General features: G+C 27.0%; 9 protein-coding genes, 2 long non-coding RNA genes and 1 pseudogene across 24 annotated transcripts; 4 read left to right on the forward strand and 8 right to left on the reverse strand.

Moving 5' to 3' along the window:
* Window positions 1-4092: 4092 nt before the first annotated feature.
* Window positions 4093-8431, reverse strand: LOC107168006 (bolA-like protein 3). Its single transcript, XM_015517257.2, has 4 exons — window positions 8039-8431; window positions 7826-7946; window positions 4754-4842; window positions 4093-4276 (listed from the first exon to the last, which is right to left on the reverse strand). Exons 1-4 carry the CDS (start codon window positions 8084-8086, stop codon window positions 4202-4204), a joined length of 333 nt encoding a protein of 110 aa, XP_015372743.1. The 5' UTR covers window positions 8087-8431; the 3' UTR covers window positions 4093-4201.
* A 142-nt stretch (window positions 8432-8573) lies between these two features.
* cyst (rho guanine nucleotide exchange factor 18 cysts) lies at window positions 8574-30958 on the forward strand. 4 transcript variants are annotated; one of them, XM_089225399.1, is made up of 29 exons: window positions 8574-8731; window positions 10823-11049; window positions 11120-11199; window positions 11287-11461; window positions 11519-11663; window positions 11722-11899; window positions 12000-12160; window positions 13124-13282; window positions 13398-13576; window positions 13637-13710; window positions 13803-13891; window positions 17192-17251; window positions 20288-20338; window positions 21516-21562; window positions 22271-22362; window positions 22420-22530; window positions 22595-22912; window positions 22981-23139; window positions 23204-23358; window positions 24455-24611; window positions 24676-24961; window positions 25050-25234; window positions 25777-25939; window positions 26008-26117; window positions 26185-26378; window positions 27465-27711; window positions 27910-28215; window positions 28304-28591; window positions 29364-30958. In XM_089225399.1, exons 2-29 carry the CDS (start codon window positions 10848-10850, stop codon window positions 29547-29549), a joined length of 4557 nt encoding a protein of 1518 aa, XP_089081525.1. In that variant the 5' UTR covers window positions 8574-8731; window positions 10823-10847; the 3' UTR covers window positions 29550-30958. The 4 variants fall into 4 exon arrangements, with proteins under 4 accessions (XP_089081525.1, XP_089081526.1, XP_015372744.2 ...); XM_089225400.1 differs by having other exon boundaries at window positions 11561-11663; XM_015517258.2 differs by lacking the exon at window positions 17192-17251.
* Window positions 30959-33655: 2697 nt separating this feature from the next.
* On the reverse strand, window positions 33656-47362 carry LOC107168005 (acetyl-coenzyme A transporter 1-like). 2 transcript variants are annotated; one of them, XM_015517254.2, is made up of 11 exons: window positions 46937-47362; window positions 42505-42566; window positions 42034-42410; window positions 41193-41319; window positions 40926-41082; window positions 40421-40575; window positions 38977-39164; window positions 38621-38808; window positions 38273-38396; window positions 37989-38207; window positions 33656-34270 (listed from the first exon to the last, which is right to left on the reverse strand). In XM_015517254.2, the coding sequence occupies exons 3-11, from the start codon at window positions 42337-42339 to the stop codon at window positions 34076-34078; spliced, it is 1659 nt and encodes a 552-aa protein (XP_015372740.1). In that variant the 5' UTR covers window positions 42340-42410; window positions 42505-42566; window positions 46937-47362; the 3' UTR covers window positions 33656-34075. The 2 variants fall into 2 exon arrangements, with proteins under 2 accessions (XP_015372740.1, XP_015372741.1); XM_015517255.2 differs by lacking the exon at window positions 42505-42566.
* Window positions 47363-50811: 3449 nt separating this feature from the next.
* LOC107168011 (uncharacterized) lies at window positions 50812-177163 on the reverse strand. 2 transcript variants are annotated; one of them, XM_015517265.2, is made up of 9 exons: window positions 176657-177163; window positions 167465-167527; window positions 155940-156257; window positions 147724-148084; window positions 144309-144508; window positions 136050-136306; window positions 115859-116012; window positions 81638-81777; window positions 50812-57912 (listed from the first exon to the last, which is right to left on the reverse strand). In XM_015517265.2, exons 3-9 carry the CDS (start codon window positions 156228-156230, stop codon window positions 57528-57530), a joined length of 1788 nt encoding a protein of 595 aa, XP_015372751.1. In that variant the 5' UTR covers window positions 156231-156257; window positions 167465-167527; window positions 176657-177163; the 3' UTR covers window positions 50812-57527. The 2 variants fall into 2 exon arrangements, with proteins under 2 accessions (XP_015372751.1, XP_089081828.1); XM_089225702.1 differs by lacking the exons at window positions 155940-156257; window positions 167465-167527; window positions 176657-177163 and adding an exon at window positions 152557-152688.
* On the forward strand, window positions 108198-113619 carry LOC149055996 (uncharacterized; annotated as a pseudogene).
* A 1041-nt stretch (window positions 177164-178204) lies between the features above and the next one.
* LOC149055997 (uncharacterized) lies at window positions 178205-178617 on the reverse strand. Its single transcript, XR_016191351.1, has 2 exons — window positions 178377-178617; window positions 178205-178285 (listed from the first exon to the last, which is right to left on the reverse strand). It is a non-coding gene; the product is annotated as an uncharacterized LOC149055997 (long non-coding RNA).
* Window positions 178618-187417: 8800 nt separating this feature from the next.
* Window positions 187418-188472, reverse strand: LOC149055998 (uncharacterized). The gene is made up of 2 exons (XM_089226981.1): window positions 187588-188472; window positions 187418-187522 (listed from the first exon to the last, which is right to left on the reverse strand). The coding sequence occupies exons 1-2, from the start codon at window positions 188470-188472 to the stop codon at window positions 187418-187420; spliced, it is 990 nt and encodes a 329-aa protein (XP_089083107.1).
* Window positions 188473-248726: 60254 nt separating this feature from the next.
* Tom7 (Translocase of outer membrane 7) lies at window positions 248727-250110 on the reverse strand. The gene is made up of 3 exons (XM_015521944.2): window positions 249799-250110; window positions 249005-249053; window positions 248727-248886 (listed from the first exon to the last, which is right to left on the reverse strand). The coding sequence occupies exons 1-3, from the start codon at window positions 249899-249901 to the stop codon at window positions 248871-248873; spliced, it is 168 nt and encodes a 55-aa protein (XP_015377430.1). The 5' UTR covers window positions 249902-250110; the 3' UTR covers window positions 248727-248870.
* Window positions 250111-250282: 172 nt separating this feature from the next.
* Window positions 250283-255082, forward strand: sip1 (septin interacting protein 1). Its single transcript, XM_015521936.2, has 12 exons — window positions 250283-250627; window positions 251071-251290; window positions 251358-251511; window positions 251585-251678; window positions 251742-251934; window positions 252109-252298; window positions 252370-252585; window positions 252655-252905; window positions 253278-253474; window positions 253561-253782; window positions 253850-254142; window positions 254763-255082. Exons 1-12 carry the CDS (start codon window positions 250519-250521, stop codon window positions 255012-255014), a joined length of 2391 nt encoding a protein of 796 aa, XP_015377422.2. The 5' UTR covers window positions 250283-250518; the 3' UTR covers window positions 255015-255082.
* A 2563-nt stretch (window positions 255083-257645) lies between these two features.
* On the forward strand, window positions 257646-261589 carry Clc (clathrin light chain). Of its 8 annotated transcripts, XM_089225806.1 has the most exons (9): window positions 257655-257894; window positions 258150-258308; window positions 258440-258502; window positions 259308-259352; window positions 260466-260495; window positions 260594-260692; window positions 260762-260873; window positions 260973-260984; window positions 261108-261589. In XM_089225806.1, the coding sequence occupies exons 1-9, from the start codon at window positions 257864-257866 to the stop codon at window positions 261295-261297; spliced, it is 741 nt and encodes a 246-aa protein (XP_089081932.1). In that variant the 5' UTR covers window positions 257655-257863; the 3' UTR covers window positions 261298-261589. The 8 variants fall into 8 exon arrangements, with proteins under 8 accessions (XP_089081934.1, XP_015377427.1, XP_089081932.1 ...); XM_089225808.1 differs by lacking the exon at window positions 258440-258502 and having other exon boundaries at window positions 257646-257894; XM_015521937.2 differs by lacking the exon at window positions 260466-260495 and having other exon boundaries at window positions 257666-257894.
* A 633-nt stretch (window positions 261590-262222) lies between these two features.
* Window positions 262223-269039, reverse strand: mus301 (mutagen-sensitive 301). Of its 2 annotated transcripts, XM_015521945.2 has the most exons (14): window positions 268649-269037; window positions 268379-268557; window positions 268028-268319; window positions 267756-267958; window positions 267548-267696; window positions 267344-267471; window positions 267158-267270; window positions 266770-266910; window positions 266097-266552; window positions 265823-265918; window positions 265498-265671; window positions 262928-263056; window positions 262719-262853; window positions 262223-262645 (listed from the first exon to the last, which is right to left on the reverse strand). In XM_015521945.2, exons 1-14 carry the CDS (start codon window positions 268821-268823, stop codon window positions 262538-262540), a joined length of 2478 nt encoding a protein of 825 aa, XP_015377431.1. In that variant the 5' UTR covers window positions 268824-269037; the 3' UTR covers window positions 262223-262537. The 2 variants fall into 2 exon arrangements, with proteins under 2 accessions (XP_015377431.1, XP_089081930.1); XM_089225804.1 differs by lacking the exons at window positions 262223-262645; window positions 262719-262853 and having other exon boundaries at window positions 263037-263176; window positions 268649-269039.
* A 6830-nt stretch (window positions 269040-275869) lies between these two features.
* On the reverse strand, window positions 275870-276783 carry LOC149055999 (uncharacterized). The gene is made up of 2 exons (XR_016191640.1): window positions 276670-276783; window positions 275870-276594 (listed from the first exon to the last, which is right to left on the reverse strand). It is a non-coding gene; the product is annotated as an uncharacterized LOC149055999 (long non-coding RNA).
* Between the last annotated feature and the right edge of the window lie 11575 nt (window positions 276784-288358).

Consider the following 288358-nt stretch of genomic DNA (forward strand, 5'->3'; position numbering starts at 1 on the left):
TTGTTTGTTATAAGAGGGTTATGTGAGCGAACATCTGTATACCTATATATTTTAAGTTGAATAACAATTTTAATAATTATAAAAGAAAACAGAAAGCAAAAGACTGCAGTCAACTTTGATTTATATACTAATTACTACCTACATATTGTTTACATTAATATAAGTGAATTAAATTTTATCAGTGGACTCATTATTAATTATATTTTATGCTTTTATGTTGTTTGAAATACTGGCATTACGCTAGTTTGGCTTTAAAGCTTTTTTTGAATGTTGGTAATATTAATCAGATTAATAATAAATAAAAAAAAAAAATACAATAAAACCTAATACCCTTCCTCAGTAATATTTAAATATTTTCTTTCATTGCTATGTTTACAATGTCGAATACCTTGATAGTTAGTAGCAAAAGATCATTGCAATGTTACGACCAGTGATGATAGTCACCTATCGTCACCTGTGCTTCAACTCATCATAGTCGGCATAGTCTATATAGGTACCTAACCTAACCTTCTTATGACTTTACTTAACCATCTGTTTGTCACGCGGGGAAGGCAGTGCCGTAGCCAGGGTTAGGATTTGATGAGGGTAAAAGTAATACAAAGTATACAGTACTATACACCCAATATCCCTCCGAAAATGATGACTACGTCAGTAGTCAGTAACTACGTATAGTTTAATATGTATCAAAATTAATGATCATAGAAAAATTAATAGTAGGTATTTGGGTAACGCGTGACAAATGGATGGTTTAGTAGAACACTTCGAATAAAAAGAATTTAGTTGGTTTTCGATATAAGTGTTTCCTTATCAATCTGATCTATTGATTGTTAACCTCTTAGAACTTTATTTTTTTTCAGAAAAAATTGTAACTATGTGGCATAAGTCAAAAATAATTTATAATTAAAATTTAGAACTTACTTCATAATATATATTATTTTACTATGAAAATATAAAATTTTAAATTTAAACTCTTCAATTTTAGTCTCATTGCCGGATGATAAATTTAGAGTATGGAGAGCAGTCAATAAATCCATTAGCGCTGATCAATCAGCTAGCACCAGAAATTAAATATGTACATACAATTATACGTAATCATCCTTCAATCATAGGGATGAAAGCTACAATACATAAAAACCATTTTGTTGCACGAGGTATTTTTTATATTTTAACATACTTCTATTAACAACTAACATTTTTATTAAAAATGTTTTTCATTACTTTAAATATTTCATATAATGTAAACTCAGATAAAATGTGTATAAAATAATCAGTTATTATTGGTATTAATTTATATTTAACAGCGCCAACAAAAAGAGAGGTAAAGGTAAAAATCAGCATTATGGCCATAAATTATTTTTATGGATATGATTATTAACGATATTCATTACATTTCTACCTTTTTCATTAATAAATACATAAAATTATTTAATTTATTTAATTTCAGCTATGACCATTTTCTTGGGGTACAAGAAGGATGTACATCGCTAAAATTATTTAAGAGAATTCGTTGAAGAACACAAACAATATTAAATTAACCAATTGTATAATTTCTTTTTACACAAATTATCCGTCATACCTACACAGTGACTTAGGCACTTTTAATGTCTAAGTAATCACTCAATACCTTTATTATTTTCATATTATAGTCTAATATATATCATATATATTATTAGACTTTAATATGAAAAAATAAAGGTATTGAGTAATGAGTGATTCATCAAGTTCTGATATCATTACTATATGATGTGTATTGTGAAGGTAATCTGTGTAAAAAGAAATGATCAAATTGGTTAATTAAATGTTTATATACTTAAATACTTATTGTTACTGTTTGAAATAATATCAATAAAATATAATATGTATATTACATTATTGCATAAAAAATATATATATGACTGATTTTAGAAGTAGATATTGTAGTGTCGGTACTTGGTAGACGGTAGTATCCAGTAATTTTAATAATATATTAGATTCATTGTACAGTAAAAAATATTATAATTGTATTAAAGTTTTAAATTCTACAAGTATTATATATTATTACATATTATTAATTTATAAATAATTTAATATTATCGCCCAACGGATGTTGAGGTACCTAAATAAAATGACAGTCAGCGCTGTACAATGGTACATTCTATATTTCTACGAAAGCGATTTGATCAAAAATTCAGAAAAAACAAAATAGATTTATTTAACTAAGTTCGACTATTATTATAAAATTGAAAGAAAATTCTATCATGTATAATATCTTAAATGACATTTGTTTTGTTAATTATTATTCTTGAAAAGTTGTACAATGAACTGTATAGTAGGTACCTTATAGTTTTAATTAAGCAATGTATAATATTGTATTCTTATAATTTGTATTATTACATAATTATTATGTTATAATACACTTATTTTTTAGCATTAGCATCAGTAACTATGGCAATTAGCATATTGTTAGACACACGTGAACATATGGGGCATGGATTCGTCGCTAAAAACCCAGGTAGTCACACATCCGGGAGTTAGCGACACCAGACGATGCTTGACACATTTTAAATATTACAGACAACCACCGCGCCACACCAAGCCCCAAAATGCAACTTTTTTGTACCAACTTATTTTATTTTAAATAAATATATTATTTTCGGTATTTGTACATCAATATTTACTGTTGTATGCATGTACCACTGTACCAGACTAGAGGTAAATTACATTTTTTTTCCAAGGCATCAACCGCATGGTTACTTAGTCTGTTTCACTGTTTGGTTTGAAACATATGTAAATGCGACAAGAATTTATCACTAAGAACCCAGGTGATCGCCCATCCGGGAGCTAGCGACGTCTGTCGATGCATAATCTCAGAACAAGTGACTGTGGCCAACCATCGTGCCATAATAAGCACCAAAATTACTTTTTTAAATTATATGGAAACTATATAATTTATTATATTAGATAAAAAGATAATAATTACAATACGTATATGTCACTTAAAATATAAAAACCTATAATTACGTAACAACTTTTTATAATTTAAAAAAAAAAAAAATTGTTTAAAATCATTTAATTTCATTATTATATCGTCCATCTATTTTAATAAGTTAATTTATTAGCTTAGTCAAAAAAAGTATAATACTTCTTCACGGCCAACTATAGAAATATTATAATTGTCAATATTTGACAAAATTTAAATGTCTGAAATTGAGAATGTACCATATTAAAAAAATTACCCATCACTAGATCGCATTTCTTTACAATATTAAAGATTATATTATTAAATTAATAAAATGAAATATAGACAATTTAAAATTTAAAAATACCTATATATTAACATTGTTTTTATTTTGATATTATGCTTAATAATTATTGACAAAAATTGTAGGTATATCATTATTTTAAATTTAATAAAGTCGAAAAGTGAAAGGTACGGGTTTGGTCGAAAACGGACTCGCCCCTAATAATGAGCCAAAAGCGAGTGTTATGATAAATTTGATAAATCGGTTGGCCAACTGGCTGCATACGAGTTTTCACATTCGAATAATAGTTCTGTTCGGATACGCTAATATTATGGTTTGAATAATAGAGAGTTTGTATAACGGAGGTTCGGGTAATCGAGGTTCTACTGTATTATGAAAATAGTAAAAATACCTACCTAGTAAGTATCTACAAATACTATATAGGGCATTTTCATTTAAAAACTGATGAATTATTTCTTATCAATGCCCCCCCCCCCTCCCTACAGATTGTTAAAGTAGTTGCCTATTTTACTCTCTTGAAATGTTTATGAAAACAAATTAATTTGTAATACCTAAAATATTCCTAAAATATGTTAAAACTTATAAAATGTAGTACAATTGAAATGTATACATTTCAAATTACGGTTAAGGACGTTAAGGTTTTATGTTATTTTTAAAATTTTAAGTGAATCTTAATCAAATAATATAGGACCTTGTCTCAAAAAAGAAAATTTATTGTTAACCAATTTTTGTCAGTAATTTGCTTCTACCACCAACAACACTCTATTAACTGTGATCAAGTAATTCTTGAGGCACCAATTACATCATTCAAAAAGTTATGATGATTATAAAATAATGATTATCAAACAGCTAATGTCTCCACATATGAAGTATATTTCTATAGTGAAAAATATGTATACAACATAAAAGTCATATTCTATTTTACAATAACTATTTTATTTCTTAACACATAATTAATACTATTTGTTATTTTCAACTGGTATTTCTGTATGTATTCGTATCCCATGCATTGACTTAATTTCATCTTTTAAAACCTGAAACAAACAGTATAAAAATTAATTGTTATAATTAACTTTAAGTAAACCAAATGTAAATTGTTGAATCAAATTTAAAATGTCTGAAATGAATAAGAAATATACCTAGGTTAAGAACCATAATATTTCAAACACTAAATTTGGCGAGTAACTTGTGAGTTCTAATAATTTTCTTTTGAAATAAAAAACAAGATTTTTTAGTAAAAAAAATGGAGTTTTCCATAACAAAAAAAAGTTTAAGGTCATTAATAACCAAATTATTGATACTAAAATTAATTAAAATACTTTGAAAAGTATAAAGAGGACAGGGATTTGGGTTTAACCATCCGAATACTTTAAAAAAAAAAATGTTTTCAACAAGGCTATTTAAGATTAATTTGAAATTTAATTTACTTATTATACACGCCTTTTAGAATTTTTTTTTGTATACATGATTAGTTTATAATTAATATCAATGATTGTTACGTAAATACCTACTTCGTTAATAAGTTGGTGTTGTTTTACCATACTCATTCCCTTGAATTCTGTTGTGGAAATAAATACTTCAAAAATTGCACCACAACCACCTAAAAATAATTTAAATTAGTTTATATAAATTAAATTTAAAATGTAAAAGATTTATAGAATATAATAATTTGATTTCTTTTAATTATATAGGTAATTATTAAGTGACAAATATTTTATGGTAAAATAGGTGTTTTCAATTTTATTTATTGGATATAATTAAATTACTAATAATTTGATCTAGATAAAAAAAAAAAAAAGGCGGGTAAGTCGTGTATGTCGCTCTGCTGTACAGTAGGTTACAAGTGGGTTACTGTAATGGATGGAATTAAATTTGAATCCAATGATATTATATCATTGTATACGAAAAACGATTCTGAGCGAAGACGGTTTATCTGTCTAGGATATATTATAGATTATTAAAAATGTTCAAATCTTAGTTTTAAAAAGAAAAATTTTTATGAATTTCTAGTTTGAAATAATTTGCGAATTTTCGTGATTTTTATATGTTGTCAAAATTCAAACTTTGAATGCTTGTAAAAAAAAAATTGTGACTACGCATTTCTTTTATTTTTCAATTTTTATTGTAAAAATATATTATGAGCCTTGTATTCAATTTTCAAATCTTAGATATAAAAAGAAAATTTTTTATGAATTTCTAGCTTAAAATAATTTCTGTATTTTCGTGATTTTTACATAATATGTTGTCAAAACTCAAATTTTGAATGCTTAAAAAAAAATTGTGACTATGTATTCCTTTTATTTTGCAACTGCTATTGTAAAAATATGTTAGGAGCCTTGTATTAAATTTTCAAATCTTAGAATTAAAAAGGAAAACTTTTATGAATTTCTATCTAAGATAATTTGAATATTGCCGTAATTTTTACGTATTTAGTCAAAATTTGAACTTTAAATGCTTATAAAAAAAAATTGTGACTATATATTTCTTTTATTTTTCAATTGCTATTGTAAAAATTTATAATGAGCCTTGTATTAAATTTTCAAATCTTAGATATAAAAAGAAAATTTTTTATGAATTTCTAGCTTAAAATAATTTCTGTATTTTCGTGATTTTTACATAATATGTTGTAAAAATTCAAACTTTGAATGCTTATAAAAAAAAATTGTGACTATGTATTTCTTTTATTTTTCAACTTCTGTTGTAAAAATATGTTAGGAGCCTTGTATTAAATTTTCAAATCTTAGAATTAAAAAGGAAAACTTTTATGAATTTCTATCTAAGATAATTTGAACATTGCCGTAATTTTTACGCATTTAGTCAAAATTTGAACTTTAAATGCTTATAAAAAAAAATTGTGCCTACGAATTTTTAATATTTTTTAACTTCTATTGTTACAATGTGTAAGAAGCCTTGTATTAAATTTTCAAGCTTTTCTACCGAACAAATAAATTTTTATCGATATTTATAGAAAAAAAAACTAATAAAGTTGAAAAATTAAAATGTCAGTAAACAGCTCAAAACAAATCTAAATATTTTGAAAATATAATCAAATATATAACACGCCTATATAAACATTCAGTCAAAATTTCAAGTATCTGTGGTAGTTTGTTTTAGAGTTACACCAAAATAAGGAAATCGCTAAAAGTGAAAATCCAATGTTGTAAAAATTTAAATTTCAAATGCTCATAAAAATTTAATTCGAATTTCAGGTGGAATTTTTATTTGTGATAAAGATTGAAAAACTTGTAAGGAATCTTGTATTAAATTTTTAAATCTTAGATTTAAAAAGAAAATTTTTTATGAATTTCTAGCTTAAAATAATTTGTGAATTTTCGTGATTTTTACATATTTTGTCAAAATTCAAACTTTGAATGCTTATAAAAAAAAATTGTGACTATGAATTTATTTTATTTTTCAACTGCTATTGTAACAATATGTTAAGAGCCTTGTATTAAATTTTCAAGCTTTTCTGCCTAACAAATACATTTTTATCGATATTAATTTAAAAAAAACTAATAATGATCGAAAATTTGAAATGCCTATGAATAGTTTAACTTAAGTCGAAATTTTTTGAAAATTGCATGGTGGATAGAATATACTTATATAAACATTAGGTGAAAATTTCATGTATCTATGGTCATTTGTTTTAAAGTTACATCAAAAACCAAAATCGATTTTGTCGAAAAATGAGTGTGCGTGAAATTTCCCGTTTTTCCCTTAATTTTTAGTATGTTTTTCTCAATTATTTAGAAAAGTATTAAGAATTGTTTACTTTTGACCCCCCAAAGTACCAACTAGATTCACTTTCTGATCGAACGAGGTACTGAAGTCAAAAATCGAAGCATTTTTACTGCCCCAAAACGTGATGACAGACACAAAAAAAAAAAAAAAAAAAACACACATCCTGGTAAAATCAATACATTCATCGCTCCGCTCAGAATCTAAAACATTAATATTAGGCAATAAGCATTTTTTGAAGAAAATAAAAAATTAGTACAAATTATTGAAAAATGATAATTTGTATTAATCTTCTTTGAATTTCTCATACCAATGTTGATGCTAAAATTATGTATCACATAATATTAACTTAAGTCATTAAAAAAATATATAATTAATAATAACAAAAGCCAGTGGCGTAGCCAGAATTTTTCTTCTGGTGGTGTAAATAGTATGATTACAGAGAGTTGGTTTAACTATGGTATCTCATAAGTCATAAGCTTAGCATACTGAAAAACTGAATATTGATGTTAAGATTTTCTTTACAGTTCCTGTATGGCTATAAAAATTTGTATTTGCAGTTAGTTTTAGATATTAGAAATTACTATATATACTATATATATATATAAATACTGACTATAAAAAGAGAACAATAATAACACTTTGCAGTACTGAACAATCAGTAAAATTATTAATAATATAGTGGGTAAAAATTAAATTGTGATTCTATACAAATGTTGACTGTGGAAAAAAATCCAATTCAAGCTAAAAAATCTTATATTAATTTTTGATTTTAAAGAATAAATCACAAAAAAATAGTGATGCAAAATTCATGTTTCAGATTTAACATAATGTTATATAATTACCAGAAATATCTTTGATTTTAATTTCTTTGGCTTGTGGAAATTTTTTTTGTAATGACGAATACAAAATATTTTCGCCGCCTTTTAGAGTTGAAACATTATCTGCATATTTTCTTAAAGCATTCTATACAATTAAAAATATAAATATAGTTTAGAAATTGTTAATGATTTGTTCGTCAGTGGTAATAATAAATTAGTTATGTATATTTCACTTACTAAATTTGTACTAAATAATTTTGCACTGCGTCTTGTAATTTGAAACATTTTAACAAGATTTTTTAAAATAACTATGTAGAGAATGCAATGAATCCAGAAACAATTATTTGTTTAAAATTCATTTACTTATTTATATAAATAGATAGTATAATGATTAATAAATTACTAATGTAATGCTAAAATGTAAAAAATGAAATATTTAATAATATTTGAATAGGTAATTTAACTCATAGACAAGAATACAACGCACGGACCACGGCCTCAGACTAAGATAGTAAAATAAGTAAACTAAAGTAACTAAGGTAAGTACTTACTACTTGTCTACTTAGTAAATACGAAACATTCTATGTTTTGAATTTTCTAATTTCTACGACAGAATTGATCTCAGAATAGAGTTATCATCTGTGATTTAAATGATACTAGTATTTAACTGTCATTGGGTGAACGTTATCATAGTTATCAAATTTAAAACGTTGCTGACGTCTGTTTGTTAAATAATTCTATTTTTTTTTTTTTTAATATCAATTTCGTTCCAATGTTCATTGTTATGAACATAAAGTATCAAAATGGCAGTCTGTCATCACGATCATTGAGTCTGACTAGTCTGAGTATATAAAACGTAGTTGTTAGTGTTTTTGTTTTTATCTGCGATCCGCGAAACACGAATTATGATACATATTTGCTGAATAACAGGTAAAATTTGTATGACTGCACCATGTTTATTCAGTTACTTCATTATTTAGTCCATAACTGGTGAGTCAATGCCCTAGACCTTCCGGGTTTGACTAGCACACCTATTATGTAAATGTAGGTCTTGAACTAAATTCCGATTTTTGTTCTATCGTCTAAGGAATTAATTAATATAAACAAATACTGTGGATTACGCTAGTAGGCTGTACAAATCTTCCTCAATTAATATTTATGATTAGGATCTTATTTTTTGCTTGTTAAAGTTATATTAGTCTGAAATTGCTAGGTGTCGTAAAAAAAAGTTCTAATTACCAAATAAAACATAGAGCATTGGATATGATTTTTCTTTAACATATTAATGTCTTTAAATCTGATTCAAATGCATTACCTAAATTTTATTTTATTGATCTATATTTTTAGTATTTACCTTTAATACTAATACATTTATTATACTGGGATGAGTAATCCGAATCCCATGATTATTGTATTACTTAATAGTTTGCATTCATCATGTTTCATTTATTAGTATTAATTAATTTTTAAGAACACTAGTTTGTTATGATTTTACTTTCTCATAAGTTATCAAATATCCTAAGATCTTAAGGAAGTAAATAGAAAGCATGAAACAATTTTAAAACTTGATTTTCTTATCATTTTCTTTTCATTTTATCTAGTGGAATCCATTTAATAGATGATTTAGTTCTAATTAAAACCAAGTTATCATTGTTATGTTTAATATGCATAATTTTAAATTATATAATGTTGAATAATCTTCAAACAAAAATTTGTTGTTTTTTCCTTTAAATTAAATTATGGATGATAAGAAGTATTGTAAGTTGCAATTTTTTGCTGAATTAATATAGTCATCAATAGGTAGTAATGTATACTTTATTGAGAAAATTTCTTGACACACAATAATTTAAAAAACAATTTTTGTGTATAAATATATTTTTTGTATTTAATCTTATTTTGTACTTAATTTTCATTAATATACCTATTAGTTAAGTAAATTTTTGATATCTAAACAAGTAATTAATTCAATTTTCTTTTACTTTTCTCATATATTTATGAGTACTAAATATCAATGAGAAAAGTTGCTCACCATACATCTACCGTGGTTGTAACAGATTTATATGTACCTATAAATATGACTAAAGAAGTATATTTAATTTAAACTCTTGTTACCGTTCAATCAATATTAATAACAATTTATCCTTTAAACTATAGGCTAAAGCTTCAATTTTAACCTATACTATCAAACTAAAATACATTATTGGCTATGAAATATATCTTCTGATGATATTGTAATTGTATGTTTACTTTATTTTCTTCAAAAACTACTAACTATGTATTTATTTTAGTTTATCTGTAAGTGATATACCTAGGCATGTATTGATAAATTATGTTAGTTTATTTAAAACAATTTAACACTTATGAAACATTGTTGTGAAATTACCTATGATAAAATATGGAGATAAAACAAAAACTTATGTTAGTTTGATAATTGATGAATTTGTATTTTTTTTTTAAATTTTTTTGTCATTATGTTGTTATATTGTTCAAAATTCTGTTATTAAGTTTATTTATTCATTGCGTAAAAATTGATTTAGAAAATAACATTTAATTAAGAGCATAGGTTTTACATTGTATAAAATTCTAAAATTTTATATTTAACTGATAATATGTTACAAAATATAATAACAGAAAATTATATATAGGTAATAATATTATTATAAATATTATAGTAAATAGGAAAAGAATATACCTATATTAAAAATTAATATTAATTGTGAAGTGTTTTTAAATAACAAAAATTTTTAATACTGACTTAAATCTTAACTATAAATATAATGAAAGATAATACCTAGTAAGAATTTTCACAGCTAGTCTACAATATTTTTTTTCATGTATATTTCATTTTATTTGGTAAATATCTAATTATGTACGTAATAATTCAGATATACTAAGATAGTTATATCTAAATTAGTTTTCAAATTACCAAGTTGATTTATGAATTAGATTTAAAAATTGCTTCCATTTTACACTTAAACTAATAATTAAAGTGCTAACAATAATTTGTTAATTTGATTATAGAATAAAGTTATTATAAAGACATGAAATGGAACATTTTGAAACAGACGAGCTGGACGATAGTGAAGAAGACACAGTAACAGATTATTCTCAGATGAATACAGCAGCAAATGATGTAAATAGTATTGATTCAACTGATTTTGTGTTGAGAACAATGCCAAGCACTACTCTAGTTCCTACAATCAGCGTTACACCTCATTTAGCATCTGGAAAAAATTATCCAGTCCTTGGTTATTATCTTTAAATTCACCATCATTCAAAATTAAATGTTTTTTCATTTAAATTTATCAATTTTTACAGAGGAAAATATTCAACAACTACATGAAATACATGAGGTTATACAACAAATGCGTGATTCTGCCACGTTAGGATTGACACATGTAATTTAAATTAATACATTTTATTTTTTAGGTTCAAATGTTATTATAGTAAAATAATAAAAAGTAATAATTTTTTTAATTATATAGATGATACATTTTTGTGGAATGAATAATACATTAAGTTCGTCATGTCCTTCATTAAGTAAACCTCATTGCCAGTCTGAATTAGATACTTCCAGCCTAAACTCTTCTCCTACACATACAGATTTATCTTCAACATTTGACTCGATTAGAAAACACAAAACTGGATTTGTTAGACGTAGTATGTTTTATAATACTATTTTATTAAAGTCCTTTAATTAAAATTTTTTTTTTTAAGAAAAATGTTTTAACTGGTTTAATATGGCAAAAAATTGTGCAGATTCCAAAGAAAATGAAATTATTCGGAGAAGAAGTTGGGCAGCATTAGATGACTTAACTAAAAATCACATGCATAGCTTAAAAATTGTAAAACGACATAAGAGGTATTAATGAAGTAACAATCATATTATTTTTTCACTGCTTTAAATGTATCTCTTTTAGTGCAAGCTTAAGCAGTATGGAATCTGAGACAGAAGACCCATTTACAGATAGCACAGCAAATTTATTAAATACTGACAGTACATCATTTCGTCACCAGAAGTCAAATAAAAATGTTAGTCCAATTAGTCGCAGGTTTAGTGGAACTTCTACACACTCGCTTAATGAAACTGATTATCAGGTATGAAATAAAAATGTGTAGCGTCCTCTTAATGTTTTTATCATTATTATTATTATTTGTTAGTTTTTGTTAACTTTTTGTATAATTACATGTATAACAGAATGGTTTTAACAAAATAACAGCCAAACGAGCTGTTGAAACTTGTTTATTACAAGCCAGACTTCCTTTACAAAAATCTGTTTCCACACCTTCAATTATGGGTACACGTGACATTTTAAATAAAGAAAATGTTTCAAATAATGACGTCAATAGTATTCCAATGTAAGTTTATTTTAATCATTTGTATATATTTATTTAGTTCACAAATTTATTTTTTATTTTATAGTTTAAGCACCTATATGTCAGTATTAGATGTTTTTTTTTATTAAATTAGACATTGTATCGTAATATATATTTTTAATTATTAAATTATATTTATGCTTATGTAAATACAATACAATTCGCTTAAAAACCTTTATAATTCAATTTTAAATAGAATTGTGTTAGTTCTCTACTCAAAATATGCTTGATGCTCTTTAAATTAAGTACAATAAAATACCAGTTACAAAAAGGTTGGTACTCAAATTTTTGGTGATATTAGAATCTCAAATGTTAGAGTAAATGGACTTTAAAACTTAACTTGACTCAAAAAAATTAATGCTGAAATCAACTGTTTTCAAAAAGAAATAATACTTAACTATAATTTCTTTTATATGATGGTGTTAAAACGGTTTGAAATTCTTAAACTACATAGTGTGAGTGTTTTAACTTTTAAAACAGTTCGGTTTACATTTTATAAACTGTTTTAATGCCAACATATAAACATAGTATATTTTTCAGTCATTTTTTTAATTTTACATATATATTATTTGATGAAACAAAAAATATAATTGTAAAGACTTAAAATTTATAAACAAGTGATACTTGACTAAATATTTTACCTAAGTATCTATTTTAATACCTATCTTATTAATCTTCTCTAGTCAAAATTAATAATTTTATCTATGTATTAACTACTTTATATTTTAGCTTATACAGCTACTACTAAAAACAAATCTAACATCTTTATTTGATATGCGTATGAATAGTGAAACCATTTAAAAGCAAATGGTGCTTTAAGCGTTGATATTCTAATGATTTAAATTATTATAATATTATAATAATTGTGAATTACTTAATCACAGATTGCACGTATATCGCTTTATTTCAATTGTATAGTTATTACTATTTTTATTTTTATTAAAGTAAATACAAAAATCCTACCCACCATAGAAGTCGTCCTAGTGGTACAGAAGACAGTGAGACTGAAGAAGAAACATTGGATGTAGATAGTACAATGAAACGTTGTTATATTACCCCTTCATCTAATAACACAAATATACCCTTCTACAATTTGTTTTCTGAGTGAGTTAAAAAAAAAAATTATTTGCACTGCACACTTTTCATTTATTTTAGTTAATAATATAACAATTTATTTATTATTATGTTAAATTGCTTTTTTTCATAAAACTTGTTGTAGTATGTCAGATGATCAAAATGCTAAAAGAAGAAAAAGAGGAAGTTTGTTTTTTAGAAAGAAAAAAGATAAATCAAAGAAAATAATTCATTCCTGGATGTCTCCTCCATACAGTAACTTTGAACAGTCATGTGATTGGTGTGCAAAACCTCTAGAAAATAAACCAGCTTTATCTTGTGAAAGTATGAAATTGTTATAATTATTTTAAACTAAGTTAATTTTAATTTTAAATTAATTTCTAGGTTGTTTGATCACAGTTCACCAAAACTCATGTAAAGATCAAGTTTCTGAATGTGTTAAACAAAAATATGGAAAGGTTGGTATTTTCTTAAGAATTATATTTATTTTGATGTACACTAACATAATTTAAGTGAATATTTTTACTTCATATTTTAATAATTTTAATAGAGTAATTTGAGATTTTCATCATCCTCATTTCAACAAAGGTTTTATGGGAAACGCCAAAATAATACTAATCAGTCTTCATCGCCCAACAGGTAAATGCATTATGAATTAATTAAATTTTAAAAATCATATCTATGTCAATATTAAAATATTATTTCTTGCCAAAAATAATATATAATATTAATATTAAAATAAAAAAATGTATAGGATAGGTAATTATAGAATATAATTAAGCATGTAATATTATGTTTAATTTAATCTGTGGTGGGTGTGATCAATTTTACTGAATTAGTAAATAAAATATGTATCCCTGTTGGGAAAACTTCAAAATTATATAATATAATGCATAATGCCAAAATTGAATAATTGTGATGAGTGAATACATTTAAGTTTGAGATAATAAGTATAACTAGGAATATGCTATACTTTTTGTTTTAAATTTAATTTTTTTATTGTTTTACTAGATAATTAAATAATATATTTATTGTGTTATTAAGGTATACTCTTTTATAACAAAATATTTATTCGAAAAGAAAAATCTATGTTGATTAAGCAACAATAACTAAATAGTATATAATAACATACAATTATCATTTGAATATAATCACTATTAGTTAGCTAAATATTATCATAACTTGAAACAGAATTTCTGACATGCCCTATTTATAACATAGATAATATTAAGAGGATGTGATACTGGCATGTGTTGTCTCCGTCTTACAAATGTGTAACATAGCAAGTTTTACACTCAATAAACAAGTGTAGTCCTGTTAGTTTAAAATTTAGAGTGAATAGACCTATCATAAAAATTAAATGGTAACATTATTATTGAGGGCTTCTCATAGGCTGTTTTTAAGTGAGTTATGAGTATTTTAAGATATACTAACAGTTTACAATTTTAAAATACTCATAACTCGCTTTAAAATTTAAATATAATGAAAAGCCTATGAGAAGCCCTCAATAATAATGTTACTTTTATTTTTTATAAGAGGCCAATTCACTCTAAATTGTAAACTCACGAAGCTAAACGTATTTTGCTGAGTGTAAAATTTTGATATGATACGCACTTGTTAGACGGTAAGACGGAGACAACACATGCAGGTATAACATCCTCTTAAATATGTATGTATATTCCACATGTCTGTTTATCTATTCATGTCATAACAATATTCAGAAATTGACGACATGTCTAGACATACTTACATTTTAGATACTGAGTGTAGTGTATGAATGTGTTGATTTTATATTGATGTGTTTTTTTTTTGTCCTTCATTAACATTTGGGATAGTTAAAATGCTCCAATGCTTGAAATCAGCATCTTTTCTGATATAAAAGTAAATCTAGGTAATAATTTTAAACATTAAAATCGAAAATTACTGTTAATTTTTAATAAATTGAAAAACAAAAATTATTATTACCAAAAACCAATATCTAAAAAAATGGATTCTATTTTTTTGGTGTGTCTCAAACCAATATTTTGAGGAGCTATATCTCGCAAGCCTATCAACAAAAAATAAAAATGTTAACTCTTAAATTCATGAAAAAAATGGTTTTATTAATTCATGATATTTTTATTATCTGTTACCATTTGAAAATCAAAAGTTGATAGTGGTTTCACCAAAAAATATAGAGGTTAAACAAATGTTAATATTATAAAATTTTAGAAAGACATAATCCTAGAAGTTTAAAAAAAAAAATCAAAAAAAGTTAATACTTTTTGAGATAATTAGTATACCCACTTAAATGGATCACTCTGTATATTAAAAATATAATGACATTTTCAAATGCAATTTTTTGAAAAAAATGAATTTAACCTATTGTAGTGCTAATGCCTAATAATGGAATTAATTATTACTGTTATCACATTAATATCATATAATGTATCTACTTAGTAGTAGGCTCAGTACCGTTTTTTGTCTACAACGATTTTATATAATTGAATTAAAATTTAACACATCTATTGCAATGACTCTCTAGATACCTAGTATAAAGCAAAATATATCCATTGATTCAATTTTTTTCAAGATAAACTCCTAATATCTATGCAGATAAATACAAAAACATTATCATAAAATGTGTTTTATAGAATTGATAAGTAATCTACAAATTAATAAACTATACTTTATATTATAAGTAGGTATTTAATAAAAATTGTTTATTATGATATTTTAATTGTGGTAATGCCTAAATTATCTCATATTCAATATTGAATTTAGTACTATTTATTTTTTGGAAGATTAATACATTAAATATTAAGCAACTTCTTATTAATTAGTATAGTTTTATACAATTGATTATTCTCATATCAGTTAAAAAGAAAATACCATATAAATTTGACAAAGTATTGCAATATTTCAACTATCTAACTAGAGCAGTTTACTTTTTAGTTTTTGTATTATAATATAACTTATTTGAAGTATGGCTTAGTTAATTAGAAAAGTGTTTTTTCTTTTTTTCAATTAAATATAACTATAATATTTATTTTTTTGGTCCAGTGGTGGATCCGTAGTGTATTGAAAGCGGTACTTAATTAAAGTATTTAAAGTGTCATATTTGAAAGTAATATAATTAATGAATGAATGACTATTTTTAGAGTTTAGTTTAAAATAAAAATCTGTAGTATAGCTTTTTACTACATGTACAAACACTGAAAGAATTAAGGGGATTGAATATTGAAACATAGTTACTATATTATATCTGACTCTGTTTTGGCCACCACTACAGATTAACTCTGGAGTATTTTGAGTTGCTATTAAATATTTTTTATAATAATATGTTAATCTATCTGGTAATTATATATATTAAATAGAATTTTTTCATAAATATTAAAATGTTTTAATATAATCTATACTACATAATAAATAAATAGAACTAGCCTCACCCTATTTAAAAATTGTAGGCAAATAAAACCTAATCAAATGTTTAAATGTATCAGCATTTATAATTACATATTAAAAGTGCAACAATTATTACCTAAATTTGGATTTTAGACGACCTTCAACTAGATGCTAAACATCATAGAAAATGTATCTTAACAAAATAAACATACATTTTTGCGTTTTAGAGATATTCAATTTATTTATGTTTGATGTAAAATTATAAATTATAATCTTATATTTGCATGGCTTTAAATTTATATAACATCAAATATTAACATTTGAAAAACACATTTTTACTATTTTCATTCATTGTATTTTAATTCATGTTTGAATTTGATATTTATAATTATAGTAGAGGGCAGAGGCTAAATAATTTATATTGGTTTTTATTAAATTTGAATTATAGAGTATGTAAATTTGTATATATTGTAGATATGATAATTTTAATAATTGAAAAAATTTTCCTCAATTGTTTTTGTGTGCATAAATTTTTTTTCACCTATCCGTTCTCAGGAAATTTATGGTGCAGTTTTACTCTCCTTGGAAAGTGGTAGCAACCAAATTAGGTGTGAAGTAAGTTTCCCCCGCAACACAATATACTGATCTACTGTAATTGCAACCCCTTTTTTATGTGCATTTTGAATAATTCTTTTGGCTCTATGTTATTGTGAATTAAATTGTTTTGTTTGATTTTTACTTAAAATAAATATTAATCTTAATAACTTTTTTTATTTTATCTCATAAACAAATCCAAATAGTAAATAATTAAACAGATTTTGTATAAAATATACAAATTACATTTTGAACCATTTAGTATTTTGTTGTCATCTAGATGTGGACTAAGGTAGATTTAGGTTGAAATTTAAGTTGATTATATATTTCCTACTATTAATATTTTATGGTGTTGTATACCTTAATATTATATACAATGTTTTTCTTCTTTTGCTAGACGAAGGATCATTTTTCTTACTTTCTTGTTAACTTTTTACTAAGTTGTATGTACAGTTATGTAAGCAGACTTACAATTTAATTTTTAGATATTAATCTGAGAAATTTCTAAAAAGCTGGAAAAAAATTTTTAGAATTACTTTGTTGTAATTACTCTAAAACACATTTTGTGGATATGCATAACAGGTTGTGTATTTTAAAGTATAAATGATGTGTATTTTGGTATCTTATAGTTAAGAGAATGTAACACTAGCATTTGTTTCCATCTTACTTGGGATACCAAATTTGTGCCCAGCATATCATTTGTAGTTTTTTTAATTAAAAAATTAGGATGAATTGACCTCTTATGAAACTTGACGTTAAGGACACTACCTGTGTTAGTATATGTTTTTTACAATAGTTCAATTTTTTAGCAAGTTTTACGTATATAATATACCATTAATAAAAAATGCTTAACTTGCTTAAAAATTGAATCACCATACAAAAACCCACACACAAACACCTAGTCATAAGGTTTTTTAAGAGTTTGGTTCACTTTCACGTTTAAGCTAACAAAGCTACATGTGATCTGATGGAGATGGTGAAACAAATGCCATTTTGTTACATCCCTCTCAAGTCTAAATGTTTTGAAGTCCATCCAAGAATATATATATATTTTTTTTTAATTAATCATTTTATTTTTCTTAAACCTATTGATTTTATGCTATTGTTTATGTAATTTGTTTTATGAATCTAATATTAATTTCTTATATTACTTTTCGTTTATAATAAGCACATAATATTTATTTAATCATGAAAATAGACAAAAGTTAACTATCAATATTGATGAACTGTACAGACAAATGATAAATAAATACAAATTTGCTTTAAACTAATAAAGTTAATCGGAAATTTTTGTAGTAATTAATAAACATAATTAATTATAAAATATTTCAATTCATCGCCTTACTATGGTTATTATATTGTATTTCTACTATTTCTAAAGAAGTAATGATAACAAAAAACTGTTATGCATGTTATTTTATCTACTGCTTTGTGTAGATCATATACTTGGAATTTGTGCTACTACCTTAAAATAAATAATTATAAAACTAAAAAAGATTCTGAGCAATGTAAATGTAAGTTAAAACGGCATTAAATAATTTTATCAATTACTATTACAATTAACCGCCATTTTATCTAAATATAATCATAAAAATTATTTTTAATTGATAGATTTATGTGATATTAAATTTATTTTTATATAATTACGATGATAATTTATTAATTTTACTTCATCATAAATTTATCAGAAAATTCTATCTATTTACAGAAATGGGATATTGGTTCCACTCGTTTTGAGGTTAGATGGTAGTGTATTATTAAATATATTTGTTAAAATGATACATAGTGAAAATATTCTGTTTACAATTGTTTTCAATTACTTTTAAAATGTAAGCATAAAACGTAAAAGTAAATTTTCATTTATTTTTTTTAAATTAATTTTGCCCCCCCCCCTTCCCTATAAAAATTTCTGAGGAAGCCCATTTTGTATCTTTAGTGTTTAAATTATTAGTTATAAGTAAAATATAACCCTCGATCAGTGACCGCTATACAATAAGTAGGTAGTTGGTACCAAATAAATATTTTTTCGTTTTTATTTATTTAAAATAGCATATTTACAATCTATACAGACAAGGTATAATGAGTATGATTGGTATGGAATAACAGTAAAAATAATAAAATGTTCTTTGCTTTGCTCAGAATCTATTTTTATAATATATTTTTTAATTTTTAATTTATTTTTAGAACTTCTCAAATAACTTAAATTTGTTCTTTCGATTTCATAAAGTTATTTAAGTTAATGCAGATCATAATATATTAAATGATTATTATTATTGCTTTTTCTACATTTAACATAGAATAGAGAATGCCACTTAAGAATTTCTTGAGGACACCACATCTGCATATTATGTTGTCTTCATCTTACAAGTGCATAACAGAAAATTTTACGCTGAGCAGCTCACATTTAGCTCCTTTAGTTTAAAGTTTAGAGTGAATTGGGCTCTTCTAAAAATTAAAGATAACATTATTATCTAGGTTTTCACATAGGCATTTTATTATATTTTAATTTTAAAGCAAGTTATGAGTATTTTTAAAATTGTAAATTGTTTGAATATCTTAAAATACCCATAACTCGCTTTAAAATTAAAATATAATAAAAAGCCTCTGTGAAAACCTAGATAATAACATTACCTTTAATTTTTATAAGAGGTAAATTCACTCTCAACTCTAAACTAATTGAGCTAAATGTAAATTGCTGAGCGTAAAATTTGCTGTTACTCACTTATAAGACGGAAACAAGACATAGATTTATGGCGTCCTCTTAACTAAAATCCATTACCCTTTTAAATTTGTATAATGTATAGAATATTAATTATTAGAAATAACAGCCATTATATTTAGTTTGTTTATGCGCTAAATTTTATATGATTATGCCTTTAACATATGGTAAATAATTATATATTCATATATAGTAAAATGTATTTTAGTAGTATTAATCGTAACCTTTATATCCTGTGTGTATGTTACTCATCCATTTTCATATGGAATTTTAAATTTTTTATATTAAGTACAATTTGCTATATATTTTTAACTAATAAAAATTATATTTAATTTTAGCCATTCGGAAGATAAAGATGATGGTCATAGTCATTCGCAAGATGGTGTAGTGTAAGTAAAAAAATAATAATTTATCTCATAGATGTTCAGTATACTCTTAATTTTTGAATATAAAATAGTTTATAGGTGTCTAAAGTGTTATGTTGAAAGTAATTTTCCAAGAAAGTGTTTAATCATTAATGTTAGGGACACTATACTTTATCGAGCAAGAGAACACTAAACGACCCAACAAAAATGTTTCTACTGTGTATCCCCAGTCCCCACACAACATTCTGCCTTGGCAGAAGCAGTCTCAATGGCAGGGAGTCTCTTGGGGGGATGCGTAGAGTTAGTGTGTTCTCTTACTGAACTGAGTATAGGTAAATTTATTATTTATTACATTCTACATCTTAAACAATTTCATTATATTTAAAAAAATATATATGAAATAAAAGTTACTTAATATTCAATGATAATTAATTATGAAACATATGTGTACTTAATTACATGTATATATTTATATATATATATATCTATAATATATTTACATATAAATTATATTGCATAGATTTAATATAGTTAAATTGTTTTAACCTATTGTTGGTATTAATGTTAGTGCTTCGCTACTATTAAATTTATATTAAGAATCATTTCTATGTATAATATTAAACAATAGATATAAGATTTTAAATTACATAATATGCCTTTTATTAAAATTATATGATACCAACAAAATTTAAAAAAAATAGTTTAACATTTATCTGTGAATACAATAGCTGATCACAGGCCACTGACCTTATTATGTTTGCACATCTTCATAATAATGGTCTAACTATATTATAATTTGTAATAATCAGTCATCATTTTCATTTATTTTAACAGGATTTGCTGAATTGTATCATAAAAGTTTAAAAAAGAGTACTGTGATTTATTTAATTTTATAAAATCATTTTATGTATTTTTTTTTTTTATCATTAAAACTTTGTTTTTAATTTCTTAAATAGATATTTTGAATGATATTGACTTCAAGTAATCTAATTTTGATAGGATATAACTAAAGAAACACTTTTAGCTTTGTTGCATTACTTTAAAGTTTTTTTTAAATATTATACAGAGACATAAAGGAAGGTTAACATTAACAAAATGTTATGTTGCTTATCATTATTCCTCTATGTTATATATTAAAAATTTTTGTTAAAATATGAATTTCTCATTTATCTATATTTTTATATAAGTTTTTTTTTTTTAGATACTCGGATGAAGTTTCCTTGGTTCAATTTGAATTTTTAAATGAAAGTAAGCACCTAACTATTAATGATATACAATTACCTAATAATAGTATTTATACTCTGTGATAATTACCATACAAATTAAAAATATCTATAATAATAGTAATAAACCCAATATCCCAAACCTGCATTTTAAAATAGCTTGAAATTAAAATATCCAATTATACATACCAAAAATCAATTTTAGTATTGACTAAAAAAAATAATACTTTTTCTTCCGAGAAGTTACTAATATTTTGAAAAAAATTCTGATGATGATGGTAAATTGAGACTGTAATCTATATCTCATCGATTAATCATTCATATTATAAATTATTTATTGACACCGAATATGTTAGATCAAATATTGATTGACGGGAGAAATAAAAATTGGATCTATATGCACCACCATTTGTATAGTAATTTATTTTATGCAAAATGGAAATGAAAAAGTTAACCTAAGTTTATATGAAATTTGGTTTACTAACACTCAACATTTAATTCCAAATTTGATAGTTAGCACCTGAAGTGTGTTAAGAGTATTAAGTGACTCACATATTAAGTGATAAATTGTGTGCATCCCTATCTTTAAAAATGTGGCAATTAATTGCCTAGTGTCTGAGCCATTTTAATAACAGTTTTAAATATTCTAACTAAAGTTAAGAACTCAAAATCCAAATCAATTATTCTGGTTCCAACCCCTACTTAATATTTTGTATTTGTTTTTGTTGAAAAGATCATATAACAGCTCATGATTTAGAAACTGATCCAGCATTGGGATTACACGAAGAACAACCTGATTCATGGACACCTACTGTTACCAAAGAAGTAATTAAAAATTTTGTAAATTTTTTTAATAACATTAATTATGATTTTGTCTTATAGACTGTGAAAAGTTTGAAAGATAATAATAATGAAATAAAACGCCAAGAACATATTTATGAATTTATATTAACAGAAAAACATCATTGCCTTACTTTAAAAGTCATGCAGAAAGTAATTTCAAACAGATTATTCTATTATAGTATGTTTTAATATTAAATAAATCAATTTGTTATAGATATTTGTTGATGGTTTACAAAAGCATTTCCAACTCGGCGATAAAGTTTATCGTATGTTCCCTAGATTAGCTGAGCTTACAGAAATTCACATTCGATTTTTAGAAAAGTTAAAAGAAAAACAACGTTTAGCAGCTATCTATAATAATGGTATTGTAGATTCCATCGCAGATTTACTATTAGATCAATTTTCAAATATAAATGCTCAACGTTTAAAGAGCTCTTATGGAGAATTCTGCTCACGACATAGGGATGCATTGGATGTTTATAAAGTTTTAGAAAAAGATCCAGCTTTTTTTAATTTTATGAAACACTGTCAGGTTAGTGAATTCAAAAATTGCATGATTTTAATAACTCCTGGTCTACAAATTGATTATATTTGCTTTAGGCCAATCCCTTGTTGAAAAAAAAAGGTATTCCTGAGTGTGTATTGTTTGTCACTCAAAGATTAACTAAGTATCCATTACTCATTGAACCTCTTATAAAAACTTCAAAAAAAAACAAAGTTGAAAGTGAAAAACTTTCTAGAGCATTAGCTATGGTTAAAGTAAGTTGAATGCTTAATTACATGTTGGTTAAATTAATTGATTTTATAAATGGTATTTATCTAGGAGATCTTGGTGGAAGTAGACTCTCAAGTAGCTGAAAAAGAAAAAGAAGATAGAAAACTTGAAATATATAATCGGATGGAAGCTAAGTCTTACACTAATTTTAGAGGACGTAAATTTAAAAAATCTGATTTATTGTCTGAGAATAGAAGACTGAGGTGAGTTTTGTTTTAAAAATATTTTTTATTGTTTTATGATAAAATTAAGGAATATATCATATAGATATCCCTAATTTCATTAAATAATTAAACTATTTAAACTACATTGTTTTCATAAGATTTTAAATATCATGATTACAATTAAATTTATCAATAAATACACTTCTAATGAAAAAGCTTAGATATTTTATTTATGATATATTTAAAACAAAATATTTTCCTTTAAATTAAAAGTCTGGTTTTATTTTTAACTTGGAATAGAATGAACAAATTAATAGTTATACTATGAAGAGTTCTTATAAAATAATTTTCAAAAGTTTCTTACAGAACCTTGATAGATCAGAATTTAATTAAAAAAGAAATGAAGAAGACAATGTTCTCCAACTTATATTTGTTTTCAAGGGAAATAAAGATAGTCATCACTTATCACATTTTATAGTTCTATTTTAATTTTAATTTTATATGATATTGTAGTAGAGTAAAATTAGGATTAATAATTGATCTTCTGTTATGTATTTTATATTATTGTAGTAAAAATATTAATAACTATAATCTATTTACAATAAGGATCTTCTCAGTTACTATTATTTATCAATGAGTCTAGGAAACGCTTGTATATTGAACCTAAAGGCTTAAAGTCTACCCTTTGTAGACTCCTTTCTACGTACAAGTCAGCTGCTGCTTTTTAACCCTAGTAGAGCATTATAAAATACATTTGAATTAATATAAAATTAAATTTATTATGAGTTTTCTCAATTGTCATAGCATTTGCACATTTTATTGAGTAAATATTAGTAAATAGTACCTATTACATATTATGTAATTATTATTGTAATTTTAGATATTAAATTTTTTTAAATCGATGAATTGGAATGATTACAATTGTTATGCAATTAATATTTTTTTTGATGTATTAAAGTTTAACAAAATTATGTATAACTTAAAGTATCTATGTTTAAAAAAATGAACTTAAATAATAAACCCCAACAATGTTTGTTCATTATTATTCTAATGTTTTTTTTTATATTATAAGTGTTGATTAAATGTAAATAATATTATGTAGTATACATGTTATTAAAGTAATATATTTTCTTAGATTTGAAGGGACAGCCTGGCTTATGCAACGTCATGCTAAAACACAAATGGTAATGGTTAATGTAATTGTTATGACCGATGTGCTATTTTTTATAGTTGAAAATAATCACAAGTATAACTTTTTTATGCCTGAAAGCAATAAAGAAAAAGAAACTAAAGTAATTTTTTTTGTTAAAAAGTTAAAATTGTTTATAATTCATCATGTTGTTTTTAAATATATAGGTTTTAAAACCAGTTGCTGGTGTAGTATCATTGCAAAAACTCTTAGTCAGGGTTAAAGCTGGAAATGATACTAAAGGTATTTATTTAATATCTTCTAATACAGCCGAACCAGAAATGTTTGAACTTAAAGTTCATAAACCTAAAGACATTCAAGTATGGATACAATCTATTCGTTCAGCTGTGAATGAATGTCCTGAAGAAGAAGACAATGGACATGTAACCTTCAGTTTTGAAGAAAGACAAAGGCAATTGGAAACTAAGAAAAACAATATAAGAGACATTGTTGGTATGTATCATCTTATTATTTAATATTTATATTACATTTTAGAGCTATATTGTGTTTTTTAATTTTTTATGTATAATTCAATGTATAGGAATATTGAGGCAAAAAGATGTGGAGCAAGCTCTGATTTTAGAAGAAAAAATGGGATTACAGCTAAAGCTTTTAGCATCTGCTGGAGTAGAAACATTACCAATTGAAACTCCATCATATTCTCATTTAGTTACAGAGCATCAAGATTCAGAAAAGATACGTAAAGAAGTGATGAATGCTATTCAGGTAAATTAAATATTATTTATATTATTAAGTATTTATTTCACTGAGTCTGGACTAAAATATGTATTTCTTAATTCTTGTATAAAATTCTAAATTAAACTTTGTGACTTATTCTTAACGTAATTTTAAACAAAATTCCTCTGCTATTATTTATAATATTATGTAATTGGAAAAATTAGCTAAGTTTATGAAACATTATATTGTTATATTTTAATATTGTAAAAACGCTTTTTTACTTGCGATTTTCTGTTTTCTCTCTTATAATTCTTTTATACTTGTTAAATGTATAAAATCATTAATTTTTAGTGCTGTTTTTTACTTTAATCATAAATCTGCTATTGATTAGTTATTATTATTATATTAAGGTAATACTATAGACTACAATATGAACTCACTTCCCTTCCGCTCAGCCATTAGCTTGGAAATGACCAATTTATTTTATTTTAAATTGTAATTTTTTTTTAGTAAAAAATTTTAGTTGGGAATAAATATATTGTTATTATCTATGTTTTTTTTGTTTTAAAATGTTTGGTTTATGTTTTCAGAAAGTCAATGAACTTGCTTGTTCATTGTATGCTTCTGGTACCAATTTGTCTCGTAGTGCAAGTTCTGTAGGTGAACATCAAAGTGTAACATATGTTTCACCAACATTACCTAAAAGAGCTGAAACATTTGGCGGATTTGATAATTCATTATCATCACCAAAAAGTAATTACAAACATAACGAGACTCACTTGTATATTCATTATTTATTTATTATAAATATTTATATTTAGATGCTCTAAGAAAATTACCAAAAGTTTTGGATAGTAATGAAAATAGTGTGGAATCTAGTAATTCTAGTCCGATGGGTACTCCAAATTCCACTCGTAAAGATTCCAAAATGGTAAAAATAGATCTTAAATCAAAATCATGATGTTTATTCATTTAAAAAAATGTACGTATTAATATAGAGAGATATCAATCTTACCTGGAAAGAAAATTGTAGTACTAGCTCATCTCAAAGTGCCACTACAATACAATCATCCAGCGAGTTCCCAACATTATTAGCACTGGGAAAAGAACAACAAGCTACTGCAATGGAATTAACACATCATATTTATACTTTATCTTCCATTATTTCACAACAAATGACTAATATTGATAGGTAAATATATTGTCATTTATAAATATTTAGGTTCTGTATTATAAACCATATTTTTCGTTTTATACCAGAATTAATTTTATGTAGTTCATTTTTATGTGTGATATTAGATGTTCAATCCAACTAGTTTATAAAATTTACCTTTAATTTTGTAATTAAGTTTATGGATGTTATAAATGAAATGACTACTAAAGAAAATTAGATAACAATTATATATATTGTATGACAAAAATAAAAAAACAAAAGGTTATAAAAATAATCAGCATTCAGAGGACCAAGCATTCATTTTTTCCATTTTACACATGTAAGACATAGCAAATTTGCATTTATTAGTTTCAATAGTGTACTGTTAGTTTTCATATTAGAATAAATCAACCTATTAAACAAATTAAAGGTAAGATTATTATATAAAGCATAGTCACATAGTCTTTTATAAATATTTTTATTTTTGTTAAACTGTACATTTTAAAATGATTATAATTTACTTAAAAATAATAATATCAGTTAAAGTCTATGTGGGGCCTTAGATAATAATCTTACCTTAAAATATTACGATTAGTAAATTCACTCTAATATCAAAACTAACTGCACACTATTGAAATCAGTGAACAAAAATTTGCTGTTTTGTATGTTTGTAAGACTGAGATAACTAACGTATAGTTTCATGTAACGTTCTCTTAAAACTAACCTGTTTTTTTTGTTTTTTTTTTTTCATTGACAATATATTTTGAAAATGTAACTTCTATTAATATCCATTTAGACAAAAGCCTATAGAAATGTTTACATTTCATATATTATTGTACATTATAATTCATTTTTATGATGAGTATGAGGTCAGTGGTGTTCAATATTTAAAAAAGAAAAGAAAATCAGTACAATATAATATTCAAATATTTATCAATGTTGAATTTTTTCTAAATTATAATTGTTGTCAATGCTTAGGTTACTAATATTATTATTATGGTTTATTAAACCTTGCCCATTAGTTATAATGATTTAAATTAAATGTATTGTTGTTATGGAATATAAAAGGGGTGATTGTAGAATGTTGAAAATCAAAAATAATTGGTTGAACAAATTGTTTTTAAGTCTTCAAGCTGAGTTAGCTGCTTACAAGTCTCAGAATCTCCTGGAAGACCCAACAGTAAACAGTTCAAACATGAGTTCTACTTCCTGTTTAAAAGATAAAAGGCCAGTTTATAGGCATAATCATCAATTGGAGGAACTACGTAATCTACAAGATAAGTTAACACATGAAAAAGAGTCTTGGATAAGAGAACGGGATTCCGAGATTAAGGATTTGGAAGAAAAAAGAGAACAATTGCTTAGATTACAGGTTAGTTTTAAAATTTAAAATAAACTGTTATTAGAAGCGTGCGCACTTTATTACTTTAATTAACAATAATCTATACATTACTTTTTAGTCCTGCTGGTATTTCTATTTAAACCTAATATGCAATATTATAAATTTGGTAGTTGATTTTCTGAAATTTAAATAATATCAATAATAAACTCTAATTTCAATTGTTTTTAGGAACAAGTACGATTAGAACAAACTGATGTAACTCAGCAACGAGAGCAGCTTTACCTTAAATTACAAATGTTAACCAATCAAGGTATTATTGTGTCACCTAATATGCAGCTACCACCTGTATCACCAAATCAACAGATGCAAAATCAATCTCTCTCTGATAGTGTAACTCAGCCATTGTCTCATTCAGAATCTGTGCGTAGTAAAAGAACCGATTCTCTGAAATGGAAACAGCATAATACTCTACCTTCAGCCACTTCCTCGTCTACATTACCTATTAACTTGATTAGTGCTACTAACCAACAAAAGGTAAGGAATATATTTATTTTAAAATAGAAAAATTACGTAAAATTCCCATGTGATCTATATTTTTATTTTATTTTTTAACTTTGTTTAGGTAGCTTCCAAAGTTCAAATAAAACAGAAATTACCATTTAAATTAGCTACTAAATTGGGTAACAATAATTCAAGTTCTACATCTGATACCATACCCAGTACCATAACTTCACCTTCTCAATCATCAAATGCTTTTCAACAACTTTTACCATTAAAGTTGTGTGAGAGTGCCAAAAACCCAATGAACCCTATTCAAGGCAGTTCTATTGAAATGCTATCGCCATCAAGTCAACTAGGCCCTAGTCATTCACGTACAGGATCTAGTCCAGCAATGATGCAAAGTGCTCAGGTATTTAGAATATATTTGCAGAAAAAATATGTATATATATAAGTTATGATTAAAAGTTTGACCATAAATATCCGTTCTATCATAATTGCCATTAATAATTTTAACATTTATTTTCATGAATATTATAAAATCATAAATGTTGACAAAAAATTTACTTTGAGATAAAGAATGTCTGAGTGTTGGTTTTATGATATAAGCTACTTACCAAATGAATTTTCTGCAGAACTGATTTTGTGATGTTAGGTTTCACTATTAGGGGAATTGACCAGTTATCAAACTTAATTGAATAAAATTATCAATTTATGTACATTTGGTTTTTAAAACATTTTAAATTTTTAAGCGAGTAATGTTTTTAAGATATTGCAATTTAAATATATTTATAACTTGCTTGAATATTAAAATTAAAAATATCTAAATTAAATACACAAAATTGATGTTGTTCAACAGTGAACTCAAATTTGTTATGTTATACATTTATAACTTGGAAAAAACACATTTGGGTATGGCATTTTCTTAATGTACAAAAATAAGAATTTATAGATAATTCTTATGAATAGTAAAAATATTAAATTAAAAATGAATAATTAATCAAACAATGATTTTTATTTAATTAAATATTTGAGTAGATAAATTAGTGTTGAAAACTTATTATTTAAAATTTGAATACCAGAATTTCTTAATGCAATAACACAACATTATTATGGTTCTATAATTGATATTTATCTTTGTAACTTTGTGTCTCTTACAATTATTTTTCATTCCTAATATTTAGATAATAGAAGGAAAACAATCTGGTAATAAACCTGGCAGAACAAACACATATCCAAAATTGCCTGAAAAATTTCGCATTCGAAGTCCAGAGTCAAAACAGTCCAAAACACAGACTACACAAAATAGTGGCAGCATTAATAACACCAATGCTACCTCCACTACTGAAGAAGAAGTGATATTCTTCTGATTGTAACATTTTTCTATATCTTAAACATTTTCATTACTAGTGGATCTCTTTGTTTATAATGAGTAAGACAAACTACTATGGACATTCTTGGACAATAATTTTAATAATCCTAATAACATTCTCCAGATATTATCTACATTTCCCATTCCACTATCTAACTTATAAGTTTTTTAAAATCCTAGAACATCTCACATTTTTTTCCCCACAATATATAATATTCTAATCAATGGTATTAAATATTAGTAGAATTCAAATTTCCAATGATTTTTTTTAAATATTATATACATAGCATATATATTTTTGTCATTGGTATTCAGTTGTTACAATATGTCTTTCCTATTGCATTTGTTTTTTTTTTCCAAAATGTTTATCGATTTTTTTCTCTGTGATTTTTTTTGTCTAAAATTATTTATTTTATTTCTTGTAGTTATCTATTTGAAATCCTTAAATTTAAGGCTATTGGTAATGTTGTTTAAGCTTTACCATGTGTTATTTTTTTTTTATACATAATGTTTTATATTTCTACTTCTATTTATATACTATTATTATTATTATGTTTTTTTATTTGGGAAAGTCCTTCTTTTAGGTGGCCTAAGCAATAATTGATGACTAAGACTTTCAAACTTCGCCTATATGTTGCCTAACATAACTAGGGCTGTGATGCACCTTTATTTTGTGGTTAAATTTATATAGTATTTTTTTTATTAATAATATTACCTAGCAATAATCAGTGATAACAGTTACTTAAGTGATGAAAAACAACTACTAAAATTTAATAGACAAATAGTAACTTAACTAGTAGATTTTTTTTAATTTTGCTAAAATTTGCATGTTTTATCATCATTTAAGAAACTGTTTTATACTAACAATGTGTCTTATATGCAATACTTATTTTCAATGTGATTAATTATAAAATATTGTTCTGGTAAATTTTATATAATTATTATTTTAATATTATAGTTCAAAAAGATATGTAGGTACTTATGTTTTGTAAATATCACCAAATCTTCAGGCTTATTTGAACCATTCTTAGTAAAAATTTTTATTATTTTTATTTTTATTCTTTGTTTAAACCATAATTTTGTTAATGACACCAGTGCTCGGTTATTATTATTATCATTTAACCGGTTTTATTTACTTTTTACTGTGTTTAAATCATGTTAAGCCTAATTTCACAGTATTATATAACTTGTACGACCAAAACTATGTTTTTTTTTTTGTTGCTCCTAGATTTTTGAATCTTTTATTTGTTATTATTATTACAAATATTTTTTTATTTTTGTAATAATACCTATATCAATCATCTTGGTTTATTAATAGTTATTTTTAATACGTTTTTACAAGCTCATTGTATTTTGTATGACGATACCTACCTTATATATTTATAATAATATATTATTATCATCATTATTATTTTTATTTTTATTATTGTATTGTATTACAGGTTATAATTTATTATATATTTATATAATATAAACATTCATATTTATAAATGATAATTAAAGAAAATATATATTGAACTTTTAATTGTGGTTGGTGTTTAAAAAAAAAATATTATGACATTTTAAATTTTATTTTTATATTTATAAATTTGATTCAGAAAATCAATCATGATTTACAATAATACTCCTGGTGTAATATGGTGATTTTATTTGAATTCTGAAATTTAATTTTTGTGTTACTTACATGATTTAGATCGGCCATGATTTGTTGATTTGTTCTCAAACATGTCTCATAAAATATTATCAACAAATGCTGTAAAAAAATAATCATAAATACCTTTTCATTTTTCAATGCAGTAATGTCTTTAAAATTATTTTTTTAATGCCTAAAACTTAACAATACGAGTGATAGGAAAACAGTGGTTTATCTTTAATTCAACATTTTAATTAAGTTAACAATATTACAAAAACAAAACACCAAACTTAGACACGCACAATAAAAATTCAGTTAGTATACTTGAAATAAATGTGATCCCATTGTATTCCAGATGTTATTGGTTTAAGTTTCGGTTAGTTAAACACATCCGATAATCACAATATAAATCTAAACACTATTACATTAATTTATAAAATAGTATAAAACAATTGTTATTTGATCCAAATGAAAAATATCTAACCAAAAGCTTTTAGAGCAAATATTATGAAAACAATATTTATATTTTTTAAATTCACATTGAATCTCGTACAATGTACTAAAATATGCACTAAACCTACCTGATAATTAAAAAAAAAGAAAATGCAAAACTGCAAAATTAAAGTTTCACCTTTGAAATATCTTTTAGATTTAGATGAAACAAATTACGAACTTGAATTGTATTTTCTTAGAACAATCAAAAAAAATATACTTTGCATTGAGATCCAGGCCCTGTTGATGAATATAAGAAATCTCGTTGGCAGTAGTTATTGGGAACCTTTTGCTCAAAACTAACAAAAAATTGCCATGTCGTTCGCGTGTATGAAAAAGTCAACACATGCACAAACGTCTTAAGCAACGTGCTCTTAACAAGAGACGCTACACTCAAATATATTTTCTTTGACTAATTCTAGACATTTTATTTACAGTCTTTTTTTCTTTTCTTTTCTTTTTTTTTTAAATGCAATCTACAATCTATACCCATTTGGCACAGCAAGTAGTTGTGAAACAGGTTAGTTATATACAATTTATTAAAAAAATACATCACATCCTTAATAACATTTATACATAAAACGTGACATTTTTTGGGAAAGCAGCCACCCATTAGTAACACTTCCATTTGCTATATTTCATTATTTTTATTTTTTTATATTTTCCGTTCTTTTTTTTTTCAATTAATATTAGGTGCCAAAAGATCACAACACCATTTATGTACAACCTATACAATATAACTAGTATAATAAGTGAATTTGATGCAAGAATCAATTATTTATTGACAGGCACAGCAGTGCCACCCGACCAGGTAGGTACTTTTTAGGTTAGGTAATATATTATATAAACAATAGTTTTTATTTTTTTTTATGTCGAGTGTTACTGCTACTCATCTCACGCACTCATAACCATCGTAATTTCAGTTTAAATGCTTATATTGTAAATATTATTACAGATTGTGTATTTTCTAATAAATGTTTAAAAAAAAAAATTTTTTTTGAATAGGTCTTTAGATCACTAGCTGTCTTACGAATTTTCTGCGTAAACTACTGAGAAATGAGTTGAAGAATAGTTATTTGATCAATGGATTACTGTGAAAGTTTAATTTTGAATGAAATTTAAAGAAATATAATTTTGCTAATTGATTAAGGGTAGGTAGACATTTTTAAGATTATAATTTGTGAAATACCAGGGAGGAGACGTCATTATAGTCGTAAGCAAATGGATTGAAACGATTGAAGCGTTTTGGTATTTGATGATTTTGCAGAACCCCATTACCTACTGATTACCGTATGTCCATAGTCCATACTGCCAAATAGTGGTCGAATTATTGACTTATATAATGGTTAGTTTATTCGATAGAGATAGTTTAGAGTCCTCTGACTTGCAAGTGTAAAACATGGCAAAAACTATTTTGTGTGGAAAAGGACTAAGAAGGCTGCAATCATAACTAAGAAACGACATTTTCACTTCATAAAATGTAGAACTGTCTGTGAAATATCTTTTTAATTTTTTCAATATCGTAACTACAAAAAACAGTTATTCAAATTTGAAAAACACAAAAATAATGGGTTTTAAAATGTATGAACTTTTTTCGAGTACCTATACCTAGGTACCCAAGTGATGTCAAGAAAATAAAAACGTTATTTCGCCAATAATGTTCTCAACTTTATTTTATGTCGTTTTGGAGTCTCTAATAACAATCACTATACAGCCTGAGTGTTTCAATCCCGCGCAAAACTTTGTTGCCAAGATGTACATGTGTAAGATGCAGACAAAACGTCATGCGGTTGTAGGATCCTCTTAAACATGTAATGAAATTATTTTATTGATGGAAAAATAACATCTACAAATATGGATTACGTTATCACTAGAATTTAAGTATTATTTATGTAGTAGTCCATTGCTTGTAGACTAGACAACTAGGTAATAATATAAGGGCTCCGAGTACAATATTATTATATAAGTATAGACAGGTATAGGTATAGGTATTATTAATTGTATTTATTTTTTTTTTCATTTAAAATATCTTATTCATACCCGGCAATTTGTATAATTAAAATATAACACACGGTACACACATAATAAGGTTATATTGGTAGGTACCTACTATAGGTATACTATTTATAGTTTAAGTTTTGTATATAATTTAGGATGAATATAATATACATACCTATAGGTATTTGACCTATAAAGCTTGAACGCTTGGTATCTATACTACCTACCTACCAATTACTATATATCTACCTGTCGAAATCGCTGGTTATAAGGCCAGTTAGTAGTTTGAGAAAAGTTTTGAGGGAAAAAAGATTTAAAACAATTTAAAATGATTCGGCGTTTGACGGATCGGTTCTAGTGGTTGTACAAATAGACAGGATGAATATTCAAGCAAACGATCGTCATTCCTGAGACACGCCTTGGATCAGCCCAACGTCGTTCACTTGCCAATCGCTCTTTTCCCTGGACTGTAAGTTTTCGATGATTTTTTTCAAGGCCAGATACCACGCCACGCCGGACACCGTGCAGAATACCACTTCGACAAAGTAACCGTCCAGCACGGTGACGCATTCCACTCCGACGAACTTCTCGCAATCCTGCGAAAATATATTTCAGATTACTTTTAATTCAATATAGGATATAATCTTGGTTACGTTGTACAGGCATCAATCACTGCACTTGAATATTTGGTACATTTAAGTTTTACAGAACACCTCCCTTTTTTTTTTTTTTATAGGTATAGGTATACGTGTAGTAGATAGTTGAGAATGGTGAAGTCAGAATTAGGTGGACTTTGTTTTGAAATTATAGTTACTCATTTGAAGTCCTGCCCAAGGACGTTTTACATAACAAGTCGTGGGATGTTTTTGATTTTAATTATCTTAGCGAGTGACCACGACGGTTGAACCTATTTGGAAATACGAATATATTAAAAATTCAAACAATATATAACTATTTAACATATACATACGTACGTTAAAGCGCAAAAATTGTTTCTGGTAAACAGAAAAGTTTCCTCCCTTACGGAGGCTATTCAAATAAAATTGATATAGTCACGAGTGACAGAAACACAGTTGGGTGTCACACCATACATTTTTGGAAAAAATTGGTTTTGACCTCAACCCTGCAAATGTTTGCACTTACTTATCACGTAGAGCTACGGGATCGGTTCCTACGCCTAATGTTTTGGTTTAATATCGTGGAAGTTTTTTGGTTGGATAATAGTAGGTTTGGTCGGTTTGGAAATATCTTGGGACATGATCGATTCGGGATTTTGGCTATTGATACACTATTTCCCCCGATTTAATTTGACTTCATGGAAAGATAGAAATTTAATTCATCTGCTTCACGGCCATCGCACGTAGTCGCATGAAGCACTATTTTAATTTTTGACTATTTTTGACTTATACTTCTTAACCCACTAAATCACAATATTATTGAAAATGCCACAGTAAAGTGTTTTGCTTGCACCTTAAGTTGAATCTCCATACTGAAACTGCAGGAATTCATAAATTAATATAGTTTAGAGTTTAGCACATATCACGCTAATGTTTAACCATCCGATTTCACGTATCGTCATTCTCCAAGTAAAATGTTATGTGCATTTTTTTTTTTATTAAAAAAAGAACAAAACTAATTATAATTGTTATTTAGTACGAATTAATATCACTAATGTCAGACATGGGTAATCTTCTTATATATCATATTGTTTATAGAAAACCTAAATCCAAGCAGGTCATTGTTCTTGCACTCAGAATTGAAAATGTTGACTTCAGATTATCATTATTTTGTTTTCTATAACTCCAATAATTTTATACTTTCGATTTATAGCAGAGTACAAGTTATTAATACAATGTTTCATAAAAATGCATATTATTTATTATTATGTCATAATGATAAATGAAAAACTTTAAAAATAGAATTTCAAAATGTATAATTTTGCATATTTTGTTGAATTTGGAAAATGTGTATGTTTCTTATTAAAAAAAACTTTTATGCATGTATAATTTCTGCAAAAAAACTTAAAATATGTTATACTTAAGAATTTATTATTTTAACAAAATTAAGAAAAAATGTTTCATATTAGTTTTTTTGTTGTTTCTCATTATTTAGTACCTACAGTACATAATATAATATATATTTATAATTTTTTTTTATGTTTAATATGAATACATAAATACATTATTTGTATCAAAAAATCTTTATTTAAAAATCTATATTGCACTAAAATGTGGTGTTCAGTATTTTATTAGTTTAAACAAATTAGCTAACTATAAATAGGCTAATTTAATTTAATTTAAACAATTATCATACTTAATTATCTTTTTACTCTTTAGCTTAATTACCTACTTAGCATAAATACAAGTTTAAAATGATCCTTGTTTGTTACCGAGGATACCTAGGTATATGGCATCGCCATTATACGGACCGTTTACAATAATTTATGTATTGCCACGCTATAACCTATTAACCACCCACGTAGTTCTAATTAGACTTTTTTTTTCGTAATAAAATCAAATACAAATTATATAGCCATATATAAGTACACGTAAATAATTAACAAATAAAATCGTAAGTAAATTTCTTAAATATCCAATTTTAATTCTTTGACGGTTGTCATAAATGTCTTTTCTTTTGATGATTTGATGATTTGATGTTGTAGTAAACATGTTATGCCGGTATAAAAAATATTATTAATGAGTAATTATATAATTAATCGTTAAAATTAGTTTTTATTTTTTTAATGATATCATAAAATAGAAACGCACTTGACACTGTTAACACATTTAAGTAAGCACCTACCTGTTCTCAGGCCCTGATTTACGCAAATGCAGATGGAGCACTTGCACTTGGCCCCTCAATTTTTGGGGGCCCCCGATCTCCGTGAATTGTAAAAAATTGTCTGTATTAAAATTTTTTTTTAAATTAATTATAATTCCCATAGACCTTATAGTAGTATAAGTCATTCCACACCTCAATACAACATATTAAAATAATAATAATAGAAAATTGTTTGAACATCGGAAATATTTGATACATAATAAGTAATAACTATTTATAGATTTCTTCCAGCCCAGTATTTACTTATTACCCGTCGTTGGTGATGCATTTCGCTCCTACAATTACCATTTTTAGAACCATTGGTTTAGGTTATTCAGTTATCCAAGATAAATGAAAAGCGAAAAACATTAATTAAATGTTATAATTATAAATAAACTAATATAGTTATTGTTGTCCAATGTTGTCGTACATGTTGGCGTTGTGCCCGCACGTCACTGATCGCTTTACCATAATATATTATTTATTTTATGACAATATTATTATCTTGTTATTTTATTATTATGAATATGCTTTGGCCGTTATTTCATATTTTCATAATATTATAATAATTATCAGTACCGTGGTTTATAAATTTGTTTTAATTTCCAAAAAAATTGTGCACTTGGCCCTAATTTTATTAAATCAGGGCCTGCCTGTCCTATCTAATATAGTCTGAAATAGTAGCAATTAGACATTCATATATTCACATAATATAGTATATGTAATAGATAGGTATGATTGGTACTTTTGACGTTAACATGATACCGGGTATATAATATATGACAAATATTAAGCATAATTTTTCAGCATTTTAATTTTTAGCTAAAACAGTCGGTGAGTGGTGACACGAACATTTTGGCCCATGATCCACGCACCTTATCATTATGTTCTAAAGTGGAAACTTGGTACATTTACCTTTTTTTGTTCCACCTATCGACAGGGGTGAATTGTTAGCTTGTGCGACACACTACTTACCCCATTGGTACATTTACCTGGTAAACTTTATCGATAATTTTTTTACTATTCTAAAATTGAGTGACCACTCATTTCACGTTTACGTAAATTTACGTAAAAGTTACCGAACATAATGTTACGTTAGAATTCCCTTCTCCAATCATGAGTTCTCAAACTAAACCCTACAGTTTCACTGTAAATTTCATATTCAAAAAACATGCTAATTATTTTCACCATTATGATAATCGGCAGCCACCCCACCCCCTAATTTCACCTATAGCTTTATAATAAAAAAAGAATTCAAGCGATGATCATTGACGCGCGATAAAACAACTAGGTTAGTGTCGCCGACCATAAGAATAGTCATTATATGATCTGTCTTTACTCAGATATACACTAAAAAATCACGAAGTGTCTTCTTAAAAATATAAATGCACCTAAAATCTTCGGAAAAGGATATGCTCGTAAAAATTAGTCTAATTTTTCTTTTAAATAAATAAATGTCGTGTGGTAAGGAATTAGTATAAATATTTTATTTACTTCATCATTAGCTGTTTTGAAACGACACTCGTTCACCCGGTCAGCCGAACATTGTTTGATCGTCAGCAAGTTGAGCATTCCCAGAGCTGTAATTCGAGATACAGCTATTCCTAAATACCAAACAGTATTCAACAGTGACATGTACGTACCACCAATTCGAGGGTCACTGATTTGTAAGAAAAACGACCTAACACTCAGGTAAACGACAACCAACAACACCTGTGGACGCGAAATAAACAGATTATTATAACTTACCTATTGATAATACGTAATATATTCTTTACCAGTCTCAAAATACGATGGAGTTCGTAAATCAGGAAAAAGTAAACTGTCCAGTTATGGTATTCGCCACCTATGAAATACGGAGTATAGTACACAAGGACTCCGGAAGAAATTCCCAACACTAACCTACAAAAAAAAATAATAATAATAGGTGCATAGAGATATACGTAGTAGGATAATATAATAATATGATATAAATAATATATATATATATATATATCAATATACTGAACGCTAAAGGTCGTTCATAAAAAACTATGACATTTTTATGAGAGAATTTTTTGAAAAACCTTATGATTTTTATTATGTAGGTATAAGTTGTTATCCAAGAACTATTATTTAATAATTACCTGTATGGCACAGTCTTGTAAAGTATTTTTAACGGTCTCGGTCCAGATGTATATTTAGAAATAAGAATAGGAATAAAAATCTTTATCGGAATTAATGATAGGTCAACTAGAGCCATCTCTTCTTTAGCCACGCCATACTCCATAAATTTTGGGTTGGACACGAACGATCCCATGGACGAAAATGACATCTAAAATGATAATATTTCAATCATAAAAACCAAATCGGTTCTTTAGTGCTTTAAATATATGAAAATACAAATTAACAGTCACCTAATTACTATATATTATATAATGTTAAAATATATATTTTCATATAATATTAGAAAAATGTTTATAAATAAATAATAATATATTACTTCATACGCTAGCATAACTAGGGTGAATATTTTCATCGTCCGAAGGTTTATGATCTTCCATAGCAATTTATAAATTTGATTAATATTGATTTGACTAATTTTGTCCGCTTGATTATATCTGTCTTTAACGAAAAACGCGATAGACGTAGAGGCCACAGTGAATATTATTCCCCAGAAGTATAAATATCCTGTAAGAAATTAATAATTGTGCAGTGCTTTTTTATTGGCAATTGGCCACAACACGTTTGAGACTAACGATATTTGTTGCCTGGTAACAATTGGGTGAACGTTTGGTTATTGATACTATTGATAGGTACACTTCATGTGTAAGTTCACATTTTTTTCAGACGCCAAAAATTAAGAAAACTTTATTTTTATTTTTTTTTATTTTACAATAAGACATTCCTAGCCTATAAGGCTATCTACATCTATGGATAAATAACATAATTTTTTTTTTTTGACTAATTTTAACATGATATAAGTATTTACAATTAAAATTAAGAGCGATAATTACAGCAGTGACTAGTTATTTAATACCATTATCGAATAAGATTGTGCGGGCGACCGCGTTTTAGTCGTCTTTGAGGTGGTGGACGTATGTGTAAGTTGAAGTGTATTGAGCCAGTTGATTTTTGGAGTGAACTATGGAAATTTTCTGCTAGAGCTTTTATATGATCTTGAATTTTTATGATTAAGAAAACGTTTAGATATATTATATTTTTGAAAAAACACTACGTTAGGATAAAACTTTTTAAACTTTTTTTTACTATTTTAATTTTTAAGCCTATATTAGCGATTCTCAGGAGACGCCCCGAGTGGGTTGGTTCTTAACGGGTTTTACAGTTAATTATTTCCCAACAATTATTTACAATTTGATATAATTTAAAAGTACGAGTATGATGGTCATTAGATTAAATTTATAAACATAAAAATATTTATTTTTGTCTAGCTTTTTTCTTAAAATTATTCAAAAACAGTACGCGTGTTTAGTATATATTTATGTTATTGTACGCTCTCTGAATTTCTAAGTTAAAGTATGGTATAAATTACAATATAAGATACATTTTATTTTACGTGTTTACTGTCTAAATGTTGTGACTATTTGTACCCGAACGTTGTTGGATTTCGAATAAAATGTTTCTAAACTTTTACTACTCGCTTTATAAGTGGTGAAAATCCAAGCAATGTCTAATCATATGGCACGAGGGCTATACAAAACGCGCAAAATCACGTGCAAAACAATTACAGGGAACGAGATCTCAAACACAGAGTAGGTACATAAGTTTATCCATTTAAAAAAATATTAATTATATTGTTTGTAATATGCCTGATAGGTATATTATCCGTAAACGATGGTGTTTTCATAAATGATAGTATACAATTTTAATATAATTGTATTTAACTCATAAGGTACCTAAAAATGTATTACGTATGAACGAGTTACCTTCCATCGAAATCATGCCTCCTTTTTGGGCTGTAAAACGTAGCCACTTGTTGCAAAATTCCTCGGACTCAAACAATATGAACATTACATACCCAAACGCTATTCCCAATGCTTGACCAGACGTATTGCACGTTGATGCGTATCCTACGTTCTCCCTACAAGCTCAAAAAAATTATACAATTTTCAAACCAAAAGCACTGTAATATTATTTGGTTCGAATTATTGTGCAGAGTGTGAAGAAGTCTATGTGTATAGTTAATCGATAAAAAAATGTCTAAGTTTACAATATAACCACAGCGAAAGGGTACAGTTAGCTAGTAGGTACTGATCTCCGTCATCTATAATGTACGCGTGTTTAGTGTGTGTGTGTGTGTGTGTGTGTGTGTGTGTGTGTGTGTGTGTGTGTGTGTGTGTGTGTGTGTGTGTGTGTGTGTGTGTGTGTGTGTGTGTTTCAGTCATCATAAAAATACATTATTGATAATAATAATTTATCGCATACGTGTACCTTCTCAGTAAAGTGAGCGACCACCCATCGATGGTGATGTCATTGGTTGCGGCCAAAGCGTTTACGCAAAAAAACACGTACGTCAACGTTGTCATATATGTATCGTTTTCCATCAACCAGTTGTTTATATTCGATGCTATGAATATCAGCGACAGTCCTGCATACAATATTCGCGTATTTTAGTCAATATCATTGTTATTCAGAAACTTAAACTCGAGATACTGTCTTGTAGCTGTGTAGGTACAGGTAATTTCAACATATAGGTACCTATACAAAACTGCACCGGTACCAGCCACGACTTCCGTTTGCCCATACGTCGTGAGTAAACGACGTCCACCAAAGGAGCCCATAATAGTTTCAAACTGTACGGTAAGTCAACCACACTGAACTTTGCCTATATAGAATACAAAAATCGGATTTGTATCATTGAATGAATATCATTTTCAGCAACCATTATATTCGTAGGAAATAGTCTCGCTACTATAGTTTGCATTTGTATATGTTTCCAGTATTTTTTCCATAGTAATTACTATACACTATGCCCAAGTCCAAGTGGGAATGTTTCCCTCAGAGGACACCGATTTATTGTATCACACGCATCACGGAGATTAGGTACCCACTCATTGTTCACCTATTTATCGTTCAAAAAAAATTTGAAAAAAATGTGATATGGTAAATATTTTTGTGTAAGCGGAAAATAGGTAGCCAATGAGTGCGTAATATCCGTGATATGTTATACGGTAAAGTCTGCCTCTGAGGGGAACATTCCGCATTGGGCTTGGAGTTACAGTGAGAAAACGCACTGTGAACATAAAAATGCATCCTACTCCCACTTGAATAAATAACAGGTGGTTCTAATCACTGTGTAAAACCTAAAGTATTTACAATTTTACATAATTAAAAACAGCAAGATTTAAACTCCACTGGTCAGTAAAATAAATTAGTTATAAATCACCATATATTAGATTACCAACGATAGTACACCATTCAGCCCCTCAAAATAGGTAAAATTTTGAAAAACTGACTCTAATAAGACGTCTTACCGGTTAAACATAGGTTTCCCGATTTTCATTTTTTTACTTTAATATAATTATAGTTAAATGCATACCTGTTGAACGTACGATACTTTTCTATTCTGCATGTACGTCCTAATGGCCAAGGAAATTCCTATCGGTATACCTTGCAACATGTATAGCACTATAAGCAAAGCCACATTGAGCATATCACCCTTTAGGTTGGATTTGATGTCTTTTTGTATTTCTGACGATGTTTTATCGTCACCGTTCCGCCACTCAACGTTGACAACGGGTTCCACCATCAACTGGTCTTCTCTCCCGTTTTCCGCTATCGGCTTTGCGATGACGACGTTCACGTCTCGGTAAGCAGACTCCAAGTCGACCAGTCCCATGTCCATCGTATGGTATTAAATTGGTATTAGTAATGTGCAAAATTTTGATATTTCATACAAAACCATACATAGATAACCTGATTAAATATATATATCTTTAATCTTTATATATTATATGAAATATATACATAAATATATTTTTAAATTAAATAACGACTATAATAATAATACCCAGTTCTCCCAAATGCATTCACTAAAAACTGCTTGAGTAGTTGAACATGTTCCGATATGATCTTAAAAATGATAAAATATGCAGTAAAAATATTTTAATTTTAGCGAGGCTATATAAGTAAGTCAAATAAGCCAAAGACCTTTAAATATGTAATTATATGAAAAATTTAATTAAATTTATTGAATGCCACCTTATAGCAAATGTCTATGTTACCCGATAACTTTTAACACGACTTGACAAGATTGATATGTAAATACATAAACTTACGAGCCCTCATAATAATACTTGTCATTGACGCGTATCTGTTTCAGTATAATATATTGCATATGTCATAATATTTTTTTAAGGGTTTATGTCGTCACGTGACGTATAATATATTATTATGGGTTTTTATTTGTATATTTATTAATGTTAGTAAACGTTCAGCTATATGTATCTTATCCGTTAAAAATCGATTCACTACTCAGTACTCAGTGTCTGCTCTGAGCTCTTATCGTCAAACTCTTGTGATATAAAAGTTACGAAACGCTTCATATTACATACAATATACTTATTAATTATTATACACAATATTATATGAAAGTGTAATTAATTATTTATAGAGATCGTTCAAACACAACATGAGCTACTGCTTTTATACAATAATATATACCCGTATACATTATCAATTGAAATCGAACACACAAACCAATCACCTACCCAATCGTCTCCTTTTCATGAATTTTAATATTGGTCGATCGATATTGCAGTGGTTTTTTTTTTGTTTCCAAAGGAAACGAAGAAGATTTGATTTACAATTTTTTTATGAAGTTTATTTTCCAAAACAGTATTTAAGATAGCTAAAATGCTCAGTAAATTTAGTAGATATCAAACGTGTTTAAGTTTGGAATTAAAAAAAGTAACACTTTAAAAGAGACAAATTTATAGAAATTCTCAATAGTTTATTTAAAAATCTCTGAAAATGGTAAATTTGATGATAAAGCAAAGTTATAAAATTGTTTAATTTGTTATACTATAATAAAACCGTATAAATATATTATTTGAAAACATTGTAGTATTTTGTATATCAGATTCATCAAAATTTAAATATATTAATAACTCAATAATATAGCATACCGCCATTAAAAAAAAATATCCAATGGCGTACAGTTCTAACCCAAAGTATTAATTTATTATCCTTATATAGTGACACAGGTTTTTTTTTTATTGTAATATTTATTTTAATTTCTACAATTTGTATAAAATATTTGTACAATAAGGACACATAAGAGGGTTGATTGAACAAACTATTCAATAATAGTACTTCATGGCATGGGTAGTGGTGGTTAGTCGATTAATCGACTAACAAGTCACGGCATCAGCTACGTTTTAGTGAAACTTAAAAAGAAAGAATTTGTTTAGCTGTATCATTATAATATTCTATCTTTAACTATGCAATCAGAAATTTACTGTAGTAAGTATCTATCTTTTGTTTTTTATATTTTAATTATCTAAATTTATTATTTTTCATTGCAGAGATAAACAATTTTTAATACATAAACAATTATGTGAACCGTTCTTATACTTCACAGTACGATTGAATTCCTTTTGTTTTAGTTTATTTTATACAATACAAGATAAAATGGTACGATACAAGAACAATGGGCGTATATTTAATGTATTATAAAAACATTTTGTAGGATTTGAATAATTTAAAGAAAATAGCCACTCACCAAATCACGTTGATGAAACTTTGTTTTTAATTAGTTATTTACTTATTGTTATTTGGAAAAAAATTATACTTTTAATGGTAAGTAATATTATTATTAAGAATGGGTAAGAGTTTTACCTTTATTAAAATATTGTTTTAGACGTTGCTAGCTATAAGGATTTACCATTATTGAAAAATGAAAGGTATTTTTAAAGCTGGGTATGAAAATAATTGTCGAATAGTGAAATTTTTTGTAAAATATGCAATAATTTATTTTTTAATTTGTCGAATAGGTAAGTTTTGTATGCAAAGAAAATTGTCAATGTATATTTCAGAATTATATGTGTATAATTTGAAGAGTGATAAGCTAAATTGTGTTATATTTGTATAATATTGCATACATTTATTAAAATTAATGAGTTTATTTTTGATAAAAATATAGAACAAATATATTATGAATTTAATGATAAAATACATAACAATAATTGATTTATTGACAATTTTGTATTATGTAAAATATCAATAATATTTATTGTAAAAGATATAATTAATTTTAAAACTTAAATTACATATGGATAGGCCTATTAAATAACAATATAAATATAATTTAGTACGAAAATATCCTTGATGTAGTATTGCATGGATGTAGTATTTTTTAGTTTTTTTTTCTAAAAATTATTTTAAATGAATCGCTTAAAAGTTCTGTTTTAATGAAACAAATTTAAGTTCTTTAAATTTGCATTGCATTTTAATGCATTTTATTTGTGATGTTTAAAACTTTTTCATCGCCGACACTTCACGTATTTGAATATCCAGAAATATTTTACCTCGAAGAATGATTTATTCATTCAACGTAGTATTAATATTTAGTGCGTGAAACTTTTTGTCTATGAGAACCCCTTAAAGTATACGCAGAGTTTCTCAACGTTTTAGTATTGGCTTACCGCAAAAATCTAAAACTTAGTTTATGTATTCATATGTATTCTTTTAGCCGATGCTTGAAAATGTATTTTGTTAATTTAATTACGATTAAAAAAACATTTTGCTGTAAATATCATAAAAGCGTGAACCTATTATTATTTACCATTTTTAAAAAATATTTCTTAAACTTGAATTAGATAAGACAAATGCTTATAGGCAACTTTCTAAGATATAATCACCATTATCGATTCACAATTTTATTTAATACATACCTAATGAGGAGAAAAAATTCGTTGATAATATTCATACGGTGTGTAATGTGTAATTCACACACCCGAGTTGGATATCATACAATGAATTTCAAATCGTTTTAAATATGTTTAGATCAGTATTACTATTAAATAAAAAATTTAAATTATTTGCTTTAATTTTTAAAATTTTTTTTATTAACTGTTAGATACTTAAAGCAAACAATTATAAATAACAAATAATATTAGATAATTTACATAATTTAATTTTCATGGAAAGCCATTAGGGAATATAATCCAAAACCGAGTATAATATTGTTATTATTTTGTATTTTAGGTTTATATCCGTAAACAAGAATAACAAACTAGTGAATTATTTAATTACCTTATTATTTGTAAACTATATGATATACTTAACAGTACATTTTAAAATTAAGGCCAAGTATTTAATACGTTTTCTTTGAATAATCATTGTATTTTTTGGATAATTAAAATTCACTTTGGCTGTTGAAAGTTTTACGACTGACTTTACCAAAATACACAATTGATGTATAAGAACAAATGCTATTCTAAATAAAAGGAATGTGTTAAACGGTCTTGAGTTTTCGTTTTGGACAGAAAAGTGATTTGCGGACGATACGCGTGAATACGTTTTTGGCCGGTTGGCGGTTACTATGCAAGTGAAGTACGTAAACAATTCGTTTGCCAAGTCCACCCGATCTTGTTAATGATTTATAAGTTATAACAAAACACAAAGTGTCTTGGCAAGTTGAAAACAACAAGAGCGTTTATTTTTTGTCAATATGGGTGGAACTACGTGAAACTCTAAACATATATTGTGTTAACTATATACAGAACGTTGTGTCAAAAAATAATATGTTTGAACGTTTATTTACCAAACATTATATTAGGAATATAATTCGATGTGAAATGTTTATTATTATTTATTAGGTACTAACGCATTGTTCTATATAAAATAAGACTTTATTTCTTTTTTAAGAATATTTTTGTTTGTAATATTGTAGATTGATTAAATTCGTAGTTTTTAATATTAAAATTAATATATATTTATATTATGTCATTATTTATCATATTTAGCTGAAATGATAGCTCCATATCTCCAACACAATCTGCATAAAGTTATAGGAGGTAAATTAATTAATCCTTCTCAAATGTAATGCTAATGTATTTAAAAAAATGTTTTTTATGATTTTAATAATAAAATAACAAGAAATAAACGTCATTGTAAAACCAATATATTCCTCGCTCCGCTCAGAACCTATAAACGCACTATAGTTTTACATTATTAAATTTCTTTAATTTGATAATAATAATTTATTTTATTCACTAATAAAATTGATATTTGATTCATAGTATTTAAAAGTCAACATTTTAATTGAAAAGGATTATGATTTATTTAATTAAATTTCTTATTGCATTATTGGCAATAATCACACGAACCAGATTGTTATTGTTAAATAATATATATATATGTTTTATTAATTAACCCGTGGCCATTGGGTGAAAAAATATTTTTATTAAATTAATAGTATAATGATATCAAACATTTACCTGGATAAAGTGCTAAGTGGTATAAGCTGTATCGATTTCGGATTTTTTTACCAGCAGTTAATGCATAATGTCTTCATATTGTCTAGTTTTGTGATTTATTGATATTACCTATACAATTTTGTTAACCAAAAAATTGCAAGGAGGGTTATGATAATACTTATTTGATTATTGCTGTTGTACAATCGCCAATTGACATATATTATTATATTAAAAACATAAAAGAAAATTGACAAAGATTAAAAAATATTTAAATAAAAGTAATATTCTATTGGTTGGATGTTGTGCTATAGACATTGACGATATTCCGATATTTGATGTCGACTGGCAAGCAACGGAAATTAACATAATATTTATATTTGATGCTTCAATCTTTAATTAAAATTTAATGAGCTATAACAATGCATAAATAGTACACAATAAACATTAATTTTTGTCTTATATTTTAGAATACATATAGTAACTAGTTAGGTATTAGAGTAGGATTATTAAATTATTGAATTAATCATTATTATTATCTTTAATTATTCTGCTAATCTATTTTCAAAACTCTATATTTTTATATCATAATTATATGATTAGTGTAATTAAAGTAGAAAAAATAAAATAACAATTATTTCGATGTAGAGTAATAGAGCTTGTAAAAAATGGATTGGTATCTAACCATATAACAGTGTTATCTTACAATTATTAATTTGTTTATCATACAGTTGAAAGCAATGATGTGATGACTCATAGCATTTGAAAATGTATACACGTATCTACAACAATATTACGATTGGGGCAAGATGACCAACCTACAGGAAACTATAAACAGTATAATGAATGCTATAGTTTGGCTGGTGTATAAACTTTGGTATGAGGTCAGAACTAACCATAAGTCTGTGCGAATGAAAAAATGAACATCTAGATTCAATTAGAGGAGTTTAATAAATCATTCGGCTATAACACATCGTCGTTCTAATTTGGTAACACATAAAAAAATTATACCAATAACTACTAGTGTCAATTATTCTAATACACAAAAACAAGAAATTATATAATATGTAATGTATAATATGTATTATAAGGAAAACTCTTTATAAAATATATCAATGGAATAATATTATGAAAAATATATCATTATTTTTATACACGATGTTCTGTATAATTGATTAGTATTGATGAGTGCTTCCATATAAAGCAAACTGTGATGATGAATATTTTACCAAAGTTTAAAGCCGTAATAAATTCAGGAGTTCCATTGATAATGCATTCATTCTATTACTAATAACTTATAATTTTATCAGTTATCATTTATCAAATTGGATCTCCTTTATTATTATTAATTATCAAACAATATCAAATAAATATTTTTTATTTTTTATTTTAGATAAAAAGTGATGTAAATTTATCAGATTATGTAGTTATGATAAAATTATTCTGTATAGATGTACAAAGAAATCTCTTAATTGTATTCATACAAGAAACTTACATTATATTTTCTCGCTCAAGTATCTATAAAACTGCATGAAATTATATATTTTTGATATATTTTTATTTTTCATATAGTAGAAACTAAAATAAAAAAATAATAAAGTACAACTAAATAAGAAAATCGTTCAATCAGATTTTGTTAATTTATGGGTGCACTACATATGTACTCAGGCGCGTAGCTAGAAATTTCTAGGGGGGGGGGGGGTGTTATTAAAAATTAATTGAATAAATTATAAACACAAAATTGATAACTTTACGTAGGTATACGATAGTTCATCATGATAATCAAATAATCAATAATTAAGAAGTTGTAAACGTTTTCTTACACGCTGCATAAAAAGATATATTAAATCGTGCATGAAACGAGTAATCGATAAAACGTCACAGAACGGTCTAAAATAGTAATTAATGCCGGATCCCGGCTTTAGTGCTTTACATTATTGTATTATCGTAATATAAACTAATATACTTCATTTTGATAAATAAGTGTAAATCACGATTTAAGATAATTCGTGCTTATGATGCATCTTTATCTTGATATAAAAATATTAAGTATACCACGGCTGAGGGGGGGGGGTGTTATTACACCTGTAACACCTCCCTGGCTACGCGCCTGTATGTACTATACTTAAAATGCTCATAAAAATTTATTTGAGTTAACAGTAAACTCTTTTTGTTTAAAGTTAGAAAAACTTAAAAGAATCTTGTATTCAATTTTATAAATTTAGATATAAATAAAACATTTCTAACTCAAGATAGTTAGCAAATTTCGTGATTTTGACAAGTGTTGTCAAAATGTTAACTTCAGGTTCAGACGCTCATAAAAATACGTTCAATTTTTTTTTAAATTTTAACTAACAACTACTTATGAGAAACGCTGATTAAATTTTATAAATTTTTTTGACAGAGTGAAAGACATCTGATGGACTAAAAAAAAAAAACTCATAAAAATCAAAATTTTCTTATGCCTTTAAATATCTCAAAAAGAGAGGAAATATTTTGAAAATTGTATTATGTATAGAAAACAATAATAAATATTCAATCTATTCCCCATATCACCTGTTTCTATGACCATGGTAAATTGGATTATTGATTTGAAAGTATAACAATTTGTACTCGATTAATAATATTCAGAAATACTGGAGTTGTAGTTTGATCTTTCGATTTATGAGGTTTATGTTTTTTTTTGTTATTATAATGAGTAAATAGATAAGTATAAATAATTAGTAATAATATTTTCAACTAGCTTATTTTTTTCAAAATTGTGTTAACGTCATCAGAAGACATCGAAGTACTAAAATTTTTCAAAACAAGTATCATATACAATAATTAGTAGAGCCAAAAAAATTAGTTAAAAATATTTTGTTTTAAATCAAGATAGGTAGTTATATTTATTTTATTTGAATACTTTATGATCAGGATAAACGGGTTTATTGAGCTGTATTAGTTGTCACTTTAGAGCTATTAATAAAAAAAAAAACAAAAGATAAACGGGTTAGGTGAGGTTTATCACATTTAAAATATGTTCTGAATGACATTTATTTAAATATTTTTAGTGCCGTTGTAGTGTGTTATATAGTTGTATCTTGTATCTTGTATGTATATAAGGTTAAAGAATTTAAATTGAGAAAATTGACATCTTGAAAATACCATATCAACAATGTTACCCAAACCTTGTGAAATTTGTATACTAAAAAAAGAGTTCATAAAAAATATGATAGACAATTTAAAAAGAAAAATGTTCAAGTAAATTTTTACTAGTCATTTTGTTCAGAATATAGTTGTGTAATTATTAACATAAGACTCAACAATTTTTTTTTTTTTTAAGTCCTTGAAAAACAAATAAACAAACTATTTTGAAAGTAATAATTTTACTCGCACTATTCAGAATGTTATTAATGTATTTATATATTATAATAAATTACTCTTTTTTCTGTCCTTTTTCCCCATAAATATGGATTTCTAGATTTAATATTTGTGAGTGTTTGTAAACGAAAAAGATACAAATATAGTAAAAATATAATGAAATAAAAACGAAAACATAATTTGTTTTTTACCATAGCAGCATGTATTTTATACATACCACAGGCCATAAGTAAAACGTTTTACATTGCTACGAAGAAAAACCTATTCATGTGGGTAAAAATTGTAAATGGAATATGTTATTTTGTTATTTACTTCTGGATCTTTAGGTACGTATAAACATGATTTAACTTACCTTTGTCAGTTTAATTCAAATACACATCATGAAATTCGCAAATCGAGCGTGTACCTACTTATTTTGCGATTTAGTCGTGCGTGTAGAGTATCATTATAAATGCCTTATACCAATTTAGTACCTATGTTAAATTGTTTTTAGCATCTTGCTGAAGAAAAAGGCCATTTGAAAAGAATATACAATAGCAAACAGACTATTTTTGGTTTATTTTAGATAATAATAGTACATTATTTTCGTTTAATTAAAATGTTTAACGATAATAATAAAAATTAGAACAATTTAAGTTTGTGTTAAGAATATTGATCAATCAGTAAAGTGTATCGTGTAATATAAACATAATATTATTAACATAATAATAATAATAATAATAATATTGTAATGTAATCAATGTGTAACACCGGATGTAGTCCCCGAACGAAAGGAATTACAAAAACATCGTCAATGTTGACATCGGTCGTCGTTGGGTCAGTTGAATTTGAACCTCACTTAGTAATCACCAACATAAAATAATATCATCATTGTTAGGTTACGTGCGTTATATATCTGTATAGTCGAGAGGTTATTAATTTCCAAGTGATATTTATTCGTTCAAAACTATATTGGTTGGTAAGAGGGTAGGTACTATACCTAGCGCATTTCCTGTATGGAAAATATCTTGTATAGGTAGATACGACTAACGAGAATGGTTCTGTAAAGTTATCGGTGGCAGTTGAATTGAGAAACTACTGAATAAAGCACGTCTATATCGTAGAACATTATATTATTAACTAGACAGTTGACACTCACGAAACGGATGTGTCAAACGCGACGATTGTCAAATGAAAATCCGGTGGTCTGGAGGACTAAATCGGTGCGGACGTGTTGATTTCAATGTGTAATTTATTTTTAGAGTCGTCGTTTATAATAAATGGGTCGTCACATAATATTCTTATATGGCGTATAATAATAATAATATTCATAAATGCGTACACCTATAGTGTACGTTATAATATGATTATAAAATATAAATAGAAACAAATCGATATCACAATAAGTACTTATAAGTAAGAATCATTATTTTAAAAATTGTTTTAATTGACAGATAAATAGTGGTCAAAATGCTGATGGTAATATACATATATGTAAACATACATAATACACATTGTTATATTATATTACATACATACAAATATATATATTATTGTATAATCGAATAGTGCGGCTTTTAAGGATCACTTAACGTTTATAGCTTAGATTTACACACATACGTCTACGTAGAAAGTACAAGAGTAGCGTTATAAAAAAATAAGTTTATTTTTATATTAATATTCTATATAAATTCATGCCAGGCGTAGCATTGAGAAATTCGCCGTAAATGTGAAATATATGGGATATTGTAAGGAACAGAAAGAACGTTCACGAAAAGTTTTTCTACCCATTGATTTTTTTCGAGATACCACCCGCATATGTCTGCTCGACCGGAATTATATCCTAAAAAACTTCCTTGGATAAACCAAACAGAATTTTAAGGATATTCGATTGTAGGACCCGTCGACAAATGTGAGACACAAAATATATATTGGTGGGAGAAAACACTTTTCGCATTATATAGATGGCGTGTACGTCCTGTGTTAAATATAAAAATGTACCTACAATATTATTGAAATAAAACTATTTATAAGAATATAATATAATACATTAAGTTAAAAAAAAAAACAGTTTTTTATAAACAAAATCAGTTATTACTATATTACAATATTATAATAGTAATTTGTCGGTCGTCTGCTGTGCTTTTTAAGAGCGTAGCAAACAGTTCATGCAGCTACTTAATAATATGTTAATAAATTATCACAAGCAGCCAATACTATAAACACTAAAAGTATACCCATATCGCAGGACGCTTAGCTCAATATTTAAAAATGTAAATAGCATCTATCGAAAATGTTCTCGTACAATGTTAAAGTAGGTGTCTACAGTTTCCTTTCACACACAGGGTGCTTATGGTGTTACATGTTTTTAGTTTTTGTAATTTTATATTTTGCATACATATAATAAAAATATATTTCATATACTGAATATATTAGATAAAATAATGCATATTATGTGTATACCTAAAAAAATATGACATTGGTGAGATGCGGTAGAAATATGTCTGTAGCGTTTCTGAATAAACAATTCGTATAACTACCTTCTCTCTAATGCATAGTAGCATAATATAGATAAGTAAATTCAATAATTTATTAATATGACATACTATTTGTAGGTACTAGGTATACACCGTCCTAAATACGGATAAAAATAAATAATTCACCGAATTATTAAAAAAAGAACAATCTTTACAGTTTCAAATAGTAAATATAGTTAAAAATTTCTTAAAAGCGTTAGAAAAAATAAATGTAATCTAAACGTCGTTCATACAACAATGATATTATGCGTTTTCGTATGAATCGATCATAGTATAAAACGATGTGACTCTATATCGTATATTAGGTATATGTATAATGTATATTATATATTATATACCAATTACTAGTATAAGATATGCCAGTAAATAAATTTCTAATAATGCACTGACATTATAATAATACAAGAAATCACGACGAGATCTTGAGAAGACGAAATGTTAGTAAAAAATAAAATAAAATGAAAAAATAAAACTAAAAAACGGACGAAAAATATTCTCTTGTATGTCACGAGATTAATGGAATCGTTGTAAAGTCAAATGGTGACGGTGACGACACGTGTCTTAACTCTTTTGGTACACTAGATCAAAAATAGGGGAAAAACCATAGAAAATTCAAGTCAAAACCCTACCATTGTAGTTTTGGGCGTTTGAATGCATGATACGTGTCCCGAATACATAAAAAAAAACTTTTCGAGTAGGTTTATGATTACCGTACGTATACTTATTATATAATTTTATAATATATACGTATTCGGAAACCTTCAAAATATTTTCCGCAAACGTGTACTAAATATTTTTTTTAGAATTTTCGCTTAAATTTTTCGTGCTCATTTTAGTGAACACGAGGGTCCGTGTACTGACCGTCACGAAATACAGAGATACAGAGACCCCTGCGTGTGCTAAACATTATTAAGTATAATTGTAATCTAAAAATCCAATAACATTAGGTCCTTGTAACGGAATAAAATTTAGTTCAGAAAATAATATAATAAATACAATTAACGGCAATACAATACTTGATTATATTATAATAGTTTTAAGAAGAATGTGTTTTGTAGTTTTGTTTACTATCTAAAGCTTCTAAATCATCACCATAACAATTTAATTTTGAAAACTACTGTATGGTTTTATGAGGTTAACCACATTAATCCCATATGAAATTCAGTTTCGTATTAAATTTTAAAAGTATTCGTAAAACTAGAACCACAAAAGGTTCAATGCAAAACATAATACACTTGAACATTCCAAAAATACCGGAAGTAAAATTAATAAACACATAGGTACGTATGACAAAAGGTTTTGTTGTCAGCTTCTAAATTTTAAAATTAATGTTTTCAGTGACTCGGATAAATCAACTATTGTCACCTACATTCCAAACAGAAAAATACGCTTTTAGACAGATAGAACATAATTTTTAATTTTTGTATTAAAATACTATTTAATGTTTTTTATTTATTATTTGTAAAATGCTGAGGTGTATTGTATATTTTTTATAGCACAAATTGTTTTTACTTACCAACACTGCCAGAAAACATTTGAAAGTAATAATGACTAAATTATATTAAAAATATCATTTACGATATTCATAATAGACTGTGACTTATTAGAATTTTAGATTATGAATAATAAAACGAAAAAAAAAATGATAGAGTTGTATTTCTGAGGAAAAAATTGTCCCATTGTACATATTTTATACTTCTCGTTCATTATGTACGAGTATATCAATGATTTACAAAATATTCACTACGTTTGGTCTGTAAGTTCAGCATCAAATCGTGTAAAGAATATATTAAATTGTATAGAAAACCCCGTCTTAAGTTGGCTCGTTCCTATATATACCAGACATAGTGTATAACTACGTTTTATTTTTACTTCTTTTCTTAATATCAAATGAAATTTTATTATTATTTTCGTGGTATACGATAACTTATCAATTAAAAATTAAGAACACAGGTTATTTTAGTTTTTAACCAATACAAAATGATTTTCCGAAAGGTTCAAAATAAATGGTTTATGGATGGATTTGTTTTTTCACTGACTGTGTAATATATGGCCATCGTGATAAGTTGAATGATCCATAATATATTATCTATTCCTTTATCTTCCACTGAATCAATATGATGATATAGAATTTTAATATAATATATCACGTAATTGATCTGTACGCACGTTATTTAAAAATATTAATATCATTTGCATCACAATAAATAAATAAAATCAGATGTTCCAAAGAAACGTGAATATAAATTATAATTTATGAATGAAAAACTAAAAATGAAAAATCCACATAAACTGCAAATGAAAGGATATAAAAACTGACCGGAACTTTCAGTCAGAATTTGGTACGAGCACTTACCTATAGGTATTTAAAAAAAAACTACAGTTGAATTGTTGAATACAGCATGTACAATATTATTATTAAAATGTTTCTTATGTTGGAAAATAATTGAAAACATGACGATTTAAAATTTATCGTATAAGTACATACAATTAAGTGACTTATGCAAATGTATTTCTAATGTGGTCAACTGTGATATTTTAATCTTGACGGAATATTCAACATCACTTATCGGAGTCAAAATGTAAATTGTATGTTTTAAACAATTATGCTAATCTAAAATTATATAGTACTTATATAACTATGAACATATCCTTATTCATACAATTTTAGTGTTTACTTCATTCCAAAACGAGATCTATTCTAACCTGATAATTTAAAATTAATGATACAAAAAGACAATTTAAGACGAAATGTTTGATGATTTTCAAATTCAATCTACATAGACTTAGTTTCAATTCATAGACTTAATTTATATTAATGAAGGTATAATTCAATTTAAAGTTATACAAATCATAGTAATGCTTGATTTATTGATTAATAATATCATGTTGAACATCAGTTCTTTGATATAAAAATGAGAGAAGATAACTATAATTTAACTATAAATCAGCGAATGAGTAAATTATAAAATCCAAAATTCATGAAATAAATATTTTATTCGATGGGAAAAAAGTCATTTTGCGCATTTATTTTTTATTTTTCTCTTTTGAAAAAGGATTAAGATAAAATATTGATATAGATGCCGACTGCCATTTCAATCCTAGACACAATAATCATCATTACAATGGGTTCTTATTTTTATAGATTTCAGTAATTTAATATTATTTAATAATCAGATTACTATTCACTTTGGTGGTACTGAAATTGTATTATAATTTTGGTTCGAAGAGATTTTATACTTAGATAATATGGTAAAATTTATGATTAACTACAGTATCGTTTATGCAACGCCAACATAATGTAATTCAATAATTGTAATTTTAAATAAAAAATAACTTCAAGTGAACAATGATAATGTTCTATGACAAAATTTATAATACTGAACGATAATCGATTGTCTTTCGAGCCATAAAATGAAAATACATTTGGGAGTATGAAATGATTAGAAGACTTAAATTGTTACAGGCCATATAAATTTAAAAATTTTATAACAAAATAATAAATATTTACATTTAATACAGCAATATTTTAATGATGTTATACTATATTGAAGTTTTAAAAATAATTTGTATTTTGAAAGAAGTAGTCTTGATTGCATTTACCTTATTATTCAGTAGGAGCTGAATAATAGCAATTGGTGTTTTCTACATTTTTGGTGTATTCAGGCGTGGAAGATAAACAACAAAATTATAGATATTGATCCGAGGAATCGGATGAATAATCAGTATTAAATTTGTATGTACATTAACAAGTCTGTTGAAAATTAGGGTAATTAAAAAAAAATTAGGTTTTGGTATTTTACATGAAATTCAAATACGTGTTTCATACATTTTTCTGCTCCACGATATTTTCCTTATTTTTTTTCAATATTTAAGCACTATTTCACTACGTTGGTTATTATTATTATACCACTTATACCTATAAGGAGTATATTTTTACCTGCGTAATATGCATAATATACGCCTAATATATGTGACTATATTATAACATTATGCGTGACGAAAGTCGTCGGATTTTTGCGATAAGTATTATTATAATAATATACATATTATATACAACAGACGTAGTGTCAAACAACATATATATATATATATTCGTTAAGCTATTTTTTTATTAGTTGTTCGAAATATGTGGTAATTATAGGTACCTATATTTTTTTCGGTTGAAGTTTGGCGAGCGGGAAAGTTTTAGGGAAGTTTCTTTAGTCATCCCTCCTCTCTCTCACTCACTCTCTCTCTCTCTCTCTCTCTCTCTCTCTCTCTCTCTCTCTCTCTCTCTCTCTCTCTCTCTCTCTCTCTCTCTCTCTATTTCTCTACCGCTCACTCATTCTATACATGGTATACGTAATAATATATAATACATATAATAAAATATTTGAATGCGCCTACTCGACAAATGCTTAAAATGAAGTAAATTATAAACTGTAACAAGAGTAATATTATCATGTTGGGGAAACAAACCTACCTGGCTAATAATATTATTATTATCAAAAGTATTGAGTTAAAATCATACGAGCGGATATTAAATTGTTATGGTACGTTTTTTGGCACTTTCACATGGGATTGTTGTTGTTGTAGAGGATGACGCTGAAACGTCTTTGGGCTTTTTTGAACACTGTTGTGACCGCGTTACTGGCCATCGACGTCCACGTGGCCGGGCCACCGCCGCCGTCCGAGTGCCGATAGTGCGGCACATGACGGTGGCCGTCGTCGGTCTCGTGGAACGGCAGCCGACCTCATGGGTGGTGGTGATGGTGCTGCTGCGGCAGCGGATGATGATGATGCAGTTGATGGTGCGACGGGAGCGGCTGTTGATGGTGGTGTTGGTGGTGTTGGGGCAGCGGGTAGCCGTCTGGGCCGACAACGACCGTGGACTGCAGCTGTAGGGGTGTGCCGTCGTCGTAGAAAACACCGCCACCACCCACGCTGCCCTGATGCTGATGATGTGGCTGATCTTCGCGATCGTCCACCGGGACACAGCCGCCGTCAACGACGTCCACCGGATCCAGATCGTCCGAGTACGTGGTACCCCGGCTCTGCACGAGTGACATACTTTTCTGGTAGCTGAACAACTGTCGTTCCAAGCTGTAGTTTTCGGCTTGCAGAGCTGTGATCTCGCGCCTGTCGTCATAAAAAAATTTGACAATTATATACCAGGTAAAATTTACGATTTTCAATATAATATTGTAATAATATAATTACGATTACCTATGTGCTTAAACAAATTAATAACAAAAAATAAAAATAGAATCAAAAACTGCCACATTAAATTAAGCTATATCAACAAACCTAAAAGTCCATATGTACATAATGACATAACCAGCGGTGTTATACGGATAGGAAATAACATGTCGTCGTAGTGAAATAAAATGAGTTAAGTAAGAAATATTTGAAAGAAAAATTCTAAAATTTTGAGAAGGTCTTAGTATAAAGGGCCACACCAAGATATAAACATTATATTGAAAAAAACAATACATTTATCGCTCCGTTCAGAATCTTAATTATAAGTTGTAACTCTAATGTTTTTGAATAATAATACAAGTTTAATAGGTTTGAACATTAATGGGTCTGTTTGTCATCGCCGTCTAATCTAAGCACTGCACGTGATTCCCATTTCCAAACCATTACCTGACGTGATTTTAAATGTCTATATAACTATATAATATATAATGCTCATATAATTTGCAAGTAATTACTGATGTTTAGAAGAGACTTTAATTTCACATCTATTATTACATCGTGTAGTTTTATTATTATTATTTTTTGTCACATAAAATATAATAGTGTATTTATGTCTTAAAGTAAACAATTACCGAGCCGGATAACACCCTAATATAATGTTTACATAACCGTCCCGAGAAGTGTTGAAAGATACGATATAAATGTTAAAATATCGGAAGAGGGGATGGCTGTACTCAACTGTAACCGACATGAATTTACTAGATGGTAAACGTAATAAATATTTTTATTACATTCGATTATACACAGTAAAAAAATGTCTTCATGTTCGCTATAAAATTGACTTTTCACCTATTAATTGCGTGGCTGTATATTTTTGTATATTATTTGAAACTATGACTACAGGCGGAGATCAGTGGATATAAAATAAAGGATAAGGGAATACACATGATAAATATTTAGGATTGGAAAATTGGAACAATAAGATGGGATGAGATATTTTGCAGGAATCATTTTTTATAAAATACTGAATAAGTTATGTACCTACGTCCTACATTGATTTCCACTCAGTCGAGATCCATACATTTTTCAGTACCGAATATATATTATACAAATAATATAATATATTGTGAAAATTATAGAAGAAGAAACAAAAATGTACACCTATATTTTATTTATTTATTTTAACTATTTTACGAATGTATATTACAAGTTTTACGTAAAACTCGATACACTAAAAATTATATACATTTATTAAGTATTTTATAAATATTTTAAACCAAACAATAATTAGTTTCTACAAATATGCAAATTTGTTATGTGTTAAATAATAACACCTACACATCGTCATTTTTTGTACACTAAAATACATAGTTACAAGGAAGGTATCAAGTTAATTAATCACACATCAACTTATTGCAATAGGTTCACGTGTGACGTCAATTCATCGAGTTATTAATATTATATGATGAAATATTAGGTAAAAAAAACAAATTCATTTTATTTTACCTAAACACTTACTCGTACTTATAAGTTTGATGCGATTAATCTTTAAATAATGGAACTGCTAACGAAGTTGAAATCTGATTAATCGAAGAACTCTATATAATAATAACGAATATTATTTGATTTGATTTATCTTGCAACACATTTAACGCTGTTTAATGAATATTTAATTTAATTTTGATTTATTTCAACTTAGCTGAGGTAAAAAATATTGAGTGTATTTATGTAATTGTTGTTGTTCTTTTTTCGCACAAACTTGTATTTTACATTTTAATTTAAAATGTTACACGTTTGTCCTAATTTTGTACATATTAGATTTAAAAATAAAATATTGAATTTAAAACACAGGGTATTACAATTTAAATTAAAGTGTAAATATTTGTTATTTTTATATTAGTATTAGATTGTGTTGATTGGAAAACGTTTCAAATAATTTATTTCAAATATTCTTAACACGTCGTTATCATCAGGTATCTTGTGCGCATACTATACCTAATATATTGATTGAGCTTTCATATTTTAATAGTTTATGAACGTTCTATTAATGCTTCAATTTATTATACAATTTATGCAATTTTTATACCAAATACGTCATTTCATCTATTTTTATTATCAATTGAATATTTGTTGATGCATAAAAACTGCAAAAATTGGTGTGCTTTGAATTTACAGGAAATTAAATGATTAGATTTGAATTAAAATGTTAGCATAATGTTAGTTTTTCTCTCTTTCTCTTTGGCCAATGCTCAACATCGACAAGACGAATCTACGCAAATTATTATTATTCTTTTTTTTTAATTAGATTTAGAATAAAATCAGCCATAAATGACTAAGAGTATGTTAGAAGGATTAATTATCAATTTGTTTAAACATTGTCTCAAAACAATTTAACTTTATAAATGTATACAATTTTTGTTTATAGCAAATAATAACTAAATATGAAACCTATATGCAAAAATTTCAAAAAGACTATTCTCTGTAATTATTTAAACTATAGGCGATTTTACTCTAAGATAACTCTAAAATCATAAAATAAAAAAGATTTAACATGAATAATTGTTTTTTCTATGAAACAAATATTGCGTTGACATCTTTTTAACATTAATTATACCAATTGTAACCGATATTATTTTTTTTTAAATGTTGGTCATAATATTGACTTTCACTCCAAGTGATCAAGTGTGTTGTATTAATTTAAATACCTATTAAAATAATATATTATAATTTATTTTATACAACTATTTGTTATAAGTAAGTATAGAAACTCCTCATGATTTTATTGAATATATTCGTGTAGATTTAATGAGTTGACTTACAGTTACAGGTTAATTATTCGTTCCTAAATTTAATGGTCATTACTCATTAAACAAATAAAAAATTTATCTTAAATAGCATTTATTACTAAAATCAATAACCATTTACAATAATCGACTTAAGTTACTTGCGCGTTTGCAAAACTACAAGAACATAATACATAGGTAAGTAGGTAACTTGAGTTATTAAAAAAGAAAAAGAAATTCAATATTTAAATTTAAAATACCAAAAGTATAAATACAAATACATCATAATAGCCGAATAAAACATGTATATGTTTATAATTTACAAAAAATATAAGTTTTATTTTTTTATTTTAGTAACATAAATCTACCATCATCGGCGACATAGCTAGGCCATTGGGTTACAATTTTTTTATATTATTTACATAAAAAAATGTATTATTTATAAAATATAAGTATTATTATAGATACAATTTTAAATTAGTATAATTATACATGCCTATAAATTATAATAATTTTATTAAATATTATTTGAAATTTATACGTTTACTTCAATTTCATTATTTCTCTCCGGAAATTAAAGAAATATGCAGTAATTATGGTGAGTAAAATGTCGTGTGTACTGGATATTAACAAAAAAAAATCACATTGTGCGAGTAATATTCACTATTATTCAGTACATTCAAAAACAATACTCCTGATTAAGTAACTGTGTGGATTACCATTCTGTAAAGTTGCACTGAATTATTAAAACACGAATAGAACCTTAAAATATTTAAGAAATACAAAACAGATACTATTATAGTCAACAAAATTTTATAAAACATATTTTTTCAAGTCAACTGGAATATATCAACAATGGCGACCGACATTTATATACTGTTCTGCAATCTTAACAAACACAGTTCATAAATAATTTATATGATATATTGTGGGAAATTACATGAATGATCATTCTGCTTTCCCCCCTGTATTTTAATTTAAAAATAGTTGGAATGAAAATAAAATTAATTTATTCATTTCAATGCCCTACTTATAAATTTTACCTTATCTTATACCCAAGAAAGTAACAAAGAAATAAAATAACATCCACTGAGTGATACTAGAATGCATTTATTTGGCCTTTAAGCTTATATGCGTTTTCTGTTTAGTTAAAATAATGTATTGTATCAAGTTATTGTAGATTAAATACTATTGTTTGTCACTATAGGTATGTAAAAATAAGAAAATATTAAAATGTTTTATCTTATTGAGTAGTTAAAAGATTTGTTGAAGATTTTAGCGACCAGGACTAATAAAATAAACAATTACCTACGAATGTAGTTTAAAATTTTAATTACTTTAGAATATACTACTAAATATTATGAAAATACACTGAAAAAAAAAATTAAAACTTAAAAGGATATTACTATCATATTATTTTTAAAATCGACGTTTAATACGCTATAATGTATCAATAAAATATAATATATTAATATATTATTACTTATATAGTTTAATCACTCAAGTTATAAATATGATACAGTCAATGTAGAAATCATTATTAAGTATTATAAAAGTGGAAAAAAATATGTATGGCCACTCGGCTTTACAGTAAGGTCGATAGTACCTCACTGTTTTCGTGTGGGACACTGCAATGGATGTGTTAAATTTAAATTCAATGATAAATCGTTGCATACAAAAAAAACAATTTTGAGCGGAGATGGATTGTCAGACTTTAATATAAACTACTTAGTACTTACATAGTACCTGGGATAATTTATTATATAATTATATTGCTATTATGGAAAAATTATTTTACTATTAGTGATATTATATTTATATTGTATGGAAAGTTATAAAAACATACCTACAATAGTACAATGAACATTAACAGTTTTCACAAATTAATATATTCATATTATATAAATATGGTAAACAAAATAGATTGAGTGGATTAAAATTAGTAATAGGGAAGGCGTCATACGATATAAATATGTAATATTTTGAAATTATGCAGTATTAAAATAGACGCAAAAAATAGGTAACTAAAACGGGCGGTTTGCGTTTGGGCGAATTGCCTTTTTACCTGTATAATAAAAGTAATGTGTTTGGGCGAGACAATATATTTTTTTTTATTCCTGAATTTTGTGATCGGGATTATTATTTTTCATATTTTGTTTATCATTTATCTTTAGATTGCACATAATCAGTGAGCGAAGGTCGTGGTTCGACGTAGTACCTACTGAGGATTTAATATTATTAAACAATTGATTGACATGCAGTGCGGACGCTACAGCGACACAATATTAAAGATAAAATTGTAATGATTATAAGAAAAAACAAAAAACAAATATATTTTTTCAATTTTAATTATATTTTAACTTCATTCATAAAAAATCTAAATCATTTCAATTTTTAATTTCACGCGCACACACATAAAATATAAACAATCCATTTTTAATCATACCCGTGGAATTCATGGACAGTCCCAAGTCTGTCAAAATAAGAGGTAAAATGGATTGATAAAATACAGCATCCCAGGGTATTCAAAATAAATAATAAAAAAAATGGTCACCCAAACGCATTACAATGTTTTAAAATCACTCGCCCAAACGCATTATGCTAAATTGCCCAAACACATTGCAATTTTTAAAAATTCGCCCAAACGCGTGACGCCCAACTTAAACCGTTGGTAATGCTTTGTTTAAATATCCTATGTATATTGTCTTATAGATTAAATTTCTAATGTTTATAAAAACGTCCTTTTAAATTTTATTTTATATTCTTCAATGTTAGTGAAATAATTATGACTTTTAATTAACTTTTTATCAAACTGTAAAATAAATATTGAACATTCAATACACTTTTTATAATAAAATATTTTAAAATCTTCAAATGTTTGCAAAATATTAACTGTAAATGCTTATAAAAAATAATGCATTTAAGTGTTTTTAATATTTTTAATTTGCGACGAGAACTAATTTTATGGGATCTCCTACTAAATGTTCAAGTTTGTGGACCATGTCTAAAAAATTTTAAATGCCTATTGATACCTTTTAAATTAACCTGACATTTTGAACATGTTATTGAATTAATTTAATGATAATTGTAATATCGGTGGAATGTTTCAAGTATCTTCATAACTTTTTGAATTACAATTAAAAAACTTCCTTTGATGAAAAATTGTGATTTTACGCTGGTATATTCAAGTTCATTAAAATTTAAATTTCATGTACTTATTAAAAAATATTTTTGAAATCATTTTCAATTTTTTTTTATAATTCTAGTAAGCTAGACGTAAATGGAACCAGAAGTATGAGTACGTTAAGGGTTTGTCTTAATAACTTTATTTCAGTTCTGTTTTGGATTGTTATAGATATAGATATAAAATCAATGAGTGTTAAAATATATTCAAACAATTCTGACAGTTTTATACTAAATAAATGCTGTGTTCTATTATTACCCATTACTAACGGTTTTATCGTGGGTAACAATTTTGATTAGAAATTCTTGTTTAATTTTGATCTACTAAGCTGAATATTGAATAAGCTTGTTGTTCACGTTTAAATTGGAATGTATATATATACCGGTTAATGTATTTTTTACGTATGTGGTGATAAATAATACTACATACGTACTACATAAGACTTGATTAGAGCTAACAATTAAAATTATAATTTTTACTAATAATTCACGTCAGATTATTCAGTTCATGTGGTTTTGACATGTTATAATGTATTTATGTTCGTTATACAAATATTGCAGGATTTAGGTTAGGTATATGGTAATTTATTATTTCGACAACGTAGCAGAGTAGAATATATTTCCACCTTTTTTATAATATATGCATAACCATTAACCATCCACATTATGTGTACCTATCTCTAATAATATTATACTTGTTTATTCTTCTTAATTATTCTGGCAGTAAGGTATTAGTGGTTTCTTATATATTGGTATAATATACATATATATATATAATTTACCTAATCATTATACCGACAATACCACGAAAATATACTTCAAAAATCATTTTATTCTTTATTATTTATAGAAAAAAACAATGTTTTAAGTTCTGAGAAGAATATTAACATTTTCTAGACATAGAAAAAAATGTGAAAATGTGTTGGATACTTTTAAGCTATTAAATTAATAATTGTAAGATTTGGTTAGAAACATAAGAATGCATATTAAGATTGAAATTAAGATAAATTAAAGTTACAAATATATTACGTCGTAAGTTCCTAAGATATAATATGCGTAATATAAATCATAAAAAAAATATATATATATACATACATATATAATAATGTTATTATAATTTTTTAAATGATTATCAAACTGCAGTGATTTGAAATAGTTTTAAAATTAAAATATGAATAAATTTGTGAAAAATTACATAATATAATAATTATTAGCAATTCATTTTTGAGTACTCTTATCTGACAATGTTTTAAAATTGTAATTCCATTTTATTATATTATTATGTGTTGTTATTTTTTCGTTTATTAAAACAGGAAATAATGATTATTGATTATATTATCCAAACAAAATAGTTTATATTTTTTACGTTATGATATAAGTACTGTTTACTTGTGTATAAAACATAATAAATTATCAGAGTGTACAACATTAACTACTTTGTAGGCAGTTTCAAAGAAAACTGTTTAAGTACCACAGGTATGGTTTGTAGGATATAAAATATTGTATACTATTGCGTGTATTAGAGGACTTAGATGAACGTTATACAGGCAGTTTTACACTGTAACCCATAAGAGCATAAATATAATAACTTGTACCATACAGATGTGTCTAAGACAGTTGCATTTTTCCCATTCCCTACTAACACTCTCACAAATTAGCCGGTTTTCAAAACCAAGTTAATACTTTTTAACAAAGTGGCTGCGGGCAGCTGGCCGGCGTGTTATCTGACTTGATTAATTATACTGTCAAAGGATATTCGTATTTGTGAGGAGGAAGGAAGGAAAAATAAGAGACCATTTTTATTTATTTTTTTTGCCATCTATCCCCATGTAACTAACTGCGGTTGAATAATTTCGATTAAATTACGTCCAAAAAAGGGGGTGTCTATAATACTCAATAGGTAGTTTAGCTAGTTGATTAATAAAAAAAAAACACAATTAACCCTTTTACCGTGAAGCATTCATACTAGTAAGCGGTGGTCGTCGTTTAAAGACGTCAAAATGGGAATTGTTTTTTACGCCTTTATGGGATTTATAAATAAATAATGAAGGCCAAGTGATTAACTGTATGCAAAATCCATTAAACAAAACCGACGTATATAAATGTATTAAACAATTCGGCTTTATTCGTTAACTCATTTTAAATGTATATAGTTCATAAAAAACTGGAAATCAAAATAAAATTTAAACCTTTTATATAAATTAATATAATTTTGGTGAAATTCAATTTTGAACAATATATTTTAGAAACAGAAAAATATAAGTTAAAAAAATAAGAATTATTTTAATAATCATGGGTCATCGTTGTAATAAACATTGGTCAATAACATTGTTTATATAATTAGTTGCAAACTTAATTCTTACATGGGTAATTAAGTTGTATTATTATTATAAGTTTTGATGGATGGAGTGATTTTAGATTAATATTTTTAGAAATTAACATATAAGAACTTTTTACTTTATAGTTTAAAAAAAAACACAAAAACAATAAAGTTTTTTAAATTTAAATTTGATTTAAAACTCTTGAATATTATTACAGTTGTTTATATTACATTAATCACTTTTAGGTGTTAGGTATTTTAATAATTAAAAAAAAATTATATACAAGTTAAGTATTAAGGTATATTGCATTCATTTAATTTCGCTCTCATATTAACGAAAGTAGTAATGTGATAGGTATATAATTCTAAATTGTATTAGAACAAAATATGAAATGAAAAGAGCTTGATTTTTTTGATTATGTTTTAAAATAATTTAGTTTGCAGCACATAACAATAATGAACGTATTAATTACTTAATATATTTTGAATATATTAGTTATATGGGAATTCATAAAATTGAAATCTAAAACGTCATTATGACCACAAATTTTTCCGTCTATATTTATACAAAAAATAAATCTGATAGAAAGAATCACAAAGAAAAAATGTCGTATTTTTAATGAAAATTTGTCTATTTATTATCAATAATAATTCTTAGTTCGTTTATATAGTTTGTCTCAATCTCCAATATAAGTAAATGTTGTTCTTTAAGCTTTTTATTAATTTGATTTCATCCGTTCTATACATTATACATCATGCATATGGTATATATGTTTGTTGATTATTTGTACTGCTTCATTATTAGCACACCAAAGAAATGTTATGTATGAGTTTACATTTTTGATAATTTGATAATTAATTATTCAAATTTCCTTTTAAAGAGCTAATTACATTAAGTTGTCTAAGTTTCAATGTAAAACATATCATACAATCTATCCAATGTTTGTAAGTTTATATACTATATATATTTTAATGGTTTGTAATACATTATTATTATCAGATTAATACAAAATAAACTGTGAAACAAGTACAGAGTCAAATATTGAAATATTATAGAATATAATTTATACTATAAATCAAAAATAATAAGTAAATTTGAAAACATTTGATATAATAAAACACAAATAATTATAGCTAAAGGGCTTTGATACAAAGTGATTAGCTTATATATATATATATATATATATAATATACACTAAATAGTAAATATAGTCGAAATAGATATATCTTGCGTCATGTATGATTTTGACAATACCTATCCTTTTTTTCGTACCTTCGTTTTTACAATCACTGTGAATATATTTCCGGTATCTTCTAAATCTTGATATATGATATTTCTCACGTCACATGTTTTAGATTCATTGCAAGTCGATGGTCTTTCAATGATTTGTAGCCTTTTGGAGCTCTAACAATGCTTCAGCTATTGACTTTGAGCGTGGTTTGCTTCCAGTGGTAAATTATTTAATATTGGATATTAGTATTGGGAGATGGTTAAATGTAAAGTTTATCATAATATCTATTTTTCTTTTATATGCAACCAAATAATTAAGATTTTAATTATCTGTATAAATATATAATTTCATCCAAATTAAAACTTAATCTATACATATAAAATCCAATTACCACTTAGTCATTGATCGCTGTAACTCAAAAACTAACGAAACGTACGAACTTGAAATTTGGAATAGAGATTTTTCCCATATTTTCACCGTGCAATTAAAAATGTTGCGTTTTAGTGGAGTAATTAACAACTATAATATTGTTCAACGCTAATACGTATTGTGCTGCACGGGCGCACGGCACAGGCGCACGGCGGCCCGCGGATTTCCAGCTACCTGCAACCTATCCTTTTTGTCTGTCATGTAGATAAGAATTGTTCCGAGAAGTTTACCGATAAAAATAATCTTTTGCATCACGCGTACACCAATATATTGTAAATATGAAAAAACCAAAAATATACACGGGTAAAGCCGGGTAATTCAGCTGTTTCTATACACCTATATTTCTATGCATTGACCATTACCTATGTGTATTCCACATATTGTACCTACCTATTTATTCTTATTTTACATAATTTTTTACGTTACATGTTTCATACATATACAAGGTATAACAGATAGAACTGACTTTTGGAATAACTTTAGTTCAAATTAATATTTTTTATTTTTTTTTCTGTTCATTAAGTGACCCTAGAATTACATATTGTATAATCATTTTTTTTATGTTTTATTATTAGTATTGAAAAAATTAATTAAATTTTATATAATTTTATACATTCGTCGGTTCCCTTAGAATCCAAAACATTTTTTTTTCTTTTTAAGGGGAACCCGCGGAAACAGGCCATTGGGTGTGGGGTGGTACGGTAGGGGTTATTTTTGTATATTTGTTTGTAGGTTTTTAAGTGGGTAGGGTTGTAACACGTTTTTGTGTATGTGTGGCAAGGATATGTTACTAAAAATCCCGGATGGTCACCCACGGTAAAGCACGATTGAGCATAGACCTTTTTAGCAACACGATTGAGCATAGAATATTTTATGTGATGTTGCCATATTCACAATATTTTGAAATTTATTATTTTCAGTTGTTATTACACCAATTATTATGATATCAGACGCGAACCGTGAGCCGAGCTCCTCGGCTTTATCGACAATGTTATCGATCAATAAATTAGTTCCGGAGCAAAACGACGTTTTAGACATTTAGCATCGGGGGGAAATATAAGTAGGCCTTAGTGAATTTATACAAATATAAATTAATTGGAGAGCGCAAAAAAGATAATCTTTTAAGATGGAGGTGTACGAATAATAAATGTTCAGCAATAATGTTCTCAGGTTTAGATAAACATAAAGTGATTGAAACTGCTGGACAACATAAACACGATCAAAATTCTATTGAAAAAATAGAAACACAAGTTTTGAGAGAAAATTGCAAGAGAAAAGCTGAAGAATCAATTTTCACACAGCCACTTAAAATTATTCGCACCGAACTTAATTTAACTAAATATTTTTGTACATATACAGTTCAAAATTGAAAATGGCAACGTTGCAAGGTTTTTTATGCTCAATCGTGTTGGTTTTCTTTTGTATTTCAGTTTCCTTTGATACGCCGACAATTCATGCTCAATCGTGTTGCGAAAAAGGTGTTTTATGCTCAATCGTGTCGCAGCCGGTCACCCATCCAGGAGCTAGCAACGGTGGTCGGTACGTACGCTCAGTGCGTTTCCACAGATTGAGCGTACGACCGCGCCTTACCAAGCCACTCTAAAACATTTAGATTAACTTTAAACGCTCTATGCGGTAATGACTTACAATTTTCAAATACCATCTAGTAATATATAAAATAATATTATAATTATTTATATTATTTAATATATGCGATATTATTTTGTCAATAATTAGTTCAACCTAATTTATTACTAATATCAGTAAGAATATGATATAGTAAAATAATCTTTGAAATATAGGATCATTATTTGTTAACTTCACTCAGAATCATATTTTGTATGCAATGATTTACCATTGAATTCAAATTTAACATACTTCAATAAATTAACCAATACAATCACGAAATACACTTGGCAATACAACATAGCGACTTCTTTGGTTATTTTTAAAAATGTTTTTCAATAATACAATTTTGGGACATCTCCATTATGAGTATTGAGTAATGAACTAAATATATCTTGTAGGTATACATTTACCAAAAATATGTATGTGCAGTTTTACTCTTTTGAAATGTTTGTTTAAGATCAATGATTGTTATAATAAAATAACCTTCAGAAGGTTTAAAAAAAAATTATAAATTTATGGTATCACGGCGTCCTGGATAGTCAATATCACTACACTTATGTCAGTAATCCATATTTTTTTTTATAGATAATAGTATTATTAAAATAAATGTGAATAATTATTAAAAACAAGATTAAATTATTAGTTATTTACTTCTTGTACAACTTCTTGTTATTTTATTTCATCTATGGTATATGAATGCAATTTTAGCCTTCAGTTAAACGATAAAATCGCTGGTAAATGGGTGTTTCTAGTAATAATTCATTTTCATATACACAATTGTATTGACATTGATCATCATCTAATTTATAATACTATGATATTATTTACTGTTATTATAATCTTGTAATAGTCATGTTATATTATACCATGTGATAACATACATTATGTTGAAAAGTATGCAAAGCAAGATTGTACACACAAATTAAGTTCTAAATTTACATTTGATACTTGTTATAAATGTTAATTGAATAGAAAAATTTTTATGGTTTCTAGTATAATTTAATAATGTATATAATAGGTATGCACTGTACAAAAAAATCAACCCTTACAATGCTCACTTTTTTCAGTATGGACTGGCGACACGCAACTTTAGCCAGATTTCATGCAAAATTTCAATTACAATGGAACCTAGGTTATTTTCAATAATGTATGTCTAAATAATAATCAGCGATTACTTAAAAACTAACACCTACCTATATATATATTTTTTTAATACCTTGATGCTCTTTATTTCAGAAAATTATTTATGAACATTTATTAGTGGTTAAATACAGATCATCAGAGAAACCGACTTGAAATCCTTAATATTAATGCATTAATAAAACTTTGTTTAGTCTATCTATTCATAATAATTTAGTTTATTATAACTATTTATAATAATGAATGATTTGAAATATGTTATTCGTGAGATTAGACTAGAATCTAGGTATGTAGTTAAAACAATAAATTGTCTTTAAAAATAAATATTTAATTTAGTACAAATACATAATTATTTTGTATTAAATGATATAATATTTTAAATATACAGTAGAAACTCGTTTAACTGTCACTCGATTTACCATCAGTTTCAGTTATCCGTCTACGGTCACTGTCAAAAAAAAAGTTAATGATACGATCGCCATAAAATCGTCGCGGTACATAACACGGCGGTTATCATGCGTATAAAAATAGTTTATAATATCAATCATCAATGCAATAAACTATTTTTTAAATGTCACCAGTGCATTGGCTGTTCTGACTGTACCAGACCTAAAGAATGGGTGGAATAAACTATGGCCTGAAATAACACCGTGAGAAGAAGATGACGGATTATTTTGTTTAATATTTTTAGAAAGGTATTCTTTATGTTATTACATATTATATACAGTAGACGCCGTTTATAAGACTCACTTTGGGACCAGCATCAAGTGAGTCTTATAACCGAATGAATCTTATAGGCGAAGTGGAAAAAAAAATTAATTACGTATTTATAAATTTTATTTTTCAACATATTTTGCTTTAATTTTAATACTTTAACATATATTACATATTATAGTATACTTATTATTGAATAAATTTAATAATCCCGATAAAAAAAAATAAAATTTTAATAGGTAAATATTACATACAAAAAAATTATAAAAATTATAAAGGATGTACGTAAAATGTATTTATTATTTATTTTGAAAAATTACTTTTCAAAAATATTTGTAATTTTAGTTTGTTTTTTATTTTATTCTAATATTGATATTTTCTCTTTTTTCCATCTATAGAACCACTCCTCTTTCGCTTTGAAGTTAACCTTCCCCATTTTTTCTGCCAATTCTTCAGCTTTTTGACAAAGCAAAGGACCTGACACGTGAGCATCTTTATCTCTAACTTTTACGAACCATTCTTTCAATGCACGTTCAATTATTATACGTTATAAGGTACGAACAGAAACTAGAAATAATCAACACGAATATTATTTAATTTTTCAATACCAATTTATTTTTAAATTATAACCAAAAAAGTTTATTTTCTACTATTTATTTAACGAAATTTGAGTCTTATAACCGAAGTGTTGAGTCTTATAACCGATTTTTTTAAAATGTATTTTGATATGTACGGACCGTTCCATACGATTTTGAGTCTAATAAGCAACTGAACTTTATATCCGTGAGTCTAATAAGCGCGGCGCCTACTGTATTATTAGTAGGTATTTATTATTATTTTATTATTTATTGTTATTGTTATTATTGTTATTATTATATTTATTTTTTTTTGTCAGAAAATTACGTAGTAAAATACATACGTTTATTGAAATTTATTTAATTGTTTTGTATTATTGTATTTCTGTTGACCGTCTATTCGATTAACCGTCACTGTCCCGGTCCTGACATTGACGGTTAATCGAGTTTCTACCGTAAATCCTATAATTTAGTTCTAAAATATCAATTGAAAAAAATGGCTTATAAAATTAAACTTAAAAATATGTATGTTAATACACGTATAATGCAACACCTTTATTTATAATTTTTTTACTTTTTAGTTAATTTATCAGTAGTAAATATAATTCAACAATGTCCACAGAACTTATAAAAATAAAATATTTTGATAGTCACAATCATAAAATATGTTTCAAATAATTTGAATCCTTTTACGTATTTTAATATATCTTGTTAATGCATTATAATTTATACTTATAAAATAAATCAATAAATAAATGAATAAGAAATATTTTTATATATTTATGACGGTGATATTGAATTGAGTCCGTGCTACTTTTATGTGTTTGAATTGAGTCCAGCTTATTATCTTAATATCTTTGAATTGAGTAGGATATAGTAGGTTTTTTAACAAAAATAGATTTGGATGTTTTGTGTGATGTAAAGGATATATATATATATACTATATATATACTATATACTATATACTATATACTATATACGGGACGTTTAAGAGCTATCCTAAATTTTTTACTCAAATTTTTACGAATCACGATTTCTATAAAGATTCATATGCTATTATTATTTTAAAAAATTGTTTTATGGTACATAACTATTATTATTAAAAAAAAAATTAATTTAAGCAAACACACATTTTTTGAGGGACTCAACTCGAATAACCTAACAATATCGGTCAGACTCAACTCCGATAACCCAAAAATATTTGCGGGACTCAATTCAATATTTGGGACTCAATTCAACGTCAGCCATTTATGATCATGATTAGCGCGACCTAAAAAGATTTATGGTAAATACTTTATGTATTAAATTTATCTACATAAAACGATTGATATCCACCCATTATTTAACCTTCTATTTAGTATAGATCAAATATCAATATTCATCACATTACAGCCTTTGAAACGTCGTTCTATAATATATATATATATATATTTTATTAAAAATACCCTCGGCAACAGGCCATTGGGCTTACGGTGCGAAAATTACAAATTACAGAAATTACAAAAGTTGTATATATATACATATATATTACATTAAATTTTGGATATAAGTTTTTATAATAGTATGCTGAAGTATAATAGTAAAATAAGTCTAGTAGGTACCTAGTATACTATAGTATTAAATAAAGCGTAAATTACTGATATTTATTTGTTGAAAATATTATTATAATTTATAATACTATATTATAGATATTCAAACCTATACACATAAAAATTCTAAAGTTTAAATATTTTTTAAAGGGATATTTACTATTTTTTAGCAAACTATACCGTAACTTATAACTGTTTTATAGATATAAATATATCATAATATACATTTTATGTATAATTTTTATTACACATGTCACATATGTACATATGATATGTGCTTGCATAAAATACATAACATTAGATGGATATTTAATTTTCCAATGTAATTATCTTAGCTTTGTGTTTGGTATTTTATGTTTACTTACATAATATATATATATATAATATTATACATGAATTTGACATATAAAATAATATTGATATTATCATTTTTATGAAAATTATACTTTTCAAAACTAAATTTAACGCATAGAACTTGGCACCAAGTAATATTAGTTTTAATAATAATTAAAGGTCATATTTGGTAAATATTTATTAGTAATTAATAATTATACGTGTTTTGTCCCTTTACACACTTGTTAAACAGAAAAAAGATAAACTAAAACCTTGTCCCTACACAAATTTACGTTCAAAACAGAATTCTTATGAACAATGTATTGTTTAAGTTATCAAAACTTATTTTAACGTCGTTAATATTAAAAGACGTTTGAATATTCGTTAAATATAACTACTACCTTAGTTAATAGTGTGAACATATTATTTAAGAGCTTATGAATAAAGATTTATTTTTTATTATCTACTCAATTTAATATATTGAACGAATCACAAAATCCAAAAAATTAACATTTCATAGACATTAATTTTGAAGTATAATTATCTTAATTTCAAAAAAGCATTGTATATTAATTATATATTGTTAATACTTATTTTTAGTAACTCTGAATATAAAATATGTTGTTTGAGATAATTTTGTCATGTCGATGGACAGAGATATAAATTTAATAGTTTTAGTGCTTTGTACATTAAGCTACTTAATTAATTTAAGTATTACTATTAAATGTATTTATACAATTATTTTAGGTCTTGAATAAATGAGATTATATTTAATTTTAAACTCGTTAAATTAAAATAAAAAATAATAACTTCTTTTTATATTATATGTTTCGCAAAGAAGCCTAATGGTTTTATTTAAAAAAAAAAATATTCTAGGAGTTTGAATGCAATTTACTTTAATTTTTCAATACATTTGATATAAATCCTAATCATACCTGCAACATTCTCCATATTTACAATTATAAATTATGATAATCCCATGTGTATATGTGTAATGTATATCCATGTATATTGTATATAGTGATACTATTCAATTTTAATATAATTTATGTACATGGTATATATAATTGATTATAAAAATATTAAAAAGTATTTGGTTCTAATTCTAAATAAATTGTGTAATTGTCATTTAAGAATAAATTAGAAGTACCCAAAGCTTAGTTATTCTTTCTATCCAGGGAAATAATATTTCCTGAGTGAAATGAAAGCAAAATATAAGTTATTATTTGGGTTTATTCAGCGGTAAAATGTAATACAAGTTTCAAACTGATTAGTTGTATATTGGAGAGAAACAATTAACATTGATAAAATTTATCAGATTTGTATTTAACCATTATATAAATATTATGGTTAGGGAAGACGAAATCTAACGAAAAATGGACAGTTAAATTTAATAGATATGTTTACTATTAAAACCACTTTTATATTAATTTTTGAGATCAATTACTAGATGGTTCATAATTTTATTGTTATTAATAATAATATTGTTCATATTTTGAAAGCAATAAACAAAGATATTTTATTTTTTAACTGACCAATAGTTAATGATATAATGCACTTAATTATAACATAATTATGTATAGTATACAATACAATTTGATTTTTATCGTATACAAAATTAAACAAACTTACCTTCATTTAAAATACTTAAACACTGTTTATTATACTTTTGTCAATATCAAAATTAATGGATGCTTATCATTTATTAATAACAAAAAAATAAATATTAAACTATTTTAGGTGCATATTTTTAAAGGTTTTTGATCATAAATGAATTTGTTAAGGATATTTTTTTCGAGGGCTAAATGAAATGAGCTCCAATCCCTAATTATTATAACATTCAAATGCCTCGTGGTAAATTGTAGATACTCTATCATCATTACTAAAATCTAAATAAGAAGATTTAGGTTTTAGCTTCTAAATAATTATTAGGTAGATATTAATATAAGGAAAAACAAGTTACCTGTTTTAATTTCAAATATTTCTACATACTATGTTCGTTAGGTTTTTCCTTGGATTTATTTATTATCCTTTGATAGCTTAATCTATTTAATATTCTCATTAAACCTAACATACCATAAGTGCTACTTAAAAGGTTATTACCAACACAATTTTCTCATTGTATCCTTCATTTATAATATCGTTTGACGTCTTAAACTTTCAATTTATTTTTTTATTTTAGTACATAATATGTCTGTAAGAGAAAACCTATAAAAACGTAAATGTTATAAGGAGTTTAATATTATATTTTTCAGTGAATAAAATATTGGCTTCGATAAATGTTAATTTTCAGTTGTCCAATCTAATATATTGGAAAAAAATATTTTGTTTTAAACAATAAATAATTGAATTTGCTTATATATTGTGAACAAGTATTTTTTTTACGGGTACGATACATAAATAAATACTTTTATAACTGCCATAAGAAACACTGCGTATTTGTGTATTTATTTATTAAAATAATATTGTGTATTATGTATGACATTTCAAAAATTTACAAGGAATTGATAACATTTTTGTTTTATATATCTGTTCAAACCGAATTTGAAAAATAATATTACTAAATTCACTAAGAAGTATTATTAAACATGCTTTGTATGGTGATATAGTTATGCTTTGCATAATATACATTTTATAAGATGGTTGATACAGGAATAATACCAATAACTACACATTAATTTAATAATTGATAATATTATAATATTTAAAATGAATCAAATAAATAACTTATAACAGGGTGATAAATTTTCACATGAGAAATATGTTTGTAAATTACTCTTCACTTTAATTTTTATGAAATGTTTAAAAATGTTGTCACGTTTACTTTATTTAAGATACAGTTCAAGTTAATGAACAGTTTTAAACAAAACTTTTATAATTACAACAATCTTAGAACCTGTAAAAATAACACTTGCTTAATTCCATAAACTATTTGAGAAGCCCACCGTTAATTTGTTAGCAATTTTAAGAAGATAAAATTGTTCAAAGTGCCATTTATTCAATCTAACTTAAAAATTATTAAAACAAAATCGATAGACCAAACATATTTAAATAATACTGTAAATTTTAAAACTTTTTAATTTTTCACATCATTTAGAATATTTAAGTATACGTTTAAAATGTTAAGTGCATTTTAAGTCTTTTAATTTTTTTTCGAACACACTTTAAAAATGTTATATACCAGTAATCTTACTATACAATTATAGAATAATAAAAATTCTCAAATAAGTGTGTCAGTAGTATTCTAAAAAAATTTAGTGTTTAAGCGTAAATCACAATATGTATAATTTGTTTGAAAAAAGTAATTTATAATATATAATACCTTAGGGTACATTAAAAACGTAAATTTGATTTTTGATTGATGATTTGAAAAATTTATGTTTGTTCATATATTTAAATACATAATTTTAGCAGATAGAAATGAAATATTATTTCGCATTCAAATTCAATATCTAGTTTCTCAGAGCTTACAATTATATAAAAGTCTATGACTGATGAGCATAGGTACTATTAAAATAATGTATGGTCATTTAATATGTAAGTACTAAGGTCTTAAAGGTTTATTGATTATATTATGGTTTTATTTTAAGTTGTTTGCAAGGGTCATAAAATAAAAAATTAAATATAATGAGGAAAACTTGATTTTAATTTAATGAAAATATATTTATTTACATCCAATAACTAATAAAAAAATTATTTTTTATTTTTTATTGTAAAGCATAATTATAATTAATTTGTTTGTTCAACATAATGTTTTCAGATACCATTTTAACATTATCATAGTTTTGGGTTAGATGACTATATGTTTTTTTTTAGTCAAAGAAAGACTATAATATTACGTCGTGGTTTGAAATAAATTTAAACAAATAAATATAGAATACAAATAGGATCTATATTAACATGTCCTAAAAACCGAAAATTCATTACAATCAAATACCATATCAGATATCTTATATCGGTAAGTCAGATAAATTTAAGCAATGTAATAAATCATCTGATATTTTATTTTACTAAATTTTGAAATACTAAGTATATGTCTTTAAGATTGATCACCTAGCCGAAGTTTGTTTCGTATGTCCACTGTGGATTCTGATTCAGTTAGTGCTTTTGTTAATTAGTTTGTGCCCTTGTAATTTGTACTTTATACTTTATAGTAATGTGAACCGTATCAACACTGTACTACATAGTATTTCAAAAGTCATAAATTATTTATTTGACTCCAACAGTGATCGGTGATCGTAATTATCATTAAGTATTATGGATGTTATTCTGTGTCAGACCAACGACGTTGGTAACAATTTTTATCATAATATAGTAAGTTATTATACCCTTAGATATGTTATAACTTTTATTTTTAATTGTTTTCAAGTAATAATAGATTGTAAATTAAATATATAGTACAAGCCATTTTTAAATGTATTAAAAAAATAAATATTAATTTCGATAATCTCAATTTTGTAATGATTATAGTGTAAGTAGGTTCAATGTAAATTCGTATTAGTATAGAATTACCTAATTGATTTTACTTTTATAATTGGCAATTTTTGTAGATTATGATTAATATTTATTTTTCTTAAATATATTACAATGGTATTCAATTTTAAGAAGAAAATTTAGTTAAAAACTATAAATGTCTTGTCAAATTATATTATATTTCTTTACCTGCATGTGTATGTCAATATTCAAAAACTGAATTTTATAGTACAATGACATTTTTTGAATTTGATTATACTTTCAACACTTCCATATAAAAACGTTAAGAAAATATTTCTAGAATATTTAAAATCAACACTCGACTAGTATAAACGATCTCGTTAAAATGAAAGGTATTTATTTTTTTCGTGTTAGATAATATCCATTTAAGTCTATTAAGAGAACGACAGTGAATTTCATATATTTAATATTATACTAGTCGTATTATATTACTATACTTTATAGATCTTCTCAACTTAATGTATAATACTAAGCATTGTACTGTTGTAATATTGTTATTATGTCAAGATAAATAAAGGATTTTCTTTATAGTTTTTATTGTATTCAAAGTGTTTCTTTGTTGTTCATACTTAACATTTGAAATGATAAAATATATTATGACATTTTTATAATTAGTTTAATTATTTTAGTTGATGTTTTGTTTAAAATTAAGGTTTTTTTTTATGAATTACACTTCTACGAATTTATTATATTTATTTAAGTTACAACGTAAGGGACATTGTTTTCAGGTCTTGTAAAATGTAATTCATTTAATTTTTTATTAATAATTAAAAGTTAAATAACATTTTAAAATAATGTATTTGAATGTAAATTGGTTATTTTTTTATTTATACATTTAAAGTATAATCTTTACATTTGAATTAGATTTTGTGAAATTTATATAATTTCTTTTATAATATACAAAACGAAATTATTTCATTATCATTTTTTGCTAAATATTGTATTTTGCGATAACTTTCTGACATACGAGTACAGTATAATATTTATTTATTTATCATTATCTCTAACCAGTGTACGAAATTTGACTTTTAAAACTGTTACAACTACACATGTACATCTATATTTTATCTTCATCACAAACAAAACTTACAGAAGATGGATAAATTATATAAATAAGAACGTATAGGCCCATAGGAATTGCTATTTTTGTTCAGTCTTGTGTGGAATGAAGACTTACGGACGAATATTGAATCAACTCTGTTAAGTTTTAGTAAACTGTACTAAGTAAGCAAGAACGTACATTGTTTCTATGTGTGTTTTAGACATTTTTTAATGCTAAAAATTTGCTTGAACGATAAACTATTTGGTGCTCGGTCATAGTCATCACTAACTTAGTTGTTTAGTTTACCTACACTATAATAAACATATAAAATGTGGTTTTTAATATTTTATTTTATTTATAATTATTATACAAGTGCTTAAGTGATAAAATGTGTATTCAAAAATAACAGTATATTATGGAAGACAATAATGCAAATATTTTATTAATAGTAAATTTAAATATTATTGTAACCCTTGTATTTATACTTAAGAAAATAAAGATAATTTATTTTATCAAGCTTTCTTATGATTTTTATCTTAGCATAACACAAAATCACGTGTTGCATTTATTTTTGGTATTCTAATAAATAAATACTTTACAAACTTTTTACTACTGTTCTAATGATAACGACATTTGAATGATTTTTTATTACGGTCAACAGCTCTTTTGTGTATAGTTTTTGATATCTCGTTTGAAAATAGTATGTATTAAACCGATACGTCACTCGGGAGATGATGGATATTAATCTGTTTTGTGAGAAGAATCCCTTGGTTGTATTATTGACAAACATGTACATATAAACGTCAACTACAGTTGGTGTACGTCTTGACAACAATATTATTTGTAAAGAGATATAAGGACATTTTAATATTAGATTTTGAGTAGGTAATACCTCCATGTAATCAAAATATTGTTGGAGTAGTATAAATTTTCAATTCTTCAAATATAAGCCAGATGTATACTATCTTTGTAAACGTTATTGTTCAAAATGTATTGAATTTGACGTAGGTATTTGATGCGTTCATGTTTATTTATTATCAGATTATTCGACTCAGTTAACATAAATCCGATATTTTAATACGTAAAATAAATATACTGACGTATATTAAAAATAGGTGTCGATAAAGTTATTATATGAAACCAATCATTTTTATCGTAAAATAAGTTTATTTAACGTGCAAAATATTATTAAGTGTTAACGTTAAAGACGTAATAGTTTGGGCAACCTAATATTAGTAGCAAATGACTATTTTCCACAACAACATTGAGAATAATAAATGCACAATAATTAATATACTTACAGCGCCATTATACATAATGTCTACAATGATAAATTTGTTAAAAGACGATTGATTTACGACTTTGACCAAGAAATGAAGTTAGAATTTACATATCTTTAGTCATGATAATAATTTTGCTTTAAAACAGTTAAATAAATACCCAACTTAAAAGACGAATTCAAAATAGGTTTATTTTTTGTTTGAGTAAATGTTTTATTTATTAAATATGGAGTTGAAATTAGCAAGGTATTATTTCGGAAGTGGAAACTTTGCATTTAAAATGTCCATAATATTTCAATTTATTTTATTTTATGTGTCTAATACAAGAAATTTACCTATTTTTGAAATATTTTTTTTTTTTTATTTCAAAAAATTTAGAAAAATATACAGTATAAACATTAGACAATAAACATACATGTTTAGTATAATAAATACAACGGATATTATATAATAGCTAGGGATTTTTGGTGAGGTGAATGAACCATTCAGTATACAGCACTTAGGCGTCAGTTTAATGAAGGTTACATTTCATGATATATGTTTAGTTAATTAAGTAATAACGTATTAGGGCCAATGCTACATAGAGCGTTCTGAAAAGATTTTCAGGAATAGGGATGAACTTTGATCGTATGGTGGTTGGTTTAAATTTTAGACTGGCTTCTGAATTTCAGACGATGAAAGATGAATAACAGAGCAATTCTGTTTTAGCAGAAGATTTTAAATGAGAATTTCGGTTTCGAGGTTGATTTTTATTTTTTTTTCGTTTGAGTTTTAGTAAAGATAAAGTCCTATATTTAATCTTAAATAAATACTTAATAATATAAAATTCTGGTCCATTAATTTATGTCCTATAGAACTTTTTTTCTGAATAACATATTTTATTCAAAACAAAATATATAGGTACAATCTTTAATAAAATTACCTCATCTGGTAGTTGTGAGTTCTACTGACGTCGTCATATTTATGGTATGTGGCTTGGAACAGTAAATAGCTTTCTTCCCATTCGACTTGTACTCTCAATTGTCCTTTGTCTGTCAAAAAAGGACAACCCGAATCACGGAGCTAGAAAAAAAAATAATACAACATATGGTCAAGATATTACTTTAGTACTTGTGAAAAGCCCATAATAGTGGGTTTAAAAAGTAGCGTGGATAGTGAATACAATGCGTTGAACTCTTTTATACAAGACGTAAGTTTTTTTTAAAGTTTTAAATGTTTTAATACAAAATTGATAATATTATGCAGTGAACATCATCGTTTATTTCATTTTTACATAATATATACTTGACATAAGTTTTCAAGATATAGTTATAAGTGTTTGGCATTATTCATCACATATTATGATAAAGCACAGGTGTGCAGCTAAGTTTTTTTTTATTAACCTATTAGTTTTTGGTATTACGTCAAAGCCACAAGACAAAATTATCGTACGTCAAAACAGCTTGGTACATAATAGTTAAAACATAAAATAGCGAGAGTTAATAATGGCTAAAATATCTTATTAGAGGTGCAATATACTAGTTAAAAATTTCAACGATTTAATATTTATTATTTTATTAATTGGTAAATGTTTTTGAGAAGAGTTAGCTAACAAAAAACGATACAATGATTAATATATTAAAGAATACGTTGATATAACTGAATTGCGAAGATTGTTATTTAAAAATTATTATTTTCCTATTTTTTTTTTTTTTTTTGTTGCTTCACACTGAAAAGTGTACACATTATTTAAAATAGTATATTCAAGTTTCATTACTTTGTTTTTTAAATGTAATCAAAAAATATTTAATACTTAATCACTCAAAAAAAAACCACTTGTATTATATTGTAGTAGGCATACTTATTTGACCTGAATTAATTTCTCGTTCAAATCAATATATGTTTTATCCTTGGAATTTTTAACTACCTACCTAGTGTATTGTGTATAATATTTAATTTTAACCATTTTTAACATTCATTACTATGTGTTTCAGCTATTGTATACCAAACTGGATTATCTTCGTTGTTTTGACATTTTTGGTATTTTGGTTTCGTAATGTTTGTGACTCTTATTTTTTTATCGCATAACATGTATGCAGTACTTTGGTATTCTTCGCACTACTATTTTTCGTCCACTTCTGTATACTCTGTGTATCAATTCGAAATTATATAAGTTCATCATTCAATAATTTCTGGATATGGTTAATGATTAACACTGTCTACAATAAAAAGACATAATATTTACTATAACGTGTTTATACAATTCTCGTGACACAAAAAATAAATTAAGGGTTAGTGTGCTTGAATAACTTGTAATATTGTAAGGGTTTGAAAAATATTTGATTAAAATACAACAAATACAATGCTAAGTAACAAAATAAAAAGGCGTTATTGAGTTATTATTAAAATAATTTATAATACCTATTCAAAATTGCGTTGTTAAGTTTAATCGATAATGTTGACAGCACAATATTATTATTGTACCACGTTCTTGTTAAAATATCATGAAAATTAAGACTCGTGTGGTAAATTTATCTTCAGGCATAAAGCATTTTTTCATATTGATATACGTATTTTCCATGCAGAAAAAAACAATAAATCAAATAATGGAAGGTTAAATATAATATTGACACAGGTTTGTATATGGTGTTAGGTTATTGACAACCGTTATATTTTCGACAGACATTGAAATAGGGTTCGCATGTCAAAAATTGGTTGGCACTGATCCTCGTTGATACTTTGACTACATAATACGACCGTCCAAAAGGTGCAAGTTTATCCCGATCATGTTTTGTAGTGTTTTCTCTTATTCAGTGTACTGTGATATTGCCTTTTAATTCGAGAGTTCACGTTATTTTGAATTGTTATACAAACATCATTATAATACAGTAACTATAAAACTGCTTTGTCATCAAACTCACCCAGGTGTATCGAGCTTCATAAAGTATAAATATATTTTTTTTTGGCAACAAAGAAACGGCGAAATAGGTAAACAAATAATTTTTGGGGGAAAATACTATTTATAGAATACAAAAACGATCTAATACATATTTTAGCCTTTAGGTATATAAATATTATGGTTTTGAATTTTAACAAGAAAAAACATATAAATATGCACATAAAATAGATTGACGTGTTGATAGTGCATATTAAATCAACAACATACTTAAATTATTATTAAATAATAATAATATAATATTGTTAACTATTGAATTGACGTGTTCAAAGGATTTTTCACCATCACAACTATTAAATTATTCATAAGGTAGGTAATCAATAGAACATAGATTGAGAATTATTTGGTTAATGTAAATAAAATAATTAAAGCAGGTATTAAGTTTTTGTATATTAGGTACCTACTAAATGTGTGTATTTTAAATTGAACATATATTTTGCTTCATGTTTTGATCGAACTCAACAAGTGCAAATATTTGTTTCTATATATCATATATTATAAATGATATAGCCTATCTTTTTTTTAAAAACAATAATCACTTTATTCGATTCAGTATATTATAACTTGTTGGTTTATGCCATCAGTATAGTACAATGAAATACTTTGATGATATTACAACAGATACTGTCTATCCTGATACCAATTAATATCTCTATATATATCATTATAGGTCAAAGAAAGTTTTTGGGTAATATCAATGTTGTTATTAAGTTTGTTACTTAATTCAGTAAAATATTATTTAATTTATGTAAAGCCTTAAGTGGTGACTTGTCGTAGTTTGGCATAATATAATAGTTATTTCTGAAGTAAAAACAATACGCATATTATAAGTATCATGTGACGTACGTAAAAAATAAACTGCAATGCACAGTAGCAAAAATGAGACAAACATTTTTTATTTGACCTTAGTTTTAAATATCAAAATAAATTAAAATATAAATTAATAACAATTTTTTTTATTCATATCAGCATTTCAATTGGATAAACTCTTAAAAATTGAAATACATTTCATTAGTAAGTTAGTTTTTAATTCATTAGTAATGACTAATTATTCAGTTCAGGACCGTTTATAAATTATTTAAGTCCCATGATTTATTTTGTGCAGCTTTTTCAACTAACTAGAATGTCACCAGTAGCTCACCAGCGCTATTTGGCCTGAAGTGGTCGACTGACGCAGCGGAAAACTCCCGTTTTTCCATTCAGTGTTTCTTCACCCACAAAATGTCAACGCTGTGCCAGATACTTAACATATTTTCTTTCTTTAGAATGTAATTCACTCCACGAAAACTCTACAGGTCAGACTGTTAAGTCAATAAACTTAACTTTTATACACATTAAATATGAAAATTATATTAAATAAATGGTGATTTTGAGATTTTCAAATAACGAAGAATCAATAATTAGCTATACACTTGTTTACATAAATCATTATAACATTTTAATCGATGCAAATAAGAATAGAATATTTTTTATTGTCTAATCTCTAATATAACATATTATTTAGGATTACCGGTAATTATTACCTGCATCGTATGCTATTATGACGTGTATTATTTATTCTTTAATCAAGTAATACAATTATTTTTTGGTACCCGTCGAAAACTTTGGTTTATATCATCACTGTAAATAGCAATATTTAAAATTTAATGTTTATTATCAACGTGAGCATCTAACATTTTTATTTTATTATTAAATTGTATTTATAAAATAAAATCAATAACAAACATGGATAACTACTTATCAAGTGATCGATGTTTGTGGCTTATGACTTTTACTGGTTGTTCATTAAAAAGTTTAAATATCAACCATTGCAATTTAATATAATAAATAATATCATTAAGTTATTTTCATAGTTAATATGAAATATTAGCATTTCTTTATATCTTATTAAGAATCCATATATGAAATACACAAATATTTGAATTTTATGTACTAGTTTTAAAATACAATGCACTTATATGGCACATAGTTTCTGAAATAATTGGTTATAGCTATATTAAATATAAAGCAAAATAATTTTCATAATTTATTATTATATTCTAATAAATTATGACGATCAATTTATATTTATTAAATTATTGAAAGTTATTCCCAATTACCTATATGTTTAAAACAAATTATATTTGGCGTGCTAATTACCATATAAGTCTATTTTTTTTTTTACATTTTTAAATATAATATTTATTTGCACTATTTAAATATTATATTCAATGTCCAAACATTTTCATTTCTCTAAACGCACAATTTTTTACATTAGAAAATGGGTTTATTCAGACTATATACAAATGTTATCTCATATATTCCTAGAATGCCCCACTTACCATAACGCCAGATCAAAAGCAAACATAAACACCTCCTCACTCAAAGACGCACTCGGACCAGGACAAGAATGTTATCGCTCTACGTTCAATGTACAATATATTATATACAGTAGTTATGAAAATCTAATTTGTAAATAAATTCGTATATAGATAGAAGCTACACAGAGTCCAATGTTTCTTTAGAAAAAGGTCTATAATTTATATCATTAAAAATCAAAAACCTTATAATAAAATAAAATGAACTAAAACTTCTAGTAATTAATTAATATACATTTTTGTTTATTGTTAAATAAAATCAATAACTATATAGTAATAATAATTAGTATAAATGGTTTTTATATAAAAATAAAAATTAAATAAATAATTAATATTTAGTATCGAGAAGATAAATAAATGTAAACATCTATTATTGACAGTGGTTGTTAAAAAATCACGTTATTTTTTCAGAAACCCTAACAAGTAACAACAGCGTTCAACTCATATACAGTAAATTTCCAATAATTTTACTCACTAAATTTGTTATCAATTTAGTATATTTCTATTAACTAGCCATTTGTATATTATAAACGTGAAATTTAACTAAATTAGAACATTGGATTCGGAGTGGAGCGATTGAAAACACTATCAAGAATCTTGAAAATGTGATACAATTATAAGGTTCCTTGTAACACATCGATAATGTTTACAGTGGTTAAAAATAGCAAAAACAAAGTTCAATATTTGTTTATTGCAATTTTAAGTTTAATAGTAAAAAATAGGATACTTGGATGAAAATAACGTTGTTTAAATAAATAACGTCTGTTAATAATTATTTTGTTATTCTATTATATTTCAAAATATGTTAATCGTTGGAATTTAAAACTTTTTGCTTATGAATATATATTATCTATATGCAATGCAATTTTTAAAACATTTATACTAATTTTAAGTTATTAATATCACAAACCTATTTGCACCATTATATTGTTATGGTATGTGAGTAGGTGATGGCAGCGGCGTAGCCAGGATTTTTTTCGGGGGGGGGGGGGCTGATCAATTTTTTACACAGCGGGGCATTAAATACCTATTAGAACGGCCGAAGCTATAGAAAACTAACAAAATAAAGATGACAATTTAAAATTAGTAAAATATAATTTAAGACCATCATATTGTAGACGATTGAAATAATTTTTAAATTTTATTAACATTTCGGGGAGGGCTGCAGCCCCCTCAGCCCTCCCCTTGGCTACGCCACTGGGTGATGGGTATTGACTTATACATTAATAGAAATATAGATAGCATAGGCGTGCGCAGACCTTTTTGACAGGGTGGGCCAAACCAATAATGATTTAGATATATAAATAGATACTTTAAGATATTTTATCAATTCAATTTTTTAATATGTTATATAATTATATCTACTATCATTGAAATTTATAATTTGTAATTTTATTATGAAATTTTCTTGATAAAACTTTATCAGGTCACAATATATATAACAAGTACAGTACGGCTCACAGGGTGGGCCATGGCCCACTTTGACCACCCTGTGCACACGCCTATAATAGGTAGTATATTATAATGATCAATAATAAAATATATTTTGCGATTTCTTTGTAAAAATTTGTACAACTTACCATACTACTAAGGTCTTAGGAACAAGATTCATATAAATAAATTATAAAATATCCTTATCAATAGAGGATGACACATCTTCTCCGCTCATAGTCGTATTTCGTATGCAACGAATTAAAATTTAATGTTAAAATATGATGAATCCACTTTAGGGACCTACTAAATGATGACAAATACCCAAAAATTACCTACTATTGAAGAATGATTTTAAAAAAAAATAGCTTTCCTAATAATTTCTTCCAACAAAAATGACATAATATGGTTTATTAAACTTAAGTATAGGCTGTTGTGACTAATAGCATATAAACTATACACCACTGCAACATAAGCACTTAGAATAATAATGTTAATATACCTATTGTCTGTTTTTACATTTTTATATTAAATTTACAAAAAAATGTAAATGTATACATCACTGCATAAAGTTGGCTTTGTTAATGTAGGTAGCTTCTTCTCCATCATTTGGGATAATTTTGTTAACAATTTATATTTATATGCATAATTTGCTTGCATATATATTGTATATTAATAATGTAACTTGATTTACCTATACTTATTGATTTACTTAACGGTGTTAACTTCTAATATTGTGAGGGAAAACAGTTAAATTGTATCATTAGTCTGGAGTGGGTTATGAATCATTTCCACAATGGAAACCTTCACAGTCGCGAATATTATAATAGTAGAAGGTTAAAGGAAGGTTAGAAGGTCCTCAATGGGCTATAAAAGCTAAAAAAAAAAAAGTATAATATGTTATAGGTAGTTATGTAATTATACATTAATTTATAAATGGATATCAGTATATAGAAATATTTAGTACAATTTTAAAATTATTTATTATTCATTATTCATTTAAAGTTACAGCATTAAACTCCATTTATTTATATTATAGTTTTTATATTATTCTTGTTTTTTTTTTTTTTATTAAATAATTGCTATATTATGTTCTATATGTTATTATAATTATTTTAATGTTTGTGAAAAGTCATAATTACTATATAAATACGTTTTACTTCGTACAATGTATAACATAATATTTAATTAGAATATGATTTAATATACAAAATAATATGTGCTTTGCATATTTGCATTTAGAATTTTAAATAATTAAATATGACGTATAAAAACTGTCACAAGCTTATAGCATGATTTAGGACTATACTAAAAATATACTGAAGTAGTAAATTGCCGTTATAAATCGATTCATTTTTGTGTTCTTGCGATACTACCTATGCGAAGAAAGTGTAATTTGGTATTTACTGCCTAAAAGACTTACATTTGGTTTTATTCCCAAAGGGACAATATTCGACTAATTCTACTCCACACTAACCGATTTTGTTTCGAGATCTTCAGACCACTATTATTTATACAGTCAACTCTAAGTAAAGTCTGAGAAAACTATAAAACGGCCAGTTTCTTAAAACACATTATAAATACAGTCTAGTTACTATAGTAACAATAAAAGGCTGTTCGATGAAATAATGTCTTGATTGTATAATTAACACAATAATGGTTCTTTTGCAAGACAGATTAATTATATTTTAAATTCAAGTCAATTGCTATGTGGGTCGTAAGGTGCAAATCAGATACAAAACAGAACATTTCTTTTTTAGATTTACATGAACAATATGGGACCCAAATAAGAATAAAACTGGGCTAACTATAGTTAGGTATATTATATTAACTATTTATGAACATTTTACATTTTTGACTTGTTTTTTTCTGTTTATGTTGATAACATTTTTGTCTGTCAGAAAACTTAAAATATAACATGGAGTTCCTCGTAATTTTTTTTTACGAGCATCTAAAATTCAAATTTATCATTATAACAACAAATTAAAATTTACAAATTATCCAGTAGTAGTTATCAACCCATAGAACTTATTATCTTAAATAAGGCAATACAAGATTTAAACTGATGTGCAAAGTGCAAACTTGGTTCAATTTATTTTCTTATACGTTGTTTATACTAGAATTTAAAAAAAAAAGTTGAACGTAAAGCCACATATTATAAGCAAAAACATTTTTAATGAAGGTTAACTAAAAAATTCAACATTCAAAAGTAAAATAACGATTCCATCTCCTCGCACGGCGGGTTTTGTTTAATTGTAATTAAATAAGTTATTTAATCTAGAAACTTGGAACATTTTAATGTTAATCAAATTATCATTTATTACATACAACGCAGATTTTCAAAATGATATGTTTTTTTTAGAGTTATTTATAGATAAATTACATATATATTGTATTTAATCTAGAAAATAGATTTATAATAATAATTTTTGATTTTGTCATGTAATTGGAAAACATAACTAATATTAAATTAGTAATATTAGGTACTATGCGTAAAAAAAAATAACTTTATTTAGCTAAATCGCGTTTACTTATTGCCTAAATTTTGTTAAGATTAACTGCGAAATATATTTAAATTTTAGAATGAATTAACTACTTATTGAATAGTATTAATGATAAGTTTAATAGAAATTATAAAACACTTTTTTTTTTTTAAATTAAACATTAAATTAATTGTTTCAACACATTTGTGTTTTGGCAACGATTTCCAATTAGGTACAAGTAACAGCAGAATGAAGTAGTAGTATAATATAGTTAATTTTCAAATTAATATGGCTACAAAATCCAATTTGTAGCCACTTTATTGTGTTTTTGATCTTCAATAATACCGATTATGTAATGCGTAGAATATTACGTACCTATAGTCTCGGGAGATTTCAAAAGATAATTTATACTAATACCGGCTGTATCATAATTTGAAACACGACTATTCAAATTAATAGGTATTAGAATAAGAAAAAAATGTCAAATATGATACAGTAACCAGATACCGAACATTCGTCTCGCTCTACTCACTTTGGCCAAATTAATGATGTATATAAACCTAATATTTAATTTATTTCAAGTTTGAATGTTATACATTTTTTTAGTACGCGATAAAAAAAATATCAAAAATATGTACGTACGTGTGAATAGTCACAATTTTTCCATTGAATGGTTTTAGTTTTTTTTTTTTTGTAATTAAAAATAACACTAACTGTAGGAAACTTAAAATTTTCAAAATTACATAAATGATTATTATTATCAATTTATCATATTATGCAAAAAAGTTTTTAAAATGAATTATATCATTAAATACATTTTAACAAATTAATATTCATAAAAGTAAAAACTAAAAATAAATAAGTTTTATAGTAATAAATAATAAAACATATCCATAGAAAATAGTTTAAATATCTGCTGCAGGTAATGAGATTATACAACAATAGGGAATCAACTTATACCGGGCGGAACAGTTTTCGGCCAAAATGAACCTTTCCCTTTTCGGCCATTCTGAAATGACCGTTTTCGGCTGGCACACTATTTTTGTCACCAATGAAATATTCTTTTCACGTTTTATTTTTGTTAAACTACCTAAACCCTACTTTTTTTAATAGACTGTATAAAATAATAATATATATATAAAAAAATTAATATATTAATTATATAGGTATACATTAAGATCCAATTATTTTGCATGTCTAAGTACTTAATTGATATATACGGCAGCAGACACAATGATACCTTCATACATGAACACGGATAGAAATACACTGAAATATAATTGAACAATGACATCGATCGACCAGATATCGACAAGAATAAGATATCTATAATACAATATAATAAAGATAAAAGTAATAATAATAATAATAATAATAATAATAATAATAATAATAATAATAATAATAATAATAATGACATGTAAAATTATTGTATAAGAGTATGCGTCAACAATTGTCAATTATTAATTTATAATATTATATTGAATTAAGTTAAAAAGTATACAAAATAAAAGTTATATTATATTATTCATTTACAAAACAAGTATAAGATTAAGTGGATTTTTAATTTTTTTTATAGTTATAACCATAGACCTTATGTCCTTATATGTATCAGTATGGTTATAACACATACGTTTAATAAATTCTATTCGTGTTATTTCTCCTCTCGCATAAAATAATATTTCATTGGTGACCAATATAGCGTGCTGGCCGAAAACGGTCATTTTAGAATGGTCGAAAAGTGAACTGGCCGAAAACGGTGCCACCCCTCACCTACCTCTTAATGACCCGGGAATTAATTCGTATATACCTAATAATGGCCCGAGAATCAACTCACCTATTGCGATGACACCAACCATTTAAAAACCTTTTAAATTGTTTTGGGGAAAAAAAATTTAGATTTTAAAAACATTTAAAATGTTTTACTAAATTAGAATTTTGAATTTATACAATATTTCCACAAATAATGCATTTTTTATTCAATTTTTTGAAATAAGAATTAATATTATAAACAATTTAAAATCTGCAGTTTATGAAATCATTGTCAATTTTTATTTTTTAATGCTCTATTTGTGTTTCTTGAAAAATCAGTGTTCAGCACATTGGTTTTTCATGTCAAAAACGGTATACTCTAAAATAGGTGGATTTGAATGTATTTTTATTCCAATGTTTTATGATAGCAGACAACTATAATAATAGTCTATAGTAGGTAGTTAACATATTGATTTAGAACCAATATATAAAGTTTGTTATTATTTTTTTTATGTACCTATGAGGCTCTTATAATGAAGCACAGAACCCTAACAAATAAACTATTGTTCCCTAACTAATAACGTCCTTTCATATAGTAGGTATTAATTGATCCATATATAATATGTGATGGCCTCAGTATGGTCCATTTTCCTATGTATGTTGTGAAAACACAATGGCTCACTATAATATAGTCACTCTATATACTATTATTAGAATCTTGTTTTTTTTTTCTATTATATTAAATTATACACTTACGTACATGACTTTAGTCTTAAAAATTGCATTTATTATCTGTCCTTTAGCCAGAAAACATTTTTAAATTTAAATACAAATCACGTTTTATGTGCATTTTACGGTTGTATTATGTTTATATTATGTTAAGTGTTTTTTTCTATTTTAAGGCACTATTGCTTATTAATTATTAGCGTAACCCAAAAGATACCACCAGTAAATTGGTTTTTGTCAGTTAATCGTCTCCAAAATATTTTTTTATGACTTATTACATTATTATATTAAATGTATAAGAATTGAAAATATTTTTTTTTGTATTTCGTGTGTAAAAGTATGTTGATTATTTATAAATATTATCGTTGATTTCATATTTGAGCAATGTGTTCAAATATTCACTACCCAACTCACTGGTTTAATATTTGGCTCATTATTTATTACGAATGTTTCCAAATGCAGGAAATATCAAGATGATGATAAATATTATATATATATAATATTATATAAAATATAGGTAATATGTTCACTATTTTTGTACACATAATAGTACGGAATTATTGTATTATAAACTTGTATTGTTTTTTTTTTTTTTTTAATTTAGCAAAATCTGTATCATAATTCATTTCTACATATAAAGTACAGAATGATTTTTATCTTCTCCAATATTGCAGTCCATATACTATTTTTAAATTAACCAGAGTTGTTTTACAAATAGATAAATAACATATATTTATTCATAATAATTTCTTTTTCTTGTTTAAAACCCCTTAGTCACAACTGATTTGAATATTAAATGTAGTTCTCATTTGCTTTGAATAGAAAGTAACTAAAAGTGTTGTTATATTTGATACGGCATATCATTGTAAAAACTGTCCATTGCACGTAAATCTTATATAATCCATATTAAAACGACTTAAACTACACTACAAAAAACCCTTAAAAAAATATAAATGATTTGTAGGTTTAAAAAGTCTCTGTGGGACACCCTGTATTGTCATTATTTTATCAATAATTACTATAACCATATATTTTTTCAATACAGGTTTATTTGTTTTTAAGGAATTTTAATATCATATTTTTATACATTAATGTAAATTATTAATCATAAGTTGGTGAAATAATCATCAAATTTTAATTAAAATACTATATTAGAGTATCATCGAAATAGGTACTTGTATAGAAATATTTATGAATAAATATCAAATGTTAAGTGAATAGTTTTTTTTATCGGCAACTACTTCTTTGATCTTAATTTTAAACACTTATTGATAAAGCTAAAAATATTTATAAATAAATTTTAAAAAAGAATTGAATTATCTTTGTTTATTTGCTCAATATTAATTTTGTGTGTATGTGTGTGTGTGTGTTTTAACCGTTTTCGTATAATGCAAATGTAAACAAAAATTGGGATATATAGGTATAAACAATCATAATATTGTAAAAAGATAAAATGTTAATTGAAATCAGATGGGATTTACTGAATATTTATATTTATTATAATAATTCTAGGCACGGTCGTCCCATCATGAATGTTTTTATACATACCTAATTATGTGTTATATTTGAGGTGGTTCAACTATATTTTATTTTACTAATTATTTATCCAACTTCTGATTTTTTGAATTATTTAGTATAATATTATCTACTCAATGACCATATTTTTAAACGGTGTTTATATAATATGCAATTTGAAGAGTGTCATGTAGCGATAAAAACTTATTATTTTTAATAAGAATTACAATTTGTTGTGATTTATTATTAGGGAAAATATTTATTTTTTTAATTATAGTTCAAACGAGTAATTTAAAAGTTACTTAAATGTATGCACTGATAATAATAATCCATATTAATAGGCTTAGAAAATACGAAGGATTTTTATGAAAATCAGAATAATTAATATTAGTTTGAATGTGTTTAAATTTGTAGATATTTTCATATAAATATTTAAATATATTACATATTTTTATGAAAAATCGTTATAAAATAAATTAATTTGTTAGTAAATTAATAAATTTAATAACTCGGAAACTATTCATTTGAATTTGGATTAAATTACTTAACTAATATTTTTTTTCATCTCATTAAAGTTTACAATTGAGAATGGAATAGTGGTTCTCAGAAAATTTCTTCTTGAGTGAAAAAAATTCTCTGAATGTTGAAAACATGCACTATTTGTTTATTTACAAATTCCAAAAACCAAAATTTAAATAAACGAATTATAATAGAACAAGAGTTGTAGAGCATACTCGGCGAATCACCATGTATTCTTTTCTACCCACCTGCTGTTATTACTTCAAAATTACATTACTATTTTAATACTTAATGGAAATTAACTATTCAGATTTTTAAAATATTTACATAAATTACCCTTATAAATAAGTATCTCAGATTTTTAAGCTACACGAAAATAAACATAAACTTTTTTTAGGTTAAATGAACTATACGACACCTAGTTAAAATTATAATAAATGTGGCTCTTTAATCAGTTAGAATTAAAAATATATATTGTCGTAGATTTTCATAATATACAACACATAAATATAAAATAATTTATTGTTGTTCGGGAGCAAATGTTAATGATTTAATTTAATAACAATATCGAATTGCTTATGCGTTTTCAAGAACCAGCCTAAGTAAGGTATCAGTATCAGCAAATTTCGAAATAAATTATTATGTACATTGTGTATTAAAAGATAAACGATCAAACATTTCATGAGCACGTAACATGTAAGAATCGAAATACAAAACAAATATACAGCTAGCCGTATACGTATAATTTAAAAAAATTAAATTTCATTTTTCCATCCCACTGATACTAATAATTAATAAGGATATTTGCATATATAAAAACACATAAAATATCTTTGTATTTAGTCATAATTTGAGCAAAAATAAATACATAAAATAACTATCCAAAAAGAAAATCTGAAATAATAAAATCAAAAATTTGTGAAGAGCTGGATAATATTTATGAAATACTGCATAGCTAAAAATATTATACAAAACCATTACAATAAAAAACAGTTAATAAAATATGTTAGTGTATCATAATATTTTAATATTTATATTTCTCACAGTCATAAAAACAAATTAATATAGTGATTATTCCTAATTTAATTAATAAAAATGTGGAAGTTTGCTCATTCAAACGATAACTTTTTATACAAAATTATTAAGACTATTTATTTGTTTAGTCTTACAATAAAACACCGAATAAACAAACAAGTTGGTAAAAACAGAATACATTTAAGTTTTCACTGAAAAACAGAAACTCTATAGCATAGTTGTTTTTAGTTTAAAAAAGAATATGAAAAATAAGCACTTTAAAATTTAAACCAAATATTGTATATGTTAGGTGAAGATTCCATTATGAATATTAAATAAATGCAAGAAGTAATTTTATTAAGCTTCTTTAGGTTAAAATAAAACACAGGTATCTCGTAGTTTCATACGTATACAATTTATCTTTAAATGTGTAATTTACATTTGATAATAATACAAAAAATTAAAATACGTAAAAGTATTATATAGTATGTAAAATAAATATACACACTATAATCATAAATAAAAAATATTTAATATTTTTAAGTACGAAAAAACTGGCTCTTTTAATATTTGAAGAATAAAAAGCATTTCTTAGATTGATAAATATATTGATCCAGCAGTAAAAATAATTTATTTAGAATCTGATTCAAGTTTTATTTTAAATTTTCAGTCTATAATTTTGAAACATTCAATATAAATGGGCTTAAGCATTTACAGACGATGAAGACAAACTGGTCAATAAGAGTACTAGATATTAAAATGTTGATTCATTTCCTTATTATGAGATAAAAAGTAAGGCACCTATTTAAAAAATGAAGATTTATATATTTTTTAAATTGTTTTAAATGAAATGAAATAAAGAAGATTGCTTTATTGAAATAAAATATATCAACAGTTAAAAATATAAAATTTTAATAAATATGATCAGTATAATTTGGTACTTATAAAAATATATAGTTATGAAATAATCTAGAAATTGATAATTAGTCAAAATATAAAACTAGTTCTTAAAAAAATAGGTAGGTATATTAACTAAAATTAAAATAAGATATGTGTTTATAGATAATACGGTAATATTTTATACATTTATTTCTTATGCTGAGATCTGAAATTTACTTCTGTTTAATATTTAATTTTAATGATTATTTTGTGTTTATTAAAGGTTTTAGTAAAACGATATACTCAATTTATTTCGGATTAAATTATCTATTAAAACATTAGTTTAGTTACTAATGCTATTTTTTCTAGGTACACCAAGTGATAGACCAAAATCCCATCTCAGCTGATAAGGGATAATTTCATAAGACTATTTTTATTTAAATACAACAATAATAATTACATCATTGTAAACATGTTCCAATTTTATATTGTATAGTATTTTAGAGTATCTTCTGCTGTGGGGAAAATTGTACTTTCATTGTGCAGTTTATCTACACTGAAATAGCCTCACACTGACTTTTGTTGGTGTAGTCTAGATTTTCTAGGTTTTGAGAATTAAGACTTGGACATTCAAGTAAGAAATTATGAATATCAAATGGTACAACCAATCATTAACGGATGTGAAACAAAAAACTGGATAATAAACTTTATAAAATTGCATCACACCTAACTCAGGTGACATACATTTTAAATTTCATAAGCTATGTTATGTTTTATAAAGTAATTAAATATGTTTGTAAGAATATACACATATTATATTCAAGGTATCTCAAATATTTATAATTTCAAAAATGCTTATTACTGCGTACATTAGATTAGACTTTATACTATATAACAATTTGAAATACCAAATAGGTAAACTATTAAAATTGACCAGAATGTGCATGTAGAAAGCACAAAATGAAATTAATTATAGACCAGACAGTTTCTAGGGAAATTTATTGATACTGGATAAAAACAAGGATAGGTGAAAAACTCATTATAATCAACATTACATATGGGGTAATGATGTTAGATGGATGCTATTGAAGCTAACTTGAATATAAATGGGTCAGCATTAAATTTAAGATTTGGATTTCTGTGAACTGGATGTAACCAAGCACTAACAGTGATACGAATAATACTGACAAATATGAGGAGAATACCAACAATTATTGACTTATTAAATATTGAACTTGAAGCAAATTGCACAAATTATTGGACATTCAAAAAATTAAGTAAAAAGTAACTGAATTTAAATAACTTGACGAGATACCAAAAACTTACGAGTAATAGCTGGTGCAAGAGAAATAGACGTGGGTACAGCAAAGGCTGAGAAAATACTTTTTGTATTACACACATTTTTTATAAGTGAAATGTAGTTTTTTTAAATCTAGTAGTAAAGTGTTCAATTATAGTTGCGATGCAAGGACTTCGATGCCAGCTCAACAAAACTAAAACTCAGAATTTTTTTAAATATCATTTTGTGGGTAATTTGTGACCAAAAATTTAAAAACAATAATGTGGTACAATAATGTAGGCACAGGAAAAAATACAATAAAGAACAACGGGAGAAAATAGAATTTATATCAGTCACAAAATGTATAAAAATTCAAAGGTACCTTGGACATGTTGCGCAGAAACGATAAAAACCCCATTTAAATTGGTCATGAATTGCAATCCAGGAGACAAAAATCTCAAGGGAGCCCCAGAAAAGGTGACTGCATGGGATTTGCAAAGACTTAAAGTACCTACACAAATGGATGAAGATGAAAACCTTTGTAGTGCTATAAAATCTAGAGAAAAAATAAATGTAGCATGCTACTACATATTTATCCTCTGAAAGGTAAATTGAAGAATGGGGAATCAGATATTATTTTGGGTATAGTGCAGTGGAAAAATACTCAAGTAGCATGTTACATTTTGTTAGAAATTTAATAAACTAAGAATAATTGATTCATTTTTTATACATATTTTATTTAATTTTTTCTATTTATTTATTTATTAATAGCAATGAACAAAAGTTAAGCAAAAAAATCAATTAGAAAAAAAGTTGTTTGTACTACTCTCTACCTGTATCTACTCTATAGTAATTTGATCATAAACATTACCAGACATACACTAATAAACTTGATTATATCGCTTTATTATATTTAGCAATTTATTCTAAACATGGATACTTATTAAATTTTCATTAGATTGTAGCAAAATATATTTATATACCTACGTTTAACCATAAGGATGGTTTAAAAAATATATATATATTATTACTATTAATTTATAGTTTATTATGTATCATAAGTTTTCAAACGCTTGGTTCTTAGGTAAAATAAAATATGTAGTATGTAGGCAATAGATACATTATACATTATATAATATTTCATACTCTGTTGATGCATTTATTAGGTTTTACAATATAAGATAAGATCACTATTTAAAATGCTCGTATTTTCAGAAGTACATTAATTTACATACATAGTGTAATATACAAGTATATGAAGTATACAACTAATTGTTATTGGAATAATCCTTTTAAATATAAAAATAATATAAAAATTAATCATTATAAATTTGATTTATTATTAAAACATGTAGTCTGTTGTATTTCAAACATTTTTTGACAATTTATTGAAACATGAAAATTAAATGACGTAAAAATTATATTTATATCAAAATATGAAATTTTAATTGAATAAGTCTCAAGCAGCTGTCTAATACACTTATTTTTAGTTGATGTTATGCAAGTGGCCTTGTATGAACTAGACTGACCTACAGTAGCCACAATAAATTCCTGATTATGTTATTGAGTTGTGTCGATATTCATCTATAGAACACGTGACAAGCTGGCAATAACTTTTAAATGATATAATTTCATATGGAGATGACTATAAAGATAGCTAGGAAAATTATTGGTATTATAATCTTATTTCGAGCTAATAGACTGGCAAGGGAAACCTGCAATGTACCAATTAATGGTAAAACTATATTATTTGAAGAGGAATCATTATTTCAGAGGGGAAATTCAATAATATTTGCAGCCTTACATTTCTGGAATTCTCTGGTAAGCTACCAGACGATATAACACGGCATGCCTGATACAATAGCTATTAATCGCACTGTGCTACGTATAGTACAAGATATTACAACGTTATGGTTGACTACCTACCCTCAACACGCATCATCCGTTAAGATTATATACATGTTTTAGAATTGTGATGGTTATACATTTCCATAACGTATCAAATACAATGGATACAAAATATGCTTCTATTATTATTTAAATAAGAGTTCTATACAAAAATATTTATACTATCTTAAACATACACACATTTCTCAAGATGGCACAAAGAAAAGCTGGAAAAATCTGGATTTTGACACTGATTAAATGATATGAAATTGGGTGAAATATATGTCATTTTTTAAATATCATATCCAGATATCGTTAACGCTTTACATATTTTCACGTTATTTGTAAAATATTTGTTGCGACGAGAAAATGTCACCCCTCATTATTAACGTGCAATGTAATTCTTGTTAATATTCAAAACACGTGAATGAAAGATTTTTAATTTTCTGGTAATACTTATATTATAGTATAAAAATAAATATTGAAGTTAACTATATGTTATTTTTATATAGGTACTCAAAACATTAAATAATATTTATACTACGATATACTAAATATTATAAAATCGAGAGTAGAAACAAAAATAGTCATAATACTAAATCTTAAATTATTAATTAACACTATGGAAAAAATTATGTTTTATTAGCTCTTAATGCTCTTATAATTTTTAATTTTTTTTTAGTGTAAGCTACTAGTATAAACTATTATAGACTCTTTTAAATTACACAAATATAATAATTCATTTTCAGAATATAATATGTGCGTATTTAATGAGATGAAAATTTGAAAAATATTCGAACAAATATTTTAACGCATATTCATGTAAATATGATTTGTAGGCAATATATACAAATCTTGGAATTTTTAGATAACCTTATAAAAACATTTGAGAAGTGCTAATCGTGAAAATGGCTGACAATATGCATCAATTCCTCATTTATTGACATCTATAGGACGTTTTAGCACCTATTGTACTAATTTATGGGAATCTGAATGATGATGTACACCAATTATCAACTAACTCAGAGAAATCAAAAATACTAGCAGATTACGTATAGAACATTCAAGGATATCAAACCTTAGGCAAACCTTTCACACACAAGCTACATAGAAAGCAGTAAAAATGTCTGGCAATAATCTTTTCGAAGCTCTTTTGTCCAATCAAAAACTACAATATCAAACCATTTCATTTTTAAAACTTATGGATATGTATAACACAATCTTAGAAAACATTATACCTATTTATATGTAGCTAATATTCATTTTGCTGTAAGCTAATAATCTAGTAGTTTATGATATATCATGAAAAAAGGTGAAATGAGTGTTAATTTTATTAATTAATTAAAAATGATTTAATATTTTTTTTTTGATTAAAAATAAAATTTAAAGACCATTTAAGATAAAGAATTATACTAAGATACATCAAACAAAAACGCTTATTTCGAATATCGCTATGCCGTTTATGGTATTCATAAATAGGTAAAATCATTTATATTTATAATTATCGTTCATTCCATAGGTGTCCTATGGAATAAACGCCCCTTAACATTTTACCCGGAATAAGTAACTCATAATACCACAGGAGTTCTAAAGATATGTATCCATTTTTAATAATATAAGTAGTTATTTCATAAATGGTTTAGTTAGTTCACTACTAATGACAGGAGACAAATATAACAAAAGGATTTCTCTAAGGAATTCACACCATTCATTAATATCACTAATTGCAAGTGCTTAAAATTAAACGAAGTAGCTCAAAGTACACTAGAGTAAAGAAACTAGTGTAAAATGTAATTTATAACATGTATTTTACATAATATATACCAACCTACTAAATTAATATTTTAGTAATTATTTTTTTTTTAACTTGAAGCTCTAATCGCAGTAATATAATTTAATATAACATTGTTTCAAAAATATAGTTTTTTCCTGTGAATTTTTTTTAGTAAAAATTCATAGAATATCTCATTAAATATCATTGCAGCTAGTAAATTACATATTGATGGTGCTTTTATGTGGTCGATTTTCGATTTTCTGTACTTACGCTTTTCGTACCTAAGGAACATTTTAAATTCATATTGTTGTGCATAATATACGAGTATACCACGGGTGGCCGACTTCCGGGTCGCATCATAGTCGTATGCGGCTCGCGTCTAATTAAAAAAAAACCAATATTTATTTATTGACGATAAAAACGATAAAATTATAAAAATTATGAAATGTTTTTATAAACATTTTGGCACTTGATATCATTGTATTTATCCTATGTAGCTCATAGACGTATACATGTTGGCCATCCATGACATTATAATATTCTATAATTTTTTTAATGATTTATTTGTAAGTATTTAAAAAACATGGAAACTTATGGGGAAATACCACAAATCTGTTCATATTCATCACAGTAATTTGAACATGTTACTAGAAAACGGAAACATAGTGTAGACAATAAATTGAAATATTATTTATAACGAATTAACCAGTAACATTTGTTCCGATATTCTTTGAGTCGTTTTTGTTTATATTCAATTCATATAAACTCAGCTGGTTTATTATCACCTTATAGTGACTACATTTAATATACCTTTGTTTGTTCGTTTGATTGATATGCTTGTTGAAAGATAAGGTTGATGTCAGTTAAAATGTCCTAAGGAATTAGTTTAATGTAATAAGGGAATACAAGTAAGTGACACATTTAACCAGTATACAATTTTGTCATTTGATCTTTATTTGAATGACAACTAATGCCAGTTGGTTTTCATACTTACTTAAAATAACGCAATCATCATTAATTTTATTTTTAAAAGTTTTTTTTTTAACCAAAACTTGGGGATTCTAGCAATCATTAGGTATACATTTTTAAATGTCATAAATATCTTCATACACATTGACGGATTTTGGTATTTTTTGGGGAGATGACCTAACTCCTAGCAATAATTTTTCTCAACAAATATTAAATAGCTTCATTATAAATTCATATCTAATTAAGAATTATGCCTTAATACCTTATGAGTGGTAATTTTTTTGTAATAAAATCTCAGGACGGCTACTTAAATTTTTAATCATAAAAAAATTATGACAGAAATAAAGTATAAACAATTTAACTGAATATTATATTATAACTAATTCAAAACTTACATTTACAATAATAATTTTATATTTCAAGAAAAATAATTAAGCGATAACCAATAATACAGCTGGCCCGAAATCACAAAACGTTAATACAATATTTTAAGACTTACGTAACTAATATTATAGTTCACAGTTTACTGGAAATTCAAATAAAAATTTTATAACTATAAAATCAACGCTAATTCCTACTATCTGGTATAAAATTAAAAATAAATTATTCAATTTTAAGCAGTTTTAAAATATTTCGTCATTAATAAATTAATAATATTTTGCGATACTTCAGTAATGAATAGAACTAGAAAAAAATTAGGGAGAGTTTTAACCCCCAGGATACCTTACCCCTAAATACGCAACAGTTCATACACAAGCTATTTTTGGTTCATTTTTATATAAATCATAATATAATTATAATTATTATTTATTTTATTTTTCTATAAATGTAATAATGCTAAATTTTTTGATCGAATTAATGGTACTATCACAAATTTGTTATTTGTTTTATAGGTAAAAAATATATTAAAATTTGTTTTCGTGAAATTACATGATGTGTGGTGTGTGTGGGGAGGGGGGAATGCAACGAAAAAATACAGGGCAATTCGTAACAGCATCTAAAATATGCACTTGGTTATGGAAACTTATTCTACACTATAAAGGTTGTTTTATTTTCAAATAACTTTCATAAGGTCTGTTAAAAACTCAGTTCAAAATCCAAATCCAAATACACTCTTTTTTTTCACTTTCTGTTTTCAAATCATGTTACCTCAGGGAATTTCTAAAACAATCTACTATTTTACAACAACTTCAAATTATATTTTATAAAAAATACATTTTTATATCACCTACATTTTATGATTTATCCACTTGTCTCGATACTTATGTCGATTAACTTGTGTCAGTAATATTAGGTACAATTCACTAGAAACAAAAATTACATTAGTAAATGTTATACCAACTATCCATCCACCTTTATAATTGTATTACACAGAACTTGCCACCACTTATTGGACTTTCACCAATCAATTGATTCATTTACCAATTGGTCTAAAACAGAGGAATCCCGAATTCTAGGCTTGTGAACACATGGACAAAATTATTTAATGGGCTACTCTAATTTATAAGGTCAACGAAACTATTAATATAACAAATAAGATAATTTTTGATAGTTAATAAAAAAATATGTTCAACATTTCAAACAAAATTAACACTACGAGCGGATGGTTATAGAGTGATTGAAGACAGAAAAATTCAATTTTTGATAGATTTGTCTAGAAAAATAATTTGATATATATATTTATTGATTTGTCTGATTGTAAAATACAAACTGAACATTATAAAATGCATAGGTAATTAATAAATAAATAATATTGTATATTTACAAGTGCATAATATTTATACATTTACTTATAAGTTATAATTGTTTAATATTATTACATACACATATTTTGTCATAAATTATCTGGTACTATGATGAGTCCATTAAGTACTGATAACTGTAATATAATATTTATAATTTTAATGTACTTATACTACTATATAAAAATTGATCATAAATATTAATCTATTTTATCTGATAAAGGTGTTGAATTAATGTATTTAAATTAAATGTATAAGTGGATATTATGTGGTGAGTTTGTAAAAAGGTTATCCTTGTTTAGTTACCTATTGTTGTTAGTTCAGTTATTTGAAACATATTATTTTATTCTAAACTATAATCTTTTAGTAAACCCAAACGTATCCTCAACATAGTTAAACAAATAACATACAGAAATAATTACATACTTTGTAATCCACAGCTTTCCTAATGGCTATTTTCCGAGAAGTCAAAACAGAATACGTCCATAACGTATAACACATACATAATTGTACATTTGTACCAATTGGGTTTTATTTTTATATTGATATAAATGAAAAATAATGAATATTATAATATTTTATTTATCATTACCTAGTGTTACTATTTATTTAATTACTTAGCTTAAATTATATAATATATATTTTTATATTTTTATTGTTCTCAAACATAATAATTAATTACTAGCATAAAGTAGTGTTATACTCAGAAGAATAAGTCAGTGAATCTACTTGATATTAAAATGCATCAAAAAATCAAAATGTTTTAACTTTTTTTGTTCAAAAAGAATGATAATTGATAGTTGAAGATTATTGTAAAGGATACGCTGAAACCTCAAATAGTTGTTCCTGACATCGAAGGTTGTATTAAGTAAAAACGATAAACTTGATATAACTTTGAAACTTTAAAGTTAGGAATTATACTGCACTAACACACTTAGCAAGGTCCTACCTGATATACTGCTCGTATAATCACCAGCGAGTCTCATGGGGAACACGCCGGACGGAATGGTTATAAATTATAATATAATGTGATCGAACGTGTCCTGAACTGACTCACTGATTGATCAATGTAAAGCTTAATGATTGCTTGAGGCTTGAAATTTTCACGGTACCTTTGTACATCCATGTAAATGTACACTAGGAAAACATATTCCAAAATTTATTTTTAAGTGGTTGTTGCATAAGTTGTTTGAGATTCAAGATGTCCGATGAAAATGTTTAAGCTTTGAACAAGATTACACCGAATAAATAACAAATAGAAATAAATAGAACAAATTATGAATAGAATTTTCAAGTGCAATGCTTCATTGTAAACGTTATTTTGGATGATTTACTCATAAAAAGATATTGGTTTCAAAATTGTAATACAATTTATAATAATCAAATTGACTACTACCTATTAAATCGAGTGTATCGTTATAATCATTATTGTTATTTTATACACACATAACAAATATTTATTGCATAGGTATTATAAAATATGTGTTCTTCTGTATTTTAAATTCTAGTCATTTTTATGCAATTTTAAATATATCTATTGATACTATTGATTTGTTTTATGTTTGTCTTTGCCTATTTCACAATAAATAATTTTGACGAAATTCAATAGGAATATTATAAATCTATTTTTGATAAATATTGACAAATTTCAACATAAATTTGGTCAAAGCGTCGAAATTTGTACAGTAAATTACAAAAAAAAAAAATGTACAGTATGCATCACTAAGCAATCATATAATATACCTACACAAGTACACAACATAATATAATCCGTACACATCATCGTACAAAGGTAAATAAAGAAATTGTATTGGCTTAGGGTAAGTATATATACCTACCTATAGAACTGAATGATATATTTTAGATTTACAACAATAAATGAAATACAATAGGCAGGTTCGTACAGATATTACTTTTTAAATTCGCGAGATGAAAATATTTAAATTTTCCTTTATGTTTAGTTATTTTGTGTTATATTGTTTAGTTATAGGTATATATATATATATATATATATGTATATATATATATGTATATATATTTAAGTAATCCACTTCCAGTATGAATAATAAAATAAAAAACTTCCAACGAGCACATTATTCATGCATGGAGATTATATTATTAAGATATTATTTTTGGATTTGCAATATAATATCATTATCATAGTAGGCAATACAATTATTGTAGGTTGTCAACATACACATATCGATAAATATAAAACTTTTCTAGCCTTAATATATTGTAATAATATGATAGTTTTAATTTAATCTGTAAACTTTTTAACAACTTTTAAACAATTTTTACTTTATGATTTTGATTTCATATTCTTAAGTTCTGGGTCAAGCGTATTCAGTTGAAAGATTTCTTTTTCGGAATAATTTAAAATATCAATTCTACACTCTGTTTATCCACTTATTATGTGAAATATAAATAACTATATAAATAAACGACTTGTCGTTAACTTTAAAGATAATTCAGCAATTCTAGATTAGATATATATATTAATTTTATATAATATATATATATATATATATCCCATATCTATAATTATAGTATATATTAATATCTAATTCATAAATTGTATTTTTGTTATCTGTAGATTTTAAATATATTATATCATGATCACAAAGTTATCAATTTTAATTTTTTTTTTTTTTTAATATCTAGGTATCTAGTTTATAAATGTAAGTACTTTTAGCTATATTTGACCAGGTCACTTATGAATACGAAACACATTATCTTCCGACGAATTAACTTTTGTAATAAAATTAAACGACTCCAACAAATTAATAAACAACTGCCCACATGTATTTTTCAGTATTTTATTTAAACATCAAATATTGATTTAAATATCAATAAAATTAGTTATATGCAGTATACACATATTACCATACATTTTTTTTTAATTGTTTATGAATTTCATAGTGGAGTTTATAATTAGGGAAAAATAAATAATAATAATATATATGTTAGGTAAAAGTACGAATACCAGTTAAACCTAGGATTTACCGGAAAATCCTAGGTTTTTCCGACTACGGTAAAACCTAGGATACACAACATTGTTTGGTCAAACCCCGAATGATTTTTGTAGTAAGGACTTTTACAAACGAGATTTGGTAAATCTTAGAATAAACAATCAGTGTTATTAAAAGTCCAAAAACTTTTACCAAAGTTATTAATTATTATTATTATTTAAGTATATTAGATAGGTTCTACATCAATGACTAATATAATATTAAATACACACATTTATATTATTGTTAAATATTATATAATATTATAACAACTAAACTGCGATTGGCTTTTATCTTGATTATCTTGATTATCATAATTATTATTATTTAAGTATTCACTTTGGGAATTTTCATTTCGACTTTCATATACATCATGATAATCGAAGACCTTGACACGTGCACCTACCTATTACTCATACAATCAAATCACTATCTATAGAATCACAACACAATCAATAAATTAGCCAAAAAGGTACCTAGGTATGTGATAAAAGTTGTTGCTACTTAATACTGTCTTGCACATACAATTTAGTTTATGATACGGAACAGGTCTGATAATAGATTAATTATAGATTGAACAGATTAAAAACAACTCGAGATGTCACAGTAGTCAAGCCTGCACAATTAAATTATTTAATAATACAATTAATTTAATTATAATAAAAATAACATACTATATAGTAATAAATGTACTTAGTGTATTTAATATGTCAATTTTTGCATTAGTACTTAATAATAATAATAAAATAATAAATTAGCATTACAGTAATAATATTATGTAATAATTATATAAATTTGTTGTCATAATATAATATAACAATAATATAAATGTATGTATTTAACATGTAGTACCTGCCTACCTTTTTTTCTTCTTACAAGTTACTCTCTTGTGCTTTGATTACTAGTAACATTATTTTTATCATTTATTATTTGGCATAATCATTCATTTTAAATTTCACACCATAAAGTCATTATTATTATTAGTACCTATTATAATTTGGCCATATTCATAAGCAATACATAAGGTTACCAAGTAACGTGCGTTGTTTACTAAATAATACCAGTCAATTTGTATTCATTCAATATTTCAACTTACACATTTTGAGACATTATTTCAAAAACCTCTAAACATTCTTGATAGACGTTTAAACATTTAAACAAACTTACAAGTTAAACACTTTTGAACTATTGTATTCCACTATCTACGATATGGACTTTTCTGTAATTAGCATTTCGAAATCAGGTAGTCATACTATTCATTGTTACTGTATTATTAATAGTTGACACTTAAAGTAATAAATTAACATATTTCGGTAATATGAAATGAACTTGACTATAGTGACTATCAAATGATTTTGTCACTGTAATTTTTTAACATGTATTATTTGTTTATTAAAAATATAATTTATAGTCTTCAGATCTTAAATATTGAATACAAAGGTCATGGGATCTATCCTGCTAATTATATTTTTTGACGAACACTGAATTTTATGTCTGGACGATTGGATAAGTAGTGGACAAGTCATTAAAAGTTAGATATCTACTGACTATAAAATAGTTTATGTTTAGTTTTGTTAAATTTAATAATAATTTAATTGATGTATTAATAGTATCTATTATTAAAGTATAAAATGTAAAAGTAGTTAACTAAGTTGTTTGTGTTTTATATGGTTTTCGATGTTTACATATGGATCCGAATAATAACCTTTAAGTTTGATAATAGATCAATATTTAAAATTAACACTAACAAAAATAAACAAATAAATACGTATTACCGAACGTATTTGGTATCTATCCATAATTTTAGATTCTGAGCGGAGCGAGGAATGTATTGATTTTACCATGATGTCACATCATTGATGTGTGTGTGTTTATTTTTTTTTGTGTTTGTCATCACGTTTTGGACAGTAAAAGTGCTTCGATTTTCAACTTCAGTACCTCGTTCGATCAGAAAGTGAATTTAGTTGGTACTTTGAAGGGTCAAAAATTCTTAATATTTTTCTAAATAATCGGGATAAACAAACTAAAAATTAACGGAAAACGGGAAATTTTACGCACAATTAGTTTTCGACAAAATTGATTTTGGTTTTTGATGTAACTTTAAAACAAATGGCCATAGATTCATGAAATTTTCACCGAATGTTTATATATAAGTATATTCTACCATGCTAATTTTGACTTAAGTTGAACTATTCATAGGCGTATGCAATTTTCGATCATTATTAGTTTTTTTTTAAATTTATATTGATAAAAATTAATTTTTTGGGTAGAAAAGCTCGAAAATGTAATACAAAGTTTTTAACATATTGTTAAAATAGCAATTGTAAAGTAAAAGAAATTCATAGTCACAACAGTTTTTTTTTATAAGCATTCAAAGTTTGAATTTTGACAAAATACTTAAAAATCACAAAAAATTCGCAAATTATTTTAAGCTAGAAATTCATAAAAAAATTTCTTTATAAATCTAAGATTAGAAAATTTAATACAAGATTCTTTACAAGTTTGTCAATCTTTATCACAAAAAAAAAATGTCTACCAGAAATTCAAAATAAATTTTTACGATCGTTTGAAATTTAGATTTTTATCACATTGGATTTTTACTGGATTTCACATCTAGTGATTTTCTTATTTTGGCGTTACTCTAAAACAAATGACCGCAAATACTTGAAATTTTCACTGAATATTTATATAGTCCTTTTTTATATTTGATAAAATTTCCAAAATATTTTTATTTGTTTGAGCTGTTTACTGACATTTTAATTTTTCAACTTTTTTCTATAAATATTGATAATAATTTATTTGTTGGGTATAAAAGCTTGAAAATTCAATACAAGGCTTCTAACACATTGTAACAATAGCAGTTGAAAAATATTAAGAATACATAGGCACGATTTTTTTTAAAAGCATTTAAAGTTCAAATTTTGACTAAAAACGTAAAAATTACGTCAATGTTCAAATTATCTTAGATATCTGTTCATAAAAGTTTTTCTTTTTAAATCTAAGATTTGAAATATTTTAATAATGTATAATATATCCTAGACAGATAAACCGTCTCCACTCAGAATCGTTTTTCATATACAATGATATAATGTCATATGATTCTAAATTTAATTCCATCCTTTACAGTAACCCACTTGTAACCTACTGTACAGCAGAGCCGACATCCACGACTTACCCGCTTTTTTTTCGCATTTTAGTTTTTTCCCTCATAAAACGAATAAAATTTTAATGTAATTTATAAAAAAAAAAAAACTAAAAATATTGAAAATTTCAAATGTCTATAAATAATTTAAAAAGTTTTGAAATATTTTGAAAAATGTATCAAGTATAGAAAATGTGAGTTACACTAATATCTAAAACCGTTTTCTCAAAAATTTATTTTGAGTAAAATTTCCCGTTTTTCCATAATTTTTTGTCTTTTGTTTTTCCCGATGCTTTTAAAAACTACTAGGAATTTCAAAATTTGACCTCCCCAATGCACCAGGTATATTCACTTCCCAACCAAAAAAGCTACTGAAGTTGAAAATCGAAGCATTATTTCGACAACTTATCGTGTACACAGATACACAAAAAAAACCCCCCATCATTGCAAAATCAATACATTCATCGCTCCGCTCAGAATCTAAAAAAAATATGTATTATAGTCGAATATAATCAATGTTTACCAATATTGACTATGGTCATGTGAAAATATAGGTATAAATCAAAATTAATTCAAATCAATGTGTTTTATAGAATTTGTAATAAGAACCTAAGTAATATGCACTAAAATGCCTAAATATTGTCTAACAACAATTTAATAACCATTTAAATTTACCAAATTTTAAAGATTGATAAATATTATAAGAATGAATCGATGATGTTTGTATGTGGGTTTTTCTTATGATATAGTTCAAATTATAAGTGAGTTTGAGCATTTTTAATTTTCACTAGATACTTTACATATATGAAACTTACTAAAAGATTGAACTTCCGTAAGAAACTCGCACACAAACACAGATAATGTTCTTATCATTAAGTTTTATAATAGATAGAACATTCACTTTTTTAAACTTCTAAAGCTTAGCATAATCTGCATAACGCCAATTTGTTAAAAAAAAAAAAGTTAAACATCTGTAAGTCGGAAAAAACAAATGCGTGTAGCGTCTTCTTTAAGGTTTAACGTCTATTAATGTACCATAACAGTGTATAATATTCTAATTTTAATTAAAAATCATTAGCCGATAATAACCGTGGTCGTGGTATAGAATGCCATTCGACCGCCATTACTGGTGAAAATATGTTCGGCAATAGTCGACCATACAGTGCTCAAGATATTATTGACGACGAATGCATAATCAACAACAACAGAAACGTAACCACTTTGAAACCGATAAAAAATCTGGTTCATCTACTTGACGAGTTGGAATTGTTGCGGACCGAAAATTTTCAGCTCCGGTTGCGCATCTACAACGCGGAGCAGCGGGTGGACAGGCTGTCAGCGGCCGTACTTAGACGGGACCAGAAACAGTTCATCGACAGTACAGATACTGACAGTGACAGTACGGGTACTGACGTTGAAAGTAAGGATACTGACAGCGAAAGTAAGGATACTGACAGCGAAAGTAAGGATACTGACAGCGAAAGTACGGGTACTGGCATCGGCAATGCTAGTAGTGCAGGCCATGCGGTGAGCAGTACCAGCCAGAATAAAACGGCGGCAAAGACGAAAGCCAAATCGACCGTGAGCTTTATCCACGACTTGTTGGCGCTTAACCTGAAATGGCTGTCATTAATGGAGGCTACAGTGTCGGCCAAATCGGTATCCGTTTCCGCCGAAGACAAGCAACGCTGGCAGCAACTACAAAATGACATCGAAGAATACGCCATAGACCCGGTAAAAACACTAATATTATTAAGATGGCTCATGACGTATATTAATTGTTTTTTCATAGAATAATTATTTAAATTAAATTAAATTTTTCTTTATTTCATACATAACAATGAGGAGACAAGCAAAGACGACGATGATAGTGATGACGAATTTTTTGATGCCTCTGACGCAGACTTCGAGGCGTTGTACAAAGCGTGGGCAGTGTCCGCGGAACGTTCAGTGACGAGACGGAACGTTAAACGTTCGCCTCCACTGCAAACACAGCCAACAGCGTCCATGCCTATTGAAACCTTGGTCATGGATGACGAAAGTGCCAGATCAGAGATGACCTGTTTTCGACTACCGTGTAAATCAATCCGGTCAGTGCATCAGCAGATGAAAACGGAACTGTCGGCCCGGAACTGGATGTTTCTTGGCAAAGCTGAGGAGCAACGGATCATGAGGCAGGTGGCTTACGTGGGCGTACAGAGAGACAAGAGCGCATCTCCGCCGCCGCAACATAATTTGCAGCAGTTTTGTATGAAAGCCACGGATTTGACTGCTTCACCGTCGTCGACCAAAGAAGTCTTGGCAATACGGTCTGACACGCAAACACTCTGCACTGCAAAAGCACCTGAAGCGGCCTGCACAAAATCACATACTGCAACAAGGTCATCACCGCTGACAATAGCCACGACGCCACCGCCATCTGAGCCGTCGGACTACTCGGAAGAGAATTGTTTCATCAGTTGCGACGAAGAAGATGACGGAGACGACCATGGCCGCCGAAATGACTTCACGGAGTCCATCTGCACTTGGTCTTCCGAAGAGGAGACTGCGGATTGGAATTGGAATGATTGTGATGACGAAGAGTCTGTGCTGTTAACTGCGGTCCGCGCTCCGGTGGAGGCTTCGACGAGTACGCGGAGGCGCTGTCGATTTTATCAACCAATCAAAGGCATCGGCGATTCGGCTACCGTCACTTTGGCGAAGTCGTCATCAACGGAGTCTGTAACCGTGGAGGACGAAGCGAACGAATTGAATGTTGATGGCGTTATTACGACAGAGACGATCGCTACGTCACCCTACACCGTAAGTGTCGACAGTGGTCTGAATAAAATCCAACGGTGTTTCAGTGGTGGCATATTTGTAACCATGGAGGTAGAAAATCGTTGGAGACCACTATCCGTGGCCGATGCACAAGTGCAGTGCGAAAACGTAGTGGTTGACCACATAATGTGCAGTAGTGTTCTTGGCGACGATCAACTTCAGCTGTCACAGTTGCGACACGAATTAGATGCTCAGCGGCGTGAAAACGGTCGACTTAATGACATGTTACTAAGATATCAACTAGGAACGCCACCGGGTGACTGGGAAAAGGGCGAAAGTGGTTTAAGAATTTCATCATTATCGGACTTAGATCCAAGTGGTTCACCCGAACAAGGTCAGCAGGCTGCCGGAGTGCTGCACGGCAACATGGCCAAACCGGTACCACTGCTCCTGCCTATGCATTCGATTTCGGACGGTGACATTGGCGGCGGTGATGGAGACCATCAGCGATGCCAATCGGATGGTGTGAAAAAATAGCTTCAACTACAGCTCACCCGCCTCCGAGAACTCATAATGACGTACGAACATCAAGAATTTGACAGCATCGACAACCACGCAGATGCAGTCTCGCAGCAAATGCCGTTAAACGACGTTCCGGATCTGGTAAACGTGGCGCTCCCGCAGGTCCTAGAACGACTCCGACGGGCGCTTGTAGTGTTGCATCATTGATCAGAAAATGGTTTCGAAAAATGATTTTTGTTTTTGTTTTTGTTTTTTGTCACACATGACGAAAATAAGTTATATATATAATCTATACTTTTATTGTAACATACATCATGAGATGTAAGAATTTACAGTGATAATAGCAATTATTTTGCGTACAAACAATTTAAAAATTAATATGTTATACAGAATAACAAAATGTTAACAGCAAGAATAACTGTGGTAATTTTTGCTGTTTACATTTGTTTATTTATATTAAATTTTTATTCACCAAATATCCTACAACTATAACCGTTGTAAATTGATACGGTGCATATTTCAATATATTAATATATATAGTAGATACCTATAATACTAATATATTAATTTGCAAATAAGCTTATTATTTTCGTTGTTTACTTCATATTACTATTGTTATATAATATATATTTAATTAATAAAAATAATTTATTGTTATAACAACAATCTAAGTCAATGATGGCCCATAGATGTGGCCGCCTAGAGTACCTGAGTGACCCCTGTCATGTTCGAAAAGCACCAGTCAACTGAGTACAAGTCAAATGGGTAAATTGTTTACAACTTTTATTTAAAATAATAATTCTTTTTGCATTATTATAAATGTATAAAGATATGTTTTACGAAATTAGGTTATACCATTTGTACATTTTTTTGTTGATAAAATGTTTTGTTGAATTGATTTCTCTAACCATTTATGATTCTTAACACAAACCACAATATAATCTGTATGTAGGTATTTGGTAGAATTTTAATGAATTATTTTTAAAACTATTAAAGGCAAATAATTACCTTACTTAGTATACGACCTGTTGACATGGTGTGGTTAGATGGTGTCGATTGTACAGTTTGCATCCATCTATTAATATTATTATTGGATATTGTTACTTTATGTTTTGATTCATAGACTGGTGGTGTAACCAAGGTTGTAGATAAATAATGTTTCAGGAGTTCAATTTAAATTTTTATAAATATTTATCAAACAAAACTTGAAAATGTAACACAGAGTTTCTCATAAATGTTATAATAGCATTTAAAAACATTAAAGATACACAACAACGATTTTATTTTATAATAATTTTAAAAAATTGACAAATTTCATCAAAATCATGAAAATTCGTAAATTATTCTGTAGTTAAAAATTTATAAATTGGTTAATTTGTATAGCTATGAATTGATAATTTAAATAGGGTGTTTCATATAAGTAGTTCATATTGTAACTAAAAAATCTAAAAATATGATAATATTTAACACAATTTTTTTTTTTTTTTGATAGTCATTTTAATTGAAAATTTGAACGAAATGAGATATTTTAACAAAAAATAACAATTTTTATTATTTTGTTATAATTTAAAAATATTGTCCGTGGGTACTTGAAACATTTAAAGTATATTATTATAGTATTATATTTTATACACACAATGACAATCTCAAAATGTATTTAACAAAAACTAATTAAACCCACTAAATTAAAAATTAAGTGAAATAAATTACTTTGATCAAAATCATATCTTAATATGTCCTTAATAATATATTCTGATTAACCATCTATGATCAGAATAGATTTTCATACAAAGTTTTTTATCATTAAATTCAAATTAAATACATCCATTACAGTGAACCACTCGACACCTACACCTGCCATACAGCAGAGCTGTAGATTGATAGTCACTTGCCCTCATTTTTTATAATCGATTAATTAGGTATGATAAATATTACAAATTAATACTTATTTCGATTTCTAATAGCAAACATAATGCTAAATAAACATAATTTATTCTCTAATATAATTTAAGACTTTTTTTGTCACAAGTGAAAACACCCTTGTAATAATTATGATTCTTGTCTTAGAATAACCAAAATTTTCCAAAATAATGTAATTTATTTTCATTAGTTAAGTTAAGACAAACTATCATATTTCACGTTGTTAAATATATAACGAAGCTTTCGAGTGTTTACAAAACATTTTTTTTGTTTTATATTATTTTTCAAATCTTAATATTATTATTTAATGGTATACATACACCATTGTCCGTAATGAGTAAAAGAAAAAAAAAAACCAAAACTTAAATGATAAATCCTACTAGTGGGACCAATTCGTATACAACATAATAGTTGTTATAACCTATAAACTGATTTACAATCACTGCCATTTACATATAATATTATAGTGAGTTACGCCGCCGGGAGATGTTTAATTTCACGAGGGAATACATTGGCACGTACTTACCTCTTTGACACTTATGTCGGTTTCCATTATAATCCCTTCGTCAGTGGCATCAGTTGCGTAATAGTGGCTGAATGGTGCACCTGGTAATGGTACCGGTTCCACATGGCCTGTTTTACCGTGGTAACGTAGCAGGTACGCCGTCCAACAAACATACCTGTCGCATATAATTACAATAATAAATTCAATTTAATAACATCGCCATATATTTTATTATGATATATTATGTGCAACGTGTGAGATAATCGAAATCTGTAATAATATGTAAATTTAATATCTCTCAATTTATTGCAAGCGTATTGTGTATACGAATTACATAATCCATAACAGTGCATACGGAATATATTATTACACCAATAATATTATGATTTCAAATATTGTGTTTTGTACCTGCCATATAACAGAATAAATTTCAAAGGACTGTTATATTTAGCCATGTGTTTACTAATCTGAGATAGATATTTCCTTGTTGAAATATTTCAAAGGTACCTACTACCTACTCGATATTTTTAACGGATAGCTTACGAAAAAAAAAATTAAAATTAAAATTAGAGTTTTGGAAAAATTAAATTTGTATACGTTAAAGTACTTATATTAAGACTATAATGGATATTTTATTAAAAAATTAAAAATTATACCTAATAATTTAGTAATATTTTATATATCATAAACATTTATAGCAAACTCTATATTATTATGTTCCTAAGTATCATATAAAATATTAACTTGTGCAATAACTACAACTGTAGGGTTGTAAGATTTAAATGTTTGATGTATTTTTAGTTAATTAACTGACATTAAAGTCTGTTTATTCGAAACGGTTTAACATTATTGAAAATGGACTAGGTATAGTATATTGTACAAAGCGAATTATCTACTTATTTAATAATTAATAGAGCTATAACATAAATATCAATTTTTAACGAAATGTTTCAATGTCCAAACGATTTAATAATTGATCATCGTTTATTCTAAATAAACCTTATTTACCCTTGTAAAATGATGATAATTGATCCTGAATTCACAGGTATATATTTATAGTTATATTTGTTACAGTTAGTTGAATAGTAGTTTGAAAATCTAATGTCAAATGTTATGGTATATTTAATTTCACATTTAACTATGAAATAAAATATACGAAAAAACTTAAAAGAACAACTATCAATTTTAATAATTTACATTTTATAAAAAAGGATTTCATGTTCTTTTGGATCAAGGTAAAATTTCCTACAAGTGTGCGTCGAAACATATTTATATCTTGTAGTGCTGAACCTTTTTTTTTACCATGATGTAGAAAAGCTACTAGAAAATTCTAAAAGTGAATTATTTAAAAGACTAGAAGTGATGCAACTTTTAAAGCAGATACCTTTTACCCGTATAAGTGATAAATATCACCAACACATATTATATGGTTTTAAAAGAAACGAATTCTTCACTTTGATCAGCATTTAAATAAAATATAGGTACCTAATAAGAGTTCTAAATTAAAGTAGCCAATATTATTATTTTTAGGTTTTCATAGAAAATAAATAAATAACTACACTATATTAAGATTTAGATAAGTTATATGTGTTTATAAATATATTATCACAAATTAAATAGTTATTCAGTTATATTTGCAATATTTCCAATTGGATATATACCATGGTAACTGCACCTATACAAATTAAATCATTAGTTATATATTAAAGAGTAAAAGGGAATTTCGTAGTATTCAATGTTAATATTATTTGATCGTTGATGTATTCTTATAAAGTTACAATTAAGGGTGATTTGAAAACTTCGTGCTATTAATATAATTTATACTACAAGGTATTCACATGTTTTTTGTAACATCTACTTATTCATTCATATCCATATTTTTTATAAGTATTATGTTTATAGAAATGTAAATATTTATGAACTTAATATAAATTTTAATTAAAATAGGTGCACATTCAACGTTCTAACATTCTATGTTAATTAATTTTGTTTCCATGTAAATCATTATTTATTTTTTTATTTATTTATTTAGTGATATGAACTTTTCATGCTTATAGTTACGAAAAAATGAAAAAATAAATAACACTAACAGGTAAATATTCATTTTTATTGTTTAATGAAATATGAAGTAATATTTTCATGAATAAGTAATAATTTACGAGTGCTATTGAAACTGTATTAGGGGACAAAAAATTTTTTTGATCTACTTAAAAATATGTTTTTTTTAATTTTCAGTGTGTACACGTAGGTGCAACGAATTAAATATTTGAGTCATCAAAATACAAATAATAACTCAGTTTGAGATTTTTAATATACAAATGTTAACCTATCTTCTAGATGCATTTCACACAAAGAACAATAATGAATATAAATAACATACATTATTTTGTTTATTTTTTCAATAATAAAAAGAATAAAAAACTTGTGAAAGTATATTTTGTAAAAAAAATATAGTAAAACAAGTTGTTAGATAATACACAGCACACCGTTTTTGGAATCTCAATATGCTTGCTGGGTTAAATGAAAAATATTATAACAGTATACATTCTTTCCGCTGTGTTTCTTTTTTTACCCAAAATTGTGGACAATATTAGCTGCTGAATATCTTAAGAGATTTCCGTTATTCTGTAGCAGGTAAACTGTAAGATAGAGAATAAGGTGGAAAGTGTAATATGTCGTGGTGTAAGATGTTTAGTTTCATAAAAAATAAATAAAATATATTAATTTTTTCAACCCCTTTAACTACGATATTATTTTATCGATGCTTTGTAGTCTATACGTAGTCCGTGCACCGCACATATATTTATATAGCGTTCTCTATAAAAACTTATAATATTAAAATATATTCAGTTGTTTTTTCAAGTAACTTAATATTTTCACTTACCATTCAATATTAAATTTAAGATGTGTTAAATATTTATCAATACTTTATAAAGTTTAAGGTTGTACATTTCATCATGAAATATTTTTATCTATTAAATTAGATATTATTTTAAAATACCAATTAGTTTATTATTCTATAATTCTATATATAATCATAACTTAATAACTAACACTATTATAATACGTTGTATGTAAGTCAGCTGCTGGCAAAAGCTGAAGAAAAAAGTGCAAGGATAATAACTAGCTACTCAATCAAAGGTCAGCTATAATTAAAGTCCGATTTGTAATAACATTCGAGTCATTTTTTAAAATAATTTAGATACTTCAACAATATTGTGTCACTGTTATTTATTAATGGTGTATAACTGTGTGTTTCTTTGGTTAATTGACAGATTACGAATGAACTAACAATATAACAAACACAAACAGGGTTTTTTGATTACACTACTTTTATACTATTATTTTATTATAATTTGAGTTAGAATTGTACTAAAATATTTTAATATCGGATATTCAATATTTTATATACTTTTGTTGAAGTACTTTAAAAAGCTGTCATGAGGTAAATGTGATGATATACTACACTGTACACCATCGATAAATTTAATTACAATATCATATTATTATTAATAACGCAGAGTATAACAAATACAATGCAGTTATAAAAAGTGAGTTATAGAAATAATTAAGATTAAATCAAAAGATTGTAAATGGAAAAAAAATTAAGTAACTGTTGACATTATGAAGAGAAATGTACAATGCATTAGACCATCTCTTATAAAATAAAATGTCAAGGAACTTCAAAAGACGTATTGTTGAGTTAAAGCCAAAAAGTATATTACAGAACCTTCACAACATTACATTCTTAATTATAATTTGAATTTAGTCTTATTATCTATAATTTTAAACTATTTTAAATTAATGTTGATCTAATTGTTACTTTTAATTATTATGAAATTATAAAGTTTTTAATTAATCAAAGTATATTGTATTTCGACAGAAATGTATTTAAAGCTTTTAAATGAATTTAACTTTTTCTTTAAATTGATATGACATTGGAAAAACTAACAGACCAGTATGCAATGAATGCCTATAACAATATTATTAATAATTTTCATACAACCTATTGACTAAATTCATATTAATATTATATATAAATATAATATCAGAGGTAAACATGTTATTCTATTGAAGTCTATTGACAATTGTTTTTTTATGATATTATGTTGTAGACCAAATTAAATATTTAAATAAATAATGTATTATAGGTATTACTATAAAATTAAACTTAAGTTAAGTAATAATTAACAGAATTTTCCATTCTACGGGCCATTCTTTTTGTTTTATTGAAATTGAAAATGATGTACCTCTATTGGAACATTAAATCGTATTGTTTTATTATGATACAATATTTTTTTTTTTTTACATACTTATAACATTCAACTATATATTTTATCCAGAAATTTCTATAGCTTTGGTCCAATAACTATAACCAAATGATTAAATAACAGGTACCAATTGTTCATAATAATACAGTTTAGTAAAAAGATTCAAATCATACAAACTTAAGATTTAAACGCAGAGAAAAATAAATAAATGGAGTCATCTCAAATATTATTATAGTTTTCAAATTAATTAATCTATATAGTGATATTATCGTAAACGTATTATTTACGACATAAAAAGTAGATTGGTAAAAATAAACAATTCGATTTGATAATATAATAATTAAGCAATCTATGGTCCCGTCAAGTTACATTATAAAACTACTGTTACTATAGCTACCAACTAGAAAATATATATTAATATATAAGTGAACAAAAATACCATGTACAAAGTAGTAATGTAATATTGAACTGGGAGATGGTTGAAAACATGGGAAAATTCGTTTAAAATACCAAAGTGATTGTGGACAATTTAGGGTAATGTTAATTATTTAGCCTTAACAATTAAGCGTATTTTGATTTTACTAATTACGAACTCTAATAAATACCAAGGATTAACACCGTATATAAAACCCAGAATCAGTGGCAGTATAAGCCTAACATTATAGCTAATTATGAAACCATGTGTAGAATTTAATGAATGACGTACGCATAAATTGTATTTAGAATAAATTTACTTAAACATTAATTTCTGATTATTACATTAAATCAACCATGGAAAAAAAATTGCTACGATTTTTAGACCGATAAAGATTTTAAAAAAATTTAGGAAAGTTGATTGAAATCTGAAATATAATAAAACGAGATGAAATGTATTTCATTACTGAACAGATAAATTTTAGTATTAAATATAGTGAAACTTTACTTTTCAAACAATATCGTTGTGTAGGTATTATTAAGTTAAAACTTAAAATAGTAACATTTTTCTAATAAAAAAATAATAAAACTATTGTCAAATATTATCCTTGACCAAAATGTAAAAACTTAGTATCTTAGAGTATATCATTGTAATATAAATCAATGTTTTCGGAACTCTGTTAATAAAATAAATAAAATATATGTGGCATGAATTATCATCACATGAAAAACTGTTACTAATCGTGATAAAAGTTTTAAAAATAATAGATATTATCTATATTCTTTTTATATTTTAATAAGCACATTTAAAGTTTTCATCAAAGTTAAGACAAAATTATTATGATAAATGGATTTTTAAATAATTTAATTAATCACAAACTGTATAGTTTTATTTTTACTGTATAGTGGAAAATATATAAATATGAACTGTTCAATTAAAAATGCAATGTTTGCTTTAAAGTATTTTTATTTATTTTATATTTATATATATTTTTTTATTTAGTACGATGGTATAACTGAATGTCACGTTGGATTCATCATCCAAATTCGATATTTCCATTCCATATCTTCCATCAAATTCAATGAGACTTTTATGAAAGAAAAAAAAATTAATTTATGCAGCAATAATTAAAAGCGTCCAAAAAACTATCAATATTATTTTATTCTCATGTGAAATGAAAATAGAAAAAGAAAATAAAAAATAGAAAAAATAGATTTTATCAACAAAAAAAATTATGACCTGCAAATAAATTTTGTATTTATACACCGTCTGAATATTTATTTTAATCCCCTTATTAATACGTTCCAAACGAAATTGACGTTATTTTAAAAAGGTATTTTTATTATTATCGATATCGCATGAATTGAATACTCATGTTGTAGTAGGTAGTACTAGTATTGTTTGCTTTTCTCTTCTTCTCTGCGATTATTCCGTTCACTTGTCACGTCATTATATTATACTATTGCAGAGGAAAATCGTTAAACGGTTCTTTCATTATTATAAATATTTCATAACCGATATATTGTATTACAAAAAAAAAACAACAATAACGAAGCTCAAACATACAACGATGAGACGTGTGCGTTGTCGGTGTATAAAAAGTTAAAAACGCACTCACGGGGATCCGTGCTATTATACCGCCAGAAAAGCGTTAATGATATGAACACAAGCACGCGGAACGATACAAGGGAAGCAGGTGGTTGGTTTGACAAAGAAAAGAACACACCTCATTACATGATCCATATCTAAGCATCAATTATTATTTTATTGTTTCTGTTCGAATGTGCATTTTTAGTCGGTATTTCAGAATAGCATATAATGCACACACAAAAAATCGTTACCTCGCAACATAAGTATTAATATTTAAAAACAACAGAACCTGTGTTGTAAAAATGAAAATGTAAAATTGGATTTATTTTTGTTGTTCTGATTTTAGATTATACCTTAAACATTAATAAAATTCACTAGAATTTCCACTATTTACATCATTTAAGGCAATTAACATTTTTTAAGTAAATCTGTACTTTAAGAGAAAACTGGTCAAATAGATGGCAAGTCTGATAAAAAGCTGTGTTCGGTCGTGTTGGTAATAGACGAATACAATGTTATTTTATGTGCACTTGTCGCCATTAGCACGAGCTTATCATGATTGCTTAGGACGCAAAAGAACTATGGTTGTCGTAAAACTAATAACGAACAATAACGAGCCCTTTAGCAGTGCATAAACATGACGAAGTGTTGAACGTTGAGCAGTCATAAAAATGATTATTCTACGAATTTAATTTAGCCATGCGTTAATAGTAATAATAATAATAGCAATAATTAGCAAACAGTTGTTATTCAAACTAACTCGGTGTAATTGAGATAAATAGAAATTCTGCAACAAGACTAAAGAAATTATTTTTAAATGTAAGTATCGATATAGTCATAATGAAATAAATTGTTGTTTATAGTGTCAAAAGATATACATAAGAACTCATGTAATTTCATTAATGTATACCTATAAAGATAAAATAACAGAATTTAAAATTTAGATTTAGAATTTTTTATGTATAATGTAAATAAATGGTACTAAAAATTATTTTACCAAGAATTACTGACTATTATTATAGTAATAGATAAAATGTATTAAATAAATGTAATTACTTGCATTACTTTACCATATACTATAATATTAATTGATTATAGGCAGATGCTTTTTTCTTTTTTTACAGGTGTAGTAAAGTATTATAAAATTACTATATTAAATATTTTGTACGTTATGCTTTGTGTGAAACGTAAAAAAGTGTACCAGCAAATTATATACATGTTCTGCATAACAATATTAATGAAAATACATCCAGGCAAAAAAAAAATGAAATTAATTGGTATTATAGTAAGTGTTTTTAAATTAGTTCTGTGCAAAACGAATTATTGTACGTGTTGTACAATCGTTGGTGCGCTGTTTAAAAAATAATCCTTCAGTGTGATTTGAAATATCTGTCAGTATATGCCAAGAAACAATTTTATTCTACCCAAATGAGTCATTTGTATTGAATAAATACATGTCCAAACATTGTAAATGGTATGCACAACAAAATTATATTTAATAGCAGGTACACTAATATTTCTAATGGTTATATTATTTAATGGTCTGCAAACTCTTTAGGTACATTTAAACATTAAAATATTGTCGATAAAAGTTTACAAAAACGTATAATGATAAAATGAATCACAGTAACAAATTTTATGTAAATTCATTTAAGACCAACTAGACCAAGACTCTTTACATTTGTGGTATGCGTACGATAAATAAAGTGATGATATAAATTACAATTGGTCACTGGTCGCTATCGATACTCTCTTACATAAAATTAATTTATCCATGATTATATTAGCATACAGCATTCATTTATTACTTGATAAATTATTGAAAATGTTTTTCTACTAAAGGTATTGTTGTTTCCCACAGCACACATTGTGAATGTGAATATTGTTACAATGCCTTCATAACTAATATTGTGTATTTTGTGTTGTATAATGTTAGGGAAATCCCACTAGATTTAGCTTTACTAATCAGTACCTACAAAGCCATAGGAATATACTTTGAAAGTAATCACAAATTTAAATGAAAAACAAACATCATTAGGTAAAAAATAAAAATAGCATTTAAAATATTTGTTTGGTTTTTTATTTAGTTTGCGGAAAATAAAAAGTAGATTTTCGGTTATGAGAGAGTATCTTATACGAAAGTGATGTAAATGATAACGTACAAAATTAAATACAACAAAAAAAATGTAGGGATTCGTTGTTAATGCGAAGACTATGCCATCTAAAATACAATGGTTATGGTTGACACTAAATAGGGATTTAAAACTATATAGTTAAAGTATAACCAAATACTTCGTTATAATGACGTATTACACATTTATACATATCACAATATAAAAATGTTCAATGTAAACATCTAATATAATTTTTTACCTATTATGGAATATGTTTTTTTATTTATAATATTTAAAATACATCAGCACATATTAACGCTTTGACAAGTTTGGATAACAACTAGAATGTATTTTAAGTGCAGGCATAATATATAATAAAAAAAGGTACAAATACTCTACGTATAGGTCAATAATAAAAATATAATATCATAACAAAAGCAATTGATACTAACTATAAGAAGATATAATCGTTTATTGATTTAGGTTAATCGTATGAAATCTAAATAATAGAATTCAATAGAATTATGACCTGTCACATTTGGACATTCACTAGCATTGGCTTTTATAACAATAATATGGCACATACCTTTATGATAATTATTATGATGTAGTGAACATTGGTAATTGCCAGTTAGTGTCAACATTTCAATTGATACTATTTAGCGTAATATAAACCAATAAACCGTTATTCAATATAATATTATATCAAAACCATTAAGAGGCATCATGATAATATAAAAATAATTATTATAGTAATTTAATATTTAAATTATTCGTCTATATAGATGAGAAAATAAAGATACACTATATTTGTACATATATTAAACTTTCTTCTTCTAAATCTTATAAAACATTACTATATTGTTAGTTACCTAATTTTGTATTAATTATAATAAATATTTAAGAGTTAAAAAATAAAATTTTAATATAATACAATAAATCGAATTTTTATATTAAATGTGTTTTAGGTTATGAGATCGATTAATAAATAGGTTTTTCAATTATGTGTATTTTGTTTGTATCTCTTAACTCTAAAGATATACTTTTTAAACCAGTTAAAATGATTCAGTCTTCATTTTGAGAAGAGTTTCCGATAGAAAACTAGGTGTAATTCGAAGTTTAAGTTTTAGGAAAGTTAAAAGTTAAAAGTTCCCCGTACTTTTAAAAATAATAGGAAAAAGCAACAATAACAACAACAAAAATTATGGAAAAACATGAACATATTATGGATATTATTATTTTGTTGGAATTCAAAAATGAATACTCGTAGATATTCAACATTTTCACCTAACATATATAATATTTCAGCTGTTTACCCTAAAAAATATGATATTTTTAGTTCTATTATGTATAGCTGTTTATTTTTGTCTTTTTATGAATTATTAAATTTTTTTTATTTATATTGATATACTTTTTTTTTCTTAATAAAAATCTTGAAATACTAAAAAAAAGCTTGTAATAACTAGTTTTATAAATAATAAATTATCACTGATGACGAACTAGGCTTAAAACCTTTCCAGGTATACCATCAGACCAATTTCCACGGTTTTTATTTTGTATTGTATATCATAATATAAATATTATAGCTACTTAATTTAATTTGTTATACACAGACTAGAGTTATTTAATATGCCCAATTATTATTGTTACGCTTGTTTAATATATTTTTGTACAAATTATATAAATTAACTAATTACTATAATTAACGCCAATTGCTTTAAATAAAATTGTTTAAAATAGCATAAAAGAGTGGAAAATATAAAAGCATAAACAGATATCTCAAATCCAAAGAATATAAACAGTAAAAAAGAATTATATAAATCAACAAAATGTATTCGGAATGAGTTTTAATATAACTACTTTTGTGATATAAAAAAGTAAAAAGAAACGGATACATATGTATTGCACATTTCACTATGTATATTATATATTTTTATTTTTGTATTTTCTTCAAAAGCTCGTTTTTCATTTAATTTCCTTGTGAAAAAAAACTTTGTGGTTGACTCAGCTATAATTTTGTCATAGATTTATTTAAATTAGGTTGTGAGAGCTAAAAATATCAAGAATCATTTGCACTAATTTTTTTTTTTTTTTATTCAAAAGAAAAATAATAAATAGGTTAAAGAGTAAAACACGTAGATAAAAAAACTATAAAAAAAATCGGAAAATCGGCAAGTGATAAGTTTAAATGATGTGTCGAACATTTTTTATAAAATAATAACAACGTACATAATATTAAATATTATATAAACGCTAAAACTGTACGTTTGGATGAAAATACTGTTGGATCGACAAGTCTACAAAATTATGAAAGAATTTCGGTGATTACCGTAACGAGTGAAAAGTAAAACGATTATTGATCGACCAATATAAACTCTGATTACATTTTCGACTTCCATTTAATAAGTACCTACCTATATTTAATGCATTTGGAAAACAAGACGAACGCAGTAATTTGTATTTGGGTGGAATTTTTTGATACAAGTGAATATACAATTTAAAAAGTAATAAATCGTATACAGATACTTAAGAATTTATGGTGTTTGCACTCATCATTTATCTGTAATATCAATTTTAAGATAGTGATTATAACTATGGTAAATAACAATCCTAAGGTTTTGTTCTAACTATTTATATAAGTTTTAAAATTTTAAGTATATAGGTATGTATTATATTATGTAATATGTCAGAAAATTATAAAACAATCAGTCAATATAAACTAATATTGTATTTTATAATTTACAGAATTAAATAATTAGGTAATTATTTATTTTATATTAATATTATTAGGTAATATTTGGTTGAAAATAAGCCAAAAACTAAAATAGATACAGTTAAATTTTATCATTTATCAGCTGTGTTATTGATACTTTGCATTTTTATCGAAAATACGAATAACTTTCTAATACTTTGAATTTTGATATCACGTGTTACCGCGCTGTACTTATATATCCAATTCCTAACCAATTGATAGATACAGCAATATTATAAAACATTCCCTTTACCCAATCGCATATTTACAAACATTCTAAATAAATATACTGGTACCAAGCCAACAGATTTTTGGTTCCACTATAAGAATCTAAAATAAATTTAAATCTATAATATTGTGTAGTCTCATGCGTGTGTCTTTGAAAACGTCAGATAAATTCGCAGCTCAGTTTATTTAATGGAAACGCAATGAGACTGGATTTAGAGTATCGAATGACGAACGCCATATAGATAACATAACCTCGTCTTTGTCCCCTTTTGAAAGTAGAACTTTGAATAATATGTACGATTGAAACGATCATTTTCTAATGCGCTTTTATGCGAAATTTAGTGCCCAAATGATTGTGTAAAGAGTAAGAGACACAATATAAAAAAAAAGCTTTATACGAGTAGGTTATATTAAAATATTCATACAATTTTTATCATTATTAGTTATTACAATAGAGAATGAGGTTAATGATACTGTCGTTTTTCTATATTATGTCATCTGTAATAATATAACACTCGGTTTTTTTTATATATATATTATATATCTGCTTTATTGTTATGCTTATAAAATGTTCTTCGTTATGCCATTCCATAACATTGAAAGTACTTGTTAGTTATCGAAATCACTGTTTGATTTAGATCCTAATAAATCTTATTCGAGTTATTTTACGATAGGCGATGATTTTATACGATAATAAATACGTATTTACAAAAAGAATTAAGTATATAGTTGAATTGTTCATACAAATGTTAATAAAATGTTCATTTTATAATGGCTTTGTACAAATCTTTATCAAAATTAATATAAATATGCTATTTGTGTTAGGGTTAGGATTATACCTTAGTAAAATAACCTCCTCAGACAGGTACAATTAAATTTCGACAAGAATTTTCGATCTAAATAAGAAGTCCTACTGTGATTTCGAAAAGATCTAAGACCCTCTACAGGCTTTCCGATGCCCATCATGTCATGGGTTCAAAATCAAAAGAGGTTATCTTAAAATATCAAAATATTGTTCAGAAAATAAATTTTAAATTTCAAGCTGTAAGTACGTAGTATCTTAATTCGTTTATGATAAATTATTTTTGAAAATTGTCAAATCTACGTATGAATTGATATAGCTTATCAGCGTTATGTCTTGAAACATTTTTTTTTTTTAAGTAATAAGGTAGGTAATGAAATATCTTAGAGTTTTGTAATTTGAATTAAATATGTGTTGTCTTGGAAATAAATTCAGTAAAATAAAATAGTAAATAAAATATAAAGTAATATTAAACATAGAATAATTTAATGCTACTATTATATATATAAAATGATTGTACTATTTATAGTAAAACTATTAAAGAACATAATTTTAAATTATTTTAGTTTAGTTTTTTTTATCTAATAATCATGCATGATTTTTCACAAGATTGAATTATACAGAATTGATTACTAAACCTATAAATTTATAAAAAAAAGGGGAATTTTCAAAAAAAATTTGATTAAGCATTCTTTGGATTTGAGCCCACAATGTTTCAACCAAGTAAGAGAAACACATATTGGGGTTCATACCATAGCATACCTTTAAAATTTAGATAATTTTCAAAGCAGTTGATATATTTTAACTTGTGTGAAAAGTATCCTGTAGATCAATTTCAATTAGATCAATTTTATGATGTGACAAAAAAAAAAAAAACAAACAAGCAAACAGACAAAATTTGTTTAAAAAGATAGCTTACAATTTAAGTGATTATAAATTATTTAACTTATAAATTATTCATTCAGTTATTTAATTAGTAAATAAAAAACTGCCAATAAGCTTTTTTTTAGATACACTGCAGTAAGCACGAATAATAGATATTAAGTATATTTTCTGTTGGAAAATAACATTTCATTTTGTTACAAATCTGTAATATACATAAAAAAAAAATCATAAAGTAAATTCCTAATTAATAGTCTTTATAAGTTTTTAATAGAATTTCCCGTAAATACGTATTTTAAGTATGGTTTTAAAAATTGAAGTTGAATCTAAATCTAACAAAGAGCAAGGTTAGTATATTCACTTATTCACTTTTAAGAGATATAACAACCCAAAAAATATTCGTATAAATAACCAGGCTATTCGATGGAATAAAAAAGACAGCTCAATCAAATACTCGGGTGTTCACCTAGATGAAAAACTTAACTGGAACATTCAAATAAACAAAAAACTCGTACGGGGCTATATAAGGATGATAATTCTTTACCCTCTAGTAAACTACAAATCAAGTCATCACTCCTTCTACATACCTCAATAATAAGACCACTGTTAACATATGCCTACCTTGTTTTGAAGGCAGCCTCTCCTACTAAAATTAAAAAGTCCAAACTCTCCAAAACAAAATCCTTAAGATTTCCCTTAAAGCAACATGGTTAATGAGGAATTGCCAAATCCATAACGATACTGGAATACCCTTAATAAGTATCTGTATTAAAACCCATTTCTAAAACTTTCACGCCAAGCTTAAAGTCTCGGATGGCACCTGTCATCGCCAACAAGTGAGCAAAACCTAAAATAGGCGCTTACAACCTCAATTGTCCAGACATACTCCCAACGGATACCGGAAAGCACTCATCAGAAGATGAAGAATAACTAAAACTATTATTAATATTAAACTTATAACTATAAACTAATACCATTATTATCATAAATATAAATGTAAACTTAAATTGTATTTAACTATATTTGTAATAGCACCCGATGTGCTGAAACATTTTAAAATAATAATAAATGAAAATAATAATGATGATTAATGAACAATATTCGACATTCGTATATGCTGTAAAACGTATGTTATTTTACTTCATATATTGATTATTAAAATTGTTCTAGATTTAAATTCAAACATCACGACCATTAAAAGTTTATTGATATTCTATATTTTTGATCTTGAAACATTAAAATAAGCGAGTATACATATTTTATGAATTATTTATTTTATATTTCCTATTTATGAATGTTTCATAAAGTTTTAACGGTGGTTTTTATTGTTCAGATTAATGCAAGTACTTACATAGTATAGTATCACAAACATAAACTGTTACCTAGTGCTTGAAAAATATACTATGTCTAACGACCAATAATAACAAAAGTTCGCTCAGAGAGATTACATACTACCTTTCAGTTGAGTTTAGTGAGACCGCTGTAAGTTTTGTTTATGACTGTCGTACTACATTTAATTTGCCAATTACGTCGTGGCAAGCATTCATTTCTAGTGGCGTCGACCCTGGCATTATTATACAATCGATCAGCCTATTTCACATAGACATAATAATATATGAGTGTACCTACTATATTATTCTATCTAATTTTGTACTCTTGATATATTGTTCGAAATCAAGAAAACATACATAATTCAGTGATTAATTATTAGCGATATTCAGCTTTTGATAAATATTATATAATATATACTATACCGTTATATATTATGAAATCTTGCTATTATATTGTACAGGAAGTAACTATCATAAAAACTATCAATTCAAACTCTCCTTACTTTAGTTGACCCGTAGGTCAACGTAACTTCTTCTTACGATTAACGTAAGGTTTTGAGATGTATAGTAGACTTCAAAGGTAGATACTTCAGAATGCGCAATTATATAGATGTTATGTAGCTTCAAATTATTAATGATTACAACCTTAAGGTTATATAATACATATTTCAATATATAATAAGAAAATAGTGTGAAATACAATCATATTATGAATTGTATAAAAAAAATACAATTCCCCTTAAAAAAAAAAAAACACACACTGATGGCACATTATAATATGTAGAAACAGAATTTAAAATTCATTGAATTGTAGATTGAAATATAACGCGATGAAATTCGCTTTAATACGAGTTTTGTCAACTTAACTACAACTTATGGAATATATTTCGTTTCAATAATTTTTGCCGAATTATTTGGTTGTTATGACTATTGACTATTTTTAAATCACTATTAAAAAGGACATCATAATTATTATGATATTTAACAGAAATTTATAATTTATGGCTTATCAGTTTTATACATTGATTTTACGGTATAACTGTCTCGGCAAGTAAGTTTTAAGATTAGGTCGAATGAAGAATTCATGAGTTTAATATAGTGTACAGTATAGATATGTACAGTGGGACATTTTAAGTAGTAATTTACAGTGTTGATTATAATAATATTTAAATTAGTAAAATTATAGCTCAACATATATGTAAAATTCCTACTAAATAATTAAATACATTTTTCTATTTATACCTAATAAATAAACTATTTGAAAATTTAAACGTAATTATAAGCTTTTATTGAAAAATATTTAAAAACTAAAAGAAAAAAAATGATTCTTTATAATATGATATCATGCTACTTCAAAAAAACCAAATTTAATTTATAATATCATAAAACAGTGGCTGTTTCTTTTAATATTCTTTAAAAAGAAAAATCCATACCATTTAGAATACATTTATTTTTTTAAACATTTTAATTTTAATATTATATTATATGTTCAGTCTTTTCCGTTACCTGACAACCAATCTTCCGTAACCTAATCGAGGTTTAGGTTCATACATAAACTACCTAACCTACCTAAAACAGTATTAGGATTTCAACTTGCACAGATAGATGTTAAGTTGACTTTGCCTAGTACTTTAAAGGGAGCATCATCCTCATGAAAAGTTTTGAGCGTAGCCGGCAGATGTAGGAAACGGTCCTCTAATCTAATGGTTTTCGATCAGTGGGTTGCTACCAAATTATGGATCAAGTAATCTATAAAATTGGGTCACGATAAGTCTTTAATTAAATTTTAAAAAATCCATATTTACATATTACTATATTATAATGTTCTCCATATTTTTCTTAGTTTTAACACGGCGTATTGTATAGGCAAAAGCAGTACACTGATGTATAGGAATGTATTTCTTAACATTCTTTGCTTTTAAATTTGTAAGTAACTGGTTTAAAAGAATCCTTAATTATCAATTGCAAGTGATGTTATAAAGTAGGGGTCGGAAAGTAATTTCTACTGGAATCTTGAAAATTAAAATAATAAATAAATGAGGTCCAAATAAAATTTTTTGTCAATTCTTTATATTTTTATGATAGTTATATGAAGATAAAAAAATTTAAGATATGTTTAAGTCCAGTTTTCTGCCTTCCACGGTTCGCCAGTTGCCTAACATTGTTATTGAGTAAACAATAAAATATAAAACAAATTGCCTTTTTATAGACTGCTTTTGCAAACTGTTGCTATAAATATATAAAATATGGGTTTGGATATAAAGTATTTTAATAATTATATAAAAGTTATGGGTAAATTCAATTAAATAAATTTCTCATATTTTAGTGGAAAAGGGCATTCTTTATATGAAAAAAAATTAAGATTTAAATTTTATAATAAATAACCAAGTATTTAGAATCATCGTTTTATAATAATATAATACAAATAAAACAATAAATTGTTTTTATTTTTGTAAAGCTACTTCTAACTTGTCTTTTTATTTCCTTTGATATTCTTTATTTAAAGTAAATTAAGTCATTTCTTTTGATAAGCGCTTTAAAAATATTTAAAAAAATATAAATTCATATACATATAATTCTATATGAAGAAATAAATTACCCATGAAAACGAATTACATATCATGTAAAACAAATATTTTGGTATTATTTAACTTAATTTTAAAAACAAAAATTAAGTATTAAAATATTTATAACATTGATGAAGGTATCTGTTGTTTATTGGTATTGCATATATTTTGAACTATTCACATATGGTGATTGGAAAATCAATAATATTATGACTATTTTTGTAAATATAAAAAATGTACACTTTTAGTTCTTAAAAAAGCGGGTAAGTGGATGTCGCTCTGCTGTACATTAAGGGGTGGGGTGGACCTCTGACTAGGGTAGGTTAAATTTGAATGCAATGATAGGTATCATTGTATACGAAAAACGATTCTGAACGGAGACGGTTTATCTGTCCAGGATATATTATAGATAATTAAATATTTTCAAATCTTAGATTTAAAAAGAAAATTTTTTATGAATTTCTAGCTTAAAATAATTTGTGAATTTTCATGATTTTTACGTATTTTGTCAAAATTCAAATTTTGAATGCTTTTAAAAAAAATGTTGCATATAATTTCTTTTATATTTCAACTGCTATAGTAAAAATATAATAGTAGCCTTGTATTAAATTTTCAAATCTTAGATTTAAAAAGAAAAACTTTTATGAATTTCTATCTCAGATAATTTGAACATTGCCGTAATTTTTACATATTAAGTCAATATTTGAACTTCAAATGATAATAAAAAAAAATTGTGCCTATGTATTCTTATAATTTTTTAATCACTATAAGAATAACCTATGAGAAACGTTGTATTAAAATTTCAAGTATTTTGATTGGGCCAAAAAAATTTTATCGACACTTCAAAGAAAATTTTCAGAAAAATTGAAAATTTCAGTTGTCTTTAAATATCTCAAAAAAAGTCAAAATATTTAAAAAATTAAATCATGGAAATAAAATGCCAATCTAAATAACTTGTGGAATTTCCAAGTATCTACGACTTATACTTTTTGAATAATTACAAATATTTAAAATTATTTGAGGATAAATCGTTATCGTTACGCTATTTCGTAAAAATTTCAAATTCAAACGCACTTTAAATTTTTCCTATGATGATGCTTCGAGTTTTCTCTATAGCTACTTGAAGGAAAACTTAGTGTTGTATTTTTAATCCTTAGTTATAGACACAAACAATTTTATGATTTTTCAACTTCAAAATTACTTGCAAATTTTCGCGTTTTCGACAGATTTCGTAAAATTTTGAACTGTAAACGCTCATTAAAAAAAATTGTGACTTACGATTTTTTAGCTACGATAAGAATAACTCATAAGGAACCTTGTATTAAATTTTCAAGTTTTTTTAGTTATCCAAAATTTTTTACCGACACTTCAACAAAAAAATTCTCATAAAAATCGAAAATTTCAGTGGTCTATAAATAACTCAAAAAAAGTCAAAAATTTTTGAAAATTAATTTGTATATAGATAACACATACATAAACATTTGGTGAAAATTTCAAGTATTTACAGTGATTAGTTTTTGAATTAAAACCATATAAAAAAATCAATTTGGTCGAAAACTGGTTTTGCGTAAAAATTCCCGTTTTTCTATCATTTTTTTTTTTTTCTCAATTTTTTTGAAAACTGTTGGAAAATGTTTACTTTTGACCTATATAATGCACCAAGTATACTAACTTTTACACCGGAAACCACCCCCAAAGTTTGAAATTGAAGAATTATTTCGACTAGTTATGCTGTACACAGACATAAAACCAAAAAAAAAAAAAAACACATCATTGTAAAATCAATACATACATCACTTCGTTCAGAATCTAAAAGGTGAGTATTGTTTCAAATACACCACAAATAAATTATACTCATTGTATTTCATATGGATCAGAAAAAAATATTGTAAACATTATATAATGGAATAAAAATTTTACTATTTTTAACAATTGATTTTAATTTTTCAGTTTTTACTAAATTTATATATTTTGTATTTTTTTCTCAATGATTTTTGTAACTATAAACATTATGAAAATCAATTTATTTTTAATTTAAGTTGAATGACGATATCAATGCATTAAAATATAGAGTATTATTTTAGCAAGTTGAACCCCAAAACGAAGTAATTATATTACTATGAATTATGATTTCATAATACAAACATAAATTATGATAACAATCAAAGCATGTTCACGTATAAATAAGCGTGCTCAGACTAGTATAAACAACGTCAGGTATAATACATAAATACGTGAAATATTGAACAGATAGTTGATATTAAACTATAATATGGATATGTATCATATTTTTATTCACATACATTTAATTGATAACTATATAGCGACCGTTAAAACTTTATTATTAAAAAATATGTCACGTATCAAATATAATTTTTTCGTTATATTAAAACTCAAAATAATGTTTGGAACAATTATAATGAACAATTTTAAAATAGTATTGTTTTTTTATAATTTGTAATAATTAATATTATTTATAAGAAACTAAAATGTTATTATACCTAGTACTATTTGGCATATTTATTTCACAATATTAAAAACGAAGTGTTATATGTCATAAGCTATGACATAAAAAGCAAAATTTTATAGTTTCTAAATGTCATTCTATAATGACTATAATAAAATTCATTTTAATTAGGTACGATCATATTATATATATTTGCAGTTTTATACATTTTGCCATACTGTTTATTGTTAACAAATTTTATATAATAATAAATGCAAATAATGAATTATATTGGTTCGTTATCGAAATTTTGAGTCCCAATTTTTGTATTTTTGTATTTTTTTTTACCGCTGTTTCGAAAACTTACTTATGTGTACCCAGTGAAATTGGATATATAAATCCACTTTATTCATAAACCTATCACAAACTTGACAGTTTACTTTTTTTGATACCTACTGATTTATTCTGTGTTTTTATTAACAACATCATACAAATAATTATCTAGTTTAATTTTTAGGAATTACGTCCATGGATTGGTGCGTCATTCGATATTATATATTTATTTATAAACTAATTTGTCCTTGTCGTGCGTCATGTTCCATGCTAAATGTAAATTGATTTTTTTAATATTCACCAGACAAATGATATTTGAAACAATCTTATTGGTTAAGTAAGACTGTTTAAAATAGTAAATATTACATGGCTAAGTTTAAATTCACATATCAAAAAACATTTTAACGGATACGAATCTATTACTATAGTTCCCATAATTTCATTGCACAATTTTCAATATTTTATTATGGTGTTTGCTTACCTGAGATGATTTCTGGGGACGTTCTGAATATCCTTGTAAACCATATGAAGTCGGACCGTTTCTGATTGGCAATCGCTCCTTATGGACCAGGCGTGCTTGTCACGGTCATAACATTGCGTTTTCGTGGGCGACGCCACAACTCCACTAGACGTTGCAGACGACACCCCGTGCTGATTGATACCCGTTATAACTATGCTGGATATAACTTCACTCAATGTGTTTGCCAATAACATCTCTAAATGTACCCGAATCGTGCCCTAAAACAGTATGGATAATTATTGTAAATATTAAAACAAAATATTTTACGATTAAAATATATATATTATATATTAAGAGTAGATATACATAATGCAGTCTATTATGATTTTATTTCTAAATTTATCAATTGTATTTTGATATTCCAGCAGTATTTTTAAAATTTCATCTCGAAGCTTACTTCGATTGGTTAGGTTTGATTAAATTTACACAAGTGCTCATTATTATTAAGGAAAACAATTGCATAAGAGTACAATGTTATTTATATGTGCTTAAATTTTAAATATTTAATAATAATTTATAAGTTTATAACTATTAACAATGCAGTGCACATGGAACGAAAAAAATCAACTTTAATTTAATTTATATACCTACATATCATACAGTTTTGGTTATGGTGTGTATAATATACATGCATGATTATCCTAGGCTATTTTAATTTCCAGTTTACCTATCTATATTATTTATTCTTAGTCAGATATTTTTATGGATTAATTCATTATTTACGAGTGAAATTGTATCCTTATAGATGTTTTATATATTTTACCATAGGTACAATAAATAATAATATATACTATAATACTAACTATAAATCTTGTTCCTAATTATTATTAATTACAATACACAAATAAATTTGATTGCAACAGATGATTTTTAAACACATTTATTTAATTTGTACAATCTGTAAGAGGAATTTACAATAAACACAATGGAGGGTTATATAACAAGTCTTGGTTGGCTTTAATGAAGAATTTATTCAATAATACCACATTATGACGGGATAGTAAAACAGATAAAATAAAAATATGATTTAATAGTTAAAAAATGATTTCTTAAATTTCCAGATTTAACAAAAAATTAAAATTAATGTCTCCATAACGTCAAATCTACACATTTTATTGTGTTGAGTGTCAATTTCCTGCTCTCCGTGGGGAAACTAAAAACGTTTGAATAGTAATTTCTTTGGTTTATTCATTGATCTATTTACTGTAGTTTAATGTATATGAAATTTGTATTTAACTAAACATCATAATATTACTAAAATTAAGCTATGTCAATAAATATACATTCATAAGAGATTGCATTAGAAATAAATCCATGTTCAGGGTAGAATGTCGAAAAATATCAACATGAAAAAGACACAGTTCAACACTTTCAGGTTTCTAGAATAAAACGTGTTTGAAGATAGAGAGGGATATACTATAACAACGCGAATTGCAATTTATCTAATTCATTTTAGACATAAAAGCTGCTACTGCTGTCACATACCTACTTTTTTTTTTTTTTTTATTTATTAACATAAGACATTCCTAGCCTAAGGCTATCTAAATCTAGGGATATTTACAGTTTACATAATATTTTTAACATTATAACGTGATAATTAAAAGATTTTTAAAGGTACTAAGGATAAATTACATAGGTAATAAAATATACATAAGTAACAAGGTGCTTACAATAATAAGATATTTACATATTTACAATAGTATAACTATAAGTAACAGAAGTCGTAGAGTGATCTGGAAGAAGTGCATGTGTAGGGTGAAGATTTGAGTGTTGGGAGGTGGCTTAGTGTAGAAGGTCGTGGGGACGACCTCGTTTTAATCGACGATGAGTTGGGTGGGTGAGTAGGTTATAGTGAATTGCACCTGATGAATTTTGAAGAGAGCAGTGAAAATTATTTGCTAATGTTTTAATATGAGCTTTGATATCTTGACATACCTACTAAGATACACAATTTTTGATCAACGTTTTATTCTTAGTAACGTTTTGGACTGGATTTTCTTGTTAATAACAATACCTTTCTATTACAACAAGACACTGTGGGTACATTATCTTATAATAATTTATTTTTCAGGTACATAAATATTAATATTTAAAAATGAATGTAATAACAAGAGGTAGGCTTTATATTCTATTAAAATCCTTAAAATATGATGTTTTGTTCTCGTTTAAAATAGGTAATATATTTCCTTAATATTGTTTTAAAATATCAGATAAATGATATTTCTTGTCATTAAAAATTAAAATATTCTTTCAATACTTAAAAAAAAAAATATAATAATAAAATAAAATAAACGGCTGAATAGTTGTAATAACTAATTAAATAAGTAATTAGTAATAACTGATGTGGTATCGCCATGAATAACTGACAAGAAATGCCTGGTGATTAATTTTTATCATAAAAAAATAGAGCTCTATAATGCATAAAAAAAACAAGCATATCGAATATTGTATTTATCGATCAATATTAACGACTCACTAAGCAGATATTATAAAAATAAAATCTTCAAAAAGAACAATATTCCCCAAAATATATTCTCTAACGTGTAAGAATATTCTGGAACCTTTAAAATATGCTTTTTTAATCAAAATAAATTTGTTTCTATGAATTCTGTGTTTCATGAATCGTAATTATATCTTACTTCCATTTAACTGCATACACTAGAAACAAATACGTAATTTCATAAAAATCCGACCTTTTATAGTAATGACCTTTTTATAAAATATAAAAATTATAACTCTTAGTGAGAGAACACGTTGAATCTGCGTATCCTTTCTCAACACCTTGACATCGATACTATTTCCACTATGGCAGGGTGTCACGTAAAGATGCGCAGGACAACCGATTTTCCAAGGATCACCGAGTGTACTTTCACTGGATAGATTCGCAGTGTAATATAACATGAAATATTATTATACTTTATACTATTACTAGGTATAAGTGGTATAACTATAAAAAATAAATAAATAATAGGGCTATGTAGTTGCCAAAACGTGAAGTCCAATATTATACGTCTAATCGTACATCACGGTCGAAGATGTTTGTGAGTGTAAGTAACATATATGACAAGGTCAAAGATGAGGTTGAGATCACTGTGTATAGTATAACCAATGAGTGCTAATGTTTGGTATCGTATGTTAGTGTGTGTAAACGTATCGTCTAATTGTTTATACTTAGGGAGTGATGGATTGAAACGCCTGAAGTGTACAGGTCCAAGATGGCTTGGTACTGTGCCAGATTCTAAAGATCTTAGAAATTAAAATACAAAGTATATCTAATTTGTTAGAGAAGTCCTGACGGAAAAAATACTACAACTTTTACAGTGCTACATTACCTCGAGTGTTATTAAGACGACAACTGCAGCAATATTATGAGTGACAACAGTAATCCTAATAATTGTAAGACAAAATTGTTTAAAATAAGTTTGACAGATTATAGTATAATTAATATAACAAATATGAAATAAACATAATTTATTTAAATGAACATTGGAATTATATTATGAAAAAAATAACAATGGCCTTTAGTATGTGTTAGATTCTTACGTTAGTTTTGAACGATATATTAATTTTCAATTGAGTAATGAGCATTTTTGAATTATAATATTTTACATACTTATCTATAACTTGCTAAATAATACAACTTAAGTGAAAATTTAACGTTTAAACAAATTATATTCTTCAAAGCTATACCAGTGGAAGGGTTTAGCATTTAAGGTTTAGAACCCTCTCCCGAAACGTTGTCTTAAAATCTAATTAAATAGATTTAAATACCTATTACATAGAAAACTTGTACATCGTACAATTCAATCTTCACAATTACTTAACGCCATGATTGAAAGCGAGTTTGATATAAGCTTAAGCGAAGCTTGTGATTTATTTTCTCTGACTTTGCCCGTTTGCAAATTTTTACAAAAATTAAATTGCAATCTTTAGGAAACATGTGAACATATTGAAAAAATATTTAAAATTTTAATGAAAAAGCAAGAAAACGCAAATGAATCGTTTTCAATTTTATTTAATTAATCAAAAAATATGTTGAAATCCGATAATATTGTTAATAATTAAATAGCTATGCCAATAATTAAGTCACACCAAACAAAGCACATCAAAATTAAAACCAACGATCCTATTATTAAATTTATATACCTTTATCAGACGACTTTTTACAACAACTAATTGGATGATTTTATAACAAGCCTATAAAAAGTTATCCTAAATTTTGTGACAATAAGGAATATGAATATATTAAACCTTATGTTGATTTTTATATTTATAATTCAAACTCATTAGCTATTGAAGCAGAATTCTTTTTATGGCAGACAATATAGACCAAGATTTTGGAAAAATATAGGCCATCAAATGTTTTTGAAGAGTTTTCTCAGCGCTTGTCAATTTTTTACCGACGATTCCTTACTTATTAAATATTTCATGAATTTTTCTATCAACAACATCAACACCTGAATGGCCACCAACAGAACCGAGCAAGGAAAGTTAGTAGGACTAGCCCTTATGAGTGTGGCAATAAGTAATTGAAATTGACACTGAAGAAGTTATCAAAAGATTTTAAAATACTTCTAACTCAATAATAGCGGATTTTAACTCACTTAGATTGCCAGTGATTGATGATGCATTGCGGAGGAAAAATACCACCAAATACCTCGTAGAGATGATGAGATCGTGGCTTACGGACAGGGAACTTCTTACCGAGGAGCAGATGGTGCCAAGACGGGTCACGTGTGGCATTCCACAGGGATCGGTTCTGGGTCTGGCCTTATGGAATGTCGCATATGATTTACTCTTAGAGATGGAAGTCCCAAATTGAGTGCACCTCATCGGGTTCGCTGATGATCTGGCGGTGGCCGGACGGCGGCCTCATTTGCTAGGGTGATGCCAAATGTGAGAGGCGCGTCCCAATGGAAGAGGAGACTACTAACGTCGGTTGCTGTACGCAGCTCCCGTATGGGGAAAACTGTTTCTGAGTCGGCCAGGACTAGAGCTAAACTCATTCGGCCGCAGAGAGCCGTTACCATTAGGGCGTACAGAACTGTGCTTGACGAGGCTGCGCTATTGCTGGCATTCAATCCCCCAGTCGACCTAGTCGGGATCGAGAGACTAAGAATTTGAAAACGATTGGACGCTTCGGCCACCCCTGGAGAGGCCTTACTATCGAAAGCGGCCATTAAAGGGGATGAAATGCTGACCACCATTGACCAGTGGCAAACGAGATAGGCTTCAACCACTAAAGCGTTATAGAAAAGGTCGTTAATCCCGGACGTCAGAAGGTGGTTGGGAAGAACTGTGACCAAGGCACCTATGACATACCACATGATGCAGGGCACTGGCGGGCCATGGTTGCTTTCAGAAATACCTCAACCGTTTCGGAAGGGCAGAGAGCGTGTGGTGCCTATACTGCGACTGTCTCTCCGACAACGCGGGGCACACCCTGTTCGTGTGTCCGCGTTGGAGCACTCACAGGCAAGAGTTCTCTGAGCGACTTGGCCACAGCCCGAGCCCTGAGGACATGCCCAGCATTATGTGTGTTCTGGAATCCGAGAGTCTCCCCATCGACCCCGCTGAGAAGTGTGAGGCGCTATGTCAGACAGAGGAGTCATTCTGGCTCTTTTATCGTATATGGTCGAGACCATCATGTCACTAAAGGAAAAAGAGGAGAGAGTTAGACAGGCCCGGGGAGGAAGACGGAAGAGAGAGTTAGACAGGCCCAGGAAGGAAGACGGAAGAGATGATGACGAGACACACGAGACCAGAACTGCCCGACCCGAGGCTGGACCGTAAAGATGGTGCACGAGTTCTCTAGGCCGACGGGCCGCAGCACCGAGCCTTGAAGCAAAGCGGCTATGGATGGGCCTCGAGACCGGCTGGCGAAAAGCCAGGTCGAGATAACTGGTTAGACACAACCTAGAGGATTGCAGGCTTGAATGCAATTATTGTACTTACAACTGAATAATTGTTATTTTTCTATTTGTTTGTTATACAATAAACGATAGGAGCCAGGGGGAAAGCAATGCTAACAGAAGTCCCCTTCCTGGTTCTCAATAACACGAAAAAAAAAATGTAATAAAGATAGCTTTAGAATAAGCTATTTAAATTATAACTAAATTATAAATTGGTATATAAAAAAAAATAAACTATAAAATATAATTTTATAACTATTATTTATAACTTGTTATTACAGGAAAGTATAGATAAAAAAATCCTAACGAATTTTATAAGTTCCAACAAGTGTATTTAGCTACTTTAATAAAATTAATAGATTTTGTTTTATATTAAAATATTAAAATTAAATGTATATAAACATGTTAATACGTATAAACATAACTTTAATTAATTAAATCAGAGTTAATTATTATCTTATTGCTTTTAGTACATATGTAACACTAAACTAATTTTATAATTAACTTATTATACTTAAATGTATAACTAGGTAAAGTCATCAGTGTGTCAAAATTCAACTATCACCATGAAACTACCAGTATTTTATGAATTTAAAATTCCTAACATTAATAGTAAATCTAAAGAAGATAATAATACGAAAAAAAATTATTCGTAAAAAAAATTACCTATAGTAAAGTTTTGCTATTCAAAAACTTTGATTTGGCGTAATTCACTTGTCCGTGTCAAGAGAATTCATCAAAATCCTTTTAAAATTACGACAATGAAAAAAAAAAAAATAATTATAAGACTATATACTTGCCCCAATAATGCTGATTACCTATATTCTATTTTTTAATAAAGAGGATATAAATCATGAAAACCATTTAATTTTTTTAGTTAGCCTTTTAATAGAGGTATTAATATACTCGTATATAATATAATAATATTTTATAATATTTGTCTAGTCATCACAAATATGTATTAGTTTATTTGCGAAACTCGAGAAATTAAATTAACGAAACGTGCTTAAAATTCGAATATCGTAACATTTATTCGTTATAATAGTATAGTTTAAATTCAAAAATGATTGAATTAACATAATATCTTTGGATATATATATAAAAATATGTTTTATTACAGTTATACAAATATAATATCATTATTTTCACTATATTAATAAGTAATAAGTCTGGTAAAAATTTTAAAAATATATGTTATTTAAATGCTTTGATTAAAATAGTCATCACAATTTTTAATATAATATAAATTAAACAATAAAAGCGTTTTATTATGTACCTGTCTAATAGTTCATTGTCACTTCTAAAAATGTAACCTTTTGTTTATATTTTGGGTTGTTATTATATTATATACAACATTACTTACAGATATACATATGAGTAAAGTACCTATTTTAAATTCTTTTCGTGTATTTTTATGTATCATTTGTTTATGCGAATTATATAGAAATATGACATAAATAAATTATAATAAACTACTCAACGTTAATAAAAATATTATTATAATAATCTACACAATATTTTGTACACACTATTATAATAGTGGTGTGACATTACAACTTTTCACTGTTTGAAGATATATTTACAACATTTACAATGATAAAACCTGACCGAGTTCGTACACTTTAAATCTATATAATACGGTAGTTATTTTTATACCAATCTTTGTTTTCATTATTATTTTTCTGAAATCTTCCAAAAATATCGACACTCACTCGTTTTAAGAAAACATCAGGCTGCTGAGAATAACCTTCAAACCTCTGTTTTATTATATTCATCATTTATTATTATTAGCTTTCAAGTATCGGTACTTTATCCTTATATATAGGTAAGTCTCTCATACTTTATAGATGTTTAATGGTTATTGGTTACCATACTCATTTGATTTTGTAGACCATTATTATTACTAATATTATCTTATTTGTAAAAATAGGTTCCCATAATTTTTTAAACATAAATTTATTACATATTCAAATTGTTCAAAACCTTAATTAAACACATCGAAGATATTAAATGAATACGAATTCCGACTTTTTTATTATTATTTTTATTATTGAACTTAGCTTTGAAAGGAATGGTTTTCCTTTAATTTTGACTAAAAAAAAAGGTGAAAGATAAATAAAAATCGTATATTTTAATATGTTATTAATTTTAGATTAGTGTGATAACAGTTAATAAATTGTTAAATACACAAAAACTCTACAATTAGCTTAAATAAAGTTATTCTAGAGCCAGTAATTAGTTGGATCCATTGAACCAAATTGAGATGTGAAAGAAATAATTGAGTTATTAACAATTTTACTGTTCAAACCTTTGTAACAAGTTCGGAGAACTTATATCTGGGATGCCAGCCATAACTTTTTCCATCTGAATCGGATACATCATCCAATATTCCAGAATCTAGACGTTTTTCTCCATCTCCCAAAACTAACATGTATCGAACACGACATTGATGGTCAAATCCTGTACATCGGTTCAAATATACTGACATACGACCTTCAACCGAAGTACCTAAAGTACAAATATTAAATCAATTAAATGTTAATAATAAATCATAATATTAATAATCCTATAATTATGCATATATGTATCAATGTTTGTATGTAATTTGTATGACGTAATAAGTTAATAAGTTCAAATTAGAAGATTCTAAATTATTTGGTGTGAAAAATTTAAAAGTGGCATCGAACAATCAAATTTATTACAATATAATATTATGATATTATTTTATACATAACTTTACAATAAAAAAAGAAAATCAATAGTGTGTGAACACCATCTAAGTATAAGGCACTTATATAAATAACATACTATATATACATTTTTTCTTAAATTAACATTAGACATCTCTGAAATTTCAACCAAGGCACTAATTTTAGATTGGTAGATGACTAAAATCTAACTGGTAGGTATACAAATTATAAGTGTATCATACTCAAATGAAAAATACTGATACCGTGTACAATGTACATAATCGCAGTTCGCACCAAATTGTGTTAATTTTTAATTTTCAACTGAATAAGAGTTATGAATAAAAATTTTATTACAAAGACAACCTACTCTAATCATCATATATTTTAATACCTCACGCCTATGTGTACTATGTACTATGCAGTGATGTGAAGTGCCCAATTCATCGTAGTATAGTCAGTGTCTGTAAGATTCTGTGTTTAAAAAATCCATAGTAATAATATTACAAAATGTATAAACCTTAAAAAGTTAAAAATCTTCCCTGGTGAAGCGCTCCCTAAAAATTATATATGAATCATGATATAATTTTTTGGTTTAACAATTAGTTTCAAAATTATTAGTTTAAATTCAAAAGTTTAGGTTTCTTCAAAATTGATCCGTTTATAACTTTACAATATTTCTGTTAATTTCAAAAATAATTTTCTATCTATAAACATGTTTGAGTAATTTATTATAACTATAATAGTGATATGATTATATTTAATTAATCTTGGATAGTCTTACAAAGAAACTTTGCTACTACGCATTCATTATAAATTGTAAATGAAAATCTAAAGTCGTTAATAATTCAATACCTTAATAGGGTCATCAATGTTTATTTCAGGTACATTAAATATTTTGAACTCTTTATAATCTCTCACGAAATTCTTCAACTAAATCGAATTAATATTTAATATATTAACTTACCGATGATATAGTACCAATAGCATTAAAGCTTTGTTACTCAATAGCTAGCCTGAGTTTGAATTTTAAAATGTACCTACAATGTTAATTTAATTTTTTAAATAAATAATATAAAATAACATGATAATAATTTTAATGTATTTATAAATTTTTACAATATCAATACAATTGATATCATTAGCTTCAGTATAATTTTAAAGCTTTTAATTTTGAAAAGTAATGGTTTTGTACATGTTTTATTATATCTGTCGAAAAAAATCCTCATAATATTACGTACATATTATATCACATCCATAACAAACAGAATATAAAATTATAAATAATTCGGCAGCCGTTATCTAAAAAAAAAAATATGAGATGTTTCATTATATTGTGCAAATATTTTATATATTTACTTAAAAAATTAGGTTTAGAAGACGTTTGATCAGAATCTACAATAAAATAAAAATAAAAATAGCCAAAATGTTGTATATAACACACAAAAATATTATGAAATATTTTATATTTTATATTATTTAAAAAAAAATCATTGTATGAATAAGTTTTTTTTTCATTAAGCTGAGCTTTGGAAAAAAATGAATATTATATTTTATTATTAGGTACCTACAATCAAATTAGTAGTAGACGTTGCTTATTATATAACTGCATAATGATAGTGAATATAAATAAATATACAAAACCTGATTTGAATTTTAGATTTTAAGATAAGTCAAAAACTTATTGGTCTTCTTATAATACTATTTATTTATTTTTTGTTTGTTTGTGACGATTATTAAGAATACAAAGCGTACTTAAAAACTTCAACCAGTCCTATTTATCGATTGAAAGTTACATTTATTTAATGCTTTAAAGAAATCGGGTTTTTGATACTATCAGTAGATTATTTGACGCATTAAATAAAGTTCAGAAACCGTGGTTTTAATCGAGATCCAAGCACAGCCGTTGTTGTAATACGATAATTTATGATTGTTTTCATATTATTGTTACAATAATAAAATACTGATAGGCACATTGAATAACGAATTGATACGATAGTGCGATACAAATTGACCTGAAATTACAGCATCTAGTTATTTTTTTATGTGCCGATTTCATTATTGTATTTTTCATTAAGATCAAACAGACACTTATCATATATTATATAATTTAGCAGCATCACAAATAGTAATTTCATATTAAAATACTCTCATATGATTATATGAAATCTTTCACCATTTTTCAATCTGAATTTCTGATAAGACCATATTGATATTATATTTGCTACGTGTTTGCCTTACCATACAACTCAACAGAGCATTTATGTATTTATAGATCTTTATGCATTTATAAATACATTTTAATGCGTGAATCAAAATTGTTTAACAGGAAATTGTTATCTATTGCATAATTTCGAGTAATTAATAACATTCAAATGTTAAATAATAATATAAGCGTTTTAACTAAATATACACAATATAAACCTTAACTGTACAATGTTATAGTATATTATTGTGTAATGTTATTGTTGTTACGAAGGGATTGTATAATTATACATGCGTGCTATGTTCATAAACACTATATTAATACAAGAGATAGTACCTACATAATTATTATTGTATTGCAGTTCGTACCTATATAGTTTAAGTTCAATCAGGTACTAATTGCCATTTGCTTCTAACATATTACAATAATTATTGTACTGAATAAAACGTAAATGAGTATTGATCACAATTAAATAGGAAATGTAAACTTTTTTTTAAAAACTATTCACCATTGTGTTGATACTATCATATCCGTAATTATGTTTGAACTTTATAGAGCAATAGAGCTTATGGCCAATATTTTCGAGCTACACAGAGGGTGATGACTGCAATATTTTCAGAATTATGCGTTATATTTTTTTTCGGTTAACGAAATCAAAAAGAAAAACAGTACACTGCAAGTAATATACGTTAGAGAGTATAGTAAATACTATGCATTTAATAACTATTCGCTATTCGTAGCGACTATTAATAGATAAATATGATGTAAATAATTGAACGATAGGCAAACTATTTATAATTTAGTATCGCCAATCGTTAACGAACACTTACACGATGCGTCTTTGACACCGTGCGGGTACAGTGCTAGGTTCCAATCAAATCCGCCGAACGTGAAGTACGACGTCTCCAGCTTGCACTTGGTCCCCCTAGGCGACGCTGTGCCGTACTGGTGCTGGAGTGCATTTCCGGCCGCCGGGTTGTGGTGGTTTTGGATCTGGTGATGGTGGTGCAACAGCCTGGAAGTGAGCGACGTGGGCACGCCAAACTCCGTGTCGTACACCGTGCGCACGTGACCAATGGACAGTTCCAGCTGGAACTCGCCGTTTGCATCCGTGAAGTTTCGGCCGTACAGGTCGCTGACCGGAATGTAGTTTCGGTTACCCTGGGCTGGGCAGTCCGTTGTAAACTTTACCTGTAACAAGACGTGCACAACGTGGTTACCTACATAGTATAATGGCAAGTGGAAATATTTATGGAACACTTTGGAAACGTCGTATCCAAAGTGATTATGTTAAAGTTTAGTTTAAGTTGGTTAAAACTGTCTAAACGTTCTCCTAAGAGCTGCACTGTATGATTTTCAATAACAATTAATTTAAATATTTCTATAATCTCCGGTATAACTTACTATATGCCTACGAATCACCGCACAAATAAATAACCGAAAAAACCGTTAAAATGTATTTATTTATACTTTGATATGTTCATCACTCTATCACGAATTTCAAATTTAACCATTTCTCGCAATAATTCAATATCATCGTATAATGTAATATTGCAATCATCAATCATGTTTTACAATATCAACTCACGGAATTTGTATTTTGTCGAATACATTCACTCTCAGAGATTCATTACACCAAGTAGGTGTTCCTCATGCTGCGGTTGATGTCGATTTTGTTATTCATTCCGCACAGTTTCAGTTACTGTCTACACCTAAATAACTACAAGTAAAATTGGTGGTAATTACATAATAATAGAATTTTCAAAAAAAATAGTACCTTAATACATATCCGTATACCATAATATTATTTTAATGATAGCGTTGAGTTTTTTAAAATATGTTTATGCCTTTATGGTAATACGATATATGTAGGAATTTGTCGAAACCAATATTATTAAAGCATAAATAAAGTTAGTGTTTTGAAAATGGTTTAAAAATTAAAATTAAATAAAAAAAAGTAAAATCTACATATCCTCGTATAAAAATAAAATGATATAATATGGAAAAACAAATTATGATTATAAACACTATAAATAAGTTAAATAATTCATTAAAGAATAGTAAGTCGATAAAATATTCAAAGTTTACTATATTCCTACGTTTGTAACTTGTAATTAGTTTAAATTTAAAGTGATTGTAATCTAAGTGAGTAGGTTCAATGTGTTAACATAAAGTTAAAAAAAATTGCATTATTAAGTATGTTTATATTCTCAATACATTAACATAACTGACAAATAAATATATTTATTGAAGTAATAATGTTTATCATATATCTATACATTATGAATATTATTTTATTTTATAAACTGACATAGTTGAAAAATTTTAAAAGTAGAAAACATATTTAGTATAGTAAATCTAATTAAAAGCTTTTCACTTTTTCAACTAACTCAAATTCATACTCATCGTTCTGTGGGCCACTGAAACATTTTACTTACTAAATTATTGTAATTTAATCAAAAAGTTCATTATTATTAAACATTTATTTAATATAAGTTGATACTAGTTTTAAGTTAAATAGAATAAAAACAATAAATGTATTTTTCAACAATTGTATTATAAAAATATTAAGTTTCTCCGTTTTTATATTTTTGATAAAAATGCACGTAAAAATCATTGAATTAATTAAAAATACTATGGATATCACTCACAGTAAAAGAAAATCAATTTTATAATTAATATTTACGAGCATTTTTCTTTTCTTGTACTATTTAGGATTACTTTTGTCCCTAACGGCCTAACTTATAGCCATATATTATGCCTCCGTTTAAAAATGTAGTTTGTAGGGTCGTATACGGGTATACCTTTAGCTTACTGATTTAGCTAATAGTGAGAACTAATGGATGAAAAAAAGCACATAATATATACTTCTGTATGTACATTTAAAACATTAAAAAAAAAAAAACCATTTCATAGCCAAAAATATTTTTTCATAGAAATTAGCCATTTGTACTGTCTCAGAAATGAATAACAACAATTGAAATACAAATATTTAAGAAATTGTATGAATGGCAATACACAATTTTACCATTGCACATTACGTTATTAATTATTACTAATTTATAATATTTTTAAACAGTTTTTTAAAAAAATTGAACAAACAATAAATTAGGGATGGTAATGACTTTGATTAAGAAACTAATATAAAATAACTTTTCAGCTTGAAGAATAATTATGAAACAATTAATTTAAGATCTCTGTTTATAAATAAAGATGTTTAAGGTTAAAATAATTAAAAATATATATATACTTTTAATCAACATTATTCAACACAACAGTAATTATTAAAATATTGTTCATACAAAATATAATGATTAATACAAATAATGATTTAATAGATAAATAAATAAATAGGTGATGTACATACTCATTTTTCCTTATAATAGTTAAATATTTCACATTCTGGATTTTAGAATTAATAAGTATAGGTACCAAAGATTAAAAACTATGTTTTCTAATTATTCTTGCATGTGTATGACAGTTAGATTTTATATGTTAAATTTCTATATCCTATCGTGTACGAACTTATTTTGTTAAATCAGAACTACATTTTTTCGTAAAATGATAAGCAGATTATTTGATCTATTAAATGTTGATAATATATTTACATAGAAATTTAAACAAAATAGTTTCTGAACTATGAAACTGAATGTATGAATGAAAATAGCCTAAAATAATAAGATTAAATATAATACAGGAACAGCAATAGTAATAAAATTATTATTAATACTACAAGTACATTGTAGTAATAAATATCCGAGTTTAAAGTACTAGAATAATTATTTGGTACATATTATATTTTATATTTTATATGTAAAATCACTATCAATGATTATTATTTTTGTATGTCGTTTAATATTATTTCAAAAATCTGCTCAACAATTCATAGTGTTAAAAAAAATTCCTAGAACCCATTTCACAAAAAAAAAAAAAAAAAAATATGAGACCTATTATAGATATAAAAGTAGTGAATTATAACTGATTTCACAATACATAGGTATATTACATAATACATTTATATATTTTTTTTTTTTTTGATATAATGGTTTATTTATAAAATCTAAAGACATATCATGTATTACGATTTATAGTTAAATAGGAAAGATAAAAACAAAGTAAATTTAATCATTTAAATGTTTTTTTCGTAGATAACATTTGAAAGTTATAACCATGTTTGAAATATGTTTATATTTTTATTACTAAAAGTATTATTTTCATGTTTTTAAAAACTATAAAAAAAGTACTGTGATGCGTGACGATAATATATTTACTTTTCAAATACAAATTTAACGTTTTATTACTTCTTTTATATTTATTTATATAACTCATTCAAAATAAATATATTCTGGGATTTATTTTGAAAGCATGTACCTACCTAAATATAATAACAATAATAACAGCTAGGTACATATTATATTACAGAAGAACACTTCTAAAATTATTAAACAAATATATTGTAATATTATAAACTAAAATTACCAAAAATAGGCAACAAGTACGTAATAATATAATATAATGTAGTACATTTTACATCAGACATTATAATATTATACAAACGAAAATAATGATTATACTGTAACTATTTAATATTATTTTATTTTTAAACTAGGTATTATTATACTACAGCTAAGATAAGAAACAAAGTATTATAAATAACTCAACAGCAATTAATAAACTGAATTAGCTAATGGACATGAAACAACATTGGTATAATGAAAACAAACTGTAGTATATTTAAGTAGCTGTAGTACTCGAAACCAGAGCCCAAAGTACAGTCATTTTTAAAAAGCTAAAAGATAGTATAAGATTATTTTTTGATTACTCAGTTAAAAACTTTTATTATTTTATAAATACTGTAAAAGGACCACAATTTACGTAATTAAATAATGGTCATTTAATAATTTAAGATGATTATTTTAAAATTTTACAATAAATTCATTTTTTATATAACATTTATGTACACATAATATTATACGGATGAACTTTTATTTCCACTTTAATCATTTTGCGATCTAATGTTCCCTCAAAATTGTTGTTCACCATAATTTTAGTGTAAATAAACATGGTTAAGTGTATATAAAATGTATCCTTTAATTTTAAATCTGTAATATCTTTTTTTTTGTAAACAAATATTGTTTTAAATGGTTTATCATAGAAAAATTTCTAGGCTTTATTTTAAAGGGTAATATAATTCAAGCTATATATAATTATATTATAATAAAATATAAAAATATTTGTCCATTGGCAGTATCGAAATAAAATACGAAACATACTGAAAATTCCTTAAATAATCCTTAGAATAAGGTCTGTGTACTTGTCTCAGAAACTATAATTTATACAGTTATATTATTTTAAATATATAATTTTTGTAATCACACCCTCTCCTACTAGCAAACTAAAATCCTAGCCTAAAATCCTAACCTTAAGTGCCTCCAATGGGCGGTTTCTTATTTCCAGCCTCTCAAAAACCATATCACCTCCATCACATGCACTTATTGTAAAACAACATTTACAGATTGTGTATATTTAAATAAACGTTAAAAAAAAAAAAAAAAAATATATATATAATGATGTTATTACATGCATAAATTGTATTATCGACTATTGTAAATATATATAGGCAATAGATATTTATAGAAATAATAAACTATTTTATACATTACCATATAGACGTAACATTAATTATATTAAAATTAAGAGCACATTATTAATATTGTATAGTTTATAATTTATTTTCATCAATGCATTATGTATAGTTTCAATATGTATAGAACAAAATTACATAGACAAACAAATACTAAAATTATTATTTTTGAAAAAAAGTCTTATATCTTCAGTTTAAACGGTTATATAAGTAGACAGTATTAAAAATAAATAAATTGAAATAATCGTGTAACGAAATTATTGAAATTATCAATAACAAATTAATTTCATATTATATTGCCTAATTGGATAATACTAATATATTTTGATTATTGGGACCTCACCATTATTTTTATGATGGACGATGCTTATACCTCTGTTAATGGCCAAATTTCCCTGACAGTGTGATAAATTTATCGTGCTTGGAATCTCCCGTGGGGATCACTACGATGTAAACCACAATGAAATGATGGGAAAATTCGTTCGTTGGTGGGGTCGTATGGAATATAAGCAAAAAGGGACCACACTGAACAGGAAAGTAGTATAGGCTTATACAGTAACGGGTGGATGAAAATCAAGACTACGCCGTTCGAGTGAATAATTTATCGAACGTCCTTCTACCGGAATTATTCAAACATATATGCACCTATACTTATTTACGAACGAAATATATTATTACATTCATAATATTGTGATGTCATAATTTTTTTAATTAATATAATCTATGCATACCACATAAATAAATAGATTCAGATTTCCCTGCAGAATAAATTATATATATACATATATTATGTACTTTAGAATTTGTCTGGAAATTGCCGAATTTTATCTATATAAAAAAAATTGTATTAATTTGGAAAATATGTAAAATCAAATTCGTTTATTACAATTCATACGCATAAGTACATTCTTTCAAATTAATGAAAATTAATTTGAAAGCAATATTATAACTGTGTGGTACCGTATACGAACAATATAGGTTTAAAGCTTATCGATCTTAAAATATATTTTATTTCAACAGGAAAATGACAAGTGTGAATTGACAGCAAAATAAATAATAAACTAGGAATACACTTTTGAAAATATGTTTAGTTTGAAAGCATTATTCTACCTGTAATAACTAGAAAAATACAATGACATTAATAGTAAACAAAATTTATAAAATATATATTATTTTCGTTATGTTTACATTATCGAAAAAATTCATAAACTCAACTATTTGCATTTTAAAATTAATTTTTTTGCATAGCACATAAACAGATGACGAATTTTCTTAAATAAAATTTTATGGCAAATTTATGAATACATTTAAACTTACAAAATGCAAACTGCAAAGTTATACTATAGTTTATTTTTAAAAGCATAAAAAAATTTACAATCTGTATTATAAGCAAATTTAGTGTAAAATAATAAGATCCAACAAGAGAATTGATAACTGTATAACATACCAAATATCAAGAAGCGGAACTATATCAATCGAAGATGTACAGATATAAAAGATTGAACAGTTTATTTAGAGAAATTCATAATTCAGAAGTTGTATTTACTAGATACTAGATAGGTACCTAAACTATATTATGACAATAGTGGCGTTCTATATTATAATATAATATATATATACACAAAAATCAATGTATTGCATGTATTTATAAATTATGAATTAAAATTATTGTTCATATCATATTTTGATCAATATATTTGATTCTTCTTATTTTGTATTCAATCTTAAGAACCTGTAATTGACAATTCTTTTAACTTTTTGGATAAATTAAATTCTTGTTTTTTAGTTTTTACTATATTTTATCAGATATAATATGTATATTTGATTTATATTATGTATTCATTCTATTTTTTCATTGTTTAAAAGTTCTATTGCGTAAACCTTTTATAAACTTTAAAATATGGGTGGTAGAAAGTAATTAAGCTTTTAAATAAAAAAAATGTTTACATAACTTTAAAATTTAAACCTGATTTGTTCGAAATTGCTTTATGTTAATGATATATCACAAACTTCTATCAATATTAGCATGACAAACACTTATTCTGAAACCTATAAGTAAAAATGAAGTGTGGACAAATACCAATTGAAAACTTCCATTCATTGTCCACAATATTATTTTATCCTGTCATTATTTTTTTAATGTTAAATCTTTGATTAATTATCATACATTCTTACAATAAATGTATAGCATTTGTTTAGGTATAGAAATAATATTAACATAATAATAATGCGTTTCATATAATTAAATATCAATAAATGAACATAATGAATTATATTAAATTATATTTCCATTTATTTTCACGGAGCCATACAGGTATAAAATAATATATTTAACCGACAACAAATAAATCTAAAATACATTTTTTAATGATTGAATATATTGAAAAAGTAAAAATGTTGGACTGAGCTACATTTATGATATAAAATAAAATGTTTTATTCAAATTATGGAGGGTTGAAAACTCTTACGTAATTTTGATAGAATATTAAAAAAGTATGCCTTTAATATTTGATAATTTTTTTATTTTGCATAGGGCGCTATGTCCAGGAGTAGGCCCAAATGGCTAGTTCGGACGCCTATTTGGCAGAATTTCTAATTGGGCACCCGTAGGTTTCTGCCATGTCAGGGTAAAGGCGGCTCTCTCTCCTGACACCATGATTGCCCGAAAAGAGGTGCCACCCGTGACCTAGGTTCGGACCACCAACGTTGCGCGTCGGAGCCGACGCCTTAAAACAGTTGGCCACTCCGTCCTCAATTTGATAAATACAAATCTCAAAATCTGAGATATATTTTTACAACAAAAATAAACCTACCCCTAGTTCACACATTGTATACAATATAAAGTGAAAGATAATATCATAATAATGTGCACAAATAAAGTATTATAGTACATCTACAAATGTTATATAATATTGTTTAACATAATATGATGTTTAAAAATAAGTTTTCAGAAATTCAACGGAGTATGATTCACATTATTTGGAAATATGTATATTTTTCTAATTTTATCTACTAAGAAATTTAAATGAGTTATTGTTTTTTTTTTCAAAATAAAAATACTACAGTAAATAAAATACTAAACGGGTCATATGTAGTTATAAAATTTATGTTAATAGTTTTGCACCACTTCATTTTGTGACTAGTTAATTTAACCTGAATCTTTGCAATTTATGCATCTCTATCATTATATTTAGTATTTACACAAATATCTAGAAAAGTAGTAGGTATATTATAACATATTATATAAGTTGCTTATTTTAAAAATAAAATTATGATGTCGAATTATAAATTTATAGTAATTTCATTAACAAATATACAAATAAAAATATTATAGCTTGAATGGTATATATTTAGAAAATTTCAAAAATAATTAATTAAATTAAATTTATATTATCTACTTACTTGTTTGCCAGCAAATGATTCATTCACGCTGAAATGTTCGCGGTTGAGTATAGTGAACGTAAAATCCACATAAACGCGTACCGATTCGGAAGGACTCTTCCACACTAGGTACGCTCCTAACATCTTGTCAGTTCGCGAGAATGTGATTGACCATTTTTGATGGCCACAAGCAAATTCCTTAGACGTAACATCCCTGTCTGGATCACGAGTTACTGATTTAGTCACCACGAACGTAAACACATGGGTCTGAAAACGATCCGGCAACTTAACCAATCTGTACAAGAGAGCCATGATTGATCGATGATCGCATTACTTAGCCTGTGAACAGAAAAAGAGAAAATATTCCTTTGTGTAAATTTTCCAGTTACGTAAAAACTGTGAATAATTGTATTGTGTTACGCATGTTTGTATTCAACTAACAATTATCAAATAAAAATTATTTAATAGAATATAACCATACATTTAAAACCTATTTAAATAAAACCCGAAGTATAAAATTTTGAGTTTTTTTATTTTATTAATAGCTTTTATAAATAAATATAGCTCAACGGTTACAATACATTAAAATATTAACAAACCAATACAAAAAACGAACAGATAATAAAGTAATATTAAGTAAAAATATAAAATTAAAGTACATTAACAAAAATAGACAGATGATAAAACCAGTCTCCTGAATAAAAGAAATAATAATAACAGATCAGAGGTAGCATTTAGAATAAAATAGAAGAGATTTTGAGTTATAGTACCTAAAACTATTAAATTTTTAAATTTAAATTTAAAATATACAGGAAATCGTGTTCAATGCAGTCTCAGGACTTTTTAATGAGAAGGATAAAAAAATTAAAAAAATTGATTGGAAAGCTTATTGCAGGGTCGTAATCCCCCTACAATCAATAAAAATAAAAATAGAGTATTCACTGAATCTTAATAAAAATTATTTTTACCAAACCATCATGTGATTAAAAAATAACGCAATTGTCAATTATAAAAGTAAGTACTTATATCAATTTTTCTTGATTAAAAATCAAGATATTATCTTTTCTTGACATCAAGAACTTTTTTAAACTAAGAAAAAATACCTAAAATTAATTATTTATTCAGGAAAGATAAACTAAATCAAACAATTTAGTCCTTAGTACCTACATTTTTACATGCAAATGTTCTCTTAAGAATCGATGTAGATACTTCTATATTATGATGAAGAATACCTATTGTAAATGTAGGAACTTCAATTCTAAGGAACATAATTCATCATTTATACAATTTACATTAATATTACAAAAAAATAATTAACTTTTAATAAATTGTCCATATTTAATTAGTGCAACTCTTTCTTTAATTATTCATAGTAACTTAAAAAAAGTAAAACTTTAAAAGAAAATACACATAATAATTTTAAGGTAAGAATACAGTGCCTACAAAAATAATAGTTAAATATTACATAATTTTATAAACATATAGCATTTACAGTTATTTTACGCAATTTGCTGTTTTATTAGTTTTTTCTGTCATAATATTATGTTTTATTATTTCTTAACTGTTAAAGGTTAAAAGATAACGAATTAAAAATTATTTATCAACTATCATAACATATACTATATGTATATATTTGTCTTTTATGATAAGTGCACGGAATGTTGAAAATACAGTTTAAAGACAAATTCGCTATTTTAAAATTAAAAACCTCATAAATAGAATAATAATTTTATATGATCGATATTTTGATGTTTTCTATTCAATATAAATAATTACGTAACAATAAACATTTTAAATCATTCACAAATTATTGAAACGTCTTTAGAGATCTAGATTGTACAATTTTTCTGAATACATTTTACCGAAACTTTATGTTGTTAAGAATTAAACTATTCCATGTCGAACACTGATACGCTGAAAATGTATATTAATAAAATATTAACGACCCGACAAGATTTAAAATTTTATAGTGTTTAGACCATCCCTTTAATCTTGTAAAGTTCTTGAACTTTTAACAAGTTTTTATGATGATATTTTTTTTAAACTACTAGTATATATTTTTTAAGTTCATTTTATTCTTACAAATATTTCATGTTTAATTTATAAAATTGTAATTAGTTGATTAGAAAAAAAACCATTAACATTTATTGTATGATAAAACAATTATAAAAATGCGCATTGTTTAGTAATAAAAAAAAAATATTGTATCAGGAAAATATAAAACATTTTTCATTAATCACACAGTTTTTTATTTTTTAGCGAAACATTTGTTTTTATTGTAACATTGGAAACAATTCGAAACACAATGTTTTTTAGCCTTGATATTTAAAATAATTATTTTTCTTGACAATTATTAATCCAAAAATACGATGGATATGAAACCATGTAATCAATTATGAATAAAGAGTAAAATTAAAGAGTACAAGGAATAGTGGTTAGCCCTACATAGTTGAACTTACAAATGAATCTTGTGGGTTTATAACCCACGCCGACATACTTAATTATTTATTATATATTGTATACAATTATTATTATTTAAGAATGGTTATTAATTGTTTTCTATCAGTTATACAACCGTGACACATATATTTAATATGATAAAAATACGTCGTAGCCGGTAAAGTCGATAAATCACAAACTCAAGGCTTAATAATATAATTTAATAAATGATAATAATAATAATATTAATAATAATAACAAAATTATGATGTGTAATATATAATATATATATATACATATATACATATTATACACTAGCTGTGCACTTCGTTACTCACGTGACTATAGGTAACACGCAAACGAAACTGTAAAGCACACGGCACACGCTCTAATGATGTATTAACGCTGTTTATAGGTAATACGCGCGATAACTTCTTGATTTACACATATTTTATAAGTTATAACATTATTATGGCGAGAAATAGTATGCCTAACATAAAATGAAGAACATGTATGACCTAGATGTCCATAAAGTAAAATTAATCCGTAACAGTGACTCGTTGTCATTGCTCTCAGCTGTACATGCATCTTTAAAATCAAGCATTCGAAAAGAAATTCTCTTTCTCGCTACATCGATTATCCAACTACCTACTTTATTTTTCATCCAAAGGACACTATATATTAGATTACATATTTGGTGGACCCTCAAATTCATGTAGTTCCGGCTGAATCATTTTATGTTCTTGTTAAATGACAGTCGAGCGTATCATGTTCAGATGATGCAGATGCTGGAAGTGATTGGTCCATTTTTACTGCGAAATCACATCGTCACGCTGACTGATCTCTACTATAAACCAGCTAGTGCAGTCACTAGTAAGAAATGTTTAGAAAACTACTGTTTAAAGTTGTGTACATAATATTTAAATACATAACTATCATAAAAACATCACCTAAAATATGCGTTAATTAATTGCGTAATAGTCTCAAAATGTCTAACATTCGCTTTTTTAGAACGATAAGTCGATAACATAATAGCATGTTTTTCCCTGTCTACATATTTGTGTATGTATTTTTTGTTTGGGTGCTTTTGATTGGGTTTTTGTTAAAGAAAAAGATGTCACGCCATTTAATATTCTTTTTCCTATGGTATTACAACAGTAAGACTAACATGGTAATATTGTAATACATAATACAAACAGAAATGCAGATGGTATGATTCTAATGATAATATTTGCACAAATAGTTATGCGATAGTGCACCGACTTACTTGTGGATTGGCATTATCCTCATCATTAGCTTCTTTGTATTTTGCAATGATAAAATAAACAGTTATTTTATGAAAATAAATTATACTTAAAAACTGTATTTCATTTTTAAACCACTGCCTGTGTCTCTTATCTTATATTCTGTTACTCTATCTATCGATTTACTGATTCGTTTTTTTCATCCACTTAGTGACTAAGACAAATTCTAGAATATTAATTACATTAATTTTTAAAACAACCTGTAAAATCTTAAAATTAAGTAGACTACTTTGTAATATATTATAAAATCACAAACCTTATTCCAACAAATTAAAATTTTAAAGTTTAAACGGGCAACTCAACGATGGATATAAATTCACAAGCATTTTTATCTATATATAATTACTAGGGAACGGATTTAAATGCTCTAAAAAACAAGAAACAAGCCTTTAAAAAATACGAGTTAGTGCCTTAAAAAATGCCCTAAAAACTTTAAAAATGGGTTTATATTAAATAAAAACAAAATGTTGTATTTAAAACTTATAAAAAAACTCATTATTATGAAAAATCTAATAAAAAATATTTAAATACAATACAACCTTAATTAATTAACTTTAGATAAATAGTTTATCGTATCTTATCTCTTATCTTTACCTTAATGGCTTAATGTGGGTAATAATCTGTTGTAATTTGTATGCATATATTTTGTGTCTACACGTGTCAACAATAATTTCGTAATTTCGTAACATAATACATATTTAGGTATTTTAATTTTTTTTTAGAATGAATGTGGAAAAAATGACTTAAAAACCTCAAAATGCACTAAAAATTTCAAAAAATGCTCTAAAAATGCATTAAAGTCTTAAAATTGCAAAAAAAAGCAAAATAAAAGTTACATTTTTTAATTCTTTGATGTATGAAATGAACTTTTTGCTTGGAAACCAATGTTTTCGGACATTCAGAAAAAAATGCAATTTGCATTCAAATCCGTTCCCTAATAATTACGACAAATCGCAAATAAACCGCAGAAAATTCTTTCTCTTCTATTCATAAGTTCAAACAATAAAATATTAAGTTATAATATAACCTACAATCATCGTCAAAGATGAACATATTATAGGCTTAATTTTACTAAAATTTAAATGTAGCAAGACAATAAATTATAAAAAGTTTTCTCAAAACTTCTCAAAAATGTATAAAAATTCAAATTAACTCCTCCGATGACACTATTCAAATAAATACTCTAAATAATCAACTCGATTTTCGATTGCATTCATACCAATTGTAAAATGAAAGCAATATTTTGTGCTCTGATAACAAAGCTTTACATCATTCGACTTATAAATACAGCAATCGAACATTTTTACTTCACATTACTTTAGCCCACAATATGCTACAAAGACAAACCAAAAACGTATGTAGCTTGTATTATCTATATTATATAATATTATAATCCTAAACAATTTTACAAAATAATTTAAATTAATGATCAGTGATCACGCATTTGGCTTCCATTTTAACCAGTTACCTATCAAGCGTCTATTAGAAAAAATGACTTATAATATACCTACTTTTATTTTACATGTTTCTCTAATAAGAAATATTATTGATTAATTTAACACATAATTCCAATGAATTAAATGCCTTATGAACTAAAAAAAGTGCATGCGTGTTCGCTGATGTGTTGTGTATATTAATATTATTTATGCCATATAACAAAACGACCATCAAAGCACCAACATACAAGTCTGTGTTATTCCTTATTCATTCGGTATTAAAATATATGTCTAGTGCAAGAGATCCTTAAAAAACTTAAGATATGCATTTATTTATACCCTAAAAATCACTAAATATACATTTAAAATATACGAAATATCTTAAATTTGTATGCTTTTAAATATATCTTAAAATCCGAAATGTTTTACCGAGTACGCACTATGCTACATATATCAAGAAAATATTAGATTTTTTTTGGTAATGATATAATATAATTTATGTTGTATGCTAATAACCTTGGTAGTTAAAACTGTACTATAAATTAAAAAAATATGTTGTAAAAAATATACGTAAATATACATTCTTTAAAAAATTAAATTAATAAATCTACGTAAACCTAAATTTATATTTTATGACTTGGTATTTTTAAGCAAATCTAAAAATAAAACGGGAATTCCATTAAATAATTTGTATTATAATTATAATTGTTATTAAAAAATTTTAAATCAAAAAAAATATTTGTATTAATGTACAAAATGATGTGATTAAAATTGATAAAAGCATATTGGACATTCATATAATTTCATTTATTAATGGTCCTATTGATGAAGAAAACACAGCACACACTAATGTATTTAAATAATATTTTTGATAGTGTACCTACATTTTTTTTTAACAATTTAATAAAAAATTTAATTTTAACCTAGTAGGTACCTATATGTAAAATATGATCTCAAAATGAGAATAATATAACAAAATACGGACTAACGTGTGAAAAAAAGTAAAACTAGAATAATTTAAAAATTCTACAAACTTCTGTTATTATGAAACTGATTTGTATATAACTGCTATAAGCTATGTTTTGAATAACGTTAGAAATATAAAAAGTAGCACAATAAAGTATGTAATTTTCATTAATTTATAAGTCATGCATGATATTGGACATAATATAATACAAAATATCAATATTATATTATATTAAATAATTATTATAAAACATTAATTTTATTTTTAGTGATTAGATATTTTTAAATTGGTAATTTTTTGGAAAGTGTGAGATAGAAATTGTGCAACATGCAACTATTTTAAAATGATGTATAAGAAGGACATATGGTAAGTAATAATTTACATTCAAGATATATTTTATTTTTTACATACCTAATATTGTTATTTGGTATCTTTGTATTTTGAAAAAATTACTGATACAATTTTACAATTTGAATACAAACAAATTTGTATTTTTTAGATTCCTATATAATAAACAGCATAGGTAAGAAGGTATTAAAAATACTAAAATAATTTACGGAATGTGGGTTATTTAATAATTGAAAATACATATTTTATAACCATAAAAATAGTTTTAAATGACTTTTGATGGACGGACGATTGCTCTGGAAACTTCAGTTTCAGTCGGCGTCAACGGTAAATAATTTCTATTCACCTTACAAACCTTAAAAATTCTAAAAAATATCTACCTACAAGAAAATAAAATTGAAAACCACCATTATAAAATAAAAACAATAATTATTATCTATTAATTAAGGATGGTCGGCTGTATGCTGATGACTATAAGTTATATTTTTATTGGCAAATATTTATAGATACGTTTTAAAGTTGTTTTTTTCATATAAAACTAGGTATTTGAATTTTGATGTAATTGTTTCAAAAAATTGAATATATATATTAAAGTATGTAGGCGGATATGTATACAATACATAAATCAATAAATCAATTTTAAACTAATTTACGTCCAATCGTTTTTTTCTGTTTATATTCATATGTATATTGTACATATTATTATAATTATAGGTATAGCCTTATATAGATTTCAGTACAATCTTTAATATTATTCATTTTATTAAGACAATTTACTATTTGTTCGCACTACAATATACGTAAACTCAAGCCAAAATAAACCACTAAAAGATGAAACACTCAAATTTTGTTTTTAATTTAACGTTTTTTTATGGGCAAATAGACACATGACATGTGACATTCAACAGGCACATAATGCCCTTCGGTCTAGTTGGTCCATAAGTCTGAAGTACACCTGCACCAATTTTTACCCAACCTATATCAGAGCGCAATATCCAATTCACCGATAATAAGTACATGCGCATATATGTCATGGTTCCACCGTTGTGGTAGTTCCAAGAAATGCGTTAAAATAATAATAATAATAATATGGTCCCAAGTTGCTGTAATATATTACTTTAGACACCGTAGTTAAATCACACGAGAAAATATAACGATGGCTAGCTATTTAATTATTAATTGTGGCTTGATGAGGTGCGGCCGTACGCTCAATCTGCGGAAACGCACTACAGAGTGTATGTACCGGCCGCAGTTGCTAGCTCCCGGATGGGTGACCACCCGGGATTTTTAGCAACATATCCTTGCCACACATACACAAACACGTGTTACAACCCTACCCACTTAAAAAACCTACAAACTCAATATACAAAAATAACCCCTAAAGTACCACCCCACACCTAATGGCCTTAGTCACCGGGCTTTAGATAAATAAAAAAAAAATCATTAATTAGGGTGTCCAAAATATTAATAGAATAATATTATTTTATCAATGACAGGGATGGAAAAATTACTATAATACTAAATCAGTAAAATATAGTCCTAATTATTAGTTTTTTTTTTTTTTATTGGAATATGAAAGCCGAAAGGACATTCTATTATCACAATATTAATCTTCCATATTTTAAAATTAAATTATATATCTAGCAGTTTTTATTCTTTTATTAAAGTCTACAATATTAATTTTATTGATTAATATTTTCAATAAAGTTTTAATCTAAGTAATATTTCATCATATACAATTATTTTGATCTTAAACGGATCGCCATTAATATTATGGTTGGTATTTCTTTAGAAATCCAATTAAAATAGTTATCTCTATTGATAATCAACTATTGTCTGCACGTCTTTGTTAGAATAAAGAAGCACATATTTTAAAAAGGTCTTTAATTTGTTTTTTTTTACAAAGTTTCACTGTAGTACTGTAATTAAACTAAAATTAAAACTAATTAGTAAAACCATGCTTACATTGTATTAAACAAAAAATACTATTATAAATAAATTAGTTAAAAAATACCTAATCACTTTATTCAATGCTCTAAATACTTTTAAAATTATTACTTCTACTTCTAATAATCACATTTGACTCTATTAACTCATACAATACACAAAATACACTCAATAAACTAAATTAAATCTTTGGTCTAAAAATATTTACCATCATTAATCTATTATTTATGCCAATACAATTGATAGAATAATAATATTTATAGAATCTAACAATCAAACATTACTCATTAAGCAGTGATTGATAATTAAATGATTCAAAATGAAAACAAAATAGGTATAACTAGGTTTTGGGCACATTTTTATGTTTAAATTATAACAATTATTTTATGCAACAAACATTAGCATAAACACTCGTAAATTTAAGTAACGCAAAACAAGTAATTTAAAACGAGTCACCCTCGTGAAACGATTTATAACGGAAAAAAAATATATCTTTGTATGATATGTAATATACATCTTGCTAATATTGATCCTAATTTTTAATTTTTAATCTTAAAAATGATGCTATTATAATACAATTTTAAATTCAGTTATTTCAATAGTTGTTATCTCTTACTTCATTTCTATTTTTGATTTTTGTCGGCTATTAAATCCAAACTAAATATTTAGTTTAAACCTATTATAGTAGTTATATTACCATGTATTACTGTTAAACACAAACCATTCGAAATCTCGGTTGAATATGGCATAAATAATTTAAGTGTTATTATGAATAGTTAAAAAAATAATAATTACATTAAAAAAATGTATATATTTATTAAATTTATTAAATTTCAAGATAATATAACACAAAAGCGTTAAAGAAAATTTTATGATTTAACATCAATCTTGGTTAGTAATTATTTAAATTGCTATTCATACTCAAGTATAAAAAATAAACTTCAGATGTGTATAAGGTTAGTATGAAGGTTAGTAATGTATTATAATCAAATTATTTTTGTATGTTCAGTTATCTCCACTTAATATAAAAAAGCACACTATTCAAATTGAAAGTTTATGAAACGACTGAATACCAACAATGTTGCATTTGTATTAAAATGTAGGTAATGATGATGAAAGTCGAGAAACTGTTGCGCACCGTATACAGGTGAAATCTGCTATGCAGTGGTTGCTAAAAGTCACAAGCAAGCATGCATATCGATTGCTTGAACACGGAAGATAATAAAACTTGTAGGTGGCGTACGACGGTCAATCGATTATGTGCATTGGCAGTTGAGTGGAGGCCAAAAGGACATAGGGTAATCTATCTGACTATATTTATATTTAAATATTATGTAAATGCCTAATTTAAAAAAAAAGCTTACAATACTGTGAATACAATATAGTTTTACCTAAGCGATACGTACTAGGAATAAGCACTACGGTATTAAAATATATTTTTTTTAAATTTAAATGTTTAATGCTAATACAGTAGTTAAAGCAGATTTCAATAAGTTCTGAACAATGAAAATACTATTGTATCTAAAGCATACGATCATTTTTAACATTCAAAATATTCGAAAACCCTTCACAAAAAAAAAAAAACTTTTATAACGTGATTGTACGTTAATATTACTGTATAGTATATATTATGTATTGCATATTATTATGTATAATAATAAATGTATTATTTTATTTTTATGGCTATATTAACTTTAAACACCTATTCAATTTTTAAATTAAAGTATATGATTTCAAAATAAAAAAAACTAATAACCTTTGTTGTTGATGTTTTTTAGCTTAACAAGAAAAAATAATCATAAATAATGCCTAATCCATTTTATTTTAAATTAATTTTCATAGAATTTACTAAAAATATAAAAACTAAAGGTATTTATTTATATCACTGACTCATTATCCTACAAGATAAAAGGTCACATAAATATTGAATCTAATTTATAAAGCAACTATAAAATATATCTTTGGATCATATACGCGTAACATAACAATTTAAGATTGTTTTAGATTTAAATAATATATGTTTTAAGATTAATATTAAACAAATGGATCCATATAAGCTTTGAATTAAATTATTAAAATTTAAAATTTAAAAAAATTAGTTTAAAATTATAATCTACAATACATTATATAGTAAAATATTGAATTCAAATTTCAAATTTTTTTTTTTGGACTTAGTCTAAACTCTGAATATCTTTTACACGTCATGATATTTTTATTTTTATTATTATTTCTTACATATTATTAGAAAAATAAAATATTTGTATGGTTCTAAATAAAATTAAAAATATAAACTTTTATCAATATAGAATATTATGTTATTAATAATGTACATATGAATTCTGACATTGTAATGAATAGTTTTCTACGGTATGACAAATGTAGTTCATTAATCTTTTGTCTCTAATGATGTCTCTATGTAAAGCATGAGCTTAGATTAAAATTCTCTTATCACAAATGTGAACATTTAAAAATTACAATAGGTAATTCATTAAATAAAGCATTTTAAAATCAGTAATATTACAGGTTTAAACTATGTAAAATATAGTATAAGATATCATTATGAAAAAAAAATCCAAAATCTGCAAAATAATCAACACAGTCTTGTAATAAATTTGGAATATGTAAGATGCGTATGATTGTATATAACTGTTACTTTTTGGCGTTATAATGTATTTTGATGGATTCATTATAAACTTAATACAGTTTTAATTGTATCCTATATTATAATATTATAATTTAATGCAGAATACGCGTTTAAAAATCAATATTTTATAAAAATTGTATAAAAAAACCTTTTAGTTAAAAATTTAATAAACATCAAAACATTCAAAAGTAGCATCTACTTTATATTAGGAAATAAAAAACTTATCATTTAAAAATCAAAAGTTTTTAGTTATTTCACCACAATAGTCTGTGAAAAAATAGCATTATATAAAATGCGAAAATTTAAATCACGAAATACTTTTTTTAAATGCAATAAAAAAAAATGTATATTTTCTGAAAACTACTAGTATATTAATCCTTCGTATTTATAGTAATTAAAAATTATGTACCCTACATTACACTTTGTAATTCATATATTTTTCCATTTATTTTATCACTTACCATTCACATTGGTGTTTTTCAAATAACTCGAATTGATTATAAGTTAACAAGTGTTGTTATCACCTAAAACAAATAACAATAACATTTTTGTAGTAAATAATATATATCATAATGGATCTGGATATTATTCTTATGATAAAATATTTAAAGATTTCTAAGTGAGTAATAACCAATGAAATTTTTATAAAATTATAAAATATTATATATGTATATAAAATAAAAATTCTATATTCTATATCCTCAGATTGGTCCTACATGAAATTATATATTGTACGTTTATACCCTAATTGTTTAATGAGCTAAATACCTGTACAAATCGTTTTATATTTATTTTATAAAAAACTTTTATTATATTCTATCCTATTAGACTCGGTCAGTTAATCTCTTTAGTGGGATTTATTAATTTACCTTCTTTATACTATGTTTAACATTGTACAATTTGTTTTATTATTATTATCTCCCTAACCACCAAACAATTAAATTTTAACATGTACAATTTCGAATTTTTATTTTATCGTTAACATAAAAATTATTTGAATAAAAAAAAATTAATCTTAAGATTAAGAGTTAAATGTTGACTATCTTCCAATATTCGTTCCCATTTCTATCCTTTCCAACTTATACAAGATTTTTAAACTTATTGCTCTTGCTAATATCAACAGAAATCTTAATAATTTAATAGTTATTTAACAACACAGATTTTGACCAGGAAAATTTACTGTTGTATAATTATTGTACACACATCATATAATTTAGAGAGTTTAAATTATTAAATTACGAATATTAGATGGACAGTGGGCATGATTTTCAACGACTTTTAGAAAGAATTTGATGTATTTGATCATTGCCTCTAATAAGGTAACTCGAAGATCGTTGCATTTGAAAATACCTCCTGTCTGGTATAAAACCCCTTCTCTGCCTCCAACACTGAATTTATTAAGTTTAATGAATTGGCTTCTTGCCCTTATGTGGTTATTTCCAGCATTAACCAATTAAGCAATCTAAGCCTTGTTCTCTTCAAAGATTTTGCTTTTTCGATTGAATTAGGTAATCAGGGCAAAAATTATATTATTCACCAATGACATCAAGATTTTCATGAGAGTTGTTTTACCCGCTGAATGTTAAGCGCCTAACCTTAACGTCAAAAAATGCGGCGTCATATCTTTCACCAGAATTGTATGCTCATTTCAGTTTAATTACTTCTTAAACGATATTCTACTTCAATAAACGACCTACGTCATTCCTGGAATTGTCGTCACTTCTTCTCTAAATTTCGATCAACACAACATTTTATAAAGCTTTTAAAGTATTGGGTTTCAACAAGTCAAATATCCTAACTTTTACCCCTGATACCGGCTCTTTAACCCTCATTCAGCCTTGGTTTAATCTATTTTCGAATACAGTGGAGTATTTTTGCAACCGTAGATTCTGTTGAAGGACTAATAATTGCAATTACATCGTGTCTAATAAACAAATATTCACGCTATGTTCCGTTCATTCTTAAAATCCTTCTCATGGCTGTTTCTATATATATATCCTTACAACTTAAGAAATCTTCAGCTACTTGCAGTATTTACTCATACAACTGAAGATGGACACAATAATCATCCCATTCATAGGATGTTAAACAAGTTTTCCAGATAATTTACCTAATACTTATATTAAGCTATAATTTTATCTGTGGTTTTTGTAATTCTATTACACACCTTATCAAAATTTCCATCCAGTGTTAAATCCATAAATAAATAAATAAATAAATCATAAATCATATTAAAAATGCTTATTACCAGAGTATTGCAACAAACTATGTACCTAGTATTTACCTCAAGACTTTTTGGTTTTTATATTCAATAAAAAAAAATCAAGTTAGTAATAAATTATATCAAGTTTTTGAATTAAAAATAGGATTAAAGTTATTCAAAAATATGTTAAAAATGTAAGTTCTAAAATTATAATGAACTAAATGTATGTTAGTTAAAAAAATATATAAAATAATACATCGTAACACATAAATTTAAGAAATATGGTTATAACTGTCAATATATTATGATTATTATAAATTTATAAATATTTTTAAATAAAATTATAGACATATTGTTACTTTTCAGTTTCCAGTTTCCGTTGTATTATTATTTATTATAGTCTATTACACATATTAAGAGAAAATAATGGATATTAGCATCCCAATTTTAAAATTAACACCCTCAAATAATTTTCGTGCTTTATTGTATCAGAACTCTTTTTTATATAAAAAAAAAAAATTAAAATTACAAAATGCATAGCTTAAACACCCTTAGAAATGTATCTCAGTATAATAAATAATTTATATGTGACTTATAAATTATTATAAAAAAAATACTGCTGCCAAAATGGTTATTCCACTCACTTTATAAATATATACATAAAGCTATCATGTTACGAATCTTGAAAATATTAAATTTGTGTTGTAAATTGTAATAATATGGGTTTTTTAATTTATATATAACAGAGGTCAAACTAACTAACTTAAAAACTTATCCTGCATATATTTTAAAAGGAAAGTACGAAATCATATATTTACATAAATACTTAATGCTACATAAATAAGTTTATTGAGTATTAATATCATTATTATTAATAACCATCATAATCTGTATAATTGAATATTTTATTTATTTATTTTTCATATATATTGAGCATAAATATTTTGGAAACTGATAATAATATGTCATGATTACAAACATATTTTACGATGAAAATGTATTTATGTAATCACAATAGTACAAGATTATATAGTATATGATACTAGCTTCGACGTCTGCAATTTTCAAAAATAACTATTATCCTCTTTTCTAATCTAAAAATACAATGAATACTTATATTATGTGTTTGAAATATATTGTATAGCTTTTAATAATTATGAAACGATAAATTAGTAATCTTCAATAACCACATTTTCTTGTCATAGAAATTAAAACTATAAGCAACTCCTACACTATTCCAATGTCACTATTCAGTATTCAGAAAATTGTTTTAACTATAAAGGTAGTATTATTCTAATTATATTGATTAATCAATTATAAGTTAACAATGCATGTACATATATCACAAACAAATCAATATATATCAATATATATATATATATATATATATTGATTTCCAATTTGTGTAAAATAATGTCCATTTATTAGTTACTTTGTATAATCTAGATGATAATGTACTTTATTTTAATATTCAACACAGTATAATATCTAATTTTAGTATAATTATATAAAATAATATTAAAACAAAAAAATCCTTGTCGCTAAAAAACAATTATATTATGACGCATCTAACCACAAAGTTTCGAATTTCACTCAACATTTTAAACATAGTATTTCATTGTATTTATTTCAATGAATAAGAAGTATGCCTAAGGGAATACCCGGGAAGATAACCACTTACGAAACAATGCTGAAAATCTTTGTATTGAAACAAAATCTAGATTTCATTCGAAGTAATAAAAATAGAAAAAAAAACTTTTCATTCGAACAAAATAGAAAAATAATCAAGTATATTATTAACACATGACTTCTCTTTCTATATATGATGTAAGTATAAGTCGCAGCTCGTAGGTATTATACATTGTAATTATCAATTAATAGTAAAGCAATTCTTCTAATAAATATATTAATAAATGCAGATAATCATTTTTTAAATAATTTGTGTTACCAATAATGAATCAGTAGCGGATCTGAAGATCATTTGAATAGGGGTCGCATTGGTATCATAGATTGATAGGTAATAACAAAGACGTAACTGAATACACATTTCCGATTTTCGTGTTAAAAAAAAATATATTTTTTGTATAATTTATTTATAAGTTTAATGTTAAAACTATGACTTATGAATTTCATATTAATTTTATCATACGGCGCTATAATTTAAGTGAAAAAATTCCCTAGGGAGGGGTAATCGCCACGTCGCCCCCCTCAAATCCGCCACTGTAATGAATAGGCAATACCTAAAAGTATAATGATATAAATTAGTCAAATTTTCGTATTAAGTATTTAATTTTTTATCTAAAAATAAAATTAATAATGCAATTGATTGGTTTTTCAAAACAGGATTAATTGAATCGATTATTTAAAAAACAATTATCATGAGTGTAGGTAATAGATATATAATAAAATTAAAACAAATTTAATAAATAAATGTTAGGCTTATATAAATTTATACATTGTGCCTAAAGGCTAGAAAATCTATTATTTAAATATCCAATTTAATATTCCAAATAGTTTATTAATTTTAATAGAATTAAATGTATTTCAAATATTATACTGTATTTAACAGTTGTTGTATTCAAACAAAATATTTGATGATAAGCATTATAATCATTAACTATACATTTTTTCTTAAATTAGGTTCTCTATCTTTTTTCTATTGAAATAAGTTTATATTCTACTCAATTTTATAATATTTAATATAAAAATATATTTATGCGATAAAAAGCGCAGTAAATATTTTCAGTGATAACACACTAAATCCACTTAATTCTAACAAACCAAATAACAGAATAATTTACTTCAATTCACGTTATAATGAATTTCAGATTAAAATAAAAGTTTTTCCATGAATTATAAACAGAACCAAAGTCTTTTTTTATTACAATAAATCGATATTCTAAATTGTTTATTCATTGAACTTGAAATATTAGTGATCACAATCTTTAAATTATTTTAAGAGTTTTAAACGAAATATAATTTTATTAAATGTAGTGATATATTTGAATATTTCCAATACAGTTGAATAAATTTAATAATTGTAAACAGAGAAAAGTTTAAAATATAACACAATTAAATAGTTTATTTATTTTATTTAGCTGTAATAATACGAATTTTTTATACATTTTAAATATGTTATCGTAAATAATGAGTATATTATTTTCATAATTCTAAAATCTATCGATAATTATAAGCGAAGTGTTTCATATGTTTCAGATATACCAGATACCTATTTATTATAATTAATAATCGGATTTATATGGATTTTAAATTTTAAAATTGTATGAAAATATGCACTAAAAAATATCGAAATATGCAAAAAAAAATGCAAAACATGCAAAATAGTTAACCTATAAATAGTAACCTATTTTTAGCGTCCGAATATTCTTTGAGACATAAAATATTTGATATTATATAAACGTAGATACCTATAATTTGTTTTTTTTTTGCGCAACACCTGAAAAAAATGATTTACAAAATAAAATAAAATAAATCGAATTACATTATTGAATGATAAAACTAATAATTAACTTAACAAATTAATACATTTAAAGAGATCACACAGTTTACACTATCTGAACCCAAAGCCCAAATCAGTCATAATATCCAAAAAATACATAGTTATAGTCAATAGAATACCTATAGGTGACAGACACTCTAATCACACAATGATATCTCGTAGCCGAAGAAGATACTCTCCTATGACAACATGCATTACACTCATCACAGTTAACACGTACCTTCTTCATTAGGCTGCATGTAACTTGCGTCCCAAAAAAAGATGTATTTTACAGGTAGTAAATTTGATCGGTAACTTGCGTCCCATTTTGGGCGCTTGTAAATTGCGCCCACATTAAGTATAGGTAGTAAAAATACTATAGTAAATTGCGCCCGGGATTTTTCGGGGTCTAAAACGGGGGTATAGTAAATTGCGCCCATAGTATCTACTATCTTGAATTCATCGTTACCTATTATGTGTATTTTAAAAATACTGTTGTTCATTTATTGGTGGATAAGCCGAACGTTAGGTTAGGTTAGGGCTAAATATATCAAGATGATGGGCGAATGTAAGTTCCTACACGAGACCTAGCAGGTAAACAAGATACATATGTTAGTTCCTACACGATAAAATAAGGTACATATGTAAGTTCCTACACAGTAATAACCAGGTACATGTGTAAGTTCCTACACAGTAAAAAGCAGGTACATGTGTAAGTTCCTACACAGTAAAAAATAGGTACATGTGTAAGTTCCTACACTAAGTATATTATAAGTTATCAATATGATATTAGTTATAATGATATATCATATTATAATACTGTCATACATTTTAACCCTTTATTCTATATAATATATAATTCTTTATAATATTTAATAATTTACTTTATAAATATTATCAATTTAATAATTTTAAAAATAATAATTGTAATAATATAATAATAATTCGTCATTTATTCAAAAATATAAATTATCCATTCTATATAATATTTAATAATTTTAAAAATAATGATATAACTGTTATTAGATTGATAACTTATAATATTCCTAGTGTAGGAACTTACACGTGTACCTTTTTTTACCGTGTAGGAACTTACACATGTACCTGTTTTTCGTCGTGTAGAAACTAACATAGGTACCTGTCTTCCGCCGTGTAGGAACTAACATACGTACCTTTATTTTTTCGTGTAGGAACTTACGCATCACATAATATGTAGGAATTAACGTATGTAATTGTCTACCTGTTACTCTCATGTAGGAATTTACGATTCCCCAAGATGATGTCTCATTACTATATGCAGATAACTTATAACTGTATTTTTTATTATTAACATTTTTAACCTAACAAAAAATATTTAAATAACTATAATTAATACCATAATATTTAAAAACAAAAATTAATTTTTCTATTTTTATTAATTCCTATTTTTTTAATTTTAATTTTTTTTTATTTATTCATTTCAAGTAAGCCAAAAAAAAAACATTTTTGGAGGACAGTGATAGTCGCCTCCTCGTGGTGTCCTCTGGGTAATGCTAAATGACTATCATAAAAATAATACTTTACACAAAAATGTATACCTGAAAAATACCGGGCGCAATTTACAACTATTTTCTTTCGTTGGGCGCAATTTACGTTTGCTCCCGTTTTGGGGACGCAAGTCGGTTATATAATTATTATCGATATTTAATACTAAAATCACTTAAGTCGATAGTATTATTGTGTCACTTAAGTCGATAGTATTATTGTGTCACTAAAATCGATAGTTCATAAAACAATATAATAAATCTCACTACTTGAATTGAATATATGAATTATGCCAAAATGTAAAAAATAAGAATTGCAAAATTAAAATGTGTTTTTTATTAACTTATTGATATCGATTATATCGATATTTTCTGGACGTAATTAGGTTATAAAAAAGGTATTACGGGACGCAAATAGGCTATGACTCTTTTTTAATCTTTTTTGCGGGACGCAACTAACCTACTGATAATATTTTCGGACGCAAGTAGTATACTCCCCTTCATTAAATGCCAACGATATTACGAAATAAAGCACTGACAATAACTTTCAGTAACTCTACTTGAAATCTTTGCAACTTCAACAAAATTACAGTAAATACACTCATCAAATATATTAATTAAACTAATCACCACCAACTATTTAAATGTTAGTTCAAGTACTACAGATATTATAACTGTATCGAATAATACTACGACCTCATCGTTAATTCCTACAAATATTTAAAAATAAATTAAAGATGTTATATGACAGTAAAATAAAACCTATCAAATAAAGCTATGTGCGAAGTTATTAAATCTGAACAAAATGTATTTTACGTGTATCTGCTTTAAAATATTTGAATTAAACAGTAATATGTGTGTATTTTAAATGTGTTCTATTTTTGCGTTTATTACATTTTCATTTTATTCATTTTGATATTTGTGAGCCCTATTGAAATCTCCTTTTATAGCGTATCACCAATCAAGTGTTAAATCGTAATAATTAAAAAATAACATATTTTTTAAGTTTTTGATAATTTTCATTTAAAATTGCATAAAAAAAACTATTGCATACAATTTGTACGCTAAAAATAACTTGTAAGCTTAATTATATTGAAGATCATGCATAAAAATTTGGTATATAAGTAATAATAATATTATTTCTTTCTGAGTTAATCGAAGAACTTCTGAAAATTCTGTTCTAAACAATTACGCATTTACAAGCTATTATTATTTGTTACTTAAAGTTCCTAGGTTCTGTTAATTGCATATTATTACATTGAACGTGGATAGTGTATATATGGTAAATTAATAAAATTCTATACCCATACAGGAGGTTTTTATGGTTTACCAAATGGTTACCCGTGTGTATTATAATGAAACACTACTTTGCAGTGCTACAATACTATCTGTTAAATGAAACACTTGATTTTTATAATATAACTTTGATCCTAACTTACATTATATTATTTTGATATAAAATTTAACAACATTTATTTCGTTATGAGAATTTATTTTTGATAAACTATAATATTATATCTAAGTTATATTCAAAAAAAAATATTGTTTACTTTATTATAATAATAAAGAAAAAACTAAAATCGTGTACTAAAAACAATATTAGTACATTAATATATTAAATTTAACTATTTAAAAAAAAAAATTTTAATTAAAAACTAGTAATTACTTAAGGTAGGAACCTAACTTAAGTAGGTTGCCTTGCAAATAAGTATCGTATAAGAAAGAAGTATATCTTCGTGAAATGTACAATTCTAAATGAAATACTTGAAAGCTAAAAGAAACAAAATTCATGATTATTGAAAACCTGAAATTCCACTCATGTTAATTGAATTAGGTTCGTCGAGTTAGAATATTTATATGATATCATAAAAACCAAGTCAATTTATTGTAAAATATTGCATCAATTAAATTATACAGATATAGGTTAAGTCATGCGTGTACATTTTGAATATAGGTACGCATTTTAAAACCTAATGGAAGACAATAGTATAATATGTAAAATATGTTATAATTATTTAAGGCTTAATTTTCTAATGAATTACCTATGAATAGATATAGATTACAGTGCTTATAATAGGTACATTTGATCGTAATACCTATACAGTGTAATATGTGTAAAGAAAAAAATTGGCATTATATTATATGGATCCATTATACTTAGAGAGACTTATTTTCTCGTCCCATGTACATCAAAGTGTTTTTCGACAACATCTATAATATTCATTAGCCAAGTTATTAATGATAAATGGTAATACATATTACATTTATTCGGTTTTGTACAAGAAGTTGTTCAATCAGTATAATTATTATTTGTTACACAATATAAACATTAGAGTTATGATATTGTTTACTAAGATCTGCATGTGATATATTTAGACATACAACAAAAAGTAAAATGTACTACAACTACAATGAATATAATACGTACCAACGGACTAAGTTATAAAATCAAACGATTAAAAATTATTGGACATAATAATATTACGCAACTGCGATGGAACAATTTCGCGATGTTTTCGGGCGGAATAAAGTGGCGGCGGCGTCGGCGAGAGTCGGAATCGTCGGGATTTGAACGGCGCAGAGGCGACGGTGTGGCGGGAAAAATATAATTTTTTTTTTTATTTTCAAAAAAAAAATTCTATGACAAGTAATCTCGGTTGTTTCGGTGGGTGGCGGTCGGTCCGGTTGGGGAGAGGGCGGTCACTCACGTGCGTTCTAAGCGTGTTCGCGCGCCGGTCGGTAGCGAGCGAGTGATGGACCGCGGGTGCCGACAACTGCCGTTATACTGTTGCGGAGCGTACACGCACTATCGGAATGATGGTATATACGCGATGTACGTGTAAACGCGGAGACGGCGGCGAGATAAACCTATGCAGCGCAGCGGTTTCGACGGTTCCGGGCTGCGCTCGTGGGCATCGTATACCTTTTTACGTGTGCTGGTGCGCGCGAGCGTATACGCAGAGTTCAACACCGTATACTGTGTGACGCGCCACCATGGCCACTGGGTTCGTGGCCATCGGCGGCAGTGGCTAGCAGTAGGTGCGCAGGGAGAGAAGGATGTGTCACGGCGGCGGCCACGACGCGCGCGCAATTATTGTAGCCGCCCGCCGCCGCCGTCTCTCAGCCCTAGCTACGGCATCAAACAAGTGGTTCGCGCAACAGTGTGCGCGACGTGCGACCACCAACCCGAACACCCAGTGTTATGTGTTGTTTAAGCGTTATAACTATATTGTGATTATTATTATTCTGCCACCATGTTTTACACCACTCGGGGTCGCGAACAGGAGGTCAAATTATTATTATTATTATTATTATATATTTTTACATTATTGTCTTTTATTTACGATTGTGAAAGTGTTTGGTGTACTAGTAGAGTACTAGCGATAAGTCTATTAAGTATAATTTTATTAAAATGTGAATAGGAACATACTATTTACAAAGAAAAAATTTATTTCTTCTCATCTGTGTGTGGCAATCGTATTATTATATACCTAGGCTTATCAAATAGAGATTATACAATTTTTTTATATAATTTTTTTATAGTCAGTTTGTTCTTACAGTGGTTTATAGATACTTATGTGCATTTTGACACCAGTTTTGAAGACAACACCAGCCTATAGAAGAAGAAATTAGTTTTAAGAAATCCGGTAATACAATTGTATACACTAAAAAATTACACGTTGGCTATGTCATCGTTTTTAATTTAAATAATTACAGAAGGTTTTTGGTATCTCTCATTGTGTCTTAAGACAAAAATTTAATGCAATCTTATACTTTCATGGTATTTTCTGGTTAGAAAATTTAATTTGGTTGGCATTTTTTTCTAGATAATTGATAATAACTAGGGCTCGGAAGTTATAGGAGTTAAAAAAGGCAAAATATGCATGCAAATATGCACAAAAAAATTGTAAAATATGCATGAAAATATGTTAAATATGCAAAATAAAATTTATTAAATATGCAAACAAATTTACTACGTATATACAAAAAAATTTATTTTTTATGTTTGGCTTAATGTTTTGGCTTGTATTTTGTGATGGATTGTAATTTTTTCAATCTAAAAATATATATAGAATAAAATTTATTTGAAAAATTATATTAATTTTTTTTTAATTCATTAAACATATAGATTATTGTAACCGTCATACCTGTAAATTCACTTTAACTTCACAGATCTTACAAAATAGAATAGTACCGTCTGTTGAAAAAACATTTTCGCCGAATTCTAAAACGAATTTTCTAGTTTGTGATATTTTCGGCATATTATAATTTTTTTAAACACGTAGGTAGATTTTACAGAACACGGACGAATTTATTACACGCGACAGTTCACACATGACTGACGGGGAAAATATACTTGCCCATATAATTCAGTCATACACCTATAAATACACTATTATATAGAACAAATCGCTATTAGATTAACGATAACGTCGATAGCATAGACGTTAGTGTAATAAAGATAAATACGCTCCGTTGATACGTCGTGACTGTTAATTTAATCGAAAATAAATAAAATAATTATTAGGAAAAACATCAATTTGTGTAGAAAATATTAAATGAGAATAAAAATTCAATGAAAATTGAAAAATATGCATAAAAAGCATATGAAAATTGAGAAATATGCATAAAAAGCATATGAAAATTGAGAAATATGCACTTTTTTCTAAAATTGACAAAATACGCAAAAATATGCACTTTAAATTTTTTTATTTAATCTTGTCATTGTATAAAATGGATTTCTAGCTTGGTCTGCTATAAATTAAGCAAAAATAAAATATGCAACTCCTACAACTTCCGAGCCCTAATAATAACTAATAATAGGTAACTATGGTAAAATATAATTATATTTATGCAGCATCAGTTTTTACGAAAAATCTAGATGGCAAAAGCTTGAAATATTCACCAAGTATTGAGACTAGTATTACTGTAAAATATACAGATATTTTTTTCGACAAATGTTGGACTTATTTTAATTTTATATTATACATTAGTCAATAGTTATATCATTATTCGCAATATTTTTAGAAAAAATTATTTACAGAATTATAAAAGGTCAATAATAATAAAAATAACATAAACAACCCTTAAAATACGAATCCGTTCGTCTCAACTTGAATTAATTAATAAGAATACAATGATTAACCTAATCAATAATACTACAATATATTATATATCAGAGCTAATTTATTATTATTTACATTAAAATGGGTTAATGCAATTAGTTTTACTGGTATATATCTTTTTACATATTTTTTTTTTTTAACTTATTATTACGAAAAATAATCCTAACCTTTTTTTTCAACTTTATTTTATCATAAAATTATGAAAAACAATTATTATAGACCTACCTTTAATGTATATTTTTTAAAGTACATTTGTTTCGTTCCAATCAAGTTTGAAAAACAATGGTGATTATAATACGTGTTGATTGTTTCAGCGTGTACCTACTTCTATAGGTTGTGTTATGTTTTAATCCGACAATAATTAATCATCACATTCTAAAAATTATTTCGAGTGGAATATATACCAGTGATGGTGATGAATTAACTGTAATATGGTATTAAAATCATATAAATATTATGTAAATATATAATACAACTCTAAACGTTAAAAAAAAATTACCAAGTTATTTTATTTCAAGTCTTTCTCGAAGGCTAAAATTTTTATACCTCACAATCTACTCCATATTTCTAGTACACATTACAAACTACAAAGATAATGAACCTTTTCGCTTTTGTAACTATATCAATAGTTAATTTGGATGTCTTTTCCTATCATCTCTATATTTGTAAATTGATTCTTAATTTAAATTGTACAATTAACTTAGTCATATCTTATAACTTATATTATTTATGGTGCTCCGCTTGTATATTGTAATATATATCTATTACTTTAAATAAATTAATACATGATAATAATTATATTAAACGAAAAACCACTCCCAAGAGGGACCCACATCAAGTGTTAAATTATATAATAATATAGGTATGTACTTATAAATAATTTCCGAATAAGTAGGTACTATTTTAAGATGTAATTATTAAAATAGTATGCAAATGATCGGAATATCTTATCACAATAATTAAGTTTAAGCAGATCTATCTAATTACTTATACATTATGTATTTTTTTATTACCTACTTATTACATAAAAAATTAAAAGCAAAATAATTAAATTTTAACATTAAAAATAGGAATTTAAAGATTACTCTTTAAAATAATGTCCATGTCACTAATAACAACCCTAAACATAATAAAATATTCTAAATCATCCAAGACTTTTAGTATGATTAAAACTTAATTTTATAGTCATATATATTTAAATAAAAACATCACAACTAAAGAATGATCAAGTAGGCTAAAAGGGTACTGATATCGAACAGGATCACAGATGATTACTCTTTCTGAGCAAATCGGCTTAACTAGAGAAACATATGTCGATTACTATATTTTCCTTTGTGGTACCGAAACATATATTGTTATTATGAATAGCATCTAAACTGTGCGTCACTAAATAGCAGAACTAGGGCTGACATAGTCTTACTGACAATCAATAGCAAAATATAAAGAAGAAAAGAAAAATATCCATCACTAAGTTAATAAAGTAAATTAGTAAATTGTATACAGTGAAACCTCTAAATACCGTACACGCTCGGTCGCTTAAACGTCGTCCGCTATTTGGAGGTGTCCGCTATTAAGAGGGAAAATACAGTGAGTACACATTTCACCGTTCCCAAAATTCCGTCCGTTATTTGTAGATGCCCGCTATAGAGAGGTGTCCGTTAAAGGAGGTTTCACTGTAATGATTAATGATTATGCTATAATTATAATCTTCCATTAAAGTACCTATTATACTCTAAAATAATAAAATATTCTAATTCAAATATAATTCATTTTTTAATTTTCAATAATTTATTTTAACACAGCTTATACTATCATTCAACTTTAAAATAATAAGATAGGTATTTATTTTTATTTTAGTATAATACAATAGTAGAAATACAGTCTAAGAACAATTTCTAAAATTCTTTTATCTGTTTGTTAAAAAAATTATTAACTATACAACATTTTATCAAGATCTTTACATCTAGTGATAGAAAACCAAGCAAAGGATATTGCATTCAGACTTCTTAAAACCACTTTGAGAAGAATTTATAAGCTACCCACAATAATTGGCTTTGACTTTAATCTTTTACTTGTTAGTCTTTTCTCGATATAATAATGCTGTCTTAGTGTCTTATTATTTTTAACCCACTAATATAGCCAATATAGGTGTTATATTAATTTCTGTATAGGAAAAAACCTTCAAACATATTTTAAGAGATACTGAACCACTTTATTTTACTTTGCAAAATAAATTAAAACATACATTTTGATGTACTTATTAAGTAATTATAAAAATTTGGCAAGACCTGTATTTGAATTAGGATAAAAACAAAAAGATATGAGAATTAAAAAATTAATACATAGAAAAAGCACATGTATTTATTTACAGTTATAAAACCTTCTTTATATTGTGTCCGAAAAAAAATGGATTAAAGATTGTATTTTTATTATTTATATAACATATAGCAGATATAACTCTCCTTGATATAAAAATGGTTTCATAATAATTAAATAAAGTTTTAAAGAACTTCATATGCCATATATTATGAAAAAATACATTGTTTTGTTGTTTTAATTCTATATAACTTATAATAAATATAATATAATGTTTAAGCCCAAATGAAATGAATAAATTCAAATTTCTATAAATTTAAAATTCTTTTGAACGGTTTTCTTTGTAACTCCAATCATCAATATGGCCTTTTTTTTAATAGGTACGCAAAGTATAATTTGTTAAAGGTATTATAAATTGTAAAATACCTACTAAACCTAACCTAACTGTATCCTATTATTATATTAATTTTAAATTATAAATATGTTGATTAACTTATAGATATCATTATATTATTATATCATCTTAATTTCAATAAATGATATTCTAGTTCTTGGTCTAAACAAACTGAAATAATTAATATAAAGGTAAAAGGTGTATTATATTATACATATTAGTTATACAAATATGGGAGAAAATAAAGTTTCAACGGTGTTTGATATGACTTTTGAGTGGATACTAAAATAATTGTAATATACATTTGTGTTTAAAACCTTAATACCTTGTTAACTGCTACACTGTTTTAAATAGAGATCCATTTCTAATGAAGTAGTCATCTACTTTTGTTAATTAATTTATAGGTAGCATTTTATTTTTATGACAAATGAATATTACAGAATCATGTGGATTTTTTATAATACGAATTTAAATACACTTAATATGTTAGTATAATTTCAATTTCAAATTCAGCCTATGAACACTCATAAGTAAGTTTATATTTTAAATGATTTTAGATTCCAGCGATAATTGATTTAATTGAATATAATTAGTTTTTTTAGGAGATAAAAAATAATCAATCATTTAATATAATAATTGAAAAAAAAATAAAAAAATAATCTGGGCATTGTTTAAAATTGTAATTTATTATCAAAATAATTCTGTTGTAGCCTTTTTTATGTTATTTTCCTATAGTAACTACTTAAACATTTTCTTTCTCTGATCACTGATTTTGCTAATCAGTGACAAAGAGTTACAAATTAGTTCATCCACCTTTGATTATTGGCTTTGTAATTTATTCACAGAAATAGTCAATAGATCATATTGTTATTTTTATATGTAATTAAATGAATTTGAAAGGTAAATCTGACCCACCCACCCCACCCAAAATATAATTAAAAATTGTAATTTACGTAAGTAATTTAATTATAATTATTTACCATCTGATCAAGTGGATACCCAATAATATGACAACTATGTTTGATTATTGATTATATTTAAAAATTTTATTAAAAACAAGTTAATAAAAATTCTGATGGCATTTTCCATAGTATAATATAATGTTATAATATTATATATAAATAAGTCATGCACGATTAAAGACATTTTGTTGACGAACAAAACGTCTATAAATACTTATCAAATAATCTCTCGTATTGCCATTTTATCTTGAAAAACGTGGTAGTATAAGTACACGTGGTAATAGCAATATCAATTATTTTATCATCCACATTAAATAAGTACACCAGTACAAATATTTTGAAACAAATTAGTATCAATTTTGTATATGTTTTTAATATACTTACGATCCTCTAATATTTCTGAATATTTTTTTATTAGATTATTTCAATAAAATGTCAACTCATAAGCGAAATAATTCCTTTACAAATTATTTTTGTAAAAAAATAAAAACAACCGAGAACGATACAAGCACAAGTTCTACATCGACCGCAATAATAAGGTGCATATAAACAAACTACAACGGAATCTACAAATTACATTACTGATATTTGCTGCTGTTTAGATAAAAAGGTTAGTGATAAATTAAAATATAAGTTATTTACTAAAGTTTGGGTATCTGATGAAAAGTTTACGTTCCCTACGTCGGGAAATAGAAATTTAAAATTTAAATTAAATTGGATTAAATGATTTCCGTCGTTATGTTACACTAAAATGTAAGATTTTAGAGCGATGTTCATATCGTGTAGTAATATTTTATCATAATTTTTTTTAGCAAAAGTGCATACAAAAAACCAGGATTATTGATTACAAAACCTTTCAATAAATGGAAAAATGGAATATAAAGTTATAACACACATAAAAACACAGATAATCATAAAAATTAAGTTTTTAATGCAGACAATTTTATTTCTGTTTATTTCAACAAAGAGTTAGATATTTATCAAAAAATCTATTGTGCACGTGCTAATTAAATTTCAGAAATAAAAAGAAATTAACTCTGGTTATTCAAGCTATTATATTGTGTGGACGTCAGGGGCATATTCAGCTCATCTTCCAGCGGGGGGAAGAAGGGCGAAAAATTGATTCATTGATGAAAATTATTATTATTACTATCACTATTGTAGATATACTACCCTATGTACGAATGTCTGTGTCCCATTCTGCACCCCTGGAAAAAAATTCTAATGTCATGCCTGATTAAACTCTCCAGTTTCAAGCAAAATATTCCAGATTTATTTTTAATTCTTGATCATAATAAATGGTATTTAATATTATAATCTAAATAGTTAGGTTGGGCTAAGTTAGGTAGTAGCATAGAAATACAAGAGCTCTATAACGACTAAAATTACAAAAGATAAAAGAGAGGTATGGAATCAACGGTCTAATGTATTGAATTTTAAATTCAAAATTCATGATCATAAATGAAATTATAATTCATTTCAACGACTTTATAAAATAATTAGAGCATAAAATGAAAACAAGAAATAATGTTTATACAGTACTTCTCTCAAAAATGCTAATTATAAACAAAATAAACTAAAAACCTCAATAATAATCACTAAAAATGATTATAAATATCCAAAAACATATAATAGAGCATTAATAATTTTATAAAATATTTCAACATAAAAAAAACCCTAAATGTTAACCAAAACTTATGAAGAAAAACATAAAAAACCATTATTTTAGTTTTCAAAACCACTTTAATAATTAGGATTTATAATAGTAGGTTAAAAAAAAAGTCAGAACACTCAATCAGTGGCGGCTTGAACTTTTTTTCCCTCGAATCACGTTTAATATTTTTACACTACCCACCCTAAAATATAGTTATTAGATATTACTTATTATTATACATTATCTGCTGAGTACACATATTATATTTATTATTTATAATTTAACATTTAAATACCAACCTACAAAAATGGTCCAGCTTACCTTTTCCAACCATAAGACCTATCCACCCACCCACCCATTAATATTTTTGCGAATCACGTGATTCGAATATACTCCCTTCAAGCCACTGCACTCAATTCTACATTAACATATTGACGGATACTATTATTTGAAAAAAAAAACAATTATTATGATATTAATGATGTTATTCTATTAGATTGCAAACCTGTGTATACTTAACCTAATGTGTGTAAAATACCTGACAAAATTAAAAATTCATTTAAAAATGGCATTAGTTTTTTTGTTTTATAATAATAAAATAACTTGTGGTTATTATTTGGGTTTAATTGTTGTAAAAAATAGTTTTCATTTTCTTTAACTAAAGAGAATTAAAAATTACCAATATATTTTACAGTTTACTATACTAACTTAGCAGGTGGTTCATTTAACGTTTTTCTTAAACTATTGGCATTATTAAAAATTTAAAATAAATAATTTATAAATATCAGGGGCGTATTTATGGGGGTGGCTGAGGGAGCTTCAGCCCCCCCCCCTGAAATCCAGGAATTGTTTATGAAGTCTGCGTATTATGTCCTATCAGATGTCAATTTTCTAACTCATATAGGCTGAATTGGGAATTTCAATTGGAGAAAATACCACAGCCCCTCCCCGCAAAAAAAAAAATATATATATATATATAATTATATATCTAAATACGCCCCTGATAAATATATTGTTCTTGCATATTATTTTTATATTTGTAATTATCTCAGGTCGTTGTGATATTGACTAATTTCGTCAATATTTGAACCTCAAATACTTAAAAAATAAAACACACTATGTATATTTAGTGCATTTAAATTGCTTTTACAACAGTTCAGAAATTAAATTTTTAAGCTTGTTGATACAACAAATGCCTTACGTTAATTGAATCATATAAAGTACCTGCATAATATTTAATCACCACTAGTAAGTGAAGAAGTCAACCAACATTAAATTATTATATAATATTTAAATTATTGAATACTTTGACTATTCCATATTACACTAGATCATATCCGCTTATCTCATATGTATTGATTAAGTTTATTTGTCACAGTCGATCGTAAACGCTTATCGTGAGCAGACGTGCAGGACCTCCGTCCGTTATCGCTATTCGCTAATGGCGTTCTATTCCCAGTTAAAATATGTCCCGTAATATCCCAAAACGTAATCTATCATCATCGTCTACCAAAGACAGCGAACAAAAAAGCAAAATATTTGTTACTCCCAACAGATACGCCTCTCTCTCCGAAGATGCTGATTTTCCTCCGGAGGTGTTCAGCCCTCCACCCGTCAAATTGTCATCTCAGGATCAGCTCAATATGCCGCCGGCCAACATGGAGTCATCCTCTCCTACTAAAGTTCAGACACCTCCCTTTTACGTAAGTGAAGGATACGAAATTTCCACGCTCAAAAACGCTCTATTTGATATAACTGAATCGTCGAACATTCTATTTAAATCAACTCCCAAATATTTGATTATCCACGCTGGCACCGTAGTTGCCTGGGCTGGAACCCGATTGAGCACAGTTTACCTTTTTCATTACCCTATTGAGCATAGATACAATTAAACAATAGAAATCCAAAATATAACACGATTGAGCATAGAAATACGTACAACGTTGCCATTTCACACAGAAAAATAAAAATTTAAAAAAAAAATTGAAATTTTTACAGGAATTATTTTATAATAATGATCAAGCTATTAATTAGTGTATAAAAATATAAAATTAAATTATTTTACAAATATATACAATATACATAATTTATGTCCAATACAGATTAGTCTTAAAGTTAATAATAAAATAATAATTACATAATATAATAAACAATAGTTCATTTTTTTATAAATATATATAATATAATTCAAGTCCTATACGGATTAGTCTAAAAGTTAATTTACCTATTGATGTAATAAATTGAGTATAATTTTTTTTTAAATAAAAGTGTGTGTAAAAAAACGTTAATAATAAAATAATAAATAAAAGTTCATTTGTTCTATAAATATATATATATAATTCATCTCCTATACAAAAAAAAGTTAAAGTTAAAAGTCTTAAAGTTAATTTATATATTTAATTTGAATATTTTTATTATGCTATACAATATGTATTATGTGTCAACGTTTTAAAGTGGTATCCCTAAATACTTATTTCCCACTTTTAATAAATATTTTAGTAAATCTTTAGAACATTTATTTCTTAAATATTCATCGTAAGCCATTATAGTTGCATTAATTTTTTGCATTTCAATAAAACTCATACTTTTATAACTGTCGGTTTCAATTGACCGAATTTTTGTCATCGTTTCAGCTTGCGTTTCTTGTAAAACTATAATTACCAAGTGTATGTGTGGGTGAGACTTATAAAATTGTGAATTGTAAGTTCTATGAAAACTTTCAACAGCGTTTGTTGTTCTAAAAAAAAACAAGAAAAGCTAATCCAAAAAAACTCTTAAGCCAATTTCCTAGTTCGTCGTTTTCTTTTTTATAGGCTATTCTGAGAATAGAATCGCTGTTTATCTATAATAATAATTAAGAATACAATTAATATATAATTTTTTGATTTGAAATTATTTTGTTCTTACTTTTCGCCACCATGATTGTCCTAAATGAAACCGACAAGCTATTAATTGTACATTTTCAAAAACTTCATACGCGGCTTGGTGGGCTGCCTTTTCAAAGTCAACGTGTAATTTTTTTAATATGAACTGACTTCCTGTATATTCTACACATACGTTTTGTAGGAATATCCACATTTTTTTATATGTATCTTTTGATTTTTTAAATAAAAAAAAATAAACCAATGGCAAATAATAGCCATTTTTATATCCATGAATAGAATATAGTTGTTCAAAATATTTGGGTGCATTATTAAATGTACCATCGGCGAAAAAATCAATACAATCATGCTTAATCATAAATTTTAGGTTGAAATCACAAGTAATACATACAAAACTATTGTCTTCGGGAATATGTATGAATGGTTGTCCACGAAACTTAAAATCATCTTGAGTTTTCATTAAATTCAACTGTAAAAAAACGTCTTCCGGTGACTTAGGCAATTTGGAAAGTACTTTTATTCGTCTATCGTACATAGCTTTACGAACCGTTTTTAAATCTTTATGAACAATTGAAGATTGTTCTAAATTATTTAAAAGTTCACTTCTGATCAACTTTAAAGGTTGAGTTGATAGTGACTCTTCAGCACGTCTTTTACAATTTTCACGTAATACTTGCCTTTCTAATTTATTAGGTGAATTTCCTACATGATTATGTTGTCCACTTGATTTAATAACGATATTTTTATCTGGCCCAGAATAAATCATAGCTGTACAATTATTTTTTGTGCACCGCCATTTTAATAACTCGCCTTTTTTAATTAATCCAATAAATCTGTACTTAAAAGCACCAACATTGGCTAATTCTTTTCCTCTCTCGGATAAAATAACTTTTATTTCACTAATGTCCATCGCGTTCTATGTATATAAAAAAAGTTATCTAAAACAAAACGGTGTAACGTACTAACGCGTAACGACGAACGACACTAACCACTAACGCCTGATAATATTGAGTCTAAGTTACTTATATTTTGCCATTTTGGCAATACAAAAGCCCACTTCTATATGACTATATTATATTATGTAGATAACAAATAATATCCAATCTTACAGTCGTACAGATAATCTTAATTGGCGTAATCGACAATGCATGAGTGTACCTATTTTGATTTTACGATTACGTCGATCCTAATTTCCTACACGACTCGTATATTATTTATCGATTAAACTCGTGCCGCTTTTCAAAATATGGGAAACCACGATTGAAAATAATCACCACGACTAGTAAAGCACACAGATTGACAAATATTTCCATTTCATAGTACTAGTATTTCAAAATACGCGTGTAGTCTAGCTGGTTGTAGTCGGACAAAAAAATTGGCAACGTTGCATTTATTTGACTGTGCTCAATCGGGTTGTTAAAAAATATGGACCGTGCTCAATCGGGTTTTTTCAAAATAGGGACTGTGCTCAATCGTGTTTCACCGGTTGCCTGGAACACTATTTTTAAATACCTAGCCGATAACGAGCAGTTCAAATTCCATACTCACTTGCCCAAGCCATTAAAACCGTATAGTGTATTTATCAGACACCTCCACCCGTCTACGCCCGTGGAAGACATACAAAACTTTATCACGGATAAAGGCCATGAAGTTATTCAGGTCACCAACATTTTACACCGTACCAACAAAAATGCACTGCCTCTTTTTCGTATCGATCTAAAACCTGCAACCAATAATAGCGACATTCTTAATCTGGACTCGCTGTTACACACCAAAATCAAAATTGAACTTCCAAAAAAAAAACGTGCTCCTCCTCAATGCAAGTCATGCCAGGCTTACTTTCATACAAGTAACTTTTGTCACCATAACCCTCGGTGCGTCAAATGCGGAGATAATCACTTCTCCGCCGAATGCTCAAAACCACCTACCACTCCCGCGAAATGTGCATTATGCTCAGGTCCACACACAGCCTCCTACAAGGGCTGTCCCGTGTACAAAAATATCATTAAAAACCAAGCCAACCTCAAAGCAACAAAATATAATGAACTTCTCAAACATAAGAAACGTTCTCAGCCGATTCAACAAAAATCAAATTACTTAAATCCGAATACTGCTCCTACGCTCCCCCCTCTCCAAATTCCTCCTCTTCTTCCCGTAGCTTCCTATGCCTCTACCACTAATTCCAATAACAGTTTATCACATAATAAATTCCTAAATGATAATTTGTTAGCTAAGTTTATCACAGAACTCTCCGCTCTTATAAATCCACTCATTTCCCTCCTCACCACTATTCTACAAAAACAATTTACACCATAATCCAATTTTTTTTTCCCTCAATCAACTCGCTATATATTATCTTTATCAAATTAACTACGCACTCATTATAATTTACGATACTATTTCATTAATTTATATCATTAATTAATATTATATAAATTATCAAGATTCTTCTCAATGTATAATTATATAATTTTTTTTTTTTCTTTCTTTCTATTCTTATCTATACCATTGTAATTATATACTATTGTAACACCACACTGTCATTTATCTATATCTTGTACTTATATAATTGTCGAGCTATAATAGTTTTTACTGAAAGCTAATTAATAAAAAAAAAAAAAAAAAAGTTTATTTGTCATAATAAATTATGCACAACTGTAGGTACTCAATGTATAATGTTAATGTATATGTATATATTATTATATTGGACAAACCATTTAAATAAACAAACAATAATCATGTAAAATTTGTTTTATTTATCTGCTCTAAGTCTACTATAGACAACTTAATTAGATCAATAATGAAATTTGGAATTTCAACAAGTCTACCTCGTTTATTTAAGCTCAGTGGCTGTCCAAATTTATACCACATACTATTCAGTTAAAAAGTAGTTGATTAACTATTTCTACTACAAGAACCAGTCTTGAGAACCTGGTTATTGTATCGATACAATAAAGTTTTGTAAGTTATACATATTTATTTTTACATGTCTTCGGAACTTATGACCTGCGCTCATAGACTAAAAGGATTGAACACGATATAGTAACGTATAAAAGATTTATTAAATAATTAATCAATAATAATATTATAAAGTATACTATTACCTGAGTAACCCTGTCCTTAAGAGTGGTATATTGAATATTACAGGAGAAGCAGAATATGAGTTGAAACAATTTAATTATTATGATTTATCTATAAGGTAGGTTTATACCTACTAAATTCATAAATCCAAATATTAATGCTGCTTAAAAATGTTAATATAAATATTGTACGATAATATCTACATAACGATTCAGGCTTGACTTACTGGCTATACCAATACTATATGTATATATATGTTCTGTTAACCTAAGCAAATTCACCGGGTGTGACATAAATGACGAGTCAGTAATCTGTAAAGCGTTACAGAATAAATGATCAACTTCACACCTATTAATTTTTAATAATAGGTACGTAAATTTTTAGCGTATTCGATGAAATACACACTGTAATTTGGATTAATGGCACTAAATTGGATCTAAATAATGCGAGATGAAATAAAATTGTTTTATACGTGAATATTATATCATCGTGGTAACTCATTACCTCGTAAAAAAATAAACTGATATCATAAAAATAAATTGATATATTTGAAAATATTTTTAAAAATAAACTACTATAATAGAAGTAGAAACATTCCATAACGTAAAATGTTTTTTGTAATCATCAATTGGTAACATTATCTGTAAGGTGTGATTTACAATTTACTGAATACAATATGTACGTTTTTTTTTAACAAAATTGTTACAAGCTTTACAAAAACTAAAAATGTCCAGTTCAAGTGTTAATATGTCAAGTTTATAGAAATTACTTCATACAATTTTTAAATACACCATACTTACACACCAAAAAAAAAAAAAAAAAAAAAAAAAATAGAACACTTTTCACATAAACTATAAATAAGTAATAATAGCACAGATCACGGTTGGATTACACTATAATGTGATATTAGTATGAGATTTATCTGTTACAGGTTTTGAATATAAAAAGCTATTAAGCAATGTTAGGTTTTTTGTTTAGAAACCAATTTATTGTAGTTTTAATAATAATTATGGATATCTATCACAAAAATTTTATTGTAATTTCCTCATACCCTAAGGCCGGCGTGATGTATAGGCAATTTTGGTACGTAAGCGTGTAGATGGCTTTTGAATCCAGTGGTATTATAATAAATGATTTATTGAGAATCTTGCAATGATTATTTTAGCATAATAAGTACTTATACAATCGTTATACAATCAATAAAACTATACCTTTTATGAACCACTTGACCACTTATAGTGTTTTGACTTTTTTCAATAAACAAATTTTTTTTTTGTTGATTTTATATTCTAAAATAAGAATTCTGTACAATTTTATAAATTAAAAATATTAAGAACTAAATTTTAATTTGTATTACATACATAAATTCATTATAGATGACACAAACATGAACTAATAATATTGAAAAAATCTATTCAATCAATTTTATTCTACGTACAATTACAACAGTAGTAAATAGATATAATACATTATTCAATAAATAATATATTAATACATTACAATAACATTTAAGATTAAGTCAATTGAAACATATTATATAGGTATAAATTAATTGTATCTTCTATTTTTACGTTAAAAATTATTTTTTATTTAAAAACATATATTATTTTAATACCAAATTTAATAATTAAAAAATGTCTTATAAATTCAGGCAGCTCAATTTTTTTCAATTAGTCACTATAGTGTAATAGTAACAGTGTTGTATAAAGATAAATTTTTAATTATCTAGATAAAGATAAAATATTAAATTTTTTATCTAGATAAAAAAAAAGATAGTTGCTTAATAGGTAAGGTATCAATCACAAAACTAAATTTTCCTAAAAAAATGATTTAATGTTTTTTTTAATAAAAGTTCAAACAGTAAGCATAGCGCAATTTTTAAGTTAACATAAAATGTTAAATGTGATATGAAAAACAAAAGTATATAGCTATATATAACTTATACCTAATACCGATAATCGATAAACAGTGATTATAAAAGGAATGATTTGTATTATGTAGGTACAAACAGTGTTCTCCGGAGATCGGCGGTTCCGGTTTATTTGATAAGGACATTGAGGTCGTACATGGAAGCCAGGGAAGTGTTCGTCACTGAGGATCTGAGCTTATCAGTCACTTGTGGGGTTCCACAGGGTTCGGTCCTAGGGCCAACCCTATGGAACCTTTTTTATGACGGCGTTTTGCGACTACCGGTAAGCGAGGGCATTACCATGGTAGCCTTTGCTGATGATTTGGCTGTGGTCGCAGTGGCCCACAACGCTGACTTAATAGAAGAGTTGGTAAACCCAACCCTCCATGTTATTAGTGAATGGATGATGTTGAATGGCCTACAACTGTCTCCTGATAAATCTGAATGTGTTGTACTCACGAGGAAGTATCTTTTCAGAGAGCCCAATCTGACCATCAAAGGGTGTCAAATACCGGTTAAACGTTCGATAAGGTACCTGGGGGTCCAGCTGGATACCAGGTTATCTTTTGTCGAGCACATTAGTACTGTGGCTATAGGTGCTAGAAAGGCAGCTACTGCCTTAGGGAGGCTCATGCCAAACATTGGTGGCCCATCACAGTCAAAACGCAGCCTGTTGTCTAGTGTCATACACAGCCGATTGTTGTACGGCGCGGCAATTTGGTCGGATCGAGTGATCAACATCAAAAAGTGTTCGAACCGGCTCCAACAAACGCAGAGGTGCGCCGCCCTGAGAGTAGCTAGATGCTACCGCACTGTGTCTGATATGGCCTCCTTGGTACTGGCTAGGATGCCCCCTGCTCAACTGGTGGCAGTATCCAGGAAGGAAAGAGCAGATGCCAGAAAGTCGGGCACGATCATTTCGAAAGGCGAGGAAGTTGATGGGATCCTTCGCAGCTGGCAGGTCAACCAAAGCATCGTGGACAAGACGTCTCATCCCTGATGTGTCCAGATGGTGGCATTATGGCCTGACGCAAGTAAGTTTTCATATGGCACAGATCTTGACGGGCCACGGCTGTTTTCAGCATTACTTGTGGTTGAGGGGTAGGGTGCACAGCCCATCTTGTGTTCACTGTCCCTCGGACCACGATGATGCGGAACACACCCTTTTTGTATGTTTCTTCTGGAGCTACGAGATACGGGAACTGGAGCAGGCATTGGGCCGGCCGGCTCGCTCAAACGATGTTGCTGATATTCTGTGCGGACCGGAACCAGCGGAGCTGCCCTCGGACCCCTGTCGCAGAAGGAGAATAGTCATAACCGCGCGGAGACTTAGAGACCTTTTCATGCGTATGGTGGAAGAAATCATGTCACGCAAAGAAGAATTGGAGAGGGAGAGGCAACATTTAACCACTAATTAGTTAAGATTTGTTTATTGTAGGCCGAAGGCCAACACACAGGGTGGTTAGAGGCCCCAGTTTCATGTATATTATCTATTTGTAGTAACTGTATAGTTGTTATTTGTGTATTGTTTATTTTCAATAAATGATGCGGGCAGGGGGGCAGCAATGGGGAAACCTACTTCCCCCCCTGTCTTGCGGTTCCAACGGAAAAAAAAAAAAAAAAAAGGTATAAACAGTGTTGTATTTTATCTAGATAAATTATACCGTATACCTTATAAATATAAATTTAATATCTTGTAATCGGAAAATAAAAATACGTAAATAACATTTAATAATATAATATTTTTTTTTTCTTTAATACATACACAATCTGTACCTGTGGCACAATAAGAGTATGACCAAAGTTAAAATAAAGAAAATATGTTATCTAGATTTATTTATTTATCTTGGATAACGTCTCAGATAACATAATTCACATTTATCTAGATAAGATAAAAGATAAATTTATACCTATCTAGATAATTTATCTAGATAAAATACAACACTGAATAGTAATATTCGAACCTGCCTTTAACGATATTACTATGGCAATCGATCAATGTTAATTGAAGTATGTTACAAAACTAAGAGGTTATGCTTAGAATTAAGAATTTAGAATTAAACCACTGCCCAGTAGAGAAGTATATTGCTTTAGTTTAAAAAAAAAAAAACTATAAAATTATACCATCTTTTATGTAATATCAATAAACTGTTTTATTGCCATATTTTTAACGATAAATTAAAACAATAAGCGGTATATTGGAAGACAATTCATAAACAGATGAATTGTTTGCCTTATCTCAGTAATTTAATAATGTATAGGTCTTAGGTCTCCATAACAATGTATTTCTAAAAATTGGTAAGTCATGCAGTGGCTCATACACATTGGAATAGAAATCTCATGGTAGAGGATCTTATAATACTGTACTTACCCACGCCTGGTACCTAAATAATTTTACACATTTCAAAAACCAAATTAATAGGTTATTTCCTTAAAATAGTTGCGTTAATATAGAATGATGTAGTTGTAACTATACTTTTTACGAAGGTAATTTGTACTAAAATGTTTATTTAGGCTATCCAAGATAGTTCGTTGTACCTGAAGATTTACGTTACAACAAATAGTTACTATCAACTATATAGTTAAGTCAATTAAAACTCCTTGATTGGGTCATAAACAAAATTTAATACTGTCTATAAATATGGATACGGATATATACGTTATGAACGTTAATATGTATTATGTGTGTCATATGTGTTATATGAATAATACTCATAATGTGTATAGAATCGACAAACTGAATACTTGAAACAACGTCATAGTGTACCTATCTGTTTACGCACTCTTATACACACATATATGCACACCTTAATTATAAAAATATAATTTACTTACCCTTGACATGAACCACTTGATTGTATGTCATAGTGTAATTTTACTTTTTCCGCAAAAGTCTGCTCATTTTCATATTCTTTATAATCACTATCACTCACATTTTGTAGTAAAAATTTAAAAAAAAATTACACAGCTGTACGCCCGATATAGTTAAAACAGTATAAAAACGCAGATTCCTGCACCACATACTATTATTATACCTAAATGCAATACCAAGGACAATAAGGACATGAATATTGTACTCGACATCTTCTAATTTTTGTTAGTAACACTTTTCTGCATATAACTGTAACCACACGGCCAAAATTTGAATATATTCAACTATATGGTATCGTTTGGTTACTGTGGTATCGTGTGATAGTAAACTGATAAGCAATATGGTATATCAATGAACCACACGATTTAGCCAATTAGAGAAAAATAATTTATACGACACGGTATAGTGTGATTAGTGTGACACCCCTTTATTGTTCAACATTTGAACCATATTGGTTACGAGTTATAACCATGATGGTTACTACGCCTTCGCACGAAACGCCACATATTTACATGGCCGTAAAAATATATTAGGCAACCATCCGGTCCAGGTCATAAATTTAAGTCTGGATAACTAATAGCTTAATTATATCTATGCCTATATTATACTAACCTAACCAATATTAGTAAAATTAAAATGGGACGTAGGTGTATAATTAAATGACCAGTAAAAGAAAAAAGAAACGTTGGTGTATCTTAATTTTTGAACAAATGCAAAATAATAAATACGATGGTAATCTGTGGACTTATGTGTCCTTTCATAAAATGTATTTTACATTGGATTAAGGTCATTGATGACATTCAAAATTTCAAACCATGTTATTATTCTAATAATTTTTATTAAGTCCATACAATTATTGTGACTCTATTGTTCCCATAAAAAAATTTGAATGGAAGTTTGGTTACCCACGAAATAAATTGTTCTATTTCATAGATGTTGTTTAATTATTTAGTTAAAACTTAACTTTTATAACAATTAACAAGTGATTACTGATTATAAATAATTTAAGATCTAAACTAGGTATCGTTATCTCTTATTATTATTGATAAAGACTTCTATAATAGGTAGGCAGTGGCAATTTTGTATGAGGGAGGCTAAGTCTCGCAAAAAAATACAATATTTCTTATAATTACCTACACTTTTTGTACCTAAAATAATGTTTGTAACAAATTAAGCGAAAAATTATATAGGTGTGTAAACATTTTTATTTATTTATTATGGCTCCAATATTTTAACTGCATTTTAACACAATACATTAGACTATAAGAACAACTCCCGCGATTTTTTTCCTTGTAGACCGCAAAAAATGGAGCTGGCCACGAATTTATCTTGCCTGATTTATTTAGTAACCAGTCTATTGTATTCTTCTGTCTTTAATTAAAATTTAAATAAGAAAAAACAACTTACGAAACATATAAATGTATAATACGATTAGAAAATAATTAACAAAAACCACAATCTGCAAATAAATAAGACACAATATTAATAAATAATAATTATTATGAAATGTAGGTATCATTCGCAGGATTTACAAATTGGCGTCGAAGGTGGGATAATAATTTACAAATTTAAAAACGTGTTCATTGATAAATATCTTAACAGTCTATCGATGTATGTCTGACTCAATAATGTAAGTTATAAATTGATGTGTACCTAATAAATAAAAGCTTAGTAAAAATATAATGAATAAACTATAAAATAGTTAGTTAATTATTTTATTTAATATTGGATAAGAACAAATCGTAAATTTCATAATAAGTTATTATGTACATATGTTTGAGTTCATTAGAACTATTCTAGAACTGACGATGTTTAAAAGCTTTCAGACATACAAGTATACAACTATACATAAATGTAACTAAGTTGAAAAACGTGCACCATTAAAAATTATTTAGAATTATGATATTTATCTAATAAATAATTTTTCTTTAACATTCCGCAAGAATGAACTTTGGAGCCAAATAATAGCTTACAGTAGTTATTTGAAAGATTTCGAAAAGTTTTTGAACAGCCGTTGAACATCAGTTAATGTGTGAAAGTGTTTATTGGACTGGAGACTAACTTAAACTAATAACATATTTTAAAGTAGGTTAAGATATTTTTTCAATGTATCTGTCACTGAACCATTGATGTAGGTCTTTATTCCAAATTTCATTGCCAATTATTTATATTTACCTACTTAGCTACTCAGTACTCAGATATTTTTCTTCCCTACTCCAAAATTGTATACCTATTAAAATAGACGTCGAGTCTTACTCGTTAAATGAACAACACGTACGTTCCTCTTTCGTGCGTCGAATTGTGAGAAGTTGTTTTACGTTAGGAAAATGTTTTTGCTTACAACACTAGAATGTTAAGTGTTCTAATATAAATTATTTAAGTAATCACGCATAGTGACTCGGGCCGTCATCCTACAATGGATTCAACAGATAATTCTCTCAATGAATCAACACAAATAATTTTAATTGACCAAACAATTCTGGTACAGATGCAAGATAAAAATGAAGCATTACACAAACTTGTAATACAATTACAACCGAGTAATGTTCAATTGCAGGGTCTATAACTGGACATTCAACTATTCAAGGAAGTAATATCAATAATACTATTGTAAATAAAATTTTACATGAAAAATCGGGTCATTACTCGGAATCTAGTTTAGTCCACTAAGAAAACGCATCAATGAAATAGATAATAATATTATAAAAACAATACCCAAAATATATTATAAACCACCACCAATTACAGCATGTGACATCAACAAATAACAATATACGAAACTAATTTAACTCGTGAAAACTACGTGGGCATAAACAGCAACCGAAAACTTTTGTTAACGGTAATATAAAAATCTTGACAAAGTATGAACATCAATATAGAGGAACATTAAAATTTCTTGAAAATAACAAAACTGAGTTTCATAGATATCAATTGAAAAATAAAAGCTGAAACAAATTCCATTTCGTAATACGTGGATTGCACCCAGAAACTAGAATATATTAAATTAATATAGAGACCTAACTAAAGGTTTTTATGCATGTCTCAAACATAAAATTTTTTAAAAAATAGCAAAAAGAAGCGAAAAACTCATAGTTTCATAAGATAATAATAAAAATATTTACAACTTAAATTGTTTATGTTATCGTACAATTAAAATAATTAAAAAATGGAACCTCTGAGGCTCTGAGTAAAAAAGGTGTGCTGTCAGTAAACTATCAGTTTTCTTGGCATACTATTACTGCTACAAAAATCCATGGGTGTAAAATGCTGAAAATATCAAAAGCTAAATATTCTAACTATGATGGAGTACATACCACAAACTTGAAAGGTTACTTTGCTTACAAAAAAGCAGAAGAAAAAGTAGGTACCTACACACAAGAAGGGTTTCTGCATTACGACGACGCATTCAACAAAAACCTTCGAAAACTGTCATAACGGCTATATATCTTATACTCAGATAGGCATCTCCAGATTGCGGCCCGTACATAGTAGGTAGTAAACACTATTTTCAGTGGTTATCAAAACTATATAAATATTCGGATTATGTCCAATACGTATTTTGAAATAAATAGGTATAATAATTATCGTATTAACGATTCGCATGAATATTACTTACACGATCATCAATATTCGGCGTGGTAATTTCCAATCCATTAAACTATTAAAGATAAAAAAAAAACACCAATATAGGTACAAGAAGTAATGACGTTTCAAGGTTCAATTTTTACTTATAAACGATGAGATTAAGAATATTATATTTTCTTGTGAAAGTAGGTAATTTGTAAAATTAACATACATTTCTCAAATGTATGTTGATGAAACATTTAAATGCTATACTAAATACTTTTGTTAATTATTTACTGCCCATGTATTGAATAATGGTCATTACTTATTATTATCTTATTGCATATTTTTTATTACTAAACAAAAAAAATGAAAAGCTATCAAAACGTATTTAATGGACTAATAGAACAATGTAGTAAATTTAGTTTTAGTTTTAAGCCAGATGTAATATTTGACATTTGTAGGTTTTGAAACATCCGTGTACACGAAAAAAGTGATTTGTTTAACTTGGCCATTGGTTACTATTAAAGGTTGTAAATTCCATCGAGTCAATCGCGGTAGTGAAAAATAAAATCTCTTGGGTTAAGTAGGTAAGGATTATAAAGACAAAGATAGTGTATCCTTGGCAAATTTCTGAGATTTTTACGTATTTTGTCATAATTCAACATAATTTCAATACTTATTAAAAAATACTTATTACACCAATACCTACCTAAAATCAATTTTCTCAAAAAAATTTTTTGCACAAAAATTCCTGTTTTTTCTTAATTTTTTGTTTTTGTTTTTCTCGGTGCTCTTGAAAACTGCTGAGAATTCCAAAATTTAACCTTCCCAAACCACCGGCTAGATTCACTTTCCAACCGGAAAAACTACTGAAATGGAAAATTGAAGCACTTTCTCGACAACTCATTGTGTACACAGACACAAAAAAAACTATTTAAAAAAATAACAAATCATTGTAAAATCAATACATTCATCGCCCCGCTCAGAATCTAAAATTAGTAAACATGGAAATGTCTAATTTTGATATTATAAAAATAATAAGTTTTAGAAATTTACCTCTAACACTACAATTATTTTTACTATTTGTTGACATATTAATTTTATTTCGTATCTTTTTTTTATTTATTTACTTTTTTCTATTGATCTTAAGCCCTGCGATTAAGGTCATTTAGCTGTTGTAGGGGTAAGGTTTTGGTACGATAGGTTGTTTTTACGGTTGTTACAGTAGGTAGCAAACACGTGTACCTATGTGTAGCAAGGTTTTTAACTACTATGAACCCGAGTGGTCACCCATCCGGGAGCTAATAGCTGTGGCTGATACTTACTCCCAGTCGCATTCCGTGATTGGTATCCTCGGCGTGGAATAAGATCTGTCAAGTCGCGCATTCAAAACAACTTCCTCCACCGCACCGCCCACCATAGTGGCAGTTACCGGCTTTGTATATGAAACCCATGAGAAATCGGCTGCGCGTAAAGCCGCATCCAGACCAAGAAACAAAACAAAAAACATTGTTGTCGACAAAATATAACAAAAAGTTACCGACAAAGTTACTGACAAAAATTAAAAACATACGCGTCCAGACCAAAGAAACATTAATTGTTGGAAACAAATGTATGACAGTCGACACTCGACATTTAATCTTTATCAAAATGAGGTTTGAGGACGACGTCGCGATCGCTGCTGCTGCTGCTTGCGTAATTTTAAAATTTAAATCTAAAAAACTAAAAAAAAGATTTTGGGTTCGTCCAAGTATTTTAACAAGGAAACAATATAGTGGTAGTGATTTAATGATTGACCTTCAACGTGATGACATTAATCTATCTGGAGAGTTGAGGTATGCTAATGCTATAGTACCATTTTATATTTCTATCTTAAACTATGTACATAGGTATAATCTATTTTACTAAGCTATTTACTTTTTTAAATGGGTGTAATGGTAGTTTCAAAAATTTCCTACGTAAGTCAAGTGCAGATTTTGAGTTGTTGATTAATCTTGTCGGTCACCGAATCGGTAAAAAAGATACAAATTATAGGGATGCTATACCAGTGAACGAAAGATTAGCAGTAGCACTGAGATTCTTAGCCACCGGTGATTCCTATCATAGTTTGATGTATACTTTTAAAATTTCTAAACAAAGCATCTCTCTTATTGTTCCCGAAGTTTGTGCAGCATTGATTGACGCTTTAAAGGATTATTTAAAGGTAAAACCATAACTACTATAAACATAGAGTATAATATTCATTGTGATATATATCATAATCATAATATCTGTCTTCTCAATCAATTTATAATAATTCATATGTATGATTTTAATATGGAAAAATTGAAGCCAAATATTTTAACTGTAGCATATTAGTCTTATTTTATTAAACCAATGTTATGTTATTAAGACCTATGTGTGTGTTGATGAAAAATTAAATTGTTTAAAAATGTAATAGTAAGGAAGATTCTCATAATGTTAAAACAGTTTAAAATATATAATATTATAATTATATAATATCATTATTCATTAATATATAATTAAAATATATACACACCACTCTGTATTTAAAAAGTATTACATAATAATTTAATTTATAATTTTTTACTTCAATTCTAGCATCAGACGTTTCACGAGGTTTGTTTTTATCCTTTAAAAACATCAAAGAATTAAAGGCGAACCATTTTGACTCCATAACTTCGTCAGTTCCAGCACCTGACTTCGTCTTTCTGCATTCGCGATAAAATTGGCCAATAAAATTTTTCATTTTTTTTTTCAATGTCTGCTTTGTCAATGTTCATTATTTTTAAAATTTCACACCACGCATCATTTTTTTAAAACTTATATTTATAATCTGACAGCGTTTGGTGTGATATGATTGTGATCTGATCTTGATAATGATCTGATCTTGATCGTGATCATGATTTTGATCGTGATTTTGATAGTTATCTGATCTGATTGTGATCGTGATCGTGATCTTGATCGTGATCTGATCTTGATAGTTATCTGATCTTGATAGTGATCTGATCTTGATCGTGATCGTGATCCTCATCGTGATCGTGATTTGATCTTTATAGTGATCTAATCTTGATCGTGACCGTGATCTGATCTTGATCGTGATCTGATCGTGATCTGATCGTGATCTTATCTTGATCGTGACCGTGATCTGATCTTGATCATGATCTGATCGTGATCTTGATCGTGATCTGATCTTGATCGTGATCTGATCTTGATCGTGATCTGATCTTGATAATGATCTGATCTTGATCGTGATCTGATCTTGATTGTGATCGTGACCGTGATCGTGATCGTGATCTTGATCGTGATCTGATCTTGATCGTGATCTCATCTTGATAGTTATCTGATCTTGATCGTGATCTTGATTGTGATCGTGATCTTCATCGTGATTTTGATAGTGATCTGATCTTGATAATGATCTGATCTTGATCGTGATCTGATCTTGATAGTTATCTGATCTTGATAGTTATCTGATCTTGATCGTGGTCTTGATCGTGATCTGATCTTGATAATGATCTGATCTTGATCGTGATCTGATCTTGATCGTGATCTGATCTTGATCGTGATCTTGATCGTGATCTGATCTTGATAGTTATCTGATCTTGATAGTGATCTGATCTTGATTGTGATCTGATCTTGATCGTGATCTGATCTTGATAGTGATCGTGATCGTGATCTTGATAGTTATCTTGATCTTTATAGTGATCTGATCTTGATCGTGATCTGATCTTGATAATGATCTGATCTTGATAATGATCTGATCTTGATCGTGATCTGATCTTGATAGTTATCTGATCTTGATAGTGATCTGATCGTGATCCTTATCGTGATCTTGATCTTGATACTGATCTTGATAATGATCTGATCTTGATAATGATCTGATCTTGATAGTTATCTGATCTTGATAGTTATCTGATCTTGATAGTTATCTGATCTTGATAGTTATCTGATCTTGATTGTGATCTGATCTTGATCGTGATCTGATCTTGATCGTGATCTGATCTTGATAATGATCTGATCTTGATAATGATCTGATCTTGATCGTGATCTGATCTTGATAATGATCTGATCTTGATAGTTATCTGATCTTGATCGTGATGGTGATCTGATCTTGATAATGATCTGATCTTGATCGTGATCTTGATAGTTATCTGATCTTGATCGTGATCGTGATCGTGATCTGATCTTGATTGTGATCTGATCTTGATCGTGATCTGATCTTGATCGTGATCTGATCTTGATCGTGATCTGATCTTGATAGTTATCTGATCTTGATAGTTATCTGATCTTGATCGTGATCTGATCTTGATCGTGATCTTGATTGTGATCGTGATCTTCATCGTGATTTTGATAGTGATCTGATCTTGATAATGATCTGATCTTGATCGTGATCTGATCTTGATAGTTATCTGATCTTGATCGTGGTCTTGATAATGATCTGATCTTGATAATGAACTGATCTTGATCGTGATCTTGATCGTGATCTTGATCGTGATCTTGATCGTGATCTTGATCGTGATCTTGATCGTGATCTTGATCGTGATCTTGATCGTGACCTTGATCGTGATCTTGATCGTGATCTGATCTTGATCGTGATCTGATCTTGATAATGATCTGATCTTGATCGTGATCTGATCTTGATAGTGATCTGATCTTGATCGTGATCGTGATCGTGATCTTGATCGTGATCTGATCTTGATCGTGATCTGATCTTGATAGTTATCTGATCTTGATAGTGATCTGATCGTGATCCTTATCGTGATCGTGATCTTGAGCTTTATAGTGATCTGATCTTGATCGTGATCGTGATCTGATCTTGATCGTGATCGTGATCTGATCTTGATCGTGATCTGATCTTGATAGTTATCTGATCTTGATCGTGATCTGATCTTGATAATGATCTGATCTTGATCGTGATCTGATCTTGATAGTGATCTGATCTTGATCGTGATCGTGATCGTGATCTTGATCGTGATCCTTATCGTGATCGTGATCTTGATCTTTATAGTGATCTGATCTTGATCGTGATCGTGATCTGATCTTGATCGTGATCGTGATCTGATCTTGATCGTGATCTGATCTTGATAGTTATCTGATCTTGATCGTGATCGTGATCGTGATCTTGATCGTGATCCTTATCGTGATCGTGATCTTGATCTTTATAGTGATCTGATCTTGATCGTGATCGTGATCTGATCTTGATAGTTATCTGATCTTGATCGTTATCTGATCTTGATAGTTATCTGATCTTGATTGTGATCTGATCTGATCTTGATCGTGATCTGATCTTGATAATGATCTGATCTTGATCGTGATCTGATCTTGATCGTGATCTGATCTTGATAGTTATCTGATCTTGATCATGATCTGATCTTGATAATGATCTGATCGTGATCCTTATCGTGATCGTGATCTTGATCTTTATAGTGATCTGATCTTGATCGTGATCGTGATCTTGATCTTGATAGTTATCTGATCTTGATAGTTATCTGATCTTGATTGTGATGGTGATCGTGATCTGATCTTGATTGTGATCTGATCTTGATCGTGATCTGATCTTGATCGTGATCTGATCTTGATAGTTATCTGATCTTGATAGTTATCTGATCTTGATCGTGATCTGATCTTGATCGTGATCTGATCTTGATCGTGATCTGATCTTGATAATGATCTGATCTTGATAATGATCTGATCTTGATCGTGATCTGATCTTGATAATGATCTGATCTTGATAGTTATCTGATCTTGATCGTGGTCTTGATCGTGATCTGATCTTGATAATGATCTGATCTTGATCGTGATCTGATCTTGATCGTGATCTGATCTTGATCGTGATCTGATCTTGATAGTTATCTGATCTTGATAGTTATCTGATCTTGATCGTGATCTGATCTTGATCGTGATCGTGATCTGATCTTGATCATGATCTGATCTTGATAATGATCTGATCTTGATCGTGATCTTGATAGTTATCTGATCTTGATCGTGATCGTGATCGTGATCTGATCTTGATTGTGATCTGATCTTGATCGTGATCTGATCTTGATCGTGATCTGATCTTGATAGTTATCTGATCTTGATAGTTATCTGATCTTGATCGTGATCTGATCTTGATCGTGATCTGATCTTGATAATGATCGTGATCGTGATCTTGATAGTTATCTTGATCTTTATAGTGATCTGATCTTGATCGTGATCTGATCTTGATAATGATCTGATCTTGATTGTGATCTGATCTTGATCGTGATCTGATCTTGATTGTGATCGTGATCGTGATAATGATCTGATCTTGATAATGATCTGATCTTGATCGTGATCTGATCTTGATAATGATCTGATCTTGATAGTTATCTGATCTTGATCGTGATGGTGATCTGATCTTGATAATGATCTGATCTTGATCGTGATCTGATCTTGATAGTTATCTGATCTTGATAGTTATCTGATCTTGATCGTGGTCTTGATCGTGATCTGATCTTGATAATGATCTGATCTTGATCGTGATCTGATCTTGATCGTGATCTGATCTTGATCGTGATCTTGATAGTTATCTTGATCTTTATAGTGATCTGATCTTGATCGTGATCTGATCTTGATAATGATCTGATCTTGATCGTGATCTGATCTTGATAGTGATCTGATCTTGATAGTGATCTGATCGTGATCCTTATCGTGATCTTGATCTTGATACTGATCTTGATAATGATCTGATCTTGATAGTTATCTGATCTTGATTGTGATCTGATCTTGATCGTGATCTGATCTTGATCGTGATCTGATCTTGATAATGATCTGATCTTGATAATGATCTGATCTTGATCGTGATCTGATCTTGATAATGATCTGATCTTGATAGTTATCTGATCTTGATCGTGATGGTGATCTGATCTTGATAATGATCTGATCTTGATCGTGATCTTGATAGTTATCTGATCTTGATCGTGATCGTGATCGTGATCTGATCTTGATTGTGATCTGATCTTGATCGTGATCTGATCTTGATCGTGATCTGATCTTGATCGTGATCTGATCTTGATAGTTATCTGATCTTGATAGTTATCTGATCTTGATCGTGATCTGATCTTGATCGTGATCTGATCTTGATAATGATCAGATCTTGATCGTGATCGTGATCGTGATCGTGATCGTGATCTTCATCGTGATCTTGATAATGATCTGATCTTGATCGTGATCTCATCTTGATAGTTATCTGATCTTGATCGTGATCTTGATTGTGATCGTGATCTTCATCGTGATCTTGATAATGATCTGATCTTGATCGTGATCTGATCTTGATAGTTATCTGATCTTGATCGTGGTCTTGATAATGAACTGATCTTGATCGTGATCTTGATCGTGATCTTGATCGTGATCTGATCTTGATCGTGATCTGATCTTGATAGTTACCTGATCTTGATCGTGATCTGATCTTGATAATGATCTGATCTTGATCGTGATCTGATCTTGATAGTGATCTGATCTTGATCGTGATCGTGATCGTGATCTTGATCGTGATCCTTATCGTGATCGTGATCTTGATCTTTATAGTGATCTGATCTTGATCGTGATCGTGATCTGATCTTGATCGTGATCTGATCTTGATAGTTATCTGATCTTGATCGTTATCTGATCTTGATAGTTATCTGATCTTGATTGTGATCTGATCTGATCTTGATCGTGATCTGATCTTGATAATGATCTGATCGTGATCCTTATCGTGATCGTGATCTTGATCTTGATAGTTATCTGATCTTGATAGTTATCTGATCTTGATTGTGATCTGATCTTGATCGTGATCTGATCTTGATTGTGATCGTGATCGTGATCTTGATCGTGATCTGATCTTGATTGTGATCTGATCTTGATCGTGATCTGATCTTGATTGTGATCGTGATCTTGATCGTGATCGTGATCGTGATCTTGATCGTGATCTGATCTTGATAGTTATCTGATCTTGATCGTGATGGTGATCTGATCTTGATAATGATCTGATCTTGATCGTGATCTTGATAGTTATCTGATCTTGATAGTGATCTGATCTTGATTGTGATCTGATCTTGATCGTGATCTGATCTTGATAGTGATCGTGATCGTGATCTTGATAGTTATCTTGATCTTTATAGTGATCTGATCTTGATAATGATCTGATCTTGATCGTGATCTGATCTTGATAATGATCTGATCTTGATAGTTATCTGATCTTGATCGTGATGGTGATCTGATCTTGATAATGATCTGATCTTGATCGTGATCTTGATAGTTATCTGATCTTGATCGTGATCGTGATCGTGATCTGATCTTGATTGTGATCTGATCTTGATCGTGATCTGATCTTGATCGTGATCTGATCTTGATCGTGATCTGATCTTGATAGTTATCTGATCTTGATAGTTATCTGATCTTGATCGTGATCTGATCTTGATCGTGATCTTGATTGTGATCGTGATCTTCATCGTGATTTTGATAGTGATCTGATCTTGATAATGATCTGATCTTGATCGTGATCTGATCTTGATCGTGGTCTTGATAATGATCTGATCTTGATAATGAACTGATCTTGATCGTGATCTTGATCGTGATCTTGATCGTGATCTTGATCGTGATCTTGATCGTGATCTTGATCGTGATCTTGATCGTGATCTTGATCGTGACCTTGATCGTGATCTTGATCGTGATCTTGATCGTGATCTGATCTTGATCGTGATCTGATCTTGATAATGATCTGATCTTGATCGTGATCTGATCTTGATAGTGATCTGATCTTGATCGTGATCGTGATCGTGATCTTGATCGTGATCTGATCTTGATCGTGATCTGATCTTGATAGTTATCTGATCTTGATAGTGATCTGATCGTGATCCTTATCGTGATCGTGATCTTGAGCTTTATAGTGATCTGATCTTGATCGTGATCGTGATCTGATCTTGATCGTGATCGTGATCTGATCTTGATCGTGATCTGATCTTGATAGTTATCTGATCTTGATCGTGATCTGATCTTGATAATGATCTGATCTTGATCGTGATCTGATCTTGATAGTGATCTGATCTTGATCGTGATCGTGATCGTGATCTTGATCGTGATCCTTATCGTGATCGTGATCTTGATCTTTATAGTGATCTGATCTTGATCGTGATCGTGATCTGATCTTGATCGTGATCGTGATCTGATCTTGATCGTGATCTGATCTTGATAGTTATCTGATCTTGATCGTGATCGTGATCGTGATCTTGATCGTGATCCTTATCGTGATCGTGATCTTGATCTTTATAGTGATCTGATCTTGATCGTGATCGTGATCTGATCTTGATCGTGATCTGATCTTGATAGTTATCTGATCTTGATCGTTATCTGATCTTGATAGTTATCTGATCTTGATTGTGATCTGATCTGATCTTGATCGTGATCTGATCTTGATAATGATCTGATCTTGATCGTGATCTGATCTTGATCGTGATCTGATCTTGATAGTTATCTGATCTTGATCATGATCTGATCTTGATAATGATCTGATCGTGATCCTTATCGTGATCGTGATCTTGATCTTTATAGTGATCTGATCTTGATCGTGATCGTGATCTTGATCTTGATAGTTATCTGATCTTGATAGTTATCTGATCTTGATTGTGATGGTGATCTGATCTTGATAATGATCTGATCTTGATCGTGATCTGATCTTGATTGTGATCTGATCTTGATCGTGATCTGATCTTGATTGTGATCGTGATCTGATCTTGATCATGATCTGATCTTGATAATGATCTGATCTTGATCGTGATCTTGATAGTTATCTGATCTTGATCGTGATCGTGATCGTGATCTGATCTTGATTGTGATCTGATCTTGATCGTGATCTGATCTTGATCGTGATCTGATCTTGATAGTTATCTGATCTTGATAGTTATCTGATCTTGATCGTGATCTGATCTTGATCGTGATCTGATCTTGATAATGATCGTGATCGTGATCTTGATAGTTATCTTGATCTTTATAGTGATCTGATCTTGATCGTGATCTGATCTTGATAATGATCTGATCTTGATCGTGATCTGATCTTGATTGTGATCGTGATCGTGATAATGATCTGATCTTGATAATGATCTGATCTTGATCGTGATCTGATCTTGATAATGATCTGATCTTGATAGTTATCTGATCTTGATCGTGATGGTGATCTGATCTTGATAATGATCTGATCTTGATCGTGATCTGATCTTGATAGTTATCTGATCTTGATAGTTATCTGATCTTGATCGTGGTCTTGATCGTGATCTGATCTTGATAATGATCTGATCTTGATCGTGATCTGATCTTGATCGTGATCTGATCTTGATCGTGATCTTGATAGTTATCTTGATCTTTATAGTGATCTGATCTTGATCGTGATCTGATCTTGATAATGATCTGATCTTGATCGTGATCTGATCTTGATAGTTATCTGATCTTGATAGTGATCTGATCGTGATCCTTATCGTGATCTTGATCTTGATACTGATCTTGATAATGATCTGATCTTGATAGTTATCTGATCTTGATTGTGATCTGATCTTGATCGTGATCTGATCTTGATCGTGATCTGATCTTGATAATGATCTGATCTTGATAATGATCTGATCTTGATCGTGATCTGATCTTGATAATGATCTGATCTTGATAGTTATCTGATCTTGATCGTGATGGTGATCTGATCTTGATAATGATCTGATCTTGATCGTGATCTTGATAGTTATCTGATCTTGATCGTGATCGTGATCGTGATCTGATCTTGATTGTGATCTGATCTTGATCGTGATCTGATCTTGATCGTGATCTGATCTTGATCGTGATCTGATCTTGATAGTTATCTGATCTTGATAGTTATCTGATCTTGATCGTGATCTGATCTTGATCGTGATCTGATCTTGATAATGATCAGATCTTGATCGTGATCGTGATCGTGATCGTGATCGTGATCCTCATCGTGATCGTGATTTGATCTTTATAGTGATCTAATCTTGATCGTGACCGTGATCTGATCTTGATCGTGATCTGATCGTGATCTGATCGTGATCTGATCTTGATCGTGACCGTGATCTGATCTTGATCATGATCTGATCGTGATCTTGATCGTGATCTGATCTTGATCGTGATCTCATCTTGATAGTTATCTGATCTTGATCGTGATCTTGATTGTGATCGTGATCTTCATCGTGATCTTGATAATGATCTGATCTTGATCGTGATCTGATCTTGATAGTTATCTGATCTTGATCGTGGTCTTGATAATGAACTGATCTTGATCGTGATCTTGATCGTGATCTTGATCGTGATCTGATCTTGATCGTGATCTGATCTTGATAGTTACCTGATCTTGATCGTGATCTGATCTTGATAATGATCTGATCTTGATCGTGATCTGATCTTGATAATGATCTGATCTTGATCGTGATCTGATCTTGATAGTGATCTGATCTTGATCGTGATCGTGATCGTGATCTTGATCGTGATCCTTATCGTGATCGTGATCTTGATCTTTATAGTGATCTGATCTTGATCGTGATCGTGATCTGATCTTGATCGTGATCTGATCTTGATAGTTATCTGATCTTGATCGTTATCTGATCTTGATAGTTATCTGATCTTGATTGTGATCTGATCTGATCTTGATCGTGATCTGATCTTGATAATGATCTGATCGTGATCCTTATCGTGATCGTGATCTTGATCTTCATAGTGATCTGATCTTGATCGTGATCGTGATCTTGATCTTGATAGTTATCTGATCTTGATAGTTATCTGATCTTGATTGTGATCTGATCTTGATCGTGATCTGATCTTGATTGTGATCGTGATCGTGATCTTGATCGTGATCTGATCTTGATTGTGATCTGATCTTGATCGTGATCTGATCTTGATTGTGATCGTGATCTTGATTGTGATCGTGATCGTGATCTTGATCGTGATCGTGATCGTGATCTTGATCGTGATCTGATCTTGATTGTGATCTGATCTTGATCGTGATCTGATCTTGATTGTGATCGTGATCTGATCTTGATCATGATCTGATCTTGATAATGATCTGATCTTGATCGTGATCTGATCTTGATTGTGATCTGATCTTGATAATGATCTGATCTTGATTGTGATCGTGATCTTGATCGTGATCTGATCTTGATCGTGATCTGATCTTGATAGTTATCTGATCTTGATAATGATCTGATCTTGATAATGATCTGATCGTGATCCTTATCGTGATCGTGATCTTGATCTTTATAGTGATCTGATCTTGATCGTGATCGTGATCTTGATCTTGATAGTTATCTGATCTTGATAGTTATCTGATCTTGATTGTGATCTGATCTTGATCGTGATCGTGATCGTGATCTTGATCGTGATCTGATCTTGATTGTGATCTGATCTTGATCGTGATCTGATCTTGATTGTGATCGTGATCTGATCTTGATAGTTATCTGATCTTGATCGTGATCTGATCTTGATCGTGATCTGATCTTGATTGTGATCGTGATCTTCATCGTGATCTTGATCGTGATCTGATCTTGATAATGATCTGATCTTGATAATGAACTGATCTTGATCGTGATCTTGATAGTGATCTGATCTTGATAGTGATCTGATCGTGATCCTTATCGTGATCGTGATCTTGATCTTTATAGTGATCTGATCTTGATCATGATCGTGATCTGATCTTGATCGTGATCTGATCTTGATAGTTATCTGATCTTGATAATGATCTGATCTTGATAATGATCTGATCTTGATCGTGATCTTGATAGTTATCTGATCTTGATCGTGATCGTGATCGTGATCTTGATCGTGATCTGATCTTGATCGTGATCTGATCTTGATAATGATCTGATCTTGATCGTGATCTTGATAGTTATCTGATCTTGATCGTGATCGTGATCGTGATCTTGATAGTTATCTGATCTTGATTGTGATCTGATCTTGATCGTGATCTGATCTTGATTGTGATCGTGATCTGATCTTGATAATGATCTGATCTTGATAATGATCTGATCTTGATCGTGATCTGATCTTGATAATGATCTGATCTTGATAGTTATCTGATCTTGATCGTGATGGTGATCTGATCTTGATAATGATCTGATCTTGATCGTGATCTTGATAGTTATCTGATCTTGATCGTGATCGTGATCGTGATCTGATCTTGATCGTGATCTGATCTTGATAATGATCTGATCTTGATCGTGATCTGATCTTGATCGTGATCTGATCTTGATAATGATCTGATCTTGATCGTGATCTGATCTGGATAATGATCTGATCTTGATCGTGATCTGATCTTGATTGTGATCTGATCTTGATAATGATCTGATCTTGATTGTGATGGTGATCTTCATCGTGATCTTGATCGTGATCTGATCTTGATAGTTATCTGATCTTGATAAAGATCTGATCTTGATAATGATCTGATCTTGATAATGAACTGATCTTGATCGTGATCTGATCTTGATCGTGATCGTGATCGTGATCTTGATCGTGATCTGATCTTGATCGTGATCTGATCTTGATAGTTATCTGATCTTGATAGTGATCTGATCGTGATCCTTATCGTGATCGTGATCTTGATCTTTATAGTGATCTGATCTTGATCGTGATCGTGATCTGATCTTGATCGTGATCTGATCTTGATAGTTATCTGACCTTGATCGTGATCTGATCTTGATAATGATCTGATCTTGATAATGATCTGATCTTGATAGTTATCTGATCTTGATAGTGATCTGATCTTGATCGTGATCTGATCTTGATAGTTATCTGATCTTGATAGTTATCTGATCTTGATCGTGGTCTTGATCGTGATCTGATCTTGATAATGATCTGATCTTGATCGTGATCTGATCTTGATCGTGATCTGATCTTGATCGTGATCTTGATAGTTATCTTGATCTTTATAGTGATCTGATCTTGATCGTGATCTGATCTTGATAATGATCTGATCTTGATCGTGATCTGATCTTGATAGTTATCTGATCTTGATAGTGATCTGATCGTGATCCTTATCGTGATCTTGATCTTGATACTGATCTTGATAATGATCTGATCTTGATAGTTATCTGATCTTGATTGTGATCTGATCTTGATCGTGATCTGATCTTGATCGTGATCTGATCTTGATAATGATCTGATCTTGATAATGATCTGATCTTGATCGTGATCTGATCTTGATAATGATCTGATCTTGATAGTTATCTGATCTTGATCGTGATGGTGATCTGATCTTGATAATGATCTGATCTTGATCGTGATCTTGATAGTTATCTGATCTTGATCGTGATCGTGATCGTGATCTGATCTTGATTGTGATCTGATCTTGATCGTGATCTGATCTTGATCGTGATCTGATCTTGATCGTGATCTGATCTTGATAGTTATCTGATCTTGATAGTTATCTGATCTTGATCGTGATCTGATCTTGATCGTGATCTGATCTTGATAATGATCAGATCTTGATCGTGATCGTGATCGTGATCGTGATCGTGATCCTCATCGTGATCGTGATTTGATCTTTATAGTGATCTAATCTTGATCGTGACCGTGATCTGATCTTGATCGTGATCTGATCGTGATCTGATCGTGATCTGATCTTGATCGTGACCGTGATCTGATCTTGATCATGATCTGATCGTGATCTTGATCGTGATCTGATCTTGATCGTGATCTCATCTTGATAGTTATCTGATCTTGATCGTGATCTTGATTGTGATCGTGATCTTCATCGTGATCTTGATAATGATCTGATCTTGATCGTGATCTGATCTTGATAGTTATCTGATCTTGATCGTGGTCTTGATAATGAACTGATCTTGATCGTGATCTTGATCGTGATCTTGATCGTGATCTGATCTTGATCGTGATCTGATCTTGATAGTTACCTGATCTTGATCGTGATCTGATCTTGATAATGATCTGATCTTGATCGTGATCTGATCTTGATAATGATCTGATCTTGATCGTGATCTGATCTTGATAGTGATCTGATCTTGATCGTGATCGTGATCGTGATCTTGATCGTGATCCTTATCGTGATCGTGATCTTGATCTTTATAGTGATCTGATCTTGATCGTGATCGTGATCTGATCTTGATCGTGATCTGATCTTGATAGTTATCTGATCTTGATCGTTATCTGATCTTGATAGTTATCTGATCTTGATTGTGATCTGATCTGATCTTGATCGTGATCTGATCTTGATAATGATCTGATCGTGATCCTTATCGTGATCGTGATCTTGATCTTCATAGTGATCTGATCTTGATCGTGATCGTGATCTTGATCTTGATAGTTATCTGATCTTGATAGTTATCTGATCTTGATTGTGATCTGATCTTGATCGTGATCTGATCTTGATTGTGATCGTGATCGTGATCTTGATCGTGATCTGATCTTGATTGTGATCTGATCTTGATCGTGATCTGATCTTGATTGTGATCGTGATCTTGATTGTGATCGTGATCGTGATCTTGATCGTGATCGTGATCGTGATCTTGATCGTGATCTGATCTTGATTGTGATCTGATCTTGATCGTGATCTGATCTTGATTGTGATCGTGATCTGATCTTGATCATGATCTGATCTTGATAATGATCTGATCTTGATCGTGATCTGATCTTGATTGTGATCTGATCTTGATAATGATCTGATCTTGATTGTGATCGTGATCTTGATCGTGATCTGATCTTGATCGTGATCTGATCTTGATAGTTATCTGATCTTGATAATGATCTGATCTTGATAATGATCTGATCGTGATCCTTATCGTGATCGTGATCTTGATCTTTATAGTGATCTGATCTTGATCGTGATCGTGATCTTGATCTTGATAGTTATCTGATCTTGATAGTTATCTGATCTTGATTGTGATCTGATCTTGATCGTGATCGTGATCGTGATCTTGATCGTGATCTGATCTTGATTGTGATCTGATCTTGATCGTGATCTGATCTTGATTGTGATCGTGATCTGATCTTGATAGTTATCTGATCTTGATCGTGATCTGATCTTGATCGTGATCTGATCTTGATTGTGATCGTGATCTTCATCGTGATCTTGATCGTGATCTGATCTTGATAATGATCTGATCTTGATAATGAACTGATCTTGATCGTGATCTTGATAGTGATCTGATCTTGATAGTGATCTGATCGTGATCCTTATCGTGATCGTGATCTTGATCTTTATAGTGATCTGATCTTGATCATGATCGTGATCTGATCTTGATCGTGATCTGATCTTGATAGTTATCTGATCTTGATAATGATCTGATCTTGATAATGATCTGATCTTGATCGTGATCTTGATAGTTATCTGATCTTGATCGTGATCGTGATCGTGATCTTGATCGTGATCTGATCTTGATCGTGATCTGATCTTGATAATGATCTGATCTTGATCGTGATCTTGATAGTTATCTGATCTTGATCGTGATCGTGATCGTGATCTTGATAGTTATCTGATCTTGATTGTGATCTGATCTTGATCGTGATCTGATCTTGATTGTGATCGTGATCTGATCTTGATAATGATCTGATCTTGATAATGATCTGATCTTGATCGTGATCTGATCTTGATAATGATCTGATCTTGATAGTTATCTGATCTTGATCGTGATGGTGATCTGATCTTGATAATGATCTGATCTTGATCGTGATCTTGATAGTTATCTGATCTTGATCGTGATCGTGATCGTGATCTGATCTTGATCGTGATCTGATCTTGATAATGATCTGATCTTGATCGTGATCTGATCTTGATCGTGATCTGATCTTGATAATGATCTGATCTTGATCGTGATCTGATCTGGATAATGATCTGATCTTGATCGTGATCTGATCTTGATTGTGATCTGATCTTGATAATGATCTGATCTTGATTGTGATGGTGATCTTCATCGTGATCTTGATCGTGATCTGATCTTGATAGTTATCTGATCTTGATAAAGATCTGATCTTGATAATGATCTGATCTTGATAATGAACTGATCTTGATCGTGATCTGATCTTGATCGTGATCGTGATCGTGATCTTGATCGTGATCTGATCTTGATCGTGATCTGATCTTGATAGTTATCTGATCTTGATAGTGATCTGATCGTGATCCTTATCGTGATCGTGATCTTGATCTTTATAGTGATCTGATCTTGATCGTGATCGTGATCTGATCTTGATCGTGATCTGATCTTGATAGTTATCTGACCTTGATCGTGATCTGATCTTGATAATGATCTGATCTTGATAATGATCTGATCTTGATAGTTATCTGATCTTGATAGTGATCTGATCTTGATTGTGATCTGATCTTGATCGTGATCTGATCTTGATAGTTATCTGATCTTGATCGTGATCTGATCTTGATAATGATCTGATCTTGATAATGATCTGATCTTGATAATGATCTGATCTTGATCGTGATCTTGATAGTGATCTGATCTTGATCGTGATCTTGATCTTGATCTTGATCTTGATCTTGATCGTGATCTTGATAGTGATCTGATCTTGATTGTGATCTGATCTTGATTGTGATCTGATCTTGATCGTGATCTGATCTTGATAGTTATCTGATCTTGATAGTGATCTGATCTTGATCGTGATCTGATCTTGATAGTTATCTGATCTTGATAGTGATCTGATCTTGATCGTGATCTGATCTTGATTGTGATCGTGATCGTATCTTGGTCGTGATCTTGATCGTGATCTGATCTTGATAGTTATCTGATCTTGATAGTGATCTGATCGTGATCCTTATCGTGATCGTGATCTTGATCTTTATAGTGATCTGATCTTGATCGTGATCTGATCTTGATTGTGATCTGATACTATTAATTTTTTTCAATGTCGAATATCCACTATTTTTTACCAAAACATTTTTAAATTCAGATCTAGCGAAATTTATTCCTGGCCTTCCTTCTTCGAGTTTAATTTTAATATTTTCTATGAGCAATAGACTATTTCTTAATGTAACATTAGATTTCTCTAGTTTAGTTATTGTATCTATTTAACACTGAAAGTGTGTTGTAATAACGGCAAGCTCATTTTTTAATTCGTTATTATTATATAAACTACGTGCGTTTTCAATACACTTCGCTTCGTTTTGGTTAAAAGCGTTAAAAACACATTTTATCTCATTGAAATATTTCCCATAGTACATTGCTGCTTCAAGCCATGTACCCCAACGAGTTAATATTGGTTGTGGAGGTAAACTCAAATTGAGATACATTTCTTTGACAGTATTTACATATTTCGAATACGTATTGTACAGTATGTACACTTATACATACTGTTATCTAATGTGGACGACGAACGTGTATTATTATACATTTATAAATTTACTACAAGAAAGTCCAATATTTGTCGATAACTTATCGATGTACATTATAATGGATTACTTACGATCGGCAGTAGATATTTTTACAGACGTAAATCTACGAAGTTTAGAATATGCAACATTTATGCAATTATAAAGAAATATGCATTTTCATTCAAATATGCAAAAATATGCAAAACAAAAACTAACCATCGAATCTACATATTTCGAAACGTCGACATTTATAATCAAAATTATTCTAGGTGAATTATAGAAGAATATGCATTTGCATATAAACCCGGGACCTAATTATTATACATATCTAGTTATTTTTCTTTAAATATAAATTTCCATCTCCGAGGACATTCTCTACCAAATTGTGTCTATGTATATTCAATAATTTTTTTCTTTATTTGAATTTACTTTTTCTCACTGAACACTCAACATGCATATTCCATTCAGTCTATCATCACACATCGTTGAACGCAACCATGTTTTAATAAGCCTAATGTACTAAAAGAACATTGTGCTGTACAGCTTGTAGCCGGAAGAAACGAAAATATTTCCAAAGCAACAGCAATACTTGGAAAAAACAAAAAACATAAGATTACAATTTACAATTGAACAAATCGATCGGCAGTCCTTATTTTAACAACTTTCCGTTTCAGCTTGAAGATTATCAATTTTATAGAAATCAACAATTTTTTCTATGAACTAAAAATACATTTTTTTTTAATGTTAGGGTGAAGATATAGTGGTAAAAATGCAATAATATTTTTTTTTCAAAACTTTCTTTCAAGACTGCACTATGTATTCTCAAGAAAACTTAAAGTAGGAGAATTAAATCATAATAAAATTATGTTTTTTAGTGGCAAGTGGGTTATAAAGTTTAAAATTTGTGTGCACAAAAATAAATTAAAGCTAAATTTTAAAAATAAAAATGGAAAGGGGATATTGGAGCCCGCAGGAAAATGATTTTTAAGGATCAAAAAGGAAATTTGGATAAAATTATAGTCTTGCAATACACAATGAACATTGTACTATGTATTCTCAAGAAAAATTAAAGAAGGAGAATTAAATCATGATAAAATTATGTTTTTTAGAGGCAAGTGGCTTATTAAGTTTAAAATTTGTAGGCACAAAAATAAATTAAAGCTATGTATTAAAATAAAAATGGAAAGGGGACATTGGAGCCCGCAGGCAAATGATTTTTAAGGAACAAAAAAAGAAATTTGGATAAAATTATAGTCTTAGAATACACAATGAAGACCGCACTATGTATACTCAAGAAAAATTAAAGAAGGAGAATTTAATCATGATAAAATTATGTTTTTTAGTGGCAAGTGGTTAATAAAGTTTGAAAATTATGTCCACAAAAATAAATAAGAGCTTTATTAAAAATGGAAAGGGGGTATTGGCGACCGCAATCAAATGATTATTAAGGATCAAAAAAGAAATTTGGAAAATTTATAGTCTTAGAATACAAAATGAAGACTGCACTATGTATTCTCAAGAAAAATTAAAGAAGGATAACTAACACATGAGAATTATATTTTTTGGTTGCTAAGTGGTTATATAGTTTAAAAATTGTGTAAACAAAAATAAATTAGAGATATATATTGAAAATAAAAATGAAAAGGGGGTATTGGCGCCCGCAGGCAAATGATTTTTAAGGATCAAAAAAGAAATTTGGAAAAAATTATAGTCTTGGAATAAACAATGAACACTGCACTATGTATTCTCAAGAAAAGTTAATGAATTAAACTATGAAAAAATATAGTATAAAATTATGTTTTTTAGTGGCAAGTGGATTATAATGTTTAAAAGTTGTCTACACAAAAATAAATTAAAGCTATATATTGAAAATAAAAATGGAATTGGGGTATTGGAGCCCGCAGGCAAATGATTTTTAAGGACTATAAAAGAAATTTGGAAAAAATTATTGTCTTAGAATACACAATGAAGACTGCACTTTGTATTCTCAAGAAAAATTAATGAAGGATAATAACAATCATGATAAAATTATGTTTTTTAGTGGCAAGTAGCTTATTTATTTTAAAGATTGTGTCTACAAAATTAAGGTAGAGCTATATTTTTGAATTAAAAATGGAAAGGGGGTATTGGAGCCCGCAGGCAAATGATTTTTAAAGATTGAAAAAGAAATTTGGAAAAAATTATAGTCTTTGAATACACAATGAACACTGCACTATGTGTTCTCAAGAAAAATTAAAGAAAGCGAATTTAATCATAATAAAATTATGTTTTTTTGTGGCAGGTGGCTTCTTAAGTTCAAAAATTGTGTCCGCAAAAAATAATTTATAAAAATATCTTGAAAATAAAAATGGAAAGGGGGTATTGGCGCACGCAGGCAAATTATTTTTAAGGATCAAAAAAGAAATTTGGAAAATTTATGGTCATCGAATACACAATGAAGACTGCACTATGAATTTTCAAGAAAAATACATGAAATCAAAATTGAAGGATAATTGAATCATAATATAATTATGATTTTTTAGTGGCAAGTGGCTAATAAAGTTTAAATGTTGTCTACACAAAAACGAAATAAAGCTATATTTTAAAAATAAAAATGGAAAGAGGGTATTGGCGCCCGCAGGCGAATGATTTTTAATGATCAAAACAAGAAATTTAGAAAAAATTATAGTCTTAGAATACATAATGAAGAGTGCACTATGAATTCTCAAGAAAAATTAAAAAAGGATTACCAACTCAGGATAAAATAATATTTTTTAGTTGGAAGTAGTTAATAAAGATTAAAAATTGTTTCCACAAAAATCAGATAGAGCTAAATTTTGAAAATAAAAATGGAAAGGGGGTATTGGATCCCGCAGGCAAATGATTTTTAAGGATCAAAAAAGAAATTTGGAAAATTTATAGTCTTAGAATACAAAATGAAGAATGCACTATGTATTCTCAAGAAAAATTAATGAAGGATAATTAAATCATGATCAAATTATGTTTTTTAGTGGCAAGTGGCTTATTTATTTTAAAAATTGTGTCTACAAAAATAAGCTAGAGCTATATTTTTAAATTGAAGATGGAAAGGGGGTATTGGCACCCGCAGGCAAATGATTTTTAAGGATCAAAAAAGAAATTTGGAAAAAATTATATTCTAAGAATACACAATGAAGACTGCACTATGCATTCTCAAGACAAATTAAAGAAGGAGATTTTAATCATGATAAAATTATGTTTGTTAATGGCAAGTGGCTTATTTATTTTAAAAATTGTGTCTACAAAAATAAGCTAGACCTATATTTTTAAATTAAAAATAGAAAGGGGGTATTGGCGCCCGCAGGCAAATGATTTTTAAGGATCAAAAAAGAAATTTGGAAAAAATTATATTCTTAGAATACACAATGAACACTGCACTATGTATTCTCAAGACAAATTAAAGAAGGAGATTTTAATCATGATAAAATTATGTTTGTGAATGGCAAGTGGCTTATTTATTTTAAAAATTGTGTCTACAAAAATAAGCTAGAGCTATATTTTTAAATTAAAAATGGAAAGGGGGTATTGGCGACCGCAGGCAAATGATTTTTAAGGATTGAAAAAGAAATTTGAAAAAATTATAGTCTTTGAATACACAATGAACACTGCACTATGTATTCCCAAGAAAAATTAAAGAAGGCGAATTTAATCATAATAAAATTATGTTTTTTTGTGGCAGGTGGCTTCTAAAGTTCAAAAATTGTGTCCGCAAATAATAATTTATAAAAACATATTGAAAATAAAAATGGAAAGTGGTTATTGGCGCCCGCAGGCAAATGATTTTTAAGGATCAAAAAAGAAATTTGGAAAATTTATGGTCTTTGAATACACAATGAAGACGGCACTATGCATTTTCAAGAAAAATACATGAAATCAAAATTGAAGGATAATTAAATCATGATATAATTATGTTTTTTTAGTGGCAAGTGGCTTATAAAGTTTAAAATTTGTCTACACAAAAATAAATTAAAGCCTCATTTTAAAAATAAAAATGGAAAGGGGGGATTGGAGCCCGCAGGCAAATGATTTTTAAGGATCAAAAAAGAAATTTGGAAAAAATTATACTCTAAGAATACACACTGAAGACTGCACTATGCATTCTCAAGACAAATTAAAGAAGGAGATTTTAATCATGATAAAATTATGTTTGTTAATGGCAAGTGGCTTATTTATTTTAAAAATTGTGTCTACAAAAATAAGCTAGAGCTATATTTTTAAATTAAAAATGGAAAGGGGGTATTGGAGCCCGCAGGCAAATGATTTTTAAGGATTGAAAAAGAAATTAGGAAAAAATTATTGTCTTAGAGTACACAATAAACACTGCACTATGTATTCTCAAGAAAAATTAAAGAAGGCGAATTTAATCATAATAAAATTATGTTTTTTTGTGGCAGGTGGCTTCTAAAGTTTAAAAATTGTGTCCGCAAAAAATAAATTATAACAACATTTTGAAAATAAAAATGGAAAAGGGGTATTGGCGCCCGCAGGCAAATGATTTTTAAGGATTGAAAAAGAAATTTGGAAAATATTATAGTCTTAGAATACAAAATGAAGACTGCACTTTGTTTTCTCAAGAAAAATTAATGAAAGATAATAAAAATCATGATATAATTATGTTTTTTAGTGGCAAGTGGCTTATTTATTTTAAAAATTGTGTCTACAAAATTAAGCTAGAGCTATATTTTTAAATTAAAAATGGAAAGGGGGCATTGGCGCCCGCAGGCAAATGGTTTTTAAGGATTGAAAAAGAAATTTGGAAAAAATTATTGTCTTAGAATACACAATGAAGACTGCACTATGCATTTTCAAGAAAAATACATGAAATCAAAATTGAAGGATAATTAAATCATGATATAATTATGTTTTTTTAGTGGCAAGTGGCTTATAAAGTTTAAAAGTTGTCTACACAAAAATAAATTAAAGCTATATTTTAAAAATAAAAATAGAAAGGGGGTATTGGAGCCCGCAGGCAAATGATTTTTAAGGATCAAAAAAGAAATTTGGAAAATTTATGGTCATTGAATACACAATGAAGACTGCACTATGCATTTTCAAGAAAAATACATGAAATCAAAATTGAAGGATAATTAAATCATGATATAATTATGTTTTTTTAGTGGCAAGTGGCTTATAAAGTTTAAAAGTTGTCTACACAAAAATAAATTAATGCTATATTTTAAAAATAAAAATGGAAAGGGGGTATTGGAGCCCGCAGGCAAATGATTTTTAAGGATCAAAAAAGAAATTTGGAAAAAATTATAGTTTTGGAATACACAATGAACACTGCACTATGTATTCTCAAGAAAAAATAATGAATTAAAATATGAAAAAATAAAGTATAAAATTATGTTTTTAGTGGCAAGTGGCTTATAAAGTTTAAAAGTTGTCTACACAAAAATAAATTTTAGCCTTATTTTAAAAATAAAAATGGAAAGGGGGTATTGGAGCCCGCAGGCAAATGATTTTTAAGGATCAAAAAAAGAAATTTAGAAAAAAATTATAGTCTTGGAATACACAATGAAGACTACAATATATATTCTTATGAAAAATGAATGATAATAAGATCATGATAAAATTATGTTTTTTAGTGGTAAGTCGATTATAAATTTTAAAAGTTGTGTCTGCAAAAAATGAAGTATATCAATATTTTGAAAATAAAAAGGGAAAGGGGGTATTGGCGACCGCAATCAAATGATTATTAAGGATCAAAAAAGAAATTTGGAAAATTTATAGTCTTAGAATACAAAATGAAGACTGCACTATGTATTCTCAAGAAAAATTAAATAAGGATAACTAACACATGAGAATTATATTTTTTGGTTGCTTAGTGGTTATAAAGTTTAAAAATTGTGTAAACAAAAATAAATTAGAGCTATATATTGAAAATAAATATGGAAAGGGGGTATTGGCGCCCGCAGGCAAATGATTTTTAAGGATCAAAAAAGAAATTTGGAAAAAATTATAGTCTTAGATAACACAATGAAGACTGCACTTTGTTTTCTCAAGAAAAATTAATGAAGGATAATAAAAATCATGATAAAATTATGTTTTTTAGCGGCAAGTGGCTTATTTATTTTAAAAATTGTGTCTACAAAATTAAGCTAGAGCTATATTTTTAAATTAAAAATGGAAAGGGGGCATTGGCGCCCGCAGGCAAATGATTTTTAAGGATTGAAAAAGAAATTTGGAAAAAATTATTGTATTAGAATACACAATAAACACTGCACTATGTATTCTCATGAAAAATTAAAGAAGGCGAATTTAATCATAATAAAATTATGTTTTTTTGTGGCAGGTGGCTTCTAAAGTTTAAAAATTGTGTCCGCAAAAAATAAATTATAACAACATTTTGAAAATAAAAATGGAAAAGGGGTATTGGCGCCCGCAGGCAAATGATTTTTAAGGATTGAAAGAGAAATTTGGAAAATATTATAGTCTTAGAATACAAAATGAAGACTGCACTTTGTTTTCTCAAGAAAAATTAATGAAGGATAATAAAAATCATGATATAATTATGTTTTTTAATGGCAAGTGGCTTATAAAGTTTAAAAATAGTGTCCGCAAAAAATAAATTATAACAATATTTTGAAAATAAAAATGGAAAAGGGGTATTGGCGCCCGCAGGCAAATGATTTTTAAGGATTGAAAAAGAAATTCGGAAAAAATTATTGTCTTAGAATACACAATGAAGACTGCACTATGCATTTTCAAGAAAAATACATGAAATCAAAATTAAAGGATAATTAAATCATGATATAATTATGTTTTTTTAGTGGCAAGTGGCTTATAAAGTTTAAAAGTTGTCTACACAAAAATAAGTTAAAGCTATATTTTAAAAATAAAAATGGAAAGGGGGTATTGGAGCCCGCAGGCAAATGATTTTTAAGGATCAAAAAAGAAATTTGGAAAAAATTATAGTTTTGGAATACACAATGAACCCTGCACTATGTATTCTCAAGAAAAATTAATGAATTAAAATATGAAAAAATAAAGTATAAAATTATGTTTTTAGTGGCAAGTGGCTTATAAAGTTTAAAAGTTGTCTACACAAAAATACATTTTAGCCTTATTTTAAAAATAAAAATGGAAAGGGGGTATTGGAGCCCGCAGGCAAATGATTTTTAAGGATCAAAAAAAGAAATTTAGAAAAAATTATAGTCTTGGAATACACAATGAAGACTACAATATATATTCTTATGAAAAATGAATGATAATAAGATCATGATAAAATTATGTTTTTTAGTGGCAAGTCGATTATAAATTTTAAAAGTTGTGTCTGCAAAAAATGAAGTATATCAATATTTTGAAAATAAAAAGGGAAAGGGGTTATTGGCGACCGCAATCAAATGATTATTAAGGATCAAAAAAGAAATTTGGAAAATTTATAGTCTTAGAATACAAAATGAAGACTGCACTTTGTATTCTCAAGAAAAATTAAATAAGGATAACTAACACATGAGAATTATAGTTTTTGGTTGCTAAGTGGTTATAAAGTTTAAAAATTGTGTAAACAAAAATAAATTAGAGCTATATATTGAAAATAAATATGGAAAGGGGGTATTGGCGCCCGCAGGCAAATGATTTTTAAGGATCAAAAAAGAAATTTGGAAAAAATTATAGTCTTAGATAACACAATGAAGACTGCACTTTGTTTTCTCAAGAAAAATTAATGAAGGATAATAAAAATCATGATAAAATTATGTTTTTTAGCGGCAAGTGGCTTATTTATTTTAAAAATTGTGTCTACAAAATTAAGCTAGAGCTATATTTTTAAATTAAAAATGGAAAGGGGGCATTGGCGCCCGCAGGCAAATGATTTTTAAGGATTGAAAAAGAAATTTGGAAAAAATTATTGTATTAGAATACACAATGAACTCTGCACTATGTATTCTCAAGACAAATTAAAGAAGGAGATTTTAATCATGATAAAATTATGTTTGTGAATGGCAAGTGGCTTATTTATTTTAAAAATTGTGTCTACAAAATTAAGCTAGAGCTATATTTTTAAATTAAAAATGGAAAGGGGGTATTGGAGCCCGCAGGCAAATGATTTTTAAGGATCAAAAAAGAAATTTGGAAAAAATTATAGTTTTGGAATACACAATGAACACTGCACTATGTATTCTCAAGAAAAAATAATGAATTAAAATATGAAAAAATAAAGTATAAAATTATGTTTTTAGTGGCAAGTGGCTTATAAAGTTTAAAAGTTGTCTACACAAAAATAAATTTTAGCCTTATTTTAAAAATAAAAATGGAAAGGGGGTATTGGAGCCCGCAGGCAAATGATTTTTAAGGATCAAAAAAAGAAATTTAGAAAAAAATTATAGTCTTGGAATACACAATGAAGACTACAATATATATTCTTATGAAAAATGAATGATAATAAGATCATGATAAAATTATGTTTTTTAGTGGTAAGTCGATTATAAATTTTAAAAGTTGTGTCTGCAAAAAATGAAGTATATCAATATTTTGAAAATAAAAAGGGAAAGGGGGTATTGGCGACCGCAATCAAATGATTATTAAGGATCAAAAAAGAAATTTGGAAAATTTATAGTCTTAGAATACAAAATGAAGACTGCACTATGTATTCTCAAGAAAAATTAAATAAGGATAACTAACACATGAGAATTATATTTTTTGGTTGCTTAGTGGTTATAAAGTTTAAAAATTGTGTAAACAAAAATAAATTAGAGCTATATATTGAAAATAAATATGGAAAGGGGGTATTGGCGCCCGCAGGCAAATGATTTTTAAGGATCAAAAAAGAAATTTGGAAAAAATTATAGTCTTAGATAACACAATGAAGACTGCACTTTGTTTTCTCAAGAAAAATTAATGAAGGATAATAAAAATCATGATAAAATTATGTTTTTTAGCGGCAAGTGGCTTATTTATTTTAAAAATTGTGTCTACAAAATTAAGCTAGAGCTATATTTTTAAATTAAAAATGGAAAGGGGGCATTGGCGCCCGCAGGCAAATGATTTTTAAGGATTGAAAAAGAAATTTGGAAAAAATTATTGTATTAGAATACACAATAAACACTGCACTATGTATTCTCATGAAAAATTAAAGAAGGCGAATTTAATCATAATAAAATTATGTTTTTTTGTGGCAGGTGGCTTCTAAAGTTTAAAAATTGTGTCCGCAAAAAATAAATTATAACAACATTTTGAAAATAAAAATGGAAAAGGGGTATTGGCGCCCGCAGGCAAATGATTTTTAAGGATTGAAAGAGAAATTTGGAAAATATTATAGTCTTAGAATACAAAATGAAGACTGCACTTTGTTTTCTCAAGAAAAATTAATGAAGGATAATAAAAATCATGATATAATTATGTTTTTTAATGGCAAGTGGCTTATAAAGTTTAAAAATAGTGTCCGCAAAAAATAAATTATAACAATATTTTGAAAATAAAAATGGAAAAGGGGTATTGGCGCCCGCAGGCAAATGATTTTTAAGGATTGAAAAAGAAATTCGGAAAAAATTATTGTCTTAGAATACACAATGAAGACTGCACTATGCATTTTCAAGAAAAATACATGAAATCAAAATTAAAGGATAATTAAATCATGATATAATTATGTTTTTTTAGTGGCAAGTGGCTTATAAAGTTTAAAAGTTGTCTACACAAAAATAAGTTAAAGCTATATTTTAAAAATAAAAATGGAAAGGGGGTATTGGAGCCCGCAGGCAAATGATTTTTAAGGATCAAAAAAGAAATTTGGAAAAAATTATAGTTTTGGAATACACAATGAACCCTGCACTATGTATTCTCAAGAAAAATTAATGAATTAAAATATGAAAAAATAAAGTATAAAATTATGTTTTTAGTGGCAAGTGGCTTATAAAGTTTAAAAGTTGTCTACACAAAAATACATTTTAGCCTTATTTTAAAAATAAAAATGGAAAGGGGGTATTGGAGCCCGCAGGCAAATGATTTTTAAGGATCAAAAAAAGAAATTTAGAAAAAATTATAGTCTTGGAATACACAATGAAGACTACAATATATATTCTTATGAAAAATGAATGATAATAAGATCATGATAAAATTATGTTTTTTAGTGGCAAGTCGATTATAAATTTTAAAAGTTGTGTCTGCAAAAAATGAAGTATATCAATATTTTGAAAATAAAAAGGGAAAGGGGTTATTGGCGACCGCAATCAAATGATTATTAAGGATCAAAAAAGAAATTTGGAAAATTTATAGTCTTAGAATACAAAATGAAGACTGCACTTTGTATTCTCAAGAAAAATTAAATAAGGATAACTAACACATGAGAATTATAGTTTTTGGTTGCTAAGTGGTTATAAAGTTTAAAAATTGTGTAAACAAAAATAAATTAGAGCTATATATTGAAAATAAATATGGAAAGGGGGTATTGGCGCCCGCAGGCAAATGATTTTTAAGGATCAAAAAAGAAATTTGGAAAAAATTATAGTCTTAGATAACACAATGAAGACTGCACTTTGTTTTCTCAAGAAAAATTAATGAAGGATAATAAAAATCATGATAAAATTATGTTTTTTAGCGGCAAGTGGCTTATTTATTTTAAAAATTGTGTCTACAAAATTAAGCTAGAGCTATATTTTTAAATTAAAAATGGAAAGGGGGCATTGGCGCCCGCAGGCAAATGATTTTTAAGGATTGAAAAAGAAATTTGGAAAAAATTATTGTATTAGAATACACAATGAACTCTGCACTATGTATTCTCAAGACAAATTAAAGAAGGAGATTTTAATCATGATAAAATTATGTTTGTGAATGGCAAGTGGCTTATTTATTTTAAAAATTGTGTCTACAAAATTAAGCTAGAGCTATATTTTTAAATTAAAAATGGAAAGGGGGTATTGGCGCCCGCAGGCAAATGATTTTTAAGGATTGAAAAAGAAATTAGGAAAAAATTATTGTCTTAGAGTACACAATAAACACTGCACTATGTATTCTCATGAAAAATTAAAGAAGGCGAATTTAATCATAATAAAATTATGTTTTTTTGTGGCAGGTGGCTTCTAAAGTTTAAAAATTGTGTCCGCAAAAAATAAATTATAACAACATTTTGAAAATAAAAATGGAAAAGGGGTATTGGCGCCCGCAGGCAAATGATTTTTAAGGATTGAAAAAGAAATTTGGAAAATATTATAGTCTTAGAATACAAAATGAAGACTGCACTTTGTTTTCTCAAGAAAAATTAATGAAGGATAATAAAAATCATGATATAATTATGTTTTTTAATGGCAAGTGGCTTATAAAGTTTAAAAATAGTGTCCGCAAAAAATAAATTATAACAATATTTTGAAAATAAAAATGGAAAAGGGGTATTGGCGCCCGCAGGCAAATGATTTTTAAGGATTGAAAAAGAAATTCGGAAAAAATTATTGTCTTAGAATACACAATGAAGACTGCACTATGCATTTTCAAGAAAAATACATGAAATCAAAATTAAAGGATAATTAAATCATGATATAATTATGTTTTTTTAGTGGCAAGTGGCTTATAAAGTTTAAAAGTTGTCTACACAAAAATAAGTTAAAGCTATATTTTAAAAATAAAAATGGAAAGGGGGTATTGGAGCCCGCAGGCAAATGATTTTTAAGGATCAAAAAAGAAATTTGGAAAAAATTATAGTTTTGGAATACACAATGAACCCTGCACTATATATTCTTATGAAAAATGAATGATAATAAGATCATGATAAAATTATGTTTTTTAGTGGCAAGTGGATTATAAATTTTAAAAGTTGTGTCTGCAAAAAATAAAGTATATCAATATTTTTTAAATAAAAAGGGAAAGGGGGTATTGGCGACCGCAATCAAATGATTATTAAGGATCAAAAAAGTAATTTGGAAAATTTATAGTCTTAGAATACAAAATGAAGACTGCACTATGTATTCTCAAGAAAAATTAAAGAAGGATAACTAACACATGAGAATTATATTTTTTGGTTGGTAAGTGGTTATATAGTTTAAAAATTGTGTAAACAAAAATAAATTAGAGATATATATTGAAAATAAAAATGAAAAGGGGGTATTGGCGCCCGCAGGCAAATGATTTTTAAGGATCAAAAAAGAAATTTGGAAAAAATTATAGTCTTAGATAGCACAATGAAGACTGCACTTTGTTTTCTCAAGAAAAATTAATGAAGGATAATAAAAATCATGATAAAATTATGTTTTTTAGCGGCAAGTGGCTTATTTATTTTAAAAATTGTGTCTACAAAATTAAGCTAGAGCTATATTTTTAAATTAAAAATGGAAAGGGGGCATTGGCGCCCGCAGGCAAATGATTTTTAAGGATTGAAAAAGAAATTTGGAAAAAATTATTGTATTAGAATACACAATGAACTCTGCACTATGTATTCTCAAGACAAATTAAAGAAGGAGATTTTAATCATGATAAAATTATGTTTGTGAATGGCAAGTGGCTTATTTATTTTAAAAATTGTGTCTACAAAATTAAGCTAGAGCTATATTTTTAAATTAAAAATGGAAAGGGGGTATTGGCGCCCGCAGGCAAATGATTTTTAAGGATTGAAAAAGAAATTAGGAAAAAATTATTGTCTTAGAGTACACAATAAACACTGCACTATGTATTCTCAAGAAAAATTAAAGAAGGCGAATTTAATCATAATAAAATTATGTTTTTTTGTGGCAGGTGGCTTCTAAAGTTTAAAAATTGTGTCCGCAAAAAATAAATTATAACAACATTTTGAAAATAAAAATGGAAAAGGGGTATTGGCGCCCGCAGGCAAATGATTTTTAAGGATTGAAAAAGAAATTTGGAAAATATTATAGTCTTAGAATACAAAATGAAGACTGCACTTTGTTTTCTCAAGAAAAATTAATGAAGGATAATAAAAATCATGATATAATTATGTTTTTTAATGGCAAGTGGCTTATAAAGTTTAAAAATAGTGTCCGCAAAAAATAAATTATAACAATATTTTGAAAATAAAAATGGAAAAGGGGTATTGGCGCCCGCAGGCAAATGATTTTTAAGGATTGAAAAAGAAATTCGGAAAAAATTATTGTCTTAGAATACACAATGAAGACTGCACTATGCATTTTCAAGAAAAATACATGAAATCAAAATTAAAGGATAATTAAATCATGATATAATTATGTTTTTTTAGTGGCAAGTGGCTTATAAAGTTTAAAAGTTGTCTACACAAAAATAAGTTAAAGCTATATTTTAAAAATAAAAATGGAAAGGGGGTATTGGAGCCCGCAGGCAAATGATTTTTAAGGATCAAAAAAGAAATTTGGAAAAAATTATAGTTTTGGAATACACAATGAACCCTGCACTATATATTCTTATGAAAAATGAATGATAATAAGATCATGATAAAATTATGTTTTTTAGTGGCAAGTGGATTATAAATTTTAAAAGTTGTGTCTGCAAAAAATAAAGTATATCAATATTTTTTAAATAAAAAGGGAAAGGGGGTATTGGCGACCGCAATCAAATGATTATTAAGGATCAAAAAAGAAATTTGGAAAATTTATAGTCTTAGAATACAAAATGAAGACTGCACTATGTATTCTCAAGAAAAATTAAAGAAGGATAACTAACACATGAGAATTATATTTTTTGGTTGGTAAGTGGTTATATAGTTTAAAAATTGTGTAAACAAAAATAAATTAGAGATATATATTGAAAATAAAAATGAAAAGGGGGTATTGGCGCCCGCAGGCAAATGATTTTTAAGGATCAAAAAAGAAATTTGGAAAAAATTATATTCTTGGAATACACAATGAACACTGCACTATGTATTCTCAAGAAAAGTTAATGAATTAAACTATGAAAAAATATAGTATAAAATTATGTTTTTTAGTGGCAAGTGGATTATAATGTTTAAAAGTTGTCTACACAAAAATAAATTAAAGCTATATATTGAAAATAAAAATGGAAAGGGGGTATTGGCGCCCGCAGGCAAATGATTTTTAAGGATTGAAAAAGAAATTAGGAAAAAATTATTGTCTTAGAGTACACAATAAACACTGCACTATGTGTTCTCAAGAAAAATTAAAGAAAGCGAATTTAATCATAATAAAATTATGTTTTTTTGTGGCAGGTGGCTTCTTAAGTTCAAAAATTGTGTCCGCAAAATATAATTTATAAAAATATCTTAAAAATAAAAATGGAAAGGGGGTATTGGCGCACGCAGGCAAATGATTTTTAAGGATCAAAAAAGAAATTTGGAAAATTTATGGTCATTGAATACACAATGAAGACTGCACTATGCATTTTCAAGAAAAATACATGAAATCAAAATTGAAGGATAATTAAATCATGATATAATTATGTTTTTTTAGTGGCAAGTGGCTTATAAAGTTTAAAATTTGTCTACACAAAAATAAATTAAAGCCTCATTTTAAAAAAAAAAATGGAAAGGGGGGATTGGAGCCCGCAGGCAAATGATTTTTAAGGATCAAAAAAGAAATTTGGAAAAAATTGTAGTCTTAGATAACACAATGAAGACTTCACTTTGTTTTCTCAAGAAAAATTAATGAAGGATAATAAAAATCATGATAAAATTATGTTTTTTAGTGGCAAGTGGCTTATTTATTTTAAAAATTGTGTCTACAAAATTAAGCTAGAGCTATATTTTTAAATTAAAAATGGAAAGGGGGTATTGACGCCCGCAGGCAAATGATTTTTAAGGATCAAAAAAGAAATTCGGAAAATTTATGGTCTTTGAATACACAATGAAAACTGCACTATGTATTCTCAAGACAAATTAAAGAAGGAGATTTTAATCATGATAAAATTATGTTTGTGAATGGCAAGTGGCTTATTTATTTTAAAAATTGTGTCTACAAAATTAAGCTAGAGCTATATTTTTAAATTAAAAATGGAAAGGGGGTATTGGCGCCCGCAGGCAAATGATTTTTAAGGATTGAAAAAGAAATTTGGAAAAAATTATTGTCTTAGAATACACAATGAAGACTGCACTTTGTATTCTCAAGAAAAATTAATGAAGGATAATAAAAATCATGATAAAATTATGTTTTTTTAGTGGCAAGTGGCTTATAAAGTTTAAAAGTTGTCTACACAAAAATAAATTAAAGCTATATTTTAAAAATAAAAATGGAAAGGGGGTATTGGAGCCCGCAGGCAAATGATTTTTAAGGATCAAAAAAAGAAATTTGGATAAAATTATAGTCTTGGAATACACAATGAACACTGCACTATGTATTCTCAAGAAAAATTAAAGGCGAATTTAATCATAATAAAATTATGTTTTTTAATGGCAAGTGGCTTATAAAGTTTAAAAATAGTGTCCGCAAAAAATAAATTATAACAATATTTTGAAAATAAAAATGGAAAAGGGGTATTGGCGCCCGCAGGCAAATGATTTTTAAGGATTGAAAAAGAAATTCGGAAAACATTATTGTCTTAGAATACACAATGAAGGCTGCACTTTGTATTCTCAAGAAAAATTAATGAAGGATAATTAAATCATGATAAAATTATGTTTTTTAGTTGCACATGGTTAAAAAAGTTTGAAATTTGTGAACACAAAAATAAACTAGATTTTTTATAGTTTATTGAACTAATTATGATCAGAGGACGCATTATTTATTGTGATTGACATTAGTTCATATGAAACACTGGTATAACACTAATACTCGTATGGCTTTAAAACTGTGATCCAAATTATGACAATTTCAATCAGGTATATATATTTTTTTAAGTATTAAGTATTCATTATAAAAGCTAAAAAAAAAGTATGTATTATACACTAATATATAATTATAATATTAAATTTAATATAAATGTATTATTAATATTTTCCTTGTTGATTTTTAAATATTTTTCATTGTTATGTTGACAATTTCGAATACCTTGTTAGTTAGTAAGAAAAGATCTATGCAAAGGTCACGACCAGTGATGATAGTCATCTATCATCACTTGAGCTCAACTTACCATCGTGTATAGGTACCTAACCTGAACAAACCTCCTAATGACTTTATTAACCATCTGCATGTCCGCGGGGAAGGCAGTGCCGTAGCCAGGGTTAGGATTTGGGGAGAGAATAAGTGTATACAGTACTATACACCCAATACCCCTCAGGAAGGCTGACTACGACACTGGGTTTAATAAGTATCAATCTAAATGATCGTAGAAAAATAAATGCTATTTGGGTAACGCGTGACAAACAAATGGTTAACTAGGACACTTTGAATAAAAAGATCCTTAGTTGATTTCCGATATAGTTGATTAATTATCAAGTTGTTCTATTGATTGTTAACCTCTTAGAAATAGCTCTTATTATTAAGATGTTGAGCCTCTCGAAATATCTTTCTCCCTACTAGATTTTTAGGACTTCGGAGCAACTGCTTTTTAGATAATATATTTCCTATGGATAGAGCCATACCCATTTTTTTTTTATGTATATAACTTTAAGCACATATTTATATGACGACGAGTGTCTGTTCGCGATGAATATGCATAAATTAGTATACGTGAGGGGAACTGTTGTTAACACATCCATAACACACTCTATCAAGTCATATTCAAAAATTGTCATCTAAACTCGCAAGTATGATTGGATGTAAATTGTACAAGTAATAACTACCTAATAATTATTAAAGATTTATGTGTTTGTATTGTCTCCGACTTACAAAAGTCCTGTTTAAGAGAATCAGAGTGCGACATCCTCATTAAAGCAAAACAACTTGTGTAATATTACTATAATAATGGTGTAATATCTAAATTATTTCCCCTTCCAACACACTAAAATTAACTGTTATCATGCTTTTCTGGGCCCAAAAACGTCGGGTGGTACCATAATGGTAATTTAATTTTTATTTTTATATGGTACCTAATAAAATCGACCCTAGACACCAGAAATTGAATTATTACGATTTTGAATATTTTGTTAAATGAAACTATCTAAAAAATTGTTTACACAATCTTTTCTACAATAAAATATTATTATTTATTATTTCAACATAACATTTTGCTGTGTGATTGGTAATCTTTACATCACAGTGTCTGTACATTTTTTGTGACAAAGATCAATTGTCCAGAAAAAAATTTAATCATCTAAAATATCTCAAATTACATACTTATTGTTAATTATTATTATTAAAAAGTTATAGTAAGAAGTATAATATCTCATATAGACTGAAACAATGTACAATTGGTTTCTTATTATTTTTATTATTACATAATATACTTTTTTTTTTAAACAAATCGTTCGGCAATTATATGTCCATATTGCGTGTGTTTGTTTAGAAACACGTGGGTATGTGGGGTAAGGATTCGTCACTAAGAACCCAGGTGGTCACCCATCCAGGAGCTAGTGACGCCAGGCGATGTTTGACCACGGCAAACCACCGCGCCACACCATACCCCAAAATACAGTATACGACTAGTGTGCAGTGCATATACCAGGCCAGAGGCAATTTTTTTGTTTTCAAGATATCAACTGCATAACCTGATTTTACTCTTTGGTTTTAAACACATGTAAATAAGACGAGGATTCGTCACTAAGAACCCAGGTGGTTGCCCATCCGGGAGCTAGCGACGACAGTCGATGTGTTGACCTTTAGGTCCAAAATTTACTTTTTTAACATATAGAAACCATATCCATTATATGAGATAATTAGTACATGTAAGTCTATTTTTATCAAGTTCGAGAATTTATTTTTATTTTTATAGCTTATAATATCAACAACACGTATGTCACCTAAAATATTGAATACCTAGGTAATAAATAGGTACATACGAGAACAACAAAATTTTTTTTTTTAATTTCTAAAATCTTAAATTTAAATTCCATTAGACTGGTCGAAAAAGTATACGATTAACACTAGTATAGATTCCAACACTCAACTAAAATAATACTTTAAATATGATTGTATTTCTCAGAATAATTACCTATCACCAGATCTTATTTCTTCTTTCCAGCATTAGAGATTTGAATTAATTTTAAAAAAACTAGTAATATAAGTTGCTTTCAATTTCATAATGAAATTCTTTTAACTCTTAACCACCTTCAAAAGTTGTTTTTCTTTTATCTGGACAAATTACTATTTCAAATTTTTATTTTAAAACATTTTATGTTTTCTAGAGCAAAGACTTTTTATGCATTTTTTATATTTTTATTGTATGCTTATTTCTAGGTTAGTAGTAGTACACAGAATATTTAAAAACTTATGTGATAAAATTCTAAATGTTTTTAGTGCATCTTTTGATAGTTTATCGAAAGTCAAGCACTTAGGTAAATATTATTATGGATCAAAATATAATTATATTAATTTTGATAGAAAAATGAAATTTTTACTCGCTTTTTAATTTTTTTTTTTTTTTTAATATATACAATATATCATGTGTCTCAAATAACAGGGTACACTTTATTGCTCATTAACCAGTAAATATCTTTCAATTCTGTTTGTTGGGCATTAAACTTGACAAATCAATCATAAAATCCTATATGACTTAAAATTCTTATAAGTCATGTATTTCTTCATTATTTTTAAATGGAAATCCCTATTTTAAATATCATTTTTGGATATCATGAAATTCTCATACAAGGAAGGGCTCATCTGATCATACCAATCTAGTATGTCAGAATACAAAAAAAAATATTTAATTTTCAATAATTTACAAAATAAATAATGCCATTGTATACTATAAAAAAAACCAAATTTACTGGAGACCAAACCAAAAAACTAAGAAGTATAAATAAAATATAAATAATCACACAGAGATGTTTAGATTCAAATAAAATAAAAATATATTATAACTATATTATAGTCCAAATGATAGCTAATAATAAATAAAGATCAAATAAATATATTAATATAATATCAAATTAAATTAAAATTATAGTCAAAGCGTTGAATAATAATAAATAAAATATAATTCAAAGAAGATTAACACATTTTTTTTAAAGAATTAAACACAGAGATGTTTAGATTCAAATAAAATAAAAATATATTATAATTATATTATAGTCCAAATGATGACTAATAATAAATAAAATATAATCCAAAGAAGATTAATACATTTTTTATAAAAGAATTAACACAAGGATGTTTAGATGCAAATAAAATTAAAATATATAGTCCAAACGATGACTAATAATAAATAAAATATAATCCAGAAATGTTTAACACATTTTTTATAAATTAATTAAACACGTCATAGTTGTTTAGATTCAAATAAAATTAAAGTAATAGTACAAACGACAACTAATAATAAATAAAATATAATCCAAAGAAGATTAATACACTTTTAATAAAAGAATTAAACACAGAGATGTTTAGATTCAAATAAAATAATAATATATTATAACTATATTATAGTCCAAATGATGACTAATAATAAATAAAGACCAAATAAATATATTAAAATAATATCAAATAAAATTAAAATTATAGAAAAAGCGTTGAATAATAATAAATAAAATAATATAATCCAAAGAAGATTAATACATTTTTTATAAAAGAATTAAACACATAGTCGTTGACATTCAAATAAAATTAAGATTATAGTCCAAACGATGACTAATAATAAATACAACATAATCCATAGCAGATTATCCGGAATATAATTCATAGCTGACTTTTAACAAATAATTCTGATTTAAATACCTACAAAAGAAAAATATAATGATAAAAAAATTAATGTCCAGAGATAACCATAACGCTCAAATAACTAAAACAAACAACAAAGTTTACCTAACATAAGTGTTCATAATCATGGACAAAATGAATTTTTCAATAATATCAAACAAATGTTTCTTTTTCAAAAATAATATTGAACTATAAGATTTCACCTTTGATATATCACATAAAAATGGTAAAGAAAACAGAGTATCAGACGGGCTATAATACAATAACATAAATACAAACGATAAAAACATTGGAATCGACAAATCACTTAATTAGGTACGAATGTACGACATAAATCCATCAAATTCCAAGTATCAATTTTGCATTTACAACCTAACCTAACCTAACCTAAACGAAAAAATTATTTAGACAAAAGTCACGGAATAGTATGCTTTAATCCAGGTGACCAAGAATTAATAAAATTTCCATTTTTACAAATAGGCAAAACGCCTAAAATAGCACAAAAATACAGAGGCCAATTTAAAGTAATTTAAAAATAATAAATAAATATCAGAATTAAATTATAAAGTAAAATTAATCTTCGATAAACAACTAACTGAAAACATCATTCATGTTAGAAGAATAAAATCATATTATTACAAGTTAACCATACAACAAAATTACAAATTTAACATAATAACCAATTTAAATGTCATAATTTACAGATTTCTACAAGACTATAGGTACCTAAAAATAATACTAATAATCTAATTACAAATCAATGTTCAAAAAACAATAAAATTAAAATTAAAATTTTTAATTTATAAAAATAAATAAATGTAAGCTACAAGAAATTAAATGGATTATCCATTCAGATTCCAAATCATAATCATGAAATCCTTATACAAGGAATGGCTCATACTAATATAATATAATAATAATATAATATAATATAATTTAATAATATTATAATATAATAATAATATAATATATAATATAATAATAATATAATATAATATAATATCATATCATACTAATCCACCACAAAAACAAAATTCTAATTTTCAATAATTTACCAAATGAATAATGTCATTGAACACTATTGCCACAATCAAGCAAATATTCCAAAAGTCTAAAGAAAAAGACAACAAAACATCAAATAAGAATAATACATTAGAGATTCTAATATTCAATCTCATACATATTAAGTAGGTACTTCATAAAAGACGTTCGATATTCTACCACCTACATACCTACAAGTTATCAAGAGCAGACATTTCTACGATAAATAATTATGCCAGGAAACGCTAGATGCTAACTTCATATCATGAATATTGACAACAATAACAACATATACAAATATTAAAAGGCATCTTCACAAATCTTACTCAATTTATCTCACATATACAGCATGAAAATGAATTTAAAAAAAAAACAAAAAACAATAAAGATAATAAATTTAAAGAAGACACAACATTTCAACATTCAATCACAACAACAAAATGCCTTGATAAAACCAAAATCAAAAACATTCAATGAAACATCACCATACTAAATACAGAACTTAACATATCCTTACTATACCAAACTTTTGATTGGAGTATCAAAATATTACCAAAACATTTTACTAATCTAACACAATGTCTCATAAATAAACAACATAACAATATATTCAAAAAAAGAATACTCATAGGAAACAAAAAGTAGAAGTCTACGCCAATCACAAAAACAACAAAACCAAGTTGCATGGATACCACTAATATATATGAGTTAAAAGAACTTTAAGTCATATAGGAATTTATGATTGATTACAGGGTATAATTAAAGGGTAATGAGTGATAAAGTGTACCTACCCTGTTTTGTGGGACACATGGTATATATATATATATATATATATATATATATATATAAACATATGATAAATCCATAAAATATATAATTAAGTAATTTTTATAGTGTAATAAAAGAATGTAGTTTCTTTAAGGCATATTTAACTGCATAATATATTTGATGAATTTCTAGTAAGTACATAAAAGTCCTAGCTCTACAGTTATTAATTATAACTTTTACTTCCAATCATGCCTACTTTCAAGTTTATTTTTTTAATCACAATCATAGTACCTACAATCTTGTAAAGTAATATTAAACAAAAGTATTCAAATATTTTATTTTGAAATTGAAGTCCTAAGATGAATATTTTGAGAATGAGAATTTATAATATTTAAATTTTTTTACTTATCAACCCACAACTCTAATACTTTTTTTATTGAGCATTACAATACTTTTCATAATAAGACTATTAACTATAATATGTTTAATGAAATTGTAAATTTGTATATAAAAATAAAATCTGTTATTTTAAAGATAATATTAATTGGATTGATGTGATATTTTAACAAAATATGTAATGACAAAGTCATACTTTTTACAAGACTTATAATAATGTAAACAATCAACAATCAAGAGCTTTTTTGACTTGATAACACCTAAGAGGATGTCTGTGCATTTCTTTTTTTTCTCTCTGACCCACGCACAACATAGCAAATATTACGTTCACTATAATCATAATAATTTCTAAAATTAAAGTGAAATGGCCTCTTTTAAAATTTTAAGATACTTATGATTAATACCTAGAGCATCTTATAGGCTATATTTGAAGCGAGTTATGAATACTCATAACTCAGTAAATAATTAAAGTATAATAAGCCTATGATATGCCCTAGATAAAAATCTAACCATTCATTTTTCTCTAATTTTAGAAATTATTAAGATTATTGTGAACAAAAAATTTGATATATTGCGCATGAGTCGGAGAAAAAAAATTCCACTGACATCCTCTTAATCGGCTTAACCAACCTTCTCTTTTTATTCTATCCCATAAGTCGAAGGTTGTAAACCTTACCTAACCTGGTAGTATCACTCAAAGGGTCGAGTGACCTTTGCAATTTAAGATCCTTTCCTACATATTCAAAATTGTTAACATAACTATTCTACCTAACTATTCCCCTTCCCCCCACCTAACCTAATCCTCTCTCTCTCCAACTACCCCTCTTTCTTCCTATCCCTCCCCTTCACCTATCTCACTGTCTCTCACAACCTCTCACAATTCTCTCTCACTTTTTGTTCTGTTCCCCCACCTAACCTTATCATCTCCCTTTGACGCTACCTCTCTCTCACCCTATCACTTTCTCACCATCCCCCTCACCTATATCTCTCACACTCACTCGTCTGACATTCCCCCTCTACCCGTTTTTCTCACACTTGCACCCTCTCATTCACTTAATCTCCTTATCCTCCATACTATCTACCTCTTTCACTCCCTCTCACACTATCCTTCTCTCGCCCTCTCTTTACAAGTCACTATAGTACCTATCTTACCTTTTTTTTTTTTTTTTTTGCATGTGCTCTCCGTGACCACAAGGGGGAACTTTGCCTTTCGGTAATCCTACCCCAACTGTACCTATCTTACCTAACCTAACCTAATCTAACCTTACCTCACACTATCTATCTCGATTTTTCTTCTGCTTCTCTACCATCTCTCTACACTACATCACACTATCTCTCTCTCTCTCTCTCTCTCTCTCACCCATCTCTTAATCTCCCTGCCCCCACTCTCACACTCCCAGTCCCTATAGTACCTACAGGTCATCGTACCTGATAATTGGTGAAAATATTTAAATATCATTGAGGAAATTATTAAAAAAAAAAATTTTTAAATATTATACCTGACCAATTTCCTAATTTTTATCACGATTTTATTGATAACTTGAATAGTGTTATACCAGTGGTTACAAAACGAATAATTTAAAAATTGCAAGTAATCTATCCCCTGATCAATTAATTAATTAATAAAATAAAAATAAACCTACTGAAAAATAGAAAATTACTTACCCAATATCTGAATCTACTATAAAACTTCATCTTCGAAACATTGTTAATACATTTCACACAGGCTTCACAACGAATATGATTTTTAGTCGGCAAATCTTCACTGACGAATACCATCTCTGAAATTTCAATAAAATATTAAACAATATTTTCTGACCTATTCATTTTAGATTTTGAACGATGTGACGAATGTATTGATTTTACAATGATGTGTGTTTTTTTTGTGTGTGTGTGTACAGCATAACTAGTCGAAATAATGCTTAAATTTCAAACTTAGGAGGTGGTTTCCGATATAAAAGTGAATGTTATAGTGTAATCTATATACAGTTTGATTTTAGAGTTATTTATAGACCACTGAAGTTTTCAATTTTACTGAAAATTTTTTTTTGAAGTGTTGATAAAATTTTTTTGGCCCTATCAAAATACTTGAAATTTTAATATAAAGTTTCTCATAAGTTATTCTTATAGTGAATAAAAAATTATAAGAATACCTAGGCACAATTTTTTTTTATTAGCATTTGAAGTTCAAATATTGACAAAAATTCGTCAAAACCATGAATCTATTTATTTTTTGTGTCTGTCATCATGTTTTGGGGCAGTAAAAGTGCTTCGATTTTTGACTTCAGTACGTTATTCGATCAGAAAGTGAATCTAGTTGGTACTTTGGTGGTCAAAAGTACCTATTCTTAATATATTTCTAAATAATCGGGATAAACAAACTAAAAATTAAGGGAAAAACGGGAAATTTTACGCACAATAATCAGTTTTCGACAAAATCGATTTTGATTTTTGATGTAACTTTAAAACAAATGACAATTGATACATGAAATTTTCACCGAATGTTTATATAAGTATATTCTAAACCACCATAAAATTTTCAAAAATGTTTGACTTAAGTTGAAGTATTCATAGGTATATGCAATTTTCGGTCATTATTAGTTTTTTTTATATTAATATCGATAAAAATGTATTTTTTGGTTAGAAAATCTTGAAAATTTAATACAACTCTTAACATATTGTTACAATAGTAGTTGAAAAATAAAATAAATTCATAGTCACAATTTTTTTGTATAAGCATTCAAATTTTGAATTTTGACAAAATACGTAAAAATCACAAAAATTCGCAAATTGTTTTAAGCTAGAAATTCATAAAAAAAATTTTTTAAATCTAAGATTTGAAAATTTAATACAAGATTCTTTACAAATTTGTCAATCTTTATCACAAAAAAAATGTCTCCCGGAAATTCAAATTAAATTTTTATTAGCATTTGAATTTCAAATATTGATAAAAATTCGTCAAAACCGTGAATGTTTGCAAATTATTTTGTAGTTAAAAATTCATAATATTGTTTGTATTTATATCTAAGGTTATAAAATTTAACACTAAGTTTTCCGTAAGTTTTGTGTCAAATAACTATAGAGAAAATTTGATGCGTCATTATATGAAAAATGTTTTGAGCGTTTGAGTTTTAAATTTTGATGAAATCGCGTAATGATAACGATTTATCCTCAAACCAGGTATATGTATATCTATGATAATATAAGGTATTATGAATTATGATATCTAGATGCAATGTTTTTGGAAAAATTAATTAACCATGCCTTACCTATGCAAAATGCGTCTTAATTGAAAAATAAAATTTTTGTTTCAAAATAGAATATATGATAATATTTAAATATAATATATCCTAGACTGACAAATCATCTCCGTTCAGAATCGTTTTTCGTATACAATGATACCTATCATCGCATTCAAATTTAACCTACCCTTGTCAGAGGTCCACCCCACCCCCTAACCTGTACAGAAGAAATGACATCCACTTACCAACTTTTTTTTTATCATTACAGATAAAATATAGCTAAACAATCCGTTTAATGTTATTAAGTGTTTTGATTATTTTATTCAAGAACTTATTAATATTACATGGCTATAAAAACATTATACCTACTGTATGGCTACTAAAACTCTAGTACCTACCGATTCATTTTTATTTTTATAATTATTTATACAAACTTTAATTAGTATTGCGTATTATAGTTTGTTTATTTATTTTATTTCAAGAATTCATGAATATTATAGTTATTATTCTATATTAATTTTTTAATTGAGTTTTAGAAAATTAATAAAATTAAAATTAATAAAAATAAATAAATAAATAAAAATTCGATTGTAATAAATTAGAGTTTGGTTATTTACCTAACCATACGTAACTTAATAATAAATAATAACTGTACAATTCTGAAAAAAAATAATAACTCCTGTGTGTATGTATTAGGTAGATACACTACTTTAACAGATATTTATTATATGTATGATAACTAAGTTATAATATATTTTTCATAACCGCTTAGTTCACCACTCAGTGATCAATTCTTTTAGCCTTTGGGTCATAGGGCTTTATAGGTGTACGTGTACGTGTACCTACAATAGTACAATGTAATAACTTAATAAGTACCTATGATATATTAGATATGAGATAAAGAATAAAGGTTATAAATAACTATAAATATCTATAATATACATAATTTATAGAAATAAAATATTTTTTATTCCAAATTCCTGACTTCTAACGTTGAATTTGGAACAAATTACCATTTACGTATTAAAATTGATCCCTATGAGTTTTGGATACCTACTGAAGTTATCAGTTAAAACGGATATTACAATTAACTAACTAAACAAAAATTGAAAAATGTCGATTACAAACACATACCTAGGTTATAATTATGAAATTATGATTATTATACGTCTGGCAACCTGAAAAACGATCCAGCGCGTATATCGATTCGATCTCGCGTATTTCTTAATTTCGGGCTTAGAAATAAAATATGCGTCAACGATACTTGGAACTTGGGAATATGTTTTTCGTGACGTTAAATGTTTATTTAAAGCCTAACATAAGATTCAAGCCTCAAAAGAATATGAAAATAAACTTACCCCAAACATCGACTCTTTTTCGAGGTATTGGTGAAATCCGAGACGTGTATGGGTACACTCCGATACCGACGTAAGAACGCATCAGATGCTTAATTGAAGTCTGAAAATATTATTAATTATGAAATTAAAATTTTACGGAATACAGAATACTTTTAGTTCATGTTTGATCTAGTGCTCGTTGAAATTATAATTTTAGAATCTTTAATCGACTTCCACTTCTGATTCTAAAAAGACAATTGCCACAGATTATATTATGTTACGCTAACCAAGGAGGTTCACGTTTATGAATAATGTTTATTTAAATAATTAAAATTGATACAACAATAACCAAAAAATATTTGTAATTTTAAATTAAAATTATAATATAATATATTATTTTTCTTAGCCTATTTTTGTTTGATTATTGATTACGATCATGCTTCTATTATGCATTACAGGTATTATATATCTAAAATAATCCGATTAATGTTTAATTTTTATCTTCCCTACCTAATTATAATGTGTTAATTTATTTTTTTTTGAATATTTTATTCTAGATCTTATTATTTCTTCACTAGTTCACTAACCACAACAAGTTATCTACTAAAACTCGGATACCTACCTGTTTGTTTTTATTTTAATAACGTAAAGATTAATTATAATTACTTGTATTAAGGTTTATTTATTTTACTTCGATAATTTTGAAACATATTATTCCAATTTATTATTTATTAATTTTTGATATATTATTTGTGTTTTTTTTAGAAAATAAATAATAAATGCAATTTTAATAAGTTATTGAATTAGGTACCTACGTAAAATATAAAATAACCTATTCATGAAAAAAACCTAGACATAATTAATTTTTTAAGAAAAACAAAATCGTTCAATCTTATATGAAAAAAAAATGTTTTATCCTAATTAAATAACTTACCATTGTATCAGTACCTACATATTATATTATATCATTATTGTAAATAAGTGTAACTAATGGCCTTTGTTGTCGATGTGAATATGCTCAATAAAAAAAAATATATATATATAAAGTTGTTTACCTATAAATGTGTAAAAATGTAATGTAATTTTAAATGGTTTAACTTTTAAGCAATATGAATTATAAATATAATGTATAAATAGGTAATAATATATTAATCTATGTCAGTTGTTGGCTTATTGTATATATTTTGTATAATATTATATACCTACCCTACTAAATACCGAATGTAATTAATTCTATTAATCATTTTCTGATAATTTCTAATGTACAAAACCTTATCAACCATAAATTTTAATTTAATTGTGTTATTGGTCTATGAAAATATTAACAGCTATTAAAAATACAGAATTTAATATTACAAATAAAGTAATATTCGATGGTTAAATACTTCAGTGATAAGTACATGAATATGAGAACAGTAAGTAGGTACTTGCAGCTGCACAGTTGCAATTTTTTACAAGCTATATTATTATAATATATTTTAGACGATTTACCATTGAAAACCACACATGACACATTCAAACAAATTAAATAAATGTTCACAAAATTTCATTGAGCTAGTAGATGCCAATGGAAACTTAGTGTAATTAAATAACTGACTCTAATAATAAATAATAATTTTATGTTGATCTCAATGATCTCGTGTTTATATGAACTTTATGTTACAACACAGTTTGTATTCTGTTTACAGATTTAGATAATGAAGATTTTGATGATAGTATTAAAGACAAGAACTGGAAGGAAAATAAAAGCTCAGGAACATCATAAGGTCTAAAATCAGAATTTGATGACATTTTAACTAGAACAAGGTGTCATAGTAAAGATTTTTGTAACAACTTTAATAAAAATACTATCGATCAAATGGTTTTATAGAGAGATATTAAATTAATTAAAGTTAAAATAGAATTACCGGATAAATAGTTTTTACAACAATTTAAACAACTTATGGGCAAGCAAATTATCAAGAAATTATAGTTTAAAAGAAAAATAGAAATTCAAAAATAAATTTATCAAACATAAATTACATATGAAATTTGCATTTATTGAAAAGCCTGGAATCTTACAAATAAAAAAGATTTAATTTTTTCGCGCAAAGCAAAACTTATTATCATTTTTATAAAAACTTAAAAATATCTGAAATTGATAATACTTATAACAAATACTAATAAAAAACTATGAAGATGGTGATTAATTTATATAATAAAATTAGACTTATTATTTATTATTAAACATAAGGCCATGATAATTATAATGATAACTTTTTTTTTACATTGTATTTCAAACAAGTATTACCTATATTATTCAAATAATAATAAATTATTCAAATTCCTACATAATGTTATAGTCTTGTACTCTTGTTCAAAAGCATTTGATAATTTTATAGTCATTATCAGTTTAGAATATATTTTTTTTTAATTTGTCATAATAAATTATTATTTGTTACTTTGATACATAAAAATAAGCTTATTGACTTAAAGACAAGTAGTATTTTATTTTTTATTTAGTGTTTTATAGTAAATTATTTTTAAAGATATTGATTACATAACTACAACTATTAAATGATTAATTTTCATCCTTATATATATTACCTGTACAATAATAAATTATAACACAACAATTTTAATTAAATTCCAAAAAAACTATCAATTAATAATATTTTATTATTCATTAATAATTTAAAGTTCAATACTGCCATAATTGGATATATGACACAAAAATAAACATAGCTTAAATTCAATACTGCTACATATTTTGGTATGTCTGAAAATCAATTTCTGTATGCAATACAGCCACATATCAAAATATAATAGTCTTGAATTTACTTAAAAAATTGTAAAAGGCCATAATAAGTCTGACTTTTTGGGTTCAAGGGAATATTTTATTATATTTGAAAAAGTCACAATATAAAGTATGTTTAAAGTGCCTATTGTAGTCTTAGTTTCAAATGCATAGGTGAAGAACTCTTTGCAAACATCACCGTTATAAAAGTATACGAACGTGTACTTCAATTCTTTTATGATATTAAGCCGCAAAAGAATTGGTATTAAAACAAACTTACCTTAAATATCAATTATTTTGAGCTTTGTTAGAGTCCGCGATGTGTATGCACTCCGACGCTGAAATGGAAACACATCAGATACTGCTGAATAGAAGTCTAAAAATAATGTGATTTATGAAAAAAAAAAAGATTAAACGGAAAGCAGGATGTTTTTCGTTCATGTCTACTTTGCTATCTAATTGAAATGTTAGAATCTTTAATAGACTGCGTCCTCCGCAACGACTTTGACAATCGCCATGGATTATATTGTACTAAATCAATAAGAGAAATCCATAGATACCTAGGTATATATTTTAATACTACTTTTGTATCAACGATGCCCTTGTATACAATCTATTCATTGCAGTGCATCGGGCAATAATGAAATGAGATAACTATACCAAAATAATGCATAACTTTAAATTTAAATTATGTATAACAAAATAAAGTAGGTACCTTGGTATTAAATTAAATTTTTTTTTTTAATTTATTTATTTGATTATCGATTAAGAATATTTAAGATGGTGTTTAAATGTTAGAAGCACATGCATATTTTTACTGAAATATATTTCTTTATGAACTGTTAAATAAAGTTAAAATTAAGCTATACAGTGTACACATTAATTTTCCGTATCGACCATGTCGTGCGACAACTAGTTTGTAAAATTCCAAGTCAAAAGTTTTCTCCGAATACGAAACTAATAATTAATTACAAATTTGTTATTTATTATAATTAATTAATTATCTACGGCAAAAGCCACCAATATGCCAATCATGTGCCACCACAATCTCACTAAACACATCTTCGTAGCATAATAATATTGTTAATCATAAGGTCATGACAATTATAATAAGTAGGGCTAGGGTTTTAAAGCAAATACTTATTTTTTCATATAGGTAGGAGATAGAAATTTAATTTATATATATATAAATTAGACTCACGCTATTCTTATTCCAAATAAACCAATTTATTTTAGCTTTTTTTATTGTTTCTTTCAAGTTATTTTAGATGTCGAATTTGTATATTATGTTTATTATCAGGGTTCTGATTTTATAGCATCAAAAATCCTAAAATATGACTTAATATGACCAAAAAAAAACCGTAAAATATGCTCTATAAATATTCCCTAAAAAAATCAAAAATAGCAACAAATAAAAATAAATACAAATCAAAATTTTATTCAATTTATCATATATCTTTATTAAATCATATATTTAGAAAAAAAAAACTAAAATCTCTGTATGCAGTTTAAAAAAATTTGTATGTACTGATTAACTATTGATACCTTGAATTATGACATCGTTTGTTCGCAACTATTCAAAATTATCTGAGTAAATAAGAATTAAATTTCAATTCTTATTGATTTGCATTAATGATTACCATTTGTCACGAGATTTATGAAAAATATAAAATAAAGCGTTGAATTAAGAATATTAGCAAAACATGGCACCAAAACTTTAAAAGTAGCACTAAAATTCTAAAATTCTTCAAATATGCAAAAAATAGCAAAATAAAATTTCATATTTAGAGTCCGTGGTGCATTAAACAAATTTACATCCCACTCTGCTATTTTTATCTCTATCCTAGAATAAGTAGCAAATGCTATAAAATCCGAACCCTGGTTATAACTTAAAAATTATACGAGATAGGTACCTACTATTGTTTTGAACATTTCCTATGTCGTACGTGTGTAAGACGGAGACAACACATGCGGGATAGACGTCCTCTTAATAATAAAACTATAGGTATACTATAGGTACCTATATAGCCATATATAAGTAGGTACTCACTATGACACAACTCACTACTCAAATACTAGGGTTAGGTTAGTCTAGATAATAACCCGGGGAGAAGGTTTTAGATGTTGAATTGTGTTCTTAACGTGTCAAGAATATAAAGACAGTGAGTACCTACATCGTACATAGTTATGTTACAAACTTACAAATTACAATTGATAAATAAAACTATTGAATAATACACTAATCACATTTTAATAAATTTATTTTAAAACATTAAGTTTAAGAAGTATGATATTTAACTAGTTAATATAAAACACAAATTAATGTATAAATTATTATTTTTTTAAATAATACATGAATGTGTCTTGATAGAAGAATTTTTTCTAGATTACTGCCACAGGAGGCTAAAAATTAACATTTTATAAAAATCATTATTATTATTGAACAAAAAACACAATATTATGTTTACTTGTAAAACAAAATATAAAGAATTTAATTAATATAAAAGAAAATATTAGATACCTTAAAAGTCCAAACGCAGGGCCACCAACTTCTGGTCCTTTTTTGAAACCTTTAAAATGTCATAATAATGATTAATAAAATAAAATATTTATTTACATAACAATTATTTACTTCAATTAGTTTATAGATGTGTAGTATAGTAACTAAAGTTTGTTACATATTTTTCAAAGAAAATAACTACATTTTAGCCTTAAATCCAATATTTTTATTTATATTCTTCTTAAGAGGATATTAAACCCGCATTAGGAAGTGCATACTGCATAATATAACAAATTTTACGCTCTGCAAATCTCGTTTAGCTTTATTATTTTAAAAACTAGAGTGAATTGATGTTGAAAAATTAAAAGTTAAGAGTATTATTTAGACGACCTCATGAGATTTTTATTATATTTTAATCTTGAAGTGAGTAATAAATATTTTAAGATGTACAATTTACAATTTTAAAATACTTACCTTTAACTTACTTCAAAATTAAAACATATTTAAAAGCCCATAAGGTTGTCTAAATAATACTCTTACCTTTTAATTTTATAAGAGGTCAATTCACTCTAATTTTTAAGGTAACAGAACTTAATTTGATATGCTGAACATCATATTTGCTGTTACACACCAATTGTAAGACGGAGAAAACACATGTGGGTATAACATTCTCTTAACCTTTGAACCTATTACCATAAGGGGTACTACAAAACTTAACGAAACATCATGATAATAGTTAACTGACTATATTATAGACATCTAAAACGTCTATTATAGTTCAAAATTTAATGATTTGTACTATAAAAATAACATACCCATGTATATCACAAATGGAATAAAGGCGACATGGTAAGAAGTTTTAACAAACTCAGTGACGGACTCCAATCGAGATTTGATTCCTGGTTTTAATAATCCCATTTTCGACTATTTTGAAATTTTTTGAATCTTAATATTTTAGCAGGTAGGTATTTATTTTATAATATAAGCAAGCACCAAAATATGAAATGTACTAAATTTAGATTAAACTAACTTAACTTTAAGTCTATCAGTCTATGACCTGGTATCAATATCAAACTATTCAAACTTTCAAAGTTTCAACCACGATCACAATTAAATAATAAAGATGATCAATATTCAATATTAAAAGATATATTATAATGATAATATCGTTCGTAACTTCAAATTTATCCTTAGACATATTATTATCATTATTCTGTGATATGAACATAGACCTTATACTATATAATACTGTATAAGGTCTATGGATATGAATGATATGATCATGAACATTAGACATAGAGTACTCTAATGTTCATGGATATGATATTATTATTTACCTTCACAGATATAGATAATAATAATATAATAATATCTGTGTTTACTGTTTACCATATTATAGTATTACAGTTATACGTGCTTATACGGTTGCTCTTGCTATCTGAAATCTGAATGCTGGAGCTGGAGCTGCCGAATAGCCGAATATATATTATAAAATTATAAAAACATATTAATTACATAAACGTATTCAATTAAAAATGTCTGACGATGAAATGGAAAAATTCGAAATTACTGATTTTGATTTGGACAATGAATTTAATATGAATAGACCTCAACGACGACTGACCAAAAATCAAGCAATTTACGGTATAATATCCTATTAATTATCTACAGTATTATCTAATAATATTTACAAAAAACAATACATTTCTAGCATAGGTATAATATCACAGTCTATTGGAAAAAATGTATTTTGCATATTAAAGTATACTTAAGACATTATTGGTTGTTTAGCCTAATTTTAATATTTGAAAATGTATTCAATTATTTATTGTACTTCAAAATTGATATTGGAGAGAAGAGTAAGGATAGTAATTATCCTATGAAATTATACAATATACATACCTAGTATACCTATAAATACTGCCTTACTTCTAATATTATTTTGGTATATTATATATAATTTTTCAAACACAAGCTACTAAAATCAAAAATAAAATTATGTTTTATAATATCATTGTATTTTATAACTTAATTTAAACTACATGGAAATTATTTTTGTATTGAATTAAATATTATTTATTATTTAGGTATTTGGGCTGATGAAGAAGGTAATGATAGCGATGATGAACCTTCAGGTTTTGGGGGTCGTAGAAATAAAGATAAGAAATACAAACAAAACTACACTGCTCCAGTCTCATTTGTGGCTGGAGGAGTTCAACAGGCTGGCAAAGATAAAAAAGAAATTAAAACTGAAGAAAAAAAAGCTAATGAGTCGCACCATTTAGAAGATAATATCTCTGCATCTAGGTTTGAAAGATGAATGATAAATTTGTTTTCCTGTATATTTAATATTTTTATTAATATATAATTATAGTGATGAAGAAAAACCATCATTTAGTTTTGATATTGATCAAGAATTGGCAGGATTACGAAAAAAACAATCTCAAGTAAACTCAAGACTAATAAACAAAGGATTAGGTGATTGGGAAAAACATACAAAAGGAATTGGTGCAAAACTGTTGCTTGGAGTAATTTATATTTATTTTATTTTTTATATGTCATATTATTTAAAAATATAACTTATAATTTCATACTTTATAGATGGGTTACCAACCGGGTCATGGTTTAGGAAAAAAACTTCAAGGTATTCTGGCTCCAATCGAAGCAAATTTAAGAAAAGGAAGAGGAGCAATTGGTAATAAATAATTGTAAACTAATATTTGTATTTTATGCTGACAGTCAATAACATTATTTTTAGGTGCGTATGGTCCTGAGTCTAAAACTAAACCAATGAAAGTAGAAAAAACAGCAGATAAATCAAAAGATAACAAAGTTCTTGTGAGTGGTTGGAGAAAAGCACTTAAAGCTGAAAAACTCCATTATAATTATAAAACTGCTGAGGAAGTAATTGAGGAAAGCAAACAACCAGGGCAAAGAAAACGAGAATTCAAGTACAATTATTGCACTATTTTTGTAATATTTTTATTCATTTGTACTGAAAATCTTTTCATAATTATATCAGCCACTCAATCTAATTTTATATTTATATGTATTGATAATAATGATTTAAAAAATCATAATGCATCATAAGTTGTACAATTATAAAATTTATTTTCATTTTTCAGTGAACTAAGTAGGGTAAAAGTAATTGATATGACTGGTCCAGAACAAAGAATTTTATCTGGATATCATGCTATATCAGGTGTTAAAAAACCAACAGATCAGTGGGAGATTCGAAAAGATAAAAAATATTCAAATTTTGATGTACCTGAATTATTACACAATCTCAACCTATTAGTCGAAATAGCCGAACAAGTATACAAAATTTCATCACTTCATACACTTATACGATTTTGATATAATAAAAACATTTGGTTGTATTACAGAACATTATTACTAACAATCAAGAACTTTGTAAATCGGAGGATCGGCTTATTGTCATTGAACAAGAAACTAAGAAATTAGGAGAAAATATAAGTGAACAAAATAATTCAATTGAATCTCTTGAAAAAATGATAATTATCATGGAATCTATCAATGATGCATTAAAAAAAAATATGTTAGATAGTAGACAAGCTATAAAACTTTGTACAGAAATGAAAGTAAGTTAGAAAATACTACGATAAATATTTTCTTTAAAATGATGCTTAGTTGAATTTTTTACTGTTGAGGAAAATTACTACCCAGATTATCGACTAAATGGTGGATTAGTTTTTGCTTTATCAATTTCTCAAATATTGATAAAAGAAATGCTTTCTACGTGGGACCCATTGCTAGATCCAACTATGCCTTTTAAAGAACTCAATAAATGGAAAGAATTATTAACTTTAAATGAGCCATGTGCTGTTAATTTTCAATCAAGTGACGAATTTCAAACATTAATTTGGCAAGAGTGGATACCTCAAGTTCAAAAAGCATGCAGGTAATTATAATGTTGGTTAAAGAAGAATACATTTTTTTTTTTATTGTTCTAAACTCCTAAGTCAAATCAGGGGTTCACTAATTAATGTCTGCCCCGCCCATATGCAGATTGTTGTCAAACTTTATCTGCCTAGCAGTCAGGATATTTATTTTTGATGGTGAATTAAATTATGTTTTTATTTTATTATTGAGTGTTCCCTTTTTTTTCCTATTTTTACGAACATGTATATTTAACTTGTAAACATGGCTCCAAAAAACTCCTTGGATTTCTAAAGTGGCCCTCTATGAATATTAATTTGTGATCCTACTATTCTATCAATGACAAAGTTGTGTTTTAAGTTTTATAATGTGGTTTTTTCAACATTTTTTTAAGGCGATGGAAATGTCGAGATTATAATAGTATGTTGAAACTTATTGAACAGTCAGCTGAATTAATTCCACCTAACATAATTAATCAAGTTCTTGAAAATATGATTTTACCACAAATCCAGTTGGAAGTGGAACAATGGGATCCATTAACTGATCTTGTACCAATCCATTTGTGGATTCACCCTTGGTTGCCATATTTAAGTAAATCAATTTTAGTACTTATTATTAATTATTAAATAGATTAAGAATATCAAACAAAATTACAATTTAATTGTTAAAATAAATAGGTGAACATTTTGAAACGATTGTTTATCCTACACTGAGACAAAAATTAAGTGTAGCATTAAATGCCTGGCATCCATCTGACAACTCTGCTAAGTTAATGCTCCAACCATGGATAAAAGTTTTTCAGAAAGGTTACATGGAAGCTTTTCTAATTAAAAATATTGTTCCTAAATTACAAGCTGCTCTACATACTTTTGTTATTAACCCACATCATCAACAATTAGGTAACTTCTAAAGTTTTAAAAATGATTATTGAGACAGTAATTTTTTTTTTTTAATTATATTTTTCAGACAATTGGAATTGGGTAAATGCTTGGTCAGATGTATTACCATTACCTACATTAGTGGAATTGTTAGACCAACACTTTTTTCCAAATTGGCTTAAAACGCTTACTATGTGGATAAATATGAATCCCAACCATGAACAAATAAGCAACTGGTATACAGGATGGAAGTCTTTAATGCCTGCTGTTATTGTTGAACATCCAACTATTAAAGGGAGGTTTCATTCTGCTTTAGATATAATGAGCCGTGCAGTTGGAGGACCTTCTATGCCACAACCACCGCCACCACCAACAATTCATGTAAATAGTTTATATTATAAGATGGACAAACATCAAACAATATTATTAAATTATTACCAGGGCTTGTAAGTTCATGAATTTGCATATCAACAACTTAATTAGTTGTATTTAATGTTAGATGACATATATATCCGTTGCAAGAAACCTTGGTTAAGAATATATGTTTTATTTTACATTCTTCTGCTTATATCTAGTGTTTTTTCAATTTTCTTAGGCACATTATTCATCATATTACCATTACATTAACATTGTTACATTTTTTCATTAAAATACTATGAATAATACTTTTTTTCACTGTATTTAATGTATGGAAACAATGTCAAAGGATTAAAAATAAACTTTTAAATTATGAATGAAAATGTCTATTTCAAAAATTAATTTTTAGTTCTTCTTTTTTTAATCTGCACAATTTTAGTGTATATCAATGTATTTTTCTGAACTTTTAAAGAAATATTTCAATGTTTATTTTACCAATTTTTAGTGAACAAATAAGTGCTTGTTAAGGTATTTTTAGGGCATGAACTCATGAGCCTTGGTTAATAGTTAGGTAATTGGTTTATACTTTATAATTATTATAATTTTAAGGATTTTGGTATGTATTTTATGTTACATATTTTTAGGGTGGTCTAGCTGAAGCTGTACGTACCGCATCACAAATGCCTCATGGCTTTAAAGAATTAGTGCAAAAGCGTTGCGAAGAACGAGGTATATTATGGATGCCTATTTCGGGTCGGTTTAGAGAAGCTAAACAAGTATATAGATGTGGAGCAAGGCTTCAAGCATTTATTGACCGTGGAGTTTTATTTGTTAGCCAAGATGGAATAAATTTTTCTCCAATGTCTGTACAATCCATGTTAGAATTATGTGAATAAAATATTATATATAGTTAAGTTATTAAATCTAAAATGTGAAATACTAATACAATTTTACCATCCCGATATATTGATGTTAATTTATATGTATATACATTCTAACATGTTAACCATCTGATGACATCTGGATTAACTTTCTTCAATGAATCAATAATTATGATTAATTTTAGTATTTTTAGGGTTTAAAAATAAGATTATGGAGTATAATTTGTAGTATACCTACCTAATTATATAATTTAATTTAATTTTTTTTCTCTGACACATTTTTCTGCAGGTTAGCTGGCTGTGCTCCCTTTATAATTTTTTTTCATGCATTTAACTTATATTGATTTTTTTATATACATATTTTTAAATTTTAACCAACTATCGCATATCAACTTCTGAATAATCATTTATAATTGAACTTAATATTAATGGTAACTCTGGAGTTTTTTTAAGCATAATCAGACTACAGTCTAGAGTAAAAATATCAAAGCCAGAATTTCAAAATAAAATATCAGTGAATAAATAAATAAATAATAAAAGATATTATTGTACCTTTTACCATCTTGCAGCCGTGATTTATTCAGCGTCAAAAAAGACAATAATACTCAATTAGAATTAAATATACTATTTGAAGTACCCATTACCATACAAGTAGCACCTTTAAAAGAAATTGCTGTCTACCGTATTAATTTACCATAAAAAAATAAGTAGTTGTTATTTCATTTCTGTGATTTAAGTCCTTCAAAAATATGTCTTAAAAAAAATTAAATCACTTCAGCAAAAAGTAAAATGACAAAAAATTATTTAACTGATTTAAAAAATTAAAAGTTCATTGATGGAGTTCCTAATGATATTGTACAATATATGATGAAAAATATAAATATAAATGCGATGAGATGTAGATATTATTGTAAAGAAATAAAAGAATTTGCTTCAATTTTAAATTACTATTCGCTAATAAGCTAATTCTTATGTACTGTATGAACATATTACTTGCTGTTTTTTGTTTGATATACATAAAAATATAGTTTTGTATTTTTCAATGTTCAAAGCAAGGTTAATTATAACATTAAAAATTAGTCCTATAACTAAAACATTGGCTTTAAATGCACATAATAATAAATACAATTAGTACATATTATGTATTATACATAAAAAATTAATAAAACATAGAATTTAATGCTTTTTTAGTCTTACATAATATATTTTCATTTTCTATGTATACTGTTTGATTATAATATCTTCAACTTACTTTTAGTTACAAGGATATGAAAAATTTAAGTAGCTACAAGAAATTTATTGAAAATTTCAAATTTGACTTTATCCAATATCCATAAATGCAAAATCTGGATTTATTTGTGAAATATTAAATGCTTTAAAGTCTTTGGCTCCTGAAGACGAAAATTGTAAAATTATTTTGAATGCCATTTCGATTAAAAAACAAATAATTTGGGACGAGAAGCTGAACAGATTTGTATGTAATTGTGATTATGGAAATTCTTTAGACATTGAAGGTACTAAGACAACAGTTAATGAAGAATTATAGTCGTGGAAGTTTGTCTAAATGGGAAATAGAAACATCCTATTGGATATTTTTTACAAGACAAAGTAAATGCTGCTTCATAATTAGTGCAGATTTAAGGAGCTCTGTTTATGAAAATATGAAGCATAATTCAGATTTAAGAGTTTGGCGTATGTATGTGTTTGTGCTCTAACAAATTTTTTCACAAAGAAAATATTAGGTTGTGAATTTGGACATTAGAATTCCTTATTGATGAAATAATATGTTCCTCCAAGATACAATATCATTAACATTATTATTATTATTTTTAATAAGAAATACTTGAATAAAGTAAAGTAATAGTCAATCAAAATTCAAAAGACTATTCATTATTCAATAATAATTATTAATTAATGGTATTATTCATCCGTATTCCGTAATCCGTTTTGTCGTGATATTACGTACATGATAAAGATAAAAGAACATGGTATGACGACTATGATGGAAATTTGATGATTGGCAATTGGCATACTCATTACCCCGCCGACCGTATATCCAGTTCACCACTTTTCATTGGTTCTCATGATTATATAATATGTTTATATGACAATAATATTGGTATACAGACTTAAGAGGACGTTTCACCCGCATGTGTTGTCTCCGTCTTTCAAGTGCGTAACATTGCAAAAACTGTTTCGCGCGGGAAAGAACCGAGAAAGATACAGTTATAACTAAGAAACGAAATTTTCACCACATAAAAAGGAGAATTTTGTCTGTGCAATATCATTTTTATTTTTTCGATATCACTTATACAAAAAAAATTCTTATTGTTGTATAATACATTAATTTTGTGTTTTTTAAGCACGAATAACTTTTTTTGTAGTTCTGATATCGAAAAAATAAAAACGATATAGCACAGACAAAATTCTCTTTTTTATGTGGTGAATATTCGTTGCTATCATACGTTATAATTTTATCATGTTTAACTATAAATTTATAATATTATTTGGTAATATTATAGAACAGTAATATCAACAATCGCCAATCGGCAGGCTTCTTGTCTAATCTTGCTGGCTACAACTGTTGTAATCCTGCCCACTACCCAGTGCTAACTGATCAGTGACCACTGCCTTATTATTATTAGTTATTACACTCGTGCCTCACTCTGTTGACTGCCACCCGACATTCATATTTCGTTTTATCATTAAACCATTAAGTCCCGACCCCAATAGTCCACTGGGCACTGACCCACACTGTTTTATTTTTTTCCTGCAGTTTTTCAAAAAAAACCCAAAGTCGATACGGGTAACTGCAAACAGTTTCTCAGCGCTAATCCTCTATTTATATATATATCTTCTATTCTATGATTTACACAGAAGGACGGATTTCAGAACGTAAGTCTGCAACTATTTTTACACGTCATCGTTGATCGACGGGGGAATTCGATATCGAAATACGCCTTTAATGGCGGTTTCATTTCGATACATTTGTCGTCGTTATCTTATATTCTTATCTCTAAATACTATAATAGTTCAGTCCATGAACATACATCATATGTCCATGGTTCAGTCGGTTCTGGCCTTTCATAATTTTCACTGCTCTAAAACTTTACCTATCTAGCTCATAACTGTTGTTTTTATTTCGTACAGTTATAGAAGTGATGGACAACTTTGGTGACAATTTCGATGACGGAGACGTCGATCCAGCCGCAGAATTTTTGGCTCGTGAACAGACTCAATTAGCAGGCTTGGAAGACGATCTCAATACATCCAACGTTCCGATCGGTGTCACCCAAACATTATCAAACGGTAACAACTAGTAATCATGACTAGCAAAATACATTTATTATAGTTGTCAATTGCCTGCTTTGTGAAGCTTTTTATCCATACCTTTAAATATGTATATTTTTTTGCATGTTATGTATCGTATGTATGATTAGGTTCAGGAAGCAGCTTTGAAATAATTGATAGCGCCGAAAACCAGTTAACTAACCCTGTGATTGGTGAGTTGTCAGATTTATAGTTCATTCAAATAAATTTACCAAAGTTAAAGTAAATTTTAGCATTTAAATTGACATTTCAATGGTTAAATCAATTTTTATGATGGTTAATTTATAATATACATAACCAAATTCAGTCTTGAAATTAAATCAACAATTAAACCTTTCAGCACATAATTTTATTAGCGATGAAAAGTTATGTATGTGAAGTAAAAACTAATTGTCTGTTATAATGTGACTATTATTTTATAACTTATATGACTTATTTTAAGTTGATTGTTAATAAAAGAATTAATAACATTAAAGTATTAAAAGCTATTTTTCTAATTAGATATTTGATTGATATTAAACCATTTATATATATATATATATACATCAATAAAATAAATTTTGTAGAATAAGAAAACATACATAGTATAATTGGTTAAAATCATTAATCAATTTATGCTATTAAAATTCATGAAAATTTTAAAATATTTATTTTTTAATCTTTCTATTAATAATCACTGTGATAAAATGTAAAATATTAATTATAAATTGGAGCCATTATTAATTTTTTTTTACATAGAATCATTGGCACAACTAGATAGCTTCGGGTTAATAGAACACCATAGTTATAATTTATTCTTTGAAGTATATCCTAATTGACTACATCAATCATTTATTTTTAATTAATAATTTGTGTTATTTAATTAATCCCTAAGCATCTATTAAGTCTAGTTAGGCCAATTTCTGTAATGCTTTTCTATCAATATTATTTGCAAGTGTTGTTTTATTATTGTTTTGTTTTTTTTTTCCTTTGACCTAGAAAATGGATTAACCAATGGGTTTACAGCTACAAATAGTGATGATGGTAAGTAAAATGTTGCTAATTTGTCATAAATCTATGGATATTTCTAAGTTTATTTTGGTATATTGCATTCAGTTAAAATGATTGTTTTGAATGTTAATAATTTAATTTTAAAGAGCCTATTATTTTAAAGAATTTATTTCTAATATTACGTAATTGAAATTAAAATGTCATTGAGTAGGTTCTCAATCACATAAAAAATTAATATCAAAACGAATTATAAATATTTAATGAAGAGAAAATATTATTTATTTTACAGAGCTGTTTTAATTTTAATTTTCTCTTAGTTTAATAATATATATTTTTTTACTAATTTATTTTTAATAAAACTTGTGTGATTTTGATTTCAAAATACTTATTGCTTATAAGTAAGGATTGGATTTGTATGCATTTAAATATTTTTAGTAGATCATATTTTTGTGTAGTACAAAATATTTCTTATAAATGTGTGGTTCAAAATTCTAATTCAAAAATATTAAAGTCTCATTTTGATTTTTATGGCAATATGCACTATTTTGTTTCTAAAGTAGAAACTGTAAAATAACTTTAAAAACAAAAATGTAGCAATTCATCACTATACAATAACAAATAAATACTACTTTGTATTGTTTTATAATAGCAAAATATCAAATTAATATTTAAAAATTATATATATTTATTACATAAATGCAGTTTTTAAAAACTTTTTGGGATTTTTAAGTGCAACAGTACACACTCAAGAGCTCTTTGAATTACGATGATATATCTTAAATCTATTTACATTTAAAAAGTAGGCAAGGAGGTGATAGATTTGCTGTACAACTAGGTGTCAATATATCGTCATTAATTTGGTGACTAGTTGACCTTTCTAATGGAACAATTTAACTTTCTAAACTTTTTTTTCATTTCAAAAACTACTGAGAAAAAATTATATTTTTGACCCATGAAAATACAACCTAGATCAAATTTTCTACCAACAACTTTCTTCTAAGCCTAAGTTGATAATCAGAACATTTTTCTATTAGAAGTGTCTTCAGATACTAAAATAATTTTTAAAAAAACATTCAACATTGTAAAATCATTGATTGGTTGAAATTAAAAAATAGTTTTTTCTGTATTTTGTACATGTCTGTGCAGTAAAAAAATTGGTTTCTCCAAAAAAAGTTTGTGAGTAAATTATTATTTTAGGCTATGATAATAAATGTTAAAATATGTTTCAATAATTTATGTGACTTATAACCATTTATTTTTATTTTTTTCTTCAGATACATCATCACCAATTAATGCTCCGAAAATTGAAAGAGAAGAACCAGAAAAAATTAAAAAATGGCGAGAAGAACAAAAGACTCGATTAGAAGAAAAAGGTGTTATTTTATATTGATTTAATAATTATATGGCTTGTTAATTAATTTATTTTGTGAATATGTTATTAGATGCTGATGAAGAAAAAAAGAAGGAAGAATTAAGGCAGATCGCTAAAAGTGAATTGGAAGAATGGTACAAAATTCACAAAGAACAAATTGCTAAGACTAAAGATGTGAATCGGTAATATAAACTTATATATTTAAATATACTATTATGTCAATGTCATGAATAAATAATATTCTTTTAAATATATTTTCTTTAAATGCATCATTGGAATAGAGAATCTGCAATGTAAGTAGTACAACTCAGACTTATCAAATTGATGATTATTGATTACTATTTTCAATTTCAAAATAAATTCAATTTTTTTTATTATTTATAATAATATTATCTTTCGTTTGATTTTTTATCTAGAAATGCAGAGAAACAATTTGTTGCTGAATCTGATGAAATTGAGCCAGGCACTGAATGGGACCGCATCTCAAAACTCTGCGATTTTAACCCAAAATCTAGTCGCGCTAGTAAAGATGTAACACGCATGAGATCTATCATTCTTCAACTTAAGCAGACCCCACTAAAAAAACCTGTATCACCTGCAAAATAAATTGTAATTATAATTTCCTTTCTGTCATTCCTATACAGTAAGATATTTATTCTATTGAGTTTTTTTATTTTATAACATCGCTACATAGTAAATATTTTTTAATTATTATAATTAATTTCAGAGATGATAGGTATAAAGTAATTTTTGTTGCATGTTTATGCTCATTATATTGTATTACTCATTTGTTATTTATAAAGTATTATTCATAAAATTAAATTATTTAAAAACTTTTCTGTTACATGTAATATATCATACCATATTGCAATAAATATAAAATATTAATACTTATAAATATATATTTTCATTTATTATCTTTCTTGGTTCTGGTATATTATGCTAATAAATTGTAGGTATACGAATTTCTACATAACTATGGTATTTGTGTAAAATAAGCCCTAACTAAATAAATGGTTTAAATTATTTGTAATTTGTATATAAATATTAATTAAAATAATAAGCTTGTTGCTGAAATTGTAACAATGGTAATATTATGAGGTCCAAAACCAAACAAATTTAATAGCAACAGTATAATTTATAGAATATAAATTAAATACTCTGTCTTCATTAAAGTATTTTATTGAATTATAACTATTATAATAAAACGTTCTGAATATTACATTGGTTCATTATTGTTAGATAATTATATGAAAAAAACTATCAAAAAGTACAAATAAATGTTAAATGTTGACTGTGTTGTTTATCACAGGTAATAGTTCACAAAAATCTGCATTTTAAACATACAATTGATTCAAAATTCAAAGGCCTTTCCAATGTAACTGATAATTGAAGATTCTATTTGCGAGGAGGGGAGGGAGTGCTAAGCACTTATTATTTATGATAATTATTTTGAATTATATATTGTTACAAAGCTATCATTAAATGCATGTGAGGGGTAGGTTACTCAATATGTTCATCATAAACTCAATTAACTAAAAATAAAAGTATTTTAATAATCTAGTAATAAAGGTACAACTTGTTTGGTAAAAATGCATTAGTAAAAACTTAATTTAAACAATAAATAAAGAAATATTTTAAAAGAGAATTTATCTCTTTGAATAAATAAATAATTGTTAATTCTGATAACTAAAATTAAACAAAATAAACATACAAAAATAAGTTTTCTTTAAAATTCACTGTCTTTTGATCAGTTTCATAAGTAACATTGTAGATTTTAATATGTGGACTACAATAAGACTAGTCTTCTTGTTGGAAAGGTTTAGCAATTAAAGCAAGATAAACTCTAGAACCATAATGAATTGTCTTTATTTTTTGACATAGATTGGTTTAAATCTGCACGCAAACTTTCAGCCAATTCTTCTAGTGCTTCTGCTTCCGACAACAACATAAGCTTTGTAAAAAAAATTAAACATGAAAGGCGAAATAAGTAGTAAAATTACTTTTTATTTTATTTAAAAAATTACTTTAGCAGAAGCAATCATCTCACGAGCTACTTTTAGTGGTAAATGATTAATAACATTGCATAATTCTTTCTTATTTGCTTTCGCTACATCATTCAATGTTTTATAGCCAGCTTTATACAGTTGAGTTGCTCTACCCTATAATAAATACTTATATTAATTTGATTGAATAACAAAAACTTCTATAGAAATACAAAAAATTGTATACTTACAAATCTCACTGATGGCAAACTCATTAATGATTCAAGATCTGATGAACTTCCCAATATTCCAATGTTAAGTTTAGGAACAATATTTTGAAATAACATTGGGAAATGATCCAATTTTTTATCATTTAATGCCTAAAATGTATAACTGATAACCTCAATAATATTTAATATTTTAGTTAAGTGATGCTCAACGCTATTTACAGCAATACCTTTGATATAACATTATCAATATTTATATTTATAGGCATTTAACTGTAAAAAAAATGTATGATTTTAATTTTGTTTAACAATTAATTTAAAATTTCACTCAAAATAGAAGTCAGTGGAAGAAAATAGAGATGTCAAATATTACAAACTTTAAAAAGGAATTATTAATTTGATTTTTTTGGAATTAAAATAATAAATATTTGATAAAATTTTATATGCGAGTCACACAGTAAACTATTAAGTTATTTAGTATAATATTTTGGTCTAGGTAATACTCTGAATTACATGCCTGCACTAGAACGCAATAACTAAAACGCGGATAATTTCTCAATTGTATGTTGTTAGCAGCAACTTCACAACCAGTGGTGTAACTATGGGGTAGCGAGGGGTAGCGATCGTGACCCCAAACATTTTTATGGGGTCGCAAGAGTATCATTTTGTTACCCCAAAATTATTTATATAATTTAATAAGAAAAATCAGCGCCAGTGTGTATTTACTATTTATTTATCTTTAAATAGTTATCAGTAGGGCTCGGATTTCAATGCATTTGCATCTTTTTTTTGGGATATCTTACGCGATGCTTTCCAAGCTACAAATATGTTTCAAGTACTTCGCAATCTAACCACAATAATTTTTTGGTGCAATTTTTTGCTTTTTTAGCGGATTTCATCATTTTAAGGGCATTTTTTGACGGTTTTAATGCATTTTTTAATTTTTTAGTACATTTTTTACCTATTTGTCGTATTATGACTAAAAAAATTGACCTCATTGAAATATAAGTACTACATAGTAATATAGTACTACGTAATAAAAATTATTTTCATTTTGAACTATTTTAACTAATTTAACATCAGGTTTTCTGGTTTTTACAACCTTTACGTCACACCATCCAATTAGTCGATATTATTGCACACAACTAAACTTTTATCGGATTATTTTCTTATCGAGCAATAATATTATATCGGTGGTGTGCGTTTAATAAATAAAGCATTTTTTGATATTTTTAGGGCATTTTTTAAAGTTTTTAGGTCATAAATGCATTTTTTGATATTTTTAGGGCATTTAAATCCGAGCCCTAGTTATCAAGAAAAAAATATGTTATTTGTGAATTTTCGTGTTATAAAACTGTAAGTATAATAATTATTTTTAAATAATTTAGGAGGAATAGTTATATGCATATAAGTGGTATTCACCCATTATGCTTATTGGAAAAGGTGAAGCATATAAAAGTGTTCGCTACCCCAAACATTTGCTGCTAGTTACGTCACTGTTCACAACAATAAAACAAATACTGCAAGATGTCACTAATGAAGTAATTAAGTGACCAAATTAAACCCTACGTTATCAACAGTCAGCCGCCATGGTTTATATCCTTAGATATTAAACTAAGGATAAACTACAGCAACTCCCAAAAAAAGATAAAAATACCATATTAAATAATTACTATTTCAATGAAGTCATAGCCCAAGCTCTACCACACACACACAGATCTAAATCAATGCATCTATATTAGTTCAAAAATAGGAGCAGCTATTATATGTGGAGACACTGTAATTCAACTTAAACAGTCCGATAAATGTTTAATTTACACAGTTGTAGTTGTTGAGATTTTAAAAATATTTTTTGTGAAAAGGTATTGTATTACTCTCTAATTAGGTCAATTTAGAGTTTTTATCTGATATCGTAAAAAAAAATATAGTAGATGAACTTAAAATATATAGCACCAGTTTTTGAGAATGATGGCATATAAATTAGGAAAGGCTGTTCTGGGTTTGGATGTCATAACTCATAACTAAGAAACTTTGTTTATAATCATTAACTTTTAAATGTTTATTTAATTATGTAACTTTTATTTTTAAGTTAATTTCTGAACTATTAATTTTTTCCTGAGTTCTTAAAATTAATTTTTAGCTACCAGCTTATAACTCAAGAAATAAAACTCCATTTCTGGTTCATAATTGTTCTAGTGACTTAATTAGCTTTAAATATGTATAATATTATTTAGTATTAGTTGACCCTTTGAGGTGTAAAATTTAAATAAAATAAAATAAATATATTTAGTCTTAAATCTTAAACATTAGAACTTAAATTTTAGTTGTATTGTTTTTATTGTATATTATTCTGATTACATACTTATGAGTTATGAATATTTTTTTTAGAGTTGATTATTAATATAATAGTAATTAATTGGTAATATTTAGGTTAAGTGGAACTAATTAGATTGTATGTTATTAAGCAAAAGTACTAGGATCACATGTGATTGGACTTTTTTACACAATTAAAATAAATAGATATTAAAACATATCTTGTTAAACCTAAAAAGAATGTCTTGGGCACCACAATTATAGTTAAAAGTAGTATTTACCTCAGTAAATCTTAATATAGAAGAAGCATGTGATGCAGTCCTTGATAAGAATGAATGTATTGTTCCCCTTGGCAAGTTGTATGTTTTAGACACTGTCCAAATAGATTCTTTATTCCATAAATCGTTCAAAATCAAACTCATGAGAAACTTGTTCCAAATACTTTCAGATACATTCTAATAGTTGTACACATGAAAATAATTTAACTTAATAAAAATTAACAATATATATCAATTATTATGTTCTAGAGCATAATCAAGCTATTACATTTGATACAAATATTTATCAAAAATCGATTTTTTATTTTAATGAAAATAAACTTCTTACTTTGATTTTTCCATAACTAAAGAATTGTGATATACATAATTCATTTAATCCTAATCGGTTAGCCAAAACTTGTTGATCTCCTTGTAAATTTGTCATCTATAAGAAAATATAAGTGAAAAATCTGTTTTACACTTATGCACAATTCAAGTCAAGAAACTTCATAGGTAGCCTACAAGTGTGCGAGTGCATATTTTAATCAATCTGATAATGCAGACGGTGGCCACTGATTCTTAGCTTGAATAAAATATATAATATACTCTATTGCTACACTTACTATATCTAAAACATTCTGACGTTCTATTGTGATACATTCTGTATAAGGAACAGCCAAGTATAATAAATGAAGTTTATTAGTCAATATTAATGCACTTGAGGCTTCCAATAATTCTGCATATAATTTTTGAGCTTCTAATATGTCCAAGTTGGCAGCTACTGCAGCTTTTGCAATTGATGTTAATTTTAATTTATCTCCAATTGGCTTATCAAATGCATTTATTGATTTTAATTTATCTAAACATGATTCTACTAGGTCTGATGCAACTGTACATTCAGTGTTATTTTTCTCAGCTTGTCGAATAAAAAGTGTACGCTTCATCAAGTCTACCAGTTGTTGTTGACTAGATGTACACCCTGTACTTACAGAGCTTAATATCATTGAATAAACTACATTTTCTTCTGTCCCGAGGCAGCTATAAATATGTTCAACACCACTTTCTAGTAATACTTTTATCTAAAATTAAAATATTAATAGCTATATATTATAATCAAAGGAATGTATTAATTTAATATTTGGATTTAATTTTATTATAAATGTAAATTGATACATTTTATCATCAATTCCATACAAATATGTACATGTGTGTTAGTATAATATATGTCAACTGTAATAATTATTATAAAAAAAAAAAAAAAAACCATTTGTAAAATTATAATGTACTCATATTAACCTTTTCTTTATCATTTTCTTGAAATAACAGTATACTGTCACCACTTTCTGTCAAACCTGCTCTACCAGCACGTCCTACCATCTGTCTGTATGTGCTTTGTTTCATAAAGTCTCGTCCAACATATGGCGATGTTATTATAACCTAATAAATTAAAAATATAACTTTAATTTTAATAAAGATGAGCAGTAATGCATGATGAGTAGGTCCAAGAACTGGTGTTTCACACTTCTTTCTTCAGCAACAATAATTATTGAATTTCAATAAAGAAAACTTGCGATTGAATATTTTTAAGTAATTTCTAATTATAGAAGTGCTGAATCTATTGTAAATCTAATAGATTTTTAACAAAGTGGTCTAAAGTTCTAAAATATAAATTGATTAATTTTACTCTTTGAGCTGGAAGATTTACACCAGCTGCCAATGTTGATGTACAACAAATACATTTAAGAATACCATCCAGAAAAGCTTCTTCTATCAGTTTTCGTTCAGCATTTGTTAAGCCTAAACATTTAATAGGTACTTAAAAGCATATTTTATATTATATTATAATAATGTAATGTATCCAAGGTCATACCTGAATTATGATATGCGACTCCAAAGAGGATACTTCTGGATAATAAAGGACATACTTTACCGTCACCTTCTTCTTTCAATGCTTTATACAGTTGTTCTTTTTGTTTAAGTTTAACTTGTGTTTCTTCACTATTAGATTTATAAAATATTACAACCTTTTACAAGTTTTTAATGATAAGAATGTCTTACTGAAAGTAATGCTTACCATCCAATTGTCTTATAGATAATTTTGGCAATACTCTGACAACTACTTTTGGTAGGACAAAAAATTAAACAGCTACCATGTGGCAATATTTCACGAACTAGTAGGCCTATACCACTGGGGTCTAATTGTTTCAAATTGGTTGAATAATCCTAATTAAAATGTGTTATTATTTCTAATCAAAAATATATTTTCAAGAGGATAAACTTACTTCAAAATTTAATTTTCTATCAAGTTTAATTTTTAAAGAACCATCAATATCTTTATTTATCACAAATATTTTTTCGTTCAATTTTATTGTTTCAGTGAGCTTAACAGGTCTAAAATCTCTTGTATATACGTGAGCATTTAAAAAGTCACCTATTTCTTGCATATTTCCAATTGTAGCTGACATACCAATTATCTGAATATTATCTATAGTTAACATCCACAGTAAATATTTAAAAAATGATAATACAAAACTATTGATTAGGTATTATTTACCCTTAGACTGCTTAAAATCTAAAACTTTTGTAAGAGTAGCTTCCAATAAAGCACCCCTTTTTTGTTCCCCAAGAAGATGCAGTTCATCAACAACAATCATTCCAACACTCCGTCCACCTAATTGACCATTATCAGACAACATACAATCAACTAGTCCAGCTCCTCTTTCTAAAGTGCACACATATAATGATGATTTACGTTTACGATAAATTGGAGGATGTTTCCCTTTACCACCAACATATTCTTCAACATTGAATTCTAAGTTAAGCCCAAATGGACATAAGGATTGCACCTAAATCAAAAATTGTGTTACAATACATTTTGTAAATTTTATAATAAATTACTGGATACCTTTTCTTGAACTAGGGCAACATATGGCAAAATAAATATAACATTACGTTCATAAAGTATGAGTTCTTTAAGCATAAGAATTTCTGCTACAAGTGTTTTTCCACCACTTGTAGGCAAAGCATAAATTAAATTTTTTCTAGTTTTTATCGCTTCTAAATTCAAACATTCAATTTGCCAATCTATGTGTAAAATATAATACTATTACAAACATACAACCATATAGGTAGGTATATCTTAGACTTAACACTTAAAAATAAAAATAATTCAAACCATAAAGCTGTGTAATTCTTTTGTGCTTTTTAAACAAATGTTTTACTTTGTGTGGCAAACCAAAAAAATCATTATCATCGTCAACGTGAAAACGTTTTTGAGAGTTTCCATCAAATGTTGTTTCTAATTGTCGTTTCTGCGTCGAAACATCCGAAATTAAACTAATATTTTTCATCTTAAAATTGTAATTAAATAATACTTTTATCGGATGTTATTAGTTTTAAGTTAATAACTTATGATTTTATGAAAACAAACATTTAACAACATCAATCTAAATAGAAAAACGAATAGTACGCGTAATACACACATCTTATAAATGATATTATAGTTTGAAGTTTCATCTTTCATTCTAAATTTAAAAATTGTATAGTTTATTAGTTTTAAAATATATCAGTAGGTAAAAAAAACGGTTTATATCACTAATTAGTAATCACTATATTTATTATCAGTATCATGGAAGAAAAATATAAGTTCAGTTTAGAACACGGTCTTAGAAGATCAGCTTCTAAGACCATGATTTAGACGGGGTTGGTAAATTGAGTCCCAAATGACCCTAACTCGGTAAATTGAGTCCCAGATAAAAGTAGGTAGTAAGTAAGTTGAGTCCCAGAAAAAATAAGGTAGTAGGTAATTTGAGTCCCAGGGAAAAACGATTTATATGCATTTAAAATTTAAAAATATGCACTATAAAATTTTTATTTGTGATTTGTGGACATTCATTGACTGCATGTATATGATTTTGAAAATAGCAACATGTATTTTTATTAATTATATAATTATTTTTTATGCAATAATAATGCATGTTGCTATTTTCAAAATCATATAATACATGCAGTCAATGAATTGTCCACAAATCACAAATAAAAATTGTATAGTGCACATTTTTAAATTTTAAATGCATATAAATCGTTTTTCCTTGGGACTCAAATAAAATTACCTACTGCCTTATATTTTCTGGGACTCAACTTACCTACTACCTATTTTTACCCGGGACTCAATTTACCACTTTCAAAATGTACCAAACTTATCTCGGATTCAATTTATCACTAGTACCTGATACTCAGTGAAGACTGAGTATAAAATCTAAACATATTTAAAGCGAAACACTATTGTAAATTCAGAATAATTAAATCGTGCTAGACTGCAGATTAAGTAGAAGTTTCATGAAAATTATTAAAATTGAAAAATTGTTAACACAAAAATTATCAAGAGTTATATGATGGAAAAAAAATTGGTTGAGGAAGTTGGAACCCGCAGGCAAATGTATTATAAGGAACAAAAAAAAATTATCACTAGTTATACTCAATGATGAGTTTAGTATATAAAACTATATAAAAATTGAAGAGGGGAGATGATTATATAAATTGAAAATTTTTTAACGCAACAATTATCATGATTTTGTGATGAAATGAAAAAATTGAAAGAGGAGATAGGCACCAGTAGGTAAATGAGTTTTAAGGAACAACAAAAAATTTAAAAAAGAATTTTAGATAAAAATTATCACTACTAACAAAATCAATGAAAACTGCAGTAGGTAGGTACTCTAAACATATTTAATGCAAAACACTACCAAAAGGAATAAAATCGTGATAGAACGATTATTTATAACTCTCATGATGATATTGAAAATTTTTTTTTATTTAAAAAAATTTACAATCTATATACAATTTATATAATAAGTAAATATGATCAAATATATTACAGGGCATGAAAATCTTGAGGGAAGGGAGTGTCCAGTGACACTACTTTCAATTAAAATTGAAAATTGAAAAATTGTTTTCACAAATTCAACTAGAATAAAATGATGAAAAAAATTTTAAAAGGGAAGTTGGCGCCTACAGGCAAATATGTTTTAAGGAACAAAAAAAAAAATTATCACTATAGTACCTAATACTCAATGAAGACTACAGTATATAATCTAAACATATTTAATGCAAAACACTATCAAGAAGAATAAAACCGTGATAGACTCATTATTTATAACTCTCATGATGATTATACAAATTCTAAAGCAGAATATGAAATTAAAACTTTATGTTGTCATTCAAAAAAGTACAACACTTAAAAAATGATAAGGATAAAAAATATTTAAAAATAATTTTTTTTTATAAAAACGTTGGTTTTTGAATAACTTGAAACTATGTAAAATAATATTTTCTAAAACATTAATAATTTTTGAAATAATGAGTGTTCAATGATAAAAGAATCACCTGGTATAATACTTGTAGGATTTAAAACTTTAATAAAATTATAAACGTACATTTCGCCAGCCCCCCAAGTATAATTTTTGATTTTTTTTTTTTTTGCTAAACTTTAGTGTGCCATTAGTGTGAATTTGTGTGACTAATTTCAGAATTTGTGCGATAGGTACTGGTTTAACCGTAAATTCAAAAATCTATAACGGGGCTGGGGAACATTTCTCTAATATTTTTTCTAGTTTTGAAGGAATAAAATATAAAATAAATTTATAACTATTAGGAACACGGAAAATATTCGGCCGGCCGTATAGGAATGCGCGCGGCTGGCGGGTCACATCTCACATGTTTGATAACATTACGGTGTTAAATAATTCGCAATTTTTCTCGAAACTAAAAACTAAAAATATATTTTTTAACTTTTTTACCAAAACATTAAAATAAATTAAAATATGAAATAATTGTAGTTCTTATCCCTGTGAGTCTAATTACAAAACCAGAATTTCGATATCACCATTATTTCGGGAACTATCGCAATGGGTAAATCCTCACGGGACACCCTGCAGTATACGAATAATAGAAAAAAATATAAAATTATTTATAAAAAAAAGTAAAATTGTGTAAAATAATAAAAGGTAGTTTGAAGAGAATTGGTATAAAAAAGGTACTATTGGGGACAACAGGTGCATGCCCGCCTTTTCCTGGTAGCCGATCACAACGAAATGGGTACACCTAACACATGTTAAAAGCACGTGGATGTATAGGTCTGTAATCAGTATGGACTACGAGTAATAATTAACAACAATATGTAGTCCAATTATTATGACGTTACAACCTTGACAGAGTTCTGTGAGCGAGCAAGAGGTGACGAGAAAAAGTTCCCTAAGGTAAGATTCAATCCACGTCAACCGCACTTGATATACGTCCGCTGAAACTCCGCTTTATATCGTTCTCGAACAACACTGATGTTAACAAAATCGAAATAAAATAGCAAACACCGACAAATAACAAAAATTACAATATTGTGTGTATAATCGGCAGATGTATGGCATCGACTTAACGGCATGCAATGATGGAGACAAGCTGAGGTGTAATAAATAGCTCACACATGCATTTTTTTCAGCTCGCAAATAAGATGATATTCGATAAGCGTAACGCCGAGTGAGAAAGCTAGTAGATAACTAGCTAGTATATAAATACAATACATATGAACAGTGTGTCGTGCAACCACGCAGCCGTTATACATATAATATAAATATTTGTGTTCCACTTCCGTCGCGCTAATACTGCCGAAATAATCGACATATTATTATAACTCAGCCGTAGTCAACCATCATTTAAAAATCTTGAACCATTGGCCATTGTTTGTATTTAGCCGCCGTAGCCGTACGACAGTATTTGCCTGTTTGTTTGTTTTTTTTTTCGATTATTGATGGATAATATTATCAGCATTATTGTTGCACTGTGCGGAAGCTGTCCGCCAGTGACGTAAAATTTTTTAATACGCTGTTTGTGCATACGCAAAATACCATTTGAACGATATATCGTACGACGTCTATCGTTGATGGTCGATTATCGACCGTCGATAAGACATTTATTTTGGTGTCTTTTTGTTATACATTTGTGTGTGGCGTAGCCACCACATCTCACGGCTTACTCACCATTCCGGAAATTCAAATCGAGCCAGTACGTTCATCGTTTTCCGCTTATCTTCGCAGGCTGTTCGTCATGCGTTACCGTTCCGTCGCCGACCCCATACCGGTAATCGATTCGTCTGTCGTTGCTTTTGTACGTGAACTGCTGTATTGCATCTGTATTATATTACGGTGCGTCTTCGGTCACATAGGTACTCATTAATCATTATACTCCTAATCCAGTTTTGTGTGCCGTCGTGACGTTACGTCGTTATTAGCGCTATTACTCCGTCGTCATTTGTATTATTACGTAACGTTTTACTGTCGTGTGCTCACTTAGGTACTAAAAAATGACACCGATTTCCCACTAACCATGTTTGATTGACAATTCTGTGGACTGCCGGCTCGTTAGTACACCGATAATAATTATTGGCTTATTGTGATCGTTCTACAATTTGGTAAAGCAAAAGAATAAAAAAAACTTGTAAGTCGAGCGTCGTGGATTTGTGTTCTTTGTAAAGTATCTAAATGATAGAAATGTGGGAAACGGGGGAATAATAATAAATAAAACTCAAGACACGAAAATTAGATTGGTAAATTGTACATACTAAGTTGGTGCCGAGTAAGCTTAACGGGTGTGAAACTCGGAATGGAAAAACGGGACTAGACAACAATAAGTATAATAACGATCAGACGCCGTGACAAAACAGATATTTGTATAATCATAATATTAATAATATGTGTATATAATTCATACCGTGCGTGACTCCAATAACTCCACTAGACGATCACCGGTCTACAATATGAGAAAAATATGTATATATTTTATAATAAAATAGTGTACATATTTTGTACCGGCTAGATACTAAAAAAATAATAATCATAGATATAAGGTACATACACAACTACATATTATAGAAATGATCAGACACCCGTCGATGTTTGTCTATCCTTCTAACGTTCTAACCATCACGTTCGGTGACGCGATCTTTAAGAAAAACTTCAGTGGTCACATGTTTTTGATTAACACAGCCATTACCTATAGAAGTTAGAAATACGTGGCACCGGGGTGTCTCCGCAGGTGGCAGAAAGAAAAAGAAAAATAAGCATAAACGAATGTTCCTGTGTGATCAGGTACTCGTCGTTGAGAGAATTGGTGGGATGCTGGTGATGTTTTTAATTTTTATTATTAATTAAAGTTAATTAATCGCGTATGCTGGTTTTGCGAACAGAACTACAGAAGTAGTGCGGCGTGCGGACTATGGTGCGATGGAGCTTTAGTACATAAAAAAAAAAATACAATAAATTATAATACAAAATATAAATGAACAAATAATTGTATGTGACTTTCTGCATAACTACATATCATATAACTGCATCTTGTTTCACCTAGATACTTTAGACTAAATTCATAATATACAAGACAATAGACGGATTATTTTAAAAGCACATTATTAAGTGCCTATAGGTACTTAAGGAATGTATAAATATGAATATATAATGGGGTGTATCTGAGCTGTCTCGTGGAATCTCGCAAAGCAGCTATACCTCGGGCGGTCATGGCTTGGGTTATTGAGGGGGGTGAAGATTCTCAGACTCTAACTATTGCAACAGACATGTCTGACATAAAATTTTTATACATGTAAAAAACCATACAATAACTCATTTAGTCCGCAATGCGTATTCCGGAATTTCTTATCACTTAAATTAAAATTTTTTTATTACTATAATAAACATTATATTATACAAATTCGACATCTAAAATAACTGAAAGAAACAATAAAAAAAACTAAAATAAATTGGTTTATTTGGAATAAGAATGGAGTGAGTCTAATTTATATACAATATTATATAAAAATTAAATTTCTATCTCGTACCTATATGAAAAAAGAAGTATTTGCTTTAAAACCATAGCCCTGCTTATTATAATTGTCATGACCTTATGATTAACAATATTATTATGCTACGAAGATGTGTTTAATGAGATTGTGGTGGCACATGATTGGCATATTGGTGGCTTTTTCCGTAGATAATTAATTTATTATAATAAATAACAATTTTGTAATTAATTATTAGTTTCGATTTCGGAGAAAACTTTTGACTTGAAATTTTAGAAACTAGCTGTCGCCCGACATGGTCGGTACGGAAAATTAATGTGTACACTGTATAAATTAATTTTAACTTTAAAAAGCAGTAATCAAATTTATTTAAATCAACATATTTTTTTTTTTAATAGTTCATAAAGAAATATATTTTAGTAAAAATATGCATGTGCTTCTAACATTTAAACACCATCTTAAATATTCTTAATCGATAATCAAAAAGCATACTTATTATCTCATTTAATTATTGCCCGATGCCCTGCAATGAACAGATTGTATACAAGGGAATCGTTGATATAAAAGTAGTATTATAATATATACCTAGGTATCTATGGATTTCTCTTATTGATTTAGTACAATATAATCCATGGCGATTGTCAAAGTCGTTGCGGAGGACGCAGTCTATTAAAGATTCTAACATTTCAATTAGATAGCAAAGTAGACATGAACGAAAAACATCCTGCTTTCCGTTTAATCTTTTTTTTCTTCATAAACCACATTATTTTTAGACTTCAATTCAGCAGTATCTGATGCGTTTCCACTTCAGCGTCGGAGTGCATACCTACAACTCGTGCGGACTCTAACAAAGCCCAAAATAATTGATATTTAAAGTAAGTTTGTTTTAATACCAATTCTTTTGTGGCTTAATATTATAAAAGAATTGAGGTACACGTTCGTACACTTTTACAATGGTGATGTTTGCAAAGAGTTCTTCACCTATGCATTTGAAACTAAGACTACAATAGGCACTTTAAACATACTTTATATTGTGACTTTTTCAAATATAATAAAATATTCCCTTGAACCCAAAAAGTCAGACTTATTATGGCCTTTTACAATTTTTTAAGTAAATTCAAGATTGTCATATTTTGATATGTGGCTGTATTGCGTACAGAAATTGATTTTCAGACATACCAAAATATGGCAGTATTGAATTTAAGCTATGTTTATTTTTGTGTCATATAATATCCAATTATGGCAGTATTGAACTTTAAATTATTAATGAATAATAAAATATTATTAACTGTTAGTTTTTTTGAAATTTGATTAAAATTGTCGTGTTTTAATTTATAATTGTACAGATAATATATATAAGGATGAAAATTAATCATTTAATAGTTGTAGGTATGTAATCAATATCTTTAAAAATAATTTACTATAAAACACAAAATAAAAAATAAAATACTACTTGTCTTTAAGCCAATAAGCTTATTTTTATGTATCAAAGTAACAAATAATATGACAAATTAAAAAAAAAATAATATTCTAAACTGATAATGACTATAAAATAATCAAATGCTTTTGAACAACAAGAGTACAAGACTATAATATTATGTACGAATTTGAATAATTTATTATTATTTTAATAATATAGGTAATACTTGTTTGAAATACAATGTAAAAAAAAAGTTACTCATTATAATTATCATGGCCTTATGTTTAATAATATTATGCTACCCATGGCTTTGATAATAAATAAATAATAAGTTTAATTTTATCATATAAATTAATCACCATCTTCATAGTTTTTTTTTTATTATTATTATTGTATTAGTATTTGTTATAAGTATTATCAATTTTAGATGTTTTTATGTTTTTATAAAAATGGTAATAAGTTTTGCTTTGCGCGATAAAATTAAATCTTTTTTATTTGTAGAATTCCAGGCTTTTTAATAAATGCAAATTTCATATGTAATGTATGTTTGATAATTTTATTTTTCATTAAAACTATAATTTCTTGATAATTTGCTTGCCCATAAGTTGTTTAAATTGTTGTAAAAACAATTTATCAGGGAATTCTTTTTTAACTTTAATTATTTTAATATCTTCCTATAAAACCATTTGACCGATAGTATTATTATTAAATTTGTTACAAAAATCTTTACTACGACACCTTGTTCTAGGTAAAATGTCATCAAATTCTGATTTTAGACCTTTCTTGTGATGTTCCTGAGCTTTTATTTTCCTTCCAGGCCTTGTCTTTAATACTATCATTAAAACTTCATTATCTAAATCTGTAAACAGAATACAAACTGTGTAGTAACATATAGTTCATATAAACACGAGATCAAGATAAAATTATTATTTACTATTAGAGTCAGTCATTTTATAACACTAAGTTTCCATTGGCACTTACTAGCTCAATGAAATTTCGTGAGCTTTCATTTGATTTGTTTGAATGTGTCATGTGTTGTTTTCAATGGTAAATCATCTAAAAAAATATAATAATAATAAAGTTTGTAAAAAATTGCAACTGTCTAGCTGCAAGTACCTACTTACTGTTCTCATATTCATGTACTTATCACTGAAGTATTTAACCATCGAATATTACTTTATTTGTAATATTAAATTCTGTATTTTTAATAGCTGTTAATATTTTCATAGAACAATAACACAATAAAATTAAAATTTATGGTTGATAAGGTTTTGTACATTAGAAATTATCAGAAAATGATTAATAGAATTAATTACATTCGGTATTTATTAGGGTATATAATATTATACGAAATATATACAATAAGCCAACAACTGACATAGATTAATATATTATTACCTATTTATACATTATATTTATAATTCATATTGCTTAAAAGTTAAAACATTTAAAATTACATTACATTTTTACACATTTATAGGTAAACAATTTTATATATATATATATTTTTTTATTGAGCATATTCACATCGACAACAAAGGTCATTAGTTACACTTATTTACAATAATGATGTAATATAATATGTAGGTACTGATACAATGGTAAGTTATTTAATTAGGATAAAACATTTTTTTTATATAAGATTGAACGATTTTGTTTTTCTTAAAAAATTAATTATGTCTAGGTTTTTTTCATGAATAGGTTATTTTATATTTTACGTAGGTACCTAATTCAATAATTATTCTATCTATTAATCGGATTATTTTAGATATATAATACCTGTAATGCATAAAAGAAGCATGATCGTAATCAATAATCAAACAAAAATAGGCAAGAAAAATAATATATTATATTATTATAATTTAAATTTAAAATTACAAATATTTTTTGGTTATTGTTGTATCACATTTAATTATTTAAATGAACATTATTCATAAACGTGAACCTCCTTGGTAATAGATGTTTTATTGAAATATTACATATCTTTGGATTTATCCTATTAGCGTAACATAATATAATCTGTGGCAATTGTCTTTTCAGAATCAGAAATGACAGTCGATTAAAGATTCTAAAATTATAATTTCAATGAGCACTAGAGCAAACACGAACTAAAAATATTCTGTATTTCATATAATTTTAATTTCATAATTAATAATATTTTCAGACTTCAATTAAGTATCTGATGCGTTCTTACGTCGGTATCGGAGTGTACCCATACACGTCTCGGATTTCACCAATACCTCGAAAAAGAGTCGATGTTTGAGGTAAGTTTATTTTCATATTCTTTTGAGGCTTGAATCTTATGTTAGGCTTTAAATAAATATTTAAGGTCACGAAAAATATATTCCCAAGTTCCAAGTATCGTTGACGCATATTTTATTTCTAAGCGCGAAATTAAGAAATACGCGAGATCGAATAATATAAACGCGCTGCGTCGTTTTTCAGGTCACCAGACGTATAATAATTATAATTTCATAATTATAACCTAGGTATGTGTTTGTAATCGACATTTTTCAATTTTTGTTTAGTTAGTTAATTGTAATATCCGTTTAACTGATGACTCCATTCTCCAAAACTCATAGGGATCAATTTTAATTCGTAAATGGTAATTTTTTCGATATCCAACGTTAGAGGTCAGGAATTTAGAATAAAATATATTTTATTTCGATAAATTATGTATATAATAGATATTTGTAGTTATTTATAACCTTTATTCTTTATCTTATATCTAATATCATAGGTACTTATTAAGTTATTACATTGTAAGTACACCTATAAAGCCCTATGACCTAAAGGCTAAAAGAATTGATCACTGAGTTTTTATTCATTTTCTAAAACTCAATCTTTCAAAAATTAATATAGAATAATAACTATAATATTCATGAATTCTTGAAATAAAATAAATAAACAAACTATAATACGCAATACTAATTAAAGTTTGTATAAAAAATTATAAAAATAAAAATGGATCGGTACTAGAGTTTTAGTAGCCATACAGTGGGTATAATGTTTTTATAGCCATATAAAATTAATAAGTTCTTGAATAAAATAATCAAAACACATAATAACATTAAATGGATCGTTTAGCTATATATTATCTGTAATGTTAAAAAAGTGGGTAAGTGGATGTCAGTCTGTTGTACAGATTAAGGTGTGGAGTGGACCTCTGACAAGGGTAGGTTGCATTTTAATGCAATCATAGGTATCATTGTATACGAAAAACCATTTCTGAACGGAGATGATTTGTCAGTCTAGGATATATTATATTTTAATATTGTCATATATTCTATTTTGAAATAAATATTTTATTTTTCAATTAAGACGCATTTTGCATAAGGCATGGTTAATCAATTCTTCCAAAAACATTGCATGTAGTTATCATAATTCATAATACCTAGTATTATCATAGATATACATATACCTGGTTTGAGGATAAATCGTTATCATTACGCGATTTCATACAAATTTAAAACTCAAACGCTCAAAACATTTTTCCTATAATGACACTTCAAATTTTCTCTATAGCTATATGTAGCAAAACTTATGGAAAACTTGGTGTTAAATTTTATAACCTTAGATATAAGTACAAACAATATTATGAATTTTGAACTACAAAATAATTTGCAAATATTCATGGTTTTGACGAATTTTTGTCAATATTTGAAATTCAAATGCTAATTAAAATTTAATTTGAATTTCCGGTGGACATTATTTTTGTGATAAAAATTGAAAAACTTGTAAGGAGCCTTGTATTAAATTTTCAAATCTTAGGTATAAAAGGAAATTTTTTTATGAATTTCTAGGATAAAATAATTTACGAATTTTTGTGATTTTTACGTATTTTGTCAAAATTCAAAATTTGAATGCTTATACAAAAAAATTGTGTCTATGAATTTATTTTATTTTTCAACTGCTATTGTAACAATATGTTAAGAGCCTTGTATTAAATTTTCAAGATTTTTTACCCAAAAAATAAATTTTTATCGATATTTATTTAAAAAAAACTAATAATGATCGAAAATTGCATATACCTATGAATAGTTCAACTTAAGTCAAAAGTTTTTGAAAATTTTATGGTGGATATTATATACTTATATAAACATTCGATGAAAAATCCATGCATCAATGGTCATTTTTTTAAAGTTACATCAAAAATCAAAATCGATTTTGTCGAAAACTGATGGTGCGTAAAATTTCCCGTTTTTCCCTTAATTTTTAGTTTGTTTATCCCGATTATTTAGAAAAATATTAGGAATACTTTTGACCACCAAAGTACCAACTAGATTCACTTTCTGATCGAATAACGTACTGAAGTCAAAAATCGAAGCACTTTTACTGCCCCAAAACGTGATGACAGACACGAAAACAAAATATATTCGTGGTTTTGACGATTTTTTGTCAATATTTGAACCTCAAATGCTAATAAAATAAAAAATTTTGCCTGGGTATTCTTATAATTTTTTAATCACAATAATCTATGAGAAACTTTATATTAAAATTTCAAGTATTTTGATAGGGCCAAAAAAATTTTATCGACACTTCAAAAAAAAAATATTCAGTAAAATTGAAAATTTCAGTTATCTATAAATATCTCAAAAAGTCAAAATATTTTGAAAATTAAATCATATGAGAAAATGCCAACCTAAACAACTGGTAAAATGTTCAAGGAGCTACGACTTATACTTTTTGTATGATAACAAATATTTAAAATCGTTTGAGGATAAATCGTTATCGATATGCTATTTTGTAAAAATTTAAAATTCAAACGCACTTAAAATATTTCCTATAATGATGCTTCGAGTTTTCTCTATAGCTACTTGAGGGAAATCGTATGGAAAACTTAGTGTTGTATTTTTAATCCTTAGTTATAAACACAAACATTTTTTTTTGATTTTTCAACTTCAAAATTGCTTGCAAATTTTCGCATTTTCGACAGATTTCGTAAAGACTTGAACTATAAACGCTTATAAAAAAAAAATTGTGCCCATGTATTCTTATAATTTTTTAATCACTATAAGAATAACTTATGAGAAACTTTGTATTCAATTTTCAAGTTTTTTTATAGGGCCAAAAAAATTTTATCGACAATTCAAAAAAAATTTTTCAGAAAAATCTAAAATTTCAGTGGTCTATAAATAACTCTAAAATTAAACTGTATATAGATTACACTAACATAAACATTTGGTGAAAATTTCAAGTATTTACAGTAAATAGTTTTTGAATTACAACCATATAAAAAATCGATTTCGTCGAAAACTGGTTTTGCGTAAAAATTCCGTTTTTCTGTCATTTTTTTTTTCTCGATTTTTTTGAAAACTGCCTACATACCCTTCCAACATTTGTACCTTTATTGTAGCATTAACTAATAAGTTTACTCTGACCTACAAAATATGTGATTTAAGGTTTTTTATAAATTTATAAACAGGTTAACAGAAGTACCTATTTATTTATTATATTTTGTGGTATTTATTTCCATGGTTTTATGTCATTCTTTGAGTAGGTACCCTTACTTATTTTTATATAAATTGCATATAATTTACTGTTATAACTTTAAATCATGTTTGGTAACACATGTAGAGGTTAGTGAGTACACTGGATGTCAAATTTGAGACCAAAGAAAAATTTAAATGCTCCCAAGTGATTAAAATCTATTTATCAGTGATTGTTACTAGTTAAGTATTTTTTTGGTGTTGATAGCATACTAAACAATTATTTAAAACATTAATATGTCAGCAACATGGACATAAAATTTATACTATTCAGGTATATATACATTATACATATATGATGTTTTGCACTTTGCAGTTAGGCATAAAAGTTACAGACAAGAAATACTAACAGTATAGCTTTGCATTAATTATACATATTTAACCTTTTTATTCTTTATTATTATTGAAAATAATAATTTTGGGTGTCATTTTTTATTCAACTGGCAGTTACATTTAAAATTCTCCATTTGCATATATATAAATGCTCAAGTTAACAAAAAACAAAAATTAAATTGCTGTTTCTTACCAGCTTATATTTGTGTTTATTTTTTCCACTTAATTATCAATACAAATTATTTATACAATGTTTTTGAGTATAAAACCTCTTTTAAGCAAACTTGTGATAGAGATAGAGAGTAAAACAATATTGATTATTCTAAAATAAACTTATAAGAAAAACTATAGATAGGTACATTCAAATAAAATACAAGGACAGATATTATTGATAAAAAATTGAAAACAATATATTTTTGCAAAGGTGAATTGTTGGATCCCTGCCTCAGTACCTTACTACATATTATTGACAGAGATTGATATAGCATATTACTATACTTATATAACTTATAGACTATAGTTTAAATAAAGGCAAGCGTAGAGGACAATGCACGCACTGGAGCATTGTTAGTCTAAACTCTTAAGCTTTTATAGCTGACCTACAAAATAAACCATTTTTGCTTTGTAATTTGTATTATAACTTATAAGTATTCCTTAATTTGTTCTTGATAATTGATAAAAAAATGCCAGTTTTCTGTGTGGTCATTATAATTGTTAGTACTTCCATCAAGTATTATTTATAACGCCAGTGCAGCGTTTTTATTTTCAAAATGGTTGTTGAAGTGTTGAACATAATATATTTATATCTAATATCTAATTATATTATACCTACAATAAAATATTATTATATACCTACTAATTAATATATTAATATATTATGTATAATTTGTTCTAGGGTATAATATATGTAAAATAATATATAATATTGTCTATCGCAGTATCACTATGTAATGAATTTAAAAAAAAATTGATTATTATAATACTCATCGGTATAAATTCGGCTTTAATAGGTTTCGGCTGAAGTACTGTCGGCTGTAATATTTGTCGGATAAAATACGGTTCTGCTAATTTACTTGTAATATTTTCGGCTACTATACGCGCTACCCGTTTTTCTGTCACTTTTTTTTTGTTTTTCTCGATTTTTTTGAAAACTGTTGGAAAATGTTTACTTTTGACCTCTATAATGCACCAAGGATATTCACTTTTACATCGGAAACCACCCCCAAAGTTTGAAATTGAATCATTATTTCGACTAATTATGCTGTACAGACAAAAAAAAAAACACACATCATTGTAAAATCAATACATTCGTCACATCGTTCAAAATCTAAAATGAATAGGTCAGAAAATATTGTTTAATATTTTATTGAAATTTCAGAGATGGTATTCGTCAGTGAAGATTTGCCGACTAAAAATCATATTCGTTGTGAAGCCTGTGTGAAATGTATTAACAATGTTTCGAAGATGAAGTTTTATAGTAGATTCAGATATTGGGTAAGTAATTTTCTATTTTTCAGTAGGTTTATTTTTATTTTATTAATTAATTAATTGATCAGGGGATAGATTACTTGCAATTTTTAAATTATTCGTTTTGTAACCACTGGTATAACACTATTCAAGTTATCAATAAAATCGTGATAAAAATTAGGAAATTGGTCAGGTATAATATTTAAAAATTTTTTTTTTTAATAATTTCCTCAATGATATTTAAATATTTTCACCAATTATCAGGTACGATGACCTGTAGGTACTATAGGGACTGGGAGTGTGAGAGTGGGGGCAGGGAGATTAAGAGATGGGAGAGAGAGAGAGTGAGAGAGAGAGAGAGAGAGAGAGAGAGAGAGAGAGAGAGAGAGAGAGAGAGAGAGAGAGAGAGAGAGAGAGAGAGAGAGAGATAGTGAGAAATAGTGTAGAGAGATGGTAGAGAAGCAGAAGAAAAATCGAGAGAAAAAGGGTGAGAAAGAAAAGGAGGGATAGTAAGAGAGATAGATAGTGTGAGGTAAGGTTAGATTAGGTTAGGGTTAGGTAAGATAGGTACTATAGTGACTTGTAAAGAGAGGGCGAGAGAAGGATAGTGTGAGAGGGAGTGAAAGAGGTAGATAGTATGGAGGATAAGGAGATTAAGTGAATGAGAGGGTGCAAGTGTGAGAAAAACGGGTAGAGGGGGAATGTCAGACGAGTGAGTGTGAGAGATATAGGTGAGGGGGATGGTGAGAAAGTGATAGGGTGAGAGAGAGGTAGCGTCAAAGGGAGATGATAAGGTTAGGTGGGGGAACAGAACAAAAAGTGAGAGAGAATTGTGAGAGGTTGTGAGAGACAGTGAGATAGGTGAAGGGGAGGGATAGGAAGAAAGAGGGGTAGTTGCAGAGAGAGAGGATTAGGTTAGGTGGGGGGAAGGGGAATAGTTAGGTAGAATAGTTATGTTAACAATTTTGAATATGTAGGAAAGGATCTTAAATTGCAAAGGTCACTCGACCCTTTGAGTGATACTACCAGGTTAGGTAAGGTTTACAACCTTCGACTTATGGGATAGAATAAAAAGAGAAGGTTGGTTAGGCCGATTAAGAGGATGTCAGTGGAATTTTTTTTCTCCGACTCATGCGCAATATATCAAATTTTTTGTTCACAATAATCTTAATAATTTCTAAAATTAGAGAAAAATAGGCTTATTATACTTTAATTATCAAGTGAGTTATGATTATTTTAAAGTATTCATAACTCGCTTCAAATATAGCCTATAAGATGCTCTAGGTATTAATAATAAGTATCTTAAAATTTTAAAAGAGGCCATTTCACTCTAATTTTAGAAATTATTATGATCATAGTGAACGTAATATTTGTGTATGGGTCAGAGAGAAAAAAAAAGAAATACACTGACATCCTCTTAAGTGTTATCAAGTCAAAAAAGCTCTTGATTGTTGATTGTTTACATTATTATAAGTCTTGTAAAAAGTATGACTTTTTCATTACATATTTTGTTAAAATATCACATCAATCAAATGAATATTATCTTTAAAATAACAAATTTTATTTTTTATACAAATTTACAATTTCATTATACATATTATTATAGTTAATAGTCTTATTATGAAAAGTATTGTAGTGCTCAATAAAAAAAAGTATTAGAGTTGTGGCTTGATAAGTAAAAAAATTTAAATATTATAAATTCTCATTCTCAAAATATTCATCTTAGGACTTCAATTTCAAAATAAAATATTTGTATACTTTTGTTTAGTATTACTTTACAAGATTGTACTATGATAGTGATTAAAAAAATAAACTTGAAAGTAGGCGAATGATTGGAAGTAAAAGTTATAATTAATAACTGTAGAGCTAGGACTTTTATGTACTTACTAAAAATTCATTAAATATACGCAGTTAAATAGGTATGCCTTAAAAAAAATTACATTATTTTATTACACTAGGTATAAAAATTACTTAATTAAATATTTTATGCATTTATCATATGTTTATATATATATATATACCGTTGTCCCACAAAACAGGGTAGGTACACTTTATCACTCATTACCCTTTAATTATACCCTGTAATCAATCATAAATTCCTATATGACTTAAAATTCTTTTAACTCATATCTTTTAGTGATATCCATACAAATTGTTTTTTTTTTCGTATGGCGCTATGTCCGGGAGTAGGCCTGAAGGCCTAGTTTGGACGCCTGTTTGGCAGAATTTCTATTGGGGCACCCGTAGGTTTAGGTTAGGTTTTTATTATATTATTTAATTCATTTTCATGCTGTATATGCGAGATAAATTGAGTAAGATTTGTGAAGATGCCTTTTAATATTTGTTTATGTTGTTATCGTTGTCTATATTTATGATGAAGTTAGCATCTAGCGTTTCCTGGTATAATTATTTATCGTAGAAATGTCTTCTCTTGATAACTTGTAGGTATGTAGGTAGTAGAATATCGAACGTCTTTTATTAAGTACCTACTTAATATGTATGAGATTGGATATTAGAATTTCTAATGTATTATTCTTATTTGATGTTTTGTTGTCTTTTTCTTTAGACTTTTGGAATATTTTTTGATTGTGGCAATAGTGTTCAATGACATTATTCATTTGGAAAATTATTGAAAATTAGAATTTTGTTTTTGTGGTGGTTTAGTATGATCAGATGGCCATTCCTTGTATAAGGATTTCATAAATATGATCTGGAATCTGAATGGATAATCCATTTAATTTCTTGTAGCTTACATTTATTTATTTATATAAATTAAAAATTTTAATTTTAATCCTATTGTTTTTGAACATTGGTTTGTAATTAGATTATTAGTAGTATTTTAAGGTACCTATAGTCTTGTAGAAATCTGTAAATTATGACATTTTAATTGGTTATTATGTTAAATTTATATTTTTGTTGTATGGTTAACTTGTAATAATATGGTTTTATTCTTCTAACATGAATGATGTTTTCAGTTAGTTTTTTATCAAAGATTAATTTTACTTTATAATTTTATTCTGATATTTATTTATTATTTTTAAATTACTTTAAATTGGCCTCTGTATTTTTGTGCTAATTTAGACGTTTTGCCTATTTGTGAAAATTCAAATTTTATTAATTCTTGGTCACCTGGATTAAAGCTTACTATTCCGTGACTTTTGTTTAAATAATTTTTTTGTTTCATTTGTGCCTTTTTTTACTATTTGTGGAATTTCATTCCTTATTTCGTTTAGTTCCTTTAATAATTTTTATATGTTGTAAGGCATGCTTTTTCTGGTATTAGTATAATATCAATTGGAAAATAAGGTTCAAAATCATGCATTAGGAAAAAAAAATGCTATAATTGGTATAATATGGTGTGCATTGTTGATAATATAATATGTTATTTATTATGAAAAATTGTCATGATTTCCTTAATATGTTTTTATTTATATATTCTTTGGGTTCATTCTATCTTTTGTTGTAAATGCGAAATTGATCTTTGGAATTCGATGGATTTATGTCGTACATTCGTACCTAATTAAGTGATTTGTCGACTCCAATGTTTTTATCGTTTGTATTTATGTTATTGTATTATAGCCCATCTGATACTCTGTTTTCTTTACTATTTTTATGTGATATATCAAAGGTGAAAGATATTATAGTTCGATATTATTTTTGAAAAAGAAACATTTGTTTGATATTATTGAAAAATTCATTTTGCCCATGATTATGAACACTTATGTTAAGTAAACTTTGTTGTTTGTTTCAATTATTTGATCATTGTTGTTATCTCTGGACATTTATTATTTTTCTTTTGTATTTAAATCAGAATTATTTGTTAAAATTCAGCTATGAATTATATTCCTGATAATCTGCTATGGATTATGTTGTATTTATTATTAGTCATCGTTTGGACCTTATATTTTAATTTTATTTAAATCTAAACATCTCTGTGTTTAATTCATTTATAAAAAATATTTTAATCTTCTTTGGATTATATTTTATTTATTATTAGTCATCATTTGGACTATAATATAGTTGTAATATATTTTTATTTTATTTGAATCTAAACATCTCTGTGTTTCATTCTTTTATTAAAATTGTATTAATCTTCTTTGGATTATATTTTATTTATTTTATTCGTCATAGTTTGGACTATATATTTTAATTTTCTTTGAATCTTAACAACTCTGTGTTTAATTATTTTATAAAAAATGTTATAATCTTCTTTGGATTATATTTTATTTATAATTAGTCATCATTTGGACTATAATATAGTTAAAATATATTTTTATTTTATTTGAATCTCAACAACTCTGTGTTTAATTCATTTATAAAAAATGTATAATTAATCTTCTTTGGATTATATTTTATTCATTATTAGTCGTCGTTTGGACTATAACTTTAATTTTATTTGAATCTAAACATCTCTGTGTTTAATTCAATTATAAAATGTTTTAATCATCTTTGGATTATATTTTATTTATTATTTGTCGTCGTTGGGACTATAACTTTAATTTTATTTGAATCTAAACATCGGTGTGTTTTATTCTTTTATACAAAATGTGTTTGTGAATCTTAACAACTCTGTGTTTAATTCTTCGTTTAAAATATTCTTTTTAAAAATAATCTGATCAGGGTTATTTTAGTGAAATGTATATGTTTATTTAAATCTTTTATGAATAAGAGTCACTTTTTTTGAACGCCACTTTGTGATGAATTCAATCCTTACATTTTAATAATATATTAATTGGTATGCTATAGTTTGCTATTTTAATTGATAATAATCAAAAGGATTTTGAATGTCGGCTTTCTTTATCCTACCTTTTATTATTAATTAAAGCATTTATTTATTATGATTGAATAGGAACGTGAGTATAGATATATAAAATTTAGTTGATTTATGTTGAGTCTGTGTTTCTTTATTAATTTGTCATTAATGATAATTTTGTTGTTGAAGTTGTATGAATATATATATATTATATATGTCAATATAATTTCTTGCCTGTTCATAAGTGAATAAATTGGTTAAATATTTTTATTTAAATCTTATAAAAATTATAGTTATAATTGTTTAGTATAACGATGTTGATTAAAAATTTTGTTTTTTGATTAAATAGTTTTTTGGTTAATATAAGTATAATTGATTAAATAATTTTTTGTAGATGATTTAAATGGTAATTATTTATATTTTATTTATACTTTTTAGTATTTTTGGTTTGGTCTCCAGTAAATTTGGTTTTTTTATTGTGTACAATGGCAATATTTATTTTGTAAATTATTGAAAATGAATTTTTTTTTTGTTTTGTAGTCTGACATACTAGGTTGGTATGATCAGATGAGCCCTTCCTT

The sequence above is a fragment of the Diuraphis noxia genome, unplaced genomic scaffold (assembly GCF_037042655.1).
Source record: "Diuraphis noxia isolate RWA-SAM2 unplaced genomic scaffold, SU_Dnox_SAM2 contig0004, whole genome shotgun sequence".
Lineage (NCBI taxonomy): Eukaryota > Metazoa > Arthropoda > Insecta > Hemiptera > Aphididae > Diuraphis > Diuraphis noxia.

Bases quoted from the DNA above. Each gene is read 5' to 3' on its own strand.
- cyst (XM_089225399.1), top strand. From the start codon at position 10,848: ATGGAACATTTTGAAACAGACGAGCTGGACGATAGTGAAGAAGACACA. The intron at 13,892-17,191 runs GTAAATGCATTA...ATCCGTTCTCAG, and splicing joins CAGTCTTCATCGCCCAACAG to GAAATTTATGGTGCAGTTTT. The intron at 26,118-26,184 runs GTAAAAATAGAT...GTATTAATATAG, and splicing joins CTCGTAAAGATTCCAAAATG to AGAGATATCAATCTTACCTG.
- Clc (XM_089225806.1), top strand. From the start codon at position 257,864: ATGATTTACACAGAAGGACGGATTTCAGAAC. The intron at 258,503-259,307 runs GTGAGTTGTCAG...CCTTTGACCTAG, and splicing joins GTTAACTAACCCTGTGATTG to AAAATGGATTAACCAATGGG. The intron at 260,496-260,593 runs GTGAGTAAATTA...TTTTTTCTTCAG, and splicing joins GGTTTCTCCAAAAAAAGTTT to ATACATCATCACCAATTAAT.
- LOC149055998 (XM_089226981.1), bottom strand. From the start codon at position 188,472: ATGGACATTAGTGAAATAAAAGTTATTTTATCCGAGAGAGGAAAAGAA. The intron at 187,523-187,587 runs GTAAGAACAAAA...TTATTATTATAG, and splicing joins GACAATCATGGTGGCGAAAA to ATAAACAGCGATTCTATTCT.
- mus301 (XM_015521945.2), bottom strand. From the start codon at position 268,823: ATGAAAAATATTAGTTTAATTTCGGATGTTTCGACGCAGAAACGACAA. The intron at 266,911-267,157 runs GTAAAATTAATC...TTAATTTATTAG, and splicing joins TAAATCTTCCAGCTCAAAGA to GTTATAATAACATCGCCATA. The intron at 266,553-266,769 runs GTTAATATGAGT...TTTTAATTTTAG, and splicing joins AAGAAAATGATAAAGAAAAG to ATAAAAGTATTACTAGAAAG.
- sip1 (XM_015521936.2), top strand. From the start codon at position 250,519: ATGTCTGACGATGAAATGGAAAAATTCGAAATTACTGATTTTGATTTG. The intron at 251,512-251,584 runs GTAATTTATATT...CATACTTTATAG, and splicing joins GTGCAAAACTGTTGCTTGGA to ATGGGTTACCAACCGGGTCA. The intron at 253,783-253,849 runs GTAACTTCTAAA...TATATTTTTCAG, and splicing joins CCCACATCATCAACAATTAG to ACAATTGGAATTGGGTAAAT.
- LOC107168006 (XM_015517257.2), bottom strand. From the start codon at position 8,086: ATGTTTCAAATTACAAGACGCAGTGCAAAATTATTTAGTACAAATTTA. The intron at 7,947-8,038 runs GTAAGTGAAATA...TTAATTGTATAG, and splicing joins AATTATTTAGTACAAATTTA to AATGCTTTAAGAAAATATGC. The intron at 4,843-7,825 runs GTAATTATATAA...AATTATTTTTAG, and splicing joins TAAAATCAAAGATATTTCTG to GTGGTTGTGGTGCAATTTTT.
- Tom7 (XM_015521944.2), bottom strand. From the start codon at position 249,901: ATGGGATTATTAAAACCAGGAATCAAATCTCGATTGGAGTCCGTCACT. The intron at 249,054-249,798 runs GTATGTTATTTT...GACATTTTAAAG, and splicing joins TCCATTTGTGATATACATGG to GTTTCAAAAAAGGACCAGAA.
- LOC107168005 (XM_015517255.2), bottom strand. From the start codon at position 42,339: ATGGACATGGGACTGGTCGACTTGGAGTCTGCTTACCGAGACGTGAAC. The intron at 40,576-40,925 runs GTACACGTATGC...TTGAGCTTGTAG, and splicing joins TCGCTCACTTTACTGAGAAG to GGAGAACGTAGGATACGCAT. The intron at 38,809-38,976 runs GTAATATATTAT...TTATCATTTTAG, and splicing joins TAGTTATGCTAGCGTATGAA to ATGTCATTTTCGTCCATGGG.
- LOC107168011 (XM_015517265.2), bottom strand. From the start codon at position 156,230: ATGGCTCTCTTGTACAGATTGGTTAAGTTGCCGGATCGTTTTCAGACC. The intron at 144,509-147,723 runs GTAAGTGTTCGT...TTTGTACTTTAG, and splicing joins CGGTGTCAAAGACGCATCGT to GTACTTCGGTTGAAGGTCGT. The intron at 116,013-136,049 runs GTAAGCAAACAC...TATATGCGACAG, and splicing joins GTCCCCAGAAATCATCTCAG to GTATGTTTGTTGGACGGCGT.